Consider the following 288,358-nt stretch of genomic DNA (forward strand, 5'->3'; position numbering starts at 1 on the left):
ATACAAATATATGCAATTCAAGTTACATACAATGATTAACAGAGGGAAGGCACCATAGTGATCTTAGAAGAGGACCAACTTCTAAGTTCTGACTGTTACTCCCTAGGTGTGTGACCTTGGACAAGTAATTTCTCTTCTCCTGAGCCTCTATTTCTTTTCTGTAAGTAAAGGGGTTAAATTAAATTTCTGATTCCATAATATTCTGCTATTTCCAACAAAGGAAGAATTCAGAGGTATCCTCTTTGTGGCATTTCATTTTACTGTTAACTTTTGTTTTTACATCACCTACATTTTCTCCCCCTCCCAGAGAGCCATCTTTTCTAACAAAGACAAATAGTTCAGCAAAACTGGTGAACACTTCAATCAAGTCTCTCATTATATGCAGCATTCTACTCCCATCATTCCCTGCTTCTGCAAAGAAGGAAGCAGGTGACTTTCTAATATCTCTTATTTGGGGCTAAGCTTGGCCGTTATAATTAATGCTCATTGATGACTTTGACTCTTCTGTATCTCCAGTGGTTAGCAAAGTGCCTGGCACATAGTAGGTGCTTAATTAATGTTTATTGATTGTTGGTGGTTATTTTCTTGCAGCATTCCACTTTGACATTTTCCTCCTATTTCCATTGTTGGAATCATTCTGTCTATTGTTTTCCTGGTTCTGCTCATTTGCATCAATTAATATAAACTTTCCCATCTTTCTCTGCAGTCTGCATATCTCTTGTTTCTTACATCACAGCAACATTCCCTTACATTTATCTATCTATCACAACTTGGCTTAGTTCTTCCCCAATTAATGGACATTTAATTTATTTTCCATTCTTTGTGATTGCTTGGTGGTTAAATGGGCAGACTGCTGATCCTGAAATCAGGAAGACCTGGTTTCAAATCCTGTCTCAGACACTTACTAGCTGTATGACCTTGGGCAAGTCACTTAACCTCTGCTTGCCTCAGCTTTCTCATTTGTAAAACGGGGATATTTATACTACCCATCTTTTTTTTTTCGGGGCAATGGGGGTTAAGTGACTTGCCCAGGGTCACACAGCTAGTAAGTGTCAAGTGTCTGAGGCTGGATTTGAACTCAGGTACTCCTGAATCCAGGGCCGGTGCTTTATCCACTGCGCCACCTAGCTGCCCCTATACTACCCATCTTTTAGAGTTGTTTTAAGCATTAGATGAGATACTCCAAAACACTATATATAAATACTCATTATCATCATCATCATAATTGTTACTACTACTACTATACTACTACTACCACCACCACCACCACCACCACTACTACTACTACTAAGCTACCATAAATAATTTGACATATATGGGTTCTTTTCTCTACCTTTGACCTTCTTGGGATATAGGCCTGGTGCTAGGATCTCAGACCCAGAGAGTGTAGACATTTTATTTACTTTTTAGCATACTTCCAAACTGTTGTCCAGAAGAGATGGATCCATTCACATGATGTTTTCCTTTTGATTGCCTCCAGCCATAATTCCCAGTGGGCTTGAAGCTGGTTGTGCCCCACATCCCATTGTAGTGAGATAGATTTCACATTGTGCCCTCTGGACACATTCCAAAATCCCTCCTAAATTGTTTGTGGTTGGAAATTTCTTTGTTTTTTTTTTAATTAAGTGAACTGAAATCAGTTTGGTTTCGGAAAGTTTATGACTTCCCCAGGGATATCTGGAAACATCATGGAAACAAGCCTTGGGAGTCAGTGAGATCGGTGATTAGTGTTTTTGAAAAAGATACTTTCAATATGGGTTCATTTGAACACTTTTTTTGGTTTTATAACAACTTGAATGGGAGTAATAAGGGTTAATTAGAGTTATTTACCTTCATTATACTCCATGACTATCATGGAAATTAATATCAACCCAACTGACTGGTTGCTCTTTCCTTCAGGGAGAATGTTAGGGCTAGAAGGGGTCTGCAAGATCGTCTAGTCTCATTTTACAAATAAGGAAATGAAATTACTTGGCCAAGCAAAAATAAAAAATCATGTTGTCCTCATCCCTCATAGATGCAAGTGGAAATTCTAGAGCTCACCTCTAATGTGGGATTTCTGATGGACTTCTCCCTTCCCATAGCCTATTGCTAATTGCTTAGATCATCAGAGGAAAAGTACACTGGCCAAGCTGGCCAAGTTCATCGTATGATCAGTGCAGATGTATGGTTGTGAAACCAGCTGTCCAAAAATAGTTGTTGCATTCTGCATATTGGTGCATTGCCCCCTTGTCACTTGTCATCTTCTGTACTCTGCAATCATTACTGTTCTTTACAATATCTGAGTTCTTAAGTCTTTCAAAATTGTCTGTTTTATTATGTTGCTGTACGATAAAGTGTTCCGGTTTCTGTTAACTTTACTCTCCATCAGTTCATATACATCTTCACTGATTTCTCTGAAATAGTCTTTCATTCCTTCTTATAACATAGTAGTTTGCTAGCTGTGTGACTCTGGGGCAATCATTTGACCCTGTTTGCTTGGGTTTCATCTAGAAATTGAACTGAAGAAGGAAGTGGCAAACCACTCCAGTACCTTTGTCAAGAAAAAAAACCCAAAAAGGGATCGTGAAGTCAGACATAACTAAAATAACTAAACAAAACCAACAATTCCATTACATTCATATGCCATAATCTGTCCAGGGACTCCCCAGTTTATGGACATATCTTTAGTTTACTGTTGTTTGCTACAATGAAAAAAGCATACTATCGATATTTTTGTATATAGAGAGAACCTTTTCCTTGTAGGAAGTGATAATTTTTCTATTATATTAATTATTAAATTAGGATTGAGGTTTTTCCTTCCTATTTCCTCATTAAGGAGCCAGTCCCTGTAGGTCATTCAGCCCACCCTCTGAAAGACAAGGTTGATAGATGAGATTGGCCAAATCCTCTGTGATGTTAAGTGGGACCCCACCCAACAAGAATACCTTACTTCTCTTTAGAGTAATCTACATAATCTAATCTGGGTACATTCCAGCCCTAAAGCATTGAGTCCATGCCCTTGCACCCCTCTATTGCATTCTAGGGGAACTCAGCTCATGAACAAGATCACTAGTGTTATCTGGGTGGAGATGGATTCTTTTGACCAGATTACTGGAGGCAGTCTCATGATCAAGTCACATTCTTAGGAGAAAGAGCTGAAGACTTTAAGTCCACCTCCTCATTAATATGTCTACCCCCTCATTTACTGTTCACCAATATGAATTGATTTGTACCTGTTGGGGGGCACCTCCTTTTCCAAAATGATTTAAGCATTTGGATTTGGGGATTTGCTTATCAAGAGAAACCATTGACCACTAATTTATTAATTGTCAGATAGCCTAATTAATAAACTGTTTATTAATTACCTAGAAACCCTATATTTCAGGATTTTCATTCATCTTATTTTCTTTCTTTGATCTCTTTGGAATCCAGACCTACTCATTTTTTAACTGGCTAGAAGTACATAGACCATGTAGTCGCCTTTGGGACATTGGTTTCCAAAATGGCCAGTTCATTTTATACTTCCACCAATAGTGCAGTAGAAATACTTGTTTTCTTATACTTTCTCCAGCATTTGTCAAGTCAGCCAGCATTTATTAAGTATTTACTATGTGTCAGGGCCTAGGCCAAGCACTGGAAATACAAAGAAAAGCAAAATCAGTCATGCCCTTGTGGTAAAAATTACTTGGGGTAAAGATTAATATTCCCGTTTTTAGCTAACTCATTTGGGAGGGGCCACACCTAGCCCACCCCAAGGTTACGAAGGCAGCTTTCTGAAGGACCTCCCCTTTTGGGGGAGGGGAGATTGAATGCTCCTGGAAGGGAGGCGGGCTACTTCCAGTACGCGAGTTCGTGCTGGCATTCTTTCTGCTTGGGCCCTGGTGGTGGTGGTGCGCTGCTTCTCTGTTGCAGGTGATTGCTGTCTCTGGTCAGCAACTATAAACTTTCAGGTTGGGTGAGTTACTTATGGAAAACCCTAAATTCCTTTGAACTAGCTTAATTGGGAATGGTCTGGGATTGCATAGGTTGATCTTAGAGTTAAGAATATCCATCTGTATTTCTATTTTCCTATTTCCTTATCTTTGACTTTTATTAGTTTCACCTTTGTTGTTTAATTAATTCCAAAGTAATAAAATCTGATTCTTTTGTGAACTAAAGCTTAGAGGCTCCTTTCTTATTGGCCTGGGAGAAATATCTAAGAAAAGGGCTGTTCAGAGGGGAGGGTTAAACCTTAAAGGTTCTTCATATTTCTGGGACCCCAATATTAAGGCGAGTCACCCAAATAATGCTCAGTATATCAAATTTTGGCCCTCACGCCCTAAAGGATCTTACAATCTATTGAGGGAGACAACATTCAAATAGCTAGGTACAAAGTATACATACAGGAAAAATTAGAGGTAATCTGAGGGAAGACACATCTGTCTTTTTCCTTTTTTTGTCATCTTTGATTTTCTGATGGATGTGAAGAACCTCAGAGTAGCTTTAATGTGATTTCTCTAATTATCAGTGATAAGACATTTGTTCATATGGCTATAAATAACTTGTATTGCTTTTCCTGAGAAGTGGCTGCTGATATCCTTGGACCACTTACCAACTCAAGAATGATCCACTGGCTTTTTAGAAAGTTCAGTGAAATCTGTTAGAGTAAATGGACAAAGAAGTTTCTGGAGAGCTTGTAACCTTGACTATGGCGATTTCTTGTCACTTAGAAACTATTGAGAGCTGTGGTCTATTGAATTAGGTGTTGCCACCAAGGTCAATGAATATCCTACAGAGCACAATGGAGAGGAATATGGCAGACTTACATGGAAGTACATGGCAACATACAACCAATGAATAACTCTGACAAAGACAAGGAATAGAAGATGTTAAGGAATTCTATGATGGGAAGAGAAAAATGAGCTGGTCATGTGACAAGGGAAAGGGGGAAGGGCAAGTGCTTGACAGAATGCTGCACTGTTACCTTGGAGAAGTCAGGGATAAGCAAGAACGACCTTCAGCATGTTTGCTAGGGCATGGAGAAATGATGTATAGGATGGGCTAAGGTTTTGACTGACATCACTTTAAGGGAATTTCTGAACCTTTGAGATCATATATACATTTGAGTATTTGAGGATAGTTATGCACATTGTTAGGCAGCTAGATGGTACAATAGAGAGAGCACCATGTCTAGAGTCAGGAAAACTCATCTCCCTGAGTTCAAATCTGGCCTCAGATACTCACTAGCTATGTGACCCTGGGCAAGTCACTTATCCTTTTTCTGCCTCAGTTCTTCATCTGTAAAATGAGCTGGAGAAGGAAATGGCAAACCACTCCAGTATTTTTGTTAAAAAACAAGAGAGAGAGAGAGAGAGAAGCAGCTAGGTGGCGCAGTGGGTAGAGCACTGGCCCTGGATTCAGGAAGACCTGAGTTCAAATCTGGCCTCAGACACTTAATACTTACTAGCTATGTGACCCTGGGCAAGTCACTTAACCCCAATTGCCTCACCCAAAAAAAGAAAGGGAGAGAGAGAGAAACAAAAACAAATGGAGTCATGAAAAGTCAGATACAACTGAAAGTATTATTATTCCCTTTCTCCCTCCCCTCATCAGAATGGGGTGGGCGGTGGGGGGCAGTTTCACTCTATCCCTTAAAACTCACCCAGTATTTGACACATAATGGATACTTACTGATATCTGTTATTTAATTGCCACTGATAAAAGAAATAAATTAATTTTAAAGGATTAGAGCTGAAGACAGCTCTAGTGAAGACACAGTACCTAGTATGGTGGATAAAGCACAGGACCTAGAATAAGGAAGACCTGGGTTTGAATCTGACCTCACTTATTAGTTATGTGACCCTGGACAAGTTCCCATAACCTCTCTGAATGCTCAGTTCACTCATCTGTGAAATGGAGATAATAATAGCACCTACTTCCCTGGATTTTTGTGACAGTGAGATGACTGTAAATTGCTTTACAAACCACAATACATTACATAAAATTTAGCTATTATTAATATAAAGAGGCTCTCCAATTCTGAAGCCTGAGCCTGTGGTGATTTTCAAATGTATACAGAGAAAGGGCTGCTGCCATATTAATATTTGGATTAATGGAAAATGCTAGATTATTAATTATTACATTAATGATATCTTTGTGGTTGTGAACTGTTTTAAATTGGGTAGAAATGGTGCTGGTTGGAATTTTGGGAAAGAGAATGAAATAGCCAACTGAATCATCAGTTACAAGGCAAAGAGATCTGAGAGCTCAATGGAACTCTAGATTAAAGAAAGAGGGAAGAGGTCACAATTTTACTAAAGATGAGAATTCAGAGGTGATGAAACTGTGGCCTGGATGGAAGCTCAAATCAAACAAGGATACAAGACCTGAACCAGGTTGACAAGGAGGTCCCTTCCAACTGTCAAATTCAGGAATTCTGGGATTTTCTGAGTATCTTTAGCTCAACACAAGCTCTGTTTCACCGGTGGTGAACTTAATCCCTGATCTTGATAGTATATGATGAGCCAATAGAAGCATGGGGGCGGGGACAGTAGAAGGACAGAAAAACAAATTTGGCCAGCAATGAGGTGGGGAGTCTTCACTAGGGGTCACTTACATCTGGAATCTCTTGCAGCTCACACTCTGCCAGTGAACTGAAGGGGGATGGGGGATAGATATGTCACTCCCACTGTTATTTCTGTAATTCAGAGGCAAGTATGGGTTTCAACTAAAAAAAATGCAGTAATGGGCTATTTACTGGACCTGAGTAACTCTATTTCAGGTATCCTGGAATTAAACTGCCAGGAAATGGTGAAAGCTCCAATTGCTTAGAGAGGGTCCTAGGACAATCTTCATGTGTTAGATTTTACATTGGAAGGGATCTCAGAGGTCATCTAATTCACCCCAAGCCTGAACAAGAATCTCTTCTCCCGACATCCCCATCATTGGTCATCTTGAAGACCTCCAATGAAGGAGAAGCCAAGGCCTCTCCAGATGGCCCACTCTATTCATGGAAAGCTCCTTTTCCTTTGCCCCTCCCCAACCTGGGCCACTGCTACTCAAGCCCAGCTCCTGGTTCCCAACAGGGATGAAAAACCCAAGTTCTGCCTCAGCACCAGCAGAGACCCCTGTAATCTCCCACCTGCCAAGGGCTTATCCCTCTCACTAGACTGTGATCTTAGTTCCAGAAGACACTGGCACTGAAGCTGATTCAGAGATTCTGGGGGGGTTTCCTTCTCTGGTGAGGCCTTTCTGGGACTGGATCTGTGTCAGTGTGACTGTGGGGTTGGGATCCACTCCTGTCTCAGCACATCAGCTCCCTCCTTCTGACCTTGCAAGCCATCCTTGGTTGGAAAATTATCTCAGCACATTCTTCTGTAGATTTTGCTGCTCCAGGAATTGTCCTATGGCATTATTTGGATGGTTTTTGGAGTGATCACATTGTGAGTTCCAGTTCTCCTTTTCCTTTGATCCAGCCTGATTCTTCCCCGCTCCAAAATCTGACCCATACCCCACCCCCCTCCCCAAAGAGAACAGCAGGCTACAATGTAAAGAGCATTCACTCTAGAGTCAAAGAGCCAGGACTCCAATCTTGTCTTGATACTTACTACATGTGGCACCTTATTCAAGTCACTTACCTGGCCTGGGCTTGTTTCCTCATCAGTAGGATAGATGTAGAACTGGAAGGGTCCTCAGATGCCATCTAATTCGAATCCCTCATTTTACACATGAAAAACTGAGTCCCAGAAACATTAAATGACTGGGCCATGGTCACATAGATAATGAAAGCAGAACTGGGAGTCCCCAACTCCAGATTCAACACCATTTTCATTGTATCAAAGGGAATGGGAGGTGAGAGAGAGAGAGAAGAGAGAGAGAGAGAGAAAGAGAGAGAGAGAGGAGAGGAGAGAAAGAAGAGAGAGAGAGAGAGAGAGAGAGAGAGGGAGAGAGAAGAGGGAATGAGGCAGGGAGGAAGAAAAGAAGGAAGGGAAGGAGGGAGGGAGGAAAGACAAAGAAATATAGAACACTTGTATTCTAAATGCAGAGTCAAGCAAAACAAATCCCCACATTGGTCAAACCAAAACATGTGTTTCTCATTCAGTGTCACTCTTTTTATTTATTTATTTTTTGGAGGGGCAATGAGGGTTAAGTGACTTGCCCAGGGTCACACAGCAGTGTCAAGTGTCTGAGGCTGGATTTGAACTTAGGTCCTCCTGAATCCAAGGCCAGTGCTTTATCCACTGCAACACCTAGCTGGCCCCCAGCATCACTCTTAGTCATGAAGTGGGCATCATTCTTCATTAGTCCTCTGTAATCATGCTTGATCATTTAATTAATTATTCAAAGTTCTAAAGTCTTTTCTTCCTCAGGCTAAAATTCCCCATTCCAAGAGGGATCAAATGAGATAATATCTGTAAAGCATGTAGCAGAGCTCCTGGCACATAGTAGGTGTTTAATAAATATGTATTCCCTTCCCCATTTCTTCATTCTTGTTTCATCCCCTTCTCTGTGGGAACACAAATGATGAATTGCCAAATGGAAAGGGTAGGCGCTGCATGGGCCTTGAGAAGAAGATAATCATCGAAGAACATGAAACAAAATTAACATGCATTGAAGCATCACATGAGCATGTCCTTCAGCAAATTAAAAGAGGCAGAGAAGGGGGATGATTACTATCTATGTCCAGAGCTAGTGAAAAAAAATTCATCACTCAATGTTAAAAGGGTATTTTGAGGGGACCACTGTGCTGTGTGGTCTAACAAAAAGAGAACTGGGTTTAGCGAAAAAGAAACTTTGATTAGAGTCCTAGTACTTTTTCAATGGGAAGATATTGCTTTGTGGTCAGGGTTATGCTTCTGTGACTGAGGTCCACATATCAACCAACCCCATCCTTCCTGAAACCATAACATGCATTATGTCCCAGACACAAGACTAGGCACTTGGGATAGACCAAAGGAAAACAATTCCCACTTTCAAGGAGCTCACATTGTATCAGGAGAGGCAATATGGATATTGTGGGTTATGATTTATAATTTATTATATTGTTAAGAAAATGTATTAATTACTATATTGTTTTAATTTAACTAGAGATGGTTTGAACCTAGAATGTGTTCCTGACCTCAATAATTCTCCAGTGATGCCGGAAATAGCTACAATGAATTTGGAGTTCCCCTAGGTCCTGAATCCTCCACATTCAAGTCTTGTTTTGGGTCCACCCACCCAAGCTTGTGTTTTGGCTTTGCCAAAATTTTATTGAATGTTTACATTTATTAATATACATCTCAATCTACCTTGTTGTCAAGTTACCCTCTCCACAAAATTACTTAACTGTGTACGTGTCATTTATGTACAGGGACCCTTGTCTAACTAGGTAATGTAAACCTTCAAGAACCTGAGAAGGTCACTTCTCCTTTCTGGCTTGCTCTCCTCTGCCAAACGACCTAATAAATTTCTTTCTAAAACTATTTCAGATTTTGAGTTTTGTTCTCACGAGCAACAATATATAGCCAAAGACTCAAATAAATCCAAGAATTTCTCGCTTTGCAAGTGTGGTACAACAGAAAGACCTCTGGCTCTGAAGTCAGAGGACCGGGGTTCAAATATTAACTCTATCACTGGTTGACCATGGGCAAATTAATTTCCTCTCTAAAAAAGGAGTTAACTGGGGATTCATCCCCATTCCCCCCACCATTTTATAGATTAGGAAATGTGTTTGCTGATGATTAAGTTACTAGTTAAAGCATAGTATAAATAAAAACAGTTCAACAAATCAAAACTAAATAATAATAAATCATTTTAAATTAAATAATACTAAAAATAAAATAGGAGAGTTGGACTAAATGGCTTCTGTAGTCTCTTTAAATACTGGATTTTTATGCTAAGATCTCCCCTTCAATATCGCCACCATTTAGCCTCTGCTGGAAGGCATCCTCTGATGGAAACTCAACATCTCTCAACCTACCCCATTCTACTTTTGAACAGCTCAAATTAGTAGGGACCTCTTCCTTAAATTGAAATGAAAGAGCAGCTAGATGGTGCAGTAGATAAAGCACCAAACCTGGATTCCGGAGGACCTGAATTCGAAATGATGCCCCCTAGGCATATACCTAGGGACCTCTGGAATCCAACAGCACAGAAAGGATGCCTTACATAAATCCATTCTATGAATATATGAAGACAATGACCATTCTCCCTTAGTCTTACAAAGGCTACATATCTTTCACCTCATCCTCTTTTCACAATCTTCTCTCTGTGAAGGTGACCCTCTTTGGATGTCTAAGCATGCCTGTGACCCCTGGGAACTCTAGACATGGTAGGACTATAGCATATGTCTTGCTTTGCCACTGGACTCTAAGGACTCTGGAGAAGAGAGTGAGGCTGATGACTCTGAACAATTCTGCCTCACTTAAATCCAACTCACTTGCAAGTCAAGACACCACCCTCCTGACATCATTGGTTCTCTTTGAAAAGGAAGGATGAACAACTATTACTATAGTGAAGACTGTCACTTCAGAATACCTAGCTTCCTTCACTATTCAACTTGACCGCCACCTTGTCCCATCAACTTGATATTGTGTTTTCCCTAAAGGGCCTTGTGCACATTTTGAATAAAGCTATTTATGTGCCGATTGGCTCGCCCCAGTTAGACTATCAGATCCCAATCGGCAGGAAATGTTTTTGCTTTCATCTAGCAAAATACCTGCCATATTTAGGTGCTTAATAAATACTGCTTGTTCGTTTATTATTTTATAAAATACACTTTATAAAAAACAGTTTACAAAAATGCGATGTGGTGTTCGTTTGTTTTTTTTAATGCAGCCTTGGCCAACATTAGCTTTGGGCGGTAGGGGGACAACATAGGAGCACAGATTTAGAGCTGGGAGAGGCCTTCGAGGTCATAGAGTCTAACAATGTCATCTATCAGAGAAGGAAAATGAGGTCTAGGGAAGGGAACTGACTCAGACACGCACACTAGTAGGATCATAGGAACAAGTAACAGGAATGATTTGTAATGAGCTTGTAATCCAATTGAACCTCTGGGCCTTTTTAAATATAGGAATGGTTATTTGTCTCCCATATCTCATATTTGTTTTATTTATTTTTCAGCCCTAGTGAAGAACTTTATATTGACACTAATTACATGGGTATGTAAACAGTATGCAACAGAGGATGCCCCATTACCTCTCAGTAGAATCTTTGATCTTCCTTTGTCCTTTACCATATTATCTCTAAAGGAGGTGCCTAAAAGAACAGAGGGCTTCTTCCAGATCGTTTAATATTTGGGAGTGCCAGTAATAACACATTTGACCTGTCCAGTTGTTAAACTAGCCCTCTTGTTTCATAACTTTGTTATTGATCCATTTTTCATTTGTATCTAACTCTTCATGACCCAATTTGGGGTTTTCTTGGCAAAGATACTGGAGTGGTTTGCCATTTTCTTTTCCAGCTCATTTTACAGATGAAGAAACTGAAGCAAACAGGGTGATGTGACTTACTCAGGGTCACCTAGTTAGTGAGTATTTCCTAACTAGGCACATCTTTTCTAGTTGCAAGTACTCCAAGTAAAATGTATTCCACCCCCATCTCCCACATATGGACTATTAGTAATCTTGGGCAATACGACAACCCATGTCCTTTGCCATGCGTTGCTTTTGCTCTTTAGATCAGCCACAATTTTGATTCTTCAGAAACCATGATGTTCCACAATTGACAGCCAGATTGACTAGTTAGCAACACTGTTGGTGCTGGACTTTTTTTCTTTTGTTGTGCCAGGAAATGATTTGTGATTATAGATTTACAAGCCTAAGGGACTTCAGGTCACTTAATCCACCCCTCTCAATTTACAGATGGGAAAGTCATAGTGCCCATGGAGGTCCTGACTTGTTTGCAATTCCACAAGAAGTGGCAGCAGAAGGATTTAAATACTTTTGACTCCATAGCCAGTGTTCTTTCCAGTGCACCACAGTTCTTTAAGGTTATTAAAGGCATTGCATAGTTTTTGAGGTAAAATCCAGGCTTCTTTTTTTCCAATTTAATTTTCAGCCTAGACTATTGTCCGTTGGTAGTGATCATGTTAGCAGCTAGGTGGCACCATAGTGTACAGAGCGCTAGGCCTGGAGTCAGGAAGACATCTTCCTGAGTTCAAACCTGGCCTCTGACACTTACTAGCTGTGTGACCCTGGCAAGTCAGTTGAGCCTGGCTGCCTTGGTTTCCTCATCTGTAAAATGAGCTGAAGAATAAAGTGGCAAACTATTCTAATATCTTTGCCAAGTGTGATGAAATAATGGAATTTGGCAGATGCCCAGGGCCCCACGTGATTGATTTGGGATTGTTTGAATTGGGTGAGAATGAGAAACCGACTAAGTACCTACTTAAGGATGATTAGATTGTAGCCACACCTGGCCGGCCCTGAGTGACGTGTTGGTGTACTACTGACGTCAGCAGGGGACCACTCTTGGCCAACCAGCTTGAAGGACCTCCCCTTTGGGGTAGGGAGAGAGGAAGTAAGAGGGAGAACGCTGGTTCTGGGAGGCTCTCTTTCCCTTTGGTGAGCTTTGGGAGCATACCAGAGAGGGACTGCACAGCTGACTCCCATTGAAACTACGGACCCCAGGTGGTGAGTTATTAAAAGCGAGGCCAGCTCTTCTAGCTAGCTACACTGGAAGCAAGTTTGGGGTTGGAGTCAGTCTTTGCTAGAGCCAAGGAGCTTATCCATTTTTCTCTTCTCCTATTTCCTTGTCCCTGGCTTTATTAACTTCACCTTTGTTGTAAATTTTATTCCCATTAATAAAACCTGGTTTGTTTGTGGAAAAGAAGCTGTTAATCTCCTTTCTTATTAGCCTGGGAGAAATAACTAAAAAGGGTATTTTGGAAGGGAGGAAACTTGGGACCTAGAGGTCTCTCATTATTTTCTGAACCCCAATATTACATCGAGCCAACCAATTAACTCTCCCCATAATAAATTTGGCTCTCACACAAGAAAACCCCAAATGGGGTCATGAAGAATCAAACACAACTGAAACGATTCAACAAACAAACATTTAAGATACATCAATCAAGAAACACTTATTTTAGATACTTCTCATGTCTCAAGCATTGTGCTATACGTTAGACACACAAAGATAAAAGTGGATCACTTACTGACCTTGAGGAGCTTATAAGCTAGCTACCCATGACAATGTGTATGTATGTGTGAATATTATATATATATATATATACATATATATACACATACACATACATATATATGTATATGAATGTATACATATATTGCATAGAGACAGAGTCAGTTGAATGGATAGACAGATGTGTGTATATATATTAAAAAAAGATAGTTATATGCCTACATGTACACATATAATAATTTTGAAATTATGGCAATAGCACTGCAGTCAGGGATGTAAGTGGGTGATCAGGAAAGACTTTATTTAGAAGGATGGTCTTGAGTTGAACCCCAAAGAAAATGAGGTGATTTGAGAGTGAGGAGGGCCTTCATTTCAGACATGGCAAGAGTCAGTGCAAAAACATGATGTAGAAGGTGGAATGATGGATAACAATGAAAGGGTAGCATGGCTGGACAATAGAGGGCATGAAGAGAAATGCAGGGCGGTGGAACAAGGCTGGAAAGGTAGATTGTTGTTTGGTTGTAAAAGTTTTTTAATGTTAAAAGAGGAGTGTGGGGGCAACTAGGTGGCACAGTGGATAGAGCACTGGTCCTGGATTCAGGAGGACCTGAGTTCAAATCCGGCCTCAGACACTTGCTACTTACTAACTGTGACCCTGGGCAAGTCACTTAACCCCATTGCCCCGCAAAAACAAAACAAAAAAGAGGAGTGTGTTTGTGATGCTTAAGACAATAGGGGCTCCCTCTATTGCCCCTGGGGTTCATTGGACAGGGAAGTGGCACGGTCAGACCTACAATCTGGGAAAGTCACTTTGAAAGCTGATAGATTTGTACCAATAGACTAATTCAATGGGTTTTACATCCAACTGAATGCCATGATATTAACAACAGGCATCTTTCATTCATTTAGCTTTTCCTGTGTAAATTCAGTTTTAAAAGATCTTCTCGCTGGGATTTTAAATATAATAGAATCATGGGCCCTCACAGTTGACTGTCATCCTTAAAGCTGTCAGTGTGACACTGACATTTGTAAACTGCTTAGTGTGGGTGCATGGCACATAATAGGTGCTACATAAATATTTGTTTCCCCTTCCCCTCCCCTGGAGACTTGGTGAATTAACTGTCATGGAGAGTCTGGGAGAGTCTCTGAGAGTTGCCTGGCATGAGAGAATGAGTTAACTGTCATCTGTGAGAGAGTCTAAAGAGACATTTTGGAGGAACCTAATTTACCTCTCTTACTGTGTGGACAACGAATTATGAAGTAAGTTTCTATGGGGATCTGCCATCCTGAGAGAAATGAATTACTGGACACTTTTTTGGGAGAGTCAGCAGTTACAGCCTTTGGTAACAGATTTCTAGGAGACAGCACCATTTCCCTTGCTTCTCAAGAGCATCGAGGTGACTGGCTATGACCTTTCTCAGAGTTAATATATTATTGAAGATTAATCTGTATCTGAGTATTATTTATAGTTGTTAATAAATTATATCATCAATAATATTGATGTTTAACTAAGCTTGTGAGTTCGGGGTGTAAGGATGAGAATGAAGAGAAAGCTTATGGGAAAAGAGATTCCTACAATTTTTATAAACTGATGTGGGAACTCAAAGACTTTTGCATCTCTAAGTAATTCCCTACTAGGTAACCTTTAAGTGTGGTGAAATAATCAATAAGATAATTAGCAGGCTGAGGGATAAGGGTTTGGTGTGTTTGTCCCTGAGAGTAACTGACAGGTAATATATCACACTTTGCAGTGCACACCCCAGCACTCATCCATGGGTTTATTACATATGGCTTAGAATCAACATAGTTACACTTGTATGGAAATTGTGATTGGCCATGGATGTCTTTGAGGAAGTTTTTAGCATAATCAGGGCTTGATGCAATTCCTACAATGTCATCTCTGTACAGGAGGGTCTGGAGTACATTAGCATTTATAAGGGATCTCTACTCTACTTGATCTTTACACAGGGAATCCTTTGGAATGCTGACAGTGCATTTTGTTCGCATACATCTCCTTGTTTATCTATTGATTAACATTAATAAACAGGAGATCCTGAAACAAAGTTATCTCTACAGTTCCATTTAAGAATCCGATCTGATCTGGACATGTTCGTGAGAGGTACCATATTCAAAGGGAAGGTTTAAAGCAGGCTGTCATTGATAAACAGTAAATACAACAGGGTCTGATATGTTCTGCATCTTTTGGTCAATCATACGGCTATAGACATGTGCACTCTTGCTGTAAAAATATTGTATGTATAAAAGTCATGGTACAGTGGAAAGAGAATGAACTTTGAAGCCAGGGGATAAACATTTGAATCCTCCCTCAACAGCTTGCTGCCTGTATCACTTTGGGCAAATAACTTAATTGCCCTGGGCCTCAGTTTCCCCAATTATAAAATGAAGAGGTTGGAGTAAATAGCTTCTGAAGCCCCTTTCAATTCCCTATCTAGGATCTTATGAATTTTTATCCTTTCTCATATTTATATCAAAGATATATTTAATATATGTAGAGATGAGTCTTGTAGGATCATAGCTCTTAAACTGCAATGGATTTTAAAGTCCTTGAGTCCAACCTAATCCTTTTATAGATGAGGAAACTGAGGCACAGAATGATTAAATGATGTGTCTAGTCAATCAATAAGCATTTATCAAGCACCTGCTATGGACCTGTTGTTGTTGTTCAGTCTGTTCAGTCATGTCTGACTTTCCGTGATCCCATTTAGAGTTTAGATCCTGGAGCTGTTGCCATTTCCTTCTCTGGCTCATTTTCAGGTAAGGAAGTTGAGACAAAAAGGGTTAAGTGACTTGCTCAGGGTCACACATCTAGTATCTGAGGGAATTAAGGAAGGAAAAAGAAAAACAGTCCTTGTTCTCAAGCTCACAATTAGATGGGGGAGGCAACATGCAAACCATAAACAAGATTGTGCAGAATAATCAGATATAATCAACAGGGAGTTGGCATCAGCATTAAGGGGGCATCAGGAAAGGGCTTCTTGTAGAAGATGGGATTTTGAATGTAACATTGAAGGAAAGCAAGAGACACGGCTGAGAAGAGAGAGTTTCAAGGCATAAGGTACATCCCAGAGTTGGGAAATGGAGAGCCCTATTCAATGAACAAAAGGGAGGCCAGTGTTACTGGATTGCAGAATGTATGTAAGAAGGTGTGAGAAGGCTAGAATGGGCCAGGCTCTGAAGGGCTTCGGATGCCAAATAGAGGATTTTCTAATTGATCCTGGAGGTGGATAGGAGAGAGCTACTGGGGTTTATTAAATAGGGATGATGATAAGGTCAGACCCGTTCTTTAGGAAGATCACTTTGGCAGCTGAGTGGAGGATGGATTGGAGTGGGGAGAGACTTGTGGCAGGAAATTCAAACAGCAGGTATTATAATAGTTTAGGGATGAAGTGATAGGGGTTTGCTCCAGAGCAGTGACAATGTCAGAAAAGAGCATAAAATTAACAGGACATGGCAACAAATTATATATAGATCATGAAGCTAGTGTGTGTCTAAGGTGGATTTTTAGGGGGATTTCTACCCTAAGAAACGTGAAGACTTCCCCTGGCAGAAGAGACAGATAAAAACAATTTGTTCCCAGAGACATGAAGGCATCTGAAACAGGTACTGGGGAGTGCTTAGAGTTTGGTCACACATTGAAGATGTGAAGGTCATCACTGCATCCTGGGCCATCACCAGTGATCCTGACTTTTATCCTGCCACTGATTTTGATGACTCAGGAAGAGAAAGAGAGGTTGACAACTTTGGTGCAACTCTGCCTCACTTAAATTCAATTCACTTGCAAGGACAAGATGTCACCCCATAATGCCATCAGTCCTCTTCTAAAACAAGGACAAATGAGGGAAACTCTGTGCCAAAGTATTCCTGGGGCTCTCCATTTCTCCAAGTTACCTCTCATAAAGATTCCATGGATGGGGCAGCTAAGTGGTGCAGTGGATAGAGCACTGGCCCTGGAGTCAGGAGGACCTGAGTTCAAATCCAGCCCCAGACACTTAACACTTACTAGCTGTGTGGCCCTGGGCAAAGTCACTTAACCCCAATTGCCTCACCAAAAAAAACAAAAAAACAAAAAAAACCCCGATTCCGTGGATGAATAAGAAGGTCTATGGGATGGACACAACTGACATAATCTTGGTTGTTTCCCCTTTTATAAATAATTCTCTCCAAGATCTTATCTTTTCGTTAGAAATCGACCTCTAAGTCTCTTTAAATAAGCCATGCCATAGACAGTGTGGCATTCTCTCTATATGCACTAGATGCAAAAGCAATGCATGATCAAGACAGCACAGTTTTAGAGTACAAATTCATTTGCAAACCGTTACAGAGGACAATGACAGAAGATTGCAAACAATAACACCTCAGCAAATTCCAAAAAGCAATGGAGGGGAAAATGCATCTACTGGAAGCTGCCTTGAAACCCATCAGAGCCAAATCCAGCCCAAGAACATTTATGGGTAAAACTGGAAGGAAAACAACAAATGAAGCTAAGGAGAAGAGATGAGCTCTGTTTCTTTCTAGGAGACAGAAGCTTCTTTGTATGGCTACCAACAATCCAGGAGAGAATAATAAGACTGTCTTAATACTGCCTTCTGGGTACCTGGGATCTAGATTTTGCCATTACATATATCTCAGGTGATCATGACTCCTAGAACACACCTTACCTTTAAATAGAATGAGGAAAAGAATATGATCCAACGGGCACATCTCCCTTTGGCCTCCCCAAAGGGATTTGGGTTTCTGGGCCCTACAAGATATATCTGAGATTTTCAGGCACCTTCAGGACAATGGATTTAGTCCTCTCTTCTCAGTCAGTAACTTATAGTCCATTGTCATATAATTATCCTGCCTTCAATCATTTAGAATAATAGGCAATGGACAAATGTAGTTCACCTGGTTTGGACCTTTCTCTCTCTCTCTCTCTCTCTCTCTCTCTCCTCTCTCTCTCCTCTCCTCTCTCTCTCTCTCTCTCTCTCTCTCTCTCCCCTCTCTCTCTCTCCTCCTCTCTCTCCTCTCTCTCTCCTCTCTCTCCCTCTCTCTCTCTCTCTCTCTCTCTCCTCCCCTCTCTCCTCCTCTCTCTCTCTTTCTCTCTCCTCTCTCCCCCTCTTTCTCTCTCTCTCTCTCCCCCTCCCCTCTCCCCCTCCCTCCTCTCTCTTTCTCCCTCTCTCCCTCTCTCTCTTTCTCTTTCTCTCTCTCTTTCTTTCTTTCTTTCTCCTTCCTTCCTTTCTTTTTTGCAGGGCAATGAGGGTTAAGTGAATTGCCCAGGGTCACAGAGCTAGTAAGTGTCAAGTGACTGAGACTGGATTTGAACTCAGGTCCTCCTGAATCCAGGGCCAGTGCTTTATCTACTATGCCACCTAGCTTCTCCCCTTTCTTGTTATTTCTTTCTGGGACTGGATTAAAGTCATGGCAGCACATCCAAAAGTAATTTACCTCAGATAAATTCAATATGCATTCATTAAGTGTCTACTGTCTGCCGGTAGTTCTGATAAGTGTTGGGATCCTTAACCATTGTTTTGTTGTATAATCCTCACAGGCCATGCCTAGGGGAGCCTATGGACCCCTTCTCATCATAACGTTTTTAAATGCATAAAATACACAGGATTAGAAAAGAATACCAATTTAGTTGAAATGCAAATTAATCTCTCCATCCACCTATCTATCTGTCATCTATCTATCTAAATTCATGGACTCCAGGTTGAGAACTACTTGGGATACAAAGACAACAGACATGAAGAGAAAGGGAGGAATGAGGGAGAGAGGGAAATAGGCCAATGAGGAGCAATGGAGGGAAAGGGGGGGGGCGGAGAATCAGAGTCTGGAATGATAGATTGGAGCCAGATTGTGAAGGACTTTCATGCCAAACTGGAAGTATATCCTCTATGAAAAGACATACCAAAGAATCAGTACAGTAATGAATCATAGGTTCATGTGCTAGAGATACAAGAATCACAAAGGGCATTTTGTCTAATCCCTTCACTTTTCAGATGAGAAAAATTCAGGCAGGGGGCTGGGGGGAAAAGACTGAAAGACAGAGAAACAAAACAGAGAGAAACAGAGGGAGTGACAGAAAGAGACAGAGACAGAAACAGAGAAGAGGAATGAGAGAGCTATTATTAAGTGCTTATATGTGCCAGGAACTAAGCTAAATGTCGAGGACATGAAAACAAGAAAACATTCTAACTCAAAGGGAAGCTGGAAGATGTGGAGGTAGGGAAAGGAGAAAGGATGCTTGCATGGAGGAAATGCTTTGGGTGTTGGAGGTGGAGCTGGGAGTCAAGTGAAGTGTGTGACATGGGTGTGCTGGAGCCCTCTTGAAAAGCTCAACAGAACTGATAATTAATTTTCATTTGTGAGCATTTTACACCTCAGAAAATAACCACTGCAAATAAGGGCTTGATTTCTTGTTTTGTTGTTTATCCTTTTAAAAATGATGGGGAAAATGTTAATGCAGGTTAAACTTAAAGTATGTCATGCTAATTGGAGAAAAGCCATTTGTTAAAAAACAAACTTACCAGTTCACCTCTGTTGGGGACTCTTCTTTACATGGTGGGGATGAGGCAGGGATTCACCAATTGCAGAGTAAGCCCCAGGGGTGAAGTCTTCCTCAGATGGGCTAGGAAGCTGGTGTAATCCAGAGAGAGTGAGCCAGATGGTAAGTGATGGACCCCAAATCACCCAGGTAGTAAGCTCCAGAAGCAAGACTGGACCCAAATTCTTGGATTCCAAACTTCAATTCTCTTTCCATTGTACTACAATGCTCTGTGGTCAGCAAACACATGAAGTATCTACTATCTAGCAGTCACTGTACTAGGCACTGGGAATACAAAGACAAATCTGAAACAGTTAGTGCCCTTTAGGTACTCATACTTTACAAAGCCCACTTCAGTGCCATTCTTCTGGGACCTCGTCTCAGGAGTTGGGTCTGGGTTACTCTTGGTTGTTTTTAGCTGAGAAAAAAAATTGGTGAAGAAAAAATTTCACTGTTTCTAAAAACAACTAAAAGGACCTTTCCTACAATACTCTGGAACCTACTCCCAAATGGTTCATGCATGCTGCAGCTATCTGATAATCTTCCAAGACAAATATGGAGTCCAAGGACAAAGATAGAACTCCAACTCAAGCTACTCATTATGATGCCAATAGACTTCACTAGTTAACAGCTCAGAGTGCTTCTCACAATGGGTGCACATGCTCTGCTGGTTAATAGGGAAAATTAAAATGTCATCAGAGATGATGCTGTGGCTCCTCTATCACCTCATTAATAAAATGTTGGAAGCGCATGGGGGGGAGGGTGGGGACCACTTAGGTCAAATGACATAGTGTAATGTTTTTAAAGTTCCTAGGAGGCCTAGCGTACCACCTTCCATTGGTCCCTGGAACAGAATCCAAAATAAGTTTTATACACTCTGGAGACCCAGATTTGGTATACAATTGTACTGCTCTGGACCCTTCCTAGGATCCATGTGTCAGGATGTAGGTGTGCCAGTTTCATAAGGCTGTTTTATTTATCGTTCTATACGGTCAATGCCAGGGCAACAAATAGACCCATATGTAAGGTGTGGGGGAGGCAGAAATTGAGAGGCAACAGAGAAAAGCTTTTTGCTGACTCGCATGTAAATATTTCCACATGACCTGCCCCTGTGTCTTAGTTCTGTCGTAAATCTTCTATACAACAAGGAGCTCTAACTTTAGACTAATTCTGTTGGGCAGCCTTGTAATGAAATCAGTGAATGACAGTCAAGATCACCCTTTTTTCTTTTAAATGGTATTTGATTTTCTCCAATTACATGTAGAAAAAAAAATTAACATTCATTTTTAAATAAAATTTTGATTTTCCCAATTATCTCCCTCCTTCCAAGATGGTAAGCAATTTGATATCAGTTAGATATGTGGAATCATGTAAATCATGTAAAACATATTTCCATATTAGACATGTTGTATAAGAAAAAAAATACAACAAAAGGAAGAAACTACAAAAAAACAAAGTGAAAAATAATATGCTTTGATTTGCCTTCAGATTCCATCACTTCTTTCTCTGGATGCAGATAGCATTTTACATAATGAGTATTTTGGAATTGTCTTAGATCACTGTATTGCTAAAAAGAGCTAAGTCCATCAGAGTTGGTTCAGTGCACAATGTTTCTAGTACTGTGTTTGATGTTTTCCTGGTTTCTGCTCACTTCAGTCAGCATCTATTTATGTAAGTTTATGTTTTTCTGAAATCTGCCTGCTCATCATTTCTTATAGGAAAACAGTTTTTCATTATATTCATGTACCATAACTTGTTCAGCCATCCCCCAATCGATGAGCATCCCCTCAATTTCCAATTCTTTGCTACCACAAAAAAAGCAGCTGTGAATATTCTTCTACATGTAGGTCCTTCTTCCCTTTTATGATCCTTTTTCATCTCTTTGGGTACAGACTTGGTAGTGGTATTTGCTGGATCAAAAGGATATAGCACAGTTTGATTGCCCTTTGGGCATAATTCCAAATTGCTCTCCAGAATGGTTGAATCAGTTCACAACTCCACTAATAGTGCATTAGCATTGCAACATTCCTACATCTTCTCCAACATTTATCAGTCTCTCTGGTCATGTCAAGCCAATTTCTTAGGCATGAGGGTGGTACCTCATAGTTGTTTTAAATTTCATTTCTCTAAGCAACTAGTGATTTGAGAAATGAGGCCTTTATCAGAGATGCTATAGCTATAAAAATTGTTTCCCAGCTTTCTACTTTCCTTATAATCTTGATTGCAAAAGGTTTTACCAAACAAATTAATGCAATTAATATAATCAAGTTGTTCATTTTCACATTTTATAATGCTCTATATCTCTGGTTTTGAAGACCATTCTTTTTAAGGTCCTTGGAAAGATCCTGTAATTCTAGGTGCTCAGATCACCTTTTCTCCAGTTCCTTGAACCCAATGAAGTAGCTGTTTTGAAATGAAAAAAAAAATTCTGATACCTCCTCAGTTTACCTTGTTCGGATTACTTTAATGTTTTAGTTATTATTCTATTCAGAATTTAACAAGCCTTACTTTTTTCACTGAAGTCTCCAAGTATATAGAAAAGCTGTCCTACCAGTTATTGGCACTTCTCACTCTGAAATCCCTTTCTAGCTGAGCAGATTTCCCCATCTGCTTAACCCAGCTGCATTGTCCAATCTTCTCCACACTGCATCACTTAGCCTCTCATTAAGGGTGTCTGGTTCCCAAGCCTGACCATGATCTTGTTGGATTAAGGTCCACATTTCTGACACTCTTCCTTATGGGTTTGTAGATTTTATACATGTGGCCTTCCCCTATATTTGTTGAGGGATGTCTCAAGGAATTCAAGCAATTTCATCCTCTCCTAAGAACGATGTGCCCATTGCCAAGTAACAATGAGGTATATGATAAGAGAAATATAAACACCAACCAATATGATAAGAGAAATATAAACACCAACAGTCCTTAGCCACCCTTCACCACCATTCCTATATACACATTTGCAATGGTCTTTTTTCAGTGTCCTAAATTCTCTGAGGTGTCTTAATTCCTTACCACCCTTACTGTCCCTTATTCCTGCTCCACAATAAGTATTACACACCAGCTTCTATACTGTACTTTAGACTGTTTGTTTCTCCTGGAGGGTCTTGCCTGGGCTGATGATGAGTGAGATGAGCAGAACCAGAAGAACATTGTACACAGTATCATCAACATTGTGTGCTGATCTACTGTGATGGACTATAGTCTTCTCACCAATGCAATGGCACAGAAGAGTTCCAGGGAACTCATGATGGAAAAGGATCTCCAAATCCAGAAAAAAAAAAGAACTGTGAAGTATAGATGCTGAATGAACCATACTATTTCTTTTGTTTTTGGTGCTGTTGTTGTTGTTTTTCTATTTTGAGGTTTTTCCTCATTGCTCTGATTTTTCTCTTATAACATGACTAATGCAGAAATATGTTTAATGTTATTATATATACATATGTGTATATATGTATATATATGTGTGTGTGTGTGTATATATATGTGCGCGTGTGTATATATATATATATATATATATGTATATATATATATATATAAAACCTATATCAGATTACCTGCTGTCTAGGGGAGGGGAAAGGAGGGGAGGGAGGGAGAAAAATCTGAAATTGGAAAGCTTGTATGAACAAAAGTTGAGAATTATCTTTACATGCAGCAGGAAAAAAAACAAATGGAATGTTTGTTTCTAACTGGATGTTCTCTGATAAGCAAGCAAAGAGATGGTGCACCAAGTAACTACACTAACTTTGACAAACTGCTCAGTTCCTCTTATCTACAGATGGGCATTTACTGGAATTCTCTGTCCCCCACCCTTACTCTGAAAACACAAGGACAGAAGTTACTGACAAACAGGACAGAACAGGGGATCACAGAATCTCAGATTTGGAACAGCTCTCAGAGGCCATTCAATTTAACTCTTAAAATAAGAATCCTCTCTACAATTGACCTAACTGGTGGTTATCCAGTCCCTGCCTGAAGAACTCCCATGAAAAAGAAGCCATAGCTTCCCATGGAAGCCCATTTCACTTTGGGATAACTCTAGTTATCAGGTTGTTTTTTCCTCACCCTAAGCATAAATTTACCTCTTTTCTCTTTCCACCCATTGTTTCTAAATCCATACTTCAGGACCAAGCAAAACCTAATCCCCTTACTACTAACAGCCCTTTAAATACTTGAAGACAGCTAGTGTGCACAATGTAAGCCTTTTCTCCTTTAGGCTAAACATCTGAATTACTTCAACTAGTCATTATATTGAATTAACTTTAGGTTCTTTGCATCCTCAGGATGTTCTCTAAATTATCAATGTCCTTCCTAAAACATGGTGTAAATACTGAGCACAATACTATTTTATTTGGCTTTTTTCGTGTTCTCTCCATAAGGCTAGGATAGAAAGGGTAAGTCTTATGTGTGTTCCCGATCCTTAGAAAGTAAGGGGATGTCTCTGGAGAGTTCCCAGGCTCTTGTGTGCTTCTGGGTTCCTAAATGAAACACATGAGTTAGGTATAGTCACCTTGGTAACTGGTGGGTGTCCATAGACTGGCTCCATACTGGGCTGTATGGTGCTTACCCAAGTAGCCTCTGCTGAAGGTATTTCCTTCCTAACAGTGGGAAGGCAGGATCTAACATCTAGAGTTCAGGGTTAGAGTCCTTACTAAGAAATCTCATTACTTTTTGCTTCCTTATAATGGCAAGGAAGAGGGAACCTGAGATCATAGGTTGTGGGGTGAGAGTGTGGGTGCCTCATTTTGCCAAATGAAATCAACAAGTACATTTTTTGAAAGTCAGCTATGAGTACAAAGCACAGTCCCCCCTTCTAAGGACTGAAACATACTCAAGGACACAGGAAGGTGACTGCATCATGCTAAATCAATCAACAACATGTATTTAACCACTCACTGTGCTAAATTCTGGAGAAACAAAGAAGGGAAAAACTGATCCTGCCCTCAAGAACTATATGTTCTAATTGGGAAGACAACACACAAATAGCAGGCCACACACAAGATACATCCAAAGCACATGGAAGGTATAAACTTGCCTTCTTTCCAGGGGGTAGGGTATAGACAGAAGGACTCACAGTAGAGTACTGCAAAAGACAAGAAGATTAAATGAGAGACAGAGAGACAAAGACAGACATTCAGAGACAGAGAGACAGACAGAGACAGAGAGAGAAAGACATAGAGAGACAGAGACAGAGAGACAGAAGCAGACAGAGACAGAAAGACATAGAGAGACAGAGACAGAGACAGAGAGATATGGCGAGACAGAGAGCACACGTGGGAGTTTAAGTGCTATCTCTAAAAGCTCAATGAATAACAGGATGACCTAGTAGACATTAAAGAACCACTTCTAAGAAAAGCTATCTCTCCTGTATACATAAGTGATAAGGGCTTAATTGAACATCATAAAGCCTATGGATTGGATTTTCCACCTGAATTGTGGCACATGATCGTGTTTCTCAGGCATCAGCAGCAGAAAGTCTACACTGGAGTTCAGCTGATTATGGCTGCCCTGGAACGCATTTCTGTGCTGGGGAAGTTGCCACAGTGAAATATGGGGTGGGGAGGGAAGTTGTCCAATTGTCTTCCCGAATGGAACGGGGAAATCAATCGGGGTGACTCCTTCAGGCGGCTTGGAAGCACATTTTATGGCCCTCAGAGAGAGACTGTGGGTTAAGTCGGTAAAACACATGGAAGGTTGATATCCCCCTTTCAGGCTGGTGGCCCCTTGCTGTGTGCTGTCACTGGACAGGAAGCTACTGCCTAGCTCAGGAGGAAGAAGGCAAACAAGGTGTTTTTGTTTCTCTGTCCCGGAGAAGCCCATTACTTTGGGAAATACGTTTGTGTGTCCTCACTAATCAGAACCCATACATAACAGATGTTTAGATCATGGGATCCTAGATTTCAAACTGAAAAGGACCTCAAGTTCAGCCTCTACATTTTACAGAGGAGGAAACTGAGGTCCAGAGCAGTACAGAGACCTGCCCAGGGTCACACAGCTAATAAGAGTAGAAAAGATTATGCCAATGCCATATAATAATATGACAATAATCTATATTTCATTTCATTCCATTACTTTATAAATGGTTTTGAAATGTGAGTGAGAAGATTCAGGCTCAGACCCCAGCCCTGCAAGTGTCTCTAGCTATGTGGGCTTGGAATATTCCCTTAAGTTCTCTAAGCTTCAATTTTCTCATGTGCAAAATTAAAATAACATTACTAATAAAAGCCTATCTTATGGAATTGTTGTGAGAATCAGAGCAAATAGTCTTGAAGATAATACTTGGAAACTAAAATGCTACAGAAATGTAAGCTATTAACAATATTATAAGTCAAAGGAGGGGGCAGCTAGTTGGCGCAGTGGATAGAGTACTGGCACTGGATTCAGGAGGACCTGAGTTCAAATCCAGGCTCAGACACTTGACAGTAGCTGTGTGACCCTGGGAAAGTCACTTAACCCAAATTGTCTTACCCCCCCAAAAAAAAGTCAAAGGATCACTTTTAGACAATGGCTTTGGGTCCATATTTTAGGTGACATTGATTTGTATGTAATTTATTGAAGAAACATAGAATCTTTTTTTTTTTCTGTGTAGACCATTGCCACAGGGTAGGCAAGATGGCTGAAAAGAGAATCAAGGACCACATAAGAATCATATAGTTTCCTTGAATGTCTGTTATTCTTCATTTTCAGTAGAGAAAATTTCAAGATTCCTGATCATGAAAGTAAAATGTTCCACAACTCATTAAGGAAAGAAAACTATTATTTTCCTTTTGAAGTACCATCCTTACCTTATGGCCTTTGGAGGAGATGATATCAAGGATCTGCAAAGGTATGTTGTATTTCCTCAACGATTGTCATAAATGGTATCACCTGATGGCGTTTTCTAAGTGGTCCTGAAACTGAGGATTAAAGGGAACTAAGTAGACATAGAAGTGATTTATCATGTCCATATCCATATCTACAAGTATATTTGATTAAATTGTCTGGTCAGTAGGGGACAGCTAGGTAGCACAGTGGATAAAGTACTGGCCCTGAATTCAGAAGAACCTGAGTTCAAATCCAACTTCAGATGCTTGATACTTACTAGCTGTGTGACCCTGGGCAAGTCACTTAATCCTCATTGCCCTGCAAAATAATAATAACAATAACAATAGTAATAGTAGTAGTAGTAGTAGTAGTAGTAGTAGTAGTAGTAGTAGTAGTAGTCATCATCATAATGCAGATTAAAAATAAAAGTGGTCCCTGCCTACATTGGGGGTAGGGGTGGGGGTTGTTTATTCACCAACATACCCTTGGGGGCCATTTCAGAGGCCATTACAGAAGCCCAGGTTGGAGGAAAGAAAGACCTGGACTAGAGCAGTGGTGCTGAAAATAAATAGATAAAATAAAATAAATATTTTAAATTGTCTGGTCAGTTCAGTTAAATTTTAAAGGAAAATGTTGATTGATTATCTGATAGAAACTATGAGGGATACAAAGCTGCCCAAGCTATAGTCCCTGACCATAACAACCTCCTTATCTTGGTCTATGAGAGATAAGGGTTATGTACATGAAAAAATAACCAGCCAAACTCTGATCATGCCCAGTAATACCATAACAACAAAGGTGAAGTTTGCATCTCTCAGTTTCAGGACCACCTTTCTGTGACAACTGATAAACTGTTTTCAGGGAATTAATTCCATAGTGGGGTTTGCTGGTTATTGTCTGGAAAACATGGTGCAGTCAAGAACTTCAAAGTAAACAGTATAATCTGGAAGTGCTGTGGGTTCAGAGGATAAGGTTTAGGCTCCACTCCCTACACTGGCACAGATAATTAACAGAAGCAGAATGTAGGAAAGGAGGCCTTCCCATCCCACCTAAAGAGTCTGGGCAAACAAATTCAAACTAAGAGCCTTCTTATTGCATGCTTACTATTGCCTCCTTATCTGACCTCATGACTCCAGTTATACCTGATCTTGCTTGATTCATTTCCTTAGTCAGAAAATCCCATGTTTGGCTATTATTTCCATTGAGATAGATTTCCTTTGCTCTAGCCACATCTCATGCAACCTAGAAAAAAAGATGGTTTTCTTTCATGGGGAGTCATCTCTATCATGTAGCCCTTTAGGACATTAATGTTACTATTTCTTGAAGATATGTTGTGTTTTTGCAACATCTCTCCTGGGAGTTCCCAGCACTCTTGAACCTGACCCACAGCACTGTCCTTGTCCCTACTGGTATATAATAGAGGAAAGCTTCACTATGGGTTGGGTGGGGTCCAAGGAAAGATTCAAAGAGCAGGTAGAATAGACTTAAGCCAGACCTTGAAAGAAAGGTAGAGTGTGGGAAAACAAATACTAGAATTAGAACATAAGTCAATTCAGACATACTTGTTTGGTTGAATTTAGCCAATTGTTTGATGGAACTTAAATGCATTTTATTTGTTTAATTTGGGAGTTAATAAAGCTATAAGGTCAAACTGCCCGGGCATATATTTAATAAGAAACTAGAAATATAAATGTCAAAATAGGTTATTGTTTTATTGGGGCTTTTAGGGGTTTTCTTTCCCTTCTGATTTCAATGGGGTAGAAATCCCTGGTGAGGAAACTCTACCAAAGCAGATAGACAGCTGTTTGACAACTGTGGGTCTTAGGGAATGTTAACCTGGAAAGTTAGGAAACAATTAATATTGGAGAAAATAAGGTCTTTAATCGGGACAGAGGAACTATAGCTGCGTGGTATCACAAAACTTGGAAGCTAGGAAACCCAAAGATGGGAACAGAGGACAGGGTTTTTATGGGGTAACAGAAGAAAAAGGGAACCAAAAGATTGCTCCAGAGTCACGTACTACTACTTAATGTAAATGAACCTTTAACAAAAGGAACAATAGAACTGTTCCTAATTTAAGTATAGATGCTACTAACTCTAAATAGAAACTACTGTAAATGTAGGTGGACCCTTTTACATAATAACATAAAGTCCTGGGGGGAAACATTGGAAGGGGACAGGCTGCAGGGAGAAGGTCTATAATTACATCAAGAGTCTGGAAAATGACAAAGATTGTGTGAGCTCCCAGGCAATTCATTTGTCTGGGGAAAGGGGGAACTGGGTGGAGAAATCAGTTTTCAGTAAATTTTGTAGTTCTTGAGGAGTTGTCTGCAGCCCTGAAATGTTAAGCAATGTATGCAATATGTCTAAAGCATTAAAGCTATTACATGCCAAAGGCAGACTTGAACGGAGGTCTTCTTCTCTCCAAGGTTGGCTTCTTAAACCACTGCACCACAGTCTTGCTCAAAATGAAATAGCAACTGTATCATTGTATAGCACTTTATAGCCTGCTTCTTGAGAAGAGAATGTTGCTTCATTCTTTGTATTTGTATCCCTATGCCTGGCACATTTCAGAAACTTAAATAAATCCTTGTTCATTGATGGAGGACTGATAGATTGGAGGAAGCATGCCAAGAGTTGAATAGAACTGCCTCCTTTCTGTTGTTCCATATTATCATGATCCCACCACCCACCCAGAGGCAGTAGATTTTTCATTCTTCAATCTCATCTCTGCCTTTAGCTATGCTAAGGATGGGAGTTTTGAAAACTAAGAGATTTAAGGAATTGTTGCATATAGCAAAGATACTCCTGGTGAAGAAGAGACTTTTTAGAAGGGCACAAGATAACTATCTTCCAGTACTTTAGGGTTGTCATGTGACATTCATATATCATCTCTGTAGCTCCCAAAGGGCAGAGCAAAGTGAGAGAGAAGGGAAGGAAGATTTCATCTCAATATAAGAAAGGAGCTAAAGGAAGGAAGATTTCATCTCAATATAAGAAAGAGCTTTTGGCCAGTGATTTCAAATGGTTATAATATGTACTGAGTTCTCCACCCATGGAAGTATCAAAGAAGAGTCTTGAATGACTGTCATTTCTGCTTCAGTTTCCTCAACTATAAAATGGGCATAAAACTAGCACCTACCTCCAAAAGTTGATGTAAGAATAAAAGGAGAGAATGTTTGTGAAGCACTTAGCTGAGTTCCTGGAACATGATAGGCACTTAATAAATGCTTGCTCCCTCCCTCCCTCCCTCCTTTCAGCTACCTGGTTATTATACAGGGGTCCTCTTCATGGGAAGGGATAAAATGACCTCCAAAGTTCCTTCCAGGATTTTATCCATGCCCACCTAGAAAGCCCTCTTACCACATACCTCCTCATCAGGGCATCAAGTTTGCTGGCTGAAGATCAATATACATTCCCTCCATATTTTCTTTCAGAAATCGCTCACTCGCTAAGGGAACTATTGGATTATGGAAAATAAAAGCAACCCTCAAGCTTGAGCTAGAAGCGAACTCTGAGCTCTTCTGCTCCAACTCTCAAGTTTGGGGAGTGAGGAAACTGAGTCCTGGGGAGCTGAAGGTCATACATAGGACTCTAGATTTAGAGCTGGAAGGGACTTCGGAGATCTGAATAGACCCATCATTTTATAGATAAGGAAACTGAGGTTCAGGAAAGTGAAGTGACTTGTCCAAGGTTACACATAGGATTTTATATCTAGAGCTAGAACGCCACCTAGTTCAAACCCCAACAGATGAGGAAAACATGATTACAGAAGTTAAATGACTCACCCAAGGTCACACAACTAGTTAGTAAGAAGCCTACTGACTAGTTAGGACTACTGATATTTGGTTCAGAATTTTAATAAAAATAGCAATATGTTATTAAAGGAGTTATTATATAGATAATAACCATCAGAGTTAGGATTTGAACCCAATCCCTCTGACTCCCAAGCCTCTTTATTGTAATGTCATGATAACCTCTTTCTATATGGGAAAAGATGACTTTTTTAAAAAAAAAATTTGTCCAACACTTGGAAATACAGGTTACCCTCAAAAATAAGGGTGATTAAGGAATGAATTCAGATGACATAGCAAAATATGCCTCAAATTAGAGATAAGGAATTGATGCCCAAGGTGCACAAAGTGACTTGCCCCAGGACACACAGAGCCAAAGTACCATAAATGAAATTGAAACCTAAATCCTTAGATCCCAAATCCAGACCACTTTTCAGTTCATTGACTTGTATCTCCTATGGGATGGCATGACCTGAGCTTGGAGAAGGAACAAGGAGCATGGGTCAGAACCTCTTTGCTACCGAACTACACTGGTTACCTGAATATTGTGACATTCTGTTGATAGGATAAGTTTAACAATGATAACTCAAGTTGAAATCATGGTCTAAGTTTGACATAACAATGTCAACCCAATGAGGAAGATAATGCTAGTGTTATCCCCCATTTTTACAGATGGAGAAAGTGAGGCTCAAAGAGCTTAAATGGTTCCCCAGGGGTCCTAAGGCCAATGAATCTCAGAACTGGGGATCAAGTCTTTTTTCAGTATGCCATACTGCAATAATTTTAACAGAATAAGTATGGGCAGAAAAAGTCCGTTCTAAATTGGAAAAAACGGAGTTCTAGTTTCCAGACTCATAGACTTGGGAGAGCAAGAAGAACCTAAGAGACCTACCCTAATTCTCCTTTTAGAATAGAGAAAAAAAGATGAAACTGAGACCCCACAGAGGAAAAGTGACTTACTCAAGGTCATCCAACCAGTTGGGGAGAGGTCTCCTGACCAATTTAGCCTTCCAATTCCTGCTCCCAATTGTCATAAGCATGCTGAGTATAATCTAGGAGGGTCTGCATTTAATTTATAACTTGATGCCACACACCTCTACCCACCAGGAAAATGAACACTTTGCAGTGGGTACATGCAAATCTTATGGGGGAAGGTCACTGATTATGGAGTCCAAGGGCTTGGTTCAAATTGTACCTCTACAAGAGTAATGTAAGATGATGATGGATGGAGATGGGATGGATGATGATGAGTGGAGGAAGATGAAGATTGGTTGATGATGAGGACTGATTGAGGAGAGGGAGGACTGAATGATGAAGATGGGGACTGATTGATGAGAGGGATGATTGATGGAGCATGATGATGATGGATACTGATTGAGGGGTGATAACAAAACATGATACTTACTTTGCTGGTTATTGTAAAGAAAATCCTTTGTCAGGTAGTATAAGGTACTATATAAATGTTATCTAGTACTCTTGTTGCAATAATCACCTCATGGGATTATTGTAAGGTAATCTCTCTTTAAAGGGCCATATAAATGGAGTTTTACCATAAAAAAAACAATGATAGCAGATGCTATCAGAAAGACCTGGAAGGACCTGCATGAGCTGATGCAAAGTGCAATGTACTATATACAAAATAACAGCAAAATTGTGAGATCAAATTGTACCTCTAATTTTGGTTCTCTATGTGACCTTGAACATGTTTCTTCACCTTTGAAGGGGATTCAGTTTCTTATTCTATAAAATAACAGTGAATTGACTATATGACTTCTGAGACCCCTTCTAGTTCTATCATCCTGTGAACTGGGTGAGGGTATCAGTCTTCCCCTTAGCCTCTGTCTAGCTGGCCCCAGACCAGGCTTTATCCTATGAAATCAATTGAACATCCGCTAGGTCATCAGGCCCTACCTTTTCAAGGGCACCTTGCTACCTGTCCTGGTGCCCTGACACATATGCAAGCCTAGCACCGACTTCCCCCTCTCCCCCCAAACCCTCACGCCTCCAGCCACTTCGGTTCTCTGTTTTTACTTCTTAGTACTATACCCCACCACCCCCACCCTCAACAGAACCCATGGCAGAGATAATCTCACTTTGTATTTGCATCCCAACACTTGCCTTAGTATCTGGCTTAATTGATGTTTATTTAGCTCAAGCCCAAGGAAAGCTATGAGAATGTTGCTCTTTGCCCTCTATGCAGAGACTGTAGGGAACTATGTCTATAACCCTCTGACTGCATGCTCTGTCAGATTTGACTATGTGTCGGCTTGTTTTGCTGAAGTACTGCTTTTCTCTTTCTTTTTTATTCTTTATTACAAGCAATGGCTCTCTGGGTCTAGAGATGGATAGCTATTGAGAAACAAAGGTGTCATAAACCAAAATCTATTTTATAAATAAATACATTTTAAAATAAATATTTTAAAAATAAATGTTTATTGATTGGACTAAGGAAATTAAGGTCACAATATTAATCTGATTTCCATCCAACAAATTCTTATTAACAAGAAAAATCAAACAGACCCCAACCTCGAGAAGCTTGTATTTTATAGGAGAAAACATACACAGATAAATATTTCAAGTAAATACCATATAATTTTGGAAGTTAGAAAACACCCCAAACTGGAGACTTTGGGAAAGTCGGCAATGATTTCTTTTGTTTGTTTGTTTATTTGTTTGTTTTGGCAATGATTTCTTAAGTCTTTCAGGGAGCTAGGGATTCAAGATATGGAGGTGAGGAAGGAGAGCATCCATGACTGGGGGACACAGATTAGAGAAGCAACAGACACCCCAGATGTAGGTGTCACAAGAACTAACATAAATGGGCATATGGAGGGATAGACAAAGTGGAGAGCACTTTGATAACATGAAAAATGTTCATGATAAATTATTCATAATTCCTCAATATGTCAAATGAAAATTATCTCGGTGCTGAATAAAGTGGCCAACAGAGCCGGTGTGACGCATATGGTCCTCAGTGTGGGTCACCTTAGTATACAAAGGGATGTCTTAAGAGATTGGAGACAGACTCTAAGCAAGCAGCTTCAGGGAATGCTCATAGGTCTATGTTTGGTCTTCATATTATCAACATCTTCCATGAATCCCGGGGCCAAAGGCAAGTGAGGCCAAGGTGAGAACTAGGGAAGGACTCACATTCCCTCAAGCGATTGACTGTATAGAAACGTTCTGTATTCATATGAGAGAGTTGGTCTTGTTGCTTTCTTCTCCCCGCAATGCTAGACATTCTATAGATTATATATTTAGATCAAATGACCACTGAGATCCCTTTAATCTCTCAAAGCTGTAATTATTTTTGCAGCACCTGCCTCTCTCCTTTACAAAGGTGGGAGGCCACTGGTACGGAACCTTGGATGCATTGTCAGACTTGTCTGCTCTGTTCATTAGCTTTTCTTTTCCTCTTTTAAATTCTTTGACACAAAGGATGGCTCTCTGGGCAGAGGGAGGGACATGTTTGGGAATTAAGGGAATGGAAAAACAGAAGATGTCAATGAGAATTATTTGTAAGATTCATTTTGTAAGGAGGTTAAGAGAAAGAAAATTGGCTTAAAAAGAAATCAAGCATTAGAATGCAAAGTCAGCACTAGAAAAATTTGAATGAGCAAGATCACAGAATCTTAAATGGATAGCCAGATAGGGCCAAAATGGCCACTGATATCAACACTACCACTCCCCTTTACAGAGAAATAAATTGAGGCTCATAGGAGCCTAGATCTGGAATCTTAGAGATCAAGTATAACCCCCTATTTTACAAGTAAGGAAACTGAGGCCCAGGGAGGGCCTTATCAAGTCACTAGGCTAGAAAATTTGGGGAGCAGGATTCAGATTCTGTTCTGCTTAACTCCAAGTGTAGGAGTCTATAAAACCAAGTCCAGATGGCTCACTGGGTGAGATCTCTCTCTCTCTCTCTCTCTCTCTCTCTCTCTCTCGTCTCTCTCTCTCTCTCTCTCACTGTCTCTTGTTTCTCTCTCTGTGTTTCTCTGCCTCTCTCTCTGTCTCTCTCTCTCTCTCTCCATCTCTCTGTCTGTCCTCTATCTCTCTTTCCCTCTCCATATATATATATAGTATAATATATATATATTTTGACAAAAAAGAGAAGGTGGTCAAGATGAAGAAGAGATGAGGTGAGAGAAGAATTATTTTGTAAAAGAGTGTCATTAAGTCTGCTGTCCTTGAAATCCCTCAAGGATTGTTCCTCATGGAAAAAAATGGAGCGTGGTAACCTAGTAGCCAAGCAGAATGCCATTACTCTCAGCTTAGACACTTCTGGCTTGATGATAGTTCAAACCAACCTGGTTTGGGAACAGATTAAACCTGTGGAGAAGGAACAATCTTGGTGTGTGGAATTGAGTCATTGGTGACATCCTTCACAGCAGGACCCCTGCGTTATTGGTGAACAAGTCAGCCTCCAAGGCTATGCGGGGAGGAGAAAACACATATTCAGCACTGTGGTTTTCTAAGAGAAATGATTGTCAGTGTCTGGAGGAAAAAAATCATGCTTTGCTGCACATTACTAAGGGTAGCCTGTCAAATGGTCCTTTATGGGTTTGGGAACCAGGGACAGAGGCATCTCCAGAGCCTTGAGAGTGATGAGCAGATGGATTAACCGTCAGACCTATTCAGATCAGAGTGGTGGCTGTAATTTCAGACTTAGAAAACCAAGGCTCTCACCTTCTGGATGAAATTGATTATAGCAGATGGTCAGACCTCTTGGGATTGGGATTAGCACAATGGACTCTGGCCTGTCAGTAATAAAAATACATCTTTAGCTTTAATCAAATTGTGCTCCTTCCTTTGGGAGAGAGACACTTGGAACATTAGTACAAAATGTGGATTTGCAAACCTTATCTGTGTGGATGTGTATCTCTGTGCACATGTATCATTGTTTATGCATGTTGTGCCTCTGATGGGAGCAGGAAAGAACACTTAGCCAAGTGAGTTGTTTATTCCTCTGCTATAAAGGAGCTTAATGAAGACTTGCTACCTTGAATCAATAGTTATTGATAGTAACTTTCAGGATAGCAAGATGACAGAACATTCAGAATTCTGGACTTGGAAATTAAAAGACCTGATTTCCAATCCTGGATCAGATACTAACTGTGTGACCTCTTTCCATCCTGGCTTCCTCATCTATAAAATGGGAATAAAATAGTACCTCCTTCACAGGGCTGTTATGAGGATTGAATGAGAATGCAAATTGCTTTGTAAACCTTCAAGTGAAATATATAAAATTAGCTATTAGAACAACCTATGTACTCAGTCACCAAGGAAGGAAACTCAAATATGGTTGTGCAAATTCAAAGGTATTTCCATTTTATTCCATTGATAAGCATTTATGAAATGCCTATTATGTACCAGAAACTGTGCTAAACACAGTTGTACAAAAAGAGGCAAAAGTCAGTCCTTGGTCTCAAGAAGCTTACAATCTATGGGTAGCTATCATAAGAATAAAATGGAATGTGTGTTTGGGGATAGTGGGGATAAGAAGGTTTTTTTCTAGAGTAGAGTGGCTCACTTTTGTCAGGCCTGAGTTATGTCTCCAGCAATGAGGGATAGTATATACCTATGGGGGCTCATGGGCATACATGTTTTGGACTAGAAGGGACTGCAAGATCATCTAGTCCAACTCCTTCATTTTACAGATTAAAAGCAAAAACTAAACTAAACTAAACTAAACAAACAAACAAACAAACAAAACTTGGAGAGGCATTCAGTTAGCACAATGGACAGAGCAGAAAACTAGGAGTTAGGAAGACCTGAAATCAAATCCTGCCCCAAGATTTTGTCTTAGTAATTATGTGATCACTTCCGTTGGAAATAAAGTGCATTTCAAATGGCACTTGTCACATGTTACTGGTCTTATTTTTGTGGATAGAATGCTGTGTCTGGAGTTAGGAAGAACCGAATTCAAATTGGGCCTCAGACACGTACTAGCTGTGTGATCCTGAGAAAGTCACTTACGCTCTTTCTGCTTTGGTTTCCTTCCCTTTAAAATGAGCTTAATGATAGCATCAGGATTGTTGTGATAATAAAATGAGATTATGTTGTAGATTACTTTGCAAGCCTCAACGTGATACATAAAGAGATGAGGAGGAGGAGGAGGAGGAGGAAGAGAAGATTTACCCAAGGTCACTCAAGCAGTAACTGGCAGAAGTAGAATCTGAACCCAGGACATTCAACTCCCAATCTGGCACTCTTTCTATTGTACTATGTACATGTTCCAAGCCCCTTGTGACTGATGTCACATTTGCAAGACAGCTGGCTATGCATTGTAGGGGTCCATAGCTATGGAACAAGGGCAAAGCTGACCGATCCATTTCCAAGCATCAGTCTTGTTCTAATTAGCCCTATATTTTAATTACATCTTGTGTCCAATCACCAAGCCTAGGATAGTGTCTCACATATAGTAGTAATTTTCTCTAATTGGATTTGACTGCACCCAAAGGGAGTTTGTATACCACACTTTGATTCCACCATACAAGGGCACAACAGCCATATGCTGGCTGCCTGCCAGATATACTATACCATTATTTCTGAATCTGAGTCCTGAGCTCACAGCAGAATCACCTTCAAAACCTTGAAATTGTCACTCCCCACAGAACTCTGCTGAATACAGTGTCCAATCATGACTTCAGAAGATGGATGATAAAGCAAATCCACCACCCTTTGGCAGAGAGTGATGAACTAGTGATGACGATTGTGGCAAACATTTTCAGACTGGCCAATTGGATGATTTGTTTTGTTTGGCATATTTATTTGTCACAAAAGAGGTTCCTAGTTGGATGAGTGGAGTAAGTCATGGTAAATTTCTTAGTAGTAAGAGGGATGCCAGAAAAAAGAAAGAAAGAAAAAAATCAATATTTTTTTCTAAATACACAAGAAAAACTTTCAGAATACATAAACAGAACAATTTTCTTACTACTTTGTTAAATTTAATACATATTTAGAAATAAACTATTTGTTAACCAAAATCTTTTGGGAACTGAGCAGCACAGTGGATAGAGAACTGCACTTGGAATCAGGAAGATTCATCTTCTTCTTGACTTCAATTTTGGCCTCAGACACTTACTAGCTTTGGACCCTGGGCAAGTCACTTAACCCTGTTGGTCTCAGTTTCCTCATCTGTACAATGAACTGGAGAAGGAAATGGCAAACACTCTAGCGTCTTTGCCCAGAAAACCCCGAATGGGACCACCAAAGAGTCAGACATAACTGAAACGATTCAACAACAACAAAACAAAACCTCACAGTTTCATATGCCAATGTCCTTTTAAAAATCCATCAGTGGGGGCAGCTAGGTGGCACCAGTAGATAGAGCACCGGCCCTGGATTCAGGAGTACCTGAGTTCAATTCCGGGCTCAGACACTTAACACTTACTAGCTGTGTGACTCTGGGCAAGTCACTTAACCCCAATTGCCTCACCAAAAAAAAAAAAAAAAATCAATCAGTGAGCTCATCATTTCTCATATGGCACAATAGTATTTCCATTACATTCATATACCACACTTATTTAGCCATTCCCCAATTGATAGCATGCCCTCAATTTTCAATTCTTTGCCACCGACTGCTATGAACCTTTTAGAAAACAACATTATAGGTTCTGTTCCTTCTTCCTGAATCTCTTAGAATGACTTAGAGTTAATGTCATTTTTGATATTATAAATGCCAAATTACAATAAAGGAATATGAAGAAAGATGCTATCTGATCCAGAGAAAGAACTGATAAATAGATGTGTGTATAGAATAAGTTTACATATATGTGTATGTGTGTATATGTTGTGTGTGTGTGTGTGTGTGTGTATACCTATATATCCAGATCCAGATACACAAATACACCTTTTGTGTCTAACAGTAGCCATCTCTAGGGTGGGGGAGAGGGAAAAGGGAAAAAAGATACATGATAATTCATTACATATTTAATAGGAATAGCAAGTTGTACATAATAGATTTGCAGTTTCATGTGCAATCATCTTTTTTTTATTATACTGTTATGGAAATGCTTGTTTTAGTCCATAAACTACAAATAAAATATTTTTTAAAAGAACAACCAGTGAAGACTTATTAATTACTTACTATGAACCACTGCCTTAGGTTTTGGAGAAACAAAAACAAAAGGAAAAACTGTCCCTGCCTTCAAGGGCTTATGTTATATTGGAAAGACAACCTGTACCAATACAGATAGATAAAAGTACATGGAAAACAAAGTGCAGGTAATTTGTGTGGTGTGTGTGGGGGGGGGGGATCAGGAAAAGCTTCAGAGAGCGTCTAACACTGCCCGGCTCATAGAGTGTTAGCCTCAGAGGTACAGAGCTAGAAGGGACCTCAAAGGTTGTCTGGGCCAACCCAATGAATTTTTATAAATGAGGGAATCGAAGCCCAAGGAGGTTAAGTGATTTGCCCATAGTCCCACAACACAACTGAATTGAAACCCAAGTCTCTGGAGCCTGTGGTTTTTCCACTCTCCAACAGTAGGTGCTTAATAAATGCTTACTGATTGACAGTTTGATTGATCGAAGAAGACGATACGTGTCTTAGTTGAAGGGATTCCAAAAGGCAGAGGTAAGTAAGGAGAGAAGACATTCAGGCCCAGGAGACAGCCCCACAAAGATGTCGAAATGGAAGATGGAGTGCCGAGTGCAAAGAATGTTAAAAAGGGCAGTTTAGCTGGAGGGAAGAGTTCATGGAGGGAAATAATGTGCAATTAGGCTCTTCTCCTTTCTGTATCAGAATATTTGTGTTTGTTGATGGTTGTTAAGGTCAAATCGAAAAATAAAACTTTAAAAAGAAAGTGGCCCTTCCCTCTGGGAGTGATGGGATGTTCTCATTGAATGTCACCTCGGCTCTAATTGTCCTTTACCCAGGGTGCTGGGGGGAGGGGCACAGAGCGGAGCAGGGGCCGAGCGACTGGAGGATGAATGAAGACTCTGTGCCTGCTCATTGTGGGGACACAGTGACAGGCTCTGAGGTCACCAAGGAGCCTCCCCTCTCACATGGACAAATCCATTTTTTTTCTTTCTCTTTTTCTTTTTTCCCTCTTTTAACAAAGGGAAATGTGGCCTTTCAGAACTGCCTGACATTAGGATGTGGGGCTTGTGAGTAATGACAGCTCACTACTGAGAGCTCAGGGAAGAAAGAGACCGGCAACAATCGACCAGTGTTTGGCTCCTCTCGGAGGGAGAATGAACCCCTGCCTGGAGCAGGCTCCCATCAACACTGCCACATTGTGCAAGTTCTCAGGGACGCCATACAAGAAGCCTCACTTGTCCCAAAGAGAAAGGTTAAATGACCGGCGAGTGACAGAGAAAAAAGGAAATTGGGAAGGTGGGGAGGGGGAGAATGAAGAAAAAGCTACCACCCAACATTCCAAAAGCCTAAATCAGTACATTGAATCACTGTTTGGTTTTTAACATGTTTCAAACTCTGGATTACAGATAAACTTTCCGAAACCATACAGAAATACCCCAAATCTAACCCACTTCTCTGAAGTTCTTCTCTTCTGTAGGAGGTAAACCTAAGAGGAAAGTCGATTAGGAAGTAGACATTGTTGTCATCATCATCTTCATGATTAGTTCTAGAACTGGAAGGAAACTCAGAAATCATCTAGTTCAACTCACTTTTATGGATGAGGAAACAGACCAGGGAGAAGAAATTACTTGTCCAAGGTTACTCATAACATTCTAGAACTAGAGCTTGAAGGGATCTCAGAAGCCACTTAATCCAACCTTCTCTTTTTACAAATGAAGAAACTAAGGTCCAGGGAGGGGAAGGTCACCCAAGGTCATACAGATAGTAAGCAGCAGAGGTGAGATTTGAACCCAGGTCCTCTGACCACCAACCTTTCCCACCTTCCCTTCTGACAACAGTAATTCAATCAATTCTAAAATTGTTTCCGTTCTAATAGTCAATTGCCCTTTGGCTCCACCAGCCATCTCAAATCGAAACTCCCTTCCCTGGATATGACTTCCTTCTATGTGATGTCTTTTCCTGTTAGAATGTAAGCTCCTTGGGGGCGGCTAGGTGGCGCAGTGGATAAAGCACTGGCCCTGGATTCCTGAGTACCTGAGTTCAAATCCAGTCTCAGACACTTGACACTTACTAGCTGTGTGACCCTGGGCAAGTCACTTAACCCCCATTGCCCCGCAAAAAAAACAAAAAAAACAAACAAACAAAAAGAATGTCAGCTCCTTGAGGTCAAGGACTGTCTCTCTTCTGTATTTTAATCCTCAACACCTAGCACAGTACTGGACAAGTAGTATATATTTAACAAATGCTCATTCATTTATTCATCTAGATGGTCATGCCTTTTGTAGGAAGAGAAGCAGGAACTAAACCTTCTGACTTCCAGACCAGTTCCCTAACCTCTGTAGGCTGCCACCCCCTGCAGAATTTTAGGACCATAGGATAGTTAAGATTGTGGAGCGGGGTGGGGTGAATGGGCCATAGGTGTGCAAGACTGGGTTTCCATCTTACTTCTTGCTCTTCAAAGTCTAATTGGATGCAGAGGAAAGAATGAAGTTGGAGCAATGTCCCTGACAAGGATGGTAGAAAAGAAGAGACTGAGGCAAGGAGTGTCTGTGAGGATGAGCATGTGTGTCACAGGGTTGTGGGATCATATGCAGCATCATATACTGGAGTTAGAAGGGACCCCAGAAACCATCTAGTCCAACCTTCTCATTTTACAGGTAAGGAAACTGAGATACAGGGAAGATAAAGGACTTGCCCAAAGTCATTCAGGCATCAGAAGTAGGATTGGAACCAGGGTCTTGGCCCCCAGAGCCAAGGTGCTTTCCTCTGGACCAAGCTGAACACAGGAACTCCAAATTGTTGATCTGGCTGATTCGAGCAGACCAAGGAAAGAGGCTATCATTGTTTAAATAGCTGCTGCAGTGTTGACACAAAGTAGAGCAATACCCACCCCCCAACCACCCGAATCTATTGAAATCAAAAGACCAAGGACTTTGAGGTGCCCACAGTTCCGTGGTTAGCTTGACACTTGCCTATTTAGAGAGAGATGTAAGTCATTCCGTGACACAGAAATAGGCCCTGTTAGGATTTCATAGGTGGGAAGCCCATTCAACTTAACCCCTGCTTTGCCTATAAGTCACATCATGACCCACATGGATGTACAATAAGTAGGGCACTGGGGGGTAGCCAAGTTATAGGAAGCCCTGTTCTTCACGTGTCTCTAATGGTTCAATACCTCTATTTCATTCCCCTTCCTGGCACTACCCAGGGTGGCTGAAAGACTGTCAAATGTTTAAAAACAGGACCCGAGTTTGAATTCTGTTTCTAACATTTACAATCTGTGTGACTTTGAGTAAGTAACTTAACCCTTCTGGGCTAATCTCTTCCATATGTAAAATGACAGGGTTGGACCAACTTGACCTGAATGATCTCTTTTGGCTCCACCTCTGTGACCCCGAGGGAGCTTCAGAAACATGTTATCAGACATGAACACTCTGGCCAAGGGCCCCATTGTCATCATGACCTATTCACCTTTGGCTGGTCCCCAATGTCCCACAGACAGACCCTGGCTGACATGGCCTCAGTCAATGGAACTCATTTTCCGTGGAGAAAACAATCAGATTTGGAGGTCTGCCTAGAGGCCACAGTCATTGGCACAAGGAAGTCCTGAACCCACATGAATGAGTCAGGAAGGAAGTGAACTGGCAAACTCCTAAAGACAGGGGAAGCCCCATAGCCTGGAGAAAACGGTGCAGCTGCCCCATGCAGAGCACTCATGCTACAATATTTACTGGCACGGCACCACGAGGGAAGGGCTGAAGTACCAGATGACCAGTGGAGGGCTTGCCTTCCCTACTGGTCCCCAGTGGTTTCACAGGGGGGGAAAAAAAGCCCTGAGACACCAGCTTTGCTACCTGTGAAAAGGATGGTGCCTACCCTTGCCTCCTCCCTCTGATCAGATACAGATAGTTCTTTTTGCTGCCCCATGCAGAAGAGACATGGAAGTGATTGGCAGGGGGCATCTCTGAGAGGTTGTTGCTTACTGGAAAGGGGCAGCCAGATGGCGCACTGAATAGAGCCCTGGTCCTAGAGTCAGGAGGACCTGAGTTCAAATTCAGACACTTGACATTTACTAGTTGTGTGACTCTGGGCAAGCCACTTAACTTCCTTAAACATTCTGGACCATCTCCAGTCGTCCTGATGTATATCTTGCCATGGACCCAGATGGCTCTGGAGGAGAGGCTGGTGACTGCACAGCCCTCCCTCACTTAATTCCAATTCACTGCTAGTCATGACATCACCTCCCAATGTCTTGGCCCTCTTCCAGAAGAAAGGACAAACAACAACAGCTGATTGGAAGAGATGCCAGCCCTGGTTCCAACTCTGGTGCATAGAGTCTCCTGGCCATCCCCTTCTCTATCCATCTCCTGCTTCATTCTCAATTAGGTTGGAACACTGAGAAGCACTTTTTTCAGCATTAGGACATCCTGATCGTAGGGTTCCCTAACCTAGGTCTCTACATGGGCTTGTGAGCTGATGTTCTAGGCTGGTATAAGTTGCAGCATCCCTCTTCACCATATATTCTGAGTTGGAGATTAAGTCTGAATCTTCTCTACTTTTTGACATTGAGAATGAAGCTGCCAAAGAAGTGTGTCATACACACATGCAGCTTTTAAATGAATAAAATAAAATATGTATGGCTACAAAGGAAATCAATTATATTGACTAAAAGTTATCAAAATATTACTGTGAACCCTTGGGGCTCATAGATCCCAAGTTAACGACTTTGGGAGACATAAAGTTCCAAGGGTTGTTTTTTTCTTCTTGCTAAATTACAGATTCACCGGGGAGCAAAGACCATTTTTTTCTTGTTTTTGTATATCCAGAGCTTAGCACCTGCCTGGAACATCAATCAATTCAAAAGCATTGATTTAACACCTTTATTGTCCCAAGGTACTGTGCTAAGCTCTGGAGATACAAATAGAAAGAATGAAACAGTTCCTACTCTCAAGAGGTTTAAACTCTTTTTTCTTTTTCTTTCTTCCTTCCTTCTTTCCTTCCTTCCTTCCTTCCTTCCTTCCTTCCTTCCTTCCTTCCTTCCTTCCTTCCTTCCTTCCTTCCTTCCTTCCTTCCTTTCTTTCTTTCTTTTTTTTTTTTGTGGGGCAATGAGGGTTAAGTGACTTGCCCTGGGTCACACAGCTAGTAAGTGTCAAGTGTCTGAGGCCAGATTTGAACTCAGGTCCTCCTGAATCCAGGACTGGTGCTTTATCCACTGCACCACCTAGCTGCCCCCAAGAGGCTTATATTCTAATGAATGAAACAACAAATACATACACAATTATCTACAGAATAAACTGAGAGAACAAATACAAGTAAATACAAGGCACTTACAAGGTGATTGGAGAGGGGAAGGGCACTGGCAATTGGAGAAGGGAGTTAGGAGAAGGGGATGCTTGAACTGAGTCTTGAAGGAAGCCAGAGGCTGAGGTGAGGAGACAGCATCCCAGGTATGGAGCATTGTAAGAGGAGTGGAGAGAAGGCCAGTGTGTCTAGATTGCAGAATGAGAAAGTGAAAAGAATGCCCAATAAGACTGGAAATAATGGGTTGGGGAAATAGGGTCATGAAAGAAACTCAACAGAAAGGTTGATATTTTATCTAAGAAGCTTAAACAGGGAGTCTCTGGGATTTGATGGAGTGGGGAAGTAAAATAGATCCAAACTGAAGAAAAATCACTTTAGAAGCACATAGTAGGTATGCAAATGTTTGTTGATTAGATTGATTAATTGACAGCCATCGTGATGAGTTTTGGGGAAACTTAGCTGGTTTGTAGAATAAAATTTAATGAATATTAACCTCTCATTCTGAATGAGGCACTCTGAATAGGAAAAGACCATTTCTGCTGTTCTCAGACAGCCTGTGTGTGCAAGAATGGAGAGGCAGAAAAGCATTTATAACCTTCCAGTTTGTCTTAAATTTTGCCAGTTGGGTTATGAATCTCTCAGACTTTTTAATTAATTCAAATTTACAAGGCTATTAAATGCATTAGCTAGCTAGCATCCCTTCCCCTTAAGGAGGTACACTTAAACAATAGTTAGGTGTTGAAGTCATTTGAAAATTACTCTTCTTGTAATTAGGCTATTTTTAGCCCTTTGAAAACACTCAGTAGTTCTTCTGCCTTTCACATGTTCCCAGATCATAAAACTGAGCAGGCACTTGATCCTGCCATTGAAAACATTGGCTTTGGGGCCAAGAATGAAGGAAGCTCAAAAACATTCCCATTGCTCTTTCTTGGTGCCCTGGGAGAGGAAGATAACGGGACCCTGAGTTACAAAGGGTCAGGAAGCAAATGGCTTGTATGTAGGTCAGCTAGAGATGGAGGATAAACCCTTACAGGCTCCTCTTTGGTTTGGAGAAGGCAACCCCCAAGGGACACATCCATAAGTGCTCAATCATACTGCTCTGTGCACCGATATGGATTTGTATTGTGATTTGGGGACAACATCATTGATGGAACTGGTCAATCACCAATGCAAAAGAGTATTTGGCCAGATATTTGGCTGGAATGGAGAGCAGAGACATAGAGGTAGATTCCATGGCTAACTTGTTATAGCAGTTGCCCCAATCAAATTTGTCAAATATACAAACGTTTCTTGAGTGCCTTCTTTGTGTGAGGCACTATGTGGCATACAGAAATGAATGAGCCGTAGTCATATCCTCACCAGGAAAAGAAGCCTGAATGAGGAAGGTATGGATTTGAGATTTCAGGACATTACTACAAAGTGCTATGGGTAAATCAGCTACCACCATCCTGAAGATATTGCTATCCATGAGAAAATGTTCTCTCCTAGAAAACTTTGCTTTCTTCACACAAACCAAAAGAAAGCATCTACCCAACATACTACAATTTATTTTAATTTAATGTGCTCTTTGTTCTCAGTGTTCTATACTATCCAGACCCCTTTCAACTCTGTACCCTTTGTTTTCTTTTTTTTTTAATTTCTTTTTCTTTTTTTGCAGGGCAGTGGGGGTTAAGTGACTTGCCCAGGATCACACAGTGTACCCTTTGTTTTCTAAATGCAGTTGTAAGATTTTAAGTTGGGCACTTCTTTCTCAACCAGGGGAAAATCTTAGTGACAACATCCATTAGCAAGCCCATGACCTGCTTCTTCCCTTTTGGAGCAATAAGAAATAATAACAGCCTTGCCCAAACAAGAAAAATGCAGAGTGCTAAACTCACCCCTACAAAATTTGGTCTTTGGTGAAGGTAGAAGGAATCACCAATCTTCAGAGCTGCTGGGGAGGTATGAATACGGCTCATCTTCTCAAGGAAAAGTAGGGAGATCTTTAATTTGGAGTCAAAGACTTGAATTTCTTCAAGCTTGACCTTTTACTTTCCATTCACTAATGCATTCCATAAATGTTCATTGAGCACCTGTTATTTACAAGGCACAGTGTTCAGCTCCACTGAGAGGAAAATAGATTGTAAAATACAGGATTCCTTTTTTTTCAAATGCGCATAATAACAAGAGCAGAGAAAAACAACAACACAATTACTTAGCATTTTAAGGTTTGCAAAGCTCTTTTTATCTTCACAACTACTATTATTAATCCCATTTTACAGTTGAGGAAACTGAGGCAGACAGAGTTTAAGTGACTTGCCCAGGCTTCTACAACTAGTAAGTATCTGAGGTCAAATTTAAACTCATGTCTTTCTGAGTCCAGATTCTATTCATTCCAAGCAAGGCATAGGCAGTGCCATTTGAAATGCACAAATTGCTTTGAGTTAAATGAGGACTTTATTTCCAGGGGGGTGATCAGGAAATCATTACTAGAAAAGGTAGCATTGGAAGTGGGATGTGAAGCATGGTCAGGACTTAAATAAGTGGAAATGGTGGGATGTAGTCCTCAGTCACAGGTAATGAAAGTCATGAGCAAAGGTATGTAGACAGGAACGTACAAAACATGCTTTGGAAGTAGCAGTTTCCCAAGGGCTTAGCTGCTGTTTGGGGAAATAGCCTATGTGCTAAAGGTAGGTCAGGACCAAACCACAGAAGGCTTTTAGTTCCTGTCAAAAGAATTTAGACTTCGGATTTTATCCAGTAAACAATGGGAAGTCAGGAATAAATGTTCCATAGAAGAATGCTAGGGTCAACATGGAATTTAGATTAGTACTGAGGTTATAATTCAGGCCGGAACCAGATTGAGGACGTAAATTGATATCCAGTGCCACGAATCAGAGATGTTTGTTCATTTGTTTCATGGTGTTCTAGTCAAGAGTCTATGCATTTTAATTCAATTAAATAAACATTTATTAAGTACCTACTATGTGTCAGGCACTGTACAAAGTGCGGGTGATACAAAAAGAGTCAAAAGACAGTCCCTGCCCTCATATCAAATAATCAATCCATCAATCATCAAAGCATTTATTAAGCAACTACTATGAGCCAATCACCGTGCTAGACTCTGAAGATACCAAAGCAGAAATGAAACAGTCCTTGCTCTCTTAGAGCTTATAATCTATCCAGAAAGATAACATGTACATATATAAGCATTTCAGATTCAGTACAAAAGACAATACAAGGCAGTTAGAGAAGGGGGCATATCCCCTTCCAAATAAGAGGACCCACTTAACTTTTGGATAATATTTGTGTGGGCATGGGGCCAAGGATTAATGGGAAAGAGAGTCTGGGCAGTACCTCTATTCTCTTTAATATCTGGAGGATTTTGAATAAGAAGTTCTGGATTTGAATTCTAGCTCTGTTTCTTAATATCTCCATGACCTTGGATGTCCCTTCATGGCTCTGAAATGCAATTTTCTCATCTGTAATATAGAAGGAGACTGGATGAGGTAACCTCTAAGGTCCTTTCTAACTGTAGAGCTGAGATCCAACAATTTCACTTCATCTGGGTCAAACATCAGGATGGGAAATTTCATTTTTCATTTGGATTTTTTGGCATCATATGACTATAACAACAAAATGCCAATTCACTTAAGTAATGAAATATAATTTTTAATAATGTCATTTTTAAAAGGTTCCAAATTGAGAGATAAATTAGAGAACATTTACACTGCTGCCCCAGGGAATATGGCTGAACCTCCTGTTTTATACTGGCAGTGTTTTAGTAGGCTTTGAGTTGCTAAGTGTTGTTGAGTATCTGGGGGTAGGGAATGGAATTTAGAGATCACTTAGTTTAACCACCCCTGGGAATAGAAATCCTTAGCATCTCCAATAAGTGACCATCCAACCTCCTCCCAAATGCTTTCAGCAAAAGGGAACTCCTCACCTTTGAAGGAAGCCCACTCCATTTCTGAGCAAGTCTAACGATTAGGAGGCTCTTCCTTGTAGTGAGTAGAAACCTGGCTCTGAAAATTCAGCCCATCATCCCCATTTCTTCCCTGTAGGACCAAGTAGAACAAGTTAAAATTATTTTACATGTGTCAGCCTTATAATTCTTCACTGATATATGCCCCTTAAATCTTCTCAGGCAAAATTTCCTCATTCTTTCAACCAGTTCTCACTTGAAACTGTTTCAAGACCTGTCACCATCATTGTCACCATCCTCAAATGATATCAGTTTATCCATACAGTTCCTAAAATGTGGCATCCCAAACTGAACAAAATACTCCAACAATAGCCTACAGGGCACAAGATAATGTGACTTAGAATCTCCCTGATTCTGGATGCTTTGCTTCCATTAATGCAACTTTGTTGTTTTTCAATCATCCAGTCATGTCATGTCTGATGCTTCATGACCCTGTGGACCACACTGTCCATAGGGTTTCTTGGAAAAGATACTGGAATTCTTTGCCATTTCCTCCTCCAGATCATTTTACAGATGAGGAAACTGTGGCAGAGGTTAAGTGACTTGCCCAGGATCACACGGCTAGTAAGTGTCTGAGTCTGGATTAGAACTCAAGTCTTCCTGACTACAGGCTCATCCTTCTATCCATCAATCCATCGAGCTGCCTCAGTGCAACTTAAGATTCCATTAATTTGGGGCAGCTAGGTGGCTCAGTGGATAGAGCACCGGCCCTGGATTCAGGAGTACCTGAGTTCAAATCCGGCCTCAGACACTTAACACTTACTAGCTGTGTGACCCTGGGCAAGTCACTTAACCCCAATTGCCTCACTAAAAAAAAAAAAAAAAAGATCCCATTAATTTGTTACAAAACAATGTTTAATAAAACATTTATGCAGCAGGTCAGGGGAGGAAAGAAGCTGGCGATTAAGATACGCCTCCCCCCCCCAAAAAAAACAGAACAGAGAAAAGAGTGTTATTAAAACATTTTAAAATACACAGAAGAGAATGAGAGGAAGTTCAGAGGGAGTCACCAAAATACCAACAACTTTGAAACTAATATGTGAAATATATTTCTGTTTCAATCTGTTCTATATGTTTCTATACATGTATTATTATGGTTAAGTGATTTTCAGTTGTATCTGAGTCTTTGTGATCCCATTTGGGACTTTCTTGGCAAAAACACTGGAGTGGTTTGCTGTTTCCTTCTCCAGCTCATTTTATAGTTGAGGAAACTGAGACAAACAGTGTTACATGACTTACCCAAGATCACACAGCTAGTAAGTATCTGGGACTGGATTTGAATTCAGGAAGATGAATCTTCCTGACCCCAGATCTGACACTCTCTTCACTTCATTGCCTTCTGTATGTGTGTATGTATATACATGAATGTGTGTATGCATATGTATATGTATTTATATGCATATCCATTCCATATGTCTATATGTAAATATATTTATACAAATGTTTGTATATATACACACATGTGTACTTGCTAAACATAAGTTATATGTCATAGAGTCATTATTTCATTATATAATCCTCTTTTTCTCTTCTTTCTATATAGAAATGTTCACATTAGTGTTTGTCCAAGTTCAATTTTTTTTAAATGAAAGCTTTAAAAAGTGATGTCCTTAAATATTTTGATTTCTGCATCACACTACTAGTTAACATTGAGTTCCCAGATGGTAAAATCATATGCCCCCAATCCTGTATTTAGGCAATCGTTTCTTTGAACTCAAGGGCAGCACTTTCCATGAAGCTGGGTGGGAGAGTGAATATATTATTGATAGAATTGGGATCCAAAGTGGTTTTGGCAAAGTTTGAATGGTGGGACATATATGAGAAGAAAAGATTACTGATTTGAAAAGCATGTGGTCTGTATCTTTCTGTTAGGCTGATGGACAAATAATCAGTGCAGAGACTCAAATCACAGGATGATTTGACTATATGAGAGAAACAGAAAATCACTGCATGAGACATTTATAGCTATGGAATGAAGTAACGTTTATTATAGAGATGCTCAGGATCAGCCATTAGTATGTGTGTTTCACTGCAAGTACTGAGCCTGCAGCCCAAGTAGCCATGAGTCACAGGGACCCCAAATGCCTGACTATTAGGGCCATAGCTAACTCTGTCCATATATACCTGGCCATGTATGGAGACAGTTGAAATCAATACCCTGAGCATTAAATTGACTCAAAGATCAGCCCCTTCTGAGTAAATATTTTTATATCTATCAAAGCAAGTCTGTCACTTTGATTACTTTGATTCTTCCTCAGCAAGGTCTCCCCCCGGGCTCACATGATATTTTGGTTAGGGTGAGTAAATTCCTTTCAACTCCCATTATGGCCCATGATTCTGGTACCAGGGCTATGCAGCTTACCCTGGAGTTCCACTTAGTTATACTTCAAGGGAGAGAGGGGGGTGCTGGCAATCTTTAGTCTACATTCCTATAACTATATTGAAATCACTACCTAGACTACATGAACAGCAAGACAGATTATCTATTCATTGTGTCCATCCCAATCTCATCTTTAAGTGTTCTCGGGATGATCAGGCTTAATCGTATCTCTCCCAGAGCTTTCTGCAAACTTGACTTTTCCTCTACTATTTCTTGCTACCTTATAAGGCAATGCTGCTCATAATCTTCCACCACCCCTCCCCCATAATATTTTACAATTGAGGTTATATTATAAACCAGTGTTGCCTTTGGCTACCATATATCTCTACTTGGCAGAGAAATCAAATGCTTGTGGATTGAGGTAGTTTCTAGTCTATTTTGGGACTGGCTTATTGGAATGATTGGTTTGCATTGGTTAGATTTCCTTATGTAATGGTGATAGTCTGTATCAATGTCTGTTCTTTGAAGTATTGACCAGTTTTCAATGCCAGTAGTTGAAAGTAGAATTTTAAAACCCCATGCCAATCCATCAGTCCTGGAAATTACCAGCCATCTTACACTTTATGTAAATGGCCTCCTTCTGGACACTTTTGCCCAACCTCCTAGTTCCTTTGATACACTGAATGTGGGTATATCTTTCCAAACCTTAAAAGACCTAAGAGAAATGCTTGGTGTTGGGCCTTTTAAATGAAGCTGAAGCTTCACAGGCACACACACACACACACACACACACACACATCTATGGTTTTCAAAATGTGGAGATGACATGGATAACAAGGTGATTATGTCAGAATATGTGACATTTTAGAATGACATGCTACATTTTCTGGTAGTACAGTTAGTCCTTTATCATGATACGTGGCACTGAATGATTCCTTTATGTAGATACCTTTTAATTTTAAATCACCTCTTTGCAGAATACTATCCATCTTTTAGAAGTGTCTTTCTTGTTATGGAAGCTGTGGGCTTTGGGGGGAGAGGTACTGTGTTTTTCTTTTCTTAAAATTAATAATGTCTCCATTTCAGTGCTATACAGGCAGTAAAATATGCCCCCCTATATTTTAGCTTCCTCTTGTGCAGTTCTTGTGCAAAGTCAACCAAAAGATAAAATATGGTCCACCTTGTCTTGGACCCCTGAGGTTGACAGATGAGCAAATTAGAAAGTCTGTACCCTCCCTCTCCCCCCTCCCCAGTATTTGTTGGAACACAACAAATTGCCTCCTATACCAGTGACATATTGGTTGTAAACTCAGAATTAATATGCATTTCTTGCGTGCAGTATCTTGGGGCAATGGTTTATATGCAAAATATCCCACTTGCCCTACAGAAACACACATGTCTATGAGCCTAGTCATGCTTCTCCCTACCTTGGCTTATGACAAAGTATGGAGGAGCCTTTTACTGTCTACCTGTGTGGCCCCAGGAAAGTCAATTTCCTTCTCTGAGACTGTTTCCTTCTTTGTAAAATGAGGGAGTTATGCTAGCTAACCTTGCAGACTACTGCCAGTTCTGACGTATGATCCTATGAAGTCCCCTTACCCATACTGGGTCTCAGTTTCCTTCTCCATAGAATGAGAGGGTTACACAAGATGGCCTCAAGGTCCCTTCCAGTTTTAAATTTCTCATCCTATGAGTCTAACTCCTTAATTTACAGATGAGGACTCAGGCACCGAGAAGTTAAGAACTTGCCCCGGATCACACAGCTAGTAAAGTATGCAGGAGTTCATGATTTCAAGTCCTGTGGCTTAATCACTATACAAGCACACCACCTCTGAGGTCCTTCCTAGCTCTAAATCTATGAATCTAGATGTAGGCCAGCACTATTCCCTGGAGACTGGGGATGATTTGGAAAGGTGGAGAAGGGCAGACAGTGGGTAGAGAGCATTCTACCCTGGAGGAACAGCACAAGTAAATTCATGAAGGCATAGAAGGGCAATACAAGGGACAGCAAGGAGACTTACTAGACTCAACAAAGAATAGATTTGGAGAGTAGTTGCTGACCAGAATGGAAAAGGGATGGGTGGGTTATTACTTTAAGGTTACCACCTATCTTCTCAGTACTTATCTTATTCATTCTGATTTTTGTGTTTTCTCTCTCCTATTAGAATATAAGCTCCCTGAGGACCGGGATAACTTTTGCTTTTTCTTGTTATACCCAGTGCCTAGCACAACATCAGAATTTCACAAATACTTCTTGATCAACCAATTGTTTGATTGGGCCCAGCTCAGGGAGGACCTTGAGTGTCAGACAACAAAATCTGGACTTTAGACTGTTGGCAAAGGGCAGCCCTTCCAAGTTGTATTTTTGTTTTTGTTTTTTGAAAGCAAGGATTTGGTGCTGACATGCAGGAAGATTAGCCCAACAAAGTTCTTCTGGGCAACTATAAAGAGGGGCCAAGCAGAAGCAAGGAAGGACTATTGGATGCTGTTAGTGTCAGTTTCAGTTTATTCTTTGACACATTTTCCATTTTTTAGACTCCTGGGTTGTTGTTTTGGTTTTTGTCTTAGATGAAGCCCCAGTGAACTCTATGGTTCTGGGCTGGGTTTCGTTATGAGTTCCTTCAGTAAAATGACACAGTTCACTCAGTGAATATGATCAATTTAGCCCACAGTGCCCCTATAGAAGGATTAATGCTGGCCAATGAGCTTCCATTCTCCCTGGTTTTAGATCAGATTTCCATCTGAGCTCAACAGCTGTTTAAGATTAATGCATTTTTCTCCTGCATTTGGCCTGTCATTATCTGATTTGCACTCTCCATCCCAATCCTTCTCTGCTGTCTTTTAAAAATGATTATTATAAACATGTGGATACTTAACTATGCTTTTGTTATCACTCACTGCAGTAAGGAATGCACAAACAACATCATTTTCCTAAAGCATGATGTTTAAATGCAGAAAAACCATTTGGGGATTAGCAATTCTGATTGTGACTAAACCACCTATAGGCACACAGCCTAGATACTGGAATTCTTGTGTTCATTTTTGAAAATGGGTATTGGGATGTGGTGGAAAGAGTGTTGGCTGTGTAGTAAAGAAAAAGCTATGTTAAAATTCCACCTCAGACTGTAACTAGACTATGATGATGAACAAGCTACATGATCTCTCTGAAAACAAGTTTACACATCTGTAAAATGGGAATAATGATATCAATTAAATTTCTATGATGTTTAAATGATATGTACATCAAAGGGTAAACCTTAAAGTACAACACTAGTTATCCTAATAGCTATCATTATTTTTAAATAAAAAGAAAAAATAAAATTATAAAATTCAGAAATGAGAAAGAGGATAGAATAATAGCTTATGTTTGTAATGTGGTTTCCTCACTTACTCTTGGAACTAAGTAAGGCAAGTATTAGGTAACATAGGTAATATGGTGCATAGAGTACCAGGTCTGGAGTCAAGAAGTCTCATCTTCTTGAGTTCAAATCTGGACTCAGACACTTATTAGCTGTGTGACCCTGAGCAAAGTCACTTCACCCTATTTGTTTCAGTTTCCTCATCTATCGAATGAACTGGACAAGTAAATGGAAAATCACTCCAGTATCTTTGCCATGTAAATCCCAAATGAAGTCACAAAGAATTGGATGTGACTGAAAACAAATGACCAACAATAACAAGGCAAGCATTTGCAAATGAGGAAACAAACTTTGAGAAGTTAAGTGACTTACCAAAGGTCCAATTTACTTCAAGGGAAGGGGGTTACTAATTATTTTTAAACATAAAATTCCCATTCAGTAACCTAAATCTTCAAAACCATCACTCATCCCTACCAGTTCTGGAATTCTCAAACCAGACCTTAGGAGTTTTTATCTCTGTTCTCCATTTAATTTATTCCACATACCTAGGAACTGTGTCACATCCACCATGCATCCATCAACCATGGCCATGGAAATCCATGATTTAAAGTCACTCTGAGCTTCTTGGCTGCAGAGGCCAAATGGAAACAATGTATCATCTCGAGGTCAAGTTGCTTTCATTATGGTGAATTTGGCAATGCTACCCTTTTGCAACCTCAGCAGTTCCAAGTGATTGGGAGAAGTTCAGGGCTCTGGCATCACAATTTTAATCTATTGAGATAGCCAGCCCATCTCCTCAGCTCCAGAATCCTGTCCAGGAGCTTTTAGATCTTTCCTGAGTCACTCATTGTCTATCAGGAGGAAGTCACACACGCTCTCCAAGACCTCTCAATGGAGCAAAAGGGTTTTCTGTACATAGGTAGTCAACTGACCATTATTCACCAGCATATGATTTCAATTATGTATTTGCTCCAAATTTTGCTTTTAAATTTCCTGGGAATGCCTGCATTAGTAGTTTGGGATCGATGGTAATTCTCTTTTGTTAATTATTTTACTTGTATCTCTGGTCTCTTTTTATATATCTTGGCAGGGAGACCCTTTGAAGCCCAGACTCTCAGCCATCCTCCTTAACCACCTGTCAGTAATACTATAGGAGAGGCGAGAAGCCTCATTGGGTAGGAACTGAACTAGTTAACCTTGAGGGATTCATCCAGATCTAGGAGTCCAGCATTCTGTACTTTGGTGATCCCATCATTCTCTCTGTAGGGGACAGGAAATTGACCAGTTTCCTTCCTTGGTTCTCTAGCTTTGTACCTCCCTGCTCCCCACATCATGCTGGGAATACATTATCTCTCAGATGGATGTGAGCTATGAATAGCTCCCCATGCCCTTCTTTTTCTTTCCTCATCTCGTGTTTTCCTCTTGCTCATATCCCCCTTGGGGAGCTGTAGGGACCAGGAAGAACTGGGTCCCTATTCATTTACCATTCCAGCATCATCAGAGGAAGATAATGGGCTGATGAGACCCTGAGGATAGAGCTCTGTCTCCAGCATCTGCAGAGGCAGCTGGTTCTTTAGTAATTAACCCTTCTCTCTGTAGCTTATCTAGCATAGGGCATTTGCTACTGAGTTTAAAAGATAACTTAAATAAGAAGTGAATGTGACCTTTCTTTATTAACTCATTTAAAGGGAGCATGATTTAAGATACCTTGGAAAGATATACTCTTTAGCATTCCAGCATCTTGATCAATTCAAGTAGTAATTGGATGCATGATAAAAGGAAGGCATTCTGTTCCCTAAACACTATAAAGCTCAGATAATTAAGAGGAAAGACCAAGAAAAGGGCCCCAAGATCACTGCAAGTTGTCAACCTGCCAAGGGGCAGGGATGAATGCTGCGGAGAAATGAAGGGAAACAGGACAAATTGAGGGAAGTCAAACTTCATTCTGTAAGATTATCTCTGAGCAATGCCATCTTGGTAGTTAATGTGAGCCCACTGAGTGCAATGATTATGATGTCCTTGAAGGGAGAGGCCAGGAAAGATCTTCCCTTCATGCTCCATAAATACAGTGCCCTGAACCCTTCAGCCTTATTAATGAGTATTCTTTGGAGGAGAAGTCATTGCAAATCGATGCTACCAACAAGTATTGCTTCTGGAAAAAGTGACAATCAACTGTCCTATAGCCCTATGGCTCCACTTATCGTTATTTCAAATACCAAAGCCCCTTCTCTTGGCCTCTTCTCCCTATAAGGTCTATCTATATTAGAATGTGAGATCCTTGCTTCACCTTTCTCTTTGTATCCCCAAGGGTTGCTTACATAGGAATAAAGACTAGACCTCTTTTTAAATTGGTTTAGGGGACTCCTGGATATGGAGACTTGCTGTACCAATGAAGGTTGGCACCTTCTTTGCAATATATAGTTTTAGAGAGTTGTCTAGGGCAACTCGTGGACTTGACTAGCATCACACAGCCAGCATATGTGAGAGGTGAGACTGGAACATAGTCCTTCTAGCTCTGAGGCCAGTTCTCTATCCAATAGAAGCTAAATAACTATTTTGCCATTCAACATCCATTCATTTATTTATTCATCAAACAGTTTTTCTATGTTAAATTCTTGTGAATGACCACTAGCCATTGGGACATTTGTCTTCTTTTCTTTTTTTTCCCTTTCTTTTTCTTTTTTTGTGGGGCAATGGGGGTGAAGTGATTTGCTCCGGGTCACACAGCTAGTAAGTATCAAGTGTCTGAGGCCCTATTTGAACTCCGGTCCTCCTGAATCCAGGGCCAGTGCTTTATCCACTGTGCCACCTAACTGTCCTGCCATTGGGACATTTGTGAGAATAACTGATCATAAAATGAGGCCCATGGAATTCCTCTCAGGTGCAATTCGAATGTGTTTGTTTCCTGAAACAATAAAAGGAAAATGGGCTGACTGGATGAAACTCTGATCAGAGGAAGCAGGTCTCTGCTGGTTTATAAAAGAGAATGGCAGACGACCCTGAGCCTCCTTATTTCTTCCCTTAGACCTTCCTTTGAGGGTTCACTGTATGGGAAGTGGTATGCAGGGGGGCAGGGAGAAGAGACCTCAGTGTATAGATGGACACTCATGGCACAGGGCTGAACATCTAATAGGCACTCTGAGGATTAAAGTACTCAAATGGAGGGGAAAATACCATATTTCATGCTGTAGGTTCTGATCTGTAAACCTTCTGATCCTCATTGGGAGCAATTAATGGTGCCTTGTGGAAGAAGCACATGGTGGAGACAGATATGTGCTTGCCTGTGCTGTGATGAGAGAGTTCCTGAGAGCAAACATTCCAAATCAAAAACATGGCAGCAGCCTGAGAATGATGGGAGTTGCTCAAGAAACATGTGACAGAAGCAATCAATCCCTTTCCTTGAAGATCTTATGATCTAAGAGAAGGGATAAGACATGTATACAAATAATTCTGCTACATAGGATTCAGTAACTTTGTTGCACCATATGGTGCTAATTAACTCATTCTAAACCTACTAGGTAAGTTGTCCCCAAGGTCCACTTAGCTCCTTTCTCTTTGGCTTTTGGGAGTTTATTTGAGATAAAAGCTTTAATCACAAATGCTCAGAGCCTAGAGATAGGAAATTTCCTCAGACTGAGGTAGAGGTTTGTTTTTTTGTTTAAACTTAAATACTGTTATCAATACCAGCATGGATGCAGAGAGAGAGAGAGAGAGAGAGAGAGAGAGAGAGAGAGAGAGAGAGAGAGAGAGAGAGAGAGAGAGAGAGGGAGAGGGAGAGAGATCCTATGTTCTATTTGCGGTTGAAGAAAAATTCAATTTGTTGCAAACATTTTGGTAACAAAACAGTATATTATAATACTATGAATATACAAGAATTGGGAGAAGTTGAAGAAAGAATTGACCTTTTAAAAAAAAGTTCCTTCAACTTGGGCCCTCTGATCTAAGAAGCCCAGATACCCTATGACTCTACCTAATATCTCCCTTCTCCAACACAAATCAGTCCTCCTGTTACTTCTCAAAGAGGTATAAGAAATAACATCCTTGTTCCAACCTCTTGAATCCAGACTCTTACTTTCTCTCTCACTACTCTCTCTGTCTCTCTGTCTCTGTCTCTGTCTCTCTGTCTCTCTCTGTCTCTGTCTCTCTCTCTCTCTGTCTCTCTCTCCTTTTTTTGTAAATTGATTAACATGTGATCCACTCTATCATACAACAGCTTTGATTGATTCAAGTAGGTTTACAGGCCCTGCTCACACTGATTGTTTTATTTAATCAAGAACTGCTCTTATACAGTTACAAATTCACAGATAAAATGGAATGGTTTCTACCTTTTAAGAGAAAAATGGAGGTCTGGACAAAGTGGTTTTAAGTTTTTGTTTTGGGTGTTTGTTTTTTTTTTTTGAGGAGGCACAGACCACTTTCAGTTGAGAAGACCCAGAAAAGATAACATGAAAGAGGTAGCTCCTGAGCTCTGCCTAAAAGGAAAATAATAATTTCAACAGGTGAAAATGTGGGGGGAGTCCATTCCAGACATGGGGAGTAGCCTGAACTAATGAATATAGGATGAGATAAAATGTTCAGTGGTCCAATTTTGTTGTAATGTAAAGAACATGAAGGGGAGTAATACCACCATCTTTTTTATTCTACTCTAAGTGAATCATCTCAGTTGGTTGTTAACATTTGAAATGAGCACTTTTACAGTATTATAAAGAATGCCACACAACCATGATTATGCAGTGATCTGGGTAGGGGGTGGTGGGAAGCCATTAGGGCAAGTCAGTATTAGCTGAAAGTGAACTTACAAAGAGGTTAAATCAAAGGCAGGGAAGGGAGTTTTCAGACCTCATGCCATATGGGGACTGGTGAAAGGAAAGGGAGATAGTTATTTCAGAGAAAAGAAAACTTAGGTCAGGGACTGTTTTGCTTTTGTCTTTATTTCTCTAGCACTTAGCATAGTGCCTGGCATAGATTAGCAATTTAGAAAATGCTTGTTAATTGATTGAGTGACATGATAGCTGTCTTGAGTTATTTGAAGAACTGTCATCTAAACAAGAGATTTCATTTTCTCAGGTGGGACCCAGAGGGCAGATCTATATTGTTTGCTGTTGGTCTTGCTTCTCCAAAGTCCCTCCTTCTGTGTTTTTGTGTTCTTTTTCACTCCTGGCTTGAAATGTAACAATGAGTAGAATACAAAAAGGGAAACTTCTTAGTAATTAGAGCTATTCAGAAGTGAAATGGGCTGCTTTGAGAGATAACAGGTTCCCTCTCCTTCACCGGACATCTTCAAGGGAAAGCTAGAAGTTCAAATGTTGGGTGTGTCACAGAAGACTCCTTTTCAGTACTTGGTTGAATTTCCCTTGACTAGAGTTTCCTCAACTGTAAAATTAAGAGGGAGTGCATTTCCAATGTGGGGGATAGCCTGTGCAGAAAGATAAAAGACTGTGCCAAATGTTAGGAATAGCACCAAATGTTAGGAACAGCAATATTAGTTTGGTCGTATCATAGAGTGTAAGGAAGTAAGTATATAATAAGGGTGTAAAGGTAGTCTGGAGCCTGGTTGTTAAGGGCTTAAATTTTCAAATAAGAGTTTGTAGTTGACCCTAGAGGTAATAAGGAAGAAACTGGAGGAAACGGAGCAGGAGAGTCACATGACTGGACCTTCAATTTGTGAGTTGCTCATTGGCAGCTGAGTGAACTATGGGCTGGAAAAAAAGAGAAATTGGAAAGTGGATAACCTATAGGTTGGATGAGGATGTTGACTATAGTGGGGACTGTGCAGTTGGAAAAAAAGGGATGGATGTGAGCATTCCACAGCATTGAACTATCAGAAGGAAGAGTATATGAACATGTAGAAACAATAAACTGAACAAAGGAAAAAAAAGATATAGGCAATGGAAAGGGTGTGTGAACCATTTCTTTATTTCTTTTCTTTTTTCTTTCTTTCTTTTTTTGTGGGGGAGTGAAGGTTAAGTGACTTGCCCAGGATCATATAGCTACTACGTGTCAAGTGTCTGAGGCTCAATTTGAACTCAGGTCCTCCTGAATGCAGGGCGGGTACTTTGTCCACTGCACCACCTAGATGCCCCTGATTTCTTTTTATAATTACAATTCTGCACACCATAATATGCTTATAGCATAGGGACATGATATTTAAAATTAAACTTAACCCCCACTGCCCCGCAACCCCTCCCCCCCAAAAAAGAAAAACATTAAACTTGTATGCTATATAGGAGGGGTTAGTCTATCATAATAGAATGTTAGAATTAATATCACTTTAGTTGATAAAACCAGATTGAAGGAAATGAATAACAGTCACACAAGGGACAGTATAGAAAAACTCAAAATGTGCTCTGTTCCTCCATAGTCTGCACTATGCAGAGCAGAGAGATAATCATGGTTTCCACAGATTCTAATTAGTGTGTCACCATTTGGAAACCATTTGTGTAAAGTGCATAGCTCTAACTAACCATGTGCAAACTGTTTGCATCTTGTTAAGAATCAAATCGTCATTTAAAATCCCTCACATAGTGGCCCTGATAAAGACAGGCTACATCTGTTTGCTGCATGATCCTGGAATCTTTCTCTTGAATGGTGACTGTCTCTACTACAGTTGTATTCCACTCTCCTTCCCTTTCACATACCCATTTGTTTGAACTTGATTATCAGCATTCTGTGGGCACCAGGTTGTAGAGGTAGTAGATATCAAGAATAGCCAACAAGGTAATTGGCTTCTAAGTAGGTTGTGTGAAATGGTATCCACAAGCACTGATCAGGAATAAGAACAATGGTGTGCTGATGAATGTTTAACACCAGGTGGGTCCACCCTACCCCCTAGGTTGCACTTTTAAATTTAATCAGCATTATTCACATTTTCTCCATCACTGTAAGTCTAGACAATCAACGAAACAATAAATAAAGCCTGGACTTTTATATAACATTTGCCAGTTTCTAAGGTTTAAATGCTCAGACAGAACATTTAACAATCAGATCTCATCAGAGCTGGCTACAACACACTGAAATAAAAAAAGAAAAAGAAAAAAAAAGAAAGCTATTCTCTGAGGCTTCTTCATCTTTTTTTTTCCTTTTCCCCTTTTCCCCCCTCATTTACCATGGGTGAGACATTATATTATAGGAAATTTGGTACAGTGTAATAAGCCTGGAATCAGAGAATCTGAGTTCAAATCCCATCTCTGATGTGTACTACCTGTGTGACCTTGGACAACTCCCTGGGCCTCAGTTTCTTCATCTGTAAAAAGAGGGTTGAACTCTGAGGTTCCTCCTAGCTCTAGAGCTGGGATCCAATGACCATCCCTGACTCACCTCATCTTAGTTGAATGTTCTTTCATTCTCTGTCCTGTAGGTGCTTATACAGTTCGTTCTTTATTCGTGCGTTGAATCTCTTTTATGTTGGTTTGGAAGACACAATGTTCTTTAAGCTCTTTACCCATTTGTCTGTGGCCCCAGCCCATCTTGTGGGTCTTAGGATGTGAGATACCACATGAAAGAAAGTCTCTGACTCGAAGGTCTTTATTCTTTTGAAGTGCTAAGACATGAGCTAGAGTAAAGTGGATTTATGTCAAAAAGCAATCTGAGGAGATGTCACTCCCGATGCTTTTAAACGCCCATCATTCCCTCTGGGACTGTTAGACTTGGAAACAGTACATGCTCACTAAGAGTCATAATTGAGCAAGTGCTGATTACCCTGTCCCAGCTCAGCAAGTGCCAGGCCTGAAATGCCCATTTTTTAATGGAAAAACAAAAGATTTCCCTAATAAGCTAGTCTAATGTTGCATATAAATTATGCTAAGAAGGCATCTCCATAACTACTCTGTGTATGACTTCTTAAATGCTAATTTTGCATGTTGTGGTGCCAAAGCTAATTAACATGTCTTAAAATAAATGGATGAGAAGATGACATTTCATTTATTAGCCTTCTATATCTGGGCTGTTATCCTGTTTAATTATATAAATAAACAGTGTAAGTATAAATTCAGGTCAGTGTGATTCCTTTGTTATCAAAATAAAGCAGATATAATTTCCAGTTTGAAAATTTGAATAAGTCCAAAGACTTCGACAAGTGACATAGAACCATGTAAATATTCAAATACGACTTCATGGGATCATAGGTTCATAAAGTTGAAGGGACCTCAAAGTCTTCATGTTCATTCCCTTCTTTTCATTGGTAAGGAAATTGAATTTCCAGAGAGGGATCCTGCATATGGATCAGGGGTTCTGAACCTGCTGTCCACAGACCCATCCACAAGTCCATAGATAGATTTCTGTGAATTTATTTCTAAAAAATATTTTGATAATTTCAATATAATTGATTTCCTTTATTCAATTGTTTCAGTCGTGTCTGACTCTCCATGACCCCATTTGGGGTTTTCTTGGCAAAGATACTGGAGTGATATGATATTTCCTTCCCCATCTCATTTTACAGATGAGGAAACTGAGGCAAAAAGGATTAAGTGACTTGCCCAGGCTCACACAGCTAGAAAATGCCTGAAGTGGATTTGAACTCAGGTCTTCCTGATTCCAGGCTTGGCATTGTGCCACCTAGCATTTTATTTTGTGCATTTAAAAAGGTTACTTGGGTCCACCACTCTCAAAATAGGTAAAGAACTCCTAATCTAGCATATAAAGGGATCACAGAGAAAAGAGGTCCAGCCTCTTCATTTTACAAATAAGGAAAGCAAGACCCAGGGAACTCAAGTCACTTACAAAAGATGAAATAGATAGTAAGTATAAGAAGTGGCATTTGAACCCAAGTCTCTCAACCACATTTCCATATTCTCCAGCCTTTCCCTTTCCAGATATGGGTGAAAATCTCCCAGCTGTCACTGTTGGTTCAGTGGGTGTGAAACTTCTCCCTCCTAGCTCAGACACAAAGGAAAGCATACACGTGAAAATATGACTAAAGGTGGATGCATACAGAACAGTGTGTCCAAAGTGAATACTGTGCAATCATAATAATAGCATGTACATTGATGCCACTCTGGAAGGAGGAAGATGTTTTGTGCTATCTTGTTTCATATGATCCTCAGAGCAGCCTCATGAAAAAGGGGTGGGGCAGATTATTGTGGTTTCCACATTTGATAAATGAGACCCCTGTGGCCCAGAGAGGTAGCTGATTAACCAGCCAAAGTCACACAGTTGTTTCGATTCAGGAAAATAGAAGGAATTAAGTAACCCACAACCATCAAACAATAAGAAATACCAGCTTCATTTAGCAAAGAATTATCAACTTGCTAAATGGCATGTGAGACTATCACACCATTTACCCAGATTTTTTCTATGCTTTAAGGTAGTGTGTGTATATATATACAAATACATACATAATATTATAATATAGTTGTAATATATAATATTATTATAATAATATATGTGAAACTATACAAATATGTATACATGACTATATATACATGCTTGCACACATATGCATATGTGCCTTGTGTGTACATACATAGACTATACATGTGTGTAAATACATACACATATATATATATATATATATATAATTAACACCTGCACATATGTGTGTGTGTTCAGGTCTTCATTAATCTAGAGGGAGAAGGAACCACACAAGACATGTTGTTTAGTCATTTCAATCATTTTCCGCTCTTCGTGACTCCCTTTGGGGTTTTCTTGGCAAAGATACTGGAGTGGTTAGCCGTTTCCTACTCTAGCTCATTTTACAGATGAGGAAACTGAGGCAAACAAGTGATTTACACAGGGTCACATGACTAGTAAGTATTTGAGGCCAGATTTAAACTATGATCTTCCTGACCCCAGGTCCAGGGCTCTATCAACTGTGCCACCTTACAAGATATTTAGTTCCTCAGTTTACAGATGAGGAAATTGAGGACCAGAGAGATTAAATAACTTGCTCATGGTCATATAAGTAGTGTCAAAAGTAGAATTTGGGGGCAGCTAGGTATCACAGTAGATAGAGCACCAGCCCTGGATTCAGGAGGACCTGAGTTCAAATCTGGACTCAGACACTTGATACTTACTAGCTGTGTGACCCTGGGCAAATCACTTAACCCCAATGGCCTCACCAAAAAAAAAAAAAAAAAAAAAAAGCAGCATTTGAATCTAGATCCTCTGATCCCAGAGTGGATAGTCTTTGTTTCCCCTGCAAAAACCTGAATTTTTATTCCTATCTTTTGTTTACATTATCTACATTTTGCCTATCCTCAGAGAGCTATCCCTTATAACAAAGAATAAAAAAATAATAATAATTAAGATCACAGAATGAAGTGGGGTATGAAAAGATTATTGTGCAAGGAGATTATAAAGGTAGGAAGGGGCCAGGTTGTGAATAAATTTAAATGGCAAACAGAATAATTTAAATTGAACTCAGAAATAATTACATGGTACAAAGATAAAGTGCTAGACCTGGAGTCTGGGAGATCTCAGTCCAAATCCTATCACAGACACTAGCTCTGTAACCCTGGGCAAATCATTTTACTTTTATGTGCCTCAGTTTGCTCATTTGTAAAAAGAGAGGGTTGGAAACATTGGTCTTTTAAGGTCTGTTCCAGCTCATTAAATGTTCTCTCATGTGTACTTTCTATTTCCTCTAATACCTAGCATTGAAGTGCTTGATAAATATGTATGTATTATGGAAATATGTAAGTATGTAGGTGTGTATGTGTGTGTCCTGTGTGTATGTGTAAAGAGAGACAGACAGACAGGAATTGGACCTATGATTTCCTTAATATTAGGAAATTCCTTCTACTCACTGATGTCAGCAACTTATCTAAAATGTATAGTCTTAGAATGTTGCTGAAAGCACTGAAAAGCTAAGTGACCTACCCAGGGTCATGTAGTATGTGTCCAAGGTGAGGCTTGAAGTGAATTTCTCTGACTCTGAGGCTACCTTTCCATCCACTCTGCCAAGCAGCCCCTCTCTTTACTTTTATATAACTCACATTTCAAAATATCTCTCTCTCCTATGTCCCCAGCTGGAAAACAATCCCTTGTAACAAAGAAGAAAAAAAAGAAAAGAATAAAAAAGCAGTTCAATGAAATTAACTAGTGTATGCAACATTCTGTACTCATGGCTTTCATTTCTGCAAAGAAGGGACAGATGCACATTTTCTCTGCTTACTATATATTTACTGGGTTATAAATTTTAAAAAGGGTAGCCAATATTGGGAAAATAATAATACAGAGGGACTAAGGTTATACAATTCAAAATTTTGATTAAAAAAGGAGAAAGAACAAAAGATTTAAAATACCAATGGAGGGGACAGCTAGGTGTCGCAGTGGATAGAGCACCGGCCCTGGAGTCAGAAGGACCTGAGTTCAAATCTGACCTCAGACACTTAACACTTACTAGCTGTGTGACCCTGGGCAAGTCACTTAACCCCAATTGCCTCATAAAAACAACAAAAAAAAAATACCAATGGAAAGATTGGGGGGAGGGGAAGGTAAGTAAAGAAGGAAACAGCACTTGTAGAGCTTAAACCATTTTATAAAGCATGAGTTATTAAAATCACTTGGTACCTGTTAAGAAAAAAGCCCTGAAAAGTAGATCAGCAAAATAGTATAAATAAAGAGGTATTAAACATTATTGAACCTAATGTTTGATAAATAGGCAATGTTGGAGGAATTGCAGACAAGTTGACATACTAATGCATTGTTGGTGGAGCTGTGGATTGGTATAACCATTCTGGAATCATGTAACATGACAAAAATGGTCATACTTTTTAGTCCAGAGATTCTCTTGGTAGGTGCATCCTCCAATAATGTCAGCAAAAAAAAGAAAAACTCCACACACACCAAAATACTCATAGTTGTACTTTTTGTGAAAGCCAAGAATCATAAGTAAAGTCGATGTCTGCTGATTGGGGAATGGCTAAACAAATGATAGTATTTGGATTAGAATATTGGAATACTGGTGAGCTCCAAAAGAGAAGCATGGAAAAACTCATATGAACTTATGAAAATGAAGAGAGAGAGAGAGAGAGAGAGAGAGAGAGAGAGAGAGAGAGAGAGAGAGAGAGAATGAACAACAATGTAAATGAAAAGAAAACCACAAAGTAATTGAAGGCAAATGTTATAAAGTTATCAAGACCTAGCTTGGTCCCAAAGATGAGATATATGAAAATAATTCCTTCAGGTCCTTGGCAAAGGTAGGGACCCATAAATGTGAAACATTACCTATAGTATCAGATTTTTTTTAATGTGTTGACCAAGTCTACAGAATTTCTTTTTTTCTCTTTTAGGAAATGTTTTGTCATAAGAGATGGCTTTCTATGAGGGGGAGAGGAAAGAATACAAGGAAAGGAAATTGAAGAAATGTTAAAAATAAAAGATATCATTCAAACATATCTATATATGTCTACTCGTATGTATGTGGGTTTTAATTGTTTTTTTTTGCTTTTGCATTTTTATATTAATTAATTTCTATTAACTGATATCTTTGAGGGGAGGGGTATATGTGTGTAGGAACATAGATTTATCACTATAACTGACCTTAAAAGCCTACTTGTCCAACCCCCCCCCTACTCCCCGCCCCCTCCCATGCACACCTCATTTTATAAATGAGGCCTGGGCCTGGACAGTGAAGTTGCCTTACTTTGTATCATGGGAGGAATCAGGAGCAGAGGTGTGCTTTGAACCCTGGGGTCCTCTGACTTCAAATCTAGGGCTTATTTTCCACAAAACTTGGCTTCCAATGGGATTCTGGTCCTTGGGAAAACAAAGGACACATAAGGAAGAAGGACAGATTTGAACACCAGCAATCTGGCATCAAGCTGAAAGTATGTTTTCGTCTTGCCTTGGCCTCATCCCAGGGACAGAGAGCCTTTGGCTGGGGAATAAGCCTTCCTGACAGAAATTATACTTGACATAGCTTAGAGGGTTATGCATTGTCATGCAGTGGAGTCTTTACTCTCCCACACTGGAAGATCTCAGATCACTCAAAGGAAACAGGATTTCCCTAATCACCCATGCCCAGCTTCTTGATTATGCAAGGTGACTCAAGAGGATTTCTTGGGGCAGGAGGAAAGATTGCAACAAAAAATAAACATTGCTGAAACAGAGATGCCTTGAGAAAACAAAAGGGAGCATAAGAGTGTTCAACTTGGAGTCAGAGGAACTGAATTCAAGTCCTAGCTCTGTCACTTGCTGCCTGCTTGACCTTGGACAAGTCATTTAACTTTTCCTTAGAAGGAGGAGTTAGGGGCAGCGGCCCCCAGGGTCCTTTCCAGGTCTAGATCCATGATCCTATGTGTGGCTTTGTCATTCAACTTCTCTAAGGCTTTAAAATGAAGGGAGGTGAGCAAAGTGTCTTCAAGGGTCTCTTCTAGACCTTGATTCATAACCCTAAGTAGCCAAGTTGGGAAAAACGTTGAAATCTCAACATGAGAATATACGGAAAAGTGCATTTGGGGGCCTTGGGTCCCCAAATTCTTCCTGAAAATTAGACAGGGCCCAACACAAGTGCATCATCCTTTCTCTGGTTCCAATTTTTCTTTCTTTGTTATTGATTCTTTCCAACCTGAAGTAGGATGTTCAGACCTTCAATCTTCATGCCAACACAGCACCTTCTAGACGAGCTCATCCGTCTCCTTGATTTGTCACCAAATATTCGGGATAGATGAGAAGCCGTGATTCTCACAGGTAGAAGTTTGAGGAAATTGCCTTTTTTTCTAAGTTTGTTTGTTACAAATTCCCTCCTCTCGGCTTCCCTCTTCTCTCTCCCCTAAGAGAGGTTATCCTTCTCTCCTATCCGTCCTCAGTCTTTTCCCCTGTCTTCCTAAGATCATCAGTTCAGGACTAGAAGAGAAGGTAGATGTCACTAAGTTCAGCCCCCTTATCCAGTGATCCATCCATTCACTTTCACATCCTTTCTCCTCAAACATGCGAAAAACCAATATCCCTTGGAATTATTCATTTGCTCTTTCCACAGGAAGGTTCAAGGCAGATGGCCCCTCAAGGTCAAGCAGACATCTCCAGCCATACCTGGGATATCACTGGATTTAAAGTTAAAGCCGGGGGTGAGGGTGGGGGTGGGAGGGGAGTACCAGATCTCAAATTATATTATAAAACAATAACCCTAAAAACTATTAGATGTGGAAGCAAGTGAATACAATGACACAGTTTTCAATGAACTAAATCTAGGTTTCAAGAAACCTTTCCTAATTCCTACAGTTGTTCTCATTCCATTCTGGAATATTCTCAGAACGTGTTTTTTTCTGATTTCTTCTTTGTCCTCTCACCCTCTACTTTATAGTATACTTATCTCTGTACATTTGACTCGATCCACATAGGACCATGTAAGTCCTTTTAGGGGCAGGATAATTTCCTTTCTGCCTTTGTACCTGCAGTATCTAGCAGAGTGACCAGAACATAGTAAAAGTTTATTAAATCTTGGTGGAATTGGCTTATCAGCCTTGGGCCTTGCACCTTGGGTCTTGGGATGGATGCCACCTCCGTGACACTTTGGTGTGAGTTCAAGTGAGCTGACAGCCCAATCACACAGAGCTGCTCCCAGACCATCAAAAACATTTTCTTGAGTTGTCCCTGTAACATGGTCTTACCTACAGAAATTCTAGAGCTTATTTCCAGGTTCCTTTCTGCTAACATTTAATCGTGACTGCCCTGATAACCGTCCCCTGTGGATTGTTTTATTCTTTGTTCTTTATCAAACAACTAGAATTATTCATTCAGCATGACACAGTAGAAAGAACACTGGGGCTGGAGTGAGACATCCTGGATTCAAATCCTGCCTCTGACACTGACTATCTGTGTGATGTTGGGAAAGTCATTTATCTTCACCAGGCCTCGGTTTCCTATCAAAATGACAGAGTGCATCAGATGACCAGTAAGATAACTTCCAACTTTAAATATGTGATCCTTCAATCCATATTCAAAACCTAAGTCCAATGATGTCAGGGCCCCTGCCTAACCCTCAGAGGACAATAGCAGCCATGAGAAGGCCAGGAACCTAGGCCTTAGACCCTCAATACATTTGGATCCCTCTACATTCTCCATACCTTTCCAGAGGATATAGAAACTGAAGGAACCTTGCTAGAGGAAGATGAGGTTCACTTAAACTCAGCATGAATAGGACTGGGTGAGAGAGCTAAGCTCTTCTAGGTGAAAAGGAGGCAGAAGCCCTCCAAACAGTTGTCACACTTATTACCCTTGCTCCCTCCTGATTTCTGAGCCCTCAGGCACCAGAGAGCTCTGCTGTCCTAGCCATGGCCCTACACTGTAGATTCACCAGCCACAGTCTTGCCTTGTTCCAGGGTTTAACCTCCCATGACCCAGATCGGAGACCTTGAGACCAAGTAACCGTCAGTCAGGATGACTGGCCAGGAATAGCACATGCAGGGTTTCTGCACTCAGAGCTCCTCCAGCCAGAATCCTATTTAGCAACCGATGTAACTGGATGCTGCATATTTGGAGGAAGACAAATATAATAAGCCTCAGCATGAGTTCACTTCAGCATCTTGAGATTTGATTATCAAGTAGTTGATAATGAGTATCTGAGGTCTGAAGGGAATGCAGTTGTATGCTTACCAGCCTGTCAGAGGGAGGAGAGTCATGACTAGGGGCCAAAGAACTGACAGTCTCAGTGGATGGCCTGAGTGGCTAGAAGCAACACTAGGGGGATGTCCCTCAGCATCCAGCATCAATAGCTAATGGTGGGAATGTGAAGAGGAAGACAATCCTATCTCCTTGTCCACCCCTTCCTCAGGACTGTGGTTCTGGGCCCAGTCCTAGAACAGTAAGCACCTGTTACATACCTGTTGTTTAAACCACTTGGAAAGGGCATTAGATTTGGGTTCAGATAACGTAAATTATAATTCTGATTTTTATAGTAACTACTTACGTGACTTGGGTCAAGACACTTAACCCTTCTTGTTCTCAGTTTCCTCCTGTATAAAATGAAGAGCTTGAGTTAAAAAATGATCCAGAAATCTTTTCCAGGTCTAAATTCTAAGATCCTAAAATAGGATATGTTCTGCATCCATAAAATCCCACAATCTTAATCTCAACATTTACAATATAGAACTCATATCCTTTCCCCTCCCCCCCCAAAAAAAATTAGCCCTCCCCCATACTTTTCTATTTCTATCAATGGGACCATCATCTTTCTGGTCTCTTGGGTTTACAACCTTGCTATTATCCTTGATTCCTCATGACACATATCCAATCAATTGCTAAATCTTGCCATTTTCTAACTCCACCTCTCTCCTATCTAATCTCTTCTCTCTATTCATATAAGTATTTTGTTCAGGCCCTTATCATTTTTTTTTTTTTGCAGGGCAATGGGGGTTAAGTGACTTGCCTAGGGTCACACAGCTAGTAAGTGTCAAGTGTCTGAGGCCGGATTTGAACTCAGGTACTCCTGAATCCAGGGCAGGTGCTTTATCCACTGCACCACCTAGCTGCCCTGGCCGTCATCATTTTTTGTCAGCAGTATTGCAATAGCCACCTAATTAGCTTCCCTACCTCAAGGATTTCCCTTCTCTTGTCCATCTTCCACATTGCTGCCAAAATGTGTAGTCTAACAATGTAATTCCTCTAGTCGATAAACGCCAACAGCCCCCTGTTGCCTCCAAGAGCCAAACCAAACTGTTTAGTTATTAGAGCCTTCAAAATTTTGTCCAATCTGTCTTTCTGGACAAATTGTATATTAATTCCCCTCCTGCACTCTTTGATTTAACTGCCCAGTCCTTCCCTCTCTTTCTCTCTGTCTCCCATCTTTGTGTCTTTGTCCCAGCTGTTCTCAATGCCTGGAAGGCACTCCCTCCTCTCTTCCTCATGAAATGACCTCTTTTCCTTCAAGATTCAGATGAAGCCCTATCTTCTACACGAAACTTTTCTGATCCCTTCTAACTGCCCTCCTCAAATTGGTTTGTATTTGATTGGCTTGTACTGATTCTCTTTATACTGATTCTCTATATATGTTGTGTTTGTCTCCCCTGTTGGAATGTAAGCTCCTTGTTGAATTCAATTCAATTTATTGGTAGCACATGGAACAGTGCCAGGCACATAGTAGGCACTTAATAAATGCTCATTGGCAGGTGAACCAACTTCTCCCTTTCACAATGTCATGCGCCGGAGCACTGCCTAGGGTGAAAAGGAACAGTGGTGTACAGTAATGATGTATTTCACTGTTTCTCAGTTGAGTGCTTTCTTGGGCTCTCCGGAACTGCTTCTAATCAGAGAACAGCTATTAGCAAATTCATTAGTGAGGGTCATGTTTATCCTACCACTGTCAATTAAAATCAAGTTTGCTGTAACTAAGGTCTCCTAACCATATTACTGTCATTACTGCCTGTCCGAAAACACATTGTTGCCTTCCATAGGGAAGTGTGAATTGCACCGTCTGATATTTTCCTAGCAGCACCAGTCCTCAGCCAGTGCCTCTATTGAATACAACTGATCTTATTTTAGCTGGTACCTTATTATTCTTGACAATTGAGCTACTGGAAACTGGGCTCTAAATAACATTACTTGTGAATCACGGTTGAAGAATTACTAACACTGGAAATATCCACCAGAAGCTGGCTCACTACCTACCATGAGATGGTTAGAGAGGATCTCTGCACAGGATGGAAAACTGGCTTAGGGGTCCAGGAGGGTCCCTATTAACTCTGAGAGTTGACATTTCCAGAAAGCTCTGGTCCTCACACAAGACTGGCAGTATTCTGATCAATGAATGAGAAATCTCACAGAACTAATAGACTGTGAAAGCTGAACGGGGGCTTTATAGATTATCTCACTTAGCCACTTCATTTGACAGATAGGGAAACTAAGGCACAGCAAGGGGAAGTGGATCAATGAGGTTTACTCATGTCACATAGTAAGTCAGTAATAGAGCTGGGGTGAGAGTCCATTTGCATGCTTCCTAGGCTAGGACTCTTTTCATTATATCGGGTTTCCTAAATGTCAAGATTTGGCCAAGAAAGTATCAACAAATCGGGATATTTCAGTTCTTCCTTGCCCCCAGTCCCCACTGATGACCACTCACTTAAATCACCATCCTCTTATCATTTATTAATGAAGGTCACCTTTACCTGAAGCAACATTTTGGGCACTGATCAGGCAAAGGAAGTAAAACAGGAAATCCAACCATGTTGAAACAATTCAGAGAATTCACTTTAATTTGACTAAATGGAGATTGAAAATGCAAACTGCTGAAATCACATCTCAAGCTTCTCCTCCATGCCTTCAGAAGAAAGAAGCTGGCAAAATGGAGATTATTACATAGAGTAGTAGAAAGAGCCCTAGCTTGGAAATTAGGCAATCTGAGTTCCTATCCTGCCTTTTGACACTTACAAGACCTTGGGCAAGTCACTTAACTTCTATGGGCCCCTAGTTTCTTTTCAGTATGATGAGGAGCTTAGACTCTGGTCCTTAAAACTCTCTTCCAAATATCCATTTGCCATTTGGTAAGGAAAAGGGCCCGACGAAAGGAAAGAGTCTCCAGTCTCAATTCTACCTCTGATTTTGGGCAAGTCATTTCACCATGAGGTAATGGCAGGGACTGTCTTTCTTGTGCTCATATTATCAGTGTATTATCAGTGCTTGGCAAAGTATCTGACACAAAGCATTTAATAAATGCTTGTTATTTATTTGTTTGTTTATTTTTAGTGAGGCAATTGGGATTAAGTGACTTGCCCAAGGTCACACACCTAGTAAGTGTTAAGTGTCTGAGGCCAGATTTGAACTCAGGTACTCCTGACTCCAGGGCTCCTGCTCTATCCACTGCACTACCTAGCTGCCCCAATAAATGCTTGTTGACTCACTGGCTGACTGGTAAAAGCAAAATATTGGTGGGACCTTATGAGCTATGCTTTAGAGATATATTAATAGACATGAATGTACTTAAAATGTTGGTTAGATTACTAGGGTTCTAGTGTGAGCACAACCTGAGTTCTACAAACAAATGAGATTATGAATGCAAAAGAGTTTTTAAAGGCTATAAAATACATGGTGGTTTGGTTGAATATTAATACATCTTAATCATAATAATAATTAAATAGCCATTTAGCAATTCCATCTAGTCTAACAAAGAGTTACTACTGCCTAATAAGAAGGGTGGGAAAACATTTGTATTTAGGAATTTCATAGGTTTAGAGCTAGAAGAGACTTTAGATATCTTCTCATTTAATTAAAAACAAAACAACTAATTCCTTTTAGCGACCCTTAAAAGTTTTCCCCAGAAACCCAACATTTGGAGGCAAAGTGAAAAATCCAGGCAACAATCCAGATATTTTCAAATATCTGCATAGTCAGCATTTCATAATCCATTTCAACAAATGTGTATTTTAATAATATATTTCATAATATTTAAATATATTTATATTGTATATTATAATTTAAGGATCATAATATTATAATTTAGCATTATATTATATTTTTTAATTTTATATTTTGGGGACAGCTAGGTGGTTCAGTGGACAGAGTACTTGTTTGTCCTTTGTGTTTGAAGAGGACCAATGATAGCACAGGGAGTGCTGGGCCTGGAATCAGGAAGACATCTTCATGAGTTTAAATCTGGCCTAAGAGACTTATTGTGTGACCCTGGGTAAATTACTTAACCCTGTTCACCTCAGTTTCCCCATCTGTAAAATAAGCCAGAGAAGGAAATGGCAAACCACTCCAGTATCTTTGCCAAGAAATCCCCAAAGGGGTCATCAAGAGTCATACATAACTGAAAATGGCTGAATTTTTTTTATGAAAAAACCTGGGAGGGGCTTATGTGCCAGGCTGAGGACTCTGCAAATGGGGGGCTTTGGTGTACCAGTTGGCATCTGAGGCTTCTTTTAGCTCAGGATCTAGGGTGCTTGGATCCTATGGCTTTTATTTGTCATTGTTCTAAATTCTATTTTTTTAATAGTATTTTTTCCAATTCCATGTAAACATAGTTTTCAATATCCTTTTTTGTAAGATTTTGAGTTTCTAATTCTTTTTTTCCCTCCCTCTCTCTCATTTCCCTCCCTAAGATGGCAAGCAATCTGATATAGATTATACCTGTGCAATCATGTAAAGATATTTCCACATTAGTTGTGTTATGAAAGAAGAAACAGAACAAAAGGGAAAAGCCACAGTTCTTTCTCTGGATGTAGATAGCATTTTCCATCATTAGTCTTTTGGAAATGTCTTGGATCATTGTGTTGCCTAGAAAAGTTATATCTACCATAGATGACCATTGCACAATGTTGCTGCTACTGTGCATAATGTTCTGTTGGTTCTGTTCAGTTCACTCAGAATCAGTTCGTGTAAGTGCAGGTTTTTCTGAAATCTGCCTGCTTGTCATTTCTTATAAGACAATAGTATTCCATTACATTCATATACCACAACTTGTTCAGCCATTTTCCAATTGATGGGGAATTCTTCAATTTCCAGTCTTTACCACCACAAAAAGAACTACTTTAAATATTTTTGTACATATATGTCATTTTCCCTTTTTTATAATGTCTTTAGAATACATACCTAATAGTGGTATTCCTGGGTCAAAGGGTATGCACATTTTTATAGCCCCTTGGGCATGGTTCCAAATTGCTTTTCAGACTTCTTGTATCAGTGCACAACTCTACTAACAATGTGTTAGGGCCCCAATTTCCATATCTTCTCCAGTATTTATCATTTTCCTTTTCTATCACATTAGCCCATCTGGTAGGTGTGAGGTTTTACCTCAGAGTTATTTTAATTTGCATTTCTCTAATCAATAGTGAGTTAGAGAATTTTTTCATATGACTATAGATAGCTTTAATTTCTTTATCTAAAAATTGCCTGTTCATATCCTTTGATTATTTATCAATTGGGGAATGATTTGTATTCTTATATACTTGATTCAGTTCTCTATATATTTGAGAAATAGAGGCCTTTTTCAGAAATACTTGCTGTAAAAATTGTTCCCCATCTTTCTGCTTTCCTTCTAATCTTGGCTGTGTTGGTTTTGTGTGTTCAAAACTTTTTTAATTTAATGTAATCAAAATTATCCATTTTGCATTTCATAATGTTCTCTTGTTTGGTCATAAATTCATCACTGTTCCACAAATCTGACAAGTAAACTATTCCTTACTCTCCTAATTTGTTTATGGTAATACCGAATCCTATGCCTCCTTAGCTCTTCGACCTCGGGCAAGCCACTTTGTCTCTCTGGGCCTCAGTTTCCTGAATTGTAAAATGAAAGGAGAGCGTGAGGTGATCTTTAAAGTCCCTTCCAGCGCTCCCATCTGCTCTTTAGTCAGAAGCTTCAGGCATGAAAAATGCAGCTGAGTCTTAGGTCATTCATTTTTTCACTTGCTGATTCCCCAGGCATCCATTCAGCCCTGAGCTTTTCATTGCTTGCCTCTTTGGTCCAAGTCAGATAAATATTACTTAAATAAAAACACAAAACACACCCATTGGACGTCCTCTAGAACCAGCTGCTACAGGGAGCCAAAGAGAATTTACGCATGAGAAAGAAAACCAAAGATGGCTGTGGCCAATCAATCAATCAATCAATCAATCAATCAATCAATCTATAAATGTTTGTTAAGTGCCTACCCTGTGCCAGGCACTGTACTAAATGCTGGGGATGTTTTTAAAAAGCCAGTCCCTGACTTCATGGAGCTCACAATCTAATGGGGGAGATAACATGCAAAGAAATATATACACTGAAGATCTCTCTCTCTCTCTCTCTCTCTGTACATATATATATATATATATACACATATATATGTATGTATATATACACACATACATACACACACATATATATGTATATATATATAAGATAAATAAAAATAATTAACAGATGAAGGCACTAGAATTAAGAGGGGTAGAGAAAGGTTTTCTATTAAAAATGGGGAACTTAAAGGAATCCAGGGAAATCAGTAATCAGAGTTGAGAAGGGAGAGCATTCCAGGCATGGGAGACAGTCAGAGAAAATGCCAGGAGCTGAGAGATGGAGCAGCCAGGAGGCCAGTGTCACTGGACTGAACAGTATGCATCAAGGAGTAAGGCAGAAGAAGACTGGAAAGATAGGAAGGGACTAGTTTATGAAGAGCTTTGAATGTCAAAAAGATCACTTTGTATTTGATCCTGGAGGTAGAGGGGGTGACCAAAGAGGACTTACACTTTAGGAAAATCTCTTTAATGGCTGCATTAGAGCATGGGTTGAGGCAGGAAGACCCACCAGCAGCCATTGCAATAGTCCAAATGTGAGGTCATGGGGGCTTGTGCCATCATAGTGTCAGAGGCAAGAAGGGGCGTATTTGAGAAATGTTGCAAAGGTAACACTGACAGGTTTTGACAACAGCTTGGAAATGGGGAGTGAGAGAGAGGGAGTAGCCCAGGATGAGTCTTAGGTCAAGAACCTAAGGGATGGGAAGATGGTGGTGTCCTCTATAGTAACAGAGAAGGTAGGAAATGGGAGGGTTGAAGGGACAAGGTGAGTTTTAGATGTCCACTGGCTACCTAGTTAGAGATGTCTGAAAGGGAATTGGACATGTGAGATTGTCTTGCTTGGTTAAGAGCCCATGATTGAACCCTTAGACTCTTTTCTTCACCTAGGCATATATTATCTCCCTCCAAGAAGAATGTAAGCTGTTGATGGGTAGGCACTATTTTACACTTCTCTTGCTTCCATGGTATCTAACAGATATTCATACATTTATTGCTTAATTTAAAATCAGCCAGGTACATATGGGATACTTGTTAATTCCCTCTTAAGCTAGATGTCCAAGTTACTGGAAATTCACATTATTCCCTGGGCATATTGGAAAATTAGGGCCCTGTTGTAATATAGAAAATGGGGTGTTGACTGCTGCTTAGAGGATCTTTTTTTTTATTATTATTATAGCATATGAGAGGGTGGGGAATGACCTAATTCAAGGATCTTTTATGGAATAACTTTCCTAAGGTTAAGGAAAAAAAATGCATGTGAGTGGGTGAATTGCTCTGAGGTCACTCCCACCAGGTCGTAGGCTCAGCTGGAGGTTATTACTTTGTAAGCCCAGTCTCTGGCAAGAGAAGAGAAGCATTTCCTGGTATAAACGGTCTATTCCAGGTGCTCAGGACTTTGTCAGACTAAATCAGCTGTGGCTGAAATTTTCCATGCTGACTCAAAGATCAAAGGTGAGAATTTCTGAAAGGCCTGAGCAGAATTCAAGCAGTTGCTTGAGAGAGTGATGCATTGGTGAGCAAGATTTATTTTATTTTTCACACTCTATAAAAAAAACTCTATAGACCTACTTTGGCACTCACTGAATCTAAAATATTTTTTTAATGTTAAAAGACTAAAGCTAAAAATGCTTCCCTGACCAGGATGGTGAAGAGAAAATTGAGCCAAATGAGGAGAAAATTGATATTGTGTCTTGGTCAATAAGGAATAATAATAATTATAAATATTATAATTATAATAATTTTTATGAACAACTGTACAACATATCTATGAAGGCTGCAAAAAGATTTGGCACCTACCAAAAACTCATAAAGGCATGAATAGGTGGCCAGAATCATATACCAGAAGTATACTATCCTTCATAAATTAATATGTCAAATCCTTCTAATACAAATACAACCTCCCAAATATCATTGAGAATTTGATAGATAAAATTCACTGTAATCAGAGCAGTGTCAGAGACTAAACACTTGCCCACTATTACACAGATATAAAATGGATTCATTAAAGATTCAAGAATGAGATTTATTTATTTATTTTTTTAGTGAGGCAATTGGGGGTAAGTGACTTGCCCAGGGTCACACAACTAGTAAGTGTTAAGTGTCTGAGTCCAGATTTGAACTCAGGTACTCCGGACTCCAGGGCTGGTGCTCTATCCACTGTGCCACCTAGCTGCCCCTAAGAATGAGAGTTTTTGATAGATGGCATCAAACAAAATACTCCAAACTGTGCAGAATGAAAAGATCTCAAAATGTATAGACTTAGAGGCAGAAATCAAACCTATACAGGAACAAGATAAAGCACAACCATCCCCATCACCCTATTTCCTACTGGAATTGTCCTGAAAATACTTTCCATGAACCTACAGAATAGTTAATACTTTATTCAACTGTAGAAAAAACTGTCATTTTATCCAACAATCATTTTATCCTTCTAAATAATAATCTATGGATCATGAAATATGACAAAATAATAGTTGGATAGAGGCTTGCGCCTGGAACATGAAGTTCTTGAAATATAAGATGACATCTATCGTAGTGATTAATATTAATAATAGGGATGAATATTAATGACATTCGCAAACAATTTCTATCTGAACTCTATGAAATCAGATGCCATCGTCGTCATCGTCATCAGTGATTGATATCAGTAATAGGGATGGATATTGATGGTAATTACAGACAATGTCTATCTTATCTCCAAGAAATATAAGATGATAAAATTATGATTATGATTATAATCATTTCTATCTGAACCCTTTTCGTTTAAGATAAGAATGAGAACAATAACAATAACAACTATAACTTGCATTTTCACAAGGCACTAAAGGTTAGAAAGTGCCCTATATTTCATTTGGGCTTTATATCAGTCCTGTAAGGGAAGGAAGGGATTATTGTTTCCATTTTCCAGGTGAGAAGACTGAGTTTCAGAGAGGTTCAGTAAAAGCTAGGAAGCATCAGAGGCAAGATGTGAATTCAGGTCATCCTGACTCCACATCTAACATTCCATGTTTTCCATAATTCTGCTTCCCCAAACATTGAGACCCTCAGCTTTATGGAACGAGATCTTTTTCAGACAAGATGGCCTTGACATTCATCCTATTTAAGGCTCGACATGAATATAAAATGAGGTTGGCTGTGATGGAATAACCTGGGTGAAGAGAGAGAAACCTTGACCATATGCATACATACAAAAATATTAATGTGTGTACATGCATATACACACACATGCACACATCACATACAATATACATAGGCATCACACACATGCACACAGCACATACACATACCACACACACAACACAAAACACACACACACACACAGAGTGCTGTCACTTTCAGGCCAAATCTTTTAAAACAGGAATGTTGATGTTACATGATTAAGATTCCTGGAATCATTGCCTCTTGTATGCATCATGCAAACAGTACATATTCCTTCCTGTTCTGCTTCTCATACATGTGTGTGAGCCATATTCCTAGCCCACACATTAAAATCCTAGTGTCAAATACATGTTGAACTTGGCAAAGTAGAGTGGCCCCGGCTCCAACCCCACCTAAAGTTCACGAATCCTAGACCAAAATAATACCACAAACCTATTCCTGAGTCACAAAGCCCATGGCAACATTGCTCTACTGTATTCCAAGGATCGCAGTTAAAAAGGAAATCGAAAACCATTTGCCAGCATCTTCCTTCGTGAATATATAACATTACTTTCTGAGCCAAGTCTGTGACCAAAATAAATTCATTAAAAAGTGTGTGGCACACAGCATTAGAGAGGCGGAATCCATGCATTTGTCTTGATATAGCAACATTCCAAAGGCTTCTACAAGAATATCACAAATTTAGAGCTGGATAGGCCTTAGCCCAACACTTTGATTTTGCAAGTGAGGAAAGTGAGTCCCAGATATGCCCAAGGCCGTACAGACAGGGAGTAGAAGAATTGAGGTTCAGGATTGAGAGTGGTCCATTACATTGCATGGTCAAGTGATCCATCCAGGGTCACACAGTCAATAGGGGTCAAAGATGGGATTTAAATGAAGATCCTACTGGTTCAGAAGCCAGTTCTCTATCCACGACACCAACTTGCCTCTGAATTAAATTAAATAAAATTATAATATAGTATAGCATAGCATAACAGAATAGAATAGAATAAATTATGAGTTAAGTCATATGAACTGAAGACTGATTGGATATGTGAATCAAGCCCCCACATCTGCTCTCATTGACAAGGGATGCATCATGCCCCATGTTTCCCTACCCCACAATCTGAGGGTTCAGAAGTCACAGCTCAATCCACACAACAAAGGACTCCTGACGATGATGGATCTGACAGTCTTGTCTCTTACCCATGGCCTCCTTCCCCTGGAAGGTGCCTCTGCCTCTTCCTTTTCTTGGTGAGTTTCTTACCAAAAGGTTTAGTCAAGGAAGTGCCCACACCTGCCATGCCCACTTCTCTCTTGGTTCTGCTTCTGACTCTGGGAACTCCTCCACCTTGACCCTGCCTAAGGCACCTCCCGCACCTCAGTCTCAAAGTTCCCTGTTATAGCTTATCTGTCTTTATTAGACGGTAAGCCCCTTGAGAGTAAGGAGTATCTTTTTTCTTGAATTTGTAGACTCAGTATAGAGACTGACACATGGAAAGTGCTTTAATACAGGATCTAAGAGAGTATGGGGGAAAACAAACCTTGCAAGGCAAACAATTGAATATATTTGTTCTGTGAGGACTTGGGAAAACTAAGCCCATGTTATGCTGATCGGATCTGTGGTATGGTGGAAAACCTGCTGAATTTGCAGTGAACAGACAAAGAATTCAAATCCTCCTCCTGTCACTCACTACCTGCATGACCTGGAGCAAATCGCTTCACCTGCCTGGGCCTCTCCTATTCCTTTAGCTTTAAGTCTATGGATTCTAAAGGTGTCCAGAGAGAACATGGGTAGAATGCTGGACCTGGAGTAAGAAAGACCTGAGTTCAAATCAAGTCTTTTATCCTGTATACCTCAGTTTTCTCATCTGCAATATGGCAATAATAACACATACCTCCCAGGATATAGATAAAATGAGATGATATTTGTAAAGCACTTTGCAAACCTTAGAGTGCTGTGTAAATACTACCAATTATTGTCTCTTTTGTGATTCAGTGGGGCTAAATTTGATCTTCAGTAATTTCGTTCTTAGTACCTCAGAGATCACCTAATATAATCCTCTAATTTTACAAGTGATGAAGCTGAAGGCCCTTCAAGCTCTAGCCCCCTTTGTTTCTACATTTTCTTCTATTTTTTCATTCTTTTACCCCCTTTGTTTCTTTTCTTTGTTTCTTTTTTTTGGGGGGGGCGGGCAATGAGGGTTAAGTGACTTGCCCAGAGTCACACAGCTAGTAAGTGTCAAGTGTCTGAGGCTGGATTTGAACTCAGGTCCTCCTGAATCCAGGGCCTGTGCTTTCTCCACTGCGCCACCTAGCTGCCTCTACTCCCTTTGTTTCTAAAGCTAGCTAGACTTCATTCTTCCTAGACACCCAAAAAAGCAGAAAGAGCAAATCCTGGGAATGATCGTGCCTTTTAAAGTAAGTTTCAAAAAAACGTGTTTGCTGAGGTTAGAACGGCATTAAAAGTGGATTCTATTCCCAAGAAAGGCAATGAGGTGCATCAACATATGAAGAAGTGAATGAACCATCTGGCAATGGTCAGTTGGCAGTGTGTGGAAAGTGTGTCCAGGACTAGAGGCAGGACACCTGGGTCCTTGTCATTCATTTCACACCAAAGCACATTTCCCCAGACACCACTTCCAGGGGCAGGCATGACTGTCATGATTTGTGTATTTAGCATAGTACCTACTTAGCACTTGATAAATACTTTTTCATTCATTCATTCATTCATTCATTCCTTTAACCATCCATTCATTCTTTCATTCATTTATAAGGCTCTTCAGGGGTTAACCTGTGACTTGAAAAATACACTAAATGAATTCTCATTTATTTGGCTTCTGGATTATTGAACCACTTCCATTCCAAGGAGAGGAAAGTGGTGGGAGACCACAGTCCAGTATTGAGGCAGTGAGTCACCAGAGCGAAGAGTTCGTTCATCTCTGAATTTCTCATCTACCCACACTCTACCCATTTTTGCTAAAGATGGGCAATCACAGGGCCTGCCTTCAGCTGCTCTAAAAAGAATTCAGAAGAGCTGACCCACTTGCTCTGGTGGGGAGGGGGAGTTCTTTGTGAGATGTTAAAAGCTGGCTTTTTTATTCCCAACTTCTGCCACAAAGAACAGGTCTTTCAGATGATTCAGAATTCTTTAAATGTCTATGTGACTCTTGAAATAGAAACTGGCACATCGTTCTTTGTGTGTTCTCAAATGTGTATCCAAGGCACTCTCACTAATGGCTCAACTTACATGGAAAAATTAATGGGATCCTTCTTTGTATCTCAAGTGCTTAGCACCGGGCCTGGCCAAAAGTGGGACCTTAATAAGTGCTTGTTGACTGACTGTCTGCATTTACGTGCTACCTTTCATATAAAAGCACAGCAAACCCCATCATCAGGCCAACATGCTCTCAGAAGAGTGCCCATGGGCCTCTCAGAAGTATCCACCCTTTCTCATCTGAGCTCTTTTGTGATAGTGTATGGTTGGTTGCAAGTTGATTTTAGTTTTGAGATCAGACTGAGTGGACAACACAAAGATGAGAAAGAAAGCTAATAATACACTGAATGACAGGGTCAGGATTAAAAACAATCTTGACTGTCCAGAATATTGGGGTAAATCAAGGAAGACAAAATTTAATCTGAACAAATACGAAGTCTTAGAGTTGGGTTAAAAAAAAATCATTGTCAGGGGCAGCTAGGTGGCGCAGTGGATAGAGCACCGGCCCTGGAGTCAGGAGGACCTGAGTTCAAATCCGGCCTCAGACACTTAACACTTACTAGCTGTGTGACCCTGGGCAAGTCACTTAACCCCAATTGCCTCGCTTAAAAAAAAAATCATTGTCACAAGTACAAGATGGGGGAGGGTATGTGGCTGGACAACTAATCAACAAGTGTTTGTTTTATGTCAAGCACTAAGCCAAGAGCTGAGGATACAAAGTTATGAAAATGGCCCCTGCTCCCAGGGAGGCAATATTCTAATAGGGAGCCAACATGTATATAAACAGATCTATATGAGAGCAGTAACTTTGGAGTGGAAGGCACTAGAAGCTAGGAGAACCAGGAGAGCCCTCCAGGAATTAAGGAGAGAAGGAGTTTCCCCTCCCTGAAGTCTTCAAACAAGGTCTGGATGACTCCTTGTCAAGGACATGAGAGAGGGAATTACTAGAAAGTCTCTGAAGCCCCTGCCAACCCGGAATTTGGTATTGCTATAAACAAGGTAGGCAGGTAATCTGTGGGTCCTCCTGGGGAGAATTAAGTGGGAGTCGGGGAGGGGGTGGTTATCGGTCTGTGACCAGATTTACGGGTCTGTCTGTGTCTGAACAGCAGAATTGGCTCAGCCTTTCCTTCCAAATCAGAGTTTCTATTTTCAGTGTTAGTCTAGTACTTACCTCCTTGCTGGAGTATTGTGAGTATGCATTGCTGGGGCATGAAAAGACCAAGACCCTGAGGTCTTTCCTGGTTCTTCCGGCTGCTAGTGCCTTCTGCCTAAGGTAACTGTGTATCTGACTTATGTCTCCTTTATACATGTCTGTTATCTCCCCCAAAACATAAGATTTCCAGGAACAATGGCTTTCATTTTTATCCTTGCATCTCAGGCTGGTATCTAGCACAGTGCTTGGAATATAATTGGTGATTAATAAGTGCCTGATAAGTGATTAATTGCTACTGAGGCCCAGAACCCTTGGATTCCAGGCCAACCCATGGCATTTAACCTTTCTGTGTCTGTTTCCTCTTCTATAAATTGGAGGATTGAATAAGATTGAGGGTTCCCAACTTGATGTCCATAATATTGTAGGGGGTTCAGGAACTTGAATGGGAAAGATACATACTTATTTTCATTCTCTAACTTAGCATTCATTTTATTTATTTTGTTTTTGTTTTTTTGTTTTGTTTTGTTTTGTTTAGTGAGGCAATTAGGGTTAAGTGACTTGCCCAAGGTCACACAGCTAGTAAGTGTTAAGTGTCTGAGGCCGGATTCAAACTCAGGTACTCCTGACTCCAGGGCCGGTGCTCTATCCACTGCACCACCTAGCTGCCCCTTAGCATTCGTTTTAATCGAGAATTTTTTCAAAAAGTTTTTTTTGAAGAGGAGTCTATGAATTTCATTAACTACCAAACGGGTCCATGAAACAGAAAGTTAAGAAACCTTGTCTTAGATAATCTCCAATAATCTAATAATCAAATGAGATCATGAAAAAGTCTGCATGGCATAGTAGATAGCATATTTGACTTAGCATCAGAAAGATCTGGATCCCAATTCTACCTCACTTTGGAACTGTGTGGCCCTGGATAAGCCATTTAACTTTTCTTTGACTCAGTCTCCTCATTTGTAAAATGAGGGCTTTGGACTCAATGATCTCTGAGCCTATGGTGGTCCTATGATATTTCTAAAGAGTATGAAATCTTTATCCAGGTTGGTTTAATCATTATATCATGTTCATGTTGGAAATTCCCAAAGGGAAGTTAGGAATATTTTGCATAAAATCCGTGGAGGCAAAGATTCCTGAAAGAAACAGAGAATTCCTCCATTAGGAAGATGGTTACAGGGTCAAGGGTGGGCAGGAACATGACATGCAGCTGATGCTAGGAGATAATTTTCATGCTTTAATTTGGGGGGAGGAAAACATTTTCTTTATGACTTTATTGACTAGATCCCCTCCCCCCTTTTGGGGGGAGAAATTGCCCTCAAATTGCTCTTTATTCATTCCTTTGGTCAAATGGGATCTTTGCAGTTCTTTTTAATTGGGGTTACTACATTTCTCATCATTTTCATCTTTTAGTAATAGTTCTAGTTGTAAGCATTTCCTATGGTCTTATTAATTTTAGGTGAGGTCAGTCCTGGTTGCATCTATGCCTTAGGTTGGCCACCACGGTAGAATCATCCTGAAGGCATGGGAAAGTTTGTCATAATTGAGGCCTTCCTTTTAAAATCAGTTAAGACTTGTCCTTGAGAACAAAAGATGCTTCTCGAACCACCTGACAAAGGAAATGGCAAATCATGCAAGATGGGAGTAATGTTGTTATTCAGTTGTTTCAGTCACGTCTGACTCTTTATGACCCTATTTGGAGTTTTCTTGGCAAAGATACTGGAGTGCTTTGCCATTTTCTTCTCCAGCTCATTTTACACATGAGGAAACTGAGACAAACGAGATTAAGTGACTTGTCCAGGGTCAAACAGCTAGTAAGTGCCAGATTTGAACTCAGGGAAATGAGTCTCCTTGAACCAGCTATGTGAGTGCAATTTACACACAGACTGTAAAATCTGAGGATGTTGCAGTTAGATGGAACCACAACCATCATCTAACCCATCCTTCCTCCCCATCCCTTCAGGTGGCATGTGATGGAATGGAGGGTAGCATGCTTTAGTGAACAATTTCTAAAGTAGAAGACAAGGGTTCAAATCCTGCCTCTCCCTCACTCTGTGTGACCTTGAGCAAGTCACTTAAAACACCTGAGAACTCTCTAGGTCTCGGTTGCCTTACAATTTTATTTTCTGTAAAATGAGGGGTTTGGAGAAGACAGTTTCTAAGACCCCTCCCACTTCTAAATCTATGACTATATGACTGCTCCAGATACCATTTTCCTCCTCTATAAAATGAGGTCATTAGACCACATGATCTCTGGTGCCTCCCCCAGCTCTCTACCAACGATCTTTGGTAGCTAAATGACACAGTGGGTGGAGCTTTTGAGGTGGAAAGACATGAAATTCAAATCCTACCTCAGACATTTAGTTGTATGAACCTGGACAAGTCACTTAACCTTTCTCAGCCTGAGTTTTCTCATCTGTAAAATGCGGATCATAGTAACACCTACCTCTCAGAGTGTTTGTGAAAAATCAAACATATATAGAAAGTTTTACAAATCTTAAAGTGCCACATAAATGCTACCTATTATTAAACTGTGATTTTATGTCACAACCTTTTTAGGGCTTTTTCATTTGTGAAAATGAAGGGGTTAAATAAGATGGCCCCACAATTCCTTTTCAGCTCTAAAACTGTGATTTTATGGTCCTGTGACCTTGGTCCTACAATACTTGACCTACGTGGTCTTCACTTTTCTATTCTGTGGTATAAGGGGGTTGGACAATATGCTCCTTAGGGTCTATTCCAGATCTGGAACTTTCATTCTCTGATCACAGATCACTCTACCTCTCTGGGGCTCTCTTTCATTTGTAAGTCAAGAAGAATGGCCTGATTGATTTCTAAAATCTCTCCCAGCCCTGGATCTATCATCTTATGAGCCTGTGACCCCTGTCCTGAAGGTAATACCTTTCTAGGTCTATCACTGTCACCCTTGCTCCAGAGTCACAGTGCTGAGGGTTTCTTTGTATGCTCTTGAGGCTGCAAGGGCACTCTTGTTGGAGGTTGCCCAAGGAGCCGGGTGGCACAGACCTTCCAAGCTACCTGTTAGAACTTGAGTCTTCTGTGTCATCACGAGAAATGAAAAACCATTAATGCCTAATAAATTATGCAGAGAGATCAAGTCATGCACCGCTGTGTGGGAGTTGTTAGCCGGGGCTGCGGTTCAGTTTCAAACAATGACTCACCAGATTTGTGCTCCCTGATATAAGCCTCTAGTAGGAAGTAGCAATTTTCTCAAAAGAATCACAGGCTTTAAGTGTTGGAGGGGACGTCGGTGGCTATCTGGCCCCACCCATGCTCATGAAGAGTTCCCTGTATGTCATAGCTAACAAGTGTTTGTCCAGTCTCCCCTTGAAGAGCTCCAAGGAGTTGAGAAATGTCCCACCTCCTGAGCATCCCATTCCACTCTGGGCTAGCTCTAACTGGGAGAAATTCTTTTTCCCGACATTGAGCTCCAATTTTTCTCTTGGTAACTTCTACAAGTTCTGCCCTCTGGGGGCCAAACTGAACCATTCTAATCCCTTCTTCATATGACAGTCCTTCACCTGTCAGTTCCACTCCACCCCCACCTCTCCTCCCTCCAGAATCTTCCATTTTCCTAGCTAAATAGGTTAAGTTGCTTCAACCAATCTCCACGTCAAGGACTTGAGAGTCTTTATTATCCTGTTTGTCTTCCTCTGTACACTCTCCAGACTACCAATGTCCTTCTTAAACAATGACTTGTGTCAAGAGTAGAGCCATTTTCACAGTTCTTATGGTTCTCAGAGGGCCTGGCTTTTCCCCCAACAAGAGTCTATTCTCCTCTCAATTGCTCATCCACTTCCATACAGCCCTAGTCACTGGAGATCAGTCAAGATTTTCCCTGTGTGTCAGGGCTCAGCACAGAGCCAGCCTCAGGGGAAGCTCATGGTTAGCAGGAGTGACTTGGATGAAGATCTAGCAAAACAGACTGAGAAAAAACAAGCAGATGTGTAGGAGAGGACAGTAAAAGAGGAGTGTTATGAAAGCTTAGAAAAGGAGAATATCAAAGAGAAGAAGGGGATCCACAATATCAAAGGCTGCAGAGAGGTCAGGGAGGATGAGGAGAGATGGAAAGAAAGTTTATGGTCAGATAGAGGAATGTCAGAGTTTTTTAATTAAGCCAGTGGAATGCTTGTGGGTGATGGGAGATCCAGGGTGTGACCATTCCTGTGTGGCTGAGGTAGAGCGGAGTAACAGATCGTTAGATTTAAAGAGACGGAGGAATGAGGAGATTAGAGAATTGGAGCAGCAAATGAAACGGGAAATCTTTCTTGCGTTAATATATTCCGGTGGTGGTGTTTTTCTTGCTAGGAAGGTATTTGCCGTAATGGAATCTGACCTTGTAGTACAAGCCTAGTAAGAATGAGTCAATGTTGAGAAGGGAAATATGCTACAGATGCCTATGGGGGAATTGAATAGAAAAACTAAGCAGGATTTCAAACATATTACAGACCTGAGGTGCTGATGTTAATATCATTACTGCAATCCTATAGCAAGCAGGACTGTCCCTTTTTAGTCTGTCCCCATCACAGGACAAGTCGCTCCTCCCCCTCCACCCTGCTCCTGGCCTCATTTAAAAAAAAATGCCTTTATTTGCTTTTCCCAAAAGTCTTGTTCTAAGGAGGAATGTGTGGGAGGTTAAAATGCAGGTGTGGCCATGAGGCAGATTGTTTCATGTGGAAAATGTGAGACAATATCATCCCAGTGTTCTACTGTTATCCAAGGCATTTGTCTGTGCATGGACTTGCATTTCTATTTGTAGCCTCCCCACCCCACCTCCATTTCATTTCAATCATTATTAGTGTCATTGTACACTTTGATGCTTGTTGGGATGCATCTGGTGGCCTATCATGGGAGATTCACTAAGGAGTGCTGAGGTCTGCTTCCAAACCATTAAATTCCCCAACAGCTTTTATGGTTTATAGCAAGCTCAGGTTCCCATCCTCATATGAATCATTGCCAAGAAGATGGACATAAAACATAGTAAATAAATAATTTATCGGGAAAAAATTGTGGATATCTTTTAGTTTGGGGTCATCTTCATTTCCAAATATGTTCCTCTCTAGTTCTCTACTGAGAAAGTCATCCCTTGTAACATAGAATGAAAAAAGAAAGAGAGGAAAAACCAACTTAACAAAACCAATCAGCACATCAACTGAGTCTTAAATTACATGCTTATGTTCCATACCCATATTCCCCTTCCCCGCAACCTCTGCAAAAAAGATGGAGAGGGAGAAATGCATTTTTAAATATCTCCTATTGGACCAAACTTGAGCACTATAATGATGTAGTCTTCAATGTGGGGCTTGTTGTTATTGTTGGTTTTATTTGTATTTTTGTACTCATTGCCTTCCTGGTTCTCTTTACTTTTTTCTGAATCAGTTTATGTGTTTTCACAAGCTTCTCAAAATTGTTCATAGTCATCATTTCATCCAGCCAAATAATATCCCATTACATTCATGTACCCCAATTTGTTTAGCCATTCCCTAATCGATGGAAATCTACTTAAATTCCAATTCTTTGTACCACAAAAAAAGTGCCACTAGAAATAATCTCATGTATATCAGACTTTTCTTTCTATCTTTTACTTCTTTGAAGGAGGTATTTAGCAGTGGAAGCTCTGGATCAAAGGACCTCTTAGTCTCTTCTTAGGAATAATTCCCAATTCCTTTCTAGCATGACAGGATCAGTTCCACCAGCAGTGAAATAATGAGTTTGTTTTCCTACAATCACCCCAAGTATCACTATTTCTGTTGTTGGCTTTGCCCATTTACTGGATGTCCAGTGAAACCCTGAAGTTGTTTCAATTTGCATTTCTCTTAAATTGGTGATTTGGGGGGATGTCCATATTCTTGAACACAGACTAAAGCTTTGACTTGTGTCTATTCCTGATTCTGTTTCTTATCCCCCTCAGGGCACTGCATGTATCCATCTCAAGGTCCATGTCCACACCCTGGCTACTGACTAACATATCTCACAAAGATTCTAGCCCATAATAGAAGGCTTCAACCTATATCGTGTAGATCAGCCTACAGTAGAGCTCCCCCAGTTGTCCCAAGTGTCAGGACTGGGAGAATTTTAATATCATGTAGCCTCTACATGAATGAAGACCTCCAGGCAGAGATGGGAAATTCACTATTTCTACAGATAGTTCATTATACTTTTGGACAACTGCAATTTTAGAAAGTTCTTCCTTATTTTGGACTGAAATCTATCTCTCTGTAACTTCTGCCCATTGGTCTAGTTCTGCCACTAGGGAAAATCAAGACATGTCACATTGCTCTTCCTTATGACAACTCTTCGAAGGCTGGAAGACAGCTCTCATCCCTCACCCTCAGCCCCAGCCCTAGATGCCTGCTAGGATCCTCTTCTCCAGACTTGAAATCCTAAGCCTTTGTAGAAATCTAAGAAACATAATATCAGTGGAGAAAGAATAACAAAGGACTCAGATTTATGGAGGTTAAATGCCCTCACCAGGTATTTTAATAGGGCAATTTTTTTTCACTTACTGATTTAAAATTTTAACAGTTATCTCTAGAATTTAGATGTAGAATTAGAGGATACCTCTTTGACATCTGTTGCACTTGCAAGTTCCTCATTTGCCTAGAAACCATATCTATCTAAGAGTAAGTGCTTTTAGTCCAGAGATCTGGTAGGTCTGGGACATTTTAGTATACCTATTATTGTAAGTAAAGAAAGAATCTTTTTTAAAGCACAATTGTTTTTGCTCTGAAACTAATTCCCAGGGTGATTGGCCAATAAGAATAAATATTAGAAATAGATATACAGACTTGTTCTTTCTTTTGTATTGTTTGTAAATGGCTCTTTGGGGAAGGGAGGGAAAGATATATTTGAGAAGTAAAATGATGGAAAAAATCAATGTTTTAATTTTTACTCTAAAATAAAGCTGTTGATGGATACAAAAGAAAAGAAATAGATAGTTACAGATAATATAGATATAGACAAATATCTTCTTTCTTTCTTTCTTTCCTTCTTTCTTTCTTTCTTTCTTTCTTTCTTTCTTTCTTTCTTTCTTTCTTTCTTTCTTTCTTTCTTTCTTCCTTCCTTCCTTCCTTCCTTCCTTCCTTCCTTCCTTCCTTCCTTCCTTCCTTCCTTCCTTCCTTTCTTTCTTTTTTGTAACCAGCTTTTGATACAGATTTCTCAGGGGAGGGAGGAGCGCTTGCTCATTCAGCATCCATTGAGCTGATCCCTTCCTTCACCATGTAAAGATGCCCTGAACTTTTAGCATAGAGCCACCACATACCCAGAAGCAGCTAGACTCTGAATACTCTCCATCTATTTTCTGGGAGTGCCTTTGGCTTTTCTTCATCATAGATGATGTCAGCTTTTGACTTTGATAGACCTATCCACTCACCTAACAAATTGGAAATTACTATTCCTAAAGCATAAATGTGTTATTCCCTTGTTCAAGAAGCACCAAGGCTTCCCTATCGCTCCTAAATCTAAAAAAAACCCCAAACTCCTTTTGGGAGGGGCATCTAAAGCTTGTCAAGTCTGTCACCAGTCTTCCTTCCAAGACTCATTGCATAGTAGTCCCTGACATGCATTCTGTAGTCAAGGCCATGCTCTCTGTACCTTGTATGTGACATCCCATCTCCCACCACTGAGCCTTTGTACAGGTTGTCTGTTCCCTCCTCACCTCTGCCTATAGAATGTCTTTTTTAAAGCTGTAAAATAAATTTTATTCCAAAAGTACACAGTGTGAAAGGACAGACATTCTAACCTCTCAGACAGATACTGTAATGCAGCCCCAAAATGGGGGAGATGCTTAATCCAACCTAGGTACTCCAGAGGGAGATAGGAAAGGGCTAGTTTTTCAGGGTAATCTGCTCAAACCCTAATTGAGTGAGGAGGGGGAAGAGGAGGAGGAAGAAGAGGGATAACATGATCTTTTTTTTTTTTGAGTGGGTGGAAGTAAATTGTTAAATTTCTTAAAGAAAACAACCTAAAAGCCTAAACCTGGAGGGGAAGGAGATAAGTTGGAGAAAAAACCAGGATTCTCAGTGGCCCTTCAAGACTCAGCCTTGATAGCAACTCCTACACAAGATCCATTCCAACTTCTCCCCATCAGTGTCTGGTGCTCTTGCCTCCACCTTGGGAGATTGCTTGGTATTGTGTTTGTATATATTTTTTGTTATCTATATATGCATTTATGTTGCTTCCTACCATACCCCCGGTAGAAAATTGGTCCCCACAATATAAACTCTCTGAAGGGAAGGAGTGTTTCTTTTTTCTTTGTTTTCTGAGTATCTAGCGTGATCCTTGACACATAATTATTTAATGAATATTTGTCAGAATAAATAATTCATTTTAATCAACAAATGATAGACACAATAGGATTTTGTAATTTTCAATACTTGCAAAGATATTGGAGTGGTTTGCCATTTCCCTCTCCAGCTTATTTTATAGATGAGGAAATGGAGGCAAATGGGGTAAAGTGACTTCCCCAGAGTCACATGGGTAGTAAGTGTCTAAAACTAGATTTGAACTCAGGTCTTTTTGATTCCAGTCCAGACACTCTATTCACTACACTACTTAGCTGTCCCATGCCTCTCATACAATGGCACAATGTTAAAGCTGTGATGTTGTAGAAAATTAACATTTCACTGACTGAAAATGCTTTGCATGCTTTGAAAAGCTATGTAAATGGCAACAATTGCTAGTATCATTACTGTGATTGTTACTATTTTTTTTTCTGGGCAATGAGGGTTAAGTGACTTGCCCTGGGTCACACAGCTAGTAAGTGTCAAGTGTTTGAGGTCAGATTTGAACTCAAGTCCTCCTGAATTCAGGGCTGGTGCTCTATCCACTGCGCCATGTAGCTGTCACTACTATTATTCTTAAAAGCCTATAATTCCCTGCTCATATTTTCATCCAGGATATACAGATGCATAAGTCAATCACTTTCATAAAGATTTTATAAAAACGAGAAGGAAGGCATAGGGGTCTATGTTGGCCATTGTTTCCATTCTTTAGGAATCTTCCCCCTTTTAAAAATGTTTTGAGAAATGGATTCTGTAATCCCTTTTAAATCATTCTTGTCTCGGCACTGGTTTCCTCTGCATTTATTTGACAGGTTCATATGCACTTACCTATACATGGTCTGAAATGTCATTTTCCCTTCACAAATTCAGAGATGAAAGGAAACTCAGAGATCATTTGGTCCAACCCCGCCCCCCCATTTGACAGAGGAGAAAAGTGGGACCCAGGATGGTCTAGTGACTTGCCCAGCCTCGAAAAGGTAGTATTTTTAAGATTCAGGATTTGAACCCATTTCCTCTCAGTCCACATCTAGTGTCCTTTCCACCAAACATAGGCAGCATCATAACTGAGTTATTGTTGAGCTATTGTTGTTATCCACACTATAAACATGGTGCTCTAGAAACACTGGCGACTGGTCCATTTTGCAGGCATTTGTTTTCATTGCAGATTTCTACAAGTGCTCTTAGGGTGATCTGGCTTAGTCAGGCATCCCAGCAACCTTGTCGTGGGTAGATTTTTCTCTCTACTGCTTTTTGCTCTTTTATGAGGCGTGACCTTCAGAAGCTCTACCTACCCTCCTCCTTCACAATGCTTTTCACATTAGCTTGTATTTTAGATGGGTGTTGCCCTTGGCTGCCATGTCACTCCCCTTGCCAAGATCCAGTGCTTTCCAGAGGAGATGGCTTTGGAGGGCATTTGGCAACTCAATATGGCATCGGTTGGCCTGCATTAGAGAAGAAAACAAGAAATGAATAAAATTATTTCTGGGCAGAAGTGAAGGCCCTGCTAAAGTTAGTTGTAATTAGGCCAATTGACATGAACTTTCTCCATCAAGGATAAAGAACAGGGGAAGATAGAAGAGGCAGATTTCCAGGAGAGGAAAAGTCTGAGGACCTTTGACTTGAACCTGGACCTTTTTCTTCATCATCTTCACTCTGGCTCCCTCTGTGCCTGACCTGCCTGACTTCCCAAGGAGCCTTGATAATGCATCTACTTTGCCAGTATCACCTTGTGATTTGTCTTGAAAAGCTGACTCAGTAAATCCACATTCATGAGCTAAAGGCATCAGTTATAAGAAAGGTCATCTCCCCAATGGTGGAATTGTAGGCTTAATAGAAATGTCTATGCCACAGTCATGTGCTAGGTGCCCCACCTTCACTTGAGACATTCCACTGGGGCTTTGGAGAGGCCAATAGGTAGGTTGACTTAAATTAGAGGACCAGGTTCTGCCAACACTTTGGGATTTTCCCAGGTCACAATAGGCTATCTTTCTCTTATGAAACTATGATGTCATGAGGTTGTTGTTTTTTTCTCCAAAAGAGAAATTCTCATTAACAAAGAAGAAGCCTTATTTGTTAATATAAGGTTCCAAACAAGAGTCACACAGTTCCTTCAAGTTGAACATGATCCCAAACAGGAGCCCTGGTGACAGACCTGCCTCTGGATTCCCACACACTACCAAACAGGGCCAATTCTAACAGTCTGCTTGCATTGATTGATTAGATGACTTGGTGCATGAGAAAGACATTTTGTAATACATGAAGTTAAAGCTGGAGGGGAGCTTGGAAGCCATCTTTTAGGGGCCTTGGAGACCATCTTATCTAATTCACTCATTCTACTCATGAGGCCCAAATAACACTAGCTGGCCTAGGATCACAGCCAGTTATTGGAATACCTGGGGACTAGAAGCCAGGTCTCCTAACTCTTAATTCATTTATTTCTCATTCTGCTGTTCTTTTACTCTCTTTCCTGAGAGGATAGCTCTCTATTCTTTCACTTTTATAAATCTCAAGCAGCAGGGGGCAGCTAGGTGGTGCAGTGGATAAAGCACTGGCTCTGGATTCAGGAGGATCTGAGTTCAAATCCGGCCTAAGACACTTGACACTTACGAGCTGTGTGACCCTGGGCAAGTCATTTAACCCTCATTGCCCCACAAAAAAAAAAAAAAAAAAAGATCTCAGGCAGCTAGGTGGTGCCATAGTGCATAGAGCACTGGGCCAAGAATCAGGAAAATTCATCTTCATGAGTTCAAGTCCAGACTCGAACACTTACTAGCTGTGTGACCCTGGGCAAGTCACTTAACCCTCATTGCCCCACAAAAAAAAAAAAAAAAAAGATCTCAGGCAGCTAGGTGGTGCCATAGTGCATAGAGCACTGGGCCAAGAATCAGGAAAATTCATCTTCATGAGTTCAAGTCCAGACTCAAATACTTACTAGCTGTGTGACCCTGGGCAAGTCACTTAACCCTGTTGGCCTCAGTTTCCTCATCTGTAAAATGAGCTGGAGAAGGAAACAGCAAACCACTCCAGTATCTTTGCCAAAAAAAAAAAAAAAAAACACCCAACGGAGTCACAAAGAGTTGGGCACAACTGACAACGACTGAACAACAACATATAAAACCGCATCACAGCATCACTGAGAATCATAAGAGTAATCCTGTGGACAGCGACAAGATATTTTAATGGAAAAAGCGCTGACTCTGCAGTCAGAGACAAAGGCTCCAAGCCCACCTCTAACACTTAGCTCCTACATGACCTCATTTTCCTTGTCTGTTCAATGAGGGGGTTGGGCTAGATGACCTCTAAGGTACCTTCCGGCTCTATATCGAGACTGGTCCAAGTATGGAAAGTGATGCATTATCGCAACAAAGAGAATGCTAGCCATGTGTTGCCTAGGAGGGTACAAATCCATTTACATGTTTTGTTTTGTTTTGTTTTTTTAATTACCTGTCCATTAACTAGTCAGTTAATAATCACTTGTTGGACATGTACAATGTGACTAGTCCTGTGCAGGAGATAGTGATTGTTATCTGAGGTGCATTAGAAGTCTGTCCTTTCCATAGGAAAGTCATGAACTGCCACTATGTAAAGTGAATAGAAACAAGAAAAAATGTATATTCTGTATGCTATATGATGACTGCAACAATGTAAGATGAAGGAGCAATAATAAAAACAGGATTCGGGGGCAGCTAGGTGGCACAGTGGATAGAGCACTGGCCCTGGATTCAGGAGTACCTGAGTTCAAATCCGGCCTCAAACACTTGACACTTACCAGCTGTGTGACCCTGGGCAAGTCACTTAACCCCTATTGCCCCACAGAAAAACAAACAAACAAACAAAACAAACAAACGAAAAAACAGGATTCAAAATTGAACACTATAAGCCTGATGACTAAGCCTGGCCCCAAAGAAGAGATGAGAAAATGCATCTCCCTCCCTTCTTTGCAGGGGTGTGGGACTATGGGTTCAGAATGCTATTAGGTTTGATTGATGCATTGGGTAGTTTCACTAACCTGCCTCCCTTTCCCCATTCACACAAACTCTTTCTTTGGTATGCATTCTTATAGGAGATGGTTCTCTCAGTAGTAGAAGGGGAATAGATACGTGTAAAATAAAAATGATGTAAGGGCAAAAGATAGCAGTATATCCTAAAGCTATCCTTCATAATCCTGCCAGACTAATGGTCTTTATGCATAGGTCAGCTCACATCACCCCTCCGCCCAACAGGGAAATGTCCTTCAACAGAACGAAGACTTTCTCATTGAACTCCTCCCATTTTTCTGCCTGTGTTCTCATGTAAGTTGCTCACTGCTGGGACTGTTCTTCCAACCCACTCTGTCCCCCTGAGGAGGAAGCCACTCTTTTGCCCTGCTGTTGCTAGGACTGTGCTCTGCTTTGAGGAGTTTCCAAAAGGCAAACACACAGCAGCACCCAGCAGCCACCTTGAACACTCCCATATGTTCCTCCAGCACCCTTAGGCTGTTCCAAGGGTGGAGGAAGGGGCAGTGCAGCTGTCTCTGCCTCCTCTGCCAGACCTTGCCTGAGCCATGTCACTGATGACTGTAATTGAAATCAGAACATCACAAACTTCCATTTGAAGACTCCAGTGGAATTTAATTAGAAATAAATCTAGATTAAAAGTCTACGCTTTGTTTTCTGATGTTGATTTTCAAATAATGAACATATGTCATCTCGTTAGGCACATTACACACCATTAATCCCCTGCCAGGCAACCCAGAACAATGTGTCAGGCCTCCTCCTCTGGATGTGATAAGCCCAACTCCCCTTTGTAAAGAGAAGGAGACTTTTCCCAAAATGACTTCATTCAGTCAGTCAGCCAGCCATTCATTCTTTCAATATTTACTGAATATCTACCACATGTAAGACATTATAGTGGATATATTAAAGAAGGAATGTTCTCTGCCTCCAAGGAGAATATAGGTACAGAGAAAAGGCTTAGGATTTCAGGAACTCAGAAACCATCTAGTCCAATGCCATTATTTTATTGATGAGGAAATCAATGCTCAGAAATGCTATAGCATTATAAGCCATAGTTTTAGGTCTAGGGAGGTTGTGACTTGCCCAAGGTCTCACAGTAAAGTCCTCAACAATAAGCATTCTTAACAAATAGGACAGACACCCCCCCAAAAAAATAATGAGCAGAATGCTATCAGAAAAACCTGGAAAGACCTATATGAACTGATGCAGAGCAAAATGTACTGTATACAAAATCACAGCAATATTATAAGATGATCTGCTATGAATGACTTGGTATTTTCAGCAATGCAATGATCCAAGAAAACTCTGAAGGATTTATGAACTTTGCAATCCATCTACAGAGAAAGAACTGATGGTATCTGAAAACAGATTGAAGCATAATTTTTTGATAGTTCCTTATTGCGAAGTTTTGTTTTTGTCTGTTTTCTTTCACAATCTTGCTAATGTGGAGATGTTTTGCATGGGTACTAATATATAACTTATATTGAATTGCTTGAGTTCTTGGTGGGGGAAGGGAGGGAAGAAGAGAAGTCAGAACACAAAGTTTAGAAAAATTGATGTCAAAATTTGTTTTTACATGTAATTTGGAAAAAATAAAATTCTAAATAAATAGAAAAAAGAAACAAATAGGATAGACCCAAAGTGTTTTATGAGTCCAGAAAGGCAAGTGGAAGATAACTCTGAGGTATCAGCCTGGGTAGATTGGTGAGTTGTGATATCAACAACAGAAATGGTGTCAAGTCTCCTAAACGTTTCCAAAACATAAACTTGTGAAAAACATTATTCCCTGACTCTTTGTGCCCAAGTCCTCAGGCAGCTTATAACAAAGTCCAATGCATGACTTCCCCATAGACTCACATGACACAGGGAAATATAAACAGACACAAAGGGAAAGTCATTTGGGAATACCACCAGACTTCCAGTCATACTCTTCTCCCTCAAAGAGGTACACTTCCCTCCCACCCCAGTTCTCCTTCCTATCAGGACAATGAGATCTACAGCCATGTTGCAAGGACTAACTCAGGCACACATCCCTAGAAGTTCTATCCATCCACTATATAAAAATAGGGCATATATGTAGCCTCAGAATGGAATAGAGGCAGGTGTGTTCTTTCAGCAGCCTTCCTTTCCTCGCAGTTCAGTCATCTTCCAGGTTGTGATGAAGAAAGGGAAGCAAGACAAAGCATGGAGCATATTTTGGACAATAGATGATAAGCATCTTTGGACATGTTAAGTTTGAGCAATTAATAAAATATTTAGAAAACAAAATTAAAATTAAGAAAACTTTGTAAATACATTTTATAGTGGGGTTGTCTATAGCAGGAATTGGAAATGAGATTCTGGAGTATAGGAGTTAGGTCAGAGATGGAAATGGGGATTTGGGAATCAAATGCACAGAGGTAATAGCTGAAGTCATGAGCATGGATGAGATCATCAGGAGAGGAAAAGGAAGAATAGGAAAGAGAAGGACAAGGACAGAGCATTGGGTAATGATGATATTTATACCAGAAGATAAAGAGGAGACAGAAGGAAGAGAGAAGAATCATTCAAGGAGGGAAGAAGTACCAAAAATGGATGTCATTAGAGGCCAGGGTTCAAAAGACATTGGGTGAAGGGTATTCAATAATGTTGTTATTATAGAACAGTTGAGGACAGTGAGGACTAAGAAAGAGGCTGTTGGATTTGCATTTTGGTTGGATGGAGGCTGGAGTGAGGGATTGAAGCCCAAACCACAAGGGGTTGAAGAGGGAGGAGATGGTCACACCTGAGTCAGTCATTTCTCACATGAAGTGGTTTCCAAACTCTTCACATCCTCATCAGCTTATCCATGTCCCTCGTTACAATTCAGTGCCCAGAACTCAGCATAATACTTAGATTAAAGGACAAACAATGATAGTACCCAACCAATTGTTATAGTATATGGTTGGGACCCTTGGCATTGCTGGAAATCAGAGAAGGAAGTAATCTGGGAGCCCTGAAGAAAGGCTGCACTTCTGGTGAAGGGTCAGGGGGAAAGGGAGATATATTCATCTATTTCTCATTTCATGAGGTTTATTTTTCCTCCCAGTCTTTTCCCCTGCAAATGGAAGCACCTGATTGTAATTTCATAGAGGCACTTTAGGTGCACCAAGACATAGTCAATGATTTGGCATATGTGGCAGTGTGGTAGACTGAAGGACAGGCAGTAGTCACAACAGATAGACATTGGGGTATGGCTTTGGCATTAGTCAGGCAACACAAAAGTATGGCACTCCTGCTTTGTGCCAGGCACTGTCAGGCATGAGATCAGAGAGGGAATGTGTGAAGGCCAGAAGCTATTGATGCCAGAGAGCTTGCTGCCAAGCTCCTTCCCCTGGATGGACGGTGTGTTATGGAGGCCAGGGTTGGTTCCTGGAGATTAGGTCTGCAACCTTTTCCTATTACATTCTCTACCATGTTATGATGGGGCAGGAAATGATAAGAACTATAAAATTCTGCCTAGCACAGTGTATCTAAATGATGAACATAGTTGCTTACCTGCCTGCTTTCCTTCCTTCCTTCCTTCCCTCCCTCCTTCCTTCTGGGTTTCCCTCTCTCCTGAGGAGACCTTGGGGACAGGGGCTGCTTTTTAAAAATTCAAAACAGCAAGCATTTATTAAGTGCCTCAAGCAAGTGAGGCTGGTGCTACAAATACAAAAACAGAACAATCCCTGACCTTAAAGAGGTTATATTCTACTGGCCGGGGCAGAGAGGTGAGTGAGTAAGGGGGGGGGCGGGACACAAAGATGTCAATACAAAGAAAAATGGGCTAAACCAATCAAACTACTTTGATTGTCTAGAACAACAAGGAAGATAATGGGGGCAATGGAAGACAGAAGAAAGAATAGCATTCTCAGGGCTCAAATTATATGATAAAGTGGGAATCATCAAAATTATTGGGGATTTGGGGTTGGGGGGACAGGGAGGGAAAGCATTATTAGGTGGCTTAGTGGGTATGACTTGAATTATAAAAAAAGTTATCCTTCAAATGTAAGATTCTTGCTTCGCTGAACTAAAGACCCTATTCCCCATGGAGCCCTTCCCTCCATTAAACCCATAAGATTTGATAATTCATTGTTAATGGTCTCGTGATGGAGTAATATATTCACATAATGTAGAAATGTAAATAGGTCTTTAAAAAACCTTATGATAGTAGGCTACCATAACATCACAGTAAGAGGTTTGTTTTATTTTTTCTTTTTCTTTCTTCCTTTTTCTCCCCACTTCTCCAAGGCAATATAAAGGTAGGTGTTGATGTGGACAGGAATTTCCTGAGCACTGAACTCAGGGAAAGCCAGAGGAGAAAGAAGCTGGGAACTGGGCTTTATTAGTTCTCACCAAGTGCAGCTGCTCGATGGTTTCTGAGCTCAGCCCCTCTCTACCTCCTCTGGTGGTCTTCAGCCCAGTCCCAGTATAAGCAGCACCTCCTGCCTCCTTTTGATATTTTTACTTGTATTTTCCCCTCCTGGCAGACACTAGGGAAACACTCCCTACTCTACTTCCAGTCACATGGTATGACATACTAGAGAGGCTACTCCTTCTCCTCTTCCCCTTTCTTCTACACTTACCTCCCCCTGAACGTGAGCCAAAAGTCCTGGATGGAAGTATCTTTAAGGCCAAAGGAATCAGAAACGCGACTAAATAATGTGTGGTTGCTTATGTCCCAGTTCACCAAGTCTCTATGACCTTTTTAATCCTTGAAAGTCTCTATGAGGGAGGAGTGGCACAGTCTTAGCTGTGTTTCATTCACTTTAAACCAAAATCTTACACTGTATCCCATTATTAACTCAATTTGAATGTTAAAAGTGACATGACTTAAAAAAAATTTGAGAACAGCTGGTATCCTTGATAGCTATGGCTGAAGGGAGAGGTCTTAACCAAAAAAGGATAGATGTGATTGTGAAAGACATAAAATGTTAATTACATGAAATTGAAGACACAAACAAAATCAATGCAATTTTTAAAATTAGGGAAGCTATTTATTATGAGGAAATGTTTGATAAGGTTCTGATGTCATATAAATGTATATATGTATACATATAAATGATATATGTATATATATATACATATTTCATATACATTTATAAAATAGCCTCTCTAGTACCTTGTAGTTATCTTACCATGTGGTGGGAAGTAAAGTAGGGGGACACTATTTTTGTTAGAGATATATAGATAGAGAAATATACATAAACATACATATGTGTATATATACATATACACACAGAATTTGTATTATATAATATGTAGTTATATATTTGATATGGTTCTAGTATAATATATCTTTATATGTATATTTGATATGGTTCTGATATCCTATATATAAACATATAAGCATGTATATATTTGAAATCCTATGTATACACATATGTATATATACATATAAATATATAGGGTATATGTCATATCCTATGTATATAGGATAACATATATAGGGTTTATATTATATATGCATGTATACACACATATTCTATATAGAGATATAAAACAAAAATTATATAAAACCAAAAGTCATTCCCCAATAGATATGTGTCCAAAGCATAAGAGCAAACAGTTCTCAAAAGAATTGCAAAAAATTCACAATCATATGAAAGAAAGCTCCAAATTTCTAATAAAAGAAAAAGCAATCAGTAGGACCATGAGGTTTCACCTACTCCTAGAAAACTCAAAACTGAAGGGGCTGTGTAAAGTCAGGCCTGCAAAGGCATTGATGGTAGAGATATGAATCAGCCCAACCATTCTGGAAAGCAATTCGAAATACACTGAAAAAGTAACTCAAGTGTTCGTTCATACCTTTAACCCAAAGATCCCATAGCTAACCATATACCCTTAAGGAGTTTGTGGATAGAAAGTTCACATATACAACAAAATACTTAGCAGCATGCTTTGTGGTAACCAAGAACTGGGATCAAAGTAAATAGGTGCAGATTGATAAATGGCTAAACAAATTGCAGAGTGGGAATGGAATGGAATATCACTGTACTATATGAAATAGTGACTATGATGAATGCAGAAGAGATACTTCCCTTACTCTAAGAAGGAAGATGGTCACTAACCAGCTGTGTCACCTTGGAGCAGTCATTTTTCTGAGTCTCCTTTTTCTTATTTGTATAACAAGGATCATTGGGCAAGACAGTCTCTAAATTCCAATAATCCATGACCCTATCATGCCTTTAAAAAACACAAACAGAGGGGGCAGCTAGGTGGCACAGTGGATAAAGCATCGGCCCTGGAATCAGGAGTACCTGAGTTCAAATCCAGCCTTTGACACTTGATACTTACTAGTTGTGTGATCCTGGGCAAGTTACTTAACCCTCATTGCCCCACCCCAAAAAACAAAAAAACAACAACAGGTCAGATTGTCTCCAATTTTTTTTCCGGGCTCTTGCAGGCAGAAATGGCACTATAGGTTTAGTAAATGACTGGTTGTTTCCTGAGCTTCAATTCAGTTCATATACAGAAGGGAGATCACAAGCCTGATGTTTTGACCTTTCTTTCCATGCTTCTTTCTCTCCAAGGAAGGGTCATAGCCAGCCTGCCCCTGCCCCAGACCTCCCCAGTACAACAGTGGAATCAATGGGCGTCTTCAACTAATGGAGCTCAATTGTGTTGTTGTTAATTGTTGTTCGGTCATGTTCAGTCCGACTCTCCTTGACCCCATTTGGAGTTTTCTTGGCAAAGATACTGGAGTGATTCACCATTTCCTTCTGCAGCTCATTTAACAGATGAGGAAACTGAGGCAAACAGAGTAAAGTGACTTGCCTGGGGTCACACAGCTGGTAAGTGTCTGGAGTCAGATTTGAACTCAGGAGTCTTCCTGATTCCAAGCCCAGCTCTATCCACTGCACCACCTCGCTGCCAACAGCTCAATTGTATTTGGTGGTTTTCTTTCTACTTTTCCCACAATACCTGAGCACAGGATTGGGCACACTCTAGGCATTCTGTATATGGACTTAAGGACTTTGGACATACCGAATTCAATCCAACATGCATTTACAGAGGGACATAAAGTAATAGGACATTTTTATAGCTATTGAGTGAATAATAGGACTATAATTTCCTTCTAAACGACATTGCTAATGTCAGTATTAGTGTAAGTAATAAGATGTTGTATTCAGAGCCCTAATTGGGATTGGCATTTTTTTAACTATGCTATTACCATGTGGGTCCAAATATAGGACATGAGTCCCTCAAATCTGGCTTATGCAAAATCCGAGTGTGGCCTCTGATCAAAAAAGAACAAGAAAATTGAGATAGATGAAAAGAATAATGATGACTGAAAAAGCAGGCAATGCCTTCATTTGCATTAAAAGAATTTTTAAAAAAAAGCAAAAGCAAAGCTCCCAGAAAATACAGTGGTGTATAGAAACTCTATCATACCAGCGTCCACAGCTGCTGGTATCTGCCCACCTAACCTTACCTTCCTTCTACTCTATATCGATCTTATATGTACAGAGGCATTTACTACTGTGTCCCTTATTAGAATAGGAGCTCTTGAGGGCAGAGACAATGTTTTTGCTTTGCTCTGTATTTGCAGAGCTTAGTACAGTGCCTGGAACATAGCAAGAGCTTTGTAAATGTTTCTTCTATTTCCATTCTCTCTGGCTCTGTGTCTGTGTGTGTGTGTGTGTGTGTGTGTGTCTGTCTGTCTGACTGTCTCTGTCTGCCTCTGTCTCTCTGTCTCTGTGTCTCTTGCTCTGTCTTTCTCTGTTGCTCTGTCTCTTTGTCTCTATCTTTCTTTCTCTCTCTGTCTCTGTCTCTGTGTGTCTGTCTGACTGTCTTTGTCTCTGTCTCTCTGCTCTGTGTCTCTTGCTCTGTCTTTCTCTGTTGCTCTGTCTCTCTGTCTCTGTCTTTCTCTGTTTCTTTCTCTCTGTCTCTGTCTCTCTGTCTCTCTCTCTGTGTCATCTATCCATGTACACGCCCCTCCTAAATTACTTGCCTATCTCAATTAAACCATGTACTCTGCCAGGTTACTGAAGATAGACAGGTTATAGTGAATAGTAGAGAGTTCTGACCAAAAGCTGATCCACAAGAGAAGGAAATGGCAAAGTACTCTACTATCTTTGCCAAGAAAACCCCAAATGAGATTACAAAGAATTGGACATGACTGAAAAGTGACTGAACAACAGAAGTTACTTCCCCTCCCTGGCCCTCAGTTTCCCCATCTGTAAAGAGAAGGGGTGGCACTGGATGGCCTCAAAGATCCCTTCCAACTCTAGGTCTGTGATGCTAGGATCCAATGACCTTTATGGGTCTTGAGTGGTCCTCTCCTTAAAGAACCCAGGAAAATCATCCAAGTCCGGGAAGAATGCAAGAAGCCATTGTCTCAGGAAACTGAGCATGAGAGACCCCTACATATGCTATTGTAGTTCTGTCTGACCCCATTTGGAGTTTTCTTAGCAGAGATCCTGGAGTGGTTTGCCATTTCCTTCTCTAGTTCATTTTACAGGAAACTGAGGCCAATAGGGTTAAGGGACTTGCCCAGGGTCATGCAGCTAGTAAGTATTGGAGGACAGATTTGAACTCCAGGAGATAAATCTTCCTGACTCCAGGCCCAGGACTCTGTGCACTGTGGCGCCACCTAGTTTCCCCTCCCTGTAGCCTTTATTAAATTCTTTGTCTTACAACCATGAGCTGTCTGTTTAAAGGCTCATGAGTAGTTTGAGCATCCCTCAGGTAGCTTATACATTCAAACTGCTCTAGGGAGGACTCCCAGGCCCAATTCTATCTTGGAATGTAGTCTCTAGAAAGATGTGGGCTGAATTTCACTCAATAACATAAACATTCCTTGGAAGAAGGAGGGTTTGCTAAATAAAAAGCAAATGGACTTTTAGGGACATGTCTAACTCAATACAAATATGTAAATCTAGCAAAAACGACTTCCACAAATTGCTACTCTAACTTTTAACCTTAACCCCAAAGATTCAGACAGAAATGCATTCCTGCCAAGAGAATGGAATTAAATTACAAATTAGGACCTCTCTTAGCACCATGTTGAGCTTACTTGACACAAGTTCACAAACAACAGAGAAAGAGAGCTAGATTAGGCCTGGCCTGGCAGGGAGCCAGGTCAACAGAGAATGTGACCAGGCTGTTACACTGGGATCTGCCAGAAGAAGGAAAGCCCTCTGAATCTTCTCTATGGTGTACTCTCTACTGGGTTGAGGCAGGCAGTGACCTTTCCTAATTGGTCTTCCTATAGCCAGCCTCTCCTCTCTCAAATCCTGCCTCCATGCAGCTGTCAAATTTAATACAGGTCTGGCATGCCATTCTCTCACTCAAGGAGTTTCTCTGGACCCCTCTCGCCTATAGAATAAAATGCAAACTTTACACTGGGAATTTAAAGCCCTTCACAATCTAGTTCCAACCTCTTTCCAGGCTGTACCCAGGAGTTGTGCTGGAGTCAGCTCCTGCTGGCTGGAGAGAGCCGGTTGTTAAACTTTTAGTGTGAACATTCACACATTAGAAATCATCAGATGCAACAAACCAGGAGCTTGATTTATTGTTTTCTTGATTGTCTAGACTTAAGAAAATGATGGAGAAATGCTTATAATGTATGTTAATCTTGAAAGTACTATGTGTGCACATTTCCCCAGAGAGCCAATTGTTAAACATTTTCCATTGTTAATATTAATTTTAACATTGTTAAATATTATTAATACATCCCTGCTGCTACTTATCTTTCCACATTATTCCATTTCACCCAATCTATGTTCAAGCCTAATTGGTCTACTTTCTTATCTTGTTTTAGAATGTTGAGAATACTTAGGAACCATGTAGTCCAGTTTCCTCATTTTACAGATGATGCAACCAAGGCCTAAAATAATTATTTCCTCATAGTCTCACAGGTAGTCACAGATCCAGGATCTGAACCCAATTCTTATGACACCAAAACCAATGTTTTATCTAACACATTAACTAAATATGATGATTTCTAATCAGCTTATCCTAGCTGACTTCTCTGATGCCTTTGAGATTAATACCCATCACCTCCTTGACCCTCTGTCCTCACTTGCTTTTGGGACACTGCTCTCTCCTTATGTTTTTATTATGCATCTGACTGTTACTTCTCATTCTCCTTTACTGATTTGTTAGCAGTGTCTTGCCCCCTTAGGGCTTTATCCTGGGCCCTTTTGTCTGCCCTCTCTAAATTCCCCCTCTTATTGATTTCCCAAGTTCCTAGAATTTCAACTGTCATCTCAATGTAGGTGGGTTCCAACTGTCTACATCCAACCTCCATTCCTTTCCTGAGCTCTAGTTCTTCATAAAACTGGGTAGCTCCACCTAGATTTCCCATAAGCATAGATGGCTCAATATGTTCAAAGCAGAACTCTACCTTTCTCCCTAAACCACACTCTCATCCTAATCTTATTTCTGCCAAAGGCACCACCATACTTATAGTCAACCAGGCTCACAGTCTGAGTCATCTTTGATTCCTCCCCCTCACTCATGCCCGTATCTAATCAATTGAAAGTTTGACCAATCCTACCTCCATATCAAATATATTCCCTTTTCTCCCTTTACATCACAACTCCCCTCATCACCTTCTACCTGTGCTGTCACAATAACCTCCTGGTCTCCTTGCCTTAAGCATTTCCCACTTCAATTCATTTATGACAAAATGGCATTTCTAAAGTATTCAGTCTCATTGGGGCCAAACTCTCCAGATTTATTTCCCATTGCACCTTCCATGAGCTTGACTTACTATTCTCTGAATGTGGCACCTATCTCCCACCTCCCCACTTTTGCATAGGTCATCTTCCATGCCTGGAATGCTCTTCCTCTTAGAAAGCTTTGCTCTCTCCTAATCTTAGCTTAGGGGCTGCCTATCATTCATTACTATTCTCTCCCTCTTCAAATAATCTCACATTTTTATTGATTTAGATATATGCCCCTACAGAAAATGGTCTCCTTGAATTAAGAGACCATATCTGCTTTGTCTTTATATCTCTAATGCTTGAACTGAATTGAAGGGATATTAGATTGGAATTTTTATTCTGCCACTGCTACTTTTTTGGTCATAGTCAAATGATTTAGCCTCTCTCAGCCTCAGTTTCCTCATCTATAAAATGAAAGAGATGGACCAGATGACCTATCTACATCAATGATTATATAATGCTATGAAGCCACAACTCCCTGGCTTTTTCATTCAGATATAAACCATCCAACCAACAAATCTGAAATATCATCTCTTGTCTATACTATTTAATTTAACACAATCGAAGATTTTCATTGGATTTAAAACTGGAAGGGGAGTTAGAAGAGGATCATAGATTATATAGTCATAAATCTAGAGCTGAACAGATTTCAGAGACCACCTAGTCCAACCCCTTAATTTTCAAGATAAAGAAACTGAGGCCCAGCCATGGTATGTGACTTTATCCATAGTACACAAAGTGTTAGAAAACTTGGAGTCAGGAGGACCTGAGTTCAAATTCTGCCTTAGACATTTACTGTGTCACCCAAGGCAAGTCAGTTAATTCATTTTTACCTCAGTTTCCCAATCTGGAAAATGGGGATGATAACTGTACCTACTTCACAAGAATGCTGTTAAAGATTAAGTGAGATAATATCTGTAAAGCACTTTGCAAACCTTGAAGTTGTATATAAATGTTAGTTATTATTGCTGCTCTCATTCATCAAGGTAACCCAGAGAGCAAATATCAGAGGTGAGATTTAAACCTAGATCATCAGGGCAGCTAGGTGGCACAGTGGATAGAGCACGGCCCTGGAGTCAAGAGTACCTGAGTTCAGACACTTGAAACTTACTAGCTGTATGACCCTGGGCAAGTCACTTAACCCCAATTGCCTCGCCAAAAAAATAAAAATAAACGTAGATCCTCAGACTCTAGTCCCAGGGGCTATCATCCTTATCGATAAATATATTGTTAATTACCCCATGTCTCTAACTACATCACTGTGTTGTGGAGGCAGAAGCCGCCTTCATCTTTCTCTTGCAGTATAATTTAACCCAGGCCTAGGCATGTAGACAGTTTTCAGGAGCTCCTTAGCCATGGGCTGATTGGATTGAATGGAGAGGAGGGCACTGCAGAACTGCCACCCAGGAGGATCCAGGACACCAGCTCAAAGCTGTTCTCTTGGCTCCACTCATGGCTCCTAGCTCAGTGCTGCTACTGATGATAAAAGGGAGCAGTGGACTCAGGCACAGTTAGACCCAGAGCACCCACCAGCTGTTGGCCACCCTCATGCTGTTCCCCTCTGTGAAAGCTCTCTGGTGCATCTGCCTCACACTGACTTAACAGAGAGGGGCCTTTGTTTAGTGAACCAGACAAAGGCAAAAACAATCAAAGGGCAAAAAAAAAATGAATGTGAAGGAGCACATGGGATGAAAGCCTTACAGTTGGAAGAGAACTTGGAGGCCATTAAATCTAACCCCCTTGTTTAACAAAAGAGGAAACTGAGACACAAGAATTTGGAGGGAGGGGGTTGTTTTTGTTTTGTTTTTATTAACTTGTTGGGAGTCACAAAGTACTTGAGGAAGAATTTAAAATCAGTTATTCTTGACTCTGGGCAGCTAGGTGGTACTTTAGGGGATAGAGTGCTGGGCCTGGAGTCAGGAAGACTCATCTTTCTGAGTTCAAATCTGCCCTCAGACTCCAGCTATGTGACCCTGGGCAAGTCACTTTACCCTTTTACCTCAGTTTCCTCATCTATAAAATGATCTGGAGAAGGAATTGGCAAACCACTCCAGGATCTTTGCCAAGAAAACCCCAAATGGGACACCAAGAGTTGGACATGACTGAAAAATGACTGAAACAAATTTTAGAACCTAAGTCCAGTTCCCTATCCAATGTACCACACTGCCTCTAATCAGTCAGCTTTCCTTTACCCTCTGCTACTTCCATATTTGGACCACTTTCTATTCATGCAGAGTACTCCTTTGCACTCAGAATTCTGTCTACAAATTGCAGATGTTGCCATGTTCTGGAGAAAATTTAAAATGGCATTCATTTCTAATTCCCAAGCAGACTTGGCTAAGATTATTCAGTCCAATTTTATGTCATGGAAAGTCAGATTTTAAGTGGAGGTGGGGTAAGTGGGATGGACTGCATACCTGTGGAACATGTGATCAAGGAAAGAAATAACTTACAGGCAAAAAAGAGAATATCCATTGCCATACTCTATCCTTGATCCCACCACTGCCATTCCTTGTAGAGAAATAATGATCCCAGGAAAAATAAAATAATAACCCACACTTATTTAGTGCTTTATACTTTGCAGAAAGTAGTCCCAGTAGTTCCAGTATTGTGAGGTTGGCAGTATCAATAATAGAGAGACTATTTTACAGTTGAGAAACTGAGGCTCACAGAGATAAAGTGACTTACTGATTGATTTATCAACTGATATTCACCATTTGTTTCCCTGATTCTTTGAACCCTCACTTGTTGGGGTTCTATCTTTCTTCAAATTATTTTCTATTTATTTAGCTATATAAATGTTGTATTCCCTCCCCTCCCCAGAAGATAAACTCCTTGAGTTCAGCATCTGTTTTATATTGAAATGGACCTCATCTATATATCTAGCTAGTTCCAGACCATGCTTCACAACCCATCCAACTATCCACTAGAAATCCAGGGCCTATCCACAATGGGCATCTTGCCATCTGCCCATCACCACATGTGGGTTCCTCATATCCTGTTTTTCTTCTCTTAGTCTGAGAGTGGCTGCATGGTATATTGAATAGAACAGTAGACAGGGAATCAGGAAGACCTGACTCAATCCCACTTGAATTGCTTCCTAACTAAATTGCCCCAGGGACAAATTACTTACCTCTTTGTGCCCTAATTTTCTCATCTGTAAAATGACCAAGTTCAATTATCTCTAAGGTCCCTTCAAGTTTTAAATCTGTGATCTTCTGCTTATGCTTGGCTCTGGGAGACATGCTCAAGGAAGGACATTAGTGAAGGTGACATTGATGGAGGTGCTCCAGAGGAGGACAACCAGAATAGGGAAGCGTCTTGCATCCAAACCTGCGGCAAATTCCTCTAAGTCTTGTGGAGTAAATTGGGGATTATGACATGACTGAGGTTCCACACCCTTACATGCCACCTTCTTCCCAGAGTTTTCTCTCCCTTCTCAGCACCTGAAGAGAGCTTATAATGGTATATCTTCTCTCAAAACTAGAAGTTGGAAGACCAGAATTTCTCTTCTCTTCATTTTTCACCAACTCCATCCTTCATTCAGGAAGGTAGCATTGTGTCATCAATCTCCATTTATGCAAATGGACCTTTGATCCAAGAGTTACACATAAAAGAGGAATTAGATTTATTCTACTTAGCTCCAGAATTCAGAGTTAGGCATACTGGGTAGACAAAACGAAGAAAGAAACAAGTTTAGGTTTGATAACAGAAAAGCTTCTAAACAATTAGAACTATCCAAAATTGGAATGAGCTGTCACTCTACCCCCCCACCATTGGACATCCACTGGAGACCTCAAGAAATTTGCCCTTGGTGAGATGTTAGGCTCACTCTTTCTCTCTTGTTTGAGCTGAGCTATCTCACCCATATTCACTATTTATTGTCTAGTACACACACACATACATACATAAATACACAATATATATTTACACACATATGTAGGTGTATACGCATATACATGCATGTATGTTATATACATATGCGTGTATATGTGTATATATTTTTTCTTTGATTTCTGTTTTGCTATTGATTTGGATAATTGTTTTTGGTCATTCACTACATGAGTTCATTATGGACCTGATATTTGGTATTGTTATTGTTCTATAGTCATTTTTAAGTCATGACCCTTCATTACCCCATTTGAGGCTTTCTTGGCAAAGATACTGGAGTGGTTTGCCATTTCCTTCTCCAGCTCATTTTATTTTATTTTATTTTATTTTAATTTTTTGGTGAGGCAATTGGGGTTAAGTGACTTGCCTAGGGTCACACAGCTAGTAAGCGTTAAGTGTCTGAGGCCGGATTTGCACTCTGGTCCTCCTGACTTCAGGGCTAGTGCTCTATCCACTGCACCTCCTAGCTTCCCCTCTCCAGCTCATTTTATAGATGAGGAACCTGAAGCAAATGAGGTGAAGTGACTGGTCCAGGGTCACACAGCTACTTTCTGAGGCCAGGTTTTAACCCAGATCTTCTTGACAGACTCATGTGGATACAGACAACATAGACAACATAGAGAACCCCTACATACACATGCTTCCACATGCTGCATTTCTTCAAATATTTGGAAGCAGCTACCATGATCCCTGACCCTGTGTAATCTTCTCTCTAGGTTAAATGTCTCCAGTTCTTCCTACCAATCCTCATCTGATATAACTTTGAGGCCCATTACCATTTGCTTGCCCTCCTTCATATGTTCTCTGCATTATCAATGCCCTTCCTAAAAGAGTCTCCCAGAAAACTGAGTTAGGAAAGGAAGGTATTTCCAGTTGTTTTTTCCTTGGGCATCCTTGAGATCTTATTCTCAGTTCATAGACTCATAGGTTTGGAGCCAGAAGGACACTTAGAAGCCATCCAGTCCAACTCCCTTATTTTCTAGATGAGGAAACTGAGGCACAAAAAGCTTAAGTGACTCACCAAGGATGATGCCAATAATGTCTAAAACAGGGTTTGAACCCAACCTTTCCTAATTCCAAGTTTGATGCTCTCTCCCCTACTCCTGACACGTTGCTATTTATGGTTTAAAAGTGATAGCAACCCCAATTCCATATATAATAATAATAAAAACCATAGTAATAATAACAATAGCTCATATTTATAGTAAAGCCACTTGAAAGCTTACTGATGGAGGTAGGTATAAACCTATCATTTTCCCCATTTGATACATAGGTAAACTGAGGCTCAGGAGGAACACACAGCTAAAAAATGTCAGGGATAGGATTTGAACCCAGGTCTTCTGAATACTATGGATGGTATCCCTTTAGTCTTTGCACTTTGTTGGTAAGTGTTTTCCTTACAGATATGACACCTAGATTTCTTTCCCTTTTTTTCCTCACCCAGTCATGATAGTGAGAACTCTTGCAGAGAGTTTTGCTTTCCTTCTCCTTCAACAAGAACCCTCCAATGACAGCTTCCTGAAGGGGCTGGAAATCACAGCCGATCCCTCTGTTTTCCTCTCTTTATGTAGAGAAAAATCACACGTTGTGACTCAGTGACATTTAGCACTTCAAATATAGTCTGTCGGGGCTCTCTGGAGTTGGGCTCGGTGGAAATCGGTCGACGTAAGAGAAAGTACCTTTCCTCTCAAAGTCTGAGCATCTATAAATGCCAAGAGGAGCTGGATTATTTAAAGGGTCCTGTTTGAAAATTGCCTTCTGCATGAAAGAGCTTTTCTCATCTGCGGTTTGGCACCCAAGCAGCCCTGCCCATCCCTTCCCTTTGCTTCCTTACCCTTCCTTTCCCTTCCCCACCCTGTGGCTTGGAAAGGCTCAGTGATTGGCGTTGCTTCAATAATGTTCATTGAATCAAAGAATCGCAAAGTTGGAAAGGGGCCTTAGAGGTCCTTTTAAAATTATAAGATTGTAGGTATAGAGATTAGAGGTCATTCAGTCTTATCCCCTCTTTTTATAGATGAGAAAACTGAGGTTCACAGAAATAAAGGGCTATAAGGTCACATCTCTAGACCTAGAAGGGACCCCAGACATTGTCTGGTCCAATCCCTTTTGCCCAAGGTCACACAAATGGTAAGTATCAGAAGTGGGAATTTGAATACTGGTCTTCTAACCCAGTCTCTGTTCTTTCCACTCTACTATTGCCTATTCAGACCTGAACCTTGGCCCCAGTGGCAAAAGACTCCTTCCCAAGGAAACACATTTAATGTGGTGCAGCTCAAAATGTTAAGTTTTACTCATATTGTGTCTCAAGCCTACCTTACTCTATCTTACACTCACCGACCCTGATTCTGACTTCTGAGGTCAAGGGAAACCACTCAATTCCATTTGGGCATGGCAACCCATTAGATGCTTGAAAATAGCTATCATGTCCCTGCTGAATCTTCTTTTCCCTAAGCTCAATGCTCCCAGTTCCTCCCCTCTCCCTTGGAATGGGGAAAGATTGCAGACCTTCATATAGCATCATAACCATCTCCATCCTTGTCACCCTCCTCTGAACTTGCTCCAACATTTCAATGGCTTCCATAAAAATGTGATATCCACACTGGCCACATTGTTTCAGATGTGGTCTCACTAAGGCAGATTTCCATGGACAGACTCCAATGACCTCCCTCCTTCTGGATACTGTTTCTATTAATGTAGCACCAGACCACATTAACTGCATTGGTTGCCATGTCATACCAGCATGGCATAGCAATTTAAGAGTCAGCCTCAGAGACAAATGCAAATCCCCCTCCAAGACATATTTCCTGCCATTTTAACATTAACCCTGGACAGATTATTTAACATCATAGCATCCTGGGAAGCTCTATAGTATTAGAAGTTGCAGAACAGTGTCTTATTTCCCTTTATAAGAGAGAATTGTTCACTGCAAACTTCCCACATGTCTGTTGTCACCCCTCCTAAATGTATTAAAATTGTAATATCTTTGTCACACGAACTGCTGCCTAGTTCTACCTCCTCCATTCTGTACTCATAACTCTGATCTTTTAAACCCAGATGCAGGGCTGTTCATTTGTCCCTGTTATGGATATTTTTTTTGTTTCCTGATTCTCTCATTCATCATATTAACCATCCATCCCCTCCAGCTTCATGCCATCCATAAATTTGATGAGTGTGCCTTCTATGTCTTTATCCAAATCAAGGATAAAGAGGTTGAACAGATCAGGGGCAAAGATAAAACCCTGTGCTAAAGGACATTCATCCCACCCCTTTCTACATTGACATTGATCCAACAGTAAACATTCTTTGGGTCCAGCTCTGCCATTATTTGGTCACAAATTTTGAATTCCACTCCATTTGTTTCCACATTATCAGCAAGATATTAATAATAAAAGACATGTTTCTATGGAATTTCAAAGTGTGAGCCCCACATTATTATCTCCATTTAAAGATGAGGAAACCAAACTCAGACAAGTGAAGTAAATGATGTTGCCCATGGTCACAAAGCTAGAAAGTGTCAGAGGTGACATTCAAACCCAAACCATCCTGATTTTAATTCCAGGAATCTATTTACTATGCCATACTGCCTTTCATTGCAGGATATTGGTTAAGTACTCTCTTAAAATATTGGGATAGTAGATCAATGACTTTTTAAAAATTGGGCAATCTAATCATCATCAAGATCCCATGATCACTGACATCCCCACCACATGGGATGGTGGAATATTGCAGATCCTTCTTTGAAAATTAGAACATTTGTCCATTTCCCTTCTTGTGCCAGCCTTCCCATGCAACCCAATTTTTCAAAGACCATTAAAATGGTTCAAAAATTCCATGTATAAAATTTTTTTAAAAAAAGAATTCCATGTATAAATTTTTTCAATACCCTGAAATATTGATTACTTAGGCTTGTTCATTTGAACTGATGGTAAGAAGCCAGATGCTTTCATACCATTTCCTCAGTTATATGCAATTAAAATTCCTGCTGACTATTTTTTTTTCTTGTTCTTACCCTTCTGGAGATTATCCTCTTCAATAGGAAAAAAACTATCAATGTAAGAGTTGCATAGTTCTGTCTTTTTTTTGCCACTGATTATAATCCTACCATTCATTTCTAGCAGTAGTCCTAGCCCTTTCTTATTCCTCCTTTTGTCCCCAACAAATCTTCCCAAAATATACTTGCCACTAGAATTTTTAGAAACTTCAAGTTATGAGATTCAGAGCTTTTATCACTATTGTTTGTTATCTGATTACTCCATTCTTTGATATTCACCTTCAGTTACCTACCTTTGTTTCTCTCCCATTTCTTCAACATCCTTGATGAGCTTCCTATGCAGTGACTTTTGTATCTTTAGACACCTCTCTCTTTTCTTTCTCAATGGAAAAATTAGTATTTGCCATCAAAATTCTGCTCAGAGCCCTTATCTCTCTTAAGTTGACTTTGCTTCTTTGAATGTTAGGCCATGTAATCCCACTAATGAACAAATGAAAAGCACATATTAAGCCTTTATGTTTTATTTTTATGATATTATTTGATATTTAATATTATTATATTTATTTATGATATTTATGTTCTAAATATCATGCTAAGTTCTGGGGATATAAGTGCAAAAGCAGAAGTCCCTAATATCAGTGAACTTACATTCTAGTAGGGGGAGGGATAGAAATAGGGGTTGGATTAGATATTTCCCTGATTTCTCCTTGTCAAGAAAATTTACTCTTTCAATCCCGGTTGCTACCTTTTTTGAAATGTATAGTCTTAGAGAGTTCCTAAGGCAGCACATATAAGGAAGTAGTTTCCAGGGAAGGATGTTTTGTTTTGTTCTGGGCAATCACAGGGATGCTAAGTGAAAATATAGGGGATCAATCAACATACTTTTATCAGAAGCTATGGTAGCACTAATTTGAGTATCATGCCCAGATTTGTTTATTCATTCATTCATTTACCTTTAGCACTTTTTTCTTTTTAAATTTTGAGTTCCAGATTATCTCCCTACTACTTCTCCCTCACCCACTAAGAAATCAAACAATATACAAATTATACTTGTGAAATCATGGAAAACATATTTCTACGTTAGCCATATCACAAAATAGGCAAAAATGAAAATAAATTAGAAAATTATACTCCAATTTGCATTCAGAGATCATCAGTTCTCTCTCTGGAGGGGGATAGCACTTTTTTTATCATCAGTCTTTTGGAATTATCTTGGATCATCGTATTTATCTGAGTAGTTAAGTCTTTCACAGTTGATCATTATTACAACACTGGTGTTGCTGTGCTTAATGATCTGGTTCTTCTCACTTTACTTTGAATCAGTTCATATATGTCTTGCATATACATGTGCAATTATATTAAACATTTCTATATTACTCATTTTGAATAAGAAGACTCAAATAAAAGGGAAAACATGAAAGAAAGTGAAAATAGCATACTTCAGTCTATGTTCAATCAATATCAGTTGTTTGTTTGTTTCTGGAAGTGGATAGTATGTTTCATCACTAGTCCTTTGGGATTGTCTTGTCTTGCTGAAAATTTGCTGTGTTTTTTTGAAAGCTCCTTCCCCATAATTTCTTATAGCACACTAGTACTCCATCACAATAACATTCTATGACTTGTTAACCTTTCCTTAATTGATGAGCATTTCCTCAATTTCCAATTCTTTGCTACCACAAAAAAGCTGCCACAAATATTTTTTGTAAATATAGGTTCTTTTCCTTTTTCTTTGATCTCTTTGGGGTACAGACCTAGTAGTGGTATTGCTGGATCAAAGAGTATGCAGTTTTATAGTCCTTTGGGTGCAGTTCCAAATTGTTTTCCAAAATGGTTGGACCAATTCACAATTCCACCAACAGTTTATTAATGTACTTATTTTCCCTTATCCCATCTAGCATTTGCCATTTCTGATAGGTGTGAAATAGTACCTCAGAGTTGTTTTTAATGTGTACTTCTCTAATCAATAGTGATTTAGTGCATTTTTTATTAATTTATTTTTATTATTTATTTATTGGGGGGGGGGGCAATGGGGGTTAAGTGACACAGCTAGTAAGTATCAAGTGTCTGAGGCCGGATTTAAACTCAGGTACTCCTGAATCCAGGGCTGGTGCTTCATCCACTGCACCACCTAGCTGCCCCGCTGGTGCATTTTTAATATAACTATAGATACCTTTATTTCTTCTGAAAACTGATTATTCACATCATTTGATCATTTATCAATTGGGGAATGGCTCTTATTTTTATAAATTTGAATCACTTCCCTATATACTTGAGAAATCAGTCCTTTATCAGAGAAAATAGCTGTAAAATTTTTGGCTATTACTCCCTTGTCTATGGTACCTTTTAGCAAGATATAATTTCTCTAATAGTCTTTTTAATTTGGTCTGCTTTTGCTTTTGCTTTGTCTGCCATCATGATTGCTACCCTTGCCTTTTTTCCTTTAGCTGAAGTGTGATAGATTCTGCTCCAGCCCTTTATTTTAACTCTGTGTGTGTCCTTCTGTTTCAAGTGTTTTTCTTGTAAACAACATATTGTTGGTTTCTGGCTTCTAATTCATTCTGCTATCTGCTTCCATTTTATGGGTAAGTTCATCCCATTCACATTCACAGTTATGATTAATAACTCTGGATTTCCCTCTATCCTATTTTCTTTTATTTTTCTTTCACACTCTCTTCATGTCCCTCCTCAAAGTTTGTTTTGCTTCTGACCACTATCTCCCTTAATCTGCCTTCCCTTTTATCACCCCCATAACTTTTTTTATTTTTATTTTTTATCTCTTATCCCCTTCTTCTCCTACCTCCCTATTGGGTAAAATAAATTTCTATACCCAAACAAGTATGTGTATGTATTCTGTCTTTGAATCTAGTTCAATGAAAGTGAAGTTCAAGCACTGTGCATCACCTCCATCCCCTCCTGTATTATAAATTCTTCTTTTTGTGCCTCTTTTAAGTGAGAAAATTTTTTACATTCTGCCTTTCCCTTCCCCTTTATCTCTGTGCATTTCTGATTCTCACCCCTTTATTTTTTGGAGATCATTCCAACATAATCAACTCACATGCATGCCTTCTGTCTATTCAGACTCCTAACTGCCCTAATAATGATAAAGTTCTTAGGACTTACATGTATCATCTTGTCATATAGGAATGCAAACAGTTCAATTTCATTGAGTCCTTATGATTAATCTTTTGTGTTTACCTTTTTATGCTTCTCTTGAGTCATCTGTTTAAATATAAAATTTTCTATTCAGCTCTGGTCCTTTATTTCATTAAATATCCATTTTTCCCCTGAAGGATTATACTCAGTTTTGTAGGGAAGGTTATTCTTTGTTGTAATTCTAGCTCCTTTGCCTTCCAGAATATCATCTTCCAAGCACTCCACTCCTTTAATGTGAAAATTGCTAAATCTTGTGTGATTCTGACTGTGACTCCATGATATTTGAACTATTTCTTTCTGACTATTTGTAATATTTTCTCCTTCACCTGGGAGGTCTGGAATTTGGCTATAATATTCCTGAGAGGTTTCATTTTAGTATCTCTTTCAGGAAGTAAACAATGGTTTCTTTCCATTTCTATTTTACTCTCTCGATATCAAAAATTGAGTCAATTTTCCTTGATAGAATTAGGCAAGTGAAAGTGAATGATTCCATGACATTTGCCTAATTCTAATTTTTTAAGGAACTATTTGATTCAGTGAACTTTCATACCTCTTTTTTTAAAAATTTGGTCAATTCTGCTTTTTAATGAGTTCTTTTCTTCAGTGAATTTTCGCATGTCTTTTACCATTAAACTAATTCTATTTCGAAGGTATTGTTTTCTTCAGTATTTGTGTGCTTCTTTTGCCAAGCTATTAATTCTCTTTTCATACTTTTCTTGCATCACTCTCATTTCTTTTCCTAGTTTTCCCTCTACCACTCATCTCTTTCTTTAACTCTTCCAGGAATTCTTGCTGACCTTGGTTCCAATTAGCATTTTTCCTTGAGGTTTTGCTTGTAAGTCTTTTCATATTTTCATCTTCTTGCGTATGTCTTGGTTTTCCTGCTACCATAGTAATTTTTTGTGATAAAGTTTTTTTGTTGTTGTTGTTGTTGATTTTTCCAGCATATTTCTTCACTTTGGATTTTATGTTAAAGTTGGGTTCTGCTCATTTGGAGGTGGGGAGTCTCTTTGTCAAGCTTCAGACTTTTTCATGCTGCTGTTTTCAGAGCTAGTTTGGGGGTCTGCAAGTTTTCAGTAATTCCAAGGTGATATGATCAGGAGAGATATGTGGTCACTGCTTTCCTGGTCTGTGCTCTAGACTTTACCCAGGAAGGCCTCTTATTCCCCTGTAGCCACCAGTACTAATGCTCCTTTTAGCCTTGGACCAGGTCCCCTACCCTCCTTCAGCTACAAGTATTAGTGTTCATCTCAGTCCTATTATTGTGACCAGGTCCCCTGTTCCCCTGTGACCAATCACAAGCACTCCTCTCTGCCCTATAACTGTGATGCAGAATGTCTCTGGACTAAGAACTCCAGAAGCTATTGCTGTTGCTGCTGCTACTGCCACTACCACTGCTACCACTATTGTAACAGCCTTGAAGGTTCATCTCCAGTGCTCCTGCCAGCACCCACCCTGATGTCACAGATCTCTCCTGCCAACCTCCTAAGTTGTCTTAAGTTAGAAAAATGTCTCACTCTGATTGTTGCCTCTACCACTCCAAAATTTGGTTTGAGTCATTATTTTAAAGTTGTTTGAAGGGAAATGTTAAAAGAATTCTGCTGGGTCCCAGACTGTACTCTACCACCTTGGCTCTACCTAATATGCTTCGATTAAAAGCAAGATGGGAAAGAAGGAAGATATGTGTCACAGCAGGAAGTACTACAAAGAGATTACAAGGGTGAATGGTAGAATGTGATGCATGCCCTGGGGTCTAGGGCCCACTAAGTAGCTCTTTGGAATTTGCCCTCCCAAAGATCTGGGATATATATCAGCTCAGTGAAGGCATTTTAAAAGCTGTCCCTTTGAGACTCTCTCCTGGCACTTGAAGCAAGACATTACATCTGCTCCACAAAGGCAGCCATGGATATTCAGCCCTTTCCCTGGCACTGGTTAACCATTAGAAGCTTATTATGGTCCCCTCCCCAACCCCTACTTATGTCTGCAATAGTCAATGGATTGTGATAAGCCATTTTTCTGATTTTTTTTTTCCTTTGGGGATTGTTATTTTCTAGGGGAATAGATGAGATCACCAAATCTCCCAATTTTATTCAGACCTAGACACAAATTTCACCTAGAGAATTTGAAAAGTCTATCTCTCCAAGCAACGTATCCAATCATATCTGTGGTATTATTGAGTAGACAGGAGATCTGCCAATCAATAAGAATTTGTTTAACATTGATCATGTGCCTAGTACCCTGCAAGATGCTCTGTGAGATTTGAGAAGGGAAGTCAACCTAGCCTTGCTTTTAATAAGATAAGTAGCTTGAAAGCTAGAAGGGAACTGAGAGGCCACTGAATCTCAGCCCCCATTGGTTTCCTTACCCAATCAAGGACAATGTTAATTTACAAGCCTTGACCTTCTTCTGATTAGTATCAGTAAATGGAAATAGTCACTATATGTGTGTGTATATGTATACATGTAATATGTAATATATACACAAATGCATCCTTTCTCTCATACACATACACACTCACACATGCAAACATACGCACTCACACATACAGTATGGACTATGGAACTATGAACCTACTCTACGTGACCTACCTTGACTAACCTACTGCTTACCTAAATCTACAGTCTCTGCCAGATGCCTTTTACCCAGCTAGATTTCTTTCCTGGCCCTTCTTTGTTATAAAGCTGAAAATCACTAGGCATGTTCAGTAAAGAATAAATAATGGAGTTTAGGGGGCAGATAGGTGGTGCAGTGGATAAAGCACTGGCCCTAGATTCAGGAGGACCTGAGTTCAAATCCAGCCTCAGACACTTGACACTTACTAGCTGTGTGACCCTGGGCAAGTCACTTAACCCCCATTGCCCCGCAAAAATATAAATAAATAAATAAATAATGGAGTTTAGCAAGAGTTGTGGGTTCATGTAAAGGAGAAAACAGACACAGGATCATGGAATCTTGGACCAAGAGCCAAAAGGGACCTCAGAACCTGTGTAGTTCAACCCTTTCAATTTACATTTGAAGAATGTGAGAATTAGCAAAGTCATGTAATTTGCCCAAGACCTGGCAGGCAGGAAGTAGCAAAACCAGCCCTTGAAGCTGGGTCCTCTGAGTCAGTCAGTCCTCTTTCTTTCCATAGTAGTACCCAGCCTCACTCTTCACAGATCCATCAAAGGGATGCCCCCATGATACCCCACCAAGTGTATTCCCTGAGTTGGGTTGCTGTCCAGACCTCCTTCCCATCATCCTGATTGGACATGACTCATGGCACTGATTCACCCCCTGCAAATCCCTGCCTCCTTCATGTCATGTAACTCAAAACGCCCCCTGTTGGCTCCGAGTGGTCTGAGCGGTGAAGTTTTCACTGATCCCATTATTGCTGTCTTCAGACAGTTACCGAATCCCAGGAGGGTTATGAGCAGGCATGATTGCCAAAAGGGAATCATTTATTAAGCAGATTATAGTAGATGTAAAATGTGCTCTTGTAAAGTCTCTTAATTTTAAAATGGTCCACAGAGTAACTTCACTATTCATGTCTATGTTGGGGGGGGGGGGGAAGGGAGGGGTATATTTATTATTTATCAGTTAATTGAGCACCTAAAAGGAAAGTGAATCCTAGCTCTCAAGATAGAAAATACCTTGGAGGACATCTGTTTCAACCCCCCATTTTACAAATAAGGAAACCGAGGCTTAGGAAGGGCACCTGACTTCCCCAGGGTCATACTGCAAGCATCAGATATGAAATGTATATCCATGTTCTTTGATTCCAAATTGAGTACTTTTTTTCTATTTTTACATACTGGACCATGTGCAGACCAGAATTTGGCCCTGAACAAACTGTGAAGATGTAATTTCTTGGTCTCCTAGCACATCCTGCCTTTTTTATCCAGGAAGTAATCAGAGAAAATGTGTGTAGAAAGGCCCCTTGAAATAGAAAAGCTCAGGGGCAGCTAGGTGCCGTAGTGGATAGAGCACCAGCCCTGGAGTCAGGAGGACCTGAGTTCAAATCCGGCCTCAGACACTTGACGTTTACTGGCTGTGTGACCCTGGCAAGTCACTTAACCCCAATTACCTCACCAAAAAGCAAAAAAAAAAAAGATATAAAAGCTCTTGTGGAAGCATTTGTTTTTATGCCATTTTCCCACAAAATCCAGAAGAGGGAGTGGCATTCAGATTTCTGAATTAGGGAAGAGGTGAGACCAGGTGGTCTCTGATGTTCCTCCCAACGATGACATTGGCTAAGGTTCCATCTTGGCTACATACTGGCCATGTGACCTTGGCCAAGGAATTTTCTAACTCAGGTCCAATTGCTCTCCCTCTTTTAATAGTCCCCCTACTTTCACCAATATAACCAGACCAGATCAAATGGAAAGTACCTTGCAAACCTTAAAGCTCTATTAAAATCTTAGTTATTGTTACTGTTGTTGTGGTTGTTGTTCTTCTTCTTCGTTCCACAAAAAGTACAACTATGATCGAGATGGCATTTCAGAATCTCTAAGTTGAGAAAGACTTCAGTGGTCATTTAGTCTGATACATGCCTGAAGAGGAACGCCTTTTCCCAGCAAGTTTCCTTAACAAATGGGCATCCAGTCCCCCTAGATCTCCAATGAGGGGATAACCCATCATCTCTCCCCGTTATCCCATTCCACATCCAATGTAAGAAAGTTTGTTCTCCCCCTTACATCCAGCCTAAATCTTTCTCTCTACCACTTCTGCATATCATTCCTAGCCCCCTGGAGCCATGTCGGATAAGTCCATTCCTTCTTCCCTTTGTGAGTTCAGCTCACTAGGGTTGAGTGAACTACATCCTAGGCTATGGGAAGAACTGGAAGCTCTGATTCTTGAGTCACCTTTGAAAGATTCTAATAAATGAGAGAGAGGCTTTAAAACAATAAAAGGACAAATACTCTTAATTTAAAAACTAGAGAAGGGGATGTACTTTTCAGACATATTTTAAAGGAATACTTCATGAATACTTAGTAAGGGAAATAGCAATCATTAAGAAACAACATGGGGGGGGGGCAGCTAGATGGCACAGTGGATAGAGCACTGGCCTTGGATTCAGGGGGACCTGAGTTCAAATCTGGCCTCAGACACTTGACACTTACTAGCTGTGTGACCCTAGGCAAGTCACTTAACCCTCATTGCCTCACAAAAAAAAAAAAAAAAAAAAGAAACAACATGGGGGCAGCCAGGTGGCTCAGTGGATAGAGCACCATCCCTGGAGTCAGGAGGACCTGAGTTCAAATCCGACTTCAGACACTTAACACTTACTAGCTGTATGGCCCTGGGCAAGTCACTTAACCCCCATTGCCTCACTAAAAAAAAACAAAAAACAAAAAACAAAAAAGAAACAACATGCTTTCAAGATAGGCCTCTTGATGAGGGGTCATGCCCAATGACGCAAAAGGCTAGCAAAGCTGTAAGGATGCTATAAGCATACTTTAGCTAGAATTCATCAAAATGTGTAACAAAATCTCCCATGTTATTTCTCTCTGGGCTAGATGTTATCCACATCTGGCAGATTTTGAACTGGTTGCATTTCCAGACCCACATTGTATCCTGCAAGGCAGCAAGGTGGTACAGTGGATAGAACACTGGGCCTGGAGTCAGGAAGACCTGAGTTCAAACCCAACCTCAGACACTTACTAGTTCTGTGATCCTGAGTAAGTCACTTGACCCTGTTTGCCTCAGTTTCCTCATCTGTAAAATGAGCTGGAGAATGAAATGGCAAACCACTATAGTATCTTTGCCAAGAAAACCCCAAATAAGATCACAAAGACTTGGATACAACTGAAAAAAATGACTGAACAACCAAATTGTATTCTACCCAGAGTCAATTTCAGCTTGGAGGGAAATCTCTAATGATATTCCCCAAGATTCTGCCAGGGGAACGTGGGTTTTTGGGGTTTTTTTGTTTGTTTGTTTGTTTGTTTTTTGTTTTTGTGGGGTTTTTTTTGGTTTGGGTTTTGGGTTTTTTGCAGGGCATTGAGGGTTATGTGACTTGTCCAAGGTCACACAGCTAGTAAGTGTCAAGTGTCTGAGGCCAGATTTGAACTCAGAACCTCCTGAATCCAGGGCCAGTGCTTTATCCACTGCGCCACCTAGCTGCCCCGGGATGTGTTTTTTTAACAATTTTATTAGAACAGAGATTAAGGCATAGAGTTCATGTTCACTAAATATGAGGATGGCATTGAAGCTGAGAGGAATAATAAACCAGCTGGATTACAGTTAGGAGTCAAAGGATTTCAACAAGCTCTTTAAAAAGCCCAATCTAATAAGATGAACTTTGGGAGGGTTAAATGAGAACTCCTGCTCTCGTGTACAAAAAGTCAAGCTCACCAAGGTAGGATGGGAGGGGGGTGTGTGGCTACATGATAGTCTGCAGGACAAAGACCAGAATTTGACATGACTGTGACCAAGATGAGTCAATAAAAAGGAGAAGCAACAACAAATTCTCCCAAAAGAATGGGATGGCCTTGGCTGTCTCATAAGGCAGTGACCTGCTAGTCACTAGACATCATAGGATCATTGGATCAAAAGGATGGATCTGAAAGGTACTTCAGAAGCCATATGCTCCAACCCCTCTCATTTTCCAGATGAGAAAATGAAGGATAGGGAGGAGGAGTGACTTGCCCAAGGTCACCCAGCTGGTAAGCATCAGAAACTAGATTTGAGCCCAGGTTTTTTTTCTTACTCCAGAGATAATTCTCTTACTGCTCTACCAAAAGTAGAAGCTGAATGACCACGTGGGGAAATTTTCTGGAGGAGAGTCATTCATCAGGCAAAGGGATTCACCTGTATGACCACGTTTGTGCTCCTTTCAACTAAGAAATTCTAGGATTTCTGTGATAACCATAGCATTTAAAACATGGATTGCTATTAGACTGTGGGCTCCCTAAAGATGACAATGCTTTTTTCACACTTGTGTATCTGCAACAAATGTCCCAAATGAAAGAATTCAATTGAAAGGCTCTTATCTAGGTCACAATTTCTTATCAGATGTTCTCTAGGTACTGGTGCCATGATTGGCTTTACATCTGAAATCTGACTGTTCCTCATTCTGTCCTTACACCAAAGTCCCTTTAAAAGCAAGAGATGAGGCAACATGAAGTGGGGAATGTATGTCTGCACGTATTTTTCATCTTCCCTGTTGTTGTGCTTACTCATTTCCCCCCACTGCACTTTTTTTTCTTTTTTTGGTGAGGCAATTGGGGTTAAGTGACTTGCCCAGGGTCACACAGCTGGTAAGTGTTAAGTGTCTGAGGCCATATTTGAACTCAGGTCCTCCTGCCTCCAAGGCTGGTGATCTATCCACTGCACCACCTAGCTGCCTCCCCCCACTGCACTTTTAAGGGGCATTAGAAACACAGTTACACTAAAATTGGGCAATAAAAGTGAACATAATACTCTAGTTGTGGTATTACCAGGACAAAGTAGGACAGTTGTCAAATTGTGAACACCTTCAATGCAGCCCAGGACAGCAATAGATTTTCCTAGTTGTTTTGTCATTCTGCTGAATTGTGTTGAGTTTGAAATTCATTAAATTTCCCAGCTCTTTTTTCACAAGAAAAAGTTGCCTAGCCAAACCTCTTTCACCCTGCACTTCTGAAATTAATTTTTTAAGTGAAGAATTGGGCTTTAAATTTCTCATGATTAAAACTCATCTAATTAAATTCGGCCCATAGTTCTAGAGCTTTTTGAGATTCATGCTGGTAAACATTCACATGTTGGCTCCATTTTCCACTTTCTACTGCTGTTTGGTTGGATTATAATTATGAGGGTTTGACATAGAAGGTGAACCATTGTAAATTAGTTGCCACAACCAGTAGACCAAAAGAACTCAGAAAGTGCCTCCATCAGCACACACCCAATTAAATTGCCATATGGCAAAAGATGGCCGCCAAGGGCAACACTGGGTTCCATTATCAACTTGTTTACAAAATCTTATAAATTGATAGATGGTCATGAAGAGTATCATCTCATAAAGAGGGAAGCAGCAAGTGATAAAACACATTTAAAGAAAGCTTGGCTAGCTATCTAACTAACCAAAGTCATTCCAAGGGCTTTAAAGGATGAAAATAGAAGGTTGAATACTACAAAAAGAGAAAAAAGTGGAAAATTGTTAAAACTATTTCAAGGGGCAGCTAGGTGGCTCAGTGGATAGAGCACGGGCCCTGGAGTCAGGACAACCTGAGTTCAAATCCGGCCTCACACACTTAACACTTACTAGCTGTGTGACCCTGGGCAAGTCACTTAATCCCAATTACCTCACAAAAAAAAGGGAAGAAAAGAAAAATAACACTATTTCAACAAGCTGTTTTTTTTTTTTCCATCAAGGATGGTGGAACCACCACACTTGGGCCCTAACATCATAGTCAAGGTGCTTATAGAGATTCATATAGCTCTAAAGAAAATAAATTTGAGGGAATCAGTCAGATTGGCCCTAGAATAAACATAAGACATCTGTGCTAGAACAGATAAGAAAAAATGTGTTCCAATGGTCACGAAAGTGGCTAAAACAGGTACTGTGAAGTGCTTAGAGTTTGGTCAGACCCTTAAGACACCAAGGCCATCCACTGCATCCTGGGCCATAATCAGTCATCTTGACTTTTGTCTTGCCACTGGACTCTGGAAGAGAAAGTGAGGTTGATGAATTTGCCCAACTATTTCTCATTTAAACCCACTTCGTGAGCAAGTCAATATATCACCCATGATATCACTGGTCCTCTTTGAAAACAAAGAATTAACAACCACAGTAGAGAGGACATCAAATGAGTGATATCAGGTGTCTTAAGGAGAGGTATACCTACCAAAGGTGTTGAAAGAATCTTGGACCTCATTAATGAAAAGGTGAATAAGCTAACACCGATAACTACTGGCCTGTGTACCCACTCTCCCATAGACACGAACTCTTAGCAGAGTCATCTGCACACAAGTCAAGGACCTCCTCAGTGAAGACATTTGAAAGGAACAAGCAGGTTTTGGCAAACAATGTTCTACAGTGGGTGCCATTTTTGCCATTTCATAATTGTCTGAAAGATGCAGAGGATGTAAGATCATTATGTACTCACTGTTTGTTGATAATGAAAAAAGCATTTGGTTTGGCTGGTAAAATTCCTTCTCACAGGCTCTTTCTAAATGGGGTTCCTCCCATCCAGACAGCAAGAGTATAACCAGAGTGTCCCCCAAATCTTTGTGCTTTTACAACTGGATGTCCTTTAGTAACTTAAAACTTACTAGACTTTAATCACTTAAGCCTTCACTATGACTTTGGGAATATCATGCCGTTGTCCCATATACCACTGGAATTGGCTAAAACATGCTTTTATGGAGTCTCCAGATGATAAGCTTAAATTCCTACTTTTATTCCATTACAAATAGCAACTCTTATCCACCTCTGTTATTATTCTCCAAACATTAAATATAAAAGAGTAATGGAAGGAGAGTGGCTATCAAGGCAGGGCAGCACAGGGCAACACCATGGACATAGTGTTGGACATGGAGTCAGGAAGGCCTGAGTTCAAATCCCCCTCTGACACTTCCTAGCTAAGTGACACTGGGTGACTCACTTGACATACATGGGCCTCCTCTGTGAAAGGGAGTTCCACCTAGTGGCCTCTAAGGTCTGTTCCAACTCTTCACCAATGATGCTATACTTTGTCCTAGAACTCTATCTGAATTCTATCAAATATAGCATAAGATAATAATAGCAGGAATTAGAATTTAAGTTCCTTAAGAACAGGGACTCTCATCTTTATCATATATTTTCTGAGTACCTGGCACCTGATAGGCACTTAATTGATGCTTGTTGATTATCCTTAAGGGTCATCTAGTCTAGACCCTTCATTTTACAGATGGGGAAACTGAGGCTCAGAAGCGGTAAGTGATTTGCACCAGATTACATAGCTAGATAGTGGTAGGGCCAGTCCATCACATGGAGGTACCCATGCCTTGGTGACTGTCTATTTCACCAGGCAGAGTGGTTATAATTATACTGCAGGTTGTAGCCAAGAACTGATAGGGGAAGAGAATAATAAATCTGTCATTCTAGCCCTTGGAGTGCATAGTATGTCACTGGTGGGTGGCATTCTGCCACAGAGCCGAGGAGAAGCAAACTGTTCCCAAGTGTGGTGACATGAGATGTTGGGGTATGTGTATGGGAGCTGTGATCAGAGTCTGCCACAATCAACTGACACGGATTGTAGGCTAGGGCCCCATAACACTGGAATATTAGATAAATAGGGAGAAACAGTGATCTGTCACCCTGGTGATGTAGAAGGGAGATTTTTGGGAGGCACAGTGTTTGACCAAAGATCAGCAGACCTGGGTTCTGGTCTTGGCTCTGTCATGAATTATCTGTGTGACCTTGGCCTAGTAGCTTCACACTTTGGACCTTAGTTTTCTCCTTTGTCGAAGGAGAGGACTGGCCTAGGTGACCTCTTAAGGTCCCTGCTCGTCTTAATATTACACAGTTCTATGGCTGACTTGCTTCCAGGTCAATCAATATAAAGATGTTTCCAGTGAAGGCTTTGGTCTACCTCTGAAGATCATTTGTTCTGCAATGTATATTTAGTCAACTAGCATTTATTAAGCACCTGTTATATGCCAGGCACTGAACTAAGCACTAGGATGCAAAGAAAGGCAACAAACAGCCCATGATCTCAAGGACCTTACAGTCTAATTTAGGAGACAACTTGAAAACAACTCCTTACAAACAAGCTATAAAGAGGATAAATTGGGGGGTAACCTCAAAAGGAAGGCACGAAGAATGACTGGGAGGGGCAGCTAGGTGGCTCAGTGGATAGAGCACCAGCCCTGAAGTCAGGAGTACCTGAGTTCAAATCCGGCCTCAGACACTTAACACTTGCTAGCTGTGTGACCCTGGGCAAGTCACTTAACCCCAATTGCCTCACTAAAAAATAAAAAAAAAGAATGACTGGCAAAGGCTTCTTGCAGAAGATGGGACTTTAGCAAGACCTGACAGAAGCCCAGACACCTAGCACACTTCGAAGTTATGTGACTTATGTGTCAGAAGTAGAATGTAAAGCCAGGTATTGCCAGCAGCTCAAGAAGCTAGAGGTATGTGAACTAGAAAATTTTACTTTATTTACCTAATGTTTAAGTGACTAGACTTATATATAAGTAGTTTTGATCACGTTACATCTTAGAGAGATAAATAATTAAATATCTGATAATATGAAAAGTGAAATATAAAAACTAACAAAATAAACATTTGTTCTTCAGTCACTTTTGGGTTATATACAACTCTTTATGACCTTATTTGGGGTTTTCTTGACAAGGATATTGGTGTGGTTCACCATTTCCTTCTCCTGCTCATTTTACAGATAAGAAATATGAGACAAACAAGGTTAAGCAGCTTGCCCAGGATCACACAGCTAGTGTCTGAGGCTGGATTTGAACTCAGCTCTTCCTGACTCCAGGCTGGCACTCTATCTACTGAGCCACCCAGCTGCTCCAAAGTAAATACTACAAATGTATAATTTAATTATAAAATAGATCACAGGGGACAGCTAGGTGGCGCAGTGGATAAAGCTCCAGCCATGGTTTCAGGAGTCCCTGAGTTCAAATCCAGCTTCAGACACTTGACACTTACTAGCTGTGTGACCCTGGGTAAGTTACTTAACCCTCATTGCCCCGCAAACAAAAATAGATCACAAAGAAACATTATAATGCATTGTATATAAATTAATAAGGAGAAACAATTGCTTCTTACTGTTTTCTTCTCAAGAGCTCATTCTGAGTACTGCCTAATTCCTGGTATGTATGTCCCTGTTCCATCTGACGGAGTCCTCCACCATCAATTTCTTTTTTTTTTCCCTTTGTTAAGGCTAAAATTCTAGCTAGTCTGTCTAAAATATCTAATGAGTGGTTGCCAATGAATTATAAGCTTTAGAAAGAGTTAGGCTTTTAAGCATATATTAAATAGAATAAGAATTTGGTAAAGAGAGAGAGAAAGGCCTACATTCATCTATCTATTAAAGGGAGAGCACGTTTCTAGCTCCCTTTTCCACCAGTATCCCCAGGAAAAAAGAAAAAGGCAGAGCGCCCGGCTCCCCCTTCCTCCTCCCACCAGCAAACGTCACTTCCTAACGCTAAAAAAAAGACCCATGGTCTTGCTCTCAGAGATGTTCACCTCATGGCGCAGCTTTTCTACAATAAGTCTCCAGCAGGTGGCGTCATTCCAATCATTACAGTCCCCCCTTTGTTTCCTCAAGAAACGGGGCGTTTCCTTGATGAAACAGTCAAAAATAACAGAATATAATAACCTATGAAACATATAATAAAACAAAAATTGAAACATTCTTTAAAATTAATATTAGTATAGTTCCCCCCTTATGGAGAGCATGGTCAGCCATCTGTTAAGGGCTAAAATTCCAGCTAAACTGTCTAAAATATCTAATGAGTGGTTGCCAATAAATTATAAGCTTTAGCAAGAGTTAGGCTCCCTTCCCTCCCTCCTCCCCAAGATGGAAAGCAACCTGATATAAGTTATATATGTACAATCACATTAAACATATTTCTGCATTAGTCATATTGTAAAAGAAGAATCAGAACACAAGGGAAAAACTTCAAAAAAGAAGGAAAAACCCCTATCCCTTGCAAATCTTAATCAATGATCCCAGGATTTTTTCTTTCTGAATTCTATTAAACATAGCATAAGATGGTCAAAGGCCATGAATAAGCAGTTTTCATAGGAAGAAAATCAAGCTATCAATAATCATATGAAAAAATGCTCAAAATCACTAGTAATTAGAGAAATGCCCCTTTGTCCCTCTACTTTGTTGATGATGTGACTTTTTATATCTAAGTCTTCTATTCATTTGGAGCTTATCCTGGTCTATAGTGTGAGGCATTGGTCTAGACCTAATATCTGCCAGACTTCTGTCCAGTGTTCTTGGCAGTTTTTGTCAAGTCGTGAATTCTTCTCCCAGTAAGTAGAATCATGTTCATCAAATGCTCTACCATTTTTTCCTTTTGCTTCTGCATTTTGTATACTTAATCCATTCCATCAATCAACCTCACTCTCTCTCTTTAACCAATGCCAAATTATTTTGATGATGACTTCTTTGTAATACAATATATAATATCGATGAAGCCCCTTTTCTTTCCACCTTTTAAAAATGATGATAAATGTCAAGTCTTACACTTGGGTACAAAAATCAGTTTCACAAATACAAGATGAGGGAGGCATGGTTATAAAACAGTTGTTCTGAAAAAGAACAACTTTTAGTGTACTCTAAGGGCAAAGTGAGTCAGTAATATGATGGGGCAACCAAAAAATCTAATGTGCTCTTGGGATGCATTAAGGGGGGACATAGCTTCCAGGTCTCTCATGAGACCTCAGTATTATATTCACCTCTGAACATGGCTTATGAAGGACATCAATAAGCTTGAGTGTGGCCAAGCAAGGAAAACCAAGATGTTAAATGTCCTTGAGCCAAGGACATTTAGTGAAAGGATAGGTCATGTTTAGCTTGGAGAAAAACAAACTCAGAGATGTGGTAGCTGTCTTTGAACCATTTGAAGAACCCTAATGTGAATGATAAATTAGATTTGTTTGTTCTCTTCAGTCACCAAGGTTCAAACCGGGAGCAATGTGTAGAAATTGCAATGAGTCTAGCTTAGGTTTGATATGGGGGAAAAGAACTTCTCCCAAAAGATTTGTCCAAAAGTAGAATGAGTTGTCTCCAAAAGGGATCAATTTCCCTTTGTCAGAGTTCTGTACATGGACTGGGTTTTCCTTGTTTACTTGTTGAATCATTATAGTGGGAATTCCTATCACACAAGGTTTGGACTCAGCAGCCCTTGACAACGCTTCCAGCTCTCCAGTTCTGTGGTGCTGTGATTCCTGATTCTGAGGCCAGCTCTTTGTCCATTATGCCAGTGGGTCTCAAACTTCTTTTACTTATAGGTCTGTAGTCTTTGACATGGGGAATTCTGGGACAATGAAGTTGGTACCACAGAAAAGTTCCTGGGCATTGGGTCCTCAATACCCTGGAATTCCTTCACCCTTTCCCTCACTTCCTACTCTCCTTTATTTCCCCAGGATTCCTGAGCATAAAGTTGCTGTTCTTACCTTCTCAACACCAAATCAGGAAGAGTAGGCAGCAAACTGCAGCTAGGGATGAGATTGGGCAATGTAGAAGTCTCAGGCTTCAGGGAGGAGGAAGAGGATCTAGGGGTGGGGGAAAGAGGGGTGATAACACTTTAAAATAGTTAGAGGTAAGTCAGCTAGGTGGTGCAGTGGATAGAGCACTGGCCCTGTATTCAGTAGGACTTGAGTTCAAATCCAGCCTCAGACACTTAACACTTACTAGCTGTGTGACCCTGGGCAAGTCACCTAACCCCAATTGCCCCGCAAAAAAAAAAAAAGAGGTTTCCAACTTCTGGCAACATTGTATTTTCTTTGGGTTTTGTTAGGTAATAACATTATTCGCGAATTCAAAATAAGTTCAACACAATGGGACCAAGTACTGAGGTCTATGCCCTTCTATTTTAGACCTTTTTCCGCTTGATATCACTTTTCTAAACACCACTCACTATCTTCAGTCATTCAGTGAGTTCTGAATTGACTCCAGGGTAGTTACCCAGGGTAGTTTCCAGCCAAAGCCGAGGTGTTCTGTTTTTAGCTGCACATGTGGGAAAAGACGACTCATTTATGGAGAGAGTGTTGAGCATGAAATGACACAGAGTGCCTGCATAATGGGTTGAAGGGTGCCTAAGCTTCTTCAGAGAGGAATGCTCTTTAGGAGAGACAGATAAAGAAACTGAAAGTGGCATGTTCAATTACCCAGCACTCATCTCACCAGGTTGTTCAGAAGAGTAGTCCAATGGTCCCACTGAAATCCAGGATTTCTGGACACCAGAAGGACAGAGACCTTGTCTTCTTTCCTAGTCCTTTCTCCAGAATAACACTGAGTATACAATAAGACCTCAATAGGTATTTGTTCATTGGATTTGTCTTGTGAGCAAAGTTAAAAATCCTCTGAACAAGGTCTTCATTTTCGCTACTATAGCTATGAAACTATAATGATAATAATATTACTGTGACTATAACTGTAAGTAGAACTTAGCTATAACTATGTATTTGTAGGGATAGGTGTACGTATCGGTATCAAGGCACCACATCTATATAAAGTGTAATCATGACAATAAAAGGTCTTTCAACAGTCCAATTAGCACTGTACTTGTTAAAGGCAGCACCTTGTTGTAATGCAAAAAGTCCAGAATTTAGAGTCATAGATCTTGGGTTTGAATCTTCTATTGACTATTTGCCCCATCACAGTTAGGTGACTCACTGGATAGAATTCTAAGGACTTGAGTCATAAAGACCTGAATTCAAATCTTGACACAAACACAGACAGATACTTTAATAGCTGTGTGATCCTGAACAAGTCACTTAACCTCTGTTTGCCTCAGTTTCCTCATTCATAAAATGAGGATAATAAAAGCACCTTCTTCTCAGGGTTGTTGTGAAGATAAAAGGAGGTCATATTTATAAAACACTTTGTAAATTTTAAAGCACCAATAACAATAAAACTTGCTGCTTTTATTGTTCTTGTATAGGTGGTAACACTGGTGGTATTTGTTATTCTTTTCATTACCACTACTACCATTACTACCACTACCACTACTACTACTACTACTACTACTACTACTACTACTACTACTACTACTACTACTACTACTACTACTACTTCAGGACCTTAAACAACCCACTTCTCTCTGAGTCTCAAATTCCTTATTGGTAAAATGAGATGGTTGGACTACATAGTCTGAGAGTTCTTAGCTCTATGATAAAAAAGTGGGTTCATCAAGATCTCCAAGGTCCATTCCAGCTCTGAATTGATGATTGACAAAGTGGTCTCCTTGGCAAACTATTTGTTGATACTGGTGGACTTTTTGCTTCCAAGAAATGTGTTGGGCTACCCATTGCCAATACTTGCCTTCAAGCATAATTTATAAACTACACACACGTGTGCGCACACGTGCACATGTACAGACAGACACACACACACACACACACACACACACACACACACACACTGACTCATTACAATAGCATCTTGCTTTTGACCTCAAAAAACTTGATTATTTCCCTGACCTCTTATTTACCTAAGTTGATTCCAAATGACTTTTGGCTTCTTAAAAAAAAAATCTATTCAAAAGAAGATATTTACAACTCCTGAGGGCTTTCTAAACCCTGATGTAGTCTCTATAGGTGCCTCCCAAAGAGACATTCCTTGGATTGCTTGAAAAAAATCTCAAGCCAATGGCATCTGGGTGTAGCTTCCTAAGGGATGAATTTAAGGTGAGGAACACTCATTTGGAGTCTGTGGTTTGTTTAGCACCCATTACTTTATAGCCTTGCCTTCTGTGTGCATCTATTTCTATATAATTATGTTTACTTATCATGCATTTGTTCAACTTCATTTGTTGGACTAAGAGGCAGTACAGCTTCATGGATGTTACCTTGTTTGGGAGTAGGGATGGAATCACAGTCAAGGATAAACTCTTCATTCATTCAATCACTCATTCCACAAATGTAAATCTCTTACTCAAGGCAGTATGGTGTGGTGGGTGGCAACTGGCCTTGGAATTCAATTCTTCCTTCGTCTGATATATATAAGCTATATGACCCTAAATGAGTCACTGTGGTGCCCCACACCACTCTCCAAAGCTATACATTTTGAAGAGGCTTTACAGATCATCTATTCCAACCCCCTTATTTTACAATTGCAGAAACTGAGGTCCAGGGAAAAAAAGTAGCTTGCACAGTCATACAGCTCCAGCTTACCCTCCTGTACATATGTGTAGATGTCCTGTCATTCCATGAGTATCAATGACTGTGATGACAATATACATAGCAATAACAGTATAAATAAAAATAATATAACAATATACTTAATAACAATAACAATATAATTAATAGTGGCTCTGGGGACAGCCTAAAGTCATATGATAGGGGCAGAAGTAGGGGAGGAGATAGAGAGGGAGTGCAACTCTCTGACTGCATATGTTGTCTTAATGAAGTAATGACAAGGTATAGTAGATAGGTATTGAGCTTAAAGACAAGGGGACTTGGGTTCAAATCTCACCACAGATATTTAACCAGTTTTATAACTTTAGTCAGGGCAGCTAGGTGGTGCTGCTGTAGATAGAGCTCCAGGCTTGGAATCAGGAAGATTCATCTTCCTTCTCTGTTATCCTGAGCAAGTGACTTCACCCTGTTTACCTCAGTTTCCTCATCTATAAAAGTAGCTGGAGAAGGAAAAAGCAAACACTCCATTATCTTGCCAAGATAACTCCAAATAGGGTCAGGAAGAGCCAGACATGACTGAAAATGACTGAACAGCAAAATAACCTCTAGCCAGTGTTCTCTAACCTCCCTGAGCTACATTTTCCTCATCTGTAAAATCAGGTGGTTGGACTTGATGACCTTTAAGGTCCCTTCCAGCATTAGACCCAGGATCCTCTAATGCAATTCTCTATATGTATGATAAATGATACCTTTTTATAATAATAACAATTTGCATTTTTAAGTTTTTTAAGCTAGAAAAAAATGTTTTTCCAAAGCAAGCAATGTAAATATCAGCAGTCCCATGTTATAGGTGAATATTCAAAGATTGAATGAATGAATAATTCAATGAAAAAGCATTTCTGTATCAGAGACTAGGGGTACAAAGTCAAAAGGAAGATGGTCCCTGCCTTCAATGAGCTTATATTCTAATAGAGGAACACAGATGTCCAGACTCGAAGTCTACACATTTGTAAAAATCTGGTGGAGCTTTGAGTGTTTGAATGAAGGATAGACTGGAGAGGAAAGAATGTTTCCTTCCCTTTGGGGCACTTCAGTGAGAGGAAGGAAGTGGCCTAGAAGGTTCCTGATGACCCTACCAGCTCCGGCCCTCAGACTCCAAGTGTTCATACAGACTATTTGCATTTGACCTGTGGTAGAGCCTTCCAAGCTTGTATTGACCTGGTCAGTCACAGTCAGACAAACTGTACATTGACCCCAACATAGTGATGTAATCTCAGTCCTCTTTGAGTACAAAGGACAACAACCAACCAGATTGTTTTCCTCTGACAATCATAGTATGGTTGAAATCTCCAACATATCCTCCAGTAACACACACACACACACACAAACCAAGAAGGAAAGCACAAAATGGTAAAGTGACTCATACCTTTATTTGGTTATCAGAGAAAACAACATTAGGGGTAAAGATTGGTGGAAGTGGTGGTCTCTTTGTTTAGTGAGGATTTAGGGTAAGTGGTCGTTCTTTTTTGTAATAGAATCAAATCCCTGAGCCATGCCAAACAGATTTCTCATCCAAATCAGATCACCATTAGTTTTGAAAGGACTGCTATTATCATTTCGAGACCCAAATGTGATTTAAGCCATAATAGCTATTGATTTTTATATTAGCAGCCTCTGCGCCTGGCCTTGTGTTTCTACTGCCATCTGCTATGCAGCAGTGGTATTTTTTTTCTCACTCTGTCAACTGAACTCTGAGCTAGAATGAAGGACTCCCACCCTTAGGCAGCTTTCTGAGAAGCCCATGAGCTCAGAGGGCAGAGAAAGGATCCAAATAATCCAGTGCCCCTTAGTTCTCAGAGCCTAAAATAGGCCCAGGGAGGAGCCCAGGCCAGCTGGAGAGAAGTTGAAATGCTGTGACCTGGGGATTATCAGCCACTGACTTCATGCTGTAAATATCCTGGAGAAGTCTCAGCTGTTCTAGCCCCTCACTGGTGCCTGCCCCTCAGAGTCCTGGGAACACCAGGCGCCTCCAACCATATTGGGTATGAACTGGGGCTGTGTGGGGAATCACAAATACTCCCCCATTTGGAGTGATCATCAACCATTCCCAAACCTTTGTGTGGTCACGGTCTCATGGGAAGAGATACTTGGACAGGGGACATGAGACACTCACTGTCCCTCTATGTGTTCATGGCCGGGTTACCGTATTGCTTCAGCTACCGAGGCCAGAAGAGAAAGTAGAACGAGCTTGAACCCACAACTCAGTGGGATTACAGAGGCATAAAGTCCCATGTCAAAGGAATGCTTCAGCTGAAATCTGCCCAACTTTAACAAACAGGACAGTGAGCTCTGGAGGAGCGTGGGATAATAGACCAAGAAAAGGAAGGAAGCACCAAGGCAATCTACTCATGGAGGTGGCTTAGCACAGGAATAAGTGCACTCTGGAATCAGAAGCCTTCACTTTAAATCCTGCCTGTGATATGTGCAGCCTTACTCACTTTCTCTGCACCTCAGTTTCCTCCCTTGTAAAGTGAGGGGACTCCCCGGCCTTTAAAGCCTCTTCAAGATCTCTGATGGAAGTCCAGTACCATAATTAAACAGATAAGGAAACCAAATTCCTTCCACACTGGACAGACACTAAGTACTTCCCAGGGTACAATTCTGCCTCTGACATGAATTGGCTGTGTAACCCTTGTTAAGCCATTTGACTTCTCAGGGCTGCCACATAATTCCATAAGACCATAAATTTCAGAGGAGGTGCCCACATGCATTAGTAAAGAGAAGTTTCTCACCTAGGAGTCTTCAATACAGATGGAATCACAAAGCCAGTCCCTATTCCTGTGTGGAGGGCACTGTTGCTAGGTACTGTGGGAGAACAAGATTAATAAGACAGCTCATGCCCTTGAAGAGCTTTCAAATAGGAAAGCTGAGATATCTGCACACAACTAGAATTCAGATTTGGAAGAGACATTTAATTTGACATGGAAATCCAAGATGGAGTGCTGGGAAGGAGGGGTGGTGGCGGGAGAAGAAACAGAAAGTGTTTGAGGTAGACGTTAATAGATACCCCCTGGAATACAAGAAAAATATGGGAACGAGGAAGAATAGTACAGCAAAATGAATCAACAGGTTCAAAAAGTAAGAATTGTATGCAATGTTCCGCATCTGTAATCCCCCACTTCTTCAAAGAAGTATAGGTATCTTCTTCTGTCTCATCCTTTGGGGTCAAACTGGATCATCTGAAAGGTATTATCTGAAAGGCAGAGAAGGCAGCAACGGCATTAGAGACAAAGGGACTGGAATGAGCAACTCCATTGAGACAGAGAAGTAAGAGTGCTCAGTGGTCAAAAAGTAGTTAATTTTGTCTAGATCATGAAGTATGTGGCTTGGGGGAATAGTAAGAGATAAGACTGAAGTTAATTTGGAGCCTGATCATAGGAAGTTTGGAAGAGATCTCAGATTGAGAGCTCAGGGGGACCTTGGAAGACATTGAATCTAATCCCCTAGTTGTATAAATGAGGAAACTGAGGGTCAGAGAAGTGAATTTAGATCATAAATCCAGAACTAGAAGGACCATCAAGAGCCATCAAGTCTAACCTCCCCCCATTTCACAGAGGAAAAAAAGTGAGTCCTAGAGAGGTAGAATTACTTCCCCAAGGTCACATAAGCAAGATTTTGAAACAAGTTCCTTTCAGTGCCAACACCATAGCTTTCTATGGAAGTGATTCTTTGTAGATTTTTTTTCTTTTTCTTTTTTTTTTGTGGGGCAATGGGTGTTAAGTGACTTGCCCAGGGTCACACAGCTAGTAAATGTCAAGTGTCTGAGGCCAGATTTGAACTCAGGTCCTCCTGAATCCAGGGCCAGTGCTTTATCCACTGTGCCACCTAGCTGCCCCTTCTTTGTAGATTTTTAACAGGAGATAACATGGATCAAAATTATGTCCAAGGAATATTTTTTCATAAAAGTATTTTATTATTTTCCAGTTACATGCAGAGATAGTTTTCAACATTTGTTTTTATAAAATTCTAGTTTCAAATTTTTCTCCCTCCCTCCTGTCCCTCCCCCACTCCCCAAGACAGCAAGCAATCTGATAGAGGTTATATATGTACAATCACATTAAACATATTTCTGCATTAGTCATGCTGTGTAAGAAGAATCAGAGCAAAAAGGGGAAATCTCAAAAAAGAAAAACAACAAAAATAGAAATACTATGGTTTAATCTGCATGTAGATGCCACACTTCTTTTTTTCTGAATTTGGAGAGCATTTTCCATCATGAGTCCTTTGGAGCTATCTTGGGCCACTTTTTGCTGAGAAGAGTCAAGTATATCATATTTGATCAACACACAATGTTGTTGATGCTGTGTACAGTATTCTTCTGGTTCTGCTCATCTCACTCAGCATCAGTTCATATAAGTTCTTCCAGGTTTCTCTGAAATCTACCTGCTCATCGTTTCTTTTAATAAAAGTATTTTGTTATTTTCCAGTTACATGTAGAGACAGCTTTCAGCATTTGTTTACATAAGGTTTCCAATTTCGAATTTTTCTCCCTCCCTCTCTTCCCTCCCCCCCTCCCCCAGACAGCAGGCAATCCGACATAGGTTTTATATATATATACATATATATACATATACATAAATATATACACATATATACATATATATACACATACACATACATAATAACATTAAACATATTTCTCCATCAGTCATTCTCTAAGAGAAGAATCAGCTGCTCATCATTTCTTACAGCACAATAGCATTCCACTACATTCATATACCACAATTTGTTCAGCCTTCCCCAATGGATGGGCATCCCCTCAATTTCCAATTCCTTGCCACCACAAAAAGAGCAGCTAGAAATATTTTTGTACATGTGGGTCCTTTCCCCTTTTTTATGATCTCTTTGGGAAAAAGACCTAATAGTGGTATTGTTGTATCAAAGGGTATGCACAGCTTTATAGCCCTTTGGGCAGCAATTATTCATAGTAATAATAGTAAATAGAATTTATATGTCGCCTTAAGATTTGCAGAGTACATTACAAATATTATCTAATTTTATCCTCTCATCTACTCTGGGATTGAGACTAGGAGAGGATAAGTGGCTTGGTTTCTTGGCCAACACAAGTTTTGTATTGATTTATCTTGGTGCCATGTTCCTATAACAGAAAAAAATAGCAATAATGGGAAGTCCCTATGCCTAACACTGAGGACTGGACCTGTGATTTCATTGCAATAGGGAACAACCTCTGCCAAAGTAGGGCAGTGCCTCCTCTGCAATGTATGGTCTTTGAAAGTTGTGCAAGGTATTGAAAGGTTCCATGGTTTACCCCAAGCACACAGCTGGGAAAGCTAGTTCTCTATGTACTTTCCTTGGTTGCTTCTCATCCATGCACCTGTCCTCTCTAAATAGCTGATGGCTCATTTTTTTCCCTGAAACTCTGGAAGACTCCCAAATATTAATGTGTGAAAATACAAGACTTGTTACTTCCCGAGCAGCCTTCTAGAATCTCTCAGAGTTGGTCTAGTTAAATTGTATGAATTCCCTGCTTTGATCATCTTTCATGCATCAATGTAATAAGGCATCTATAATATTCGTCAGTGTGTTGAGGTGTCAATAAATAAGTTAGGTATCAAATCAGAGCTGTATTGACTGTGCTTTGAGATCCTTTTCAATGAAAAATATTGTATAAATAGTATTATAGTCTTGTACATGGTGTCGATAATGTTGTCTCCTACATACATCATTGGAATGGACACTTGGAGTGCACTTACCACATAAAGCATAGCTTCTAGTCATTAGGAGAAAACCTCAGAATTCTTGTGCACACTGTGGGTAAAAATGAGCCTACCAAGTTATTTTATCCTGATTTGGTTAAGCATAGGTTTCTAATTTTAGAAAATCTAGAGCATTACCATATTACAATCGGGTTTTGAGGTTAGGAACAGTGTCTAGTGGTGTAATCACTCAACTAGGAGGCAAGAGACCTGGGTTCTCATCGCAGATCTCCCACTAATTCCCTTTGTGACCACAGGCTAAGTCATTTACCCTCTTCTACCTCAGTTTTCTCGTCTCTGAGGTGGGGATAAATGCCTGCAGCATTGCCTCACAGGATGGTGTGTCAGGATTCAGTGAAGCCCTTAAACTTTATTTCTGTCATCATCTTTATCATCACCACCACCACATCATCGTCATCACCACCACCACCATCACCATCCCTATTTCTGAAAAGTGGAAATTCCCCAAATTTTCATTTTACTATTATCAGGGCTTGAACATTTCACATCTATTCCCAGCCCACACCACTCAGGCACTATCTCATGAGTCATGGAGTTTAAGAACTAAAAATCTGCCAATCATATTATAGGATATGACATGATTTCAGTTCAAAGGCCAACTCCTACACTGGCTCTTCTCCAAGACTGTAACGGCCCTGCCTCCCCAGCCCTTTCTTTCTCTGCTCTCCTAGCTATTTTTCTGTGCTATTTGCTTTTGACTTCTTTAACAATTTAACAATTTTCTCTGAGATCACATGGACAAATAGTGGTGAAGCTGAAACTAGAAGTCTCTCATTTCCTAGCCTAGCGCTTGCTCATTGTTGCTGTTGTTGTTGCTCAGTCATTTCAATCATGCCCAACTCTCCATGACCCCATTTGGGGTTTTCGTGGCACAGATACTGGAATGCTTTCCATTTTCCTTCTCCAGCTCATATTTCAGATGAGGAAATGGAGGCAAATAAGGTTAAGGTACTTACCCAGGGTCACACAGCTAGTAAGTGCCTGAGGCCAGATTTGAACTCCAGGCTCTGTGTTCTATGCACTGTGCCACCTAGATGCCTAAAGGTATAAAAGTATCAGGGTTGGAGTGCGGGAGCATGATTCCATTGCCCTCACCCTCTCACAGGAAAAAGGGTAATGAGGTCAAGGTCCAAAGGTTAGTAAGTATCTGGGCCAGAGCTTGAACCACAGTCCAACTCTTTCCATTCTACTTCATGGCCTTGCTTTACTATTCTCATCCTTTGGAAAATGTCACACAAAGCCCTTGTTGCCAAGTTACCAGCAAATCATATTGGTGTCTGAGCTTCTGTGAGGGTGGATTGACAGCTTCCCAGGAGTAGGAATAGCAGGTACTTTTAATTTTTGTCAGCCATCCAGATGTTTTTTTTAATGTGCCCATATATTGGGACAAGCTTAGGGAACATGGCAATGGTGTTTTGTTTCCCTTTTCCTGGGAATTCTGGGCCTCCTGTAGAGACAGCTTATAGTATTTATATGTCCCCACATCTGATCTCCTCCCAGCTGATGTACTCAATAAAATGCTGCCTGTGGGCAGGGAAGTGGTCATCTCAGCCCATTCTGGACCCCATCCTTGCTATACCCAGGCCCTCCACAATCTGGCTTTCCACCAGATTTCCTTCCCAGGATACTTCCATTTGCATCCCCCTCCTCAGCCACACACGTACATCTCTTCTGCTCTAAGACCCATCTTCTCACTTTGCTCATTATTCCACACATACTCAGTCTCTATCTTCCCACTCTTGCTTTTGCCCAGTTTTTTTCCCATTGGGGCTGCCTCCTCTTTGCTCTTCTTCTATCTTTCTGAAGAAAAGGAAACTCCAAGGGCACATAATGGCTGTGTTCAAGTGTCTGAAGGGCTTATGTGTGGAGAACCATGGATTTACTGGTGAAAGGAGTCTTCAAAGGAAGCAGGTATGACCCCCTTTTTCTAGAGAGCTGAGACCCAGAGAGGTTTGGTGACTAGCCCAGAGTCATGTAGCTGGTAAGTTCCTGAGGTAAAATTCAAGCCCAGAACCATCTTGACTCCAAATCCAGCACCTTACTCAGTCTCCCAAATAGAACAGGCTTATACTGGTTGCTTCCGAAGAGTAGAAGCAAGAACAGCGGCAATTTCAGTTTAATCTTAGGACACAGTTCCTAACAATTAGAGCTATCCCACAGTGAAAAGGGATGTCTGGAGAGGTGGTGGACTTCCCTCTCTCTCCTTTTAGGTCTTCAAGCAGAGACTAGATGAACATGTTGAGTATATTATAATGGAGATTCATTTTATGTATGGGTTGAACTAAACCACTGAAGTCCCTTCCAATATCGTTGTGGGGTGGGGGAGATATGAATTGATGCCCTGAAACCATCAACCCATGCGTGACTCTTTGGGAAATTCATCAATTCATTCAACAAGCATGTTTTCTATTAATTTTCTTTTTTACTTATATACGGCAAAGGACTGAAAATCTCAGTAATCTGGAAGGACTCTCTGACACCACAGATTGTAACCCATTCACATCTTGCCCATCCTGTGGGACTCTTATTTTTGTCATCCCATAGGTTTGGGTTTCACTCAATGTATTGGGATCCTTCCTCACTTCATCATAACAAGGGAATGGTACCAATGGAACTCTCAAGTACTTCAGCTGTCACCCGTTGCCTTTCCCATATGACCAGCCCACTTTTTCTTCCAATTTCTTTAAAAAATAAATTCCATTGACTTTTTTTGGTTTCTACATCACCTAAACTTCCCTGTATCCCTCTCTCTCCCCACTTCCAGAGAGCCATCCAATCTAAGAAAAAAAAATTCCAATTTCTTTTTTCATTATGAATGAAATTATCATCATGCATAAACATTGCAACAGCGGAGAATTTTGAAGAGTATTGCATACAAAACCATGAACTTCTGTATCATTTTAAGGGATATATTAAGTTTAACAAGATAGTAACAAAACTGCTCATGTTCATTTGTATCCCCTTCTGAAATTCTTTTTTACTTTATTCTGTATGTCTTTTTTCATATAAATATTTTATTATTTTCCACTTATATTTAAAGATAGTTTTCAACATATTTTATAATATTTCTAGTTTCAAATTTTTCTCCCTCCCTCCCCTCCTTCCCCCCTCCCCAAGACAGCAAGTAATCTGATATAGGTTATATATGTATTGTAAAGTTGCTATCTAGCTATACTGTCTAAAAATCTGAGTGGTCGCCAATAAATTAGAAGCTTTAGCAAGAGTTTAGACTTTTAAGCATTTATTAAGAAGCATAAGAATTTGGTGAAAAGAGAGAAAGAGGCCTAGTTGCCTACATCTATCTATCTCAGGGAGCCAGCCTTTCTACCTCCCCTCTCCCCTGAGGTCCTGACAAGAAAGAGAGCCTCACCCCTTCTTCGTCCCACAAGCCTCCTGTCTAAACCAGAAACATCAAATGTCACTTCCTGATGCCAAGGAACTGACCTGCCAAGCGACATGGCTTGCCCTCAGATGCCTTCTCCTCATGGCAGAGCTTTCCTACAGTAACTCTCCAGCAGGTGGCATCACTCCAATTGTCACAGTACAATCACAATAAACATATTTCTGCATTAGACATGTTATGAAAGAAGAATCAGAGAAAAAAGGAAAAACCTCAAAAAAGAAAAACAACAACAAAAACAATAAAAATAGTATGGTTTGATCTGCATCCAGATTCAACAGTTCTTTTTTTTCTGGATTTGGAGAGCATTTTCCATCATGAGTCCTTTGGAACTATCTTAGACCATTGTATTGCTGAGAAGAGTCAAGTCTAACACAGCTGATCAACATATAATGTTATTGATACTGTGTACAATGTTCTCCTGGTTCTGCTCATCTCACTCATCATCAGTTCATGCAAGTCCTTCCAGGTTTCTCTGAAATCTGCCTGCTCATTATTTCTTACAGCACAATAGTATTCCATAACATTCATATACCTATTCTGTATATCTTTTTTGTTTTGTTTTGTTTTGTTTTGGGGGGGCAAGGGGGCTTAAGTGACTTGCCCAGGGTCACACAGCTAGTAAGTGTCAAGTGTCTGAGGCCAGATTTGAACTCAGGTACTCCTGAATCCAGGGCCACTGTTTTATCCACTGTGCCACCTAGCTGCCCCCTTTATATCTTTTTAATGTTTTATAGATCTGGCAACATTTTTTTAGTATATATCACAGGCCGGGAATCATGCACACACACACGTTCCCATCTTTAAGAAACTTCCATTTTATGAGGGTCAACATCATGTACACAAAGAAGTTAAATATAAAACACATAGAAAGGAGATGCAAAGCCATTTCTGGGGGTAGGAGGACACCAGAAACTGAGGGGTGGGGAATGAACAAGAAGTCCTTCTGTAGCCCTTAGCATTTTGTCTTGGCTTTGAAGGAGACTATGGCTTTTTTCTACAGACAGGGGGATAGGGCACATCATGACCCTACCAACTGATGGCCCTTGTAGGAAGGATAGATCTTTGTGCCAAGCTTTGAAGGAAGCTGTGAATTCTTTGAGAGGCCAAAGGGGAAAGAGGGCAAAAGCCTGCAGATAGGAGCTGGGAGATGGATGTAATGTAATGTGCAGAGAACAAACAGACCAGTCTGGATGGAATGAAGGATGTGGGGAGATTATCGTGCGAGGCCATGCGGGCGGCTCCTGAAAACATCTCCATAGAGTTTTATTGCCCAGCTGGGCATCGGGGACCATGCAAGTATAAGAACAGGAAACAAAGATCCTCTATATAGGCTGCCTAATGAGACACATCCCACCTCAGTCATCCCTTTGAAGTCCAAGGGCGCTCCCAGCATGGAGGCCTGTCTCCAGCCATGGAGAGCAGATGGGTAATCTGGCAGCATCTGCGTGTCACTGGGCATGATTGTCACCAGCTCACAGTTCTCTCATGTTAAAAGCCACCACAGGCATGTGCCCACTCTACAGAGGCGTGTGGGAAGAGGGCATTAGGAAGTGTTGTAATACAGAAATGGTGATTATTATGTGAACGCATCTGGGGTCAGATAAGTGTTTAAGCTTGTTGCCTTTCCACCCACAATGAGACTATTTTACCCAGGCCACAGACATACCAATAATTCATATAGAGTCTATTTGATTTCCTCCCAGTCCCATCTGACCCATGTCCAGATGCAACTGAGCAGAACCTGAAATACTGGACATGTGCCATTTTGGAAAATTGCATATGTGATTTGGATGTGTGGGATGGAATGGAAAATGGGAAAGGGGGTAGGGTGGGGGAATAAACAACTAGAGCATCTCTCTGACAGAACGGATCCCAGTGACATTGTCTAGGCTTGTGTTCATCACAATGTTTATGCTTTCATTCATGACATTCCCTCCTAAGGCCCACGAGTTCGTTTGTTAATGCCCCAATCTAAGAAAATGTGCTTTATTAGGACCCTCCTTCAGATGAATTCAGAGAGGTACAATTTAGGGCCACCTAGGGATAATTTACAGCAATCTGAGTTTGAAAGAAGCCAACTCAATCTTTCTTGAGCACATCATAACGCATCAAGTGGGAGCTGCCGGCTGCAGCCTGTCATGTGCTTGGGGCTTGGGTAATCCTGAGGCACAGAGCATATGGTCCTTGCCAAAGAGAGGGAAACAGCCTGCATGCTAAAAGCTCATGTTGTTGGGCAGGGCAAGTCAGGAATCTCCAAAGATACTCAACTTGAATGCCACACTAACCTTTGAGAGAGTATGTTGGGCACACAGAATACAACACTGTCAAACTGAGCTGGTGGAGAAAAGAAGACAAAGAGAGGCAGGATGGTATAGCTCTGGCTGTATTCTTACTGTTCCTCAGACAAGATGCCCCATCTCTCACCTCCAGGCCTTTGCTTTGGCTGTCCCCTATGCCTGAAACACCTACCTTGTTTGTTTCAATTTATTTTATTTTTAATTTATGGAATAAAATAGGCATTTCCATAACCCAGTATAATAAAAAAACAAGAATTGCCAATGAAACTGCAAATCTACTGTGCACAACTTGCTCTTCCTTTTAAATATATACTATAGTTATGAAACTTTTTCTCTTCTTTTTCTTCTCCCCCCCCCCCACATCTCTTAGAATGCCTAATTGCCTTCAAAGTTTATCATGATGAAGACTTTTCTTTCTTTCTCCATGAAGCCCTTAACACTATCTGTGTCACCCTGGGAAAGTCACTAAGTCTCAGTTTTTTCAGATGTAAAGTGAGGGATTCTGACTAGAGGTTCTTGAAGGCCCCTTCCATCTCTGCACTTCCAATCCCATCATCTTATTGATATGGGGAGAGAGCACGTGGGTCCTTAGGATTCCTCTGTAAAGAATTACACTCTTGCACAAGTCCTCTTTAGGAGTAAAAGAACAGATTTATTGGGGTACAAGAGAAACTGGCCCAGAGGAAGGTTTAAAACACTTTCCTCCCCGACTAGCCTGGGGAGCGCCCTTTTATAGGGCTAAGATGGTGTGGGTAAAATGTCCCTTATTGGGTGATGGGTTGGAAGTGGTCTAGCAGTGGGTCAGGGTAGTTTGATGATGGGTCGTGGGCAATCTAGTGATGGGCAGTAACTCTGTCCTGGTGGGTCGCAAGCAGTCTACTGGTAGGCAGTTTCTTTGTCCCCTGCTGATGCAGCCTCGCCTAACAAGATTACCTCATCAAGGGGGTGAGGAGGACTGGAATGCAGGGTGGTGGTCCTTGGGCTGGCTCTGTTCTATCTGGTGCTGCTTATCTCTTTTGGGTATGTCTGTCCTTTGGTTGAGCTCAAGGAGAAGGTTCCTTGATCTCAAGGGAAAACTCCTGGGGTTTCAAGGAAAAAGTTCCTTGACCTCCCCAGACAACTTCTGGGGTAACTGGGGCCCATAATCCTCCCATAACATTATGATACCATGAACTTGTCCTGGTCTCCCCAACTACTAGTGGGCTAGTAGTCATCTTGTCTGCATTTTGCATATTCTTCTAGATGCACAAGTCATATCCCTCAATAATATCGCACCATCCCACTGCAAGCTGTCTGAAGAGAAGCTTCAACATTTGGGGTTCCCTGAGGATTAGGTCTCAGGTGAAAGGATTTCCTTTTTTCTTTAAAATTTTATCGACACCTTTGTTTAGCACATATGCCTATGTGTATATTATATATACACATACATATAGGCATATATATGTCACATGTACATGCTGTTTCTCTCAGTAGATTATGTTCCTTGAGGACAGTGATTGTTTGGTTTGGTTTTAATTTTGTATCCCCAGCCCCCACCCAATGGAGTACCTAACACATAGTAGGTGTTTAAAAGCACCCGGTGATTGATGTCGCATCACCTTCATGTCCCCTTCCCCTTCCTTATAACAAAGAATTGTAAAAGGGGGATGGTAGGGAGACAGGCAGCAAAACTAACCAATACATCCAATAAATGGGACCTCAGCAGTGTTCCTCACCCATAGCCCCCCCCCCCCCCCCGCCTCTACAAAGAAGGGAGGGCAGAGCACTGGACTCCCAGAGGCTTTCTTGAAGCACTGGGGAAGGAGGTGGATGTGCTTGTGCAGACAGGATGGTGGATAGTGGGTGGTCCACTCATCTTTACCATCCGTCATTTTGCACCTGCTGGACTATTTGGTTTGGTTTGTTTGGGGGAGTCGGGATTTTTTTTGTGAGGCAATTGGGGTTAAGTGACTTGCCCAGGGTCACACAGCTAGTAAGTGTCAAATGTCTGAGGCCGGATTTGAACACAGGTCCTCCTGAATCCAGGGCCGGTGCTCTATCCACTGCACCACCAGCTGCCCCGGTTTGGTTTGTTTTTATAAAAATATTGAGTTTACTAAGATAACCTGTGGTTCTCTTTGTTCTTACCCCTCCTCCTTTGCTCCAGTCAGGCCCATCTCCTCCCTGGCCCCTGTGCACATCCTGCTCACTTCCATCCCATCTCACTGAATGTAGGAGACGCTTACAAAGTCTTCCTCACTCTTCTCCAACTATTCAGAAGCCTCCCATTATTCCAGGCCTACTCAGAGACCCACCTCTTGCAGGAAGCCTTCCCTAACTACTCTAGCTCACCCTAACCTCCCCTTTCTGGCTGCTTGTCCTCCCTGGAACATCACAAAGATGATAACTAGCCAGTTTTATAGAACATATTATATATATATTCAAAAGCTCCCAAAATGGGGAGAGTGAAACTTCCAGCTTCGTAATCACAGGGTGGGGCTGAAGGGGAGACTGAGAAAGGGCTTGGACTTGGGAGGGGGGCCAGCTAATGAGGCCTTGGAATGTTGCAATCGTCCCTGCTGGAATTCCTGTGGAATTATACAGGAAGCCTTTTCTATCAGAAGGTTGTCATTTGGGTAAGACAGAGCAACAGGAATAAAATGCATTCAGTGAGGAATCCCACGCCAAGATGAATGTTATTAATCTTCACAAATCCATCCATCGAGAATTGGCCTGACCTGAGCCAAGTCCTTGAGCAGACTGGGGTGTGGCTGCGAGCTCCGGAGAACTTTCCCATCTCTGAAGACCTGCCAGTCGACAGCTGCTTCAAGCTTCAGGCCAAGCTGAGGACAAGGAGCTAGGTTTATCAGAGAAGTCCTATTTAGAGAAATGAGAGGAAGAAAGGGAGAGAGTGAGAAAGAAGGGAAGGGGACAGTATAGGGAGAGAAAGGAGAAGAAAGGAGGAGAGGAGAGGAGAGGAGAGGAGAGGAGAGGAGAGGAGAGGAGAGGAGAGGAGAGGAGAGGAGAGGAGAGGAGAGGAGAGGAGAGGAGAGGAGAGGAGAGGAGAGGAGAGGAGAGGAGAGGAGAGGAGAGGAGAGGAGAGGAGAGGAGAGGAGAGGAGAGGAGAGGAGAGGAGAGGAGAGGAGAGGAGAGGAGAGGAGAGAGGAGTTCAGTGACCTTAAGAAACCTTTCACCTCCCTGGACCTCAGTTTCCCAACCTATAAAAAAGAGGATTAGACCCAGATCCCCTACTGCTTCAAATCTGTCGTCCCATGTGTGACCTTGAATGAGGCATTTTCCATCCCTGTGGCAAAAGCCCTGGATTTTAAGTCAGAAGGCCGGGTTCTAATCTGGCCTCTGCCACTTGACACACATGGGCAGGTGAGTACATCTTTCTCAGCCTCAGTTCCCTCATCTGTTAAATAGGGATAATAATCCCACTGACCTCCAAGGGTGCTTGTAAGGATCAAGTGAGGCGGCACACAGAAAGGGCTTTGTCAGCCTTAAAACACTATGTAGATGCTAGCTAGAAATCCACCTCCGCCTCAGTTTCCTCCTGTGTAAAATGCTGGAGTTGGACTGGCTGGCCTCTGATGCCCCTTCTGGGACCCAGGATGCTTTGAGCTTTGAGGTGCGGTCCTCCGTTCAGCTGCCCCTCTCCACCCACTGATCTGGCCCAGTCATCCTGGGTTTTAAACCCTTTGTTGCTCATCAACCTCAGATTTCGGGCTTGGGGCCTAGACCTCACTCCAAGCATCAAAGTATCAGGATTCACTTGTGGTATCTTTCTTCTTAAAAATACGAGCTCCCAGAGACGAGGATAAGCCCCCCAAGAGGTTAATAATGACCTCAATTCCAGTGGATAAGGCTGGGTAACAAGCAAGGGAACCAGCAGCCCCACAGAGTGGGTTTGTCCTCGACTTTGCCTCCTTTGATTCTGGCACCGACTCGCTTCATTAAGAGCTTTCTGTGGCTCCCTTCTGTCTATCGGACCAAATACTAATTCTTTATCCCAGCTTGCAAGACACTCTATAATCTGCCCCAATCAATCCATCAACCAGTGTTTATTAAGAGTTTATTTCTCTGGCCTCAAACACTTGGCACTTACTAGTTGTGTGACCCTGGGCAAGTCACTTAACCCTCATTGCCCCACAAATAAATAAATAGATAAATAAATAAATAAATAAATGAAAATAAAAATAAAAGAGCTTATTGCATATTAGGCACTGCCCTGCCCCCTGGAAGCACAGAAAAGGAAAAACAATCTCTGCCTTCAAGGAGCTTATAATCTAGCCTGGCAGCTTCTTCTTCCTTTCCTCCACAACTCATACCCTCTTTCCATCCAGACCATTCTCTTCACTCCTTCCAATGTCTGAACTTTTGCTCACAATGTTGCCTTTACTTGGAATGTCCTCACCCCTCTTCAATTTTTTATATATATATATATATATATATATATATATATATATATAAAATCAAGGTATTTGGAGCAGCTAGGTGGCATAGTGGATAAAGCACTGACCCTGGATTCAGGAGGACCTGAGTTCAAATTCAGCCTCAGATACTTGGCACTAGCTGTGTGACCCTGGGCAAGTCACTTAACCCTCATTGCCTCATAAAATCGATCAAGGCATTCATATGATAAATTTACAGTGAGAAAGGGTCCACTATCAATGGAGATCAGCTCCTGGTATACAATGTAGATGTAGTATCTGGGGCCCTGAGAGATGGGGTAACCATCAGGGTCACACAGTCAGGTGTCATGGGCAAGCCCTGAACCCTGGTGTTCCTGACTCTCTGTCTATAATACTGATTTAGAAAAACAGTCATGCTTGGCTAATTTATCTTACACAAACTAAGCCTGTGGCCCTTTTACATGCATATGCATATGCACATACATGTAAATGCACGCGTGCGCACACACACACACACACACACACACAAACACACCCACGATCACCCAGCCTTCTTGAGAGGTCAAACTAGTATGCTTCAGATGGCACCTGACAAATGTGTATTAAAGGAAGTCAGGATTACAAGAGGAAAAGGTGGGAGCGGGGTCAGGGGAGGACATTGCAAGCTGGGAGGGGTGTAGGAGGCATACTTTGTACAATGGCATGGCAGTGGGAGATGGCGGGCCAAACAAGTCCGCCAGCCTAGCTGATCTTCAGAGTCTGTGAAGAGGAGTAAGATGAAATAGATGGATGAGGCAGGCTGGAAATAGACCATGTAAAGCTCCAAATGCCAGGCGAAGGCATCCTTGCCCTATCCCGGAGGCAACAGGAGGCCAGTGAAGGCCTTGGGAAGGTGATCTGGGCACCTTCCCCAATAACTGTCGATGTTCTGTTTGTCATTCAAGCTCCTTCCCAACCTGCCCCCTTCTCCCTTTCCAGTGTCCTCATACCTGACTCCCCAAACAATGTCTCCTATCCAGTGATGCCGGCCTCCTGGCTGTTCCACCAACAAGACCCTCCATTTCTCAGCATTTTTCTGGCTGTTCCCCCATGCCTATAATGCTCTCCTCCCTCCACTTCAACAATTGACCTCCCTTGCTTCCTTTATGTCCCAACGAACACCCTACCTCCTCCGGGAAACCTTCCCTCACCCCTCTTCATTCTGGTGCCTTCCCTTTGTTCATTATTTCCTATTTATCCTGCCCGTAGCTTCTTTATACATAGTTGTTTGCTTATTGTCTCCCCAGTTAGAGTGTGAGCTCCCTGAGGGCAGGGGCTATCTTTTGCCCCTTTTTGTATCCCTGGCACTTAGCACAGGGCTTGGCACATTGGTCGAACAACAAATTCATTGACAGCTTGACTGATGAGGAAGTTTGGGGTCATGAACATTGTGGCCCCCTTTAAAGGCATTATTTTAAGACAGACAGTTCTCATCTTCCTCTCCTACCTCCTGTGGACATGAGCCAGAGAAAACAACTGAATTTTCATACACACCTAGGATATAAACGGGTTTAAATTAATCATCCTCCCTTCCCCATCAACACATACACATGATGCATTCTTTCATCCATTATCATTTGTCTTTGCCATTCCATTGGTTTATCTGTGCACAAGCTCTCCTCCATTAGATACATCATAGAGAATCGGCTGGAAGTACAAAGACATATGCGTGTGTGTGTGTGTGTGTGTGTGTGTGTGTGTGTGTGTGTGTGTGTGTGTATGGAGAGAGACTTTATAGAGAGATCATATATAAAATAGGTGTATGTGTGTAAATACACACATATATATATATATATGTGTGTGTGTGTGTATATGCATGTATACACATATAAATAGGTAGCCCCCAATCAATACTTAACATCCCATCCAGCCATCCACCCAAGTCATTTTGCCATCATCTACTGTGCCTCTACACATATATTTGCCTTCTTCCCCCAACCTCCTTGTACCCTTTCCACAAATGAGCAAGCTAAGATTCAGAGAAGAGATATGAGTGAAGACCGTTGATTTGGGGGTGTAAAGGACCTCCTATGACACCCACTGCAATCTCCTCATTTTGCCAGTGAGGAATGTTGGGCTAATTGCCCAGGGTCCCAAAGTAAGAGGTGTCAGAGGGGGATTGGAAACCACATTCTCTGATTCCAGAGTCAGGAGTTTGGACTTCAGATAATCGTGGCTGTCAGTGAGTGTTTGTAAGCAGACTTGGCATAATCAGGGCATTGGTTGGGAATATTAATCTGGTGTTTTCACACTTCCAGACAGCTCTTTATGTGTATCTAATGGAGGAGAGTTCATGTTGATATGAAATGAAATATGATATGATATGATATGATCATGTAATGTCACAATACAACAATGTAAAATAACATAACAATATATAATATATTCACTTATGTATTCTATCATATGTAGTCCTATACATGTGTGTCTATATCTATATCTACCTAGGTATAGCTATAAACAGATATCAATATGGATATAGACATAGGGCTAAGTGACTTGTTTTCCAGGACAGAAGTTCCAAGGCTGAGTGGATTAACCACGCCAACCTTGCCAGTCATCAGCATATTTTTAAGAGTTCAGGCCAGGGATATCCTTTCAGGTCCAGAAAAGTGAGATACCAACAGGCAGATGACAAGATAGCCAGGGTGGCTAGTTGGAATTTGAAAGATCCAGGACTGGGCAGAGATAGGAGCCCGATTTGTACATCTGTACCTTTCCTAGAGCACTCACATTTTCTCTTGTATTAGAATTACTTGTACACATGTCTCATTACTTTTTGGCGATGCCCTTGAGGGTGGGCGCTCTGTCTTTATGGCCCCATGGCTTTCACATAGTAGGTGCTCATGGGATGACATTAGGAAGGACGGGTAGGTGAATGGAGACATTACTTTTGGGCAGACAGGGCCTACGTGATGCTGGTTTTATGTCTATATCCTCCCCACCAGCCTTTGCTCATTTGAGCTTCCCTAGGCTCAGGACTCTCTCACAACAAATGAAGGAATTCGGCAGATCTGGGGGCTGTTAATGAACAGCTGCTTCCAGCATGAACCAATTATTCTACAGATAAGAGTCCGTAGACCTGTCAGGGCTCCTCAGTTCTACTGAGGAAGCTGCAGTTCCAGCTCACTGCCTAATCGGAGGCGAGAAGAACTGAGAAAAGAGAAAAGCTCGCAACGGAAGGTGGCAGGTCGACTGCCTGGCAAACTATTTGTGTTTCGGAAGGTGCCTGAAATGGCAGACGGCATCCTGCCTCACCTAATGCTTTCCCACGGGGTATTTTCAAGGCTAGGTTTTATTTGCTTCTGATCTGGCAGGTGGATGTCAGGCCTTCTCAAGTATTCCTGTCACATTCATCCCCTCATTTCCATTTCTCCTGCCCCCATATGCCATTTCAGCCCCTCTCCACCCCATCTAATCAAGGCTGAACTATCACAATGCCTCCTAATCTCCCTACATCCCATCTTTCCCCAATACAATTCATTTTATATATGAATTCCTGTTTAATCTGACCAGAGAATGGTGTTGATCATACTCATAAACCTCTGATGGCGCGCCACAGGCTATAGGAGAAAGTCTTGATACTCAAGTGACCCCATAATCTGATCCCGGTCTACTTTCCCAATCTTATCTCATTTGACTCCTTTACACCTACCCTTGATTCTAAGCTGACCCATCACTTCAGTGCCTTCAATGCCCTGTGATGATTCATTGCCCCAGGCCTTTGATAATGATTATAAAGTCCTAGGATCAGAGAAACCTCAGAGGCCATGTACTCCAGACTTCTCATTTTTCAGATGAATAAACTGAGGTCACACGGTTTGGCAGAAGTAATTGATCACCTGACTCAAAACCCAGTGCTCTTTCCACTGGCTCCACCCACCCCCCCACCCCACCCCCAGATTCTGACTAGGGTTTATAATGATGAATGAGGTCAACAGACTCTAATGCAGTTAATTTCCATGAAGGGAGCTGGGGAAAGAAGGGGTGTATATGCTCAGCAGTGAGGAGAACGATGGGTATAAAGATGCTCTAAGTCCCTTCTCATTCCTTCAGGCCTGGAGATAAGATGTATCTTTGTGATGAGGGGACCAGGTAAATAGCAGTTCATTTTATGAGACAGAGGAATGACCTGGTAAAGGGAGGAGAGAAAGGTACAGAGTACCAATCAATCCATCAGTCAAGTTAATAAAAACATACTATGGGCCAGGTGCTGAGGATACAGACAAGACAAAACAGTTCTTGCCTTTGACTCTCTAGAGGGAAACACATTGGGGTATATACAGAGAGATAGAAAGAGATAAGAAATAATTAGGGGGGTGGGAGGAAGGCACCAGCAGCCAGGGGATCCGAAAGGATTTCTGTAAAAAGTGACATTTAAACTGAGCTTTGAAAGTCACAAGGGATTTTCAGAGACAGAGAGGATCCAGAAGATGTGCCTTCCAGGCATGGGAGGTCATGGAGAGTTGTTGCAAAGGTACAGAGATGGGTGGATGAAATGAAAAGGTTCACCACTTAGACTCACTTAGACTCACTTATTAATCTCTCTGAGCTTCAGTTTCTTGACCTGAAAAATAGGCAGAAGAGAACTTATCATGATGTTATTAGAGAATCAAGAAATAATAGACTTGAAATTGTTCTAAAGGTATTATTAGAGCTATTGTAGAACTGTGGGGAAAGTACTGAACTCTACATCAGAAGGGCAAGACTGGTTCCAATTTCATCTGTATCACCAACTCACCTGGTAAGACTGGGCAAGTCACTTTTCTCTGGGCTTTTTTCTTTATCTATAAAATGAGAGGAGTAGACAAGATGGCCCCAGAGTCCTTTCCAACTCTGGGTCTATGATCCTGTGATCTCTAAGGTCCTATCCAGGGCAAACATCCCATGGTTATCATTAATCTCATTAGCCTCAGTTTCCTTATCTGTAAATAAGGAAAATGGTCTGTTCAGTCATTTTCAGTTGTATCTGACTCTTCATGACCCGATTGGGGGTTTTCTTGGCAGAGATACTGGAGTGGTTTGTCATTTCCTTCTCCAGCTCATTTTACAGATGAGTAAACTGAGGCAAACAGGGTGAAGTGACTTCCCCAAGGTTACCCAGCTAGGAAGTGTCTGAGGCCAGATTTGAACTCAAGAAGATGAGTCTTCCAGACTCTAGGTCTGGTGTTCTATCCATTGCACTGCCTGTAGCCTGAAAGGATTCTTCCAATTCTAGATCTATGTATGACTGATCTTCAAGGTTCCATCTGGGACTAACATTTGATGATTATCATTAACCTTATCACACCTCAGTTCTTCCCCTTACCCCCAACCCTTGCCAACTTTGAAAAGGGAAATTCCCACCCCAGAGTGATGTTGTAACAATCAACAATGCCATGTTAATGCTATATCTCCTTAGGGGAAAAAAGCGGTCCACACAAGGTATCATTATGTGATAATGAACCATTTTATGCCGCCTTATCTTTCCTGCTTATTTTGTTTTCTCTTATTAAGGGGCTCTGTTCTGCTGACACATATCTTCCCCACCAAGCCCTGAGCTTCTGTTAACTTCAAAGAACACTCCAGGCACTTAACAAGTGCTCAGTTGCCAGGGGGTGAGACATCTCCAAGGTGGGCTAAAAGGCACTAATTATTATTATTAGAAACTGTAATAATAACATGATGTTCTACCAAATACTTTTGCTCCTAAAAAGTCATAGCACTTAATTAAAAATTAATGGGAAATTACACACAAACACATACACACACGTGAATTTCATCCCCATCTGAGAAACACAATTTAACCCGAACTCCCCACCCCACCCCCAATGGTGTAGGTCTCTTGTTTGGGTTATTTCTAAAACTAGGAATAGAGCTTCAAAGTTCCTCTTTAGAGTGTAGAGCTCTCTTGTTGTCTGTGTTTCTCCCCATGGTGTCCTAATCATGAAAGAAATTCAGAAGCAATCTGTCATCTTATGATAATTAGCCCATGGAAACTGAAGGATGATAAGATGTAAATCCTGTGAAGTTTAATGTGAGGTACTGACTCTTCCCCGATAGCTCATTAACTACTATAGATGGAGGTTGGAGGAAGAAGCCTCAGAACCGCTTTCAGCCATACTGGTCTGTGACCAGTTCTCATCACTGGCCAATGGTTTGGGTAACTTAACCATTTCAGACCGGTCCCTGACTACCCCTTGCCTGACACAATCAGCAAGAACCTCTCTAAAGATCTGTGTTCTCGTAGGGACCCAGAAGACGAATCTTACCACCCTTGGAACAGTGAATGCTCAAGTCCCTAATCCAGAGAGCAATGGATGCTTACAAATAAAGTGGTGGATTTCCTTGTGATATCCGTATATGAGCTTCTGAGCAGTCTTCTCTCTGCAGCAATACCCCAACAGAGATTGGGAAGTTTCCACACAGATCACCAGCACAGGAAAATATATGACGCTGGTTGCTATATAGCCTTATTAATTCCAGGCAGGGATAGTGACTGAGTGAGAGGTGTGCCTACAATAAGTTAGGTTGTTTCTGGGTCTGGAAAATAGGGGTCTTGGTGGGGGGGGGGAGGCAGGGGCTTTATTTCTGCAGGACTGAATAAGAAAGCCCTGAGCTACTAAAAACTGTGTTAGAATCATGTCAGGAAACAGATCAGAGATATGGTTGATTGTGTAGCCTCCAAAGAAGAGGTTCTTATTAATGAATGCTGAACTCCTACCTTAGCTGTAAGGATGTTGCCCTTCAGAACTCTCTTTTAAAAGCAGATATAACTTAATCCTATCTGGCCACAAGTATTTACTGAATACCTACCTATTGTGCACCTAGCCCCAGGCTGGGTACAGAGGAGAATCCAAGGTCCCTCCCCTCAAGGAGCAAACTGTCTGGTTGGAAAGGCTTGAAACAAACAAGTGTGTAGGCAACTCTTGCTGATATACATTCTAAGTGCTAAGACTGATAAGAGAGAGATCAGCTTGGGCTCAAGAGTTATCTAGTCAATAAACATTTATTAAAGACAACTCACTAAGTGTGTAGCTCTGAGCTAAACCCTAGGGATACAAAGAAAAGTAGAAGACAATTCCAGTCCTCAAGGAGCTCACAGTCTAAGGGGAGTAGACAGCATGCAAACAACTGTGGCCAAAGGAGCTATAGACAGGTTAAACTGGAAATTATCAATAGAGGGGAAGCATGAAAGCTTTCTTGGAAGGGGTGAGTCCTGATCTGGGCCCTTAAAGATGAGTAAGATTTATATAAGGGTGAGGAAGAATGATATGGACAAAGGCACGGGAATAATTATGGCATGGAAAAATAGGGACAGTAAGGAGACTGACATGGATGGGCAGAGAGCTTATGTGGGGGGCAATAGATAAGATGGGGTCTGATCAATAAATGGGGAGAAGCTCCTTTTCCCCGACTTGAAGCCTAAGATATGTAGATTGGAAGGAAGGGGCCTTAGATTCAGAGGATATAGATTTGAGTTTGTTACTTCCATTGTCTGTGACCTCAGTTAAGCAACTTCACCTCCTGGCCCTCAGTTGCCTCATCTGAATAATGAGGGAGTTGGACTGGTTGGGTGTCCTCTGAAGTCCCTTTGGGGTCTAAATCTCCAATTCCAGGAGGAATGAGTGAGGGTAGTAGAGACAAAAGGAAGGAAACAAGAGGAGACAAGATTTGGCACCATTTTGGATGTGAGGAGTGAGGGAAAGTATCATTGAAGTCTATGAGGCTTCATAGCTGAGTGATTAAAGGCATGGTTTCTTCCGCTAGCACCCCAGCCCCACCTCCTCGAGCTCTGACATAAGGAACTATCAAAGTGATGAAGAAGAATGAAGGAAAGAAGGTGGATCCTCCAACTGCCACAATGCTATGCACACAGGAGGGGCCCCAATAAATACCAGTCTAGAAAGGCATTGCTATTTGGGTTTAGAAGGCAGGTTGAGGCATATAGACACACTGAGACAAAGAAGCGCGCACACACACACACACACACACACACACACACACACACACACACAATGGGATTGGCTTATTCCCAGCTTCCTTACTGTACCTCAGTCACAAACCACCAGCCACCCCACCCAGATAGCCCAGGAGTCACAGAAAGGTTTCTCTCTTCCCTCCATGCTGCCAACACTATTTGGAAGCCCTTTCTCCCTGCCCCTTTCATCTCCTGGTTGCCCAGAACTCTCCTCCCTATCCTTGTCCCATCTCTCACTCCAGCAATGGTGGTGGAGAGGGAGAAGGGCAGTGAACACCCTCTGCTACTTCTCTCTCCCTCCCATGCCATTCTCATATACCTAGAGCTGCAAGGGATGATCTGATCTAAACCCCTTCTTTTATTGATAAGGAACCTCAGGCCCAGGGAGATGATGAAGTAACTTCCCCAAGGTTAGGTAGGCAGTTAGCATCAGAGACCTCTGACTCCAGAGCCAAGTGTTGGCTCAACCCCTCCCAACCTCGATAGCAAAGGCTCTCATGACCTTGCCATAGGATGATCCATTAAAAGAATTGGACTTATTGAGCCTGGATTAAAAAAGATGTAGGTAGAACACTGGCACTGCCTTCAAGGATTGGAAGGGCTGTCAGTGCAAGATGGATTAGCCCTATTTGTTGGTCAGACTGGAGCAATGGTCAGCCATCATGCATGGTAGAGAATTTTTCCATGGGGTTGAACACAGCAGTGGATAGTAAAACTGACGCTATATTAAGGAATGATGCAGACTTCTGTCCCCAAGCCATAACTCACTGTCTTTTTAGTTTTATGACACCCTGGGGGATTGTATGAGAGACAGGACACCCCCTTCAGGGAGTTTCACTTGTTTTGTCCTCGAGGCAATCGGGAGATGCAGTGGATGGAGTGTTGGAACCAGAACCAGGGATCCCTAAGATCAAATCTATCCCAGACACCTGGGATAAGTCACTTCCTCTATATCTGCCTTAGTTTCTTCAGTTTTAAAATGAGGATAATAAGGTTCAAACGAGATACCACTTGGAAAGCACTTAGCACAGTGCCTGGCATATAGTGGGCACTTAATAAATGCTGGTTTCCTTCCTCACAATTGCATCCCACTGTCACAGGATCATAGATTTAAACCTAGAAGGCACCTCCAATCAGAAGCCATTCAGTCCAATCAATGATGGACAAAGGCCCAGAGAGGTTGAGTGATTTGCCCAAGGTCACATAGGTGGTAAAATGGCAGAGGTGGGATTTGAACACAGGTACTCTATGCTTATCTGCTGCTTCATCTTTGCTGCCTGTCAGCCCTCACCCTTCTATGCTGCCTTTAGGATGGGAAGAACCGTGTGTACCACTGGGTACATTTCCCCTAGCTCCAGCTCCACCTTAGCCTGTGCTTGGTGAAGCTGTGTTTACATAAACCAGTCCCAGGGGGATCTGTCCTCCATCCTCTTCCCAAGTATTATCTGGCCCTTACCTCCATCCACATGAGCCAAAGGGCATCCCTTTCAGAAAATATTGGCCAATGACGGAGCATCTCTGCCTATTTCCATGAACTTGAGTCATGCATGAGGTATTGTCCTCTGTGGGCTGCTGTTTGGTCTTCCATGGTTCAGAACAAGCTTGCAGTGACTCTGTTTGCACTGGAGAGGGTTGAGGAAGGACTGCTAGTTGCACTGGCTGGTGTTTGACTTTTCTCTCACCTCCAAGACTGTGGTTCTCACGTTTTCCTGCACTGGGTCCAGTGGGTCAAAAACTGACTCCTTTGAAGTCAGAAAAACCTGGGTTCTAATCACACCTCTGACACTTCAAACAGCTTCCAACTTTAGACAAACCATATCAGCCTCCCTGGGCATCCTTTTCCACTTCTGCAAAGTTCCCCATCTGTCAGATGAGCTGGAGGAGGAAATAGCAAACTACTCCAGTCTCTCTGCCAAGAAAACCCCAAATGGGGGCACAGAGAGTCAGAAGAGACTGAAAAATGACTGAATGACAACTACAACAAAAATGTGGGTTGTACTCCATGGCCTCCCAGGTCCCTTCCAGCTCCAGCTCTATGACCCAAGAAAGGTCAACATCAAGATCAGAGAAAATGGAAGAAACCTGGAAATGTCCCAATGCCCTTCATTGCCCCGTGAAAGATGGACTAGAGGCAGGGAGAAGACCTGTGATTTCACCAGTACAGATAACTTCTGGATAAGGACACTCCCTCCACCGATGCAGATTGACATTGTAACTTTCATCTTAGAACCCAGGGTAACCTTTCTATGTCACAGAGCCCTCTGAAATTCCTCAGAATCATGTTTTTAAAGTCACAAAACAAAATGAATACAGTTGCAAAGGAAACCAGTTATATCGAAATAGTTATCAAAACTTGTTTTTGAGTTAACAGTCCTCAGATTAAGACTTTCTAGTCATAGGGTTATTGGTGAACTGAGAGGTTAAGTGATTTTCCCAGGGTAACACAGACCATATGTGAAAGAGGTAGGACTGGAACATATGTCTTCCAGATTTCAAAGAAAGTTCCTTCTCCACTCTATCACACTCAGTCAAGCCTCAGCTGACTCATCTGTGAAATGGGAGTAATTCTACTTGCCCTATTCACCTCCCAGGTTTTTTGTGGGGGAAACATGGCTTTAAACTTGGAAAGGTCACACACAAGTGAGTAGTGAGTCATTCATAGCATCCAAGTCTTTTAAGGGCTCACAAATGGAAGAGGGATTAGATTTCTTCTGCTTGGCCCAGAAGGCAAAACTAGGAAGGTGCAAAGATGCAGATTTAGGCTTGAAGTCAGAATAAGCTTCCTAACACCAATGAGAGCTGCCCCAAAGTGCATCTGGTGGTGTCTGGAGATGAGTATGGGTAGGGTGATTCATTAGATATTCTTCGAGGATGAGCCCTTGTCTTGTATAACATAAGGGCACTCGGGGTGGGGGGGGGAGGTAGAAGTTGGTGGAGGTGGCCGTCGAGGTAGGTCCTTTACAAATCTGAGATTCTATAATTAATACACCCATCAATTTTGAGATGGAATGAACTACCTCAGAAGCTATGTGGTCCACCCCTTTAGTTTTTTTTTTTTTTTCCGGGGCAATGGGGGTTAAGTGACTTGCCCAGGGTCACACAGCTAGTAAGTGTCAAGTATCTGAGGCCGGATTTGAACTCAGGAACTCCTGAATCCAGGGCCGATGCTTTATCCACTGTGCCACCTAGCTGCCCCTCACCCCTTTAGTTTTACAGATGTGAAACTTGGGGCCCATGAAAGAGAAGTGACTTGCTTAAGGTCACACATGCAGTAAAAGCAATAGTGGTGAGATTTGAACCCAGGTCCCTTGACTCCAAAAGGATTTAGTACTCTTTTCCTACTATATCACAAGGCTTCATATTATACTATACAAACCATGGAAAAAATATATCCAAACCACAGCTCAAGAGAATCTGGAACCCAGAGAAACCAGCATCAACCAAAGAGATCAATGGGAAGTAGGAAATTAAAAAGCTTCAAATAGTTGGAAGGATTTGCATAAAGGAAAGGCTTTTGGTATGTGTTTGTTCATTGGACAAGCACATACCAAAAAAAAAAAAAAGAAAAAAAGAAAGAAAAAAAAGAAAAAAGATGACCTTCAGGAGGGCTGCAATCTACTGCAGGGGATGGACAAGATGGGTACATACATAATTGGAATATGTTTTACTAGGCCCTGGGGGAGGGGGGGTAAAAAAAATAAGTACATAGTCCTAGCAGAACTAACATGGACAGAAGTGGGCTAGAATGGGGAGATTTCTGTGCTTGGAGTCATTGGAACTGGGGGGTTCAGATCCCAATTCTGCCACATCCTCTCTATGTGACCAAGTCTCTTAATCTCTCTTGGCTTCACTGTCCTCATCTGTAAAGTAAAAGGGTTGGAGGAGATGACCTCCACAGTCCTAGATGTATGGTCCAGTGGCTTTCCCTTACTCCAAAATGTTTCTCTTTGACTGAATGTTATGTACCTGAACTTTCTAACCCATTGCTATGAGTTATGTAAGCATGAAATGCAAAATATCTTGGATTTCAATCAAATGCCTTAAAGTCCTTTTAGATGCGCTGGGAACCTGCCCAGGCAGATTCCAAACAAGTCTCTGATTTTCCATCTGATTTTAACAGCTTCTTTCTTGGACTTTCCTCCAAGAACTGCCCACCTGGAAGACCCACAGTTGAAAGAGATGTGTCCACTCCAGGAGCTGAGAAAAGACCTGAATCTGAAAAGCTAAATGGCTAAATATACTTCCTTCGCTCTCTTCACTGATGGACCTTGGAGCCATCTAGTCCAGCCCCAACATTTTACAGATAAGGAAATTGAGCCTCATAGAAATGACTTACCCAAGGTCATATAGGTTGTCAGTGATACAGAAAAGATTTTGACCCAGGTCTCCTAACTCAAAGTCTGGCATTCTTTCCAATGCATTTCACCAGAAGTTCTTATCCCAGGATCCATGAAATCCCAAGGAGTCTGCAGATAAGTTTGAGAGGACTCTAGAAATCTGATGAGTTTCAAAAAAAAAATTTGGATAACTCTTTCTTTTTTTTTTTTGCACATGAAACTTCAAATCTACTATGTACAACTTGCTGTTCCTTTTAAATATGTAATAAAGTTATCCCACAACTTTCTTTTTTTCCCCTTTTTTACCTCCCCCCATCACCCCAGAAATGGCTACCATTAGACAAATATGTATAGATATGGACATCATTCTATATATACTTCTAATTATCAGCTCTTTCTCTGGATGCAGATAGAGTCTTTATCCATAAAAGAAGAAAAAGAAATAGAAGGAATCAGAATAGGAAATGAGGTAATAAAACCATATCTTTTTGCAGATGGTAAGATGATATACTTGGAAAATGCCAAAGATTCAACTAAAAAGTTAGTTGAAACAATGAACGATTTTAGCAAAGTATCAGGATTTAAAATAAATTCACATAAATCATCAGCGTTTCTATATATCACAAACAAAATTCTGCAAGAAGAGATAGTAAGAGATACTCCATTTAAAATAAGTCTAGACAATAAAAAATACCAGGACTATACCTGCTAAAACAGATCTAGGAACTATATGAACAAAATTATTTTTTTAATTATACAAATATCATCAGATTTGAATAATGGAGAAATATTCATTGTTATGGCATAGGCAGGGCTACTCTAATAAAAATGACAATTTTACCTAAACTAATTTATTTATTCAATGCTATTCCAATTTAATGACCATAACATTATTTTCCTGAATTAGAAAAAATGATAACTTGGAAGAACAAAAGATCAAGGATCTTTTCAATATATTCCAATAAATGGTTTCCTTTGTAGTCCTATGTAATTTAATTTGTGCATTTTAAAAGGTAATTCTGAGAAGGGGTCCATAGATATCACCAGACATGGGACAGCTAGGTGGCACAGTGGATAAAGCACTGGCCCTGGATTCAGGAGTTCCTGAGTTCAAATCCAGCCCCAGACACTTGACACTTACTAGCTGTGTGACCCTGGGCAAGTCACTTAACCCTCATTGCCCCACCAAAAAAATTAAGATTTTTAAATTTTTTTAAAATTTAGATTTCACCAGACACTATCCAAAGGGGTCCAGGACACAAGGAGGTTAAGAACTCCTGTGTATCTAAACAGAAGACTCAAGGTGATTATTGGCAATGCTGGCCTGCAGTAAAAGTAAGAAGTGGTCAATAAACAATTAATAAATACCTCCTACGTGCTAAGCACTGAGGGAAAGAAAGGCAAAAGATAGTCCCTGCCCTCAAGGAGTTTATAATCTAATGGGGAAGACAACATGCAAATAATTATGCATAAAAAGCTATAGAAAAGATAAAATGGGAATAACCAACCATGGGGAAGGCACGAGAATTAAGAAGGATTGGGAAAGGCTTCCTATATAAGACAGGATTTGAAGTGGAACTTGAAGAAAGCCAAGAGACAATGATGAAATCGAAGTTTGTCTTCAGTGCCATTTTGGGTCCTCTTTCTGACCTCTTAGACTACTCCTCCCGCCTCCCCCAAGCACCAAGAGTCATCCCTGTAGCATCGCTATCCCTGTAACCCCCACCTCTGAAGCCTGCCCTCCTTGAGGTTAACCCCCAGAGTCCTGCATATTTGCCCTAGGCTTGCCTGCCCTGTGTCTCTTAATGACCAAAACTCACCAAGTGGCTGATTTTCGGTGCCTGTCCCCTGGGCACTTCCTAGTGGCAGCATCAAGAGCCCTGGATCGGGAGCCAAAGGAAAGGAGCTGTACCGAAAAGCCCGGCTTCCACCAGTTACTCCCCTTGTGACCTTGGGCAAATCTTCTCCTCTCTGTAAAGCTCTGTCTCCTCATCTAGAAAACGAGGGGTTGGACTAGGTGGCCCCCGCGGTCCCTTCCAGCTCCAGATCTGGGCTCCTGCAGCTTCATCTAAACAAGATTTTAGAGCTATGAGGTCCCTTAGAGGTCATTGGGTGCAGCACTCTTATTGGACAGACGTGGAAACTGAGGCCCTCAGAGGGGACGGTGTTCAAGGTGGCCTAAAATCTAGAGGTCCCCCCTTCTTTCCCCACGTGGCCCTGGATGAATTTGAGCTCAGGTAATTATAGAATCATAGACCCGGAGATAGGAAAGACCTCAGAAGCCTTATGGCCCGATCCTCACTTTTACAGATGGGGAAACTGAGGCATGAAAATAATAGATGATTCAGTATCATAGAACATAGAATCATTAAATGATTAGAGATCGCAGGGCTGGGAGGCACCTCAGAGACCATCTAGTCCAACCTCCTCATTTTACAAAGGAAGAAGCTGAGACCCAGAGAAATCAAGGGACTTGTCCAAGGTCACACTGGTAGTAAGAATTAGAGGTTGAATTTGAACCCAGGTCTTCCTACTCCAGAATCATTGTTCCTTCTGCTATGCCTCATCACCTCCCCCTGGCTCTGTATTTGTCTCCCTGACTGCTCCTACAAGCAAGAGAGACCAGGCTTCCCATTCCCTTTGGCCCAAATTAAGCCTTTGCCCCCTAATTAAGTGAAGGGGATGGGGAGATGAGGGTGGTTCTGGTTCTCATTTATCCTTCGATTCTGGAACAATTAGCACCCCCTCCCCACCCCCATTAGATCTGCAGGATCAATTGAAAACAAACATGAATTTCATGGTATTTATCAAGTCATCTTTCTGGGGACAGTCCCCTACCATGCATAATTGGAAAATGCCGGCAGAAATGCCTCTGCTGGGAGGCACTATTTTAGATTTTATCATTTCAATGTTTCTCTTTCTCTGGTCCCTTTAAGAAATCCCTCCTCTGGGGACTTTATGTGGATAAACACAGGTGTCTTAAAAAAAAAAAAAACAACTCACGCACATGTGTATACACAAACACTCTGTCGCTGGAAAAGTACCCCTGCCCTGGACTAGCTGAGATGTTCCATAGATTGATGACCCCCGACAGCCTTCCTACACCAAGACCCTGAGATTCACCTGATCATGGAGTTAGAGCTAGACAGGATTTTGGAGGCCATCAAATCCAACCTGTTCATTTTACAGATGAGGAAACTGGGGCATGTTCAGGCTCAGTGACTCACCCAAGGTCAAATAACTAGTAAATATCAAAGCTGCAATTTGAACCCTGGTGCTTGATTCAAGTGCAGAACTTTATCCCCTGGGCCAGGAGTTCTTAACCTGGGATCCAGGGACCCAGGTGTGAACTTGGATGGGAAGAAAATCACATTTTTACTTTTCACAAACCTACAGGGCGCTTGTGATGATATTGGGAAGGTTTTAAAAATCTTAAAGTATTACATGAATGGCAGGTATTAATTTTGTTATCGTAGGCCTGAAGCAAACTCAGAAAATCAACAGGGAAAAATAACTGGTTCACAAAAGGTTTAGACAAATACCAAAACGTCTGAATGGATTGTTGAGGGAAAGGAGGTTATTAGGGGAACAGTCACGACATTAGAGTTCTCCCAGAATTCTGTTCCCCTTGTGTAATTATAATGTTCAATTCTGTATAATAGTTTTGTTGTTGTTCAGTCCTTTCAATCGTGTCTGACTCTTTGTGACCCCATTTGGGATTTTCCTGGCAAAGATCCTGGAGTGCTCTGCCATTGCCTTCACCAGCTCATTTGACAGATGAGGAAACTAAGGCAAGCAGGGTGAAGTGACTTGACCAGGGTCACAGAGCTAGTAAGTGTCAGAGGTCAAATTTGAACTCAGGTATTTACTGATTCCAGGCCTGACACTCTATCCACTGTGCCATCCAGAAGCCCTTCATTCATAGACAGGACTCATCCCTTTATACTACACTGCAAATTCCTAAAGGGGAAGAATTAGGAGTCAGTCGATCCGTGAGAGTAGTAGAAATGAATGGTCATCATGGTATAATAGCTAGAGAGCTAGCCTCAGAGGAAGATTTAGAGGTAGAAAGGACATCTGAGGTTACCTAGGCCAACCCTCTTATTTTGCAGAGGAGGAAAGTGAGGCCCAGGAACTTAACTAATGCCTGTTGAAGTGAATTAGATTGAATCAAATCTCATTTTTACAGTATGCTTTTCCACTTCCTCTGGTCTTCCATAATCATTGTCCTTTATAAGGCTCAGTGCCTGAAGCAGACGAGGTCCCACAGGTACAAGCAAAAGGTCCTGCCCCTACCCCATCCCCCAACAATGCCCAAGTAACACAACTGGGGCCAGGGGGGAGGGGGAGCCATGTGTCATCGACAGATAAAATGGGTGACATTTGAAGTCTTGTCTTTGTATGTTTGCTTCCTGAACACCGCGTTTGTAATGTCAGACAGCAGTATTAGTCATCTGCACTCCCGAGGCCCAGAGAACTTTCTATCTCTTTCCCAGGAGGCTAATTTTCCCCCTTTGCTCATCAGTTGTCAAAAAGATATCATAGGTTTCTCTCTCTCACCCTTCTTTTTCTCTCTGTCTCTCTTTGTCTTTCCCCCTCTCATTCTTTCTCTCATTCCCTCCCTTCCTCTCCCTCTCCCTCTCTATTTCTCTCTATATATTTCTCTCTTTCCCTATCTCTCTGTCTCTGTCTCTGCCTCTCTTTCTGTCTCTCTCTCCTCTCTCCTCTCTATCTGTCTTTCTCTGTCTCTATCTCTCTTCCTCTCCCTCTCTCCCTCTCCCTCTCCATTTCTCTCTCTATATATTTCTCTATTTCTCTCTCTCCCTATCTCTCTGTCTGTCTCTCTCCCTGTCTTTCTGTCTCTGTCTCTGCCTCTCTTTCTGTCTCTCTGTCTCTCCTCTCTCCTTTCTATCTGTGTCTCTCTGTCTCTATCTCTCTCCCTCCCTCTCCCTCTATCTTTCCTTCAAGCTCCCACCCCTCCTCATAGTTCAGGTAATTCACTTATAAGCAAGGGTGAACTCTGATGACACCAAAAGACTTGGCCCTGAAATTGACTGGATCGGGTCCACCCAGGGCCCAGAAACATAAAAACTGCAGTTTGGTTCTTCCCTCCCTTCCCAAAGCATGGCCACAGCAGGCTTTGGCTTATCCAACCACAACATCTTATGGTCACATGTAATTCAGCTGCAACCAGAAAGTGCATCTACCCTTCCCCCTGCTTTGCTCAAAGTCAGAGGCCCCAGATTCAAATCCCACCTTTGATCTGAACTATCTCTGTGACTCTGGACAAGCTACTTCTGTCTCTTGGCCTCAGGATCCTCGCCTGTAAAATGAGGGGTTCAAGCTCAGTGACTTCTGAGGTTCCTTCAGGCTGTGGGATTATGGTACTAGGAAGTCATTCTGCCCCAATGACACACCCCCTGATTTCCTTCCGGCAGCCCACATCTGGGAGCTGTGAAGGGATCTGGCTACCACATTTTAGGGAGGATGTTGAGAAATTGGAAAGCGTCCAGAGGACAAGCAGAATTAGAAAATGCTTTCATAAAAGGATTAATTGAAGGAGCAAGGGGAGGGAGAAGAGAAGCCTTCAGAAGGACAGGATACCTGTCTCCAAGAATTTGTGAAATAGGGATTAAGTTATCTTGCTTTGGTCCCGGGGGCATAGCTAAGAACTACAACTAATGGATGGAAGTTGCAAAGGCACATACTGAGGTACATTTGAGCACATTGAGCATATTTGATGTGAGGAGTGCTTCCTACCAATTAGGGCACTGTCCAGCAATGGGAGGTGGGTGAGGCAGAGAGGACTATGTCTTGGCGACACTGGAGTGGGGATTCTTGTTCAGGCTGGGCTAGATGCCTTTGTGATCCCTTTCCACTCAGATTCAGTGATTCTGTCTGGCCAACACACCCACCAATCCAGGGATGCTTTGTTCTGAGTCATAAGCTTTGTGAAGTTTGGTATTTGTAAAATGAACAAGTCGAGTGCTCAGATCAGCTGGAACCCCTGACACACACTAAGGTGGTCCGAGGCTTTCGTCAAGGAAAGTTCTTGGCGATATTCTTGAGGTTGGCAGAAGAAAGGGGAAAGAGCAGGAACTGGTTGTCTGCTCCCCACAGTTCAGCCTTTCATTGTGTTGTTCCCAGATTATAGAAATAGCTTGTTAATTTTTATGCACACTCCCAATCTCTACCCTTGCCAGTCCGTCTTACACACCCAGAGCTGCAAGTACCAATTATTGTTCCTGGGATAAATGCAGTGAGGAGGTGTGCATGGAAGCAAGACACTGGGGTGACAGGGATGGTGGTGGGTACAGTGCACTCCAATAGCTCTTCCTCTCCCCAGGGAGTGTGACACCCCCACCCCAAGTTGCCTTGTGCTATTTAGAACTCCATGTACCTGTTCTGTATATTTCCTAAAGCATTGCATTGGTCCTGTCATTTCCCTGCTCTCAATCAACAGTTTCTAAATGGCCACAAGATAAGACCTGGGTTCAAATCCTATAGATACTTACTAGTTCCATAACTCTGGGCAAGTCATTTCACCTCTCATGGCGTCAAGTGGAGGGGGTGAACTTTTGGACTCGAAGTTCTCTTCCAAGTCTAAATCTATGATTTTACGTTGCAATATCACCTTCTGTACTCTATGAGCCTGCCAAATCAGACTCCCCTAATCCACTCCCCCAAATATCCTGAGCTTTCCCACTTCTGTCTATATCATTCTTTATGCTGGGATGCTATAATTTTCCTCAAACTCTGTTCACTGATGTCATTCCCATCCTTCAAGGTCCCACTCAGATGCTACTTCTCCATGATCATATATCTCCCTCTTTCCTACTTCTTACTCCAAGTTCAGTGACCAAATCCATAAAACCCTTCTGCAATCACCAATTGGCGACTCATCCCCTTGTAACTAACTTCCCCGCCCCCACCTATGTGGTGTTTCCCTTACAAGTATGTACACTCCTAGAGGCGAGGCCCCACTTTTCTATTTGTATCACCAGTGTATGCCATGGGTACCCCAAACATGGCTCACACTTGCATGCTTTTTCATTTACTCCTTGATGCATTCAATCAACATATCCTTCTTACAAACACTGACTCCTATGTGAATCCCTGGCCTCCCTCCAGCTGTTGGTCTTTCCCCGTCCCAATGCAATGACACTATATTCACATGCATGTGCACATGTTGCTTCCCCCATAGAATTCAAGCTTCTTGGCCTCAGTTTCTTCATCTGTAAAAGGAGTAAGCTGGACCTGAGGACCTCTAAGAGCCCTTTCAATTCTAAAATCTATTAGCTTCTTAATCTCTGACCAGAGTTGACAGGGTTTGGCAGCCTTGGGCCAGAGGCTTCATTCCCATTTGGCTGGGTGAGCTGCCATCTCCAGGGGCCACACCTCTCCACGGATCTTCTTGATGGGCCACAGCTGTTCTTCAAAGGAGAAGCGATAAGTGTCCCACCCCAAACACGAGATTCCCATCTGGAAAAAAACAATGTTGCTGTGTTTAGCAAAAATATAAATATGTCAGACAATAGATGACCCTGAAGGTGGATGGCTGGGTGGGGAATTGGAAAGCCTTGGTGCTCAGAACATGTCTTAACCAATCAGCAAGGCTTTGTTGACCACCTTTTATATGCCAAGCCCTGGGGAGGGCAAGAGAAGAGAGGAGGATGATCTCATAGTCTAGCAGGGTAGACAAGACTCAAACATATGAGATAATGAGAGAACAACAAAGGACTGAATTATTAGCTCCTGATTGCCTGGCACTGCAGATAACACTGCAGGCGTTCGGAGAAGGGAAACACGCCTGGGGACTGAGGTTCCCGGGGAAAGCCTCACTGAGGAAGTGAGATGACCTTGCTTTCATTTTGGAGAAAGGCAGATGGCTACAGGAGATTGATGTGAAGCTTCGGGCAAACCATACCCCAGGGGACCTCATCATAAGACCCTGGTTTGGGTCATGAAATGCTTGGCAATCGATCTATCAACTAGTGTCTGCAATAGAAAAAGTGCTGAGTTCCAATCTGGACTCTGATACTTCCTAGCTGTATGACTTTCACCAAGTTATTAGCTTCATCTTCCTGGGCCTCAATTTCCTCATTTGTAAAATGAAGGGATTGGACTAGATGGTCTCAGAGGTCCCTTTCAGCTCTGAGGCCATGATTCTATAATCCTTTCCATGATGATTCCTTGGTCATATATATTGCCTCTTATGTGCTGGGCACTATGGTAAGTGGGACAGATACAAATACAAATTGGCATCATCCCTGCCCTCAAAGCTCTTCCAGTGTATGTGTGTACTTAATAAATATCTGTTGAGTCTTCATCCCTCAAACTGCCCCGCTGCCTTGGATGGTCATGCTTCAGCAAGAGGAAGCCCTTCTGTCAAGTCAACCCACATGGAATTCATAGTGGGCAGTAGGGCCTGAATGTGTCACCCACCCTCCTCTATTCAGGGCAGTGGCTAACCACAGGGTGGTCGAGATGTTACTATCAACAAGCATTTAGTAAGTGCTTGCTATGTGCAAAGCACTGTGCCAAATGCTAGATATAGAAAGGAAAGTAAAAACAGTACCTTCCCTCAAGTAACTAACATTCAAATGGCTTGGGGGGGGGAGATAAATATGTACCCGGGGTGGTGGAGAGGGGGGGCAGAGAAGAAGAAGAAGAAGAAGAAGGAGGAGGAGGAGGAGGATGAGGAGGAGGACAAGGAGGAGGAGGAGAGAGAGAGAGAAAGAGAGAGAGAGAGAGAGAGAGAGAGAGAGAGAGAAGGAAGGAAGGAAGGAAGGAAGGAAGGAAGGAAGGAAGGAAGGAAGGAAGGAAGGAAGGAAGGAAGGAAGGAAGGAAGGAAGGAAGGAAGGAAGGAAGGAAGGAAGGAAGGAAGGAAGGAAAAAGAGAATGAGAAAAAGAAGAGACAGACAGACTGACAGAGGTGGTGGGGTAGCCACCACAGGCAGGAAAGGCTTCTGGCAGCAAGTGGGATTTGAACTGAATTCTTATTTTCTTTTATTTTTCTTTTTTTGGTGAGGCAATTGGGGTTAAGTGACTTACCCAGGGTCAGATTTGAACTCAGGTCCTCCTGAATCCAGGGCCAGTGCACTATCCACTGCGCCACGTAGCTACCCCTGAACTGAATTCTAAAGAAAGACAGAGAAGCCAAGAAGTGGATGTGAAAAGGGGAGCGTGAGGAATAGCCATGGTCAAAGCAAGGAGTCCAGATATGAAATCTAAGTAAAAAAATGTCAGTGTTTATGGATCATAAATTATGTGTAGAGGAATCAGGTGTGAGGAGACTAGCAAGGTATGAAGGGGCCAGATGGTAAAGGACATTACAAAGTCAAACAGGAAATTATACTGAATGCCAATGGTAATAGGGAGCCACTGGGAATAATTGCATAGTGGAAGAACATGGCCAGACCTGTACTTGGCAGCCAAGCAGAGGATGGATTGGAATGGGGAGAGACTTGAGCGGGCAAACTCACCAGCAGTTAATGCAATAAATAGTCCAGGCATGAGGTGATGGGGGCCTGACCTGAAGTGGCATCTATACCAAAGCAAAGTGTGGGGTGGGTAGAAGAGGTATTACAAAGGTAAAAATGCCAAGACTTGGCCACAGACTGGATAGGTCAGGTAACAAAGAGTAAGGAATAAAGGATGACACCAAAATCCAAACCTGAGTAGCTGGGAGATTAATAGTTCTCAGCAGTATTAGGGAAGTTTGGAAGAAGGAATGATTTGGAAGGAAAGATAACGGGTTCAGTTTGAGACATGTTGAGTTTAACATTTCTTTGGTCATCCAGTTTGAGATATCCAATAGGCACTTGAAGATGGGAGACTGGAGAGTGGAGAGTGGTTAGAGCTGAGTAATTTCAGAATCATCAGCATAAAGAAGATCATTGAATCCATGGTCATTAACACAATCACCAGGTGAAACAGTATGGAAGAAGAGAAGAGGATGCAAGACAGAGGATTAGAGGCTACCCATGGTTACTGAGCATGACCTGGATAAAGCTTCAGCAAAGGGAACTAAAGAGGTCAAACAGGTAAGAGAACCAGGAGAGTGTAATGTCATGAAAACCTAGAGAAGAAAAGAGTATCAAGGCAAAGAGAGTGATTTACAATGTCCAGTGGCTGCAGACAGGTGTAACGATTGGAATGACGCCACCTGCTGGAGACTTCCTGTAGAAGAGTTCCGCCCATGAAGCGAAGGTCTTTGAGGGCAAGACCAGGAGTCTTTTCTTTGGCGTCAGGAAGTGACGTGGGCTAGTGGGAGGAGGAAGGAAGAGACTGGCGCTCAGTCTCGCGCTCTTTCCTTTGGACTCTGGTGGAGAGCGGAGCTAGAAATGTGCTCTCCCTTTAATAGATAGGAATCTAGGCCTTTCTCTCTCTCTTTACCAAATTCTTATTCTCCTTAATAAATGCTTAAAAGTCTAACTCTTGCTAAAGCTTATAATTTATTGGCAACCACTCCTTAGATATTTTAGACAGTTTAGCTAGAATTTTAGCCCTTAACACAGGTCAAGAAGTATAATCATTGAGAACAAGCTATTATATTTGACAATTAAGCAATTGTTAATCATTTGGAGAGAGACGTTTCAGTTCAAATATGAGATCAGAAGCCAGAAGGGAAGAGTTAAGAATGGAGTGAGAAGAAAGGAAGAGGAAGCTCCTATTGAAAATGGCTTTCTCAAGGAATTTAGCCACAAAAGACAGGGGATGATTGAATCAAGTGAGGTTTTGAGGATGAGAGAGACATAGTCATATTTGTAGGCAGAAGGGAAGCAACCAAGTAAACAGGGAGAAACTGAAAAGAAGTCAGAGAATGGGGAGGGTATTGGGGCCAATCTGCTAGGGATGAAAAAATTGGAAGAGCTACTATGGTGAGTGTGCTAGTACATCCCCCCCATCCCCCCACCCAAATATCTTCTGTCTATTTTGTGTCTATTATATGAGCTGAGGCAAAGTGAAGTAAGCAGAATTAGCTAAACAATATACACAATGACTAATCAAATCAACAAGCATTTCTTAAAGAAGCAGAATGTGCCGGCACTGAGCTAAGCACTGAAAATATAAATAAAGGCAAAAAGGAAGACAGTCCCTGTGTTCAAGGGGTTTGTATTCCTTTGGAGGGGATGACATATATATGAAAAGAGGGTGTCAGGAGGAGGAGAAGGGACCCATATGGGGGTGTGGAAAAAGAAGTCCAGAGAGCCAGGAAAAAAACCCAGAGAGCAGTGAAAGAGTGAGCATGGCTGACCAGGGCACTTTCCTTCAAATGGAAGTTCTGGGAGAAACCAATCAACAACAACAACAACAACAACAACAATAATAATACAATAGAAATGGGAAAAAAAACATCAGCTACAAAACTCACTGCTGTGAAATTACTATGGCCAACCTTGGCCCCAGAGAAGTAATAGAGGGATGTACCTTTTTCTTCCTTCTTTCCTTCCTTCCTTCCTTCCTTCCTTCCTTCCTTCCTTCTTTCTTTCTTTCTGTCTTTCCTTCATTCCTTCTTCCTTTTTTCTTCCCTCCTTCCTTCCTTTCTTACCTGCCTTCCTTCTTTCTTCCTCCTTTTTCTTTCTTCTTCCTTCCTTCCTTCCTTCTTCCCTTCCTTCCTTCTTCTTTTTTTCTTCCCTCCTTCCTTCTTTTTTTCTTCCCTCCTTCCTTCCTTTCTTACCTGCCTTCCTTCTTTCTTCCTCATTTTTCTTTCTTCTTCCTCCCTCCCTCCCTCCTTCCTTCTTTTTTCTTTCTTTCTTTCTTTCTTTCTTTCTTTCTTTCCTTCCTTCTTTCTTTTTTTCTTTTTTTTTCTGGTGGTGGTAGCTATGGGTATAAAATACAACATATGACATCAGATTTGTTTGATGTGATGCTTAATTTTGTTGAACCTTTTTTAAAAAAGCTTTGTTATACAGGGATAGCCCAATGTAGTGGGGAGAGAAAAGAATATTTTTGGAAAGTTGGATGATATAAAAGCAAAATATAGCCATAAAAATTAAACAGCTGGGGGCAGCTAGGTGGCTCAGTGGATAAAGCACTGGTCCTAGATTCAGGAGGACCTGAGTTCAAATTCGACTTCAGACACTTTACACTTACTAGCTGTGTGACCCTGGGAAAGCCACTTAACCCTCATTGCCCTGAAGAAAATTAAACAGCCACAGTAGCTTCTGAGTATAAACTCAAAAGCCTGTACGATGGTTTTTTTCTTCTACTTTTATCCTTGCTGGATTGCCAGGTTATCTTGCAAGCTACAAGGACATTTCATTGCTAGTGCTCAAATTAATTCATTCGTCATACATTCATTCATCCACTTAACAGATATAGTTATCCAGCTGTAGACAGGACAGTTGTTCAGTTGTTCAGCTATAGGTGGACATTTATGTTGAGAAACAACATGGCATGGATATGGTTTTAGACTTGAAGTCAGGAAGTCCCAAGTTCAAACCCTGCCTCAGATACTGACTAGCTGTGTGGCCACAGAGAAGTCACTTAACCTTTCAGTGTCTTCATTTCCATACCCGTAAGATGAAAGGATTATAACCAATGGCTCCTAGGGTCACCTCCAACTAAGACCCTACAACATATCATCCACTTGACTATAAACTCCATGAGGAAAGGGTTTGTATCTTCTTACCACTTAAAAATACACAAATATAAATTTATAGTTTTTAACCTTCTTTTTAATGTTAACAATAAGAATGACTTGGGCCTCCATAGAGAAACACAGATTTTGACTTCACGCTTTGGTGAATGTAGAGATTTATTATTCCTCTCTGGTCGATAAATTTTTAGATCCCCCACTCCATAGTCAGTATCAGCTTCTCATTTCACTCAGACCATGCACCTGGATTACAACTCAAACACAGAGTAGACCTTTAGAGCGCCCTTTTGGAAAGCAAAATTTATCACTGAGCAGGGGCTATGGGTAGTCAGGGAGAGGTAAGAATTGCTCTCATTTTTCTTAAAGGAGATGGGAGATGGACATGGTAGAAATAGGTTCTTACAAATTGAAAATCTAAATGCTTTAAACACCATCATCCTTTAGCAGCTCAAACACTGTGTTTTAGATGAATTCTCTCTAATTTGTTTAGAAACAATTTATGCCATCCCAGCTGAGCAATCCATAGCCCCAGGTGTCGCACTCCTTCCAAATCCTGCTTCCTTTCAGATGTCAGGCCCTATGTTATCTTCTGTCATTACCTTTCCTGTAGCATTAAGGCATTTTTCTGAGCCCAATCTTTATTGTTAACAGTTGAAAAGGAAATCTTTGCTGAATGAGTTTTGTTCCCTCATTACTGCTATAAGTCTGAGATGAATTAGTCTGAGACATTCAATGGACTTCCATCCCTGAGATCTGCCTTTCTCTTTGCAGAGAGATATCTCGGTCTGAACCAGTCCTGCATCAAAGGAATTACAGAATCCTTCATGCTTAAGCATTGGCTCAACCCATCAAAAAGACAAGCTAAGGTAGCTTCTGAGTCCAAATCTAAAAGTCTACATAATAGCTGGGTCTCTGCTGGGACCATTACTATATGGGTAAGGGGATGACACATATCTTGCTTGCCAGAAGTGTCTGCAATCATCGGATTATAGCACCCAGAAACAAGAAGGGCTTTAAGGTCATTCAGTCAAAGAATAATAATACCTGATATCTAACAGGTTTGAAGAGCACTGTACTTATGTTATCATTTCATATTCATCTTCCCAAATGTCTCTGAGTTCCTCATGGTCAGGATTTCTTAAGGCACAGTAACATTACATCACATTCATCCACTACAATGTGTTAGATATTCTTCCATTGATGGGCATCTTTATTTCTAGTTCTTGGCTGTTTCTTATAGTACCTTGAATAAGTGCAGAACTGACTGTGCCCAGGAGCTCCCTCCTTCCCCAGCCAGAACCTGAGTCAAGGCTACTTTCAGCAGATAAAGAAATTGAATCCCAACAAAGGGAGATGACACACTCAAGGTCATTCAATATGTCAGTGATAGAGCTAAAAAGAGAACCTAGGTCCCCCATTGACTGTCCAGTTCTCTCTAGTAAAGACTTGACTGCTATGACTATATGTACACTGGCAAGAGTTTTTAGTCTTAGATGTTCTTCAGTTTGGTTAAATGATGAAGTAGCTGGGGGTTCCCTGAGGATCATAGGGAAGGACAGGAGCATTTGTGTGACTGGACAGAGAAAAATGTTCATAATGTGAATAAAAGCTACTGCTAGCCACCCAGTCCATTGGCATCATTGTGTGCCTGCTGAATGTCCAGCCCTCTCCTGGGCTCTGCTATTCAGGATCCAAGTGGAGAAGTCATGGTTAGTTGATGAAGCACTGGCCCTGGATTCAAATCCAACCTCAGACACTTGACACTTACTAGCTGTGTGATCCTGGGCAAGTCACTTAACCCTCATTGCCCCAGAGAGAGAGAGAGAGAAGTTATGGCTGCTGCCCTCAAGGAGCTTTGTCTGGCCAAGGAGATGGAAGAGAAGTCATTGTCTCTGTTCTCAAGAAGCTTCCAGTTAGACTAGAAATGAGGGGGAAACACAAAACAACTAGAGGGAAATGCCAGGAAGTCTATGCTTGAGCATGGTGTCATCCAGTTTCCAATGGGTGTGTTTTCTGTAAGAGATCAGACTGAAATGAACATGGAAGGCTCAAGGTTCACAATCATAGCCGTTCACATGTCCTATCGCTTGTAAAGAATTAATTGTTATTTGAGGTTTTTAACTGTAGGGACCAGTTTTTAATTGGGGAGTGTTAGCTAGGCGGCTCGCCACAATATTGGGGCAAGGAAGGAGACCAACAGCCTCCCTCAAAACAGAGCAGGATTTATTTAACAAGAACGAACTTAAAAAAACACAAACAGGATCAGTAGGATTAAGGGAAATAAAACAAAATGGGGAAAGGGAAAATGATACAACCTGAACACCACCACTACCCAGGAATTAGCTGAGAACACACAGCAGCATCCTGTCGCCTTCCAACTTCAAGCTAGAATGGCGAAAAACCTCCCTTCTTCCCAACAGACCCCAGGCTGACCCCATACATCCCCCAGCCAAGTGGCTGGCTGCTCTGACAGTCACATGACTGCCCTCACTGGGCTTCCAATCATTATAATTTTGTCAGGCCCATGTAGGCATCGGCAAGTGGCGATGACATGAGGTGCCTGCACCAGAGCGATGGCTACAACCAGTGGGTGAAGCACCGTGCCATTTGCGGAGCCCCAGGCCAGTGTGCCCACCAAGGTTTTCTTTTTTTTTTTTTAATTCTAGCCAAAAGATGGGGTCATAAAAACCTCAAATAACAATTAATTATTTACATACCGTACAGTTTTTAAAGGACTTTCCCACCTCATAGGATCTGGGCAAGAACTTTGAGAGTCAGGGTGTTCAGGCATCATTGATCCTATAGCTCGCCAACCAGCCTACTATACAATACTCCCCTTCACACACTCCTGAGGGTAGGGACTGTTTCATTTTGTCTAGCACAGTGTCTGGCTCACTCTTTACATAAATGGGCTGTGTGACCTGTGCCAAGTCATTCAACTTCTTAGCATCCCAAAAAACTGAACACTATAAGTTATATTGGTAGGAGAAATAGCTCACTGGAAGTTCCCTATACCGATAAAATTGCAGAGAAAGAAAGAAAGAAAGAGAGGGAGGGAGAGAGGGAGGGAGGAAGGAAGGAAGGAAGGAAGGAAGGAAGGAAGGAAGGAAGGAAGGAAGGAAGGAAGGAAGGAAGGAAGGAAGGAAGGAAGGAAGGAAGGAAGGAAGGAAGGAAGGAAGGAAGGAAGGGAGAGAAAGGAAGAAAGAGAAAAAGGAAAAAAGATAAAGGAGAGAAAGGAAGAGAGAAAAGGAAAGAAAGGAAAAAAGAGAGAAAATAAGAGAAAGGAAGAGATGAAGAAGGAAAGATGAAGAAAGGAGAGAAAGAGATGAGGGAAGAAGGAAGGAAAGAAGGATAAAGAAAAAGAAAAGAGGAAGAAAGAGAGGAAGAGAAGAATGAATGAATAAATGAATGAATGAATGAAAGGAAATTATTTATTTGATATTATAGACAAGAAAACTGAAGTTCTTATAGATTATCACATACCAGAGTAGCCTGCTTACCTTTGCCCCTACACTCATTCACCTCTCTCCTCTGCTTCTCTGGGTGGTGTGTGAATTCTAAAATCTTTCTACAAGACAAGAAACAAAATCATGGATTGGCAGCAAAAATTCACTTCAAGCTCCTAAACTCAGAGTGTTGTTTGTACTTCTAAGAGAACAGGAGACACCCACAATTGCATCTGGTGGAAACTCCAGGAAATGAGCTACACAATATGATCTATCAAGCAGTCATGTGTGAGATATTCCCAAATGTGCATCATGAGGAAGAGGAATAGAAGAGATTGGAATGAATAAAGCACTAACAGATTCCATACTGAGCTTCTTTCATGAAGCATGCCCAAAGTTTCTCCCCCACCCCAACCAAATGTTCTATCTTACTGTTTCTGCCACTTAGAATTTTGTGACCTGGAGCAAGTCACTTAACTGCTCAGGGCCTCGGTTTCTCCAACTGTAAAATCAGAGGATTGAAAGTCCGTATAATATAGTGGATAAGGCACTAGTTGGAAACAGGAAGAACTGGGTTAAAAATCCACCTCAAGGGGGCAGCTAGGTGGCTAGGTGCAGTGGAGAAAGCACCGACCCAGGATTCAAGAGGACCTGAGTTCAAATGTGACCTCAGACTCTTGATGCTTACTAGCCACATGACCCTGGGCAAGTCACTTAACCCTCATTGCCCCACCAAAAAAAAAACACCTCAGGCATATAATGACCTTGTGTAAGTCTTTGAGACCTTCAACAAATCATTTAACCTCCTCACGGCTCAGTTTCCTCAACTATTAAAGAAGGTAGGGCACAATGGTCTCTGGGTACATTCTAGTTCTAAATCTATGATCTTTTGATTAGATGCCTGCCTCTGAGATTGTTTTCTTTTTCAGTTATAAATTTACAAACTTGAGACACTCCATTACTCAGTTGAATGGTTATCAAAAATTTTGGTCTCAGGACCCCTTTACACTCTTAAAAATTATTGAGGACCCAAAAGAGTTTTTCCTTTACATGAGTTATATCTTTTAACATTTACCATATTTCAAGTTAAAACTGATTTTCAAATTTTTAAATATTTACATATTACTTCATTTTAAAAAATAAACCAACTGTGTTAACATAAACACTGTATTTTATGAAAATAACTATTTTCCAAAACACAAAAAATTAGATAGAAGAGTAGCCTTGTTTTACATATTATTGCACATTTCTCTGGTGTCTGATTTAATGGATGTCAGCTGGATTCTCCTATCTCTTTCTGTATTCAGTTTCATGTAATGTGTTGTTTTGGTTGGAGTAGATGAAGGAAATCTGGCCTCTCACAGGTACATTGTTGGAAAAGGAAGGAGTATTAGAATAGGCAAATAATGGCAGTATTATAATGAAAATAGTTTGGACTTCATGGACCCTCTCTGTCTCTCTGTCTCTATGTCTCTATCTCCTGTGTATGTCTCTGTGTGTGTATGTGTGTGTGTGTGTGTGTGTGTGTGTGTATGTGTGCCTCCCTCTGTCTCTGTGTCTCTCTCTGTCTCTGTCTCTCTCTGTCTCTCTGTCTCTGTCTCTGTCTCTCTCTGTCTCTCTCTGTCTCTTTCTCTGTCTCTCTCTGTCTCTCTCTCTCTCTCTCTCACACACACACACACACACACACGGGTCTAGCACAGAGAACTACTATGTTACTTTTACTTACAACCTGTGAATTCTTTGTTCAAGACAGCACCCTTGTAAGGAAACTCCCTCTACCAATATGTGCTGACATCTGCCCTGGAGTTAGTACTACACAGGGGGCAGCTAGGTGGCATAGTGGATAAAGCACTGGCCCTGGATTCAGGAGGACCTGAGTTCAAATCCGGCCTCAGACACGACACTTACTAGCTGTGTGACCCTGGGCAAGTCACTTAACCCCCATTGCCCCACAAAAAAGAAAAAAGAAAAAAGAATTGTACTGGCACTGGAGGCATAAATAAAATAGTTAGGCAGTTTCTGTCCTCGAGGGGCTGAAATCCCACCAGGCAGATGCAGTATGTTCACAGAAAGGTAAATACAGTCTATGTTTGCACTAGATCTGTGAATTCATAGGGAGGGAGAACTCCCAGTGAGGAAAACCCCTCCACTCATGACAAATGGTAAGAACTCTGGAAGTTGGAGAGCTTTCCGGTGCATGGGGAGATAAGTGACTTCTCCAAGGTCCAGCCAAAGCACGTAAGAGGTGAGGCTTGAACACAGGTCTTTCTGAGATAGAGGCCAGCTCTCTCAGCAATGCCAAGCTGTTTCTCTACAAATGCAGCATATATGCAAAATAAATATGAAGTCATTTTAGCAGAGGTAGACGGCGGGTAGACATTGACAACAGAAAGAATGATAAAGAACCTCTTAGAGGGCTGAGTCTGAGGCAAGGCTTCTCACTTTGGGTCATGTACCCCTTTTGTAGGTCTGCTGAAGCCTCAGAATTAGATTTTTAAATGCACAAAATAAATAAAATACAGAGGATTACAAAAAACACAGTAAAATTATCAAAGTATTTTGGAAAACCAAGTTCCTGGACCCCAGGCTGAGAAGCCCTGGTGCAGGGGTTCAAGAGTCAGAGCTCGAGAGGGGAAGGACTGCAGTCATGAGCATAAGAGGTGGGAAACAAGATGTTGTATTCAAACCTATAGCTGATTACTTACTATCTCAAGGAGGGGGAAAGGAAGGGAGGGATAAAATTTGGAACTCAAAAAAAAAAAAGGTTTTAGATGTTAAAAATTGTTTTAACATGTAATTGGGGGAAAATAAAATCTATTCAATAAGAAAAAAGAATGTGGTTTACAGGGAAAAGTAATTAGTTCAGTCTTGATGAAGTATAGAATACATGGGGAGGGGCAGCTAGGTGGCACAGTGGGTAGAGCACCGGCCCTGGAGTCAGGAGTACCTGAGTTCAAATCCAGCCTCAGACACTTAACACTTACTAGCTGTGTGACCCTAGACAAGTCACTTAACCCCAATTGCCTCACTAAAAAAAAAAAAAAATACATGGGGAGAGTTGGGGAGGAGGGGAATAATGTGTAATCAGCCTGGTAGGTTAGGTTGGAGCCAGATTGTGAAGGAGAAACAATATTCAAAAAGCTTTAAAAGCTTAGACAGACTCCTGAAGTCTAGACCAGCCCAAACTGGGTATGATCACCTTGACCAAAGGTAACCAAATACCCGAATGAATGGGGTGGGGGGGCGGAATCAGTGCTTGGTATGGATGGAAGGCAGGAGTGAGTCCTTGGTTGAGGTTATCAAGGAAGGCTTACTTTAGAGAGGAGATGAAGCTCTGGTTGAGTCTAGAAACCGGTGAGATCTGGAGATGCTAGGGACCCTTGTCCCCATAGAGCACAGATCTGAGAGTCCCTGATTCTCCCATTTCCTCCCCACTCCCATCCATTCCTTCTGGGGAAACAGATCTGATTTCATCAGCTTCACAGCTGCTGTTAATAAGATAATGCCAGTCACCCCCTCCGAATCCTTCATGAAGCATGCTCTCCTTGCTCCCAGGGTCCTCACAAAGATGTCTCTAATCCCCATCTTTGTCAATAACTGTCAGACTGATAGAACAGCGGTTCCAGCTCACTGGGTAAATGTGTCCACGTGAAATGGAAGGGTAGGCTCCAGGAATATTTACCCAACAAACGACTAGAGGCTGACACATCCTCAGAGTGGGAGGGCAGCTTAGACATATTATTTTGAATGCTGTTGAGACTCTCCTATCCAGCAAGGGCCAGTCTTAAGTCAAAGCAAATAGATATTTCCTCAGAGCTAGACATAAACATCAGATCACTGAATGTTGATGCTGCCTCTTCTTGCTGGAAGTGAGGGACTGTGGGTATGGGATATTGGATACCCTGTGAGATCTGGTTCACATATTGGTTTGTTTTCCTTGACAATCCCCTCCCCCTTTTCTTTTTGTCTTTTTCTTAGTTATAGGGGATGGCTCTCTGGGTAGGAGAGAGGGAGAGAAATATGGAAATGAAGGTGAAGTAAAAAGAAAAGCTAGCAATAATGTTTTAGGAATAAAATGCACCTGTGCTAATAAAAAATGATAAAGTGATACTGTCAGTCCTTTAAAAAGAACGTTGGTACTTGACAGGACCATAGAGCTCATGTAATCTAACTCCCATATTTGATTTTTTTTCTTTGCTTTCAAAATGCTTTATTAGCATCAATAGAAATGTTGATCACTTGGAATGGAAATCCTTTCACTCCTATACTACAAATGGAGCGTTGCAGCATGTTAGCACTGGCATGGACCTCAGCAGTCATCCAGTTCAGCTTCTTTACTTTACAGATAAAGAAACTGAGGCACAGAGAGGGCCAACTTGCTCCTTCTCTGAAGGAGGTGTCTCAAAAGAGTTCCCAGTCACTTTTGAGAAGCAGGAGACCATAGAAAGAGTACTGGCTTTGGACTCAGAGGCCTCACTTAGGTCCTAAATCCAGATCTTCCCTTCATTATATGTGTGACCTTGATCAAATCACTTCAGTTCTCTGAGCCCTAATTTCTTCATCTGGAAAAATGAGAGGGCTGACTTAGAAAATGTGAACGTTCCCTTCTAGCTCCAAATTGATGATCCCATCGTTTGAAGAGTATCAGCTCCCCTAATGATACCTGAGATTCCACCATTAGCACTTGGCCCTGCCAGGATTCAGTTTACTATGCCATCCCCCATGGATCATAACACATTCAGTCCCTCAGATCTCATTGTGAGTCTAACCAAGACTTTCTTTCCCCCAGTGGAGGGCTGGGGAAGGAGAAGACCACTTAGACCATGTGATGAAGGGATGGATGAAAGAGGGGGAGAGCAGAGAAAGGGATTCAGAAAAGGGAGGTGGGAGGCACTAGAAAGAAATTTTATCCATTTCACTAGGTACGGGCCCATATTGGCCCCTTGTTCATCACCTCCTGCTCCCAATGTGTGGAGCAGCTTCATCCAGAGGATTCACCTGTGAACTAGAGACTCACAGCAATATCTTGGCCTGCTTTTGCCTCCAGTGGCAGAAAGAGAACCATTGCGGTTGATTTTGTATTCTCACAAATTAGGCATTGAAATGATAGCACCACTCGTAAATTGAAGCATAATGCATGATGGGAAGGAGAAAAGCAAAGTCTGCTCGACACAAATATTTTGTTATTTGCAGTAAAAGTTCTGAGACTGGTAAATCCAGAGCACATCATTCTCTTTTTTCATTATGGCAGGCACTAAAACTAGAAATTTGGAGGAACGAGCCTCTCTCATATATTTTCCCATAATATTATTATGTGCTTGTCAACAATTGCTCCTATTTAAGGGCTCTCTTTATATGCCATCAGGTACCACTGGGGACAGTAGATTGGCTAATGACCAGGCAGGGTTTTGAATAGGATGCTGATAAATTCCAATCATGGTGTCCCTGGTTCTGTGAAAGTTAATTCCTGGATGGGGTGAGTGGGGGTTCTAGGAGAAAATATAAACATACATGTTGACATTTAAAACTTCTCCAACCTACCTTTCATCCCTATTAAACACTACTCCTCATCCCACACTTTACATTCCCACCAAACTAGCCTTTTTATGGCCCCTTATACTTGGCCCTCCAGTCTCCATCTCTCTCTGTCTTTGTATTAGCTGTGATCTGTGCTTGCAATGCCCCTCCCTCCTTACCCATGCTGCTTAGAATCCCCAATTTCCTTGTGAGTGAAACCTTTCTGCTTTCTCTCCAGGTGAGCATACTTTTCCCAACCCCAATAATGTTGTATCTGCTTTTTTTATAGCTTGTGTTTGTATGTCTGTGCATATATGTATGTACATATGAACATGCGTACATGCCTTCTTTGCTTCTCCCTCCCCCACTACTAGAATGGTGGTCACTTTTGTCTCTAGCTCTAGCTCTTAAAACAGTACAGGGCACATAATAGGTTCCTAATAAATGCCTAATGATTAATCAATCAATTCATGGGGCATGAGAGTGCTTTGAAGGCTTGTTCCAACCTCAGGGTGTGGTCTTTACACTGAAACTGTCCTCAATCCCTCAGGAGGAGCCATAAAAGCCATTGACTTGGCTTGACCAAGGATTCCCATGACTTTGGGTTGAATGGTAGCCAATTGCCCTGAGTTCCTAGAACAAGGACCGCCCTTCCTAAAGCATCCAATTAGCCCCAGAGGGCAGAGTCTGTAGAGGGAATTTCCAGTCCTGGCCTTAACATCACCACATCATGAAGTAAGAGGACTTATGGGCAAAAAGACCCTTTTGATGTGTCCCACCCAACCTCTGCAGTATTATCTGCAGCAAGGTCATAGATTCTAGTTAAGTTCACACGGCCATGGAACGCACAATCTCTTTGGTTAGAGTAAGATAATTTGCCTTAGATAAGACCATCATGAGCTCAGTCCCCAGGCAGGAAGAGTCCAGAAGAGAAACCAAATGAAGGTAGCATGTGAACTTTGGAATCATATCAAGAGACAAAGAGAGACCAAGAACAGGAAGAAGTCAGGAGGTAGGCCTGTGATCAGTGTCTCCCATGTAATGGGTGGAGCATTGGACTTGGATTCAAACGAGTATAGAGCTAGATCTAAAAAGGAAACTCGGGGACCACTTTTAGCCCAACTGAGGTCTAGGAAGGTCAGTTGAGTTGCTCAAGATCATGTGGTCAGAAATGTCTCAGGTGGGATTTGAACTCAAGTCCTCTAGTTCCAACATACCAGCTGTGTAACTTGCTAGCAAGGCACTTAACCCTGTTTTCCTTAGTTTCCTCATCTCTAAAAAATTAGCTAGAAAAGGAAATGGTGAACCACTCCAGTATATCTGCCAAGAAAACCCCAAATGGGGTCAAGAAGAATTGAACACAACTGAAAACAACTGAACAACCAACCACCTCTGGATCCAGAAATTATTACCCTATACCCTGTTGCCTGCAGGTCAGGAAGACCCAAATTTGTATCCATCTTCTAACTCTTACTGACTGTGGGCCTCTTGAGACCTTCTGAGCCTCAGTTTACTCAACTGTAAAATAATAATAATAATAATAATAATAATAATAATAATAATAATTGAACTTGCATGGATGGTATGAAAATTATAGAGCAGAACCACAGAAGTCATCACATCCAACTGCCTCATTTTAGAGACAGGGCAACTGAGGCTGGGAAAGAGTAAGTGATTATTCAGCTGGTAAAAGTCTGAGGCAGATCTTTCTGCCTCCAAACGTATGCAAGGTGAGGCAACAAGCATTACTGAGCACTCCCTATGTTCCCTACACTGTGCTAAGTGCCAGCATGCAGATACAAACATGGGAAAAGACAGTCCCTCCCCTTGGGATCTAACATTCTCATCAAGAAAGATAATACACAAAAAGAACAGAAAAGATGGGGGGAGGAGAAAGGCACCTTCCAGAGCCAAGGTGATGAAGGCCAGGAAGTCAGAAGCAGACCTGGGCCTCCCGGCCTCTTCCCAACATGGAGGGCCTGGAGGCTAACACTTGGCCTTCTTTTCCCTGACTGAGCACACTCTTTTGATACACTTTGTTGATGGGCAACATTCCCTCCATAAACGTAAGCAAGCTGCCACTGCTGCTAAGGGTCTGCTGTGAAAACATCTGTCATTTTGACAGTCAAAGTGTGGCATGGACTTGGTCTGGGGAGCTCATGCCTCAGAGTGTGGCCATTGCAGGGCTGGGATCCACCAGGGCCTAGGCAGTGACAGCTCCTTTGTGGTTCGCACTACCTACTAAAGCATATGTAACGATTGGAATAATGCCACCTGCTGGATACTTACTGTAGAAGAGTTCTGCCCATGAAGGGAAGGTCTTTGAGGGCAAGACCAGGAGTCTTTTCTTCAGGATTCAGGAAGTGACGCGGACTAGTGGGAGGAGGAAGGAAGAGACTGGCGCTCAGTCTCGGGCTCTTTCCTTTTGGACTCTGGCGGAGAAGGGAGCTAGAAATGTGCTCTCCCTTTAATAGATAGGAATCTAGGCCTTTTTCTCTCTTTACCAAATTCTTATTCTCCTTAATAAATGCTTAAAAGTCTAACTCTTGCTAAAGCTTATAATTTATTGGCGACCACTCATTAGATATTTTAGACAGACTAGCTAGAATTTTAGCCCTTAACAGATGGCTGACCACGAAGAGGAAAGCTAACCCTCAGTCTTCTGATCTGCTGGTTGGGTAAGAAATTTCCCCTCCCTCTCCCTTTAACTGCTAAGTACTGGCGCACTGGCTGTGTTTTCCTTTAAATTTTTTCGAATGGACCTTTTAAACTCCCTAATTACCCTATTTTTGATTTTAGTCTGTTTAACCAGACAAATGGGAGATAAGATCATGTTAATGCTTTGTTTTGTGGATTTTCTATTTTTCTTTTTATTTTTGTTAAAAGAGCCAGCAACTTACTCACACAAGGAAATATCTCTCCCTCTCCCAACCATGCTTTTTCAGAGAAACCTGTAGAGATTCCCGCAGCTTTTCCCAGTTCTAACAGTAATTGTTGCTTTAATTTTGCATGCCTGGAGGCAATGACCCACCCTCTAGAAGCTTTTAATCCCCTAGCACCTGGAGGCAAAGTGGGGGAAGAGGAATCCAGGCCTGAGTTCAAAATCAAGTCGGATTCAAATTGCGCTGGTCCCTCCCCTCCTCTCCAGACCCCACCCTCTACTCCTCCTATGGCCAAGCCCATAGCTTCCCCTGCCTGGGAAGTCCAGAGATCTGATGCACATGCTCAACTTTTTCTACCTGCATTTGCAGCTTCAGGCTCAGCCCTTCCCTGGCCTGGCTGTGCTTTTGAGACAATCTTAGAAAACTCTTTAAATTCCAGATATGCTCGTTTTGTTCATAATTTTGCTAACCTGCTTTTGTCTTTAATTAGTAATCTTATAAAGCATTTGTATGGTGAAAAGACTGACAGACAATATAGAGGGGTTAAAGAAGAAAAACTTAAGCTGAATAAGAATGACAATCATCACCATAGTTCAAGACTCCGCTTCTTTTGCCATGGAAGGGTATATATTTTACAGAAATGTAGAAGTAAGCAGCAAGGTATTGATATGAGTATTGGGGATTTTAGATATTGGAATCAAAGGTGTTCTGAATTCACTCAGAGTATTAATATCAGTTCAGAGGTTACATAGGATTTCTATGCTATTACATATACATTTTGAAATTAATGGTATGGGTTTATTTTCATAGAGATTTTCATGCTTTTGAGATTGTGTTTTATATTTAGTTTTTAAAACAAGGAGAATATTTGTAAAAGCTTTTTATAGTCATGTGATCAAGTTTATATTTTATAATACTCTTATTAATATTAAGTTCACATTCATTTAGACTTCCTTAGTTTGAATTTCATTGTCTTTTATTGTTCCATGTGTATTTTCTTCTATTCATTTGTCTATCTAATTTTGAAACATTGCAAGATGGTTTTGATTTTATTATACAATGTTAATTCTAGGAGTATTGTGCTCCCATATTCTGAGTTGTTTGTTTTTGTTATTTTTTCTCAACTGATTATTTGATCAAACTCTTTAAAGCATTTCCCTGGCAATTGGTTGCCATGGCAAGTGTAAATTGATTCTAGAAGTATTATTTTTGATAAGCATATTCCAAAAAAAAAAAAAAGAGGGGAACATTTGTAAAAGTTTTCTATTTTCAAAAAAAAAAAGTTCTTTGAGATTCTGTTGTGCTTTAACTTGTATTTAAGTATGTTCTGATTTTTCACAAAAGTAATTGTATACTAAGTAAAAAAAAGGGTATTATTTGAAATTGTTGCATAATTATATATTATATTTTGAGTCAAGATGTATTCACATTTTTTGCAATCATTTATTATCCTCAATTTTAAATCCATATGAGACTTGGATTATGGGAACTTATCATTTAAGACATTAATTGCCTTTATTCTGAGTTATCAGATGCCAGTTGGCCAAGATGCCATCCAATCACAAGAGGAATACATGCAAGAGCAGACACTGAACTGTCACATGAGGGGAGACATGCATGAAGTCAAGGTATGGCCGAGGGAACGGCTTTTGACAAATGTTGAGGTTGGATTCTCTTGGTTTAATATTTTATTTTATTTTTCCCCACAATATTGTACAGATGGCTGGAAGTATTCATCCCACCCATCTCACTCCTACACCTGGCTTCTATGCTCCCTCCTATATGCCTGATGCCATGGACATCTCAATCCCATGCATCTGATTAAGTCTGACTCAGTTTCCTCCAATATGTTCGGTGGCATGGACATATATTCCATCCACCTATTTTAGACCTGGCATACTGCATGGGCAGTATATATTGCTCAAGTGTGGGAATGCTCATATCCCATCATTTCTCTGTTCTTTTATGGTAACCCCCATAATTATCTCAGATGTCATGATAAATACAGTGTTGAATTTGGCCTTGACACCTGTTACCAATTATATTAGATTTTTAAATTTCTCATAATGGCATGAGGATAATTAGGCAGATGATGCAAAAAGTGATAAAACAAAGATAAAAATTATTTTTATTAATTAATATTGCAGCAATTGTCTTCTCAATTACCCTCCATGAGGGGGGACTATAGTAAGATTATAATTTTAAAGAATGTTTCAATTTTTGTTTTATTATATGTTTCATGTGTAACAACTAAGATTCTGAATTCCCTTAGACATGTTTTTGAGAACTTTCATTGTTTGATTTGATTATTGACAAAGCTATTTTAAAGTTGTGTTAAGCTCAATTTTGTAGGAAATTTTCCTGGCTGATTACCAGCATCCACACATCAACCCCTGTAAAGACTTCCATTCCACGACTACACCTAGAGGACATCTGAAAAAAGACTTTCAGAGACTTTAAATGAACAGTTTTGATTTGTTGTTTTGTTGTTTTTTTTTCTCTTTCTGTTATAATATACACCATCTGTAACATGTATTCTCTGCAGAGGCCCTCCCTTTGCAAGACTAATGTCAAAGCGTCGGTTCATGAGGACAAAAAAAAAAAATCGCCCCCTCTGAACAAAACTTTCCTCTCTTCCTTTTCTATATTGTTGTTCACATATTATTAGTTAGCAATAGTTATTATATTCTTTTTACTGTTCCGTCAAGGAAACATTTTGTTTCTTGAGGAACAACAGGGGGGACTGTAACGATTGGAATAATGCCACCTGCTGGATACTTACTGTAGAAGAGTTCTGCCCATGAAGGGAAGGTCTTTGAGGGCAAGACCAGGAGTCTTTTCTTCAGGATTCAGGAAGTGACGCGGACTAGTGGGAGGAGGAAGGAAGAGACTGGCGCTCAGTCTCGGGCTCTTTCCTTTTGGACTCGGGCGGAGAAGGGAGCTAGAAATGTGCTCTCCCTTTAATAGATAGGAATCTAGGCCTTTTTCTCTCTCTTTACCAAATTCTTATTCTCCTTAATAAATGCTTAAAAGTCTAACTCTTGCTAAAGCTTATAATTTATTGGCAACCACTCATTAGATATTTTAGACAGTTTAGCTAGAATTTTAGCCCTTAACACATATAATTGTCCAATATAATTGTCAAAATGCAAAACTATTGGAATAGAACAAGCCTTCTCCACCCTGGGAACTCCTCTTATATGGAACCAAACAGAGGGAGAAATTCAACTAAAGAGACATGAAAGCTAACCTGTTTGAGATGGGTGGCAGGGGATGGGGAGGGCGGGGAAGTAAGGTCAGGCTGGAGGGGCAGGACACAGCCAGGCTAAAAAGGAAATGGCAAATATGTGATGGCTGCATCTGGCCCTGGGAGCCAATGGAAGAATGGTGGCCACATAAAGAAGTCCCTTTCATCTTTAGGATTCTGGGGGCCCAAGATTGTGTGATATTTCTCCTTGAAGGCAAGGCCTGTCTCCTCTCTGACTTTGGATACCCTCCTCCCCCACCATTTCTAGCATAATGCCTAGCAAAGTCAGCCCTAGTCAGAAGATAATGAAGAATGCTGCCACCGAGGTCATTTGTTTTGTTTGACTATATTTATTTGATACTAAAGTCAAAGAACCCAATCCCTTTGTCTTACAGATGAGGAAACCAGGGGCCCATAGAGGCTAAGTGACTGAGCCAGGGGTCCACAGCATATGAATTTGAACTCCTTGCCTATGCCTTCAGTTCTTGGTCATACCACACTGCCCTCTATAAGACTGATCTCTCAGTCTGAACCACAGTTCATGAGAAGCCTGGATTCCACCTGTAGGGATGGATATGGAAGTCTTGGTCAAGACACACATTAGGTGATATCAACGCTGCCCCCCCCATACACATATCTATACATACTCAACTATCTCTGCTGAGCCCTGTTACAACCACGATAATGTACAAAGACCTCAGCATGGCCTCCGCCTGCCTCTCCAGTCTGATTTGCTATCACACTCCTTCACACATTTTCTGTTCTAGGCACAGGATCCCACGATCATGGACCTAGAAGTGGAAGGGAACAGAGAGGCCCTCTAGTTCAAGCCTCTTATTGTACAGATAAGGAAACTGAGGCTGTGAGAGGCAGAGAGGAGAGAAACCACCCAGGGTCACACAGTTAGTAACTATCCCAGGCAGCATGGGAACCCAGTTCTTCTAGAAACCAAATCCAACAATCTATGGACTATAGACCTGTTGTTGGATGGAATAGTGTCATTGCTGGCTGAGACTATGTCATTGTGTGACACAGAATATGCTATTTAAGTCCATCTATAGCCTAGTTCCAACCTAGCTTTCCAGTGTTATTTCACATGCCTCTCTATGCATTCTTTGTTCTAGGCAAAATGACCTTCTAGTTCTTGAGTAGAATGCAGCTATGGAGTGCCACAGTGCACAGAGCACCAGGCCTGGAGTCAAGATGACATCTTCCTGAGTTCAAATCTAGCCTCAGACATTTACTAGCTGTGTTGCCCTGGGTAAGTCACTTTACCCTGTTTGCCTCAGTTTCCTCATCTGTAAAACGAGCTGGAGAAGGAAATGGCATAACACTCCAGTATCTCTGCCAAGAAAATCCCAAATGGGGTCACAGAAAATTTTGATACAACTGAACAAGAAGAAGAATGCAAACTCTTCAATGTCAGGGACCATTTCATTTTTGTTTTTGCAGCCCCATGCAGCCCCATCCCTAGCACAGTATCAGGCACATGGCAGCACTTAGTAAATGTTTGTTCACTAATTGTTGGATGTAATCCTCTCTCCAGACTCCATACCTTTGCACAAGTGGCCCTCCATGGCTGGAATGCCCTCTCTCCTCAGCTCAACCTCTACCAATCCCCAACTTCTTTCAAAGCACAACCCAGGTGCTACCTCTGAAAGGATACCTTTCTTGATCTCACTACTTATTAGTATTGTCTCCTTGACAATTGCATCACTTGTATTGCTTAGCCTATTGGGGGTTCTCTCAGAGTGAGCTTTGAGTTTCCCTTGGTGCACCACAAAACTTTGGATGTTATGTTATTTCAGATCAAAGAAAATTTATAATAATTCTGTTTAATATAAATATGAATCTAATCCCAAATGCATATTATAGTTATAGTATTCACAATGTAAGCAAAATTTGCCTATCACATGTAAATAATAACTTTAAAACAGAACAGATCTTGCACTCACAAAAAACTCAACAAAACCATCTGCCTTCTTAAGGGAATTGTGCATACATGAATCTTCTGACTTACCTATAACGTTGCCAACAGGAGCATTCTGTATGCCATGATTTCTTGTGGCAAGAGGATATGGCGCAATAAGCCAGCGAAGTTTGAGAACTACTTTGTATAGATTCTCTATATTCATTCATTTGTGTATACATTGTATCTAGTAGACTATAAGTTCCCTGAGGGCACTGTTTTTATTTTATATCCCAAGAGCCCAGCATAGTGCCTTGGACATAGAAGGAGCATCAGTTATTTGTTGAATTGGAATGAATTGAATTAGGAGGGAGGGGAGTACAATGGAAAGACCATTGGCTCTGGAGTCAAAGGAACTGAGTTCAAACATTGCCTCTGAAACTTTCTGTGTGACCTTGAGTAAATCACCTACTCTCCTCGGTCCTCAGTTTCCTCATCTATAAAATGCAAAAGTTGTAGTAGTTGCCTTCTGGGTCCTTTTCATCTCTATATTTATGATTCTATGAATAGAATTGGGTCATGATAACATATGCTTTCTTTTCCTTGTTGCTTTTTGAAATCCCGCCTCTGACACTGGTAAATCACTTAACCTCTCCAGGTAGAATCTAAGGTCTTTTCTAGCTCTAGATTAAGGGCTCTTAATGTTGGATCCATCAATTTGTCAGTGTTGCTTTTTTTTAATTGATAACTGCATATAAATATTTGGTTTCCTTTGTAATTCTACATATTTTATGTTATGCATTTAAAAACAGTAGTTTGAGAAGAGATTCACAAGCTTCAACAGCCAACTGCTTGAGGGGTCCAAGATTCACAAAAAAATAAAGGGCTTCTGGTCCACTTCTCTTATATCCTATGATCTAATATCTATAAGGTCTTGAATAACTTGATCAGATTTTGCTGTTCACAGTTACACTCATTCTCTCTGGCCATGGCTTCTCCTCTGTGGACTTCTGATCCAAACCAAGACCCAGTCCCTGGATATGGATGAGAGTAAACAACCCTGCTCCCCTCAGTGTTATGGGACCTGAAAACCCTCCCAATATGGGTTGGTCTTTGAGAAGCTTTGAGAAGAAAGCTCTCTTGGTAGAAAAATTCCTCCATCTGCTCTGAGATTTAAAAGCCAGCTGTTCGTTGTGTTTGGGGATACGTCCCAACACTGCACGAATTCCTGGCTTTGGGGAACATTAGCCTGCTGGTGCCATTCATACAGTTTTCATAGAGTGAGCAGGATGGCACGGCTGTTCCCTGGTGAGATATGAGCAAGTCTGCAGCTCCCATAAGGTCCCACACCACAGCTCATGCAACACACACACATGGAGAGGCCCCAGTGTGGTGGGCTCAGGGGATATCTGCTCCAGGAAGGAAGGGTTTTCTGAGAGCTGGCTTATTGGCAGAGCCTGCTGCCAAAGGTAAGAACAATGCCAGCCTCACTGCATGACATTCCAGGTGTCACTCACACCACATCATGGGATGTCAGGGCAGGTCATCCAGTCCAACTTCTTGGCTACCGTAGGAACCCCAGGCATACAAATACATATATAGAACCCAAGACTAGACATAGAAAGGACCTCATAAGTCACTGGATCCAATGCCTTCATTTTATTTCTTTTTCTTTTTAAAAGATGTTTATAAATGAATATCACAGCTATCGCCCAACCGCTCCCAAATTCAATCCCTTGGTATAACAAAGGAAAACAATTAAGCAAAAGCAGCCAATACACAAACAGCCCCATAGTATATCCTAGTAGTCCCCACTCCTGACTATGAAAATGGGAGCATATTTCACTATTTTTTTCTTTAGGACTTTCATTGCCTGCCCCCCATTACTCATAGTTGAACTTTTGGAAAATTTAGTTTATTTTTTCAACTAATAAAAATCAATTTTCTCTCCCTACCCCACCCCATTGGAAAAACAAAAGAAGAAAAAGAAAATGATTATAACAAATGTATGATCAAGCAGCACAAATTCCTCCATTGGTCATGTTTTAAAATATGTCTCGATCAGTCCATCATCTCCATATTACAAACATGGGCAGCATGTTTTATCATGGGTCCTTTAGAACTGTGCCAACCCACTTATTTTTATAAATGAAGGAATTCAAGTCTTAGAAAGTAAAAAACTGGCCCCAAATACCTAGGTAGTAAACATCAAAGGTAGAATTTGAATCCAGGTTCTCTTACACAAGAGGAACAATGGGTCCCCGCCCCCCCCCCCCCCCCCCCCCGCCGCCCCAACACACACACACTGTACCAAGAGCATCTAGAGCTCCTAGTTCTTAGCCTTGTTTCTGACATGGATGCAGTTGACAATCTGGAGAAGTCTATGGAACCTTCCTTCTCCAAATAATGTGTTTAAATTCATAGGATAGAGGGCAGCTAGATGGCACGGTGGATAAAGCACAGGTCCTGGATTCAGGAGGACCTGAGTTCAAATGTGACCTCAGACACTTACCCTAGCTGTGTGACCCTGGACAAGTCACTTAATCCTCATTGTCCCGCAAAAACAAAAAACAAACAAATAAATTCATACGATAAAATGCATAGACTTACAAAGGAAAACAATTTAGTAAAAGACAGTTATCAAAATATTTTTACAAGGCAAATTCACAGTCCCAAAGTTAAGAGCTACTGAATGAAGCTGGGTCATCCTACAGCAGGAGGGCTAGATTTAGAATCAGAGGACTTGGGGGCAGCTAGGTGGCGCAGTGGATAAGCACTGGCCCTGGATTCAGGAGGACCTGAGTCAAATTTGACCTCAGACACTTGACACTTACTAGCTGTGTGACCTGGGCAAGTCACTTAACCCCCATTGCCCCGCAAAAAAAAAAAAAAAAATTAATTAGAATCAGAGGACTTGAGTCCAAATGCCACCTCTGTCCCTATGTGATTTGGGGCAAGTTATTTCAGATTCATCATCTATAAAATAAGGAAGGGGACAGACTAGGTGACATCTAAGGTCCCATTCTACTTGAAAATCTATGATTTTCTGACCTATGTGACCTTGAAAAGTCATTTAATATCTTTTTACCTCAGTTTCCTCATCTGTGAGGTGGGGGACCTGAGAAGGCTACCCACCTCCTGAGAGAAAAGGTACAGATTCAATATGCAGAAGAAAACCCTCATTTTTACACGTGGCCAATGTGGGAACTTGTTTTGCTTGACAAGACACATTTGCTACAAGGCTTTCCTTTTTCTGTTCTAGCAGGTGGAAGAAATTAACCCCAACCTTTAAAAACAATAACCTCTAGAGGCCTTTCTAGATCCTGGTATATGACATGCTCTCCTAACATGTAACATTTGCTTAAATACTTACAGAGATGGGGAACTCATTATCTCAAAAAGTATGCCATTTGGAAGGCAGCTAGATGGCACAGTGGATAAAGCACCAACCCTGGATTCGGGAGGACCTGAGTTCAAATTCAGCTTCGGACACTTGATATTTACTACCTGTGTGACCTTGGGCAAATCACTTAAACCTCATTGCCCCGTCCAATTTTTTTTTTAATTTTTAAAGTATGCCATTCCATTTTAAAATATCCCTAAATGTTTGGAAGTTCTTCTTTATTTTGAGCAAAATTTTACTTCCCCATAATGACCACCCACTCCTACTAGTTCTAGCAAAAGCTACAAAAAAGGAGAAGAAGAAGAAGAAAAAGAAGAAGAATCTACGAGGAGTTTTCCTAATCCCTCACCCACAGCAAACCTTCAAATATTGAAATACAAGTCATTGCGTTCCCCCAATTATTTTTCTTCTGGGGTAAAGATAGGGTTTTTGTTATTGTTCAGTAGTTTTTGACTCTTCATGACCCTATTTGGTGGGAGGGCTGCTCATCTGCTTTTGGTGTCCAACTCTTAACCAGCTCTCTCTCACCTGTGGCTCCAAGAAGCTGCAGCACGTTCAGCAGCCACACCCAGGTAAAACCTCCTCAGCAGACAGGCTAAGTGGGTAACTGACAGTTCTCAAACCCATCATTGAGTTGGGGGGTGAAGACTTCCCCCGGTGGAATGGGTAGATGAGAACAATTTGTTCCAATGGCCACAAAGGCAGCTGAAGCAGGTGCTGTGGAACACTTAGAGCTTGGTCAGGTATTGAAAATGCCAAGGTTATCCACTGCATTCCAGGCCATTACTAGTCATCCTGACTTTGGTCCTGCCACTGGACTCTAGAGACTCCGGAAGACAGAGTGAGGCCCATGAAACTTTGTGCAATTCTGCCTCACTTAAATCCAATTCACACACAAATCAAGACATCACCCCAGGAAATCACTGGTCCTCTTTGAAAATGAAGGATGAAGAACAACAGCATTTTTCTTCTTGGGTACTAAAGTATAAAAGAGAAACTTGACTCGAGAAGAGCTGAAAAAATACACATCTATTCCTTCATTGTAGAAGGGGAAGAGTGAGGAATTTTGCATATGCTGTCAAATATGGGCAACATATTTCTTTTTTAATCTACATTATAAGGAATAGCATGATTAATTGAGGTGGGGAGAGAAGAGACACAGACTTAGAAACAAGTGTGAAATAAACAAAATGCCAATAAAATGAGATTTTTAAGTGAGTGGTAGATAATAAGGTCAATGGAAACCTGGAGAGGGAGAGGGAGAGAAATGAACTAAAATGAGTAGGGAAGGCTACATGGCAAAGGTGGGCCTTAGGCTGACATTGTGCATAGAGTGAGGGAAAAGATAGCTACCATTAGACACAAGTATAATTCAATAGCTCATAAGGTTTCTTCTAGCTCTTAAATCTATGATTCAATGATATGAGATGGACTTCGAAGAACGGCTGATAGATAAATGATTTACAGGAACAGCCTGGGACATTCTCCCTCCCCCCCAAGCCCCATATTTAAGGTAAGAAGAGATGGTAGAGATTAGGTCATTTGGGGAACAAGTTATCATTCACTTCTTTTGTCATAGGATGAGTAGAATTTGGAGCTAGTGAATGATGGCAGCTCTTTGCTAGGGTTGGGGGAGGTGGTAGGCTAAAGCACTTCCCAGGGAACTGGGCACATGCCCTCTGGCACCAGGACAAGGGGCACATGTGCTCTGGTCCCTTTCTAAAGGGCATGTGTGACCAGTGACTCCTGGCTGGGCCCTTGCTTTGGGGCAATGTAATTCAGCCCCAGGAATGAGAAACTTCTCTGCAGTTGTCCTCCAGTAAATCACCCATGGTGGCAGGCTCCAAACAACTTGCTTCTGGGAGAATTAGGGCATCTGCTGATTAGCAAAGGGAGAATTATTAAGACTTGGCCACAGTTAAGAAAAACTTTGATCAGCATGTTCTCACACAGGCCCCTCTGTCCCTTCCCTCCCAGAGATCTGTCAGCAGGACCCAGTTAGATTTCAGATGCATTTGCTGCCCCCAGGCACTGTACAGGCCTGCATTGCTTTGATTTTCAATGGCTCTCAAATATCTCCCTGCATTCTCTTCTAATTCACGCCAGGCATTCAACGGAAAGCAAGAGGATATGGGAAAGAATAACAGCCCGTGTCTCCACAGTTCTTCATGGTTTTACCAAAGCACCTTTTTTCTTTTTTAATCTCCTAGAAATTCTTTGAGGCAGATAGAATGGTTATTATCATCCTATTTTAAGAGGAGACTCAGATAGATTTAGTGACAAGCTCCAAATGACAGAGTTATTAAGTGTCCAAGGGAGGATTTGAACCCAGGGCTCCCTCTCTTCATTGCAGAGGTGGAGAACTATGGATGTGGAACCTTCACTGGACCATAAGATTATAGCATTGGGCCTGGAAGGGATGCCTGGTCTCCTAAGGTCCTCTAGGATGGTACCAGGCATGAGCTACTCTTGGTTTTCCTCATGCCCAACACTGATATGGCATCACCAGCTCAATCAAGCATGTTTTTGCTGGTTATCACTGGTGGCTGTCTCTGAATGGCATAACCTGCACGGTCCCCAAGGGGATCTGACTGAGGATGGGCAGTGTAATATGTTGTAATTTGGTCTGGACCTGTGATCCCATTGCCATAGAGCAACAGCTCTCAAAATGTGGTCCAGGGACCCCTAGCAGTCCCTGAAACCCTTTCAGGGAGTTCTTGGAGCCAAAATTATTTTCATAATAATATCAAGATGTTTACATTTCTAATATTATAAATACTGACGGATAGAGCCCTTATAAACAAAAGCCCTTTGGGGTCTTCAGGAATTTTTAAGATTATAAAGAGACTATCAGATTGCTAACCATTTCAGGGAGAGGAGAGGGGAAGGAGGCAGAGATAGAATTTGGAACTCAAAACTGTACAAAATGTTAAAAATTGTTTTTACATACAATTAGGGGAAAATATGTTTTTATAGTATCAAAAGACCAAAAAGTTTGAGAACTACAGGTATAGAGAATTCCTAGTGAGGAAACTCTCTCCCAATGCAGATTGGCATCTGTCCTGCCAATTATTCTTGTAGGGTGCAGCTTAGGGAACAGAGAAGTGAAGAGACTCAATCAGCTTGTGTCAGTGTGTCAAAGGCAGGATTTGAAAGCAGTTCTGAGGACAGCTTTCTGTCCATTCTTTCATTCTTCGTTTCAGACATATATCATAATGAGGCAGGAGGGAAAAAAAAAAACAAACACTGGACTGCACTAGGAAGCAAGGGACCCTAGTTTCTTTTCTTTCTTTTTTTTGCTGGGCAGTGAGGGTTAAGTGACTTGCCCAGGGTCACACAGCTAGTAAGTGTCAAGTGTCTGAGGCTGGATTTTAACTCAGGTCCTCCTGAACCCAGGGCCAGTGTTTTATCTACTCCACCACCTAGCTGCCCCAGGGACCCTAGCTTCTAATGCCAAGTTTCTAGCACTGCTAATTAGCTATGTGATTTTGGCTAAGTCTATGTCTCTCTGGGCCTCAATAATTTTTTGGAGAGGACAGGACAATGAGGGTTAAGTGACTTGCCCAAGGTCACACAGCTAGTCAAGTGTCTGAGGCTGGATTTGAACTCAGGTCATTCTGAATCCAGGGCCGGTGCTTCATCCACTGAATCACCTAGCTGCCCCTAGGCCTCAATAATTTTTAACATTTCAAGCTTTCCAGAGTTTAGGATTATCAGTCACAACAACCAAGTAACCTTCTGTGTGTAATTAATGAACAGGTGTACAGGATACTTAACTACACTAAGCATTGAGGGGAATGCCAAATGATCAAGAGCTGGTCCTTACTCTCAGGAAGCTTCTAGTCTTATAATCGATCTGTGCTCTCCTGGACCTTGTGCAGTCTGCAATCATTTGCAAAGTCAGACCTCTGGAAGATAAAATGCTATTTGGATTCAGGCCACCATGGGAGACAGGCTCTTCCTGAAGCATATGGGAGCCGGGCACTTCTCCCCAGCACTGTTTCTATATGTTCCTTTGAAGGCCAATGTCCTGGGAACTGATCCAAGGCAGATGGAGCCTGTCTCTCTTAACCTGAGGAAGGTACAATGATCTCTTGAAGGTCTCACTCACTCTATCTCTGTTTCTCTCTTTGTGTGTGGTTCGAGGGACTGGAAGGCAGAAGTCAGTGGTCCTAGATAAGATTTAATGTCAGACCATATGCCCTCAGACTTGTGACTGGATGGGGTGTTTCTGAGTCATCCTCCTATATCTCCCTCCTGCATCTAGCAACAGAGAGGAAGACCCAGGTCACCCTCATGTCATCTGTAAAATGAGATGGTTGAATTACTGGTTTCCAGGTTCCCTTTCAGCTCTGACATTCTTTGAAAGGTTCAGTAGGTCATAGGGTCATAGGTCAAGGGCTAGAAGGGACCTCTGAGGTCACAATAAAACTGCTTTATTTTCTTAATGAGAAAATTGAGACCCAAAAAGGTTAAGTGATTTTCCCAAAGCCACACAGAAGTGTCAAAGCAGGGACTTGGACCTCATTCCTCTGGGATCCAGAGGCATCATTTTTGTTATTCTATGATCTTGACTCCTTTGGCTTGAGCATGAAAAATCAACTTGGATCTATGAAAACATGGAAAAAACTTGGAGTTGGGAAATCATGGGTTCTTACAATATAGTCTTTGCAAGATATTAATTATACCCATCAGCTCTCAGAACACGGTGCCCGGGGGCAGCTAGGTGGCATACTGGATAAAGCACTGGCCCTGGATTCAGGAAGACCTGAGTTCAAATCCTCCCTTGAATTATGGGATAGGATTGGGATAGGTGAAGAGAAGGAAAATCTCAGGGCCCCAGGCAAGGGACAGACTCATTGAGATGGGATTGAGCATTATATATTTGGGGGGGGGGGTGGGAAGAAGGTGAAGAGATTAACCTGATTGGATCTCATGCTCCTCCCCTTCTCACATTAGAAAATTTAGACAAACTGGCTTTTTTTTATATATTTTCCTCACACACACAATTTCATTTCCCATCTCCATGGCTTTGAACTAGTTATCTCCTCTGCATCCCTTCTCATCTCTGCCTCCCACCCATCACCTTCTATATGAAGCCTTTGCTGATCTTCCCCCTCCTCTACCACAAGTGCCCATCCTTCCAAAACTGCTTATTATATTTATTTTATTTAAAATATCTCTTTCTCTTTAATCTTTCTATACTCACATATGTATGTATTTCCCCCTACACACACACACACACACACACACACACACACACACACAAAATTTAAGCTCCCTAAGATTTAGGAATTGTTTCTTTCTTCCTCTGCCTATGCCAGTGTCTAGTTCAGTGCCTGGTTTATAATGCATGCCTCAGAATTATTCAATGATAGACTGAGATACAGTGAGCAAAACAAGATAGAGTCCTGAGCTATGCAACAACATTAAATCTTTCCCCTTTTTTAGGCTGTGGATGGTAGTGGGGAAGGCAGAAGAATTGGGGAAAGAAAGGAGAAACGAATGAGCAACTTAAGTTCATAACAGAGACCACACCTGGACCTCTGCTAAATCAATTAAGCCTGATGTCTGTCCTTGTGTCTAGACACTTGGGGAACAAAATGACAGATCTGGGAAATATTATTTTTCTTAAATTCACATTGGAAAAGATTCAAATTAATCCACTGGGCACTTGATAAAAACTGAAGCATGATATTAAATAAAACCTCCATTGCCCATGATGCTTGATGAGGTATGCACTTAAGCCCAGGCTGAGGGATCAATCTCTCACTTCCACTGCTTAGCATGGGGCCTGGCACATAGTAGGCTCTTAATAAATGTTGATTGGTCTATTTAGAAATGGAATACAAGTTGTTTTAGGTAGAGTTGAGTGAAAGGAGCTGGGGTCATATGCTGGCTGCCACTTATGTTTATTATTTCTCTGTTCCAGAGCAAATCACTTCACTTCTTTGAGCTTCAGTTCCTTCAGCTGTAAAGTGAAGGGGTTGGAACAGATTCCTTTCAAGGTCCCTTCAAGCTCTATATGTGACCCTCTAAGCCTATGGTATCGAAAGACTTTGATAATTACCAATGATGTAAAATTATCAGAGATCTCAACATCTCATTTGAGGATAAAATCAGGACCCCAAAAGATATTGACCGCAGGCTAAAAACACCAGGTGGGCTCTAATAAGATGATATTCAATAGGAATGAATGAAAACTTTGGTTAAAAAATTAATCTCACGAGTACAAAATGGAGTAGGCATGGCTAATCTGCCATTTTCTAAAGAGAGAACTGGTTCAAATGAACAGCTGGCTCAAAAGGAGTCCCCAGAGTTAGCAATGCTCTCTTAGAGACCGTATCTAGAAGGAGGGTGGTGATAGTCCCCCAGTTCTCTGCCCTGGTGGGGCCACATTTGGAGTGCATCATTCGGTTGTGGACACCACATTTCAGGAAGGAAATTGGTTATCTAGCAAGTGGCCAGAGCAAGGTAATCAGGATGGTAAAAGTGCCTTGAGTTCATGCAGTGTTAAAGTCAGTAGGCAATGTGTTCAGCCATTCCCCAGTTGATTCGGTTTAAAGATTCCACTTAATAACATGTCAATTCCAATCTTTTATTTCATAATAATTAGAGACCCTCCAATCCTATAATAAAAATAGTCACCAAATAGAATATATATTTGTGTATACACACACACACACACACACACACACACACACACACACACACACACACCATGGCTAGACAAAAGTCCACATTAAGGTAGAATATTCCTACATTGTGACTATTTCTTCTAGTTTCTAAATCAACATTTAAAGAAAAATGGATGCTCAATTTTAAGTCTGGGAAAATGTAAGTGTTTCTAAATTTCACAAGTTTTGCCTTTAATAGCAGGGAGACCATATAAGTGTCCTGATAATGGCAGGAGTTTTTAATTAAATCAACAATTAGCCTTTAGAATAATAGAGTGAAGATGAGGATGAGAAATGGATTTGCTCATTTTTCTTCAAGCCTGTGCAGCCAGTTGATGGTCTGTAGTTGAAATATGTACATATAATATTAATTTTGTATATGACCCAAACAGAAAGGAAGAAAGAATGCACCCTAAACTCTTGCCCCATACCCCTCCACAACAGGTACAAGGCAAATTAGCAAAATCAGTCTTTGCTGTCAGAATTGCCCACGGAGAAGATGACCCTCTACAAACATTTATTAAACACCTAGTACTAATAACTAACCTGGAAATTACATAGTCCCTGCCTGCAAGGAAAGAGACATGCAAAATAACTATAACACAAGTGAGAAAATAATTAAGCATCAAGGGTAAATCAGAGTAGTTTGGAAGGTTTCAACCAGGAGAGGTTATTGTTTGTGCCACCTAAGAGGTCTTGAAGAGAAGCATTTCAGTAGTTGGAGAGAACAGAAGTCTGTTCGAGATATGGCAAAGAGCATCCGCAAAAACCAAGAGAAAGGAGAGAAGGCAAAACAGATTAGAAAAGAACAGGTTTATCAGAACCATAGAATTCTAAAGAGGAAACAGCATCAACTATGCCCAGGAAGGGGATAGACCCAAATGAGGAAGGACATTAGCAACTAGGGGGTGCCAGGGTGCATAGAGCACTGGAGAGGAGTCAGGAAGACCTGAGTTCAAATCCAGACTCAGACACTTACTAGCTGCGTGACCCTGAGCAAGTCACTTAACCTCTCCTTTCCTTAGCTTCCTCATGTGTAAAATGGACATAATAATGGCACCCAACTCCCAGAGATAATAGTGAACATCAACTGAGATAATATACTTTGCAAAGTTCCAAGTATTGTTGCTATTTTTGTCATTAAATAGCAAGATAACAACTGTGTTATCAGGGAGGAGTCCAAGAGGGTTTTTGAGTAGGGGAACCATTGTGATCAGACTTGTGCATTTGGGAGTTGTGGCAAGTACTACCTATGTTCGTACCTTATTATGTTGGACAAATCACTCCACCTCTCTGTCCCTCAGTTTCCTCATTTGTAAAATTGGGGGATTGAGCTAGATGGTCTCCAACAAAGGCTTCATTGAAGAGAAGAGAGGCTGGAGGCAGAGACCAGATTTTGTTGTTGTTCTTATTCAGTAGTGTCAGACTCCTCAATTTTTTGTTTGTTTGTTTGTTTTTTTCTTATCAGACTCCTCATGACCCCATTGGGGGTTTTCTTGGCAAAGGTACTAGAGTAGTTTGCCATTTCCTTTTACAGTTCATTTTTACAGATGAGGAAACTGAGGCAAGTGGAATTAAATGATCAGTTAGAAGGTGATAATAAAAGTTTAGACAAAAGGTGTTAACTAAAGTTATGGCTGTCCAAAGAGCTATCAAATTGTACATATCCTTTGATCCAGCAATACTGCTGCTAGGTTTATATCCCAAATACATCCCCCAAAAGAGAAAAAGACCTATTTGTACAAAAATATTTATTGCAACTCTTTTTGTGGTGGCTAAGAATTGGAAATCAAAGGGATGCTCATCAATTGAGGAATGGCTAAACTAGCTGTGGTATATGATTGTGATGGAATTTTATTGTGCTATAAGAAATGACAAGCAGGATGATTTCAAAAAGGTCTGGAAAGGCTTTTATGAACTGATATATGGTGAAGTGAGCAGAACCAGGAGAATGTGGTGCATAAAAGAAAAAATAAAGAAAGTGAAAAATATCATGATTCAATCTGTGTTCAATTAATATCAGTTCTTTCTTTGGAGGTGGTTGGCATGCTTCATAATTAGTCCTTTGGGATCGTCTTGGGTATTTTTTATTGCTGATCATTCATAGGTCCACCTCCAAAGAAAGAACTGCTATTAATTGAACACAGACTGAATCATGATATTTTTCACTTTCTTTCTTTTTTCTTTTATTCAAATGTTCTTATACAAAATGACTAATATGGTAACATTTTACATAATTGCACACGTACAACCTACATCTGATTGCTTACTGTCTTAGGGAGGGGGAGGGGAGGAGGGAAGGAAGGATAGAATTTGGAATTCAAAACTTTAAAAATGTTAGTTAAAAATAAATAAAGTTATGACTGTGAAAGTAGGAAAAAGGGAGCTAGATACAAAATCTATTTCAGAGGAAGAAATGACAATGGCTTGGTAGAATCATGGATGCTGAAGTTTTGAGCCTGAGAGAATGGGAAGTTTGGGGGTGCCAGTGATAGAAATAGGAAAGTTGGATTATTCTGAGAGAAAGAGAAACTCTACTTTGTACATAAGGCAAAGGGGAGAGTTAGGGGCAGGGGCATGCATCCAAGTATAAATGTCCAAAAGTCCATTGGAAATATTGGATTGGACCTTAAGGAAGAGTCTAGGAGTGGATATGTGGGTTTGGGAGTTATCCACATAGGGCTGATTACTTAAGCCATGGGAGCAAATAAGACCCCATAAAAGAGGGAACAAGCACCGGCCCTGGAGTCAGGAGTACCTGAGTTCAAATCCAGCCTCAGACACTTAACACTTACTACCTGTGTGACCCTGGGCAAGTCACTTAACCCCAATTGCCTCACTAAAAAAAAAATTTTTAAAAGAGGGAACAGAGGGAAAAGAAGAAAGTCACAGACAGAAGAGGCTCCTGCATCCAAAAGAAACCTCAGAGACCATCTAGCCTAAGTTTCTCATTTTACAAATGGGGAAACCAAGGACAAAGGAGGTCGAGCAATTTGCCTATCACAACACAGGTAATGATTGTGGGAGATGAGATTTCAGCTCAGCTCCTCTGATGCTAGAACCAATACTCTGCACTGTAAGATACTGCTACCTGCAAGGCTGGGCAAAATGCCCAGAGAATCTCTAATTCATCCCCACTCCAGTTTAAGTGGGTTTTTTCCTATCCTTTGTGTTCCAAAATAAATGTGTGTGCTTTTGACTTGGGGCATCCTAGTAATGGCCTGAATTAAGAGGACTGTGTTATTATGGTAGACTAGTCTCTTCTCACTCCAAGCAAGCATAGAGTCAAGAATAGAAGGCAAGTACTAGCCCCTGAGCTCAGTCTTTACAAATATATGCAGAGTACTTTACTGATGGAATGACACAATGAAAATGGTGGTTGTGTAGACAATTCTGTTAACTGGTTCTAGTCTTCTAACCACATGGTGAATTGAAGCCTCTTTGACTGTGTAGGAAGACCTGAGTTCAAATGTGGCCTCAGTCACTTCCTAACAATGTAACTCTAGGCAAATCATTTAACCTCTCTTTGCCTTAGTTTCCCCAACTGCAAAATGAGAGTAATAATAGCACCTAGGTGGCTCAGATTGTTGGGCCTAGAGTCAGGAAGATCTGAGTTCAAATCTGGTCTCAGACACTTACTAGGTGTGTGACCCTGGGCAAGTCATTTAACCTCTCTTTGCCTTTGGGGATGGAAATGGCAAATTACACCAGTAACTCTGCCAAGAAAACCCCAAATAAGGTTATGAAAGAGTCAGACATGATGGAACAGCTGAACAACAACAGTAGCACCTACCTTCCAGGGCTTTCGTGAGGACCAAAGGAGATAATAATTGTAAAGTACAGTACAGTGCTTGGCCATTATTATTCACTAAATTGTAAGCTCCTCAAGGGCAGCGACTTTCACCTCCTTTTGTATCCTTAGAGTTCACCTTAGTGCCTGGCACACATTGGCACTAAATAGATGTTTATTGAATTGAATTCTTTATTCTCTTGGTTTGGCTTCTTCCAGTATGGCATCAGATAGTGGTGAGGAAAGCATTCAACTGAAAAGACTCCCAGGTTCTATTCCTAACTCTGCTCTGACATTAGGGTATGATCTTGACCAAGTCCCTTGACCTCTTTGGGAATCATCTCTTCAAACAAAATGAGGAGGGATTAGACTGGGTGAGTCTGCAATCACTTGCAGCTCTTTAAAAATAGGGATGGGGGGGCAGCTAGGTGGCACAGTGGATAAAGCATTGGCCCTGGATTCAGGAGGACCTGAGTTCAAATTTGGCCTCAGACACTTGACACTTACTAGCTTTGTGACCCTGGGCAAGTCACTTAACCCCAATTGCCTCACAAAAAAAAAATGGGGATTGGAAGGGTGGGAACAACACCAGATTGGCAGTCAGACAACTAGAGTTCAAATCTAGCCTTTGTTATTTAATAGGTTTTTTTCCTTGTTTGTTGTTGTTGAGTCATTTCAGCCATGTTCAACTCTTCGTGGCCTTATTTGAGGTTTTCTTGGCAGAGATACTGGAGTGATTTGCCATTTCCTTCTTCCTCTCTTTTGAAAGATGAGGAAACTGAGGCAAAATGGGTTAAGTGACTTGCCCAAGGTCATCCAGCTAGTAAGTGTCTGAGACCAGATGAAGATGAAGTCTCATGAAGATGAGTCTTCCTGATTCCAAACTACCCACTGCACCACCCAGCTGCCCAATTTGGTCTTGGACAGGACAATTATATATCTCCTTATACCTCCATTCCTTCATCTCTAAAATGAAATAGTTGGAGTAGGTATCCATTGAAGTACCTTCTAGGTTCACATCTATGATCCTTTTGGAAGTAGACTTTCTTGACACTTTTTAAAAATTCATTTGTAAAATCATTCTCTTCTCTGAATCAAGCAGGAAATTCTTTGCTACGGAAATCAAAACAAAAATGAACATTTCATCCCTTTCCCCCTGAAAGGTTAGAGGCAACAGTTTCAATGTATTATTTAGTGACCGGCATGTAGTCCACAGTACATTAAGCAACTGCTTGTGGAGGAGGCTTTTAAAAACCCACGGGCTCCCTGACAGTGTTAAATCTTTCCTTAGATGTTTGGTGAAGCCCATATCAGAAAAATAAATGATTTAGTGCATTTGAGTCTGCCCTATTTGTGGAGGCCGCCTATCAAGTTACAGGCTCATCGGAGCTCAGGAAGGCAAAGAAGGGAGTTAGTGGAGAGGTCACAATGTAATGAGCTGACCTGGGCTGCCCACAGTCAGGCCAGCTGGTGTGATGAAAGAGGCTAGTGAGAAATCAGCCCTTCTTCCCTCCACTAAGGAGAGAGGGTGACAGTGATAGAGAGGGTGGTCTGGCACTGCTGGGACATGCTGATTCCTGTGATTTATTCTTAATTCTCTATAATGACAGGCTGAAGGCTGTCCATTTTTTCTGTACATGACTCCAGAATACTGATATTTCCTAACAGGGGCTTCTGGCTGCTTTTCTCTCCCGTTTGCAAAAACCTTGAAACTCCTCTCTCTATTATTTGTTCACAGGATCCATCAGTCAGTCAGTAAACATTTATTGAGTCCCCAAAATGTGCCAGGAACCATGCTAAGCATAGGGCCATAGATTTAGAGGTGGAAGATACCTCAGAAGGCATTTGTCCCCTCCCTCATTTTTCAGACGAGGAAACAGCTCTAGCATGGTGAAGAAGCTGAACCTGAGTGACACAGTTATTACGTCAAAGACAAGATTCAAACCCTAATAATGATGACGGTGGTGGTGGTGATGATGACTAACATTTTACATCATGCTAACTATGTGCCAGGCATTTGCTAAGTGCTTTACAATTATTATCTCATCTGATGTTCACAACTCTAGAAGGTAGGTGCTATTATTTTGCCCATTTTATAGATAGAGAAACTGAGGCAAACTTGCCCAGGGTTTTAATTTTAATTCAGGTATTCCTGAATCATAAGTTCATAGAAGCCCAGATTTCAAGCTAAAAGTAACTTCAGAGACCATTTGATCCTGACCTCTTATTTTGCAGATGATGAGATGGAGGTCCCAGGGCATGCTGGTTTTTGTACTTGGGTTAACATATTAACTAACTGATACACTCAGAGTCAGAATCTCTGGTTTAGGAGAGCACCATCCTTTAGGGACAGTTGATTATTTGATCGGGATGGGACAGAATCAAAATCACATGTGGTCGGTGATAGATTAGGAAGGTGGTAATGGGTTCAGAGTTTGATTAGGAAAGGAAAATATGGGTTTTTTCTTACCATGAGCAAGGAACAAGACAACCGTTTCATTGCTGGCTAAATGCCCCCCTGAGGACAGAGCTCTCTGAGTGTGACTGCATCTCTGGAATCCCTGCTGTCCTTCTCAGCCCTGCCAACAATTTGCTTTTGTGGCTCCAGGTCTATTCTGAGCTGCTCCTGATGTCTGTGGCAGACTTGTGCGATAGCCAGAATCCTAGCCTAGATCTGGTGCACCCACAGAATAACAATGATCGCTGCAGATGTTATTCTCTGTCCGATTTCACAAGCGTGACATTGATGAAACAGCCAGCCCTTGGGTGGGTGGATGGCATGTTGGCTTGGGCCCAGGCTGCCAGGGGGGAAGGCGTAGACTTGGTCCTGACTTTCCTTGGCCGGCTGCCTGGGGTTGGCTGTGTTCTTGGGAAGGGCAGTCGGACTTCTGTTCTCTGCACAGCACACCAGAGCGCTGAGCCTTTCTGAAGCGATAGATCCAATTTGTGACCCACCCAAGGATCTGTTCCGGGTGTTTTTTTCTCCAACTCTGGTAGCTGCTGTGGTTGATGAGCAAAAGTTTTCAACCATACCAAAGGAACATAGAATGTTTTACAGAACTGAAGAATGCTGGAGTTGGGAGGGACCTCAGAGCCTGACACATACCTGATACACCATCAACAGAATCTCTGTTGTGCTGTCATTCAGCCTCCCAGGGAAAGAAAATACGCCCAAAGGCTGTCAAACTGCAGGAAACCGTGTAAGAATCCAAAGTGCTCATTTTATAGATGAGAAAAGCAAAGTCCTAATAAGTTTAGCATTTTCCCAAGGTCCCACTACAAGTTCGTAGCAGCAATAGCTGCAGAAGATGATGCTCATGATGCCCCACAATACTGCCCTGCCTCAAGGCTCCCTCACATATCTATTAGCTGTATGACCTTGCACAAGTCACTTTCCTGGGCTTCAGTTTTCTCATCTGCAAAATGGGGTTAGACATAATGACCACTATGACCTCCTCCATCTCTAGATCATTCATTATATGATCCTATGAACCTTGCAAAGTGGAGAAGAGGTAATAAATTGTGGCATAATCACTTTAAAGATGACAAAACTGAAGTTCCAAGTTTATGTGACTTGTCTAGGGTAGGGTGCATTAGAACACAAGACCTTACCTTTGGGTAACTTATAGTCTCACTAGAGAGATGAGAGAGAAATGAAAGAGAAAACACTATCGAAGGATAGTATGAGGGGCAGCGAGGTGGCACAGTGGAGAAAGCACCAGCCCTGGATTCAGGAGGACCTGAGTTCAAATCCGGCCTCAGACACTTGACACTCACTAGCTGTGTGAGCCTGGGCAAGTCACTTAACCCTCATCACCCTGCAAAAAATGATAGTGTGAACAAAAAAAGTAAAATAAACAAAATAAGCAAAACATTGCCCTGAATAAATGGTCTTCTGGTCAGACTCTGCCACTATCACAGAATCACCAAATCTCAAGCCTGAAAGGGACCTCGAGGAGGACGAGGAAGAAGAAAAGGAAGCAGGAAAGGAGGATAAGGAAGAAGAGGAATAGGGGAAAGAGGAGGAAGAGGAAAAGGAGAAGGGGAGGATGGAGAAGAGGAAGAAGAAAAAGAGAAGAGGAAGGAGGAAGAATCTTCACACACAAAAACTCACATTTATATAGTTATCCTATAAAGCAGGTTGTACAGTCACTCCCTCATAACAAGCTTACTTCCCCCCTTTCTTTCCTTGCAAAGGAACGTTGCTTCTATTTCCTCTCCTCTGACTCTATTATAAACCATTTGCAATATAGCAAATGTTCTCATCACTCAGCTGAAACTCTGAAACTTTTCTTTCCAGTGTTAGCAATGCTCTCTCTCTCTCTCTCTCTCTCTCTCTCTCTCTCTCTCTCTCTCTCTCTCTCTCTCTCTCTCTCTCCCCCCCTTTTGGGGGCGATGAAGGTTAAGTGACTTGCCCAGGGTCACACAGCTAGTGAGTGTCAAGTGTCTGAGGCCGGATTTGAACTCAGGTCCTCCTGAATCCAGGACCGGTGCTTTATCCACTGTGCCACCTAGCTGCCCCAGCAATGATCTCTTAATTGCAATCTAATGGTCTTTTTTTGTTCTTATCTTGACCTCTTGTGGTATTTGCCCTTGTTGACCACCCTCTTCTCTAAGTGACACTCTCCTTTCTGGGTTCAAACAAAGATAGTCTTTATTGAAGCTCTTTTATGAAGAGAAACTGTTAGATCTCTTAGGATGTCTACCTTGAGCTAACCAATTGTTAGAATTGTTTTTTCTTTCATCAAACTTAAATTTACCTCTCCACTCCTTAATACCTATTTCCCTCAAGAGACAAATTCTACCATCAAGACTAAGTACTTATCTACTCCCTCTTAGGCTCCAGAGCCCTTCAAATACTTAGAACCTGCTCTCATGCCACCCCTTAAATCTCTTCCCCAGGCTAAATGTCCCCCATCTCCTTCCATTTATCTTCATGGGGAAGAATTTCAGTCACTCATCTCAAAGTTGCCTTCCTATAGATACTCTCCAACTTGTTAATATCTTGGCTACAATTCCATGCCAAGAACTGAAAACAATATTCTGAATGTGATCTGAACAAAGCAAAGGAAATTGAGATCATCAACACCCCCACAAATGCCCCTTTTCTGGATGTTGTTTCTCTTAATACAGCCTAAGATTGCATTAAGTTGTTGGCTGCAGTATCCCAATGTTGACTCATGGAGCTTGCAGTCTATTAAAGTCTGAAGATCTTTTTGTTTGTTTTGTTTTTTACAGGTGAACTATTACCTAGTCACAACCTTCTATCTTGTACAAGTGAGGATGATTTTTTTAATAAAAAAATTTAAGACTTCATATTTTTCTCTGTTCCATTAAGCCCATTGGATTTAGCCTCTATCATATATCATGGTAATTCTCCCTCCCAGCTTTGTGGCACCAGAAAATTGAATAAGCATGCCATCTCTTTTTTTTCAAGTCACTGATTAAAAATGCTAAGGCTGGGGCAGCTAGGTGGCGCAGTGGATAGAGCACCAGCCCTGGAATCAGGAGTACCTGAGTTCAAATCTGACCTCAGACACTTAACACTTACTAGCTGTGTGACCTTGGGCAAGTCACTTAACCCCAATTGCCTCACTAAAAAAATTAAAAAATTAAAAATGCTAAGGCACAGATATGCTAGACACTCCACTAGACACTGTCTTCCTGGTTGACATTAAATCACTAATGACTATTTTTTAGATCTAGTCATTCAACCTCTCCCAACTACAAGTAAATGTTCCATTATCTGGCTCACATCTTTCTCATCAATAGGAATAGCATGAGATATTTTGTCAAATGCTTTGTTAAAAGATAAGTAATTTGTTTCAAGGAGGTGGGGAGAGATGAAAAAATAGAATTTGGAACTCTCAAAACTTAAAAAAATGTTAAAAATGCTTTAACACATTATTGGTGGAGTATAGATGCTGAATGAACCATACTATTTCTTTTGGTTTGGGTGCTGTTGTTTTTCTATTTTGAGGTTTTTCGTCATTGCTCTCATTTTTCTCTTACAACATGACTAATGCAGAAATATGTTTAATGTTATTATGTATATATATATAACCTATATCAGATTACCTGCTGTCTAGGGGAGGGGGGAGGGAGGGGAGGGAGGGAGAAAAATCTGAAATTGGAAAGCTTGTATAAACAAAAGTTGAGAACTATCTTTACATGTAACAGGAAAAAATAAAATACTTTATTAAAAAACATATAATTGGGGCAAAAAATAAAATTATATATTAAAAATATGATGTAAGTAAATTATACCTATAGCACATCCCTGGTTTACCCAGTTTAGTAAGCCTGCCCAAGAAACAAATAATAGCTGAGCATGATCTGTTCTTCATGAAGTCATGCTCCCTCTTTACAATTACTGCTACCTTTTCTAAGTGTTCAAGATCTTTTCCAGGAATCAGGCAAGCTCATTGGTTAGTGGTTTATAGATTCCATTCTTTCTTTTTTAAAAAAAATCAGGCTAATATTTATCCCCTTTTTCTGAAATGTTGAAGTTGGAAAGAACCTTGGTGTCTATCTGGTCCTTCCCACACCTACCAACAAATCTCTCCTTATACTATGTACTGGATGTGGTCATCCAGATTTTTCTTGGAACCTTTCACAGAAAAGATAAACCCACTGCTTCATAAAGAAATTCATTTCACTTTTAAATAAATAAATTTTCCCTTTTAGAACGGAAATTCACCTTTTTGTACTTTCATCTAATCACAAAATTTGATGGAATTAGAAGGGAGGTTAACAGCAATTTCATCCAACCCATAGCCCCCCAAATAACTCCTCCAACATACTCTACAAATAGTCATTCAGTCTTGGCTTAAGACTTCCAGCGAGGCAGAACCCTGTAACAGCAGATTGCACTTTCGGATATCTCTCATTGTTAGGAAGTTTAATGTGACATCTACCCTAACAGAATCTCAATGTTGGAAACTACCTCAAAGACCATCTAGTATTTTTAATTTAGTATTTTATTTTTCCCCAATTACATGCAAAACCAATTTTCAACATTCACTTTTAAAACTTTGATTTGCAAATTGTCTCACTTCCTCCCTCTCCACCCCCCTCATTGAGAAGGCAAGCAATAGGTTATACATGTACCATCATGCAAAATATATTTCCATATTAGTCATGTTATGAAAGAAAACGAACCCCCCAAAAAACTTCAAGAAAAATAAAGTTTAAAAATCTAAGCTTTAATCTGTATTCCTATACCCATTAATTCATTGTCTGGGGATGGATAGCTTCTTTCATCATAAGTCCTTCAGAGTTGTCTTGGATCATTGTAATTCTGAGAATAGCTAAATCATTCATAGCTGATCATACTACAGTATTGTTGTTACCTTATACACAATACATTTCACTTTGCATCAGCTCATGATTCCAGATATTTTTTGAGAGCATCCTGCTCATCATTTCTTATAGCACAATAGTACTCCATCAAAATCACACACCACAATTTGTCCAGCCATTTCCTAGTAGATGGGCATTCCCTCAATTTCCAATTCTTTGTCACCAGAAAAAAGCTGTTATAAATATTTTTTGTACATATAGGTCCTTTTCCTTTTTTATCTCTTTTTGGATATAGACCTATTAGTGTTATTGCTAGGTCAAAGGGTATGCATGGTTTTATAGCCCTTTGGACATGGTTCTAAATTGTTCTACAAAATGGTTGAATCAGTTTACAACTCTACCAACAGTGTATTAATGTCTCATTTTTCCCACATCCCCTCCAACACTTCTCAATTTCCTTTTCTGTCCTGTTAGCCAATCTAATAGGTATTAGGTAGTACCTCAGAATTGTTTTAATTTGCATTTCTCTAATCAATAGTAATTTAGAGCATTTTTCACATATAGATAGCTTTGATTACTTCATCTGAAAACTTCATTTATTAGTAGGGGAATTGCTCCTATTTTTTATAAATTTGACTTCTTTTTCTATATATTTGAGAAATGAGGTCTTTATCAGAAAACAACTTGCTTCAAAATTTTTCACTATTATTACTAACTGTATCTCCCTCTATCCTATCCCCCCTTTATTCTGTTCTCTCTTTCCTTTCACACTCCCTCCTCAAAAGTGTTTTGTTTCTGTCCACCACCTCCCCCAATCTTCCCTCCTTTCTATCAAGCCCTTCTCTTATTCCCTTTGCCTCCTACTTTCTATAAGATAAATTTCTGTACTCAATTGAGTGTGTTGGTTATTCCTTCTTTGAGCTAATTCTGATGAAATTAAGGTTCACTCACTTCCCTCCACCTCCCCTATTTTCCTCTCCATGTAAAAATTTTTTCTTGCTTATTTTATATGAGATAATTTACCCCATTCCACCTCTCCCTTTCCCTTTCTCCCAGTGCATTCCTCTTTCACACCCCTTAATTTTCTATTTTTAGATATCATCACTTCATATTCAACTCACACCTGTGCCCTCTGTCTCTATATATCTTTATTTTATTTATTTATTTGTGTGTGTGTGTGCTTTGCCGGGGGGGGGGGGCAATGAGGGTTAAGTGATTTTCCCAAGGTCACACAGCTATTAAGTGGCAAGTGTCTGAGGCCAGCATTGAACTCAGGTCCTCCTGAATCCAGGGCTGGTGCTTTATTCACTGTGCCACCTAGCTGCCCCTCTATATAGTCTTTCTAACTGCCCTAATAATAAGAAAGTTTTCACAACTTACAAGTATCATCTTCTCATGTAGGAATGTGTACTATTTAACCTCAATAAGTCCCTTATGATTTCCCTTTCTTGTTTGCCTTTTTATGCTTCTCTTGAGTCTTATATCCAAAAGTCAAATTTTGTATTCAGCTCTGGTCTTTTCACCAAGAATGTTTGAAAGTCCTCTATTTTATTTAATATCCATTTTCCTCTTGAAGGATTATGCTCAGTTTTGGTGGGTAGGTGATTCTTCATTGTAATATTAGCTCCTTTGCCCTCTGTAATATAATATCCCAAGCTCTCTGATCCTTTAATGTAGAAGCTGGGAAATAATTTTTATAGCCAGTATTTCTGATAAAATCCTCATTTCTAAAATATATCAGGAACTAAATCAAATTTATAAGAATCCAAGTCATTCCCCAATTGAGAAATGGTCAAAGGATATGAACAGGCAGTTTTCTGATGAAGAAATCAAAGCTATCTATTGCCATATGAAAAAAAAATGTTCTAAATCACTATTGATTAGAGAAATGCAAGTTAAAACAACTCTGAGGTACCACCTAACACCTATCAGATTGGCTAATATGACAAAAAAAGGAAAATAATAAATGTTGGAGAAGCTGTGGAAAAATTAAAACCCTAATGCATTGTTAGTGGAGCTGTGAACTGATCCAACCATTCTGGAGAACAATTTGGAATTATGCCCAAAGGGCTATAAAGCTGTGCATACCCTTTGACCCAGAAATACCACTATTAGGTCTTTTCCCCAAAGAGATCATAAAAAGAGGGAAAGGACCCACATGTACAAAAATATTTATAGCTGCTCTTTTTGTGGTGGCAAGGAATTGGAAATTGAGGGGTTTCCCATGAATTGAGGAATGGCTGGACAAGTTGTGGTATATGAATGTAATGAAATACTATTGTGCTGTAAGAAATGATGAGCAGGCAGATTTCAGAGAAACCCAAAAGGACTTGCATGAACTGATGCTGAGTGAGATAAGCAGAACCACGAGGACATTGTACACAGTATCAATAACATTATGTTTTGATCAGCTGTGATAGACTAGATTCTTCTCAGCAATACAATGGTCCAAGATAGTTCCAAAGGACTAATGATGGAAAATGCTCTCCAAATCCAGAGAAAAGGAACTGTGGAATCTGGATGCAGATTGAACCATGCTATTTCTATTTTCTTTTCTTTTTTGAGCTTTTTCCTTTTTGCTCTGATTCTTCTTTCACAGCATTTCTGATGCAGAAATGTGTTTAATGTGATTGTGCATCTATAACCTATATCAGATTACTTTCTCTCTTGGGGATGGGGGAGGGAAGGGAGGAAGGGAGAAAAATTTGAAACTAGAAATCTTATAAAAACAAATGTTGAAAACTATCTCTACATGTGACTAGAAAATAATAAAATACTTTTATGAAAGAATACACATATTTTGGTGGTCTGAATTATATGTTAGTCTGGGAATCCCTGATCCATAAAACCAGCAACAATCATAGGTGAATGGGTGGCTAGGTGGCGCAGTGGATAAAGCACCAGCCCTGGATTCAGGAGTACCTGAGTTCAAATCCGGCCTCAGACACTTGACACTTACTAGCTGTGTGACCCTGGGCAAGTCACTTAACCTCCATTGCCCCGCAAAAAAAAAAAACAAAAAACAAAAAACAAAAAAAAACCAATCATAGGTGACTAATTCTTGAAGTCCCAGACTCCTCAGTTGGGCAGCTAGCACTCCAGATGGCAACATGTTTTTGAATGAAAGGATTTAAAAGCCAAATCTAGGGTCCCTGTTGAGAAACTTACATTTAGCTCCCTTTCACTGTTCCTTTCCTCACCATTTTGTTTCTCATATCATATAATAGATGCCTCTTAACCTAGCTCATGGAACATCAACATTGTCAAAGAGACTCAAAGTTGGGGTCCAAAGGAGTATAGGATGTTCACCGTCAAATGTGTAAACTGTGATAAATGGACAAGAGTGATAAAACGTATTGGGAGAGCCCATCTGCAGGCACAGACTGAACTTGAATGATCTAACTCTCAGAGTCTCTGGACTTGGCAGTCAGAACCCTCACCTTCACAGCTGCATGATACCTAAATTCCAATAACCTACATGATCCTAGGAAAGTCACTTCACCTTCCACCTTCTGTAAAGTGGAAATAATAGTAGCACCTCCCTCACATGGTTCTTGTTAGGAGCTGAGAAAATATATGTAAATTGCTTTGTGGGGGACAGGTAGGTAGTGCAGTGGATAAAGCACCAGTCCTGGATTCAGGAGGACCTGGGTTCAATTCTGGCCTCAGACATTTGACACCTACTAGCTGTATGACCCTGGACAAGTCACTTAACCCTCATTGCCCCACAAAAATAAAATAAAATAAATTACTTTGCAAATCTCAAAGCACTACATAAATGTTATTAGCATAATTATCATTATTATAACATGATACCAGAATTAAACACTGAAAGTGATATGCAAGGAAAGCCACCAGATGGTCAAAAAGAGAAGGACCATCCTTATGCACTGGGTGTCTTAGGCAGTTACATAGATGCAGGTAGAAGGCTGAAGCATCTCTCCAGGTTTTTCAATCTCTAGGAACCCAGAATCCTAAGACAGCAGTGCAGAGACCAAAGACACTTCATGCAATCATTGAATCTCAGAACTGGAAAGGAATTTAGTTTATTTAATTCAATCCTCACCAGTTACATGAATCTCTCCTTCATCCCCACCACCATCAATGTTTTTCCAGTCTTCACTTGAAGACTACTAATGATGTGTAAATCACTACAGCTATAAGTCAAGTAAACTAGCATTTATTATATGCCTACTGTGTACTGGGAGCTTTGATTAGCACCTAAATTCTAAGGAAGCTATTTAAAATCAACAAGCTATTTTTCCTGGATCTGCCAACTGGGTCCCTGCAGAGTAAATCTAATCCCTCTTCAATCATTTGAAGACATCTAAGGGAGACAGCATGGTATGGGGGTGGGGGGAGTAGCATAGACTCTGAAATCAGAAGACCTGGATTTGAAATCCGTGCTCTTGCTTACTACTTGTGTTTCCTTTCTACACCTCATTATAAAGTGAGTTGCTTTGGTTAAAAGACTTCTGACCTTCCCGGTCTCAATCTGTGATCCCAAAATGCAAGCAAAGTGTGATGTGAAGTCTGTGATTTAGGGAAAGTAATTTCCAACTGGGGCTCTCATAAAAGACTTCATAGAGAAGTTGGCATTTCAATTGAGTTTTAAATCATGGATAAGAATTCAATGGAGAGGAGAGAAGGGCATTGCAAGCATGGGAAACAGTGTGGCCAAAGGGACCAAGCCAAAACAATGAGATAGGTAGGGCATAGTGTGGAGGATCAAATTGTGTAGAGCCTCAAATATTAAGCAAAAAGGCTTAAATTTTACTTTGTAGTCCATAGGGAGCCATAGCAGATTATGAAGCAGCGAAATGACATGAGATACAAAATGATGAAGAAGAGTTTTATGAAGCAGAAATTAAGAGAGAGAGATTCTGGAAAAAAGAACTGTCAGACTATTGAACTAGCACAAGATTTTGGTATTGGAATCTATGTTCAGGTGGTGGTTTCAGGATATGTCAGCACCAAAGCCAAGGACAGTGGGAAAAGCTAAGCAGAGAGCTGAGTCAGCATTACAGCAATGGACAGTGCTGATGTGTCCACAGCTGAGCACCATTACTCTGATGTTAAGGGTTCATGGAGGCATCATGTGGTGAAGGGTTTAAAGAGAACAAAGACAAGAACCTAATTTCCCAAAGACTTGTAAGATGGTGTTTTAAGGTAGTTTTACTGGTGGTAGAGAGTAATTCAGACCAAATGAACCCCAAAGTTTGAAAAAATATTGCTACATTGTTGGGGTTCTCCAGAGATTTCCCTAATGTAAATGTGTTTCTCCTCATACATCAACCATAGAGGAGATAGCCAAGGGAAGATGATACCTAGGTTCCCCCTCATAATGCATAGGTATGGAGTTGGAAGGGATTTCAGCCTCTATCAAGTCCAATTCATTTTACACCTGAGGAAACTGAGGTCTCGGAAAGTTGTGACAGCTTAAGGCTGACCTATCTATCTATCTATCTATCTACATGTGTATGTATGTATGTATATGTATATATGTATTTTATATTTTTATATATATGTAGGACTGGAAGGAAACTCAGATACTGTATACTCTAAGTCCTCTCCATTTATTGTTAGGGAAATTGAGACCCATGAATGTTAAGTCACTTAGATTAATGGATGATCAGAGATCTAGAATGCTAAGGGACCTCAGAAGTCATCTAATCCAAACTTTCCTAATTTATAGATGTAGAAATTGAGACTTCCAAAAGTTAAGTCCAAGGGCATACAGAGATGGGATCTGAACCAGTGTTGTCTGTGTCGAAGGCCAGTCCTCTTTCCTCATGGACATTTTACGTGTTAGGGCTATGCTTGGTACCTACTCAGAAGCTTGTGGATCATCCTTCTGAGATTAGGTGAGATTAAAAACAAGGCCTCCCTTAGGGAACCTAGGCTGTATCTCTGATTCACCAGCATCCTAAAAATCTTCCCTATCATGTTTATGGTGGGTTTTTAGGGGGTCCCAAATATAGAGAACTGAATAATAATATAGAGAACTGAAAATATATACATAAGAGAGAGATGTGGATAGAATTCATTGAATTAGAGGAAAGGCAAGATGTGAGGAAGTCTGGCAGTGGGAGCAAAAAGTAAAATTAGATAAAAGTGAGAAATCAATAGAAACATTTTTCTCCTTAAGTCCTTCCTGCAAAGAACAGCTAAGGGTTGCTTGTGTTTGCATTAAGGTTTTGGCAGGAATCTGCTAACTATAAAACAAAGGCAACTGACTAAAGTTGCAGCTTATCATGAGACAAGACCTGTTGTAAATAAAACTTCACTCAGGATCCACCAACAGGCAGGTTACTGTGGCAGATCACCACGAAAATTAGCCACAAGTTCCAACAGAAGCTCAAGAAGTGAGCACTCAATCCACCTAAGACCACCATTCTCCTCAAAATACATTCAGTGAGCCTGATGGCATTTAGGTCATCCAAGACTTAAAGAGAACTGGAGAACTTATTTCCAATAAGTATGAAAGACAAGGGGAACTTTTCAGTGACTTCCAGAGAGTGTGTTAAGTGTTCATTTCGGCCACTGCCAAGTAAATGCTGTGAGTTCACAAATGGATGTTTGTCTCTCTACTGGAAGATAAGATGAAAAGGCAAGAGAACACTCCACTTACCAGTGTTTCCTACTAAGTGGGAATATTGGTTGTTGCCCATCATATGTAAAGGTCAATGTACAGTGTGTCTGGTTGTGGCTAACTGGACTAATAGGAGCTTGGAGGGCTCTGCCACAGTTTATCAGATGGATGATGCCTAGTTCCTAGAAAGAACTGCTTCAAAGGGAGAATGAAGAAGAAAAGAACAGAGGGAGTAAGGGGACACCTAACCTTTGTTAGGGGGTTACAGGACAGAAGAATAGAGAATAGCTATCTCACATTTGGAATTGTCCAGTAAATAGAATGCTTTCCCAGGAAAAGGTGGGGCTGAGACATTTAAAGAGACAGTAACTCCTTGTGCTCCAAGGAATAAGGAAGTGAATCAACAGGGATCACCAGGAAGGCGCTTCTCCAGGATGCACCGAAGGAAAAGAGATGGGTGGTAAAGGTTCCTGCTTGCTGAGTAGGACCACGTTGGCAATTTGTCAAGTTCAAATGAAAAATAGTGATATCTGCTATCTACCTGGCATGGGTAGCTAGGATGGGAAAGAGAAGTCTCCCTTCCCCAAGACAAGTCTAATATGATCCACTTCCCCTTCTAGATGGATGATTCATGTAGGGATAAATGATGCAAACCAATGAAATCTAAGAAGTAACACAAGGGATTATATAGAAGAACTTGTAGGCAAGGTAATGTCTTCATTGCCATTACAAATGAAGGCATTGCCTTCAGGATGGGAAGATGGATTTAGAAAGTGAATAATTGCCTTAAAAGGTAGTGTCTGCATCCCCAAAAAGAGAAAAAACCTATTTGTACAAAAATATTTCTAGCAGCTCTTTTTGTGGTGGCTAAGAATTGGAAATCAAAGGAATGCCCATCAGTGGGGGAATGGCTAAACAAGATGAGGTATATGATGGTGATGGAATGTTATTGAGCTATAAGAAATGACAAGCAGGATCATTTCAGAAAGGCCTGGAAAGACTTATATGAACTAATGTATAGTGAAGAGAGCAACACTAAGAGAATATTGCGCACAGAGACAGCAACATTGTTTGATGAAGAACTGTGAAAGACTTAACCATTCTCAACAATACAATGATCCAAGACAATCCCAAAGGACTATTGATGAAACATACTATCCACCTCCAAAGAAAAAACTGATATTGATGGAACACAGATGGAACCATGCTATTTTTCACTTTCTTTCATTTTTTTCTTTTATTCAAGTTTTCTTATACAAAATGAGTAGAATGGTAATGTTTTACATAATCATACATGTACAACTCCTACCTGATTGTTTACCACCTCAGGGAAGGGGGAAGTGAGGGAGGGAAGGAAGGACAAAAATTGGAACCCAAAACTACAAATAAAACTGTTTATTACTTTAAAAAATAAAATTAAATATTTTTTTTAAAAGATAGTGTCTGGAAAAGAAATTTCAATTTCTGAGGCCACAGCTTAATCTACAGGAATGATGAGCCTTTGACCAGGAGTGTATATGTGTGTAGCTGCACATACACACACATATATATGAATATACAATATATAAATATACATGTAGCACATATGCAAATATGTTACATATATTTTCTCAGTCTCTAGCCAAAAGCCATATATTAAAGTCATATATTAAGCCATAGTCAAATTGAAATCCCACTTCCAGACATTATCTTCTTAAGCAATTATTCACTTTCTAAATCTGTCTTATTATCTTGAAAGCCCTACCTTCCATTTGTAACAGCACTGAGGGCATTAAGTATACCCTGAAACTCTTCTACTTCTTTCTATAATCTCTTGTGTTATTTCCTATATTTAGCACACTTTTTATATGATTAAATATTATCTCTACTGATGTATTGATGTTATAATGATATGTATTATTTAATTATATATGCATATATACTGATTCATTATGTAAATTTGGCATGGAATTTCTAAAATCTAATCAGAGGGCTTTAAATTGGAATGGAAGAGGACAAAACCAACAGTAAAAACACTGGTGTCTCCAATATTGAAATATATTGAATTTGGAGTTAAGAGAACCTGGCTTCCAATCCTACTTCTTCCATCTTTTTGGTCGTGTGACCTTAGACAAATCACTTTATCCTTCTGGGTCTTGATTTCCTCAGAGTTCCCCTCTAGCTCTAAAGGTGTGATCCTATAATGCCAAGGGCTGATTAAAAACAAAATAAAGAATCAATGCTATCCTAATACAAGGAGTATTATTCATGAGCCCATGCTGCTTTGCAGTTATTACAACTTCTATTTCTCAGTCTTTACCACTATCATTGAGACTCTGGGAGCTGTGCTTTATGACTGGACTATGGTTCTGATAGGGCATGTCATGTCTTTTTTTTAAAAAGACAGAATAGATAAAAGGGGTAGTGGAATAGTATCATAAGTCAAAAATATATATGTATGTGGGAAATCCAGGAACTTAATAGTTGAGAACATTTGAATAAAGATCAATTGAGACAGAAAGAGAATCAATGTTTCCACTGCAATACTAGAGACCAGCTGGAAAAAAGTGAGAAAATAGATGAGGACTTAAAGAAACTGATGACACATCTAGCAAAGAGGCTAAATGAATATCCCAGGGTACAAAAAAATCTTAAGTGATTGCTACACAACTTTCTTTGACTTGGGACAAAGACATGGCAAGATCATGGAGAAAAGAAAGCTTGAAAATGTGAATAATATAAGCACAGGGGGAAGAAGGCATGGATTGACACTAGTTATCATGAAAGGGTTCTGGAGACTTTAGTGAACTACAAACTCAAAGTGAGTCAACAGTGACTTGATGGACAAAAACATTCAAGTGATCCCAAATTACCTGAGCAGTCATGACTTCTATAACAAAGAAGGAAAACATCCCACTGCATTCTGCTCTGGTCAGACCATTCTGGAATATAGCATCCACTTTGGAGTATCCCATACATATATGGTGCTGTGGCTATAAAATTCACCTGAAAGGCAGATTAACTTATCTCCAAACCCTGTCTCTGACACATACTTACTGTGTGACCTTGGACAAGTCATTCAATCTGTTAGAGCCCACGGGCAATTCTCTAAGATTATAATCATAGAATATACAAGATGGGAGGGACTTCAATGGTCATCTGGTCGAGTCCATACCCCCAAAAGATTCCCCACTATAATATATCTTATAATAGTCCATTCACCCTCTGCCTGAAGACCTCCAAAGAGGATGAGATTATAGGAAGGTTGCCAATTTGCACTGGTAGAGGAACTTCCCTCATTGGAGAGTCAGTTTCCTACATAGATAAAGTCACAAATCCAGACCACACACACATAAATGGAACCGAGAGGGCTGGGGACCATGTCCCAACCATCTGAGGGAAGGTTGAAGGAAGCTAAAATGGTTGTGATATTTTTCTGACCTAGTAATCCTGTCAAAGACAAAAATGAAAGTCATGTCTCTTGATGAACCTGGCTTGTATGGATTGGCTTATACGGATTGATGTTTCTTTCCCAAGTCTTCATAAGCCATCTGTTTAATAGTCTATTCTAGAAGTTTGCCAAATCCTCTTGTTAGAAAGAAGAAGCTGAGTATCTCTTACAAAAAGATCATTGAAGTAGGACTTCGTGTGCTGTTATATGAGACCTGGGAAGCCAGTCCTGAGGAAAGGACCACTGGGAATTCTACCCTTTGTATAACTCATGCTCTTGGCCAACTTGTCCTCATGGTTGTAACAGAGATTTCTTTGCTCAGTCATAGCTTCCATCATACTCCTCCCATCAATATAGCTGTGCAGGCCCATGAGAGGGCTTTCTTCAGTAAATCAAAGCAAATCAATACATACACAAAAACACTTTCTGGAAAACCAGAGCTTTTTCCAGCCTGGTCATTAATCATATGCCTCACCCTGTCCCCAGAATACTAAGAGGGAATGAGCCCAGATCATCCTGTTAGTCCTGGGACAAACAAAAAGAGAGATGAGTTCTTAGAAACAAAAATGCAGTCATTTTCCTCGGGTGGTCATGATTTGTGAAGGCTTATGATAAAAATCCAATTCCATCTTCCAGGCAAACATCTGGGCTAGGGGTGGGGACTGTTGGGAAAGAAGAGAACTAGAGGCCTCATCTGTGGAACCACAAGACAGTCTTACATCAGAAAAGGGAGGAAGCTTAAAGATCCGTGTTGTAAGCTTTAGATAATTAGTTAATACAAATGAATTTGGTTTTTCTGTGGTTGTTCCAACCCAGCCAAATTCTGTGTGGGGACTTAGATCAATCCATCTACAGACATTTACTGGGCACTTTCTGTGTACCTTACCCTGTAATATAATGTGAAATGATAGCATAGCATAATAAATAGAGAAAGCTGACTGAGTCAGGAGACCTGAGCTAAGATCGTCTTGCCTTTGTCGCATGTTGACTATATAGTGCTGAGGAAGTCATTCAGCCTCTGTGCTCCAGGACCTCTCCAAGACAGGTGCTCCTGACCCTCTTTGTTTCTAACCCCAGACAAGCCATCCTTCATTCTGTGGACTTTGCCACCATAGCTCAGCTACTTCTCCCTCCTTCTCCCAATGGGGAGTTCTCCCTAGAACCTCAGCTTTGAGGAAGGGCCCAGGCCAGCCAGCCTTCATGCTGTCAGTTTGGCTACCTACAAACCTTAGCACAGATGCCAGCTCTCAGACTGTTAGTCTGACCTCTCCTGACCTTTGGAAGCTCCCAAGGCCTCAGTCTAGTCCTTTTCATATTCGGTACTTCTTCACCTAAGCCAGTAAAGAATAAACATAACAGGGATGGCAGCAACAGGAGAACCTTGGACTTGGGGCTCCATGTTGCCCTGGTGGGGAACACAGGCTGCTAACAGTAGCTTTCTCTCACCACCAAAAGGCTTATAACAATCCTTGCCTCCTCACTCAAACACAACCAGAGAGAGAAGAAGAAAAAGAAAAAGAAAGAGAAGGAGAGAGGAAGGGGGGGGAGAGAGAGAGAGAGAGAGAGAGATTTATTCACTCTGGCTGGTTATTGCCTTTCAAATGCATACCCAATCATGGCTTAGCAGTCAATCAAAAGCCCATTTCTTTATCATGTGTTTAGCACACAGGAAACATAAACATCCCTGACATGCTTTAATGTCCACATGTGGATTACATCATGATAAGCATGCTAAGCCTGCTCAAGAGGAGAGAGCTTTCATTGTCCATTCCCCCATTATTTATGAGGGAATGTATATGTGTGTATGTATGTATGTATGTATATATATATATATATATATATGTGTGTGTGTGTGTGTGTGTGTGTGTGTATGGGTGTAAATTATCTTTAAAATATAGACTTGATAATAGCATAATTTGAAAGTCAAAACAGCTTGAATTACCAGATACAAAGAATAATTATTAGAATGACCTCAGAGGGCAGCTAGGTGGAGCAATGGATAGAGCACCAGCCCTGGATTCAGGAGGATCTGAGTTCAAATCCAGCCTCAGACACGACACTTACTAGCTGTGTGACCCTGGGCAAGTCACTTAACCCTCATTGCCCCACCAAAAAAAAAAAAAAGAAGAAGAATGACCTCAGCAATATTACTATACCTTAAAAGGCATAATATTATACACGCATAGAATATGCACATTTTTATGTGTATGAGAGGCTTTTCCCTCCTAGCACCATTTCCCTTCTGTGGATTCCTCTACCACTTCCTATCTCCATTCCTATCTCTACAACTCATTTGGCAATGACAGGCGTGCCTTGGGCGTGCTCTGCATTGGTATGTAACAGCCTCCTTTGTGAGTGGCTTTTCCCCAACCAAATTAGCAGGCCCTTCAGAAGGCCTGAGTCTTTATCTTCTCATATCCCACATGGTGCTGGGAGCACAATTCACATTCAGCACCTATTTGGCGATTGATTTGACTTTTATATGACACTTGCTTTCTCCATCCTCCACCTCCCAGTCTCTGCTTTCTTTCTCCTCTCCTATTTCTCACCAGGAAAACAGAGCACCTACTATTATTAGACCAAGGGAAATGATCCCCAAACTCCTGAATTCTTCCTGCCTCCAGTCCTAGGATTCCAGAAAGAGGAGAAAGCCCAGCATGAGGTTAATAGTTAGTGTCTAATAGAATAACCATAGAATATTTTCTAGGCCAGACAGTGACAAGGCCACCCACAGTCAGCAGTTCCCATTCACAGGCTGACAAGAAACCAGCTACCTAGTATTAGCACTCACATCTCAGGTATTGCCTGTCACAGTCATACAAACATTGTAGAGAGAATTCTCCCCCCACATTCGGAGATGAGGAGATAGGGATTCTTCTCTGCCAGCTGGGTTCATTCCTAAATTCCTCCAGAGCAAGGATTATTTCTTTTCATCTCTGTACCACCAATACTTAGCATGACTTAGCATGACTCCTATATATACTAAGTGCTTAATTAATGTTCAGTGAATGATTCCAGACAAATCCTGTTCTCTTTCCTAACAAGTTTATTAAAATGAGAGCAAAAGGGAATGTTGTAGATGAAGCATTTCAGAAAGTCTCCTACATTCTTCTTATGGAAAATATGGAGAGGTGTGGGCTAGATAATAGTATGGTTAAATAGATTCAAAAATGGTTAAATGGCCACACCCAAAAGGGAGTTAATAATGCTTCCATGTCAACTTAAAAAGGGGTTCCCACTGGTAATGGTAATCCCGTACCATCTTACATTTTGTCACTGACATAAAAGAAATAGCATAGTTTGTTTATCTAATTTAAAAATGACCCAAAGCTGGGAGGGATCATTAATACATTAGATGACAGCATCAGGATTGGGAAAAGATCTTGACCAGCTAGAGCATTGGGTCAAACCACTTAGATGAAATTGAAAAGGGATAAATGTAAAGTCTTACATTGAAGTACAAAAATCATTGTTTGTTTTTTTTTGGTGAGGTAACTGGGGTTAAGTGACTTGCCCAGAGCCACACAGCCAGCAAGTGTCGTGTCCGAGACCAGACCTGAACTCAGCTCCTCCTGAATCCAGAGCCAGTGCTCTATCCACTGTGCCACCTAGCTGCCCCCAAAAATCATTCTTACAAGCATAAGATGGGGAAGTGGTGAGATAGTACTTCATTTGAAAAAGACCTGCAGGTCTTAGTGGACATCAGATTCAATATGACATGGACATCATGAAAGATGGACGTCATAGACTAAATTAAGAAAATAATGACCAAGACTAGGGATATGAGAGTCTTACCATACTTTGACCTCATCAGACAAAATTAATGTTGTTAAGTAAATTCCTGATCTACCACATTTTAGAAAAGACAGTACAAGATAGGAGGACAACCAAGACGGTGAAGGGATGCAAGATCATGTCATGTGAAATCCACTGAATCAACTGGGAATATTTGGCCTAGAAGAGAGAAGCATCAGGGAACCATCACTATCATCAAGTAAAAGGCTTTCATACAAAAGAGTAATTAGGCTTATTCTGCTCGGTCTCAGAGGCCAGAGAGTAATGGGCAGGGGCTAGAGAGAGTGATATTGAGGCTTGATGTAAAGAATAATGATGAGAGCTATTCAAAAGGAGAATGGCTTGTCTTGAGAGATAGTGGGTTCCTCCTCACTGGATAGCTTCAAGGTCAACATGGCATAGAGAGGATAGGGATTTGAATTCCCCAATTGGTTTCTTTTTTTTTTTTTTTTTGCAGGTCAATAGGGGTTAAGTGACTTGCCCAGGGTCACACAGCTAGTAAGTGTCAAGTGTCTGAGGCTGGATTTGAACTCAGGTCCTCCTGAATCCCAGGTTGGTGCTTTATCCACTGTGCCACCTAGCTGCCCCCCACATTGGTTTCAAACCCACTTGGATATTTGCTAGCTGTGTGGCCCTGGACATGGTACTTTGTCTATCTCTTCCTCAGTTTCCTCATCTAGAAAATGAGGGGTGGACTTTTTGGTGTCTATGGTTCCTTCCAGTTCTGCATAGATTCAATGGTTTCTAAGGTCCCTTTTGACTCTCAGATTCTTATGATTCTGTGAAATATATAAATAGCACTTCTCATATTGGTAGCAAAGAAGACTGACCACCAGATTATAAATCTGTAAGTGGAAGGAACTGGCTAGGAGCCCAGCTAGTCTCCTTTTCAGATGAGGAAACAGACCTGGGGCGGGGGGAGGTTACTAGACTTGCCCAAAGTCACAGGTAGTAAGTGTGAGAGGTGGGATTTTAACCAAGATTTTCTTAATCTTCTCTGCTGTGCCTGCATATGTGTGTCTGTGCATATATTCAAGGTATCAAGGCATAGTCTCTAGAGAGCTGGCTTGCCTGTTAGAAGCCAGGGATCATTCTGTTTTACCACACAGCCATCCATATGACCCGCTAGAATCCATTGGGTACCCTCATGACTTGTGAGTCAGTGTCAGCAGCTGCATTGTCAGAAGCAACAATTCCCACAAAGAGAATAGAGTAAATCTGACAGCAGACAGGGTTGGAAAGAATTACAGGCTCTCAGATGCCAAATGAGCATACTGACATTGCCCTCCTGCTATTTGTTGATGAGGTGGTAGTTTGTACCCCCTGGTTGGATCCTCAGACTGACTCACAGTCGGACTGAAAATGTTCATAAGCTTGTCAACTTCTCTCATGAGCAACCAGTTGCCCCTCTCAGTGGTGGTCTGATATATTTGTTTACAGGTTAATTCTCAAGAATGAAACCTTGTTATACCACTATTAGGTCTTTTTTCCCAAAGAGATCATAAAAAGGGAAAAGGACCCACATGTACAAAAATATTTATAGCTGCTCTTTTTGTGGTGGCAAGGAATTGGAAATTGAGAGGATGCCCATCAATTGGGGAATGGCTGAACAAATTGTGGTATATGAATGTAATGGAATACTATTGTGCTGTAAGAAACGATGAGCAGGCAGATTTCAGAGAAACCTAGAAGGACTTACATGCTGAGTGAGATGAGCAGAACCAGGAGAACATTGTATTCAGTATCAACAACATTGTGTATTGATCAACTGTGATAGACTTGACTCTTCTCAGCAATATAATGGTCCAAGATAGTTCCAAAGGACTCATGATAGAAAATGCTCTCCAAATCCAGAAAAGAACTGTGGAATCTAGATGCAAATTGAACCATACTATTTCTATTTTTTTTTGTTTTTCTTTTTTGAAGTTTTTCCCTTTTACTCTGATTCTTCTTTCATAGCATGACTAATGTAGAAATATTTTTAATGTGATTGTACATATATAACCTCTATCAGATTGCTTGCTGTCTTGGGGAAGGTGGAGGAATGGGAGGGAGAGAGAACAATTTGAAACTAGAAATCTTATAAAAACAAATGTTGAAAACTACCTCTACATGTAACTAGAAATACTTTTATGATAAAAAAAGAATGAAGCTTTGTTTCAATATTGGCTTTTGTCTGATCGATTGCAATGTTTTTCATCAAGGCAGTGCAGAGTGGTAGGTGGGTTCTGCCTTTAGAGTCGGGAAGACTAGACTGCAAAATCTAGAATGGGGTGGGCTCGCTGGAAGTTCCTACACTGATGAAATCACAGGCCCAGACAAAAGCAGCATAGGAATTGTCCAAGAAGAATCAAGATAGTTTTCCCATTTTTTTCTTATTAAATCTTGAAATGCTTAGGGAAGTTTTATTACCAAGCAAGCACAGCCAATTAGCTTCCTTGCCCCCATGAAACCCAATTACTGCCTGCTAAAGCTTTTGTGGGCAAAACATGTAAAAATATGATGGTGAAGGAATATGTGTACAGGGTCGTGGCTTCCTCCTGAAGGCCAGTGTATTGGATGGAAAGCCATCCATTATCCACAAAGTGCATGGCCGGAACATACAGATGTGGAAACACTCATCTGGCTTGCACAAAAAACCAACAGCCCAGCTCACTTCCTCCCTCAGCAGCCTTGCCTGCCCTGCACTGCATAGCTATAAAGTAAAATTTATTTCAGAAGCTGAGACCTCTCTAATAGGATCAGGTTTTTCAAACTGTGCCCTTACAGTGAGAGCCAAACCAGGGAGAAAAGGACAGGGAAGCCCATGGCTGGTAGAGTCCTTTAAGCTCCCCTGCTTTTTGTAGAGAAGCAAAAATACATAGAAAGAATCTAAAAATGGGATCACAAGATTATCTGGTTAGAGCTAGAAGAGAGCTCAGAAGCCATCTGGTTCAATCCCCTCATTTTACAGAGAAGGAAACCAAGGCCCAGGGAGGAGACATCAAAGAACCTGAGTTCAAATCCCACCTCTGACACTAACTCTGTGACCTTGGGCAAATCACTTAATATCCCTGAGCCTCAGTTTCCTCCTCTCTAAAACAACTGAGCTCTGAGGTGCTTTCCAGCCCTTTATCTGTGATCTAGTTTATCTTTATCTATGATGAGTGACTCACCTAAAGTCACATGGGTAGAAAGTGGCAAAGGTGAGATTTGAACCTGGGGCCTAGGATTCCAAATACAAGGCTCTTTTCATTGTACTGAAACAAACACTGAATCCAGATTATACCTTTACTGGGCACTTTAGTTACAGTCTCATCCAACACATGTAAAGTATTGTGTGAAAGGAAGAGTAATTACTATATAACGATTATATTATGTGGACTGTCTGTCACATTTACTAATAATGGCATAGCTCTCCACTCAGCTTAATGGCTTTCCTTTCTTTTTCATGCTGAGGACTGTGATGATACCTCATTTTTTTCCCCAAACACAAAATGTTTCCCCTTTATACATACCTTTCCTAACACCAACTGCCCAATTTGATTCTTTCCTCTTTAGATGTGAAAGCACCTTTCAAAGGGAGAACACCAAGTTGCAATTACTAATATCCTCCTTGAAGAAGTTTGAATTTTACCTCCTAAGTGATTCCTCTGAATGGGGTGGCCAATTCTGCCTTGATGTTAGACTAAGGCTGTGGCTAGCCCCAACTAGTTAAAAAAGACAGACAGACAGACAGGAGAGAGTCTTAACAATGAGCCCTCTAGTTTTTGTTCTCCTATGTGTTCAATTATTGGCCCTTTCCCTAAGTAATCTAACGAGTTAGGGGCCTAAACTTTTGTTCAAATTTGAATCCCATCTCTGTCACTTACAGTTACTAACTGTGTGGCCGTGGGCAAATTACTTAACCTCTCTGGGTCTCAGACTTCTCACTGGGAAATAAAGAGGGCAGGTTCTTCTAGTCCCATACTCTATCTTGGGTGGAGTTTTTCACACTCAAGACCTCTTAAACCTGGAAAACTGCCCTCATTTCTTACTTGTGTAAAAATCTGATGGTGAAGGAATTTGTATTCAGGGTCATGGCTTCCTCTGAAGGAAAACCACGGGTCCTGGTCCATGTGTTCAAAGAAATTGAAGGCCATCTGTTTAAAAGATTTGTCTTTTTATGCTGTATAGTTCCTGGCAGATCGTAAGCACTTAATAAATGCTGATTGAGTGACTAACTGTAGACCTACTTTAAGGAAATGGCCACAAAACTAGCCTGCTTAGAGCCAGATCAATTTCAACAGAGTGACCAATTTCGGCAGAATTGCAGATGTCTGTGGGGGGAAGTCTGATTCATTCTGTTGCCACAAAAAGCCCAAGGAAATATTTTACTCTTCTTCAGGCTGAGATTCCTCATCACACAGACACGATTTCTGTGGGATTTTGTTGTTGCTGTTGTTGTCTTGTCAGGACAGAAAATGTCATTATGAAGAGTTCCAAATGGCAGGCAGTCACAGCGTCATAGCAGCCGGTGAGAATTCTAAGGGGGAGAACATAGGCATGTCCCTGCTCAGTGCTGCTTTTCCAGAAAGCTTCATCTCACAATAAGCTCCTCTAAATAGCCAGCTCCCAAGCACTGGCCCTGGATTCAGGAAGACCTGAGTTGAAATCCGGCCTCAGACACTTTACACTTACTAGCTGTGTGACCCTGGGCAAGTCACTTAACCCTCATTGCCCCGACCCCAAAATTAATTAATTAATTAATCATTCAATTAATTAATTGATTGATTGATTAATAAATAGCCAGTTCCCCAGCACCTGAGTAATAACATCCAGTTTTGTGGAAATTAATTGAAACCCAACTTTCCAGGAGTATAGGCACTTCACAGAGATAGGGATGGGGGAATTGGGGGGATCATCTTCATGGTTTTACAGATGGGCAAGCTGAGAGAGGAAGTGCGTTGACTAGCCTGAGGTTACATAAATAGGAAGTTCCAAAGCTGGAACTTGAAACCAAATCCAGTGATCATTACATGGCAGCATACTCCTTGTGATAAATAATAGTAGTAGTAGTAGTAGTAGCAGCAATAGTGTGGTAAAAAATATGAAAGTTTTTAACAGTCGGTTAGGATAAATGAAAGACGCCAGTTTTTGAAGGACCACCCTTTTGGGGAGGAGATGAACAGTCCGCCTGCTGCGCACGTCAGACTGCCTGCGGCGCACTCGACTTCCGGGGTGGAGAGAACGGAAGTGGAGCTTTTTTTTTTTTCCTGCTCGGCTGGTCTCCTGACGGCGCGGCACAGACGGTCTCTCTCCAAAGGTGGCCTTTCGGTTTGGGTGAGTTTTTATAAGGAATATAGACTAAGCTTAGACTTAAGACGATTTGTATTGTGTTTCTACTTTCCTTTCCTTCTAATCAACATCACCTTGTGACTACCATAACAATAAAAGGTCTATCTAGAAAACCAAAAGCTTCTTCCATTTACTAGTCTGGGAAATAAATTAAGGGAAAGGTTAAGTAGGGGAGATTTATGATCTAATATCCAATTTTTAATCTCACAATAGTAATAATAGTAGTAATAGTAACAGTAGTAGTAGTAATAGTAGTAACAGTAGTAATAGTAGTAGTATACACACCAGCACCAGCAGTAGTGGTGGTGGTGGTGCTACTCCAGATTTAAAGAAGGGAAAATCAAGGCCCACAGAGTGGAAGTTATGTATCCTAAGACATAAAGCTTGTTAGAGCCAAATAGTTTGGCAACAACTGTGAACTGATATGGACATGAATGAGATTTTTTTTTCAACCCTCAATGGATTACAATATCTGGGGTAATCATTTGATCTGATATGAATCCTTGAAGGTAAAATATTGAGTCATTTGGCAAGGATTAGGCCCTCTAAATCCAGTGCCAACCGCAGAAGGCTACAGTCCTATCACTACCAATATCTTTTCCTCCTCCCCTCTAGGGGGAGAAAAAAGGAGTGATCAAAAGGGTTATTTCCATGTATCAAGAGTAGCACACTGGAGGGGCAGCTAGGTGGCGCAGTGGGTAGAGCACCAGCCCTGGATTCAGGAGGACCTGAGTTCAAATCTGACCTCAGACACTTAACACTTACCAGCTGTGTGACCCTGGGCAAGTCACTTAACCCTAATTGCCTCACTAAAAAAAAAAAAAAAGAGTAGCACACTAGAATTGGGGAGAGACATGGTGACATACTCACAAGATCATAGATCTAGGACTGGAAAGAACTTCTGAGGCCATCTAGCCCATCCTACTCTTTACACCGATGGGGAAACCGAGGCAGAGAGAGACCACATGACTTGCCCACAATCACAAAGGCAGTAAGTAGCAGAGGTTCAAACTTTGGTCTCCTGACTCCAAATCCAGGGCTGTTTCTACTGTACCACACAGCCACCCAGGTTGTAATACCAACATGCCTCCACTCTCTCAAGTGACTCAGTTATGATAGTGAATGCACCTGGTTTAAGGGGCTCCCAGGCATGTGATTAGTGTTACATGATGAGGTCATAGAATCATCTTTCTAGAGCTGGAAGGATGCTCAGAGGTCATCTCATCCAATCCCCATATTTTCTTTTTTTGTTGTTGTTAATTACTTTTTAAATTTTATTTTTAAATCATAAAAGTATTTTATTATTTTCCAGTTACATGTAAAGATAGTTTTCAACATTTGTTTTCATAAGGTTTTTAGTTCCAAATGTTTCTCCCTCCCTCCCTTCCCTCCCCCCTCCCCAAGACAGAAAGCAATCTGATATAGGTTACATATGTACAATCACATTAAACATATTTCTACATTAGTCATGTTGTGAAAGAAGAATCAGAACAAAAGGGAAAAAGCCTCAAAAAAGAAAAAAAAGTAGAAATGGTATGGTTTAATCTGCATTCAGAATCCACAGTTCTTTTTTCTAGATGTGGAGAACATTTTCAATCGTAAGTCCTTTGGAATTGTCTTGGATCATTGTATTGCTGAGAAGAGCTAAGTCTATCATAGTTGATCATCACACAATTCTGCTGTTACTGTGTACAATGTTCTCCTGGTTCTCACTCAACATCTGTCTACTTAAGTCTTTCCAGGTTTTTCTGAAATCTGTCTGCTCATCATTTCTTATAGCACAATAGTGTTATTACATTCACATACCACAACTTGTTCAGCCATTCCCCAATTGATGGGCATCCCCTCAATTTCTAGTTCTTTGCCACCACATAAAGAGCTGCTATAAATATTTTTGTACATGTGGGTTCCTTTCCCTTTTTTATGATCTCTTTGGGATACAGACCTATTACCAATCTCCTTATTTTCACACATGAGGAAGAAGGAGGGGTTCATGGAGCCCTAAATCCTAGGACCAGAAAATCTTATATTTTTAAAAATCTTATATTTAGAGCTGGAAGTGACCCTAAAACCATCCATTTTAGAGATGAGGAAACAGAGACCTAGTAGTGATTCACTATCATCATCTTTTCCAAAGGAGAGAGAAAAATCAAAGATAATAATATTAATAATAGCTAACACATAGATAGCACTTTCATGATTGTGAAGCATTACTGCATTAAGTGACTTGCCCAAGGCCATGCATATCTCACAAATCCAAATCACTCCAAATCCATAATTCTGTCTACTGAGTCACATTGCCTCAAGGTGTAAAGAATTAATTGTTATTTGAGGTTTTTATGCCTCAATCGCACTGGCCTGGGGCTCCGCAAACCTCATGGTGCTCCACCCACTGGTTGTAGCCACTGCCATGGCGCTGGCACCTCACATCATCACCACTCGACAACGCCTACATGGGCCTGGCAAAATTATAATGATTGGAAACCTAGTGAGGGCAGTCATGTGACTGTCAGAGTGGCCATCCCATTGGCTGGGGCTGTGTGGGGTTTTTCTGGGATTGGGGGAGGAGAATTGGGCATTCTAGCTGGATGCTGGAATGACAGGAGTTCTGCTACATATTCTCAGCTGATTCCTGGACAGTGGTATCTTTACAGGTTGTATAATTTCCCTTTCTCCATTTTATTTCCTTTCCCTTGATCCTACTGATCTTGTTTGGGTTTGTTGTTTTTTTTAAGTTCATTCTTGTTAAAATAAATCCTGTTCTGTTTTGAGGGAGGCTGCCAGTCTCCTTCCTTGCCCCAATATTGTGGTTAGCCACTTATCTAACACTCCCCAATTAAAAATTGGTCCCCACATAGGGATCTTAAAAATAATGTGGTCTGGCAGCTAGGTGGCACAGTGGATAAAGCACCAGCCCTGGAGTCAGGAGGACCTGAATTCAAATCTGACCTCAGACACTTGAAACTTACTAGCTGTGTGACCCTGGGCAAGTCACTTAACCCTCATTGCCCCACAAAAAAAAAATTACGTGGTCCAACCCTCTGCTTTTACAGAGAAGGACACAGAGGTCCAAGTGGAAGAGGCCTTAGAGATGACCCAGTCCAGTGACCTAATTTTAGAGATGAGGAAACTGAGGTCCACAGAGGTGAAGTGACTTGAGTAATTGGTACTAGAGCTGGGATTAGAATAGGGTTCTCTAGCTCCGTGTTCATGCTCTTTCCTCTTGATTACATGAATCCCCAAGTCCAATTCAGTCCTTCCATTGTCTTTTCTCGGGGCCAGCACAAGACTTGGATGTGGCTGCTTGGAGGATGTGGCCCTGGAGATAAGCTGATATCTGCTGCTCAGGCATTCAGGACCAGGTAGGGGCACACAGGTGCTGTCATTTAGGATGCAAATTGCTTCATTAGACACTGAATGTCGACAGGTCAATTGTCCATTCCCTTGAAAACCAAAATAAAACCTCTATCTATAATGGTTCTGGAGTTCCAGCTTTATTGTTCCTGTTATTTTGTTTACTAAATCACCCAATACTTTGTCATTATAATATTTTCACCTAATTTAACAGCATCCTAAGAAATAATTTGTTCCACGGTCCAAGCAATTAGCAGTTGTTCAATTTGTTTGTCTACAACATGAGAATAAGCAATTCACCCATGATTGCCTTCCTGGACACCTAATTAACACTACTTGGCACTGTTCTGAACACTAGGGAGGAACATGATATAAAATCAGCTGACTGCTTGGGAAGATCTTTTTGCAAAACCAGGCTAACATGTAAGGTCTTCTTGGACTGCAAAGGCAGTGGAGTCCAGTGGAGAGAACTCGGGACTTATTAGCTAAAGGATGTGGGGCAATCCCTCCTTTCTGTGCAGAGGCAACATGGTCTCTGTTGTCAGACTCAGTTGGGGTACTGGATAGTTTTGCCTCACTTGTTCCTTTTCCTTTTATTTCTATTTCATTGTTGCCAAGTACGTCTCCCTAGGGAGGTCGTAAGGGAAAAATGCTCTAGGTGAAAACAAACAAAAAGAGAAGCATTCATAGGACACCATACACAGATTACTTGGTATGGGAAGGCATGGCTTGGAGACCCTGCTTGACCCTTCTTAGTGTGCTTCACACACAACTCTCCATTTCTCACCTCAGTGGATTGGCTCCAGATGTTCTAGAATTCTTGCCTCCCTGCTCACCTCCACCTCCTAGGGTTTCCTTCAAGGCTCAGCTCAAATCCCTCAAGAGACCTTTCCCACAGCCCACTGTTAGTACCTTCCTTCTGGAATTCCCTCCTCATCTACTCCCATATATCTTGTTGTGTGCACCATTTTTGACAATGTAATATGAGTTCCTTGAAGTGATGGACTGTTCTCACCTTTCTCTGCATCTTCAGGGCTTGGCACATAATGAGGGTTTGATGGATGTATGTCAACTGCCTGACTAGTCATCTGACTTTTCCTCCATGGTCCTAAGTTTCCTCCTTTGTAGCATGGGCATTTTAATATTGATCTGAATTACCTCATGGATTGGTCATGAAAGGACCTTTTGAACTACAATGTACAATGTAAATAGGAGTTACTATTTTGGGGTGGCTAGGTGGTGCAGTGGATAGAGCACTGGGCCTGGAGTCAGTTCAAATACAGTTTCTGACACTTACTAGCTGTGTGACCCTGGGAAAGGCACTTCACCCAGTTTGCCTTAATTTCTTCATCTGTAAAATAAGCTGGAGAAGGAAATGGCAAACCACTCCAGGATCTCTGGCCAGAAAACCCCAAACGGGGTCAAAAAAAGTCAGACATGACAGAAAAACAACTGAATGACAACAAAGCAAGTAACCTAACTTCCCTGAGCCTCACTTTCTCATTTATAAAATGAGGATTTGAACTAGATGATTTCTGAGAATAACTTCCTACTCTAAATCTGTGATTCTAGGATTACTTTTAATACCAATTATACAACACCAAGCAGCTCACCTTGATCTCTCTGGACCTTGGTTTCCTTATCTCTATAATGGAGGTGATAATGATATATATAGTGCCTAATTCACAGGGTTATAATGAGACTCAGGGGGCAGCTAGGTGTGTAAGGCACCAGCCCTGGATTGAGGAGGACCTGAGTTCAAATTCAGCCTCAGACACTTGACACTTACTAGCTATGTGACCCTGGGTAAGTCACTTAACCCTCATTGTCCCACCCTCCCCCCAAAAAACACAATATAATGAGACCCAAATGAGATTATGAATATAAATCACTATATAGTTTGTTGTTGTTGTTGTCAATGATGATGATGCTCGAACTTTTAATGGCAGTAATATCCTGGTGCAAAGGTCCAGAGATCAGAGATATGAAATTTGAAATCTCATCTGTAATGAGCATCAAAAAAGGCAGGGAGAACCCAGAAAGACTAACTCTGACACATACTGACTATGTGATCCTGAGAAAGTCACTTAACCTTGTAGGGTCCTAGGCAATTCTCTAAGACAAGATCATCTTCATAGATAGAGGGATTCTTGTCTCCAGAAATTCCAATGGAATTCCACCAATAGAATCATAGTTTGGGGCTTCTTTATCTTGACTCCTTCCCTCTCACCAAAAAACAACAATAACAAAACTAAGTCTAGAGTTTGTTTTCTGACTCACATGAAAATATATTTGTATTTCAAAACTGTATTTTAATTCCTAAATTTCACACTATCAAGTCAGATTCAGAAAACATGATTTCCTAGGTTCACAGTTCTAATCAAGCAAGGTTATGGGAACATAGAAGACTAAACAGAAGCCTAGTGCAGAGATTTTTCTAGTTGCTCTTCCTCAATTAAGGTTATTAATGAGACCTTTGCCTACTGACTTTTTGCCATTCCATGTACACTAACCATTCAAAATCACACAGTATGAGAGCCCTTGATCAAGGGAGGCAGGGTACCACAGTGACTCACCAAAGGCAGGGAACCTGAGATCAAATCCCACCATCAACATTATGTGACCTTGACCACTAGAGGATTGGACTGGCTGGTTTCTAAGGTCCCTTCCAAATCTATGATTCTATGGATTGCATCCCACTAAAGTGGGAACAGAGAATGATTTCAGAATATTAACTCTGGGAAATACATCTTTTTGTGCTTTTACTATAAGTGATCAAAATTAATACAGTTTAAATGTTTACAATACATCTGGGTGAGAAGTCATCATAAAGTGATTACTTTGCCATCAAGGTCTTAAAATAATTATGTCTTATGGTCTCTTGGTCTTTGTTCATCTTGCTTTATGGAAATTAGGAAAGTCATTTGCATTTTTATTGTATATTAATTGTATCATGGGTATTTTAACTCTGTGAATTACCCTAGAGCTAAGTTCACACTTTACAGTTGTGCTTATCAGTACATCAGGATCATGAGTGAGATATGCAACATTCCTCCAGTCATCCACTTGGCTTTTCAAGGCAGAGATCAAGAAGAGCCTTTGGGTATTACCATACCATCAATAAAAGGTGGTATGCCCTGAGACTCTGTCCAGCTATGTCCTTTGTACAAGAAAGATGACTGGAATCATATAGTCTCAGAGCTCAGAGGGACCTCAGAGGCCATGTGGTCCAACCTGTGCCTAAAGTACAATATCCCTCAAAACAGTCTTCTTTACCAGCATCCACTTAAACACCTTCAATATGGGAATCATATCTCAAGAAAGCCCACTCTAGCTTGCTAAATTGTTATAAAATTATTAACTTCTATCCCATATCTTTAATTCATAAGATCACAGATAGAAAGGCCCATTGAAGCCATCTTGACCAATTCGCCCAATTCTTTTCTTCTTCAACCTCCAAATATCCCAAGGTGTTCAACCAGTCCTGTTTATGTGGTCTTGGACAAATCACTTAACTTTTCTAGGCTTCAGTATCCTTATCTTTAAAGTTATGGGGTGTACTAAATGGCCACTAAGGGCCCTTCCAGCTCTAGACTTGTGAACAAATGATCAACAAATTGACTTGGTTTCTAGACCTGTCACCACCCTGGTGCAATAACCTGCCCAAAACAATATAAAGACAAAATAATATAAGGACAACATAAGGAAAGACAATGAGAAGACAGCAGCGGAAATCATTGGAGTAAGACTAGAATAGTTGGGTTAGGGTATATTGGGTATACTCTGATAGGCCATCCAGTGGAGGGTAAGGAAAACTCCAAAGTCTAGCTAGCCTTGATTCAAGGGAACATCCAAGGTGGCCAGTCATGGCAAATCTTTCTGGATACTGCTTCTCTTGAGGGCAGGGCATCCTTTAATTTACCTATTGACAGAAAATACGGATGCAAAAAGCATTAGCAATTTGATGTTCCTGCCAAGCATTTCAACAGGGGCTTAACTACATCCTATATTTCTCCCAGCTCCATTAGTTTGATTATGAAACATGTTGTGAATTTAAAAAGCCACAAACTATGAGGGGAATTCCAGACAAAGATGCATAGCCACACTTATAAGCCAGAATCGCTGGAAACATCATAAGGAGCCATCCCATGTGGCCATCTCAAGGAAAGGGGCTGGGTTTTCCACTGAGAACATAAAAAGAACTTCATCCAGAATTTTCTTTATAAAATTTAAGGTTTTTCTTTGTTGTAAAATGAGGGAGAAGGGAGAAACTACTTGGTTAGCTTCCATTTAACATAGATTCAGTCAAATGAATCTAAGGCCAACTAGAAGTTCTGAGAGATTGTCCAAATCTAAGATCTTACAGCTGCCTTGAATCAACTGATTAAACCACAAACACACTGAAATCAACAAGCATTTATCAAGTGTCTTCTCCGTGATTAAACACTGTGTTGGCAGAAATAAAATAGTCCTTGCCTTCAAGGAGTTTACACACTATCTGAGAAGACTATTTATCCTGTAGATAAGTATAAACAGGAAAAATCACAAATTACTACAAGAGAACTCTATCTCCCTCTTTTGCAGAGGGTCTTTAGAACCCTAAATTCATGCCCCCAGCAGTTAGTAACCCCCTAAACTCAGTTACCCTGTATCTGCTTTGTGTGTGTGTGTGTGTGTGTATCTTCTTTTTATGTGTCTTATTTATACCTGTATTTGCACTGAATATAAGCCCCTTGAGGACAGGGGCCATTTCAATTTTGTCTTTGTATCCCCAGACCCTGACACAAAGCAAGAACGTAATAAAAGCTTATTGGTTAATTGATTGTATAATTTCACGGATGGGCTATCAGACCTCTGAGGTCCTATCTAGGTCTAAAATCCTAAACTGGTTTGTTTGGTTTTTTGCCTTTCATTCTATCCCCAGAGTTTAGCACAGTGTCTGACACATTGTAATGTTTGTTGATCAAATGGTCCAATTGATTCTAGGATCACCTCCTTCCCTGGATGCCTGCTGGTGCTTCCTTCTCCCCATTTGTGCCTCTTCCTCCATATCTTCCTTCCAGCTCTATAATCACAGGCAGCTTCACTGTGTGTCCCTGTAGAAGGGGATGTCCCAAGTCACCGCAGCCTTACCCTCTGCCTACCCTCCTCCGGCACAAACCCTGCACGCTGAGCCTGACAAGCCAGTGCTTGTCAACCACCAACACTTTTCTAGTCTTGACAGTTTGGGAATACTGAGAAGAGCCACGAGTAAATAAGATCACGAGGTCAGAAATTGAAGACCCGGATACCACGGAGGTTCTTAGAATTAACTTGGTTGTTGCTGGTTGGTTGTTGTTGGCTGTTATTGGTGGTTGTTGTTTGTCCTTCATTCTCAAAGAGGACCATGACATTGGGGTGATGTCATGACTGGCCCTGACTTGGATTTAAGTGAAGGAGGACTGACTGTACAAGGTCACCAACCTCACTCTTTCCTCCAGAGCCATCTGGGTCCAGTGGTAAGATATATATCAGGTTGACTAGAGATAGCCCCAGATATTTTAAGGCAATTGGGGTTACATGACTTGCCCAGGGACAAAAAGGTGAAATTTGAGCTCAGGTCCTCACAACTTCAGGGCCAATGCTCCATCCACTGCTCCACCTAGCTGCCCAATTAACATGAGAAGCCACCTTAAAGGCCATACATACCAGAGTGACTTAACCAGTGTCACACGGATAGTCAGTAACAGAGCTAAGGCTCAAACCCAAGTCGTCTGCCTCCAAACCCAACATTCTTTCCATTGTTCTAAGCTTTTTGGTTAATATTAGATATTAGCTAGTTGCCAAGCTAACTAATGTCTCTACAGACTGTGGAGCCTGGATATTTCAGGGCTGTAACTGCATCCCCTAGCTCCTCCTGCCCAAAGGATCTATCATAATCTATAAATATTAGCCAGGGGTTATTGGCAAAGAGGTATGTGATGAGGGTGAAACAAAAATAAAGTGGTAAATTGGTAATGCTTCATACCCGGCCCTTGCTATTGTGAGCATTTTGGTTAATCACTCAATTTCTCGTATCTTTACTATATTTTCACTCGAATATGATCTTTACATCACAACATAAAAATATTTTAAATACAGTATTTAAAAATACTTATAAATATGACACATTGGAATCATAAACTTGTAGAAAACTGGAGAGAACTTGGAGGATATATATTGTTAGTATTTTGAATATTACTAAATTTAGGAGTGTTATTAATTCAGTTGTAGACACAATCCAATCTGGGGTTTTTGCTCTTAATCATGATTTTCCATAGCTGAAGAATTCTTTATCAAGTGATGTTGAGGAGCCTACAAATACTTGGTTAGGCTGATTCTCAAACAATAATAATCAACAGTTACTTGAAACCCTTCTAGCTTGATAGGGCCTATCAGAGCTTCATTTGTATATAGCTTGTCAAAACATAAGCTTACCTCTAAGGGAACATCAGGATTTTTCTGAAGGCTGAGGAGATGTTGCAAAATTGTGTATTGCTTTCAATGATCCCAAGCTGATCACCCCCTTATGCTCCCATCAAGACTACTTTTTCAATTCTCATTCCCCAGAGAATGATTACTACCTCCTCCTTCCCCAGGCTTCTTTTATTGGTAACTATGGTATTCCTGATGTTTTCTAGTATTGTAAACCACAAGCTGCAAGTCCTCACTAAGTGCATCTTCCATTAACAATAAAAGACTCAATTAACATTTAGCCCCCAACACCATGATAAATAGTCAAAGGATATGAACAGGCAGTTTTCAGACAAAGAAATCAAAGCTATCCATAGTCATATAAAAATTATTTAGATCACTATTGATCAGAGAAATGCAAATTAAAACAACCCTGAGGTACCAACTCACACCTATCATAGTGGCAAATATAACAAAAAAGGAGGGGATGGGGGAAAACTGGGACACTAATCCACTGCTGGTGGAGTTGTTAACTGATCCAACCATTCTGGAGAGCAATTTGGAACTATGCCTAAAAGGCTATAAAACTGTGCATACCCTTTGATCCAGCAATACCCCTGCTAGGTTTATATTCCAAAGACATCCCCCCAAAGAGAGAAAGGCCTATTTGTACAAAAATATTTATAGCAGCTCTTTTTGTGGTGGCTAAGAATTGGGAATCAAAGGGATTGCCATAAATTAGGAAAGGCAAAACTAACGGTAGTACATGATTTTAAGGGAATATTATTGTGCTATAAGAAATGACAAGCAGGATAATTTCAGAAAGGCCTGGAAAGATTTGTATGAACTGATGTATAGTGAAGTGAGAAGAACAAGGAGAACATTGTGCACAGTAACAGCAGTATTGTTCAATGAAGAACTGAGAATAGCTTAACTATTTTCAGCAATACAATGGTCCAAGACAATCCAAAACAATGGGAAGCATACTATCCACCTCCAAAGACAGAAGTGATATTGATTGAATGCAAACTGAAGCGTGCTATTTTGTACTTTTTTTCATTTTGTCTTTAATTCAAGTTTTCTTATATAAAATGACTACTATGGAAATGTCTTACACAATTGCACATGAACAACCGATATATGATTGCTTACTACCTCAGAGAGGTGGAGGGGAGGGGAGGGAGGGAGGGAGAGAGGGATAAAATTTGGAACTGGAAAGTTTAAATAGGGGGCAGCTAGGTGGCACAGTGGATAAAGCACCAGCCCTAAATTTAGGAGGACCTGAGTTCAAATCCGGACTCAGACACTTGATACTTACTAGCTGTGTAACCCTGGGCAAGTCACTTAACCCTCATTGCCCTACAAAAAAGAAAAAAAGAAAGAAAAAGAAAAGAAAAAGTTTAAAGAAAAATATTCATTATAAAAATAAATAAATAAATGGAATACATGAATAGCCAAAACAACAACAATTAACATTTACCAAAGGATTTTACTAAGGCAGTGATGGTAAGATCAGCTGATATAAAACATCCCCCCACATACAATCTAGGAGTACATGCTCCCACATGTACACACAGAGTCAGGAGAAAACTGTATTTTAACTCAGAGGTTGGCAGTAATGAGGCAGCATATATATGTAAAGATCACATATATCCAAAGGATAAACTTACTACTTTTTTTTCCCTAGAAATACTTTCTCGAATCCATGGCTGGCTTTCTTCTAGCCTTCAAGGGGCCATTTCCCTTTCAGTTGCTTCTTCCCTTAAGTGGATATTTTTCTGCATCCATCTGTGTCAGGTCTGATTGTTGTGCAGAGATACTATGAGTCAGGATGGAACTTCCCTGAGTTCCTATGGTCTTCTCATGTTGGAACATCCCTCTGCCATTCCAGCCTCCTTCTTCCATTAGCAAGTTCTTTTTGGAGCCTCTACTTAATACTACCTCCATATTCATCTTCTGTTACATGGCTTTGGTTTTGGCCCCTGTAATTTTTTCAAGATTGCTGATGAGTTTCCAATGCAGATGAAGGCCTATAACATATTGGGTAGGATTCTCTATTAAGGATGTAGAGACCAGTGGGGACAAGAATTACATGAGATCAAGATTTAATCAAAGAATATTTATTAAGTGCCTACTATATACCAGAAGCTATGCTGGGCATTGGGAATACAAAGACAAAAATGAAACATTCTCTGCCCTTAAAGAAGTGACATTCCATTGGAGGAGATAACATCTACATATATAAGTACAGACAAAATAAATACTAGGTAATTGAAGGGAGGGAGCAAGTAGTTGAGGGAATCAGGAAAGACTTCATGTAAAAGATGGTGTTTGAGCTAAATTTTTTTTCCTGTTTTTTTTTTTTTTTTTTTAGTGAGGCAATTGGGGTTAAGTGACTTGCCCAGGGTCACACAGCAAGTAAGTGTTAAGTGTCTGAGGCCAGATTTGAACTCAGGTACTCCTGACTCCAGGGCCGGTGCTCTATCCACTGCGCCACCTAGCTGCCCCTGCTTGAGCTAAATTTTGAAGGAAGTAATAGAAAGGAAAAGAGTTCGATCTAAACCATGGAAGAGTTATGATCCAAACTGGTATACTCACATTGGCGAGTCCACAGATACACTGAAATCAATAATCATCAAGAAAAGATTTTTCTTTTAAAAACTTCAGAACTTCAAAAATTCTTGTTTTCATAGGTATTGAGTTCTTCATCAATGCAAAGAAGGAAGGAAGGAAAAGGAATAAAGGAAGGGAAAGAAATAAAGGAAGGAAGGAAAGAAGGAAAGAAGGAAGGAAGGGAGGGAGGGAGGGAGAGAGGAAGGAAAGAAGGAAGGAGGGAGGGAGGGAATACCCTCTGCCACCATGCTTTAATAAATGTTCCTCATTTGCATCTCTGGCCAAACAGGATCATATAATCAAAGGTTTAGAACTGAAAGTACCCTTAGGAACCATCAAGTTCAGTTCCCCAGCTTTACATATGAGGTGTTAGGAAAAGTGAAGTGACTTGCCAGTGGTCATACAGTAAGTTCAAGGCAGGATTTGAAACCAGGTCTTCTTAGCTCCACATCTAGTGCTCTAGCTGATGTCAGAAGGGCTGGTTTCAAATCTCGCCCCCAGTGCCTACTACCTGTGTGACTTTTAGCACTCAACTTCCCTAGGCCTCAGTTTCTTCACGTGTAAAATGGGATGATGGGACTAGATTGCCTCTGTGGTCCCTCTCAGCTCTAGCTCCACCAGATAGGTGAGATGGATCTTATTGCCGCCATTTAAGACACGAGCAAGTCAAAGTTTAAAAAAGAAGAATGAGTTTTCAGTGTTCACACAGCTTCTAAGCCTCAGAGACTGGATTTCAGAAGCATTTAATATTTAATCATGGGCAGCTAGGTGGCGCAGTGGATAGAGCACCGGCCCTGGAGTCAGGAGGACCTGAGTTCAAATCCGGCCTCAGACACTTAACACTTACTAGCTGTGTGACCTTGGGCAAGTCACTTAACTCCAATCGCCTCACTTAAAAAAATATATATTTAATCACACATAAACTACCTGTGTGGTTCTTTAACCACCTGGTGCTCTTCTCATTTAGCCATGGGACAAAAGAGACCCAAAGCACAACAAATCTCAACCAACCCCTTCCCCATCTTTTAACTTGCATCTTATAAAAGCAGACTTCAAAATTTATGTTCTTCTCTTTTGCTCCAGTGGACAGTTTCCTGTGGAAGGCTATTCTCTTATTTTCTCATTCATTAATGAATTCATCTTTTCCCTATGCTTCTTTGCTTTCCACTCAAAATTGTGTGGTTTTGTGGCTTTCCAGCAGCCCCTTGAGTATTCGGCCTTTTCATAAATGAAATTAATTTGATAATATCCTCATTGCTTTGCCAGGGAGATGAGTCAACAGCCCCCTCTTGGTATTTTTAAAACCAAAATTAAATGGACCTGTTTCCCCCACACACTCTATGGCATGATGCAATTGTATTTGCAGAGAGAAATATTTCCAAATGGAAGTGCCCAGGCCTGGCTGATAGGTTTATAGACCCAGTCTGTTCTGGATCACTGTCTCCTAGGAAGGTTTGAGAAACACAAAAAGAAAGAATGATCACTGACACCTTGGGCGGGGAATCCTGAGCAGGTACACAACTAACATTTCTCCTCTCTCATTTCACTGGGTTACCAAAATGTTCTTCCTGAAATGAGCCAATCACTTGGCCACTGTCACCCCTAAGAAAATCATGAAACCATACAATAGTCATAAAGTCTAATCATGGATTAAGAGCTGGAAGGAACCTCAGAAGTCTGGAGAGATAGAAGCAGAGCCTAGAGAGGGGGTAAAAGAGGAGCTTGTCTAGCTTTACCATTTTCCTTAAAATGGAGGATATAAAAGAAAATGACTAATTAAAGGAAGGGGTCACAAGGCAGAGGGGCCTTCCAAATTGAGAAGGCTTCTGGGTCATGGTAGATAAAAACCTCTAGAGACTGGTAGGGAGCATCGCCCAGAGGGGAGAATGATTGGAACCTGTGATATCCATTAATAAACCAGATATTGGGGGCAGTTAGGTGGCACAGTGGATAGAGCACTGGCCCTGGATTCAGGAGGACCAGAGTTCAAATCCTGCCTCAGACACTTAACACTTACTAGCTGTGTGACCCTGGGCAAGTCACTTAACCCCAATTGCCTCACCAAACAAACAAACAAAAAAGAAACAGGATATTGAAGCTGCTCTTTTTGTGGTCACAAAGAATTGGAAATGGAAGGGATGTCCATCAATTGGGGAATGGCTGAACAGGTTGTGGTATATGGTTATAATGGAATACTATTGTGCTATAAGAAGTTGTTGTTGTTATTCCTTGTTCTTCATTCTCAAAGAGGACCATGACATTGGGGTGATACCTTGACTTGTAGTGAATTGGATTTAAGTGAGGGAAAGTTGTACAAAGTAACCAGCTTTACTCTCTCCTCCAGAGTCATTTGGGTCCAATGGCAAGATATATATCAGGATGACTAAAGATATTTTAAGGCAATTGGGGTTGTGACTTGCCCAGGGTCACACAGCTAGTAAGTGTCTGAGATGAGATTTGAACTCAGGTCCTCCCAATTTCATGGCCAGTGCTCTATCCACTTCTCCAACTAGTTGTCCCACTGTAAGAAATGATGAGTAGGCAGATTTCAGAAAAACCTGGAAAGACTTAAGTGGAATGATGCTGAATGAAGTGAGCAGAACCAGGAGAACACTATACATAGTAACAGCAACATTATGCAATGATCAACTCTGATAGACTTAGCTCTTCTCAGCAATACAATGATCTAAGACAACTCCAAAGGACTCATGATGGAAAATGCTCTCCACATCCAGAAAAAAGAATCATGGAGTCTGAATGCAGATTCAAACATACAATTTTCACTTTTGTTGTTTTTTCTTTCTTGTGGTTTTTCCATTTTGTTCCGATAATTCTCTCATAATATGACCAATGTGGAAATGAAAGGAAGGAAGGAAGGAAGGAAGGAAGGAAGGAAGGAAGGAAGGAAGGAAGGAAGGAAGGAAGGAAGGAAGGAAGGAAGGAAGGAAGGAAGGAAGGAAGGAAGAAGCTATTGGAATTGCTTAGGCAAGAAGTAATGAGATCTAAAGAGGAGGTAGCTGTATGAGTGGAGAGAAGGGGCCAGACACAAAAGATGTTGTGGAGCTAAAATTAACAAGACTAAATAACATTAGAAATGGGAGAAGGGTGAAGAGAGGTGGAAAGGGAAGAGTCAAAGATGAATCCAAGGCTGTTGATTAGAAGGAGATTAGAGTCCCCACATTTGGAGATTCCAGAGACAGAATGAGGAAACAAACTTCCCTTTTATTGATAAAGATATGGTGTATTGCAGGTATAGAATGAGGCATACATTCTCAAATGTGACCAATGTGTCAGGTTTCTTGAAAGGTCAGGAGGTTTACGATGAACTCATAGACTGTTTCAGAATTGCAAAATACCCTGGCTGGAATTGACCTTGACAATTACCTGGTCCAGCCCTCTGACTTTATGGATGAGGAAAGTAAAACCTCAAAAGGTGAGTCAATTGTGCCAAGGCTGTTAGAGGTAGGTCCAGGATTAGGACCAGGATTCTCACTCTTGGAGTCACTGTAGCAAGTCTGCTGTCAGGTCAAAGAAACCCGGAAAGACTTATGTATACAGTGCTACAGAGCAAAGAAAGTAAATGCTTATAGTAATGTAAATGAAAATGACACAAAGGCATCAATCAATCAATACGCATTTATTAAGCACCTACTATGTACCAGGCACTGCCCTTGATGCTGGAAATACTAATATGTTTTCAAAAAGTAAAACAACTCTTACTCTCTTAGAGTTTACAATTTATTGGGGGGGGGGGCAAAGTATGTGTGTGTGTGTGTGTGTGTGTGTGTGTGTACAAGATGTCTATCCAAAAATTCTAAATGCATTTTTATGCATAAAACTGGATTTAAACTTTTGGAACACTCTATAGATTGATGTTGATAATGATGACAGATAATCAGAAATAAGATTAAGCACATTTGTTTCCAAAACACTGATGTTGAATCCCCCACTTTAGAGAGATGTTAAATAATTGGTGCGGAATGTCACATACACTGTCAGTTGTGTTTTCTGGTTTTTGTATTTTTATTTACCTGCTTATCTTTCTTATAAGGGATAGGTTTTTTATCTTAATAGTAAACATTTTTATTTGAAGTTTTGAGTTCCAAATTTTATCCTTCCTTCCCTTCCCCTCCCCTTCCCTGAGGCAGAAAACAATCAGATATAGATTATACATGTACAATATTGTAAAACATTACCATATTAGTCATTTTGTATAAGAAAACTTGAATAAATGAAAAATGAAAGAAAGTGAATAGCATGCTTTAGTTTGTGTTCATTCAATATCAGTTCTTTCTTTGGAGGTAGATAGTATACTTCAACATTAGTGCTTTGGGATTGTCTTGGATCATTGTATTGCTGAGAATGGTTTTCATTCACAGTTCTTCGTTGAATATTGCTATCACTGTGCACAACATTCTTCTGGTTCTGCTTACTTCACTATACAACAGTTCATTCAAGTCTCTCCAGACCTTTCTGAAATCATCCTGCTTGTCATTTCTTATAGCACAATAATATTCTATCACTGTCATATACCACAGCTTGTTTAGTCATTCTCTTAACTGAAAGGCATTCCTTTGATTTCCATTTCTTAGCCACCACAAAAAAAAAAGTTGCTATAAATATTTTTGTACAAATAGGTCTTTTTATTCTTTGTAAGGGTATTGATGGATCAAAGGATATGCACAGTTTTATAGTCCTTTGGGCATAGTTCCAAATTGCTCTCCAGAATGGTTGTATCAGTTCACAACTCCACCAGCAGTGGATTAGTGTTCCAGTTTCCCCACATTGCTTCCAACATCCAATATTTTCTTTTTCTGGTATAATCACCACTCTGATAAGTATGAGGTGATACCTAAGAGGTTTTTTTTATTTAAATTTTAAATTTAAATTTTTATTAAAAATTTTCCCCAAGTTACATGTAAAAATAAATTTTTCACATTGATTTTTTAAAATTTTCTGTTCCAAATTCTCTTCCTCCCTCCTTTCCCACCTCTCCCTAAGAAATCACACAATTCAATATGTTATACATGTGCAGTCATGCAAAACATCTCCACATTAGTCAGGTTGTGAAAAAATAGACAAAATTACTTTGGAAAGAGGAGATAACAAAAAAATTATACTTTAATCTGTATTCAGATACCATCAGTTCTTTCTCTGTAGATGGATTGCATTTTTCATAAGTCCTTCTGATAGCATCCTGCTTATTATTTCTTTCACAGTTAATATTGCTAACTGTATTACCCTCCATCCTATTCCCTACCCTTGATATTTACTCTATTTTCTATCTTCTTTCACCCTATCCCTCCTCAAAAGTGTTTTGCTTTTTACTTCCCCCTCTCCAATCTGCCCTCCCTTCCTTCACCTCTCCCCCATTATCCCCTTCCCCTCCCACTTTCTCTCAGGGCAAAATATATTACTATACCCACTTGAGTGTGTATGTTATTCCCTCTTTGAGCCAATTCTGATGAGAGTAAGGCTCACTCACTCCCCTGCTCCTTCCCACATCTTCCCCTCCACTCCATAAGCTTTTTCTTGTTTCTTTTATGTGAGCTACTTTACCACATTCCACCTCTCCCTTTCCTTTCTTCCAATGCATTCTTCTCATCCCTTAATTTTATTTTAAAGATGCCATCATGGGGCAGCTAAGTGACACAGTGGACAAAGCACCAGCCCTGGACCCAGGAGGCCCCAAGCCCAAATCTGGCCCCAAACACAAACCACCCCACCCTGCCTGCCCCACAAAAGAAGGGGTGGATAAACAAAAAATAAATGCTTTACATATATCATCCCTTCATATTCAATTCACACCTGTGCCCTCTGTCTAAGTATATTGCTTTCAGCTGCCTTAATACTGAGAAAGTTCTTATGAATTAGAAGTATAATCTTCCCATAGAGGAATGTAAACACTTTAATCTTTTAATTTTCCTCATGATTTCTTTTTCCTGTTTACATTTTTATGCTTCTCTAGAGTCTTGTATTTGAAAGTCAAATTTTCTATTCAGTTCAGGTCTTTTCATTACAAGTGCCTGAAAGTCCTCTTTTTCATTGAAGTCCCATTTTCCCCCTGATAGATTATATTTAGTTTTGCTGGATAGGTGATTCTTGGTTGTAATCCTAGTTCTTTTGCCTTCCATAATATCATATTCCAAGCCCTCCAATCCTTTAATGTAGAAGCTGCTAAATCTTATATTATCCTGACTGTGGCTCCAAAATACTTGAATTACTTCTTTCTAGCTGCTTGCAATATGTTCTCCTTCACCTGGGAACTCTGGAATTTGACTATAATATTCCTGGAAGTTTTCATTTGGGGATCTCTTTCAGGAGGTAATCAGTGGATTCTTTCAATTTCTATTTTACCTTCTGCTTCTAGAATGTATGTCAGGGCAATTTTCCCTGACACTTTCTTGGAAGATAGTGTCTAAGCTCTTTTTTTTTTATCATGGTTTTCAGGTAATCCAATAATTTTTGAATTATCTCTCCTGGATCTATTTTCCAGGTCAGTTGTTTTTCTGAGGAGATATTTTGCATTGCCCTCTATTTTTTATTCATTTGGATTTGCTTTATTGTGTCTTGATTTATCATAAAGTCATTAATTTCTATTTGCTCAATACTAATTCTTGAGCAATGATTTTCTTCAGAGAGCTTTTGTACCTCCTTTTCCATTTGGCCAATTTGGCTTTTCTAACTGTTGGCTTTTTTTATGACTTTCCTGCATCACTCTCATTTCTCTTTCCATTTTTTCCTCTACCACTCTTACTTTCCCCTCTACTTCTCTTACTTTACCTTCAAAGTCCTTTTTGAGCACTTCCATGGCCTGAGACCAATTCATATTTTTCTTGGAAGCTTTGCATGTAGGAGCTTTGACTTTGTTATCTTCTTCTGAAGGTGGATTTTGATCTACCTTGTCACCAAAGAAACTTTCAATGGTCCACTGCTTTTTCTGCCTGCTCATCTTGCCCACCTATTTCTTGGCTTTCAAGTCCATCTGAAAGCAGAGCACTGCTTCTAGGACACACTGTCCCAAGCTTCAGGGGGTCCCAGGTGTTACGTTCTCAGCTTGCCTGGCCTGTGCTCTGATCTGTAAGTAACCACGGGCCTGTTTACCCTTTAACCTGAAAGCAGAAATCTGATTCACTGTGGTCACAAGCTTGGTGTGCTTGTGCCTTTCCCCCACTGGGCGGCTGCCAGTTAAGTCTGCTTCCTGAATCCAAACATGGGCAACACAACAGCATTCCACCTGAGCTCCAGCAGAGGCTCCTGCTATCTCCTCCCAGCCAACCACTGGACTCCCTCACTGGTCCATGAGCTGAGTTTCAGAAGTAGCCACTGATGCTAATGATTTTGAGGCTCTAGAAACACAGCGGGCCTGGGGCTGGAGCACAGCATGACTGCACTCTCCTCTCAGCCCTGTACAGCAGGCCTTCCCTGCTACCCTTTTAAGCCATCTTTGGCAGGAAAATGATCTCACTCTGTTCTTCTGTGGATTCTGCTGCTCCAAGAATTGTCTTATGGCATTATTTAGAGGTATGTGGATGGATGGTGTGGGGAGCTCAGAAAATTACAGCCTTTCCTCTGCCATCTTCTCAGAATTGTTTTAATTTGAATTTCTCTAATCAATAGTGATCTAGAGCATTTTTTCATATGACTATGGATAGCTTTGGTTTCTTTGTCTGAAAAGATAAAAAGCTTTGTCATATCATTTGACCATTTATCAACTGGTGAAACTTGTGAAAAGTGTTTTATACTTCTGGTCATATAGTTCCTGGGTTTGTTTTGGTAGATAAACTCTCAAGTATTTTATTTTGTCTACACTCATTTTAAAAGGAATTTCTCTTTCTATATGTTGTTATTGGACTTTGTTGGTAATATATAGAAATGCTGATGATTTATGTGGATTTATTTTGTATCCTGCGACTTTGCCAAAGTTGTTAATAATTTCAAGTAGTTTTTTGTTGATTTTCTAAGTATAACATCATATCATATCCAAGGAGTGATAATGCTGTTTCCTCCTTACCTATTCTAATTCCTTTAATTCCTTTTTCTTCTCTTATTGCTATAGCTAACATTTTTAGTACAATATTAAATAATAGAGGTGATAATGATCATCCTTGCTTCACTCCTGATTGTACTGGGAAGGCTTCTAGCATATCCCCATTACAGATAATACTTGCTGATGGTTTTAGATAAATATTACTTATCATTTCAAGGTAAGTTATATTTATTCCTTTGCTCTCTAGTTTGTTTTTTTCATAGAAATGAGTGTTGTGTTTTGTCAAAAGCCTATTGAAATAATCATATGATTTCTGTTGGTTTTGTTATCAGTGTGGTCAATTATGCTGATAGTTTTCATAATATTGAACCAGTCCTGCATTCGTGGTATAAATCCCACCTAGTCATAGTGTATGATCCTTGTGACACATTTCTGTAATCTTTTTGCTAGTATTTTATTTAAAAATTTGCATCAATATTCATTAAGAAGAGTGGATTATCAGGAACTCTATGAACACAACTACCAAACACTCTTCACACATATCAAATCAGATCTAAATAATTAGAAAGATATCGATTGCTCATGGATAGGCAGAGCTAATATAGTAAAAATGACAATACTGCCTAAATTAATTTACTTATTCAGTGCCATACCAATCAGACTACCTAAAAATTATTTTATAGAGCTAGAAAGAATAGTAACAAAATTCATCTGGAAAAACAAAAAATCAAGAATATCCAGGGAAATAATGAAAAAAATTCACAGGAAGGTGGGTTAGCGGTACCAAACCTGGAGCTCTACTATAAAGCGGCAGTCATCAAAACTATCTGATACTGGCTAAAAAATAGAGTGGTAGATCAATGGAATAAGCTAGGCTCAGGAAATGCAGTAGTAAATGACACTAGTAATGTAGTGTTTGATAAACCCAAAGACTCCAGCTTCTGGGATAGGAACTCAGTATTTGACAAAAACTGCTGGGAAAACTGGAAGATAGTATGGCAGAAATTAGGCATAGACCAACATCTTACACCTTATACTAAAATAAGGTCAAAATGGATACATGATTTAGACATACGAGGTGATACCATAGGTAAATTAGGAGAGAAAGGAATAGTGTACCTATCAGATCTTTGGAAAGGAAAACAGTTTTTGACCAAACAAGAGATAGAGTATATTATAAAATGCAATGTGGATGATTTTGATTACATTAAATTAAAAAATTTTTGTACAAACAGAAGTAATGCATCCAAAATTAGAAGGGAGGCAGAAAGCTGGGAAACAATTTTTGAGGCCAGTACTTCTGATAAAGGCCTCATTTCTAAAATACCTGGGGAACTAAATCAAATTTATAAGAACCCAAGTCATTCCCCAATTGAGAAATGGTCAAAGGATATGAACAGGCAGTTTTCTGATGAAGAAACCATATGAAACCATATGAAAAAATGCTCTAAATCTCTAATGATTAGAGAGATGCAAATAAAAACAACTCTGAGGTACCACCCGATACCTATCAGATTGGCTAAAATGACAAAAAAGGAAAATAATAAATGTTGGAGAAGCTGTGGGAAAATTGGAACACTAATCCATTGTTGGTGGAGCTGTGAACTGATCCAACCATTCTGGAGAGCAATTTGGAATTATGCCCAAAGGGCGATAAAGCTGTGCATACCCTTTGACCCAGCAATACCACTTTTGGGTCTTTTTCCCAAAGAGATCATGGAAGGGGGAAAGGGACCCACATGTACAAAAATATTTATAGCTGCTCTTTACGTGGTGGCAAAGAATTGGAAGTTGAGGGGGTGCCCATCAATTGGGGAATGGCTGGACAAGTTGTGGTATATGAATACAATGGAATATTATTGTGCTGTAAGAAATGATGAGCAGGAGGAGTTCAGAGAAACCTGGAGGGTCTTGCGTGGGCTGATGATGAGTGAGATGAGCAGAACTAGAAGAACATTGTACACAGTAACATCAACATTGACTGTTGATCTACTGTGATGGACTATATTCTTCTCACCAATGCAATGGCACAGAAGAGTTCCAGGGAACTCGTGATGGAAGAGGATCTCCAAATCCAGGAAAAAAAAAAAAAAAGAACTGCGGAGTATAGATGCTAAATGAACCATACCATTTCTTTTGTTTTTGATGCTGTTGTTTTTTTTCTATTTTGAGGTTTTCCACCATTGCTCTGATTTTCTTTCTCTTATAACATGACTAATGCAGAAATAGGATTAATGTTATTATGTGTGTGTGTGTATAAAGCTTGTATAAACAAAGGTTGAGAACTATCTTTACATGTAACGGAATAAAAATAAAATACTTTATTAATTTAAAAAAAAAGAAGAAGAGTGGATTATGATCTGAAAAGGATACGTTTACTATTTCTGCTTTTCTGCATCTGGCTGTGAGGTTTTTATGCCCTAATACATGGTCAATTTTTGTGTAGGTCCAATGTACTGCTGAGAAGAAGGTATATTCCTTTCTATTTCCATTCAATTTTCTCCAGAGATCTTCAGAATTTTATTCACTTCCTTAACTTCTTTCTTATTTATTTTTGGTTAGATTTATCCAATTCTGAGAGGGGAAGGTTAAGGTCTTCTACTAGTATAGTTTTATTATCTATTTCCTCCTGTATCTCATTCAACTTCTACAAAAATTTACATGGTATACCATCTGGTGCATATATGTTAAGTGTTGATATGACTTCATTGTCTATGGTACCTTTTATCAAGATATTGTTACCTTCTTTATTTCTTTTAATTAGATCTATTTTTGCTTTTGCTTTGTCTGAAATCATGATTGCTACCCCTGCTTTCTTTGCTTTTGTTCCAGCCCCTTACATTTATCCTGTGTGTATCTCTCTGCTTCAAATATGTTTCTTGTAAACAACATATCGTAGGATTTTGTTTTTTAATCCATTCTGCTATCCACTTTTGTTTAATGGGTGAATTCACGAGGGATCGTTTTTGAGGGGAGAGAATAGGAGGAAGGTTCTAAAATTGTAAAAAGTGTCAATAAAGCTAATTTTAAAAAATTAAATTAGGGCAGGATTGGATTAAATGATCTCTAAGGTTCTTTCTTGTTCTATATTTTATGACTTTACAATGACTCACCCCACATTTCCATCTCTGAATCATAAAACTTTAAGGTCAAGTCAATAAGCATTTCATTAAATGCCTACTACATTCCTGGCCCTGGGCTATATGCTAAGGGTATTTGTTTTTAAAGGCAAAAGTGACTTTGCCCTTAAGGTGTTCACAATGTGATGGGGAAAACAACATACAAACTTTGTACAAACAAGACACATTCAAGATAAATTAGAATTAATCATTGAGGGAAGGGAAGGGAAGGCACTAACGTTGTTTCATGCACACAGCCATTCCTCACTCAACCTTGGGCCAGAATGAACCATATAAACATGGAAAAGAGTACATAAAGTATCAGAAACTTCTCCCTCCTTCTGAGCTAAAGCTCAGAAGACATTTTGGAAGAGAATGAAAAGGTCATCTGAAGATAAACCAGAGAAATATTTTAAATCAACAACAAGTCACTGGTCAAAGCAGATCAATGGGAGACAGCTGTTCAGCCTTATTCTCCAATTATTTCTTGGTCTGCCTGTCAAGAAGTTGTCAAGTCAGATTGTCAGGTAACTATCTGATATGACCATCAGGAAACTGTCCAATGATATTGAAATTCAGGAATAGACAAAAGTGAGGGAGGGATCCTTTGCTTTTGATTAGCAAGATTTATCCAACTTCAAGTGCCTTAAAATAATTTATCTAGATCTCCTCTATCTTTATCAAATTTTACTTTATATTATACTTATTTCTGTGCAAGTTATATCTTCCTTCCCTTTAGAGTATAAGCTACCTAAGAACAGAGATTATGTCATTTTTCAGCTTTGGATCCACAATAATTAGAAGGATCCAATACCTTCATTTTATGTATTGAAGAAACTGAGACCTAAAGGAGTTGAGTATTTCCTCATCCCTGAAGTATGATTAGATGGTACCCAAGGACCCTGATAGCACTATATCTATGATCCTATGACCTATAAGTGACTTGGTCAAGGTTCCATATTTAACCTTGATCCCAAGATAGCTGATCTTGAACCCATAGTAGGTGCTTCATAAAAATTCCTCATATATAATTGAATTTGAGAAACTGTTGCAGCCAAGGAAACATAGGAAGATCTTTTAATGCTATTGACGAGGGGAAATAAGGAGGAGGTAATTGGATTTAATTACAAAAAGCCTCAATGGTAATTGGATTCTAGCTTGATACCCTGGAATAGGAACCCAAGATAAAATTAATTAATTAATTAATTAAGCCTGATTCAGCAATCTCCAGAGATTGTCACCCCCACCCCCACCCCCCACCAAGTCAAGAAAAGAGGAATGGAGTAATTGTCACAGTAGTTCATCACAAGTTAGACTAAAAGCTATGGCAGTTATCCATTCTACATCATCACTTTCTCCATCACAGTTTTGATATATCACAGATTGGCACACAAAGTTAAATGGGTTATAGAGCTAGGAAAAAATAGTAATAAAATTCATCTGGAAGAACAAAAGATCAAGAATATCAATGGAACTAATGAAAAAATGCACAGGAAGGTGGGCTAGCCATACCAAATCTGAAGCTATACTATAAAGTCGCAGTCATCAAAGGTATTTGGTACTGGCTAAGAAATAGAGTGTTGGATCAATGGGAATAGGTTAGGCACAGGAGACACAGTAATAAATGACTATCATAATCTACTGTTTGATAAACCCAAAGACTCCAACTTCTGGGATAAGAACTCAGTATTTGACAAAAACTGCTGGGAAAATTGGAAGACAGTATGGCAGAAACTAGGCATAGATCAACATCTTACACTGTATACCAAAATAAGGTCAAAATAGGTACATGATTTAGACGTAAAGGATGATGTCATAGGTAAATTAGGAGAGGAGAAGAGAAGAATTTATGACCAAACAAGAGATAGAGAATAATATGAAATGCAAAAAAGTTTTTGTACAAACAGAAGCAATGCAGCCAAAATTAGAAGGGAAGCAGATAGCTGCGAAACAATTTTTACATCCAGTGTTTCCGATAAAGGTCTCGTTTCTAAAATATATAAGGAATGGGAGAAGCAAGGTGGTGCAGTGGATAAAGCATGGGCCCTGGATTTAGGAGGACCTGAGTTCAAATTCAGCCTCAGACACTTGACACTTACTAGCTGTGTGACCCTGGGCAAGTCACTTAACCTTCATTGCCCCACAAAAATAAAATAAAATGTATAGGGAACTAAATCAAATTTATAAGAATGCAAGCCATTCCCCAATTGAAAAATGGTCAAAGGATATGAATAGGCAGTTTTCAAATGAAGAAATCAACACTATCTATTACCATATGAAAAAATGCTCTAAATCACTGTTGATTACAGAAATGCAAATTAAAACAACTGAGGTACCACTTCACACATATCAGATTCGCTAATATGGCAACAAAGAAAAATAATAAATATTGGAGAAGATTGCAGAAGCTGTGGAAAAATTGGAACACTAATTTATAGTTGGTGGAGTTGTGAACTAAACCAACCATTCTGGAAAGCAATTTGGAACTATGCCCAAAGGGCTATGGGACTGTGCATACCCTTTGACCCAGTAATATCACTACTAGTTCTGTATCCCAAAAAGATTATAAAAAGGGGGAGAGAATCCACATATACCAAAAAAAAAATTATAGAAGCTCTCTTTTTGGTAGCAAAGAATTTGAAATTGAGGGGATGACCATCAACTGGGGAATGGCTGAACAAGTTGTGGTATATGAATGTCATGGAATATTATTGTGCTATAAGAAATGATGAGCAGGCAAATTTCAGAAAAACCAGGAAAGACTTAAGAGGACTGATTCTGAGTGAAATGAGCAGAACCAGGAGAACATTGTATACAGTAACAGCAACATTGTGCAATGAACAACTCTGATAGACTTAGCTCTTCTCAGCAATACAATGATCCAAAACAATTCTAAAGGGCTCATGATGGAAAGTGCTCTCCATATCCAGAAAAAAAGAACTGTAGAATCTAGATGCAGATTGAACCAGACTGTTTCTACCTTTTTTTCTTTTTTCAGGTTTTTCTCTTTTGTTCTGATTCTTCTTTCATTACATGACTTATGCAGAAATATGTTTAATGTGGTTATAGATATATAACCTGTATCAGATTGCTTTCAACCTTGGGGAGGGGGAAGGGAGAAAAATTTATAACTCAAACTCTTATAAAAATGTTGAAAACTAAAATTAGATGAATAAATAATTGTTAAAAAGTAAAAAAGAAAAAGAAAATCAACCAAAAAAACCAAATACATTGGTTCTTGAGGGTAGTTTGTTTTTATGGGTAAGAGTTACATATGTAGATGTAGATGTAGATGTATAAAAAATAAGTTAAATGGGAATTGGGGGGGGCATTTTGCTGAAGCCAGTGATGATGCTCAAAGGCTACCAGATGACACAGAGCCTATGATCAAATACTTAACCCAAATTTTACAATAAGGTAGGATAAACATCAAACAAAATAAGAAGAAAAAATTCAGAATTCTCTGGGATGAAGGGAGGGCCAAAATTTTTTACATAAATTTTCCAGATCTCAGGGGTACCACACCCCAAACCCCTGTGATATGGAAGGGATAACTATATTAACAGGAAACTGGATGAGAAAAAGATGACCGAGCAAAAGGAAACAGTTCAGTTCAGCTCTTCCCAACAACTACTTTGAAAGAGAATAAAACAGAGTCGTGGTCAGGAAATCCAAGAAAACCCCACAGTGAGTCATTTTCCAGCCCAGGTATGTATAGGGAGAAAGAAATCTGAGGGTAATGGAAACAAGGCCTAGCGAGAGGGTCTGCAGCTACTCATTAAGGCAAATACAGTCACATATCCAATGGGCCTAGACTGACCCTGTGCAGGGAACAGGATCAGGAACCAACTGGCAACTCTATTGCTCTGACTGCAGGACAGGGTTATAGATCCATTGTGGACAGATATGGTGAACTATGCCTTGACTCAGCTGTGGTCTATGGCTGTGGTCATGGGACTGAAGCTATCTATGTACTGGGCAAGGAACAGGAAAAGAAATGATTAGCAACTGTGTGGATATGACCCCAGAGCTAGGTCTCCTATTTAACCCTCACCCTGTCTGAGGCCTACAGCTGACTAATGAGGGCAGGAAGGTGACATCAGTCGGGGGTCTGGAGAGCTGCTGATGTGATCCTGCATACTCTGGTAGGGGCTGGGGCCTGCAGTAGTCTACTGGCATTCTAAGTAAGGGCAAGCCTACAGCTGTCTTGCCCAGACCCATTTTTGCCGATCTCTGACTATAGGGATATATTCCAAGGGTTTTGTTTTTCTTTATCTTTTTTTTTTCATTGGGGTTAGAGAGAGATGGGAAGGAGAAAAAAAGTATTTTTGTAAAGTGAAAAAAAATCAATTAAACTTTTAAAAACAGATGAATGAGCATCTTGGCAAGGATGGTGAACAAGGAATTTTTAACTACTTTCATAGAATGTTTGATGTATTTATTTCTTCAAGTTTCAAATACCAGCTATGTATTCCATAAGTTCAGATTGGCTTACCTCTAAGGTGAAACCCCTGAGGGTATATTTCTCTACTCTTATTCCAAGTTATCACAACACATAAAGTATTTCTTGAAAAAAAAGAAGACATTCTTCAAAGCAAAAACCAAAAAAGGAAAAATGGTAACCTCTATTAGGAGACTATAGGGTGGAAAAACTTGACACAGAGAAAAAATGAGGAAATGTAAAAAAAATAAGGAACACTGAACATTTAGAACTAAGGAATACATGCAGAGGCAACAGGATGGTACAGTGGATAGATCCAGGTCTAGAGTCAGGAAGATCTGAGTTCAAATATGGCCTCAGACACTTACTAGCACTGTGACCCTGGGCAACTCACTTCACCCTGTTTGCCTCAGTTTCCTCATCTGTCAAATGAGCTGGCAAAAGAAATGGCAAACCACTCCAAGTATCTCTGCCAAAAAAACCCCAAATGGGGTCATGAAAAGTCAGACATGACTAAAGTGACTATACAACAATAACAAAATGGGGATAATAAGAGCACCTTTCTCCCAGAGTTTTTGTGAGGATCAAATGAAATAATAATTATAAAAGATTAAAAAGCATTCACACAGTGTCTGCATATAAGCACATTGTAGATGTTATATACTTATTCCCTTCCCTTCCCTTCCCTTCTGCCTTCTCCTACATCACCACTGGTATCTATCTTAGTGTGGTATAGAGGCTAAGGTACTGGACTTGGAGTCAGGAAAACTGGATTTCAAATCCTGCCTCAGACACTTATTGGTTGTATGACCCTGGGCAAGTCACTTAACCTGTGTCTGCCTCAGTTTCCTCATCAATAAAATGACAGGGTTTGAATTGATAACCTCTGAAGTCCCTTCTGGCTCTAAAGCAATTATCTCATGATCCCACAGCTATTGCTGAAGGGAGCCAGGAAGATATCACAGCTAACTAGCCATGTCCTGCTCTGAGTGTCTGTACATGTCTAAGAAGAGAAGAATGAGGCGAGGAGACATGGAAAAAGAGAAGGAAGAGGGAGAGAGAATATACTCACTGGCTTCCAGCTTGCCCATATGCAGTCTACCCCCTCATCAGATACCCCAGCATTTATTAAGTGTCCATCTGCCCTTGGTGCTGAGCCAGGACACCAGTGAAGTCAGTGTGCTCTCACTTCTGGAGGCGTAAGGAACTCGTGTCTCCAAGGAAGCAAGCAGAGAAGCTGTCCCCACTCTCCTCATCCATCCCACACCCTCAGAATTATGCCTGACTCTCCCGGCTGAGCCCCCTCACTGCCTGATGGAGCCTCCCCCATGAGACAACCACTTTGGCAGAGCCCCCAGTTCCTGGCACTCAGCCATGTCCTACGTGCCCTGAAAGCTGCCCAGGAGTTGGGGGGTAGACGCCTCAAACTGAGAGTGCATCCATTATCACCATCCTGTTGTCCCAATGCCACAATCTCATTTCCAAACTATGGAGTCAGCAAAAGGAAGAGGAAGAGAATATCATGATGTCAATTGGACCAGCAAATGGAGGGATAGTCTGATTGCATGAGCAGGATTTCAGCTTGTGAGAGTCAGACATTTACATGGAGAGAGAGGGCACATCAAAGAAACCCTTCCCTAGTCTCAGGTGTTTGTGACAAGGAAAGTAGATTTTGCAGAGCATCAAAAATTAGGGCAGTGCATTTATTTAAACATTGGTCAATGGCTCAGCTCATTGACTGGCTCCATAATAGATTGGTTGCTTCAGACTGATAGACTTACCACCAAACTGAATTAGAGAATCATATAAATCTAGAGCTGGAAAGGACCTTAGAAGACAACTAGTCGAACTCACTAATTTTAGAGAGGAGGAAATTGGATAGAAGGAAATTGCAAGCCTCACCAAAACCCCCACAGGTAGGACAAGTAGAAGAACCAGGATTTGCACCCAGGTCCAACTCCTCATTGGCCCCATTTGGGGTTTTCTTGGCAAAGATGATGGAGTGGTTTGCTATTTCCTTCTCCATTTCATTTTACAGATGAGGAAACTGAGGCAAACAGGGTTAAGTGATTGCCCAGGGTCATAGAGCTAATAAGTGTCTGAGACTGGATTTGAACTCAGATCTTCCTGACTCCAGACCCTGTACTCTATGCACTGAACCACTGGATCCATCCCCAATAATCTTCCCACTGCAAAACTAGATACTTAGAGCAATCTTTTCTTCAAGGCTCTGTGTGTATATCCATAGAACTGTGCTAGTGAGATTGGGCCCCTCTATCTCAAAGAGACACTAAGTCCTTTCTTCCTGCCCCATGTCACTCTTCCCACTTGTCAGCCATTTGCAGGAGGATGGGCAGTGTTGCACAATGGAAAGTACTCTGGGCCTGAAGTTGGAGAACAGGAGTTCACATCTTGCCTCACAAACTTTGGTTCTTTGGGCCTCAGTTTCCTCATCTGTAAAATGAGAGGGTAAGACTGAAGGACCTTCTAGAACAGTGGATTATGGCTAGACTGAACCCCTGCCTCTCTGTGGCTGAGGGTTGGACAGTGGAGTCGAACAGCAGCCACATTACTAGAGAGATTTCCTTGGCATAACATCTACAGCCACTATTTACATGGTGCTTCATGCATATTATCTCATTTGGTCCTCAGAACAACCCTGTGACGTAAATGTTCTTATTATTCCCATTTTACAGAAGAGGAAACTGAGGCTCAAAGAAATTAAGAGAATTGTCTCAGGTACACAGCTAGTAAGTATCTGAAATGTATTTCGAGCCCAGGATTTCTGATTTCAAAGCAATACTCAATGTTTCCCCTAGATGCTCAATCTCTGTTAGAAACTGATAGGGGTTTGTGGATCCAATTCTCTGGAGTTTCAGGTTGAGCTAACACTCTATCCCAGGTCTTAGAGGAAGGGCTGTTGTCAGAGCAGATGGCTGAGCTATGCCTCTAGAAAAGTCAGCAAGACAGCAAGGGACTGCCAGAGAAATCCCATTGGGCTCCACATCCTGAAGCAGCCCAAGTGCAGCCTGGCCCTTCCATCTGGGTAAGAGGGTGAATCTCCAAATTCCAACCATGAATCTAAATTCCCTTGTTTGACATTAACCACCCCCCACCAGAGCCCCGACCAAAGGATCATTGGCTCATAGATTATAGGACTATAGATGTAGAGATGGAAAGATCTTGCTAGATCATCTGTTCCAACCCCATCATGCTAACTGGCTCAAGAGTACCAGGCTTGGAGTCAGAAAGAACCAAGTTCAAATCCAGCCCCAGACACTTACTAGCTGTGTGACTCCAGACAAACTACTCTGTCTGCTTCAGTTTCCTCATCTGTAAAATGTGGATAATAATAACACCTACCTCTCAGGAATGTTATGAGAATCAAATGAGATAACATTTGCAACTTTACAGTGTTATGTAAATGTTAGTTATTATTCTTCTTCCTTTATCCTTATCCTTCACAGCTCAGCTTCATAGCTTCTAAAATCCCAGGATCCCAGAGGAACAAAGAACCTTAGATGTCATCTAGTCTAACCCCTACAGAAAGCACCCACATTCCTGGCAAATCAGGTCCTAATGGAAAACGTCCAATGACTGGAAATTTACACCTTCAGCAGCTCCCAGTCTACTCTGGACAACTCCAGTTATTGGATTCTGTTTTCTTCCTATTGAGTCAAAATCTCTGTCTATAACTTCTCCCCGCCCCCTTCCTCCATTGCTGCTGATTCTGCCCTCTGGGGCCAACCAGAGAAAATCTAATCCCTCTTTCACATGACAGCTTTTCAAAATATTATGCCCCTACTAAATCTTCTGATTATCCCCTAAAGGGAAGTGAGAACGGCACCTCCTCTAGAGTTACCTATAACAGAGGGATGTGGCTGCCTCCGTCCAAGACCCATGGGAATGAAGACACAGCTTCCAGGGCACACAAGCCAGCTTTGTTTTCCTTTCATTTACACCAAAAGGTCACATCAGGTGTCGAATGTCACAAACATGTGGCTGAGGTCACATACATTGTTCTGATAATGCTTTGATGACTGTCTAAGGTCACCTTCCTGAAATTATACACTCTTGATTTAAAATCAACCATCCTACAAATGTGGAACATGGCAAGAAAAAGTCAGGGTTTTTTATATGTGTATTAGTTTTGCTAAAATTAATAATAATCATAGTTTTTTCTCCCTCTTTATAAAAAAAATCATTGTTATAAGGAACGGCTCTCTAGGAGGGGAAGTCTAAAGGGGAGGTTTTGGGGGAAATCTAGTCAATATAAACATAAGAGATATCAATAACAATCTATTTTATTTTGGTTTGGGAGGGTTGAGACAATTTCCCTATTTCATGGGTGTACTGGACTTTAGGGAATTTTCTATTGCAATAGTAACTGCATCCATTTGAAAAATAGCAATATGTGTGTGTACAAAACATTACCTATACACCCTATAGAGGTATGTTTGTGTGATTATGTATTTGTAGGTCCTTTGAATTCAAGGACTGTCGTTTTCTAGCTTCCTATACCTTACGCAGAATGAGACATTAATAATGATAGTCAAATGTTATTCCCCTTCTCACATTATCTTCTGTCTCATTAAAATGGCCTGCTATCTGTATGATGCTCCATCTCCAGCCCCCTTGGTTCAAGCAAGGGCTCTCCTAGGTCTGGGCTGCATCCCTTCCTCACCTCTATCCTGAAGCAACACATCTCAACTGCCAACTCTTACACATAGTCATTGAGGGGAAGAGGAATGATTGTGATATAATTAATTAGTCCATCAGGAAGCATTTATTAAGTGCCTATTGTATCCCCGGCATTCAGGGTACAGACAAAAATGAAGCATCCCTTCTCCTCAAGTTGCTATATCCTATCTGGTAAGAAAATAATATTTCTGAGTATACATCCAGGCCTCTTTCTATTACCCAATGATGGAACCTTGCTCTGTTATTAATGGAAAGTCTCTCCTTTGATCCAATCACAGTTCAATGTACTCCCCTCTCCAAGACCTTTTGTTCTAACAAAGTCTGACCCTATGGATGCCCTACCCAACAGCTGGAGAGGTACTGTCACCAACAATGCATGGGATGAGGACCTGATACAGACTTCTCCCTCCACACTACCGAGAACCACTTCTCCAAAGGGCCCCAAGTAAACAATACAAATGTTAGCTCTTGGTTCTATTCAAATAAATAAAAGGGAATTTAGCCAAGTTCCAAGCATCTGCTAGAAGTAGATCTGCATATCCGGTGAGGCAAAACACAAAATTATTGAAAGAAATCAGAAGGTGGGATTTCAAACTGATATCTTCAAAACCCTTTCTACGGTTGCCTCTAAGGATCTATCACAGGGCATTATGAAACATCAAAGACATCTGGGGGAGTTTTGGGTTGTTGGGGTTTTTTTCCTTATAATCCCATCAGTGGGAAATAGCATTCTCTCCCTACTTACCTCTATTTGTCTGTAGCATTAAAAAAGTCAATTTAATTATTTTCTTCTAAAGGAGGAGGGGTGCAAAATATCTCAAACCCTTCTCAAGTAATTGGGGAATTGATTTGAGAGATAACTTGTGAAACATCATTCAGATTGAACACGCCTCTTTTTACCCAATGATATGTCCCGATAGGACAAGGCTGACGGGATCATAGATTTAGTGCTGAAAAGGATCTTAGAAGCCACCAAGTCTAACCCAGATTTGTTTTCAGAATCCATTTTATGAGATAATTTATTCTTTTTAATCTTGTTTTTATAAATAGAGAGTCTGACTTTGCTAAGAATAAACAAACACTTAAAATTCCAGTCCAGTTCTCACTGATTCGAGAAGGTTCCAGTGATTTCGAACTCTCATAAAATCATGTATTTTAAGCTGGGAGAGATATTAAAAGTCAGTTGGTCCAAATCTTTGTTTTTCCTTTTTAACATTCTATTTATTTTTTTAAAAGAATTTATAATCTGTTCTTCCCTATGCTCCTGCCCAAGTGAGCAATTTTTAAAAAATGAAAAACAAAATTCTCGTTACAATATGTATAGTCTAGCAAGGCAAATTCCCACATTAGCCAATCCAAAAAGGTATGTCCCTTTTGCATTCTAAATTCCTCACTTCTCTGGCAGGAGGTGAGTGGTGTGTTTTATCCTCAATCTTCTGCTGACAGCAAATGCCAGCTGTCACACCCAGAGCAAACAGGCTAGACTAGCTAAAAACAATGAGCACCCTTAAGGAGAAACAAGAGAAAGTATATGCCAGGTAAATAAAATCACTGCCACCCTAACCACTATCTGCCCTCAGATGCTGAGGGGTCTGAACCCAAGAGTCTTGGGAATAGTCACGCAGTGCCCTCCACCATCATCACTCAAGTGTTATAGCTACAGGTACCAAAGACCAAAAAAGTCCATGTCGTCAACATCCTTGGTACTTTCAAATGTTTTAACATCGGGAACTGATAGGATTTTCTCATTGGAAATGATAGTAGAAAAGAGGCGTTACTATCTGTTTTGTAGTTTCACCCAAAGGACCGGAGGACCTTTCCACCTGATTTGCCACTTTGTATTGTCTCCCCCATTAGAATATGAAATCCTTGCAAACAGTGTCTATTTCCAGAGTGTATGGTCTCTGTTCTTCCTCGATAGTAAAGTAATAGGGATTTGATAAGTCTTGTGACCTTAGGTGAGAAAGTGAAATAAATCTAAACTTTGAACTTTTGCAAAGAGGTTCTTCCAATCTCTCCAACTAGCTTTCAGAATCCCACATTCTCTGACAACTTGGCAACAGTAAGGAAAGTTTCAGAAGGCAGAGACCATCAGGAGTCTATCCAATGTACCAAAGGCCTTCCTAAATTTCTCCCTACCCTATGAGGGTACCAGTGGAGGACTCTGGTTATCCACTTGTCATCCCTCACTTTCAGCATGTGACCAACCCACCTTTTCTTCATGCTTTACGATTCCTTGATGATGTCCTTTTCTTCCTGCTCACCCCCCATGTGTCCCTTTAGTGCCTTCTGTATGATTCGCATCTTTAGTTCTTTAAAAGCAGCAGTGTTCTGGGTGTCACTGCTATAGAGAAACAGGGGCAAAATGTTAGTATTAAAAAGAGGCTTTTCCTTTCATAGGAAGCTTTGCGTCAGTAGAAGTATTTTGTGATTTCCCAAAAGCAATCCAGAATGTTCTTCTCTTCATTTTAAAAATTGTAGTCCCAACTCATTGTGCATCTGTATTGTCTGTCCCAGATCTACACACTGTTGGGCAAACTCTATAGGGTATCCACCCCAGTGCATGTTGAAATCTAAGCAGTGATTCATCTTCATCCACTGGGTGAGACAGTCAATACACCATCATCCTCAAGTATGAGCATCTGGGCAACTTCACCATCTGCAAGGAATCCTCCTAAATTTAGACTCTACTCTGGATCTCCTCCATCAGAGTTATGAATAACTTTTGTGAACATCATCTCCTTGTGTTATTGCTTGCCTGATGTTTATTATCAAAGGCTCATTGTACAGGGGCATTTCTGTTGTTATATTTTCAAAGAAATCCTAAATGGTCTTAACATATGGATGGGAGACACTTTCTTGTAAAAAAGGCCTATTTTGTTCCACTGAGTCAAATGTGGTATTTTTGTTCAACAAATAATAAGCACAATGAGATCTTATGTTCTCTACATATTTCATTCAATTACAGAATGATAAATATGGATTCCCTTGTTGCCATCATCTTCAAAAGCCTGTTTGTTCCCTATAAATATCTCCCTTGAGGATGTCCTCATTTTGTGTATAAATGAGTCCCATAAAACAAGTGTATATATGTAGATACATAGGTTAGTAGTTACTGATGGGCCACATTTTGTTTGATGTTAATAAAGTCCATGATTTTTTCCTTACCTTTGCTAACTTCCCCTCCTTCAAGCATCTTATAAATTGGCTACAAAAATGTCTGTACCATTATATGACCACCACCCCCAACATGGATCTCTTCTATATACACTTGGTCTGATCTGACTGATTTTCCCACATTTGTTCTCCTCATTATATATACCACCTCTTTAAACAACTTGGGACTACAATGATAGGGTCCAAGTGTGATGATTCAATTAGCCCTGGAAAAAAAACATATTATTGACATTTTCTTTTTTGCAAATCTTTTCCATTATTTTTTTTTTTGGTAATACTCCATCTATTTTCATCCTTGAAAGCCCTTGGGATGACCTTGCTTAGTCAGATATCTTCCCAAGCCTTCTTTAAACAAGTTTTAGCTTCTACTGCATCTTTCTGTTTTATGATATGATATTTTTTGTAATCATCCATCATTCTTTGTAAGATCCTACAAAGAAATTTATAGTCTAGTCCAAAGTTGCCTTTGGCAGTCATCTCTATTTGGCAAGTCAGATGTTTGTTGACTGAGGTGCCTTCCAGGCTCTATTGCTTTCCTTATTGTGGCAATTAATTTATATCGGTTTAACTTCTGGATGAAATCCTTCTAATTGATGTCAATGTCATCAATGCTGTTCATTTCCAATTTTTTATTTTTAAGAATTTGCTTAAATAATTTATGGTTAAGTTGTTTTGATTGTAACAATTCTTTTAACAAATTTCTATCTTGGGGCAGCTAGGTGGCGCAGTGGATAAAGCACGGGCCCTGGATTGAGGAGGAACTGAGTTCGAATCCAGCCTCAGACACTTGACACTTACTAGCTGTCACTTAACTCTTATGGGCAGATCACTTAACTCTCATTGCCCTGCAAAAAGAAAAAAAAAATCTATCTTAAAAAGTTTTCTTTTTAAAATTCAGTATTTGCTTGGGGGAAAAGGTTTTTATATGAGGAAAAAAATAATTCATTATCACTTTTTGAATTTAGATGAAATGATTTGTACCTTAATCTCATTATTTTTAAAGATTTAAAATTTCTCATTTGTAATACAGGGGAAAGAGCCCCAGCTCTGGGTCAGAAGACATGAATTCAAGTCCCACTGCTGATGCTCACTACCTATGTGACCTTGGTCACATTCCAATGTATGAAATTCACTTAACCTCCCTATACCTTAATTTGCTCCTTTGTAAAATGAGGGGTTTGGACTAGGTGGCTTCTGGTGTCCTTTCCACCTGGGGAGAGCTACCTTCTACAATAACCAGATTCTCTCTTTCTTTGGGCTTCAGCCTACATCCAAGGCACTCAGTAGACTAAGTTACTGGAGATTCCAAGAAAGGTAAAAACAAGGTGCCCGTCCTCAAGGAGAATACATTCTAAAAGAGGAAGGAACATGCAAATAACTAGGCACACACAAAAAATGCATTGTTTCTGTCCTTGTTTTAGAAGTGAACTAGTGACGTCATAGGGTGATGTCCTGACTTGTGCATAAATTGGATTTGAGTTCTAGAGTCATTGAAGTCCAATGGCAAGATAAAAGTCAGGGGAACTGATGACAGGCCAGGATGGAATGGGGAACAATTTGAGGTAGGAGGGACCAGAGACTGAAGCACTAGTCCATGCAAGTGGCAAGAGGAACCTTAACTAGACTGGCAGCTTTATGACTAAAGAGAAGAGGGCTTATAAGAGAGACATTAGAAAGTTTAAAAAATTGGATAAAAGGGGTGAGTGTGAACGAGGACTCAGGGATGACCCCAATGCTTCAAACCTGGGTAACAGGGAAGATGGTAGTACCCTCAAAAGCAATATGGAAGTTAGGAAGGAGGGGGAAGAGGGAATGGTTATGGTTCTGTTTTAAATGTGTTGGGTTTGAGATGCCCAACAGCTGGTGATGTGGGATTAGAACCCAAGACAGAATTGAGAGCTGCACATATAGATCTAGGACAGAACTAGATGGGGATGATAATTGAACTCATAAGACCTGCTGAGATAGGGAAATAACAGAGGGAAAAAAGAAGATGTTTGGGGGATACTCATGGTTAGTGGGCATAATATGGACAAAGAACTAGCAAAGGACACCGAGGAATGGACGGACAGATAGGAGGAGAACCAGGATAGAGCAATGTTACAAAAACCTAGAAAGAAGGCATCTTTCTGGATGCTTCAAATGCTTCAGAGAGGTAAAAAGGAGGCAGACTGGGTCCTCAGCTGAGGGGGGAAAAGGAGGAGAGGGGGTGCTATGAGAGGCTTGAGGAGATTTGGAGCAGTGAATCGATTAGAGAGGAATAGAATCTTTGCCTTGATGCAGTGAGGGCCAATTAAAGCCAGATAACATAAATGTGTAGCGGACCCAGTGAATAGGACTCTTCAGCAAAGGAAGTGGATGACAGGAATAATCCAGGGCTTGAATTTGATGGGCACAATCTACTTAACATTTATGGACTGTGCCTTCTGGATTCCTGGGCATTATTCTTTTCTTTCTTTTTTCTTTTCTTTTTTTTTTGGGGGGGGGGGCAAGATAATGAGGGTTAAGTGACTTGCCCAGGGTCACACACCTAGTAAGTGTCAAGCGTCTGAGTCCAGATTTGAACTCAGGTCCTCCTGAATCCAGGGCCGGTGCTTTATCCACTGTCCCTCCTAGCTGCCCCCATTTAGGGTTTTCTTGGGAAAGATACTGGAGTGGTTTTACATTTCCTTCTCCAGCTCATTTGATAGATGAGGAAACTGAGGCAAACAGGTTAATAACTTTCCTATAGTCACAACAGCTAGTAAGTGAGGTTGGATTTGAATTCAGAAAGACAAGTCTTCCTGACTCTAGGCCCAGTGCTCAATCTACTGTGCCACCTAGTTGTTCTATGCCCAACACAAGTGTGGGATTACTCCCTCACTCTTGGTTTCTGCTTGTTTCCCCAATCAATTCTCTTCTCTGCACAGCTACCTCTAGCATCTGGCCTCTTGAGGCTCTGAGAACAGAATAAGGAAAAGGGAAATTAGGGGAAGGCCCAACCTAGAAGCTTTCATCACTTAGTAAGTCTTTTTATGTGCCCAGCCTAGATGTGGGTTTGGTGGAAGATAAAGGAAGACACACTCCCTGCCCCCAGGGAAGCTCACATTCAAGTGCCTTAAATTCAATTATCAGTTCCAAATAGCAACAGTTTAGCAAAGATGAGCCTTTGCCCTTCAGGGAAGTTTGGGAGATGTCTGTTGCCAGTTAGTAAAAGAGAATTATCAACAAATATCTATTAAGTACCTACTATGTGCCCCACTCTGTACTATACACTAGTGATGAAAACTCAAAGACTGAAACAATCCACTCCAATGACTGGAGGAGAGCTCTAGGCTGACAACTTTGCACAGCTCTGCCTCGCTCAAATTCAACTCACACAGGAGTCAAGACATCAGGCTCCTGATGTCATTGGTTGTCATCTATAACAAAGGACAAGCAACAACAATGACAAAAGGTTCCGCACGAGGTCTCTGCCCAGAGAGGACTTCCAGAGCAGGTGGTGTGAGTTAAACCCTGTTACATGTATTCTTAGGCACGTGTCTCACTACTTTTGTGGACTAAGTTTACGCTTATTCCTCCCATGGGTTCTGTGTTTATTTTTGGTAAGGAGTGAGCTAGGTTTTCAGGAGAAGGTTTTGCATTAACTGTCTTTACAAGATTATCTGAGAATAGTAGCTCTTCTCCTCCCCCTCCTCTCTACTTTCTTGACCTAAAAAAAACATCAATGCTCTCAGTTTACCATTTTACAGTTGTGGAAACTGACACCCTGAGAAGTTACATGCCAGAGGTGAGATTTGAACCTAGGTTCTTCTGAATCCAGAGCCAGTCATTCAGTCAACATTTATTAAGAGTTTACTAGGGCAGCTAGGTAACACATTGGATAAAGTGCCAGCCCTGGATTCAGGAGTACCTGAGTTCAAATCCAGCCTCAGACACTTGACACTAGCTGTGTGACCCTGGGCAAGTCACTTCACCCTCATTGCCCCACAAAAAAAAAAAAAGAGTTTACTATATGCCACTGTACCATGATGACCACAAAATAATATAACAAATACATATGATATACAGTTTCATCTATTCATACAAATGTTTGTATATATGTATCTGTGTATAGATATTGTTATCAGTCATGTCTGACGCTACATGACCCCATTTGGAATTTTCTTGGTAAGATACTGGAGTGGTTTTTCCATTTCCTTCTCAACTCATTTTATAGACAGGATGAAGTGACTTGCCCAGGATCACACAGCTAGTAAGTATCTGAGGCCTAATTGGTTTTACTGACTCTATGCCCAGCATCTGGCACTCTATCCACTGTATGATCTAGCTGCTTCTTGTAGAAGGTAGCCTTAAGCAGGTGTCTTATCAAGACAATCACAGAGCCCCTAGGACTGGAAAGCCCTCCTTACAGGTCTGATTTAAATGATCTACTCATAGACATAGACATGGTAAAGACCTTTAGAGATGATCTGGTTCCTTTTAAAACTGAAGACACTGAGGTTCTGAAAGACCACAATCAGTCCTATCTGCTCAGATTATTTATTCATCCATGCCAGGGCCAGGGAGACTGAAGAAGAGAACATCCCAAATGCTGATCCTGGTTTCTCAGGTCCCAGAAAGGAAGAGATGACCCATGGGTACCGGGGGCAAGGAGGGGAACAAGCTGCATCCTGTACAAACAGCCTTTTCGGTTCCTGGGAAATTCCAGAAAACCTGAGGCCAGATCTCATGGAAGCACCTGGAACAGCATCAGAAAGGACAACTTCTGGGGTGCTTCTGTTCCTGCCTCCCTTACCTGCATGTTGGCCCCACCCAACCAGACCTCCTTCCTCCTCTCAGGATTTAGTGCTTTTGTTCCCTAACTCCTCCCCTGGCTTAGGTAAGGGGATGGGGGAGAGTCTCTTTTTATTACCCAGACCCTTCTTCCTTCTATTTCTCCCTGCTTTTTCTCTCCCACTATCCCTCTCTCTCCTTCCCTTTTTCTTCTCAATCTTCTTCTCATTTTCTCTTTGTATGTTTCCTATTTCTCTCTCCCTAGGTTTCTCTCCTTTTTTACTTTTTCTGCATTGCTGTCTTATTCTCTCTCTCTCTCTCTCTCTCTCTCTCTCTCTCTCTCTCTCTCTCTCTCTCTCTCTCTCTCTCTCCAGTATCTTGGAGGGCAGCTAGGTGGTGCAATGGATAGAACACCAACCCTGAAGTCAGGAAGACCTGAGTTCAAATCCAGCCCCAGGCACTTACTAGCTGTGTGACCCTGGGCAAATCATTTCACTCTTTGCTTCAGTTTCCTCACCAGTCAAATGAGCTGGAAAAGGAAATGACAAAGCACTCTAGTATCTTTGCCAAGAAAACTCCAAATAGGGTCACAAAGTGTCAGACACAACTAAACAACAATAACCAGTACCTTGCCCTAAGCTAGTTTGCAAAGAATTCCCACTGAAATGTTAATAATAATAGCTAACATTTATATAGTGCCTAATATCTGTCAAGCACTGTGCTAAGTGCTTTAGAATTATTATCTCATTTGATCTTCACAACCCTGGAAGTAGGAGCTATTATTATGCTCATTTTACAGAAGAGAGAACTGAGACAAATAGAGTTAAGTGATTTGTTCAGGGTCACACATCGAGTGTTTGTGACTGGATTTGAACTCAGGTTGCCCTGACTCTGGATCCTTCGTTCTATCCACTGGAACACACACACACCATTTCAGAAGCCTTTGCCATTGACATGCAAAAATGGGGCCCAGTAATACACTGGATTTTTTGTGGGGGGGGGGGGGTCAATGGGGGTTAAGTGACTTTCTCAGGGTCACACAGCTAGTAAGTGTCAAGTGTCTGAGGCCAGATCCAAACTCAGGTACTCCTGAATCCAGGGCCGGTGCTTTATCTACTGCACCACCTAGCCACCCCCCATACACTGGAATTTTAGAAAGCAGTAAGAGAAGAGAGAAGCAATAACACCTGGCAATGGATCCCTGTGGGAAATTCTGGCCCAGAGGAAAATAGTGATTACATCCAAAATATTTAGCAGACTACAGGACAGTGCTGGTGATTCTGATACCAGCCCACATTAAATCCGCCAAATCAGGAACATGGGGCACAGAGAAGTCCTGGGGCCTAATCCTTTATTGATGGGTTTCCATTGGTGATCAGCTCAGTTGATGCCAAAGAATTACATTGTCTCTCTACCCTTTGGAAAGTGGACTCTAGAATTCTGATAAAGGCATTTGCTGGGGGCTGCAATAGCCCTGAGTGGAGTCTATGGCCAGTCATTCCACTTGGGAAAACACTGATGATAAAGGAGTTCTCCCACAAGGCTCAGCTGCCTAGCACCTTCTGAAAGCAACCTTCGTGAGGTGTCCATTGCGATAACCACACGAGCAATCTGGATGCTGTCATTCACCTCTCAAGCAAATTGCTTCTTTTTTCATCTGTGTAATAAGGAGGTTGGACTCCATAATCTCTATGGTCTCTTTCATCTTTTCAATTAAATCTTACTTTTTTTTTGTCTTCAACCAAAATTTACCTTCTCTCTCTTCCCCCACCCCATGTCCTCCTCCCACATTGAAAAGGAAAGGAAAAAAAATGATTCCTTTAGCTCTAAATCCGTGATCTCATGTTTCTGGGTTATGACACAGAGAATCCCTGAACCTGAAATCTTTCCAAAAGAAAGAAGCTCTAATAGTGAAATTTCAGATGAACTTTAAAGTTCTTTATGACCTCAAAGTCTATGATTCAATCATCTATTAGATTTCTGACTATCCTGGAGGCAGACTCCTCAGGGGACTTCCCAGTCCTAGAGGCTCTAGTGATTGTCTTGATAGACACCTACTTAAGGCTAGCTTCTCTGAGAAGCAGGTAGGTGGTTCAGGGGATAGAATGCTGGGCCTAGAGTCGGAAGGACTCATCTGCTGTGTGATCCTGGCAAGAAGTCTCTTCCTAGAGCTCTTCACATGGTTGAATTTGAAATAACTCAATCACTTTAGAATTAAATACTACATTGCTTTTGTTCCTCATGGATATTACTGGAAGATAATTGAGCAGGACTCACCGGCAAAGAAGCAGCAGCATGAATTTACAAGAAAAGGGAAAGATTTCTGAAATCAGATCTCTATGGGGGGAGGTGAAAAAGAGGTAGAAAGCATCTTCTAATTGGATTCTCCTTGAGACTGGCTCACAACTGTAGGCAGAGACAATAGCTGTGAGCTGCTGCTCTCCTATAGGAGGATTGGGTAGGAATCTGCCAATTACCAATGGAAGTTAAATAACCCACCATCAGCTTTTGAGAAAAGTCAGGGAGCTAAATAAAGTCTTTACTTAAGTGGTTCCAGCAAGTGAGCCCCACATGCAGGTCTAGCAAACAGGCAGTTTGTCATGGGAATTAGCCATGAAAGCTACCAACAAGAACAACAGAGTCTTGGTGAGACTGTAAGCCAATGTGAAGGGTGAGAGTGACATTCAGAGAGTGCGCCATGTTTGTGTCTCAGCCTACATCAAGTAACAAAGTCAAGAAAGAGCATCTTCCAAAGGGAGAAAAGGTGAGAGAATACCCAGAAGTGTGCTAGTAACTTCAGAGGAAAAAAATATATATATATGTATATATGCATGTGTTCATATATATATATATATATATATATGCTGAACTTACTTGAGTTGACTGCATTGTTAACATTTTTTCCATCACTTTCTTAAATCTAGATAATCTAATAATAGCTATGATAGATGTAAGTCATAGGCACTTAAAAGCTGCACTAAGACTTTGGGGAGGCCCAGTAGAGTTTTAAGGTTTGCAAATCTCTTTCCACAGTGTTGTTTGTCCTTCATTTTCAGAGAGGACCAATGACATCATGAGGGAGTCTTGGCTTGCATTGGATATAAGTGAGGCAGAGTTGCTCAAAGTCATCAGCCTCAAGAGTCATCAAAATATCAAAGTCCTGTGACAAGACAAAGGTCAAGACGACACCAACATGAATGAAGACTTAGACCTTGTCTGCTTTGCCCCCAAAGATCATATTCAGGAGCAGGAGACAGAAATGGCAGAAAAGCAGGTTTGGGATCTCTATCAGCAAAACTTCCTTATGCTCTGAACTTTCCCCAAGTGAATGAGATGCCTCAGGGAAAAAAATGGGTGTGAGAGATTCTCAGGAATGGAAGACCATTTGGCTTCATTAGGAAAGTTCTAGAGAGGGTTCCAGTTTATTTGTAGGTTGCCCTCTGAGGATCTGGTCAACAGTGAGAGAGCCTCTGATTCTGTAATGGGAAGAATGAATTAGAGCCCCTTACTCTTCACCCCTCAACCCCTCACCCTCAATCCCCATTGACTTAAACAAGTTAATTGGCTTATCTCATAGACCTTTATCCCTACCCATTAATTGGTTCTTTGGAGATTCATTGACCTCTTTCTTTTAAGTCTAAACTCTTGGAATTTATCTTAACCACTAGGCATCACCACAGTCATCTCTGCAAAAGGAAGGATATAGACAAGAGTTCCTAAACTGGGATCTTTGACTATATATTTATTTCCTTTGTAATTTGAAAGTGTGTGAGTACGCATGTCTGTGTGTGGTTCCCTATTCACTGGGCCACTAACCTGCCCCCATAGTAGGTTATTTTTTTTAAAAACATTTATTTATTTATTTTGTGGGGCAATGAGGGTTAAGTGACTTGCCCAGGGTCACACAACTAGTAAGTCAAGTATCTGAGGCCGGATTTGAACTCAGGTCCTCCTGAATCCAGGGCCAGTGCTTTACTAGCACACTTTATCTATTGCGCCACCTAGCCGCCCCCATAGTAGGTTCTTAAACACATAGTAGGGGCTTTAAAAAAAGTTTTTCATTGAGTTTACTTTAACAATCCTATTTATACCGATCAAAGAATCCAAGGGAACAGTAATCCATTTCTAGATGCAAATAAACATCATAACTCAAAATCACAGTGAGAAATTCAGGAGGGAGCCAAGATCTATTGAAAAAAATCAAACTAGACCCCGGAAGATAGAAAAGCTCTGAGTAGGAGAAATAGATAGAGCAAAGATGTATGTCTAATTCCCTGAGGTCATTATTTATAGAAAGATGGGAGGAAATGTAAAATAGTGAAAAGAGAGTTGATCACTGTAACAAAGAACAAAAAAAGAAAAGAAATCCCAGATGGAGATGTGGACTCTGTCCCTGATTTCGCAAACCCAATTAAGCCAGTCACCTCTACTCTCTGGGTCTATTTTCTCATCAGTAAAAGGAGGGGTTTTGACTCAATGATCTCCATGGGGCTTTTCATCTCAAACATCCAAGTCTCACCATCTGCCCTGCTTTAACAGCTAAGGACCACAAGACCTCACCACTGGCCCAGTCTCCACACCCTCAAAACTCACCGGCCTTGCAATTGGCCTTTCTGACACAAAAACAAAGGACCCACTGGGTCTTTCCACCTTTCAAATGAATCTTTCTGTAAGTTATTTATCCCCTAGTGGGAATGTGAGCTCCTCGACATTGGGGACTGTCTAGATGTTTTATCTGTACCCCCAGGACTTGGTGTAGTGCTTGTCTGCATTAAGTGTTTCATAAATCCTTTTTTATTGATTCAAAGCACATCGATGAATCAATCAAAAGTACTTACAGTTTTAAGCACCTGGGTGATGCAGTGGAGAGAACACCATGCCTGAGTCAGGAAAACTCCTCTTTGTGAGTTCAAATCTGGCCTTGGACATTTACTTACTGTGTGACCCTGGGCAAGTCACTTAAGCCTGTTTGTCTCAGTTTCTTCATCCATCAAATGTGCTGGAGAAGGAAATGGCAAACCACTCCAGTATCTTTACCAAGAAAAACCCAAATGGGGTCACAAAGAATCAGACACTACTGAAAAAATGACTAAACAACAAAATGTGCTCTAAACTAAAGGAACAAACACAAAATTGGGATACTCCCTACCCTCCGGGAGCTTACATTCTAATAGGGATACTATATATTTATAGATTAATAAATACAGGATAAATAAAAAATAAAGACATAGTTGTAGAGGTCACTAAGAACTAGAGAAGTCTGGGGAAAGGTCTTGAAGGATATAGCATTAGGTCTGTGCCTTTAAAAAAAGGGGGGGGGTCAGCTAGGTGGTACAGTGGATAAAGCACTGACTCTGGATTCAAGAGGACCTGAGTTCAAATCCGGCCTCAGACACTTGACACTTACTAGCTTCGTGACCCTGGGCAAGTCACTTAACCTTCATTGCCCCACCAAAAAAAAAAAAAAAAAGCATTCATCAAGTGCTCATTATGTGTCAGGCACTGTGCTAGGAATAGGAGACCAGAAAAAGAGTCCCTGCTCTCAGAGGAAATATCTACTACTATTACTACTGCTGCTGCTCCTACTGCAGCAGCAGTTATAGTAGTATAATATTATGTTATAATATATTTATTATTGACATATTTATGTTATTGTAGATTTATTATATTTATCATTTAGATGTTTATATTATTATATATTATTGTGTGTGATATTCTATTGTATATTATTATTATTATAGCTAGCATTTATATAGTGCTTTAAGGTTTGCAGAGAGTTTTGCAAATATTTCATTTTATCTGCACATGGCAATAGAGCACTATTATAAACCAATTTTACAGATAAGGGAATTGGAGAGAGTGGGAACTAGCATTTGGGGAGCGGGGCAATGCTGAAAGCTTCACAGAAAAGGTGCAGCTTAAGTTGTGTCTTAGAGGAAGGGAGAGACTTTTTCAGGCAGAGGTAAGGAGGAGATGCAGGCATGGGTTACAGCCACTGCAATGTCTTAGAGATAGGAGATGGAGAGGTATGTGTGAGAAACAGAGAGGTCAGGTGGTACTTTTTTAGACAACGACAAAAAATAGAAGACAGGAAATGAAGATAAGGAAGTCAGAAAAGGAGATGTGGAGATAGGAAGAAAAGGATAGAGAAAAGGGTTAGAAGGAGGAGGCCTGTTTCCTCCAGGGGTCCTCAACATTTCAGTAACCACAGGTCTCCCCAAGCAGAGCATACCTGAAGTGCATCCCTGAGCAGACACCATATTAATTCTGCATCTAACATTCAACAGGGAAAGTCCCCGGGTATGATGTTTCAGGCAGTCAGCACTTGGCAGCCTCTAACCCTTCTCCTTTTGCCTCTTGAGACGAATATAACCAGGTTTGCCTACACTCGGGTTTCTCGAAGCACTGCATGTATCTTAATAAATTGAATTAGGCTCCTGCATCAGACACTCAAAATTAACACCAAAATCCCCAAGATTATCTCATGGCCTCAAGGAGCCATGGTGGTGAAATGACAGGCTCTCTCTTGAGTCAAGCTACTGAACTCCTGGCCTTCTCTTTCCCTCCAGAAATAGTTCAATTGAATTCCTTCTCACCCTTAAATATTCAAGTCTTGGTCACATTCTCTGGGTGGAAATGTTTCCACACATACTTTCTTTTCAGCTGAAGCATTTTTAATGACTTACCAAGTTCCTTGGAATAGGAACACACCAGGTCTGTGGATAACCGTGGATCATGGAGACAGTGAAGGATCCATAACCAGGAGAGAGTCAAGGCAAACTCTGGAAATCAATAGGAAGCAACCACCTGTGTAATTTAGGAGAAAGGAAAGTCAGAAATTCAGGCAAAACCTTGTGAGGCAAGGGGGTGCATCCGCCATAAGAAAGCTCAAAAGATGGATCTTGCCTGAAACACTAGCTGGGAAACCCAAGACAAACCACTCAATATCTCTGTGCCTCAGCTTCTTCATCCATAAAATGACGGGATGGGCCTCTGTGGTCTCTTCCAGTACTAAATCTATGATCCTATAACCTATGGGAGACTCAGTTTCCTTCTCTGTAAAATCAGGAGATTAGATCTGATGATTTCTTGGGACCCTTCCAGCTCAGTATCCATGATCTAATGAACAAGGGGGTCTGGGGTCAGACAAGAAAGCCCAAAATCAGAAACACAAAAGGTTCAGAGATCAAAATAAGGAAGGAGGTCTGAAGTCAAGTAAGGAAAGTCAGAAGACACCAGTGACAAAGAGAAGAAATGGCCCTTGCAGAATTCACATAGTAGGCACTTAATTAATGATTGTTGACTGAATGGAAAGAGAAGGATTGAAAGCTTTGAAATGTGATCAAAGACAGTACGTCATAAAAAGCTCAATTTAATGTAAGAACGAGCTTAGGTTTGTATGAAACATGACAGCTACAAAGCATTTCTTCATGTTCTATTCCACTATGCCCCACCCCCAGGTTCCCTAATAATGCAAGTATAGTCCAATTTGTTTGTGGCACCTGGAGTAGCTATGAAAATAGGACCAGAGAAATAGAGCAAGAAGAGACTTCAGAGGTGTGGACTCCAAACATACATTGCCTTACTCAGCTCTGACCAAAAAGTCTAAGGGTCTTCCCCTCCCAGATTAATTCTTTTATGAAAGTGAACTAGGCCATCTTTTACACTTGGCTTTCTTACCTAGCCTTTAATTGCTGTATGGGCATTGCCTCAGACAAACTGAGACCTTACTTTGAAAGGTCAAGGTCTCTCACTGCATTCAGGTCCATCGCCAGTCACCCTGACTTATGTCTTTCCGCTGGACTCTAATGACTCTGGAGGAGAGAGTGAGTCTGATGACTTTGTATAGCTCAGCCTCACTTAAATTCAGTTCGCTTGCAAGTCAAGACATCACCCTCCTGATGTCATTGGTCTTCTTTGAGAACAAAGGACAAACAACAACAATACTCAGCCCTACTCTGAGTGAAGAAAGCTGGGGGTAATTGGGTACAGTGGCCACCTGTGATTCGTTAACTGCTTTTGAATACCTTCCCTGGCAAGTGCCTTCCCTTTAGAGGGCATGACCTGCCCCTCTACTCTAATATATGTCAGGGAGCATTTCCTCTTTCATTGTGTTCAGTGGGTGGCCATTCCCAGGGCACACATCACAAAATCACTGAATCTAGGGGGCTTTCCTCATCATGTGGATAATTATCTTCTTAAAAGGAAGAAGAAAGCCAAAGAGAACTTTCCTTGGATAAGTGACTTAGTTCTCAAGTTGTATATAAATCTTCACAATCACTTATAGTCAATCAACCAACTTTAGGACCATAGTTCATAGAATCATAGGGTTAGAATTGGAAAAGACCATCAAGTCCAAATACTTGCCTTTTTCAGAAGAGGAAACTGAAGCCTAGAGGGGTTATGTGACTTGCCCAGGGTCACACAGCTGCTATCAATCAGTCAATGGCCTGAACATAGATTCATTAATCACCTGGTACATACCAGGTATGATATTAGGCAGCAAGGCTATCATGAAAATTTCTTAAAATGAGGAATCCTCTGGCAGCAGATTCGTGTCTTAACCTGCCTCTTCTTGATAGTTGAAAGGGCTGAGCATGGGCTTACTTGCTGTATCCATCTTACTTTCTATTGTTCCTCATGGCACTCTCATACTTGTAGCATGGCCACATGGGCCACGAGTTGTTTAGGAAAGCCAAATACAAGTTGTAAGAAAGGAAGCAGAATTTAGTGAAGTGTTGGGTTTGGAGTCAGAAGACCTGAGTCCAAATCTTGGTCCTGCCATGTGATCTTAGACAAGTCAGAACCTCCCTGGACCTTAGTTTCTTCATGAGCAGATTGGACCACATGATCTTTAAGTTTCCTGCCAGGTCTTGATTTATGCTTGTGGAACCCAAGGATTCTCTAGCCCTTCTTTCGTGTCCCCAGGCAAGACAAAGACCTAAAGCACTAGAGTCCTTTCTATCTCCACAGTGGACAGCACTTCTTTTCCCAGTTTTCCTTCCTCTCTCCCCCCTCCAATGTCTCCCACTTGCCCACCCCACCCATCGAAATTTAGATCTTCAGGGAAGGATGTACTTTAGGCAAGGGAAAGATGGCAGCAACTTTTCCATAATAACATTCTACTTTCCTCAAGGACTTGTTCTGAGGAGCAGATGCCATAAAAAGTGAAGCACTTTGTAAACCATAAGATGTGATGAGTATCATTGAAACATAAATCCAGAAGCCACCTCCAAGGACATCTAGTTCAAAACCCACCCCCCCGCCCAGTCACACAATTATCAAGTCATAGGCTCATGGAGTCAAAGCTGAAAGGGACCTTTGGGGTCACTGAGTGCAACCCCTTCATTTTAAAGATGAAGAAACTGCGGCACAAGGAGATTAAAGTCTCATATCTAGGAAGCATCTGAAGCAAGATTTGAACCCAGATCTTCCTGACTGAGTTTAGAATTCTATCCACCACGGCACATGGTCTTTTGCTTTGTTAAGATCCACATTTAATGAGGCTCCCAAAGATCATAGAGTTAGAGCTGGAAGGGGTCTCAGAGCTCACCTCATTTTATGCACAGATAAGGAAACTGAGACCCAGAGAGGTAAAGCCATGGTTAGGAAATGTAGGAGATATAATTTGAAGCCAATTCTCTTTCCACTGCACCATGACTTTAAATGTTGGGCAGCTAAGTGACACAGTGGATGAAGCACTGAGCCTGAAGTCAAGAAGATCTGAGTTCAAATCCAGCCTCAAACACTTACTAGCTGTGTGACCCCAGGCAATTCACTTCATCCTGTTTGCCCCAGTTTCCCCATCTGCAAAATGGGGATAATAAGAGCACCTACCTCGCAGGGTTGTTATGAGGATCAAGTGAGATAATATTTTTAAAGATGTTATCACAGCACCTGGCATGTAGTATATGCTATATAATGTTATTATTATTCCCAAGTTGATTATTGTTATGCTGGAAACCCACTGTATTCTTTAAGAAAAGCCACTGTTAAAAACAAAACAAAACAAAAGCCACTGTTGGGGCAGCTAGGTGGTATAGTGGGTAGAGCACCAGCCCTGAAGTCAAGAGGACCTGAGTTCAAATCTGGCCTCAGACACTTGACACTTACTTGCTGTGTGACCCTGGGCAAGTCACTTAACCCTCATTGCCCTGTCAAAAGAAAAGAAGAGAAAAGTCAGTGTATTCTTCCCCCTTCACCCCCTAGGTTCAGGACCAGGAGTGTAGCCAGTCAGATATTATGATGAGAAGCTTCAGGGACACGTGATGCCTGTGTGATACCAATGGGGCTGGGGAATTCTGGCCTGGGAAATCCACAGTTCTTAGAGAAACAAAAGCAAAAGGTAGCTAGACAAGGGTGGGGTGAGGGTAGTTACAGCAGTAATCAGCAACAAGTACAAAACAGAGACTGGAGGCCAGAGGAGTGTATGTTGTCTGGAACAATGGAGTCAACAGGAAAGTATCAACAAAAGCCAAGGGAACCAAAAAAACACAGCCCATGTCTTTAGAAAGAAAACAACTAGTTATCCAACTAAGTCAGCCAGATCAAAGAGGGTTCATTCATAATTTGTCACATTCATGAGGTGAGCTTTTAAGCTGAGGTGTCCGATGCTAACCTATCGTCCTTGTTCTTCTGAGAGAGATTCAGCTGCGGACAGCTCCTGGCTGGGAAGCAGATGTGTCTGAGTGATGGTGGATGGTCCTCAGCTCTATGAACATCTAGATTTATAAAGTGTATGGAAAGGAAGCTTCGTGTTACAAAAGGATTCGCCCCAGGGGTGCTCTTGAGAGCAAGCTCCCTTAGCTCAGCTGAAATATGACTTGGTTTACAAAAACTTCATGTTCCTCACGTTTTAGGGATGTGTTTATTGCACCTAGCAAACTGCTCTTGTAGAGTCAAATCCTGAAAGAGGCAGAGGAACTTCAAAGTTCTGTGGTATTGTTAGGTTCTTTTAAATTATTTTTTCTTTTATTCAAACTTTTTATTGTGAAATTAATCATCAAAAAACATAAACATATCAATATATAAAGACCAAAGAAAAAAGGTTGTCTATGAAATCATGTCTGCTACACGCAGTACAGTTTGTATGTAGCAGTTATATCTGGTGTATATATAATAGAGTTTATATGTAGCAGACATAAGCTTTTTCAATCACAGATTCAATTAATTATGACAGTAACACAACTGCCCAAGTTGTGTACCCTATTGAACTTTTTTTATTTTTTTCTGTGTATTCCAAATGTTTTGTTGATGGTCTTTTCTATCTTTCCCCCACATCTCTATCACAACCCACTAAATCACCCTCTGCTGCCTTCCTTCCCCCACTAGTTTCTCCAGAACAAATGGAATGAAGGCTATGTAAAACAAACTACCTTGCTAAGGCAGAGCATTTCACAGAATGTTTTAATCTTAGGGCTACAGTGGGGTTAGAAGTCACCTAGTCCAACATCGCAACCTAGGCACCATTTCCCTTTACTATAACCCTTCATATGCACCATGCATGCATACACACAAGGTGGGAAGAGAGACCAAGAGAGACAGAGAGAAAGAGAGACAGAGGAGACAGAGAGAAACAGAGACAGACAAAGACACAGAGAAACAGAGAGAGAGACAGAGAGAGGTTGTTTTTGTTGGTCCCTTATCCTCTCAAAGGGCCAGTGACATCATAAGGGTTATGTCTTGACAAGCATGAATTGGATTTACATGAGGCACAGAATGATCCAAACTGTAGCATTATGAGAAAATCCTAATAGGAAGAAAAGTGGGGGTTCCCCCTTCTATTAAACTCTCATCTGACTTCCTCTCATTTTAGTGACGAAGGTGAATCTGAGCTGTGCAGCAGGGCTGACTGTCATAGTTTCCAATCAAATTAGAAGTAGACGACACTCCTACCACTTCCACCATCATCATCATTATTGAGGCTGTTGTTCTTTATCCTTCATTCTCAAAGAGGAACATAACATTGCAGTGATGTCATGACTTACAGTGAATTTGATTAAAGTGAGGGAGGGCTCTACAAAGTCACCAGCCACACTCTCCTCCAGAGTTATCTGGATCCAGGGACAAGATATACATTAAGATGACTGGAAATGACCTGGGATGTTTGAGGCAATCTGAATTCAATGATTTGCCCAGGCCACATAGTTAGCAAGTATCAAGTGCCTGAGGCTAGATTTGAACTCACATCCTCCTAACTCCAGGGTCAGTGCTCTATCCATGTACCACCTAGCTGCCCCATTATTGAGGCAATGAGGTACAAAGGAAATACCCATAAATTTAAAGTCAGAGGACTTAGGTTCAACTCCTGCTTCTGCCACGTACCACCTATGTGACATTCAACAAACTGCTTAACATCTCTGAGCTTCAGTTTCCATATTTGTATAATGCAGTTAATGATGGCACCAACTTCATCAGATTGTTGTGAGAGTCAAACAGGATGTTTGTAAAGTGCTTTGTAAACCTCATCACTATGTGTATTTGTGTATGTATTTGGTTTTGTGTTTGTGTGTGGATTTGTGTATGTGTTTTTGTGTGTGATTATCATTCTCTTGGAGGAAAGACTGCTTCTTTTGTTAGAAAAGCTGTCTTCCTGAATGGGTGTCAAGTTCACTAAGCAAATGGAGAACAATAGTGATACAACATTGTCTGTCTCTTCTGTCTTCCTTATCCTCTATGCCTGGCTGTGCATTAGCAGATTACTGGTCTTTCAGTCACCAAGGCCAGAAACATGTGTCCTTGGATGGCATATGGGGCTCTCTTATTTCTTAGAGGAAAATGTCAGACACTATAGCTGTTTCCCTAAGCGTGGGCTATGCACACACATTTCCTGTGCAGTGCTCACCACACAATCATCTGCTGTTCTCTCTGGAGGAAACTGGGCTCCTCCTCTCTCTAACTCTACAGCCCACCTGCCAGGGGATTATGGTGACTCATACTTTCAGAACCAGCAGGTGTGTTAGCCGCTTCAACCTGAGTTATTTCCAACATGTCTGGAGAGGGAAATGGAATGAAATTCTGGATGCTTAAATGGTTTGTCTCCTCAATGAATTCTCAAAAGAGTGAGGAGTGGGCACTTGTGCCTTTTGAGGAGAATTAAGTTAATGTAAATGAACTCTTCCTCGAAGGAAGCTATTAAGGACCATGGGAGGGGGGGAGGTTATATGTGAGAATGTGTGTGTGTGTGTGTGTGTGTGTGTGTGTGTGTGTGTGTGTATGTGAGAGAGAGAGAGAGAGAGAGCAGATGCTAGTGCACAGCCTCCAAAAATTTATTTGTATTACTGTGTGTCTTCTGTGATGCATGTACATGTGTATACATGTCTCTCTCGTTAGAATGCAAGCTCTTTGAGAATAGGAGTTTTATCTTTATATCTTCAGCATCTAGCACAGTGCCTGGTATATAGTAGGTGTTTAATAAGTGTTTGATGATTGATTTGGTTGGTTGGATTGTTTCCAATATTCTTACTTTGTAATTATGCCACTGACTGGTATATTCAAGTTTGACCACACCCCTTCAGTAGACTTGGCTCTCAATAACTTATGAAACTCTTACAAAATCAAATACACACCCAAGATTGGAGAATTCTGACTATTGGGGACATGGAAAAAGCTCTGCTAAGGCTCCAAAGACAAGCTTCCAATGGGATTTCCAGAGATTGCTCTTTGGATATTCATCTTTCCGTGATGCTTGTATTGTTGTTTGTCCTTCATTCTTAAAGAGGACTATGCCATCAGGGTAATGTCATGACTTGCAGTGAATTAGATTTAAATGAGGAAGGGCTGTACAAGGTTACCAACCTCTCACTCTTTCCTCTAGTACATCAGGATGACTGGAGATGGCCCCCAATTTTTTGTTGTTGTTGTTTTTGGGGGGGTTTTGCGGGGCAATATGGGTTAAGTGACTTGCCCAGGGTCACACAGCTAGTAAGTGTCAAATGTCTGAGGCCGGATTTGAACTCAGGTACTCCTGACTCCAGGGCCAGTGCTCTATTCACTGTGCCACCTAGCTGCCCCCAGCCCCCAATTTTTTAAAACAATTGGGGTTAAGTGACTTGCCCAGGGTCACACAGCTAATGTCTGAGGTGAAATTTGAACTTAGGTCCTACCAACTTCAGGGCCAGTGCTCTATCCACTGTGCCACCTAGCTGCCATTGTGCAGAAAGAAGGAACAACAGATGAGGATAAATAATTTGAAAATTTTAGCAGTGGTCGTTATCATGCTGCAATCTGCATTGTGGCATCATGGTCGGATCGCTAACCACAAAGTCAGAAAAACCTGAGTTCAAAACCTTGCCTGTGAAATATACTAGCCATGTAACCCTGGAAAACATCATAGAATATTAAACATAGAGCCAGAAGGGCTTTTAATGTCCATTGATTCCACTCTCCTCATTTTACGTAGGAGGAAACTAAGGCACAAAGATGATAAGGACTGCCAAGAGTGGAATGGTCCACCCAAGAAAGGAATCTATGCCCCTTCATTGGAGATGCTTGTGGAGAGTCCCTATGGCAGCATGATGTAGTAGAAAGACTGCTGGATTTGGAGCTAAGAGATCTGAGTTCAAATCCTGGCTCAGCCATTTGCTGTCTGATTTGCCTTTGTCACTTCCCCTCTCACTGTCCAAGGCAACTTCTTGAGACTAAGTTGCAGAGCAGGTTCCGATCTGCATTGATAAAGGGGGTTCCCTATACCAATGGAATTCCAGGTCTGTAATTGCAATGCTAATAACAGCACAAGGTGATTTTTACATGGATCTCAAAGGCTTACCAAGTACTTTTAGATCCTTTACCTCACTTGATCCTCCCAACAACACTATGATGAAGGTGTTAATATTATCCCCTTTCTTCAGAAGAGGAAACTGAGTCGCATCATGGTTAAGTGACTTCCCAAAGATTACAAAGCTACTCTCTCTCCTCCCCCTCTTTCTCTCTCTCTCTACCTCTCTTTCTATCTCTGCATGTATATACACACATACACACACACTCACACACCTACATACCTGAAATTGACCCCTGCCCCCAAAGAGCTTATATCCTACCAAAAGATACACAATATAAACAAAGAAGAAAATACAAGGTAATCTGGGGATGGAAAGAATACCACTAAGAACTAGGGGGAATAGAAAGACATTTTGTGTCAGATGTACCTTCAAAGGATATTAAAGGGTATGTAACAGAGGGCAGCAGTATGCAATGTCCAGAGGGACTGGCTGGAGCCAGAGTTTGGCTTTCCCTGCCAAGCTGAGATATGTAAGTTTTAGACTAGAGGCGACTAAAGAGTATTGAGAAGAGGTGCGCCATGATGGTTTAGGAAGGTTGTTCTGGCAGCTTTGCAGAGGATGAATTGGAGAGAATAGAGATTAGAAGGCACAAGGCTTCCAATGGAAGGGCATTGCAATAGTCTGGGTGAGAGGAAATAAAAGCCTAAACTAGCATGGGAACTGAATGTGTGAGAGAAACATTTATGGAGGGAGAACTAGCCAGATTTGTCAAATGATGGGCTATGGATATGGGGAAGAGGGAAGTGTCAAGTATAACTCTGAGGCTATGAACCTGGGAGACTGGAAGAATGATGGCAGCTTCAAGAAAAATGGAGAAGTTTGATGGAGAGACAGTCTTAGTGGAGGTAGACAGTGATTTCTGACTTCAAGCAAACATTTAATGAGTACCCATTCATTTATCAAGTCACACATCTAATATTTCTATATCCTTACAGTGCACTGTAAACCCCTTTTTGGCAAGAAATGTTAGGTTTTGCCTTTATAGCTCTACTCCCTAACCCAATGCCCTAAAAATAATAGATAATTAATGTCTGCTGAATTGGACATTAAACATGATGTGGGGGTTATTGTCCTCAAGGCATTTTGAGTCTCTAATGGGAGAGATAAAACAGGGACACAGAAAACTACAAAACAAGGCAGAATGTGAAAACGCTCCAAGAAAAAAAAATGTTATGAAAATTCAGGGGATTCGAGACCACTCTCCTGGAGGTGAATAAGGGGAATGAAGAGGGAAGAGCAAATCAGGGAAGGTTTCCCAGTAGAGCAAGTATTCGAACTTGGCCTTGAAAGATGTATAGACATTAAAAAGTGGACATGCAAAAAAAAAAGAGCATTTCAGTAAAGGAGAACTAGATCTTATAATATTTGAAGATCTGCCCATTCTATGCTTCTGAGTCACAGTGACAGAATAATGGGACCCACAACACAACTTTAATCAGAGAGTAACCAGCATTCACTGATTACCTTTTGCTTACCAAGACTGGTCTTGACTATACTTTGGGGTAGACAAAAGACTCTTACCCATGAGAAACCTAAGTCCCCTTGATTCCACTGATGAGTCAGTTGATCAACCAAGGAGTATTTACTGAGTTACTATTATAGGCACTGTGCTAGTTGTCAAGAATAGAAAGACAAGGAAAAATATGAATATCTACCTTTAAAAAGTGTATGATTTATAGGGGATATAACATTTCATGGATCAGTAAATATAGGAT

Source organism: Dromiciops gliroides, chromosome 4 (assembly GCF_019393635.1).
Source record: "Dromiciops gliroides isolate mDroGli1 chromosome 4, mDroGli1.pri, whole genome shotgun sequence".
NCBI lineage: Eukaryota > Metazoa > Chordata > Mammalia > Microbiotheria > Microbiotheriidae > Dromiciops > Dromiciops gliroides.